This window comes from Ammospiza nelsoni, chromosome 6 (genome assembly GCF_027579445.1).
Source record: "Ammospiza nelsoni isolate bAmmNel1 chromosome 6, bAmmNel1.pri, whole genome shotgun sequence".
NCBI lineage: Eukaryota > Metazoa > Chordata > Aves > Passeriformes > Passerellidae > Ammospiza > Ammospiza nelsoni.
In genome coordinates, this window is record NC_080638.1 from 58,181,077 (window position 1) to 58,469,434 (window position 288,358).

At 42.5% G+C, this 288,358-nt stretch overlaps 1 protein-coding gene across 1 annotated transcript; it reads left to right on the top strand.

Annotated features, from left to right (window-relative positions):
* Positions 1-43,941: 43,941 nt before the first annotated feature.
* On the top strand, positions 43,942-195,741 carry KCNH5 (potassium voltage-gated channel subfamily H member 5). The gene is made up of 11 exons (XM_059474554.1): positions 43,942-44,014; positions 57,290-57,413; positions 63,401-63,507; positions 67,840-67,968; positions 82,225-82,340; positions 87,043-87,435; positions 102,404-102,833; positions 144,024-144,223; positions 155,722-155,974; positions 166,486-166,682; positions 194,794-195,741. The coding sequence occupies exons 1-11, from the start codon at positions 43,942-43,944 to the stop codon at positions 195,739-195,741; spliced, it is 2,970 nt and encodes a 989-aa protein (XP_059330537.1).
* The last annotated feature ends 92,617 nt before the right edge of the window (positions 195,742-288,358 follow it).

Here is a 288,358-nt window from a genome sequence, read left to right on the forward strand (position 1 = left end):
TTTTGGCCAATTAACTTTATTCTGTATTTCTGTGCAGGCTCACAGGAGGAAAAAAGGGATATGAGGCTCTGTCGTGCTCTCCCTGCTCTCTTCCCCTGGCCAACCTGCCATCCCCACATTTCTCCAGTGCCTTCTGAAATGCAGTGGTCTAACTCTGTGCAATCTTATGAGTTTAAAACCTGGCAGTCAGAGCAATGTTCTGTATTAAGTGTTTTCCTCACCAGACCTGAGTGATTTTAAAGAGTCTTAACTCTTTCTTATGTCTTGTTCTCCTAAATCCTCTCCTGCCCTAAACCAAGCAGATCTGTCTCCACATTCTCACGCTTAAGAAGCTCTCCAGGGTGGGGGATTTTGAAGGTGACAACACTGCTGTGAAGCTTTTCTCCCCATGCCTTGCTGCTAGAAATAGACACATTCAGCCACTCTCCTTCCACCTACCAGTGTTGATGAGGAAATGAAGTTTCTGGCACTACTACTGAACTGTAAATTGATTTCAGGCAAATCTTCTCACATTTTTCTTATCCTTTGTCTAATCTGTTTAGATTTTGAGTTTTTTAGGGCAGGGATTTTGTTGATATTGGACTGAACATAGCAAAACTATATTAAGCTTAACTATCACTGTGCTGTTCAAAACCAAGTTTCCCTGGCTATCAAATTCAGGACCTTGACTGGACTATGTTCTTGTGAGAGCCAACCTTTTGCAGTAAAAAAAAAATCTTTGAGACTTTAAGACATCGCCACAGTCACCTCATCTCTCACCTCCAGTCTTAGATATTGGGGTGGCTCCTGTTTGTTCCAGGGTTGCCTGGATGGACCTTCACATTATGCTAAGATTTAATTAAATGAGAGCATTTTATCCTTATTCCCTCCATCCTCTCTCCCCCATTCATCAGCCTCCCACCCCAGTGAAGTGCTCACTGAGACCTCAAGTGAATTTCATATATTGAAAAGCAGAAGCAGCAAATTCAGGATAAAAAGGTGATAGTTTGACAGTGACCACAGGAGGGGTCTGGAAGTGCTCTGTGTGAAGCCTTTTTAGAGGCATCTTGCTGATGGGCAGGTGCTGAGAATCAGCTTTGAGGCTTGTTGAGAGAGAGAAAGCCTCTCTCCAACCATGCCACCCCATCAGGCAGATGCCACCAGCACCACCACTGTGGTGGCCATGCCAGCAGTGGGAGTTCTCTGTTTCAAGCTGGTGCCATGGATATAATTAGTGCCATGGATATAATTAGTGCCATTGGATCTCCCATGGCAGAGATGAGTTATTGAAACAAGAGGCTTTTGGGAGAGGAGGTCAAGCAAAGGAAGTTTCATGTCCTGCCCAGCAGAGACCTCTCTTGCTTCCCAGAGGGGGCTGCTGTAAAATGAGAACTGCACATATTGTGTTTGTGTGTTTGTGAATGGGGAGGGCAGTTTTCTACTAGGGCAGATGATTCTCCCTGTTAACCTCACAGTTAATTCTGCATCACTGACTGCAGACAGTGCTCTCTCTGTGTGTCACCACCTCCAGCTGGTGGTACTTGTCCAGAGTCTGCATTTCCAGCTGTTTTTGAATAGGTATTTGAATTTGGGCTTTGAGGATGAGTTTTCCTTGGAGGTGTGAAAGTTGCCTCTGGATACTGGAGTATCTGCACCTGGTGCATTTTCTCCCTGTTTGCATCAGAATTCTCTCATTTCCTTCCAGAAAATCACTGGCTGTTGCCTCTGCCTTCTCTGCTTTATGGCTTTGTTTTTGCATGGCTCTCTCCTCTCCTCTCCTCTCCTCTCCTCTCCTCTCCTCTCCTCTCCTCTCCTCTCCTCTCCTCTCCTCTCCTCTCCTCTCCTCTCCTCTCCTCTCCTCTCCTCTCCTCTCCTCTCCTCTCCTCTCCTCTCCTCTCCTCTCCTCTCCTCTCCTCTCCTCTCCTCTCCTCTCCTCTCCTCTCCTCTCCTCTCCTCTCCTCTCCTCTCCTCTCCTCTCCTCTCCTCTCCTCTCCTCTCCTCTCCTCTCCTCTCCTCTCCTCTCCTCTCCTCTCCTCTCCTCTCCTCTCCTCTCCTCTCCTCTCCTCTCCTCTCCTCTCCTCTCCTCTCCTCTCCTCTCCTTTTCTGACAAAAGTTGTTTACCTCTCCCTGTCACAGTGGGGAGAAGTGGACTTGGGTAAGAATTCAGCCTGGGATTAGCATAGCAGAAAAAAAACATCACTTCAGGCAATTTGTTTCTCCCTACCTATGATGTTTTCCATAGAGATTTTTTTTCCTAAATTACATTTATTTTAGGTTGAGCAGTACAGCAGGAGGTTAAACAAAGAGAAACCTCATCTATGCCTCTTCTGCATCTCGAAATGGCATTTGCCTCTGCTGATGGAGGACTGCTGGGAATGTAAAAGGGCTGCAATCAGGAAATCAAGCAGCACTGGGGGCACCAACACTGTGATCAATTAGCACCGTGTGTGCAGGTACTCAGTGAAGCCATTACAGGGACAAATCTGTTTTGTTCACCTCTGAGTAACGCTTGGGATATAATCTGCAATTTCTTTAAAAGCAGAGAAACTTCCCCAAGTTTAGATGGGTCCAAATGTAATATTTCCAATGGGGGAAGAGGTTCGTGTCTAAAAACATGCCAGCTGGAATCTGGAGGTTTTTTCAGCTTCCCCCTTTCCAGCCCAAATTGCCAAGCTGGCTTTATCGTTGAAATGAACACACGTCTGATTCATAAAACATTCATGCAGAGTTTTTACTCTCTTGGAAAGAAGGGAGCAGGCTGCTTCCAGGAAGGGAATGTGCTTTTTTGCTTCATCTGATCTTTCTGCCTCCACTCAAAAATAAGCAGAAGGCTGCTGCTGCCTCCACACTCCATAGCAGGCAGACAGGAGGAGGACCAAGGTGGCAAGCAAAGGGATGTCACAGTTTTTGTGCTGTGTCTCCTTGCTGAGCCTGCTCTCAGCACAGCCCTGTGCCAAAGCTCTGCAATGAGGCCCAGGAGCACCATTTCCAAACCTGCTGCTCAGATTGGCTCAAGTGGAGTGCATCATCCAAGTAAAGCCCTTATCTCATGAGTGAAAGAGGAATGAGGAATGCTTCCTTTTTTTCTGTCTATTTGTGCTGCTGATCCTCAGGGTAGGGACCAGCTCCTGCCTTGTCTGAAGGGTGTGGGCCCATGACACAGCTAAACCAACTTGCTGATTGCCACCCAGAAAGTGCCTGGTGTAACCTGACAATGAGCTTTTTAAAGGAGAAAATGCAGAGAAAACTCTTCTGCTCTTTTTCCCCCTTTGCATTGATTTTCTGCAGGCTGATGTCCCCCAGCTTAGTGTCCCCCACTATAGGGACAGATTGATTTTCCACTAGTGATGAGAATTATGGGAGAAGCGCTGGCAGCAGCAGGTTACTTTGTTCTTTTTGTAGGAATTAGAGGTTTTATTTGCACTGACAAATCATTCTCTTGCTTTAAAAGTGTCTGGGTGTGGTGGTAAAATGAGTGAGGAGTGTGGGCACCCTACCTAGGCTGCTGAAATGTCCAAAAATCACATGAGGCTGAAGGTTAAGGCCTTAGGTCAAAGCCTCAGCACCTAGAAATAGCTGAGCATACATTGGAAGGGGGGGGGAAAGAGGTGGAAAACAGTCAGAAGCAGCAATGTTGCTGCAGGTAATGCAGCTGTCAGTGTGGCTGTGCCGAAGGCTGTGGTCTGTGTGTTGCAGGAGCTGCAGCCACACCATGCTGGGCATTCATGGACACTCAGGCTGATTTAGAAACTCTTCACCCGTCTGTGCCTCCTCTTTCTCGTCACTGCCTGGCTCATTCCTTCTCTGAGAAGGTGCTGACATCTCTCAGAAGGAAGCTCTGCTTGTTTAGCAGTGAAATTCAGGTATGATGTCTCCGGGGGCATCTGTGGCTACTGAATTCTGTGAGTGCTGCTGTGCTCTGCACTGGGCTGCAATCCGTGCAGGCAGCCCCTTGAAGATTTCAGGGGTCAGGTCTCCCTTTCCCTGCTCCCTGTTCTCCCACAGCGGCACATTTATGTAAAATGAGCCTGGCTGAACATTAGCCACCATCTCAGAGCTCTCTGGGTTTGCTCCCAGTGCCTGCCATTGAATGGCAGAAATCCCTGTGGGTTATTTTCCTTAGTTTAGGAGCAGTTGGGACCATCCTGTCTTCATGGCAGTGGATTTCGCACTGGTGATACCTCTGGAGGTTTAGTGGGCAAAATTGACTCCTAATATTTTCCAATTTTATTTCATAAAATAAATATGATGTGGATGGCAACTACAGAGAATAATATGTGGATCCACTCCCAGTGAAATATTATTGACTGAGCTTAACTCCAACATAATTTTTCTATTCTTTTCAGGAGATATTTGGTAATAGTCAGGTACAGGTTGCTGTTTTCACAGCACATGTTTAGAAAGTGGTCAGGAAGATCAGTTTTCTTTCTTGTCTCTCTGATTTGCACCCTGCAGGCATCAGACCTGATTATTTGAGTTGAATCGAGATGAACTCTACAATTTCTGATATGCAGAGAGCGCATAATTTCTCCTCCTTGCCCGTGGTGGTGAATTTTGGGCAGTGGTTTCTGATCAGAAGGGGATCAGTAGAGTGTGGAGATGAACAAACATCTCAAACCAAGTGGGTGTATTTCACAAATGAAGCAAAATAATAGAGAAACTGACTTGAAGACAACAAGCAGCTGATGAGCATCAGTACTTTACACTTCAGACTTCTGTGATGGATTTTGCTCATCACTGATGGGAGCAGAACAGCCCCCAGTTTTCCTGCAGGCAATCTGGAGACCCAGCCTGATCCCAGTAGGCATCATCCAGTGGAACATTTCCTTGGAAAAGCTTTTCCCAAAGCCCACTGCACTCATCTGAGCCCTGTGGCCTTGCGTTGCCCTGGATTTGCCAGGGGCAAACAAATCCATTTGTTGCCCTGGATTTGCCAGGGGTCCCAGATATGAAATGTCACACACTCTTGTTTTTTTTCCACCTGGGCACCCAAGCAGCCTGAGAGCACAGGGCTGCAGAAATCCCAGAAATTGTGGTCACGCCCTCCAGAGCAATTCCTCCTTATCCCCTGGCTCACAGGGCTTGTGAGGACAGTGAAGCACAGCCAGGCTCGCGCACTCAGTCCTGAGCCCACCAGCCTTCATCCTTACCAGCTGGACTCAGTGATCTCAGAGGTCTTTTCCAACCTTAATGATTCTGTGATTATAGAATATTAACCTATTTGTTTCAAATATTCCTTGCAAGGTTCATTTCTCCCAACATGAAGGTGGCTTTAAAGGTATTCATTGCATTACTGGCATTTTCACCTTTTTTTTAGCCCAGCCTTCATCACCATCATCAGCTGAGCCAGGAAACCCACATGGCAGATGCTGTTCAGGTGCTCAGCAAAGAGAGCAGATGGTTCCAAGAGCACTTCAGCCCTTTCTGTTCTCTCTCTCAGCCATGTCTCAGCCTAGCTGAGGAGGAAAAGGGTTGGAATCCTGGAATATGTTGTGACTTTCCCTCTGTCATGGGTGACAGCCCTATCCTTTGTTTGCAAGTGAACAGCAGGAATAAGAGGCTTCGTTTCAGCCTGTGGGTGTCACACTGAAATCCTCCAGCGGCTTTTAGTCCTTCCTGTAGCTCATCCTCAGAGCTTCATCCACTTTCAAAATGCTCATTGAGACCAATTTTCCAATTTTAGTTACTGGTTAACCATTACAAATTAAAATCCCCATTTAAAGCCATTCATTAAATATCTGAATTGTGGCATGACATCTGAATAATGGCATGGTGCTTGCATACATTTCTCTTCTTTCTCAGATGTCTTGAGTACTGTTAATTTTTTTGACTGGTTTGGAAGTACAGCTGGGATCACTACCATTTCAGTGCCCAAGATAATTTTGGGCTACATTCTAATTTTTGGTGAAAAAGAAAAAATAATAAAAAAGAAAAAAGAAAAAAAGTAATACATGGAATAACACAGATAAACTTACTTTATAAGTTTTGACAGAAAAGGAGCTGTCAAGCTCTTCAGAAATCTATCCTCATGAGATTTCCCAAATTTTTGACCAGGTCCTGTTAACAGTCCTTTTCCAAATTTGTGCTGAGGTAAGGAGGACTGGAAAACAGTCCATTGGGAAATCATCTGAGAGTGGGTTCATGTAACAGCTCCTTCTGTGACTTGTCATACCGTGAATAGCAGAGCAACAGCCTTTCAGCACTCACCCATGTCACTGCCTGCCTCGCTTTTGATGGAACTGGGCTGAGTGGAAACGAGGGAAAACTTAACCAGAGCTCTTTATTTCCGTAAAAGGTCTGGTCTGTGCTCCCATTCAGTGTTTGCATAATCTGATTTAAGTGCCCTGGTGTCACCGTGGCCCGGCTGCCACGGCTCTGTGCTGGCACGCAGGGTTTGCACTCAGCAGTGCTTTGGGGATGGGGGACACGTTCCTGTGACACCCAGCACTGTGCACAGGGACAGAGACACTCAGCAGCTCCAGCCTCCAGCAGGGCAGAGGTGCAAGGGACAGCAGGGGAACCAGGAGGGGAAGTGTTGTCCAGCTGACGTGTGAGGTTCTGGGCTTGCCAGAAATAGCAGCCCATGCCCTTGACCCGTGAGCACTGGTTATCTCTGGCTAAGATAAATGCCTTTGAGTCATGTGCTGTGCCTAAAGCAGGTTGCTCTGAGTTGCAAGCTGAGGGCCAGAGTAGCTGTTTATGGGATTGTCCTGCTGTGGGACCTGCTACTCTGCAGCACGTGGGAAGGACTGGGTGTAAGGTGCTAAAATGGAAAGATGTCGAGCTGCTGGAGTGAGTCCAGAGGAGGCCATGAAGATGATCAGAGGGATGGAGCTCTTCTGCTACAAGGAAAGGCTAAGAGAGTTGGGGCTGTTCAGATTGGAGAAAAGAAGGCTCTGTAGTGACCCTATTGTGACCTTTCAGTACCAAAAAGGACTCCAGGAGAGCTGGAGAGGAATTATTGATATGGGCAGAGCTTGATAGGACAGAGTAGGATAGGATAGGATATGGCATCATTCTGAAGGAGGATGGATTTGGATTAGGTACTAGGAAGGAGTTATTGACTGTGAGGGTGGTGAGGCCCTGGCCCAGGTTGCCCAGAGAAGCTGTGGCTGCCCCATCTCTGGAAATGTCCAAGTTCAGGTGGGATGTGGCTTTGACCAACCTGGTCTAGTGGAAGGTGTCCCTGCCCATGGCAGGGAGGTTGGAATTAAATGGTTTTTGAGGTCCCTTCCAACCCAAACCATTCTGTGACTCTGATTTCTGTGTAAACTGTCCTGCAGGTGCCCCTTGAGCAGAGCAGACAATTCTCAGGGCTCAGCTCAGGGCTCCTGTTCTTCTCTCTGTTACAGCAGAGATGTTTGTCTGAAAATGTCCTTTAGGAAAGTACATTCCCTCTCCCTGCCCAGCTGCACCAAAGACTGTGAAGACATCAGCAAGGAACACCTGATGGCACAGAGGCCTTTCCTTAGGTTCAGCTCTTTCCTCCTCCTCTTGTTCCCTTTCCCTGTTGAGACCATCCCATTGATTTGGCTTGAGTTTGTGCTTGAACTTGTTGCATCACACAAATCCTTCCAGCTGCTGCCATTCTGCCACAAGAGGCAAAATCCAGCTCTGAACACTTCCTGTGACTAAATTTTTTTGGCTGGCAAGTCCCTTGGTTCCCAGCCAACACAAATCAGTTTGGGAACCAACAAGCTGGCAAATTTTGGGGTTTCAGAAGAGTGGGTTCAAAATGGGCTTGGAACACAAAAAGATAAGACAATAGAGACGTGAGATCTTCTCAGGTGCACAATCATATCCCACCTTTTCTTCTTTCCAAAGTCTAGAAACCACATTTACATCTGAGCAGGACTGATCTGGTGGTGCAAGCAATTTCCCACAACCACGAGGTTACTTCTCACATCAGGCAGCTGCTCACAGCTGTGTTTCCCACTGTGGATACACACAGCTTTGCTGTTAAGATGCAGGGGGAGAACTTGAGCTTTCAAACCCTAAAGAAGCAATTTGCTTCTCCTTCTGTCTCTTTTTTCCCACAGCTGACCTCCATGTCCAGCCGCGAAGGCATTTTCTGTTTTACGAGTAGCGGTGAGCGGGGTGCCAGCAGGTGAAATCCCAGCCTCTCCTGCCTCTCTGTAATTAGCAGCCCCAAATATGGAGCAGTGTCTGACCCTGTGACATTTTTTTCCTAAGGCTTTTATTAATTTGACACTGGTTTTCATAGCAACTCACCAGGGAGCTGTAACAAACACTCAGCTGTACCTGACAGAAAATGGGGGTTTTATCTGCTCTAAAGGTTATTCCAAGCGTCAGAGGCCAACTGTGGTTTGCATCCTGGGGAACTGCTCCAACTGTTTGATGGAAAAAACATGGAGCACTAAAGTGGGAACATTACAGTTTAAAAACAGGGTTTGTGTCACCTTGAGCCCTGTTATTGTGGTCTATCCAAACTCCCACTCTCTGTGGAGCAGGCAGGTAGGGGGCTTCTAACACCCTTAATGTCACTGCTCCTCAGGGGACACTGCCTTGTCACCTCCAAACTAATTTAAAATAAAGGTTTTGTTGTTTCATTCCTTAGCTGATGGAGAATTTTTTTATTTTCTGAAGTGGGCTTTTCTGTTGTTTCCACAAAAAACTATTCTCAGTGCTCTTGTGATCACTTTGCTCCTGCTCTGCCCATTTCTGGTAGGAGCACACTGTTGCACAGTAATTCTTGGACACCTCAAATTTTTTGGGCCAGATACTGTGGCAATGGCCACAGCATGTGCAAGTTTGTGGGGTTTTTTTGTTTGTTTGTGGGTTTGTGGGTTTTTTTGTTTCATTCTGTTGTCCAGTAGACTCCAACTTTTGAGTTCATGTGGTGTTTTGTCTCAGGTGTTTTGTCATTATCCTAATGAAATTTGATGGCAGTGTTCACCCAGTGCATGCTCTACCTGGACAGGGGTATTTCCTGTCATCCTTTCCTTGATGAACCTGAAGTGCTCTGTTGGAAGATACTTCTTCATTCCTATGGAGTATCTAATGTCCCCAAATTCCAGTCACGCTCTGGTTGCTACAATCAAGGACTCTGACCTCCCCTTACTGATACATCATTCTTCAGTAATTTACAGTCTATTCTGTCTTTTTTCCTGTTGTTGCCCACCTTGTAGATACCCCCTTCAGTGAGGAAGGGTGTTCAACACAAAGACATCATTCAGGGCTCTCTGGTGGCTCAGGACATGGTTCAGTGGTAACAGGGTGCTGCTGGATTACCAGTTGGACCTAAAGTGATCTCAGAAGTCTTTTCCAACCTTAACGATTCTGTGATTATAGAATATTAACCTATTTGTTTCACATATCCCTTGCAAGGCTCATTTCTCCCAACACAAAGGTGGCTTTAAAGGCATCTATTGCATTACTGGCATTTTCACCTTTTTTTTAGCCCATACCTTGGTTCTTCTGTCTAACCCTAAGAGTTTCTCCTCCAGCATAAATGAAAATCTCAATTTCTATATTCTCTATTTGTTTTCTTTGTATATCTCTATTATATTGTGAAAATCTCTTCTTTTAGTGTTAGGCATTGCTCTGGCATATTTATCCTATGAGTCTTTTGTAAAATCTGAACTCTTTCTGAGAAGATTTGAATGCACTGGACAGTTGAGTGATGGACCAGTCATCTGTCAGTGCAGAATGAGAAAATCACAGAGTATGCTGAGTTGGAAGAGATCCTCCAGGATTATGGAGTCCAGCTCCTGGCCCTGCACAGAACACCCCAAGGGTCACACCCTGTGTCTGAGAGCATTGTGCAAACACTCCTTGAGCTCTGTCAGGGTTGGTGCTGTCACCAGTCCCCTGGGGAGCCTGTTCAGTGCTCTGGGAGAAAAACTTTTCCCTAAACCTCCCCCTACTCAGGTTCATGCCATTTCCTCTGTGTTTAAGCAGCACTGCAGTTATTAATGCTGCATTCCCCCTCTGCAGTTTTAACGGTGGTGGCCTGAGACCTGTACATCCTAAATTTTTACTATTCTTAAACAGATAAACCTGACATTTAAATTCCCTTGAAAACTCATTATTTTCTGTCTCAGATTCCCTTAAGATCTCAGCAAAGCTTCCATAAAAAGGCCTGTGATTGAGACAGGAGTTCTTTCCTCTCTTACCTTGTGTGAGGGCAGCATGTGTGGTGATGTGTTCGTGCTAACTGCAGGTGGGATGTTAAATTCACTAACACCTGCTGCTAATTCTGCTGAGTAGGTAAATAGGCTCATGCTGTTGTTCTTTTCTGACTGCTTCCATCTGCAGTGAGGTGAAATTTGAGGGACTGCACCTTGCATTCATTTGCAAAGCAAAATCACTCCTAGGTGCGGGCCTTTTTGGGAAGAAGGAAAGGACAAAGCACATCCAGACATCATAAAGCAGCAGTCTGTGTCCAAAGCATAGCCCAGTGCAGTTTCACAGCTGCCAGCAGAGAGGGGTAGCCAGCCATGCAGACAACAGCTGCATTGCCAAGGAATAAAATTACAGAGCCAGATGTTCCTCTTGGAAGTACATTACACTGAACTTGGTAGATGAGTGCAGTAGCTGCCAAGTGCTTCTCTTATTTGGTCATAGGTAATGATTCCTCTATCAGGGAATGTGGAGGAAAAAGACCACACAGAATATCCTCCTCAAAATGCTGCAGTTGAAACATTAACTTCTCTTGGACCAGAAAGATTTGGGAGCTCCATGGCAACCTTCACATCTTGTTTGAAGGATAATGTTGTTTACTACCAGGCATGGAGTGAGAAACTTACAGCTCCTGAAGCCAAATGCTTTCAAGGTATTTGCTACTGAAAGGTGACTAAAAGACAACTTTTATAGCAACCACAGTTGTTTGTGGGCGCTGTTGTAGTTCTCAGCTCAGGCTGTGAGTGAGAAGGAGAGCTGCTGGTTGTGTCTCTGAAGCAAATACCAGGAGCTCGGGTTTCTGAGGACGTGTTGGTGCTGCAGCCAGGATCTCAGTGCAGACCCAGGCTGAAAAGAAGGAGCTGGGTGTGAGCAGGGACTGGCCAGGGGAGTGCTGAGCATCTTCATCATCTGTGTTTGTCTTCACAGGCAAGTGGTGAAGGCATTTCAGTCTGGAGCTAACACTGAGAGGGTCCATGGTGCTCTGCAAGGCAGCACTCAGGCACACAGGCTCAGACCATGCCAGCTCATAAAAGTGCCTGCCTTGGGACTGCTGGCTGCCAAACAGAGAAGGTTTGATATTCTTTAGGGAGATCTCCCCTTCCACAGACCCCAGGCACCTCTGTAAGTACTCATCTAATGAGAACTTGGATGACTGAATCCTTGGAAAGAGGGAATATTGCCATCTCTGAGATAACTGGAGAGATAATTCATGTCTTGCATCTCTTCAGTCATCTTTCTTAAACTCTCTAAATCTGATCATTCTCTCCTAGGACTCACAAGTTGCAAACCCAGTTCTTTTTTTAAAAGTACCTTCTCTTTAATAACCAAAGAAATGCAGAATAGTCCAAATCCCTCTGCCAAATAAATCTGTCAGTAAGGAACTCACCCCTAGAAATGACTTTGGCCCAACATTTCCTGTACATAATATTAAACTTACTCCTGCACCATCAACAAATTTAAGATCCTATATCTCAGGGATTGTAACAGAGTCCAGAAAAGCTGCAGATCATGAATGAAACCTGCAAATCATACTGAGATTTAAAAAAAATTCTAATCACATCAAGTTCATGGCCCCACTATTATTTGAGAAGGGAGGGAAAAGGTCAGATTAAACGCTGAGGGTTGGGAGAGGGAACTGCCTGCCTATTTTCCATTTTCCCATGTGATTGAAGGACAATAAGTTTCTCTCCCCACCTAGTGGTCACTAAGAGCCTTTTAATAGAACGGCAGCCTGAACCAGGGTGCTCAGCAGCAGATCCATGCTCTGATTTTTCTACAAAATGGGAAAATCAGGGAGGAGATGGTTGCTCCCTTTGCTGTAGGTCATCTAGCTCAGATGAGAGCAGGACCCCTGGAGGATTCACTTTTTATTCCAATATACTCTTAAAATATAGTGAGGGTAAGAAACTGAACTGATGGTAGGAAGTGACTGTGAAGCAATGATTGGGCTGTAACTGCTGATTTTTCCTTCTGCTGTAATCCTCCCTCTGTGGGTTTTGTGGTGAGTGAGAGCAAGTTTGAAATGTGACAGGCACAGAAACATCTTCATTGCTCAACAGCGTGTTTGGCCTGGCTGTGGTTAATTCTGGAAATAGTGTGGCATCGGGTGAGGGGAGAGGAATATGAAATTAAAATGAATATGGATGTTAAGCAAAGCTGATGCTGACTCTCCTAAATATGAATAAGTAAGTCAGGAGAGTAAGCAGTGAAAGCAAAATTTGAATTCTTCCCATTCCAATGCCCTAAGGAGTTATCAGTAACAAGAGGAAAATATATGTGAGCCAAAAACATGGTCATAGTACACAAGACATTCCACCTCCTTTTTTGAGACTGTTCATCACACATATCCTGTGGGGAGTTGGCATTTTGGGGAAAACAATGCTTTTTTATTGCTATCCCTCCTTTAGAGAAGGTCACAAAACAACACAGAGATGAGCCCTGCTGGTACTTCCTGCTGACTCTGGGTTACCCAGGGATGTCTCCGTGCCTCAAAACTAGGTGATCTCCTGCTGTGCTTCCCAGAACTTCACTGCAATTTTGTTAATCTGTAGCTGTGAAATGAGGGTAATGATATTTTTCTTGCTGTGAATAAAACTTCGAAAATGAAAGTTGAAAATTGTAATTAAAGAACTGCAGTATGCCAAAAGTGCTGACAGAGGTTTTATCATTTACAGGGCAGCTCAAATGTCCTTCCCTCCAGCTGGAAAAGTCCCAGGGAGCCCCAGTCCTGTCCCACATGTGGAGGCAGGGCCGAGGCAGGGTCTGGATCATCAGCTCACACCCCAACAGACAAACTTCACAGATGAATTTTATAGAAAATCCCTGGAACTGGAGGCTGCCCTGAGCTTTGTCCCTTGCCTCTGAATGCAGACCCAGGTGATCTGTGGGGACTCAGAGGTTGCTCACTCAGGTGCTACTCCCCCATCTCACCCTGGCATACCCAATTCACTGCTTGCTGATGAGCTTTCCCCTCCTGCACACTAATAAAGTCTTTTAACTGAGTTTTGAACTGCTCTCAGCTCTAGCAAATTGGGACAAGCTTCCCTGGAGAGAAGACAGATGTCTCCCCTCAGACTTCCCACCACTTGTCTCAGGTGTCAGACTGACTTTGTCTTTAATAAATACCTAAACCAGGGAGAGAAGCTGAAAGCCCATGGGAAGGGATCAAATTATCCTGTGGCTCAGGTGAGGAGGAGAAAAAAGGTCTGGCAGGAGGTTTCCACATGTGACACCACGTTTCTGAAAGGTACAGTGGGATTAGCTTGGGATGGAAGAAGTGCAAGTTAAATTCCTTCTCAGCTAAAACCTAGTTATTATTTTCTCCACTTGACTCTACAGGGACCTTCATGCTGTGCCTTACAGTGGTATAATAAAGCAGATGGAGAGAAATGTGCATCCTCCCTCCAGCTTTCTTATCAATACCTCTGCTGAACAGTAAATAACAGGGAAATGGAGCTGGCTTGTCAATGTTCCCAGCTGCCCTGGCTTTCTCCAAACATACAGCCAGATATTTATTGCTAACTGTTCTGAAATAAAGAACAGCATGGGACAGGGATGTGGACACATTGTCTTGCTTAAATAAGATATTACTGACAGCCAATGTTAGATAGCTTGGGGTTTTTATATTTTTATTTTCAGCAGATGTTTCCCTTACAGAGGGTGCCAGAAAAGCTGTCAATGTAGATTAACTGACTAATTTCAAATTAGATTAGGTTGACAGCTAACCCTAATTTACACCTTGAATACCTAAAGGGTGTGTTTGTAGGGGTATGGGGCTGATGATGTTTTGCTGGAGGGGGAGTGCATCCCTTCCCCACCATCCTGGCTCTTGGGCCTGCCAAGAGGTCACACCTGGCTCAGGTTTGTCTCTGGGCATGTCCTGCCCTCCTTGGTGGGTAGGACCTGGTGTATGGTCTCCTTGAGCCAGGTCTCACCAACTTTTGGAATCTATATCACACCCTAGATAGTTCAGTTACCTTAGAGGGCATAAAATCAACAGGATGGCTTCTGTGGTAGTGTTGGAAACAAAAGTTTTAATAAAAGGCAAAATAACAAAACTCTTGTCCTGGTTTAGGGCAAATTTGGGAGAAAACCTCCAAAGGGGCCCCTCCAGAAAGCAAACCCACACGGCCCCTCCCCACAACCGGTTCGGGAAGGATTCCTCAGAGAGAAGTGGAAAGAACCTGTTTATTTAACAGGCACAGCACCCCAGCACACAAAATGAACAATACTGGGTGACACCACTCTGTCACCACTCTGAAAAAGATGACAAATTCAGAAAGTCTCTCTGGGGGTGCTCGCTCTGTTCTCAGTCCCTCAGCGCTGGGGCAGCTGCTGCCCAGAGTAGGCCCCGCTGGGCCACAAGGTGCAAACTCTCGGGGTTTGCCAGGGCCCAGCCCGGAGCAGGCTCGAGTGGTGCCAAAAAGGAAAAACAGTCCAGGGAAAAATTTGGACTGCTTAGGTAAACTAACTAATGAGCAGAAGCAAAAAGCAAGAGCAAAGCAGGAGCAAGAGGAAGAGCAAAGCAAAAAGCCAAGCAAAAAGCCAAGCAAAAAGCAAAAGCAGTACTATGTCCTGCCCTGTCTGTGTGTCCTGCCAGCTGTGAGGGAGCGGCTGATAAAACCAAAGCAAAACTTTCACTCTTCAGAGCCAGTGTTGAAGGCACAGAACATAATATCCAGCATGAACAGAGCACACGAATGGGGATACAAGCATCATAACGTCACCCTAGGACAACTCTTTGCAGAGAAAAACCGAGCCAGGTGCAAGAGGTTCTTGCTCCTGGTAAAACACCTCACAAAAGTGATTAGTTTCTTTGTTCTCTTCTTTTTCTAGTAAATTGCTCAGGCATGAGCTTTTTTACTTTTTAGAAATTTACTTTTTAGCTTCTGTCCAATTGGCTATCGTTAAGTTTGAGGTGAAGTCCCCCAGGTCCTATGAGGTGGCTTTTTGCCTAATTGAGGAAAGAAACTTCTGGGCTTTTTACCTTTTTAAGGAGACAAAGGACAGTTTTGTCACTCCATCAACAGGGGGCACGTTCCTATAAGGACCCTCCTGTCCTGCATGCTCCTGCATGCTCCTGAAGCTTTAATTGAGGTCATTTACATGATGGATGGAAGTATTGAGTGCAACTGAGCAGGACAGAGCATGTCAGGAGCCCGGTGTGCTCTCAGTCTGAGGACAAATTGGTGGGACATCTTTTTGCAAGCTCCTGGAAACCACACTTCCCTTGTTTCTCATCACTGAAATCAAGACATCCAACATCTACCACCTCCTGCTTTCCCACTCATCCTGTCAAAGAGAGAAATGAATTTGGGCTGGGTACTATTTGTTCTCGACACTCACTCTAGCTTTTTTTAAAATCACTTTATAGTTCTCCTGGTGTTTATAAACAGATTGTTTAATAATTTGAGCTATTCCCTTTCCAGACTGATGGTTTTTTGGTTCCCCAGACCCTCATTTCCCACCTTTAATAGTGAGAAGTACTCTGTTTACTCTCCTGGTGTGCAACACAAAACATTTTATGCAAGAAACAGCAAACTAATATTGCATTGTATCAGCTATTCTGAGTCATCCCAAGGATTAAACAGGAACAACAGCAGTGCTAGGACCTGAATATTCAGAGAGATAACAAGGCAGCAGGGAAAGGCTATGCCAGCAGCAGCATCCCACCTTTGCACAGGGTGGGTGGCAGCCGGGGTGGCTCAGTCAGGATGGGCTGAAGGGAGAAAAGCACCTGCCAGACAAGAATTTCACATCCTGGAGCATCGCCAGAATTCAAATATTTGGGTGTTTGGCTGCTGGAATTTTGATATTTTGGACACTGCTGTCCATCTCCCAGTGTGGAAGAGCCAAACTTGCCTTTTCCAGAATGCATTGATGGACTGAAAGAATTGACAGGCCAAAGTCAGACATGTGACTTCTGTCACATCCACATTAATCCCTGGTGTTGAAAAAAATGAAAGAATCCTGTAGTTTAATAAAAACTGAATTAAGTTCCCAAACAGTTTATTTAAAAAAAAAAAAGTTTCTCTTTCTCTGGCAATGCTTGATTGACCTATTTTTGTGGATTAGGTACTGGGACACGATGCTTATATAAACTTTCTTAATAAGCTGTGCTAGACACAAACATCCCTTATGAAAACTATTATCTTCTTGCTGCTGACAACTGCATCCTTTTTATTGTTCAGAACATAACACAAGGCTAAAGTACAGAGAATTCAGAAGACACTTTTATCATTAATAACTTCTTAATTTTCCCTTTGCCTGTTTTCCATTAAGAAAAGTAAATGCTTAAATTCAAGTGTACTATTGCTATATTGGATCTGAATTTGTAATTCATATTCCTCATAGCTTAGAAAATGAAAATTTGGGGAAATACCATCATTTTGTCATAATGAATTTCAGTTTCAAACGCTCTTGATGTGCACCATCACATGAAATATTTTTATTTAACATTAAGGAGGAGTTTTGATGCTGTGCAGTGGTTCCTGGGGTTCTCTCTTTACATGTAGGATGGTGTCTCTACCTTAGCCCCTTGCTGTGAAATGTGAGTCCTGTGCATGGCCATACAAGTCAACACTCTGAAGGAAGCAAGGGGATGACTGAACTCCTGAAGGTGAGGCAATATTTTAGCCCAAAAATGAACCCAGGATCTGAGTTGAGGCCTCACAATGCCCAGCACAGGGTATCCCTTCCCTGGCCTTGCTGGCCACACCATTGCTGATTCAGGCCAGTTGCCACTGGCCTCCTTGGCCACCTGGGCACAAACAGGCTCATAATAAAGATTGCCACCTCAGGTCCTCTTTGAGTTCTACCATGGTCTTCTTTCCTTCACACCACAAGTTTTCAGTAACCTTTGCTGATGGCAAGTAGCTTTCTTTTCCCAGTGTCTTTCTGCAGTGCTTTTCTTCCCATGTGACAGACAAAATCATTTAAAAGTGATTATTTTTTTCTTAATACTATAGCAACTGCATCATGTTCTATATAATATAATTAATATTAATATTATTATACTAAATATGTTTCTTATACTAAATACTTTTTTTCTTATATTAATACTAAAGCAGCTGCATCATGTTCCCAAGTCAAATATTGTCATTATTTAAAACAGATCTCTTCTTCATTCCTTCAGTATTTAGTCAGAAGAAATGAAGTCAGCAGAAAAAATGGTCACAAAGCCCAGTTGCCAAATATTTCCATTACAGAGAGCTCTCAGTCAAGTGTCTGCAGACATAATGAACAGGAACTGCAGCCAAGTTCACAGAGTATTGGGGACAAGTTAATGGGAAGCTCACAGGATAGACTGCAGCTCACTTATGCAGGTACACCCCTTCTCTCCATAAAATGAGGAAGATTTGTCTGTAGGGTCTTTAGAGGTGTAAAAGAAAGTCCTTCAGAGAAACCTGTCAGTTGAGTGGTGTGCAATAAATGCTTGAGATCAGCTGCAAAGCACACTCACCTTGGTTCTTGGGGAAGTGACCCAAGGGTTGTTAGGAAAATGAATCCTCTGCTCTCAGTGGGATCAGAGTACTGGCTTCTGCACTCGTGTCCTGGTGTTCCCTGGTGGTGGAGAAACCTCAGGGACCCCATGTGGTCACAGCAAAACCTATTTTAACAAAAGACATCTCACAAGACAAGCACAATCACTTTTTAAATTTCTTTTGTGGCTGACAAAATGGCCCTAAGGAAAAAACATCTTGCATCCTAAGAATATCTCTAAATAAAATTGAGGTGAAAGTGGGCAGTGACAACAACATTAGCCCCATGGCACTGGCGTGATTGGATATTTAGGAGTACCCTGGAGGTGTTGAACAGCCTTTAGTACAAACACTCCTCTATTTTGGTAATAACCTCACTGACTTAGTGGTGCAACACTTCTAAAACAACTCAGGAGAGCATCTGTCCCTGTTAATATAAAACATTAAATAAATACATAGCATAAATCAACCATGGAGTGTTACTTGAAGATGATGAATTGACACTGATCACCCAGAAAGAGCACAGACTGAGCAAATTGCACTTTATGAAACAGAGTGTTGAGAAAGCTGGAATATTTGCAACCTTTTCAAAATGGTAGAAAACCTGGGCCCACACCCTAAATCACTGAAAGGGATGTGAAGGAAAGGTACACATTTATTTTCCTCCTGGTTAATTGGCTGGCTTGCCCTATCTCATGGAGTTATCTTTTTAAATAAAACCTGGTTAAGTGACGTTTGAGCAGTCAGGCCATCCATAATCCAGGCTGGTGAGTTGCTGGCCCTCTGAAGCTGGCTCTGAAGGTACAGAGGACAAAGCAGTGACAATCTGCTGAGGATATTTAAGGGGATTTTTCTCTTTTGCTTTGGGGAGACAAAGAAATGCACAGCTCCACAATAACCTACAAAACACATGCAAGCTGAAGCCTCCTCCTTTGCCAGGGAATAGAAATTCATCAGATCCCTCCTGAAGGCTGACAGCAAGAAACATCTTGCTAGGATTAAGGTTTTGCTTCATTTCTGCTCCCTTGGAAAGAGCTGATGGTGCTGCAAAACCAAGAGAGACTCTTGGATGGAGGAACAAAATTAAAAAGAAATTCTAGGATATATTTAAATGTTAAATAATGTTTAATGTATGGTGTCTGAGACAGAATGTGCTTAATTAGGGGAAACAGGAAATCTGTCTAAGAGAATAAATGAGTACTGACTGAAGATTTGAGGGGAGTGGACTGAACTGACCCATGGTGTCAATTTTGTGTTGCTCTTGGGATGAGTTTGGCACAAATTGTATAAATGTCAAAACCAGGTAAAAAGATAATTGTTGATTTTATTTGCACTTAGCCTTGCTCATGGTGGTTGCTGTTCACAGCTGAGTCTCCTGAGAGGATTAGTAATTCAACTAATGAAGACTAATAATGCAGGTAAATTAGTTTGTATCTGATGTAATGGACTATTTTTTGAAACTCTAATGATGTAACTGGGAAATCTGTACTCATTTTCAAGTTCCAGATGGTTTGAGAGCTAAGTCTGATTTTCTGAAAAATGCCTCAGATGCATCATCTTCAGAACATTTGTATTTAAATTGTATCTGTCTTGTCCTGTGTGATGAGCAAGGTATGCATTTTCCTCTACTCTTCCAGGAAATGTGATTTATGGTTTTGTATTGTATAGGAATGGCAGAATAAGCATCCAAATAAAGTCAGGAAGAGGCAAGTTTGGGTGCTGTGCAGGGATGGGCTCCAGATTTGGTTAATTACTTCACACTGAAGGAACGACCACGTCAGAAGAGAAATCTCTGCCCTGCATGTGATTTGGCAACTCTTCTAACAACCAGCCCAAAGCATGAGCTGAACTCCTGACACTGCCTGTCCACCTACAGTGGCATTTTCCCCTCTCACTCCCTGTCTTCCACATGCACATGGTGTTTTTGGCTGGTGGTTGGGGCCTTGGTAAGACTCAGGCTGAACTTGCTTCCAGCTGAGTTTGGATAATTCATCCCCCTGGGAAGGGGGGTAGGTGAGCAGAAGAGATGAGATTACAGAGCAAGACACCCTCATCTCCCTTCCTTCTTCATACCAAATCTGGGATTTGGGATTTGATAGGGGGTCAGGGAACACTCCCAGATTGTTTTTCAAGAACAGTTTTTTTCCTGCACTTTTCATAGATAGGCACCTCTATTATTTTCTGTAAAAGCATTTAAATGCTCTGATCTTATTCTTTTTCTACCATTTGTGACCCCTTAATTTAACATTAGGGAGGAGTGACTCTGCAGGCCTTTGGCAGCAATCTGAAAGCCACCAGCTGGAAAATATCCCATAGCACATCTTGAAGCAGCCAACACAGTGTCTGCAAGCTTGGCATGTCCTTCCCTCCTCTGAGCACCTTGCAGCACACAAGCACACAAATAAACCAGCTCTTGTGGGTGTTTAGATTGTGCTCTTGGCTTATCTTTAGGTAGAAAAAGCGTGGGCAGAGCAGTGTTTTGTTCAGGTGGGGTTTTTTTGAATGTGCATGTGTAAGGTCTTCATGGAAAACCCTTCTCCAACAGCCAGCAGCAGTGTGTGTGTGATACACATCCAGGAAAGGACTTGGAACAGATTTCCTGGAGCTCTTGCTCATGCCAGACACCTTTGTACTGAAAGAAGGGTTCTGTGGGAACTCTGGGAACTCTGCCTTGCACAATTCCTGTCTGCTTTTCTGCCCTCCTGACTTCAGTCCACAGGAAAGCTTGTGGTGGCCCTCTGCAGCATGTTGTGATGGCTAATGTGAGTTACCTGTGCGTTACCTCTAGTTTAATTCCTATCCCCAGCTGAAAACCAGAACAAATTATTGCAAGGGAGCTGGTGAACTCCTGAGGTGTCACAGAGCCTTGGAAGCCAAAGTTGTGATGGTCAGAAGATAAGACCTCGTGTGGTGTGGAAAAACAAGAAAAATTGCTCAGTGGTGTGTTGTAGCTTTGAATAATGCATGTAAGGAGTGCCAAAAGTCCACTAAAAAGGATGATTTGGTGGGCAGGAGGAACCTTGGTGGGTTCCAGAGTGGGCACCAGGGACCAGCTGGGTACAGGAAGCTGTTCCATGGCTTGTGCTGTACCCCTTTCTAGTGTGCCAAATTTTGTTCCTGAACAATGACTACTGAACTTCTTAATCTATTCTTAATTTTGGTTATTGTTAAATGTTTACTTCTCTGTTGTTTCTCTAGGGAAATGTTAAATTATCCTTTGTTGTTTTTTTTCTTCCCCATCTGTCTACTGGTGTTTATCTCTTCCTGGAAGAAATCCAAATTTAGTAATTAAGGCACTAGGAACAGTCAGAGGTGGGATCAGTAGATAAAATGTAATTCTAATAGATCTATGAATCTCTCTGCAGTAAATATTTTAACACTTTAGGCCAAATCCTCCATGAACACAAACGGAGTTTTTGGAGATCACTGTCTTACACCTACTGGGCATCTGTGTAAAACTGCACTGACAGCTCCATTGTGATTGTCTGGGAAAACTTAAAAAAGTTACCTTAGGAAGATGAGGCACAATACCCTGCCCAACAGGCAGTTTGGATTAAATGTGTGATTTTTTTCTCACATCCTGTGATGTACGCTTGCTTATCTTTTTCCCTTGGCAGTTTTCAAATACCCTGAAATGGAATTATGTCTGCATAGGTAAAATCTTCAGTTCAGTGGTGAGCAGTTGGATTATTATATTAACTAGACAAGGGGTGTAACTTATTCCCTAATTTGGGTGCTTAGATGAGGGTTTGTGGTAGAAACATTCCACAGGAAATAAAACCACAAAAAATCATTCTGGAGAACAGCAGCAAATTGCATGAAAATTCCCCAAATCCCACCTCTCCTGGACATCCTGTTTACCCTTCTGCTGAAGTCTGGAGCAGGTTTCCATGCCATAGCTGGTGGCATATTTCTGTCCTCCCTGACCTCAGAAAAGGCTCTCATGGGACACTGGCCCTGCGGTCTTCCTCAGCTGCAAGACCTGGGCAAACTGAGGTCAGGTGTTACCCACCAAACCTGCAAAGTGCCAAATGTTGTTCTGTCACCTCCTGGTGTGGCTCAAAGGCTGCAGAGGGACATGTGGGAAGGTTGCTGGCCACAGACATGGCAAGAGAAGGACTTCTGAGTGAACATCTCCCTAGGTGATCAAAAGTTTTCCAAGAGACTGTATGGATGAGCCCTAACAAAAGATGAACAATCAAAAGAAAGTTTCCTAATGGCAGTGGAAGCCTGGTGGCAATTCCTGCTTGCCAAAACTGAGAGGCACAGGTCTTTTAGGAGCAAAGGCAGCAGCAGTAAGATGGGAACAGACAGCTTATTGCATTATTAAAGCAATTAATCCCTCAGTGTGTCTTCCTTCACAAGCAGAGCCAATAACCTCATGTCTTTTAAACAATGACAGCTCCACTAACTCAATAGAGAGTTTGAAGAAAGCATTGGATAAGAATGCAGCATTCTTATAATAGGAAGAAAAACAGCCTCATTGAAATGTTATGTACATGCTCCATCCTTTAACAAACAGAGATTTCAGGGAGCTGAGAGCAAAATCTGAGTCTATAAATCTTCCTGTATTACTGTGGAACATTATGTAACACAACACAAAGTATAACATAATATAGTGATACAATTTAATAATATAAAATTTAAAGTTTAAAATGCATCTGTTCTTCAAAACCAGGGTCCAAGGCTCATATGGCCCTTCTGGGTGGCCTCTTTCCTTATGTGGAATTGAGATGAAAACTTACCTCAAGCTTGTGTCTGCACTGAGTTTGTGATCAAAGAACAAACCACAACGATCTTTAAAGTCACCAGAAAGCTGCATGTCTATCAGAGACATATTTAATTATGATTCAGAGATGCCAAAAGCATCTTTTTCCTTCAAGGTTTGCCAATTCATTTGAAAGAAGACATAAAGGATACATCTGTGCAAAAGCTTGGAGTTACACAGCTGGAAAAGGGGGAAGCCAGTTGTTTATCCCTTCTTGCATTTGCACAAGCAAACACTGCACAGGCTGGAAAGGATGTGCCCCACTGTTGTATTTGCAGGGACCCTCATGGCAGGGAGGAATGAAGAATCCATGTTCTCAGAAGGCTAATTTATTACATTATTATACTATATTATATTAAAGAATACTATATTATACTAAAGAATACAGAAAGTATACTTACTCAAAAAGATAATTATGAAAACCCATGACTCTCTCCAGAGCCTCAACACAGCTTGGCCCTGATTGGCCAAAGAGTCAAACAACCAGAATCCAATGTAACAATCACCTGTGGATAAACAATCTCCAAACACATTCCACATGTGAGCACAAACACAGGAAAGGCAAATGAGGTTAAGAATTGTTTTCCTTTTCTCTGAGGTTTCTCAGCTTCCCAGGAGGAAAACCCTGGGTGAAGGGATTTTTTCAGAGAATGTGAATGCTACACCCCACACCATGTCTGTGTCTAGCTGTGAGTGCTCAGAGAGGAAAAGCTGTGCCTGGCTCTGACCAGAAGGTTTTGGAAGCAGTAATGAGCAAAGCTTGTGGCAGCACCAGCTCATCTATGAGACACAGTGATGTTCCCACAGAAATATGCTCCTGTGGTTAAGTACACACCAAGAGAAAATATACCTCATGCAGATTTCTTGGTCAGTTGGTTTCTGGCAGGGGCAGACAATTAGAAAGAGGAGTTTCCAGACATAAATCAGCTTTGTTTGGGCTGAGCAGCATTTGTGATGTAAGAAATGAAGGCTCCAGCAATGGCAGATGCTTGGCTGTCCTTGGCTGTTTCACTTTATTTCAGTGTTAAAGTGGCTGTCCTGGGAGGAGTCAGGAGCTGGGGTTAACTGGGTTTTAGGGAACTACACCAAATTAATTCATTTTGGGGAAACATGTTTTGCAAAGAGTGAATAAAGATCAAAACCCATGAAGTGACATTATCTCTGACAACCTGCATTTCCATGGGATATTTTTGTCCTCTGAAACAGAACCTGGTAGTGATGATTGAAATAGGGTGCTTTTGTTGTTGTTGTTGAAAATAAAAAAAAAGCAAATACTGTCTGCAATTAGAATTTTCAGTTGAGGTGGAGTTTTATGGGTATTTTCTTTCCCAGAAGGCTCAAGGACTTTTATTGGGAATTATCAGTAGGAGCTATAAAAAGTTGTCTTGCTATGTATATGTAAAAGTTAGCTCTTTGAGATATGCTTGTTGTTTAGGTCTGTTCATTTTGGTTTTGTTTTCCTGGGAGACAAGTCCATGAATGAAGGATCACAGAATGTTTTGGGTTGGAAGAGACCCTAAAGACCGTCTTGTTCCATCGCCTGCCATGGGCAGGTGTCGGTTTCTCGGCTGTTTAGGTGGCCTGGAAAGGCCCAGGGATGGCCTTGAAGAGCCGACGCTTCAAAGGACGAGAAGAGACTTCAGATCTTTTCTCGGTCTCGGTGTTTATTAATTGTTTATCTAAAAGATTTTCTTTCGGCTCAACAGAGGTCTGCACAGCAAGTCAGCCATGGGCACACTGCGAGCCCCCGGGGCGGTCACCTATCTTTATACTCGAAGTTATGTACACAATATTTATTATTTTTCCCCAATACCTTTTACCCTTATTAACCAGTGCACTTTTAGTAATAACCAATCCCAAAGTGCCAACATCACCACAGAAGATGGAGGCCAAGAAGAAGAAGAAGAAGAAGAAGAACAGGACATGCCCCAATTCCTCCATCTTACTTCTTTAGACCCCCCTGTACAGAAATCCTAAACCCTGTGTCTTACACTCTAATTAACTTATCCCTTCACCATTCACCCAGTGAAATCCTCCCATCCTCATACAGGTGTCGTATCCTGTGTAGGATCAAAGTCCAGCCACCAGACACTTCTGGCAACATTCCAGGACTCCCGAGCCCCCCAAGGGTGGTCTCGGCCACTCTGCACCTCCGTCCTGATGTGCTGAGATCCCACAGGCAGGGACACCTTCCACTATCCCAGGTTGCTCCAAGCCCCATCCAACCTGGCCTTGGACATTTCCAGGGATGGAGCATCCACAGCTTCTCTGGGCACCCTGTGTCAGGGCCTCACCACCCTCACAATCAAGAATTTATTCTTATTCTAAACCTCAGATTGTCCTGACCCATGTACAGGATGTTGCACTTGGCCTTGTTGAATAATAAACCTTTGTGAGATTTTTTATCATTTTTGTATGAGATTTTTTTTCTCAGAATCAGTCATGATGGCAGCTGATGCCCTCAGATTTCCTATTGCAAACAAACAAAAAGCCAGAACTTTTGGTACAGATGTTTGTCTCAGTGTTCAAAGAGCAGCTAGATGAGCTCACAGAGGAAGAAGCTGCCTGTCAATGTTAAATGCAAAGGAAACATCTCTGGCTGAGGAAACTCCTGGAGTGCAAAATATCTATTTTGGAGTACATGGACTGTACCCTCATATGGCTGCCAGGTGCTTGTATTCCCTCCCATACACCTGTTCTCTGTCAGTGCTGGAAACAGGACAATGGGTCTTTTATCTGCAGCAGCAACTCAGGTTTTTGCCCTTGTGTTTTTATTCCCTGTCATGAAACCACAAAAACTTCGTTGCTTTGAAAATGTTTCTCAGCAGCAACACACCTGATTTTGGAGCTACTGTGGCTGCATATCACAGCAGAAGATAAACCAGCTTGGTGATATGGTAATCTACATTGCAAAGTTTGAACATGAAACAAAAAAATAAATAGAGTGTATTGAAACAGAGTGCTGCAGTGAGGTACACCCAGGTAACTGTGGAAACTGTCACATTTTGAAAGTAACCACTAAAAATTAAAGAGACATGTGAAAAAACCTCATGAAAAATCCCTTAAAAGCTTAATACAAACTTCATTAAATAGCAATCAGAGCAGTAAACTATTTGTGGTTCACTCTGGTCATATGAGCTCATTTGTGGCTTGATTTTCTCTTGATTAAATTCTTTGTGAGAGCTGCTCTCAAAGGCACGAAAAACAATGGGTTAGTTTCATATACCTGATTTAATCAGATTGCCCAAATTATCATTATTCAGTGCTGTCAGGTAGTCAGAAACAACCTAATATTCTTCTCCTCAGTCCCAGTCATTTTGGCATCCACAGAGTTTTGACCAGGGAAGTGTGAAAGAAACAGGTGGTAGCAGCAGTGCAGTGGAAAGTTTCAATAAGTGGTTCAGGCCAATGCAGGACTTACATGGCTGTAGAAGTCTTGGAGAACTTTGTACTGGAAATATTCAGTGGATCCCCAAGGTGCTGTGAGCCCCAGCTGCGACTTCTCCAGCCCCTTGGTACAGCCACTGTCAGTGATCCTCAGGTTTTAGCTTCTGTATTTTTCAGATTCTGTACTATTCTGGTGTGTAGTTCTAAGCTTCATATAAGGGGATGGTGAGCTCTCTGCACAGAGTAGGGAGACAAAACAATTCCTTCTCTAGCTGGGGACCAAGGACAAACGATCCAGATCTCAAGCCCAAGAGCATAAACAACGTGGACTGAAGAGAAAAAAACAAGAAGGATGGGACTTTATAAGCTAAAGCTGTAACTGGACAATTAACTCCAATATGCAAATGGACAAGAACTTATAAAAGTGTGTGACCCTGTGACCAGTTGTCAGTTTTGTGACCATTTTGGCTTCATCTTGGGTGCAGCCCTGGCTGGGCTGTTGTGCTGCCCAAGGTGGATCCATTGAGGCCTTTTAATAGATCCCAGCTTTATTCTTTAACTCTGTTTAGCCTCTGTTCTAGGTCAGCCTTCACAACGCATCATCAGGACAAAGTGGGAGTTCCTCGATGGGTTCAATTTGGTTAAAGAACTGCTGATTGTGTGTTAGAGAAGAAAAGGCCATTCTGCAGATTCCTAAATAATCTGGTTTACTGTTGCTGAGTGCCTCTTGCTGTCACCTGATGCCATTTGGATGAGCTCTGCTCACAGTGATACCCCTTGAGGGGTGTATTTGCACCCTGTTTTGTGGTAGCCTGCCTGGAAAATATCCCAGCTGTCAAAAATAAACCTATACATCATTCCATTTTTTTTTCCTTTCCCCTAAATGTTGTACTCAAGACTTCAAGTTTGATAAGTGAAAAACCATTTAATCAAAACACCTTTCAAAAAAGGAAACTACAAATTAAGAGGACATGTTGCCTTAACAAATGTCTTCAGTTAATTTGAACAGGCCAGCTGCTTGAGGAATCCCAGAAGGATGTAACATAAGGGTATGCCTATTTTTCACCAGCAGTCTCCAAGGGAATTTACCAATTTTTCTATTATTTATTAAGGTCTTCTGTGTTCTTTTATAGAAATTTGCCCAAAAGGAAGCAGGACTCAGCCTCTGCCTCTGGTGGCCCAGGCAGAATTGCATGCTGTATTTGACATGCTGGTCCCTCAGAGCCTGGAAAACATGAAGAAATTTGAGATGTCCTGCAGGAATGTGGAAGACATCATGTGCCTTGGAGCTTGGTGAATTTACAGCAAAATTTACTTTTGCTCCAGATTCATATTAATTCCTCAAAATCTGCCATTTGAGATACTCTTAGCTAAGAAAACTGAAGGAAATTGAAAATCAGGGTAGACCAGAGACACCCTTGCACACAGGGTCTGAGTTATGTGAAAAGAACAGCTTTAGGGATCCCTGTGAACCTGGGGAAAATGTCTCCACAATGCAAAGCAGCTGTGAAAAGTCAAGAACATTATGCAAGCTGTGTTAACAAGGGAATAGGGAGTAATACAGAAAGTCCAGGGGCTTGACAAATTAATCAGAGCTGGGCAGCAGTTTAAGAAACCTCACAAGGATATAAACCAGAACTGCTCAAGTGATTTCCACCACGAGCTGCTGGAGAGATGTAAACACTGCAAGGGGTTGGGTTGTTTCACTTCACAGGGATCTCAGGTTATTCAGGAGTGCTGGGGAGAGGGAGGGGGATTGGCAGCACCAAAGGGAAGCCAGGGGTGATGCTCTGGGGGAGGTGTGGGTGACACAGAGCTCCTGTGTGTGACACAGAGTCCTGTGTGCAGGGCACAGAGGGGATGGAGAGCGATTGGATCATGTGGGGACATTGACAAGGGGGAATGGCTTTAAGATGAAGGAAGATAGATTTAAATTTTGTATTAAATTCTTCCCTGTGAGGGTAGTGAGGCACTGGGACAGGCTGCCCAGAGAAGCTGTAGAATATACATCCCTGGAAGAGTTCAAGGCCATTTTGGATGGCATTTTGAACAAGCTGGTGTAGTGGAAGGTGTCCCTGTCCATGACAGGAGGTTGGAATGAGATGATCTTTAAGGTCCCTTCCAACACAGACCATTTGGTGATCCTGTGATTTATTTATTTATTTATTTATTAATTTTGTGGACTGAAACAGGATTCAGAACATAAGGGCAGCCTGAAGCTGCAGGATTTGAGAAATAAAATAGTAGATAGAGTAAGAAAAAAACATAGATGATCTGAATAAAAAGAATTTCAGGCAATATTTTTTACACTGAGTCTCTGTTCAGACTACACAATAGAGGATTAGTAAACCTTATTCATTAAAAGCAGAATTGTGTTATTTAATTTCCAATTAATAGGTATATTTCAACCTCCTAGGCAAAGACAACAGAATAACTGGAGACAGACCTGCTCATGCTGCAGATCAAATTGCTTTTATCTCTTTTAAGGGTGTTCCTTATTGATGCAGCTCCTTGTTCCTCTGCTTATTCCAGCTCACAGATCACCACACTATATTCACGTTTCTAAAATACATAATGCTTTGCCTGAAAACTTTTAGAATTGGTCATGGGTAAAGATCATCTTCAGATCCTGATCACTATTACTGGAACATGAAAGAGGGGAATGTTCTTTTCCCTTTGCAAAAACATCATATCCTTGGGTGAGTTTGGTGGTTCACTCCATTGCAGTGCTGCTCTCTGAATCCACTGTGTTTATTTGTTCTGGACCTGTTCCACCCTTGGAAGAGGCAGGGGGAGGAGGTAAGTGCAAGAAGAGGAGTTTAACAGGCAAGAGATTGGGGTCAAAAGGAGGGAAATGGAGAGGGGTGAGAAGAAGCATGAAGTGGAGGGAGAAAGAAAAGGCTGCAGAAGGAGGGAAAGGCACAGATACTCTGAGCTGGGAGGATGTGGGAGCCATTGGAGCCTGGCAGAGGACCCAGCACTGAGCCTGAAATGCAGGGAATCTGCAGTGCCTGTGATCTGAACCATCAAGGGCATCCAACTCTCTTCTGCTCAGCTCATGGAGTGTAGGAGTGTGCTCTCTGTTGACGGAGTGACAAAAGTATCCTTTGTCTCTTTAAAAGGAAAGAAGCCCAGAAGTTTCTCTCATCCATTAGGTGAAAAGCCACCTCATAGGACCTAGGAGACTTCAAACTTAAGGATAGCTAATTGGACAGAAGCCAAGAAGTCCTGCCTTGGCAATTAACTAGAAAAAGGAGTGAACAAAGAAAATAACTGCTTTTGTGAGGTGTTTTTGCCAAGAGTAATAACATCTAGCACCTGACTCAGTTTTTCTGTTTGTTATTTTGCCTTTTATTAAACCTTTTTATTTATAACACTGCAACAGAAGCCATCTTGCTGATTATTGTGCCTCTAAGAGTAGCTGAGCTATTTTGGGTGTGTTACAGGCTTCTTAAAACTCATTAGACCTAGCTCGAAGAGGTTACTATAACAATGGGACTGGACTTGGGCATCACCTGGAAGGAGGCTGAAATCATGGAAACACTTCAGTGTCAGGAATTGATGTAACCAGGACAAAAGAATGGTTTAGAAGAGGCAGGCAGTTCTGCTTCACAGCATAGATAATTCTGATTGTATTATGTTTTCTGGTTTTGTTGGCAAATATCTGACAGCATGAGACAACAAATGGCTTTTAACTTATTGTTTTCTCTAAGGAAAGCATTATTTTTTAAAGATCTCCCCATTAAATCTGCATATACTCTGAGCCTGAAGAAAACAATCTGATGGAGCAAGGGGATGGAAGAGCAGAAAATCTATTTGCTAAGTCCTGCAATGGAGAATATATATTTTAATGCAAAACAGTGATGGCAAGGGAAGCTTTAGACAGTTTCAAAGCAAAAGCATCCAGGCAGGCAGTCCTGCAGGACTTCAAAACCTTGCATGGAGACAAAGCTTACTGTACATCAGAGCTTGAAATTCAAATCAAGCAGAGATCAAGCCAAGCCAACTCTGAGCATTTTGCATTTCACTTGCTGTCCTTAAAGGCTGCAAGAGTTCTTTTATCATTTTCTTGCATCACATGCCATGTTCAGTGCTGTTTTGCAGGAGTTTCTTTGCTCCTTTTCTCCCGGTTTCCTTGAGTGGTTACACAGATTTGTAGTGTATCACATGTGTTTTTTAAAGCTTTTGTTCAGCTGGATTCTCCTTCCCTCCCTTCAGCCTCAAAGGCAGATTTACAGGAATCTTTCAGAGATATGACACTGCATTATTTTAAAAGCTTTGCTCTTCTTATCTTCATGGCCTTGGAGGTCACAAAGAACTACATGTGAGGATAAACATCAGGTTTCTCAGCATGGAATAAAGTCAGGCTGGATTGAAAAAAACACTTTAACACATAAATCCAGATACTCTTTGCAGTGTCTCCCTTCTCTCCTATCACTGATGAGATTTCTTGAGTTTATTTAAAAGAAGACAGGAGGGGAAAGTGCCAGGAAGAGCAAAAATACCCCCAAACCTTTTTCAAAGGACCTGAAATAATATTTTAATTCCATCCACATAATGCTGGTACAAGAGTGGTTCAGTTATTTTATGACAAAAGCAGCAAAGGAATTTTGTTGCCTGACTACTGATAGGGTTTATATTTCATTAATGAACATCCAAAATATCATCTCATGAAGAATGTTTTCATAGTAAGGGCAGAGAGGAAATTACATTTGCTTTTGTTGAAGGAGCAACTTCATATTGGAAAATTGTTGCAGGCTTTGCTGGATTTGATTCAGAGAAATGCTTACAGCTTGGTTCTCTATTGCCTGTGTATTTTACTGTAATTTCAGTCACGTTGCTTCTCTGTGTGCTGCTGCAATTAAGGAACCTGAGTCTTTTATAACTTACAGCTGGGTCAGGGATGGGGAACTGGGAGACTTTGGGTATGAACTTAGATTTGCCCACATCCAGAGACAACTGAGATGGCTGGAGGGGTGGCACCCCAAATCTTGGCTCCCAGGGTGCAATATCAAAACCTGCACCAGCCGCCTCCTGATCCGCTGGATGAGACCCAGGTGACTGAATTAGCACCAACCCTCCCTCTGCCTGGGACCAAGAATGAAAATGGGACAAATCAGCCTGGTTTTGGCAGTGACACAGTGCCTCTCAGGGCACCAAGGGGCTGGGTGGCACTTGGGGGGCTCCCAGGCTCCCACTCTGGGTCCCTGGGGATTTCAGCACCCCTGTAGTGCCTGGGCACCTGTCCTGGTTTAGGGCAAATTTGGGAGAAAACCTCCAAAGGGGGCCCCTCCGCACAACCAGGTTGGGAAGGATTCCTCGGAGAGAAGTGGAAAGAACCTGTTTATTTAACAGGCACAGCACCCCAGCACACAAAATGAACAATACTGGGTGACACCACTCTGTCACCACTCTGAAAAAGATGACAAATTCAGAAAGTCTCTCTGGGGGTGCTCGCTCTGTTCTCAGTCCCTCAGCGCTGGGGCAGCTGCTGCCCAGAGTAGGCCCCGCTGGGCCACAAGGTGCAAACTCTCGGGGTTTGCCAGGGCCCAGCCCGGAGCAGGCTCGAGTGATGCCAAACAAGGGAAAGGAAAAACAGTCCAGGAAGAAATTTGGACTGCTTAGGTAAACTAACTAATGAGCAGAAGCAAAAAGCAAGAGCAAAGCGAAAAGCCAAGCAAAAAGCAACAGCAGCACCATGTACTGCCCTGTCTCTGTGTCCCGCCAGCCGTGGACTATTTTGCTGATAGCAAAACCAAACCAAAACTTTCAGTCTTCAGAGCCAGTCTTGAAGGCACAGAACATAATATCCAGCATAAACAGAACACATGAATTGGGATACAAGGATCGTAACGTCACCCTAGGACAGTGCCACTTAAAGCCTGGGAGGGAGTGAGCACAGGGTCCTGAGAAAATCTGTGCTTTGCCAGGTGGGCAGGGTCGGGGCATGCAGAAACAGCTCTGCAGTGATTTAAATAAGACCAAGGAGCAGTGCTTGATTTGGCTGTGCCTGCTGAGGGAGATGAGGTTCATGTGGCCATCAGACACAAAATATCTCCTTGTGTTCCCCTGCATTTCAGTGCTCTGTCTTTTCATAGAAAGTTCAGTTTGTCCCTCTTGCTCCTAAACCTGCTCTCACTGGCAAGCTTTTAGTCTGAAGACAGAAATTAGGCTGTGCTACAAGGAGAGGAGCTACTCCAGGAGCTGAGCTAAGGTAATGGAGTGGGATTAAGGGGCAGTGGTTTCAAACTGAGAGAGGGCTGGCTTAGATGAGGTATTAGGAGGAATTTCTGGACTGTGAGGGAGGTGAAGCCCTGGCACAGATTTCCCAGAGCAGGATGCGCCATCCCTGGAAATATTCAAGGCCAGGCTGGATGGGACTTTGAGCAACTTGGTCTTATGGAAGGTATCCCTGCCCATGGGATCTGGAATAGAGAATCTTTAAGGTTCCTTCCAGCCCAAACCATTCTGTGATTCTGTGACACTGAAAGTCCCTTCAGCTCTGAAAAGTTCCTCCATCAGTGTGGTGGACACCCCAGGAGGAGGCTGCTGATGCAGATCGCCAGCCCTGGCCTCCCTGTCTCTGAGGAACCCTGGAGTTTGTTGCATCACAGGCTCAAACAAGAGGGGGTGGCACAGGAACTCTCACAAATGGAACAACCTCAATGGTGGCATTTGCAGTAAAATGTGAGACGATGGTAATTCTTGCTGTGTGCCTCCAGTTCTGATGCTGTTTCCAGCTGAGGACAAGAGGATGATTTTTGCATTTTGTTCTGCTGCATAGGTCTGAGCTATTTGTTGCTTCCATAACCTTAAAGGTCTTTTCCAACTGGAATGGCTCTGTGATTCCATGCTGAGTGTTTTCTTTCTGAGGGACAAACTGCTCAGCAAGCTCAGGAGGATTGGTCCAACATCTCCTCTGGGGATGTGTCTGCCAGGCAGGAGGGACAGGATGTCACTATAGGACACGAAACAACACGAGGGCACACACTGCTGCTCTCAAGGTAAAGAAAAAAGGGAAGTTTATTTTCTGACTCCAACATTAATAGTTTTACAAAAGTGACAGTGACACCTCTACAATGACGCTGGACAAACCAACAGTCCATCAAATTTCTCCTCCTCCATAAAGAATGCAAAACAATAAGTTATTTACAGAAAGTGTGTGAGAAAGTTAGCCACAAGAATGTAAACATCAGAAGGCTGAGAAAAACTTAAAAAATCAGGGTGACAACAGGGCGTGTTCAGCTGTGGCTGGCAGAGGCTCTTGCTGAAAGGCAGAGGTACAGAGAGTGGTACAAGCAGCCTCCCTTCACTCACAGGAATGATTCCTGCCTCTGAAGATGTTGGCTCTTACTGCTCCTGAGACCACAGGGAGGAGTCTCTCAGCATTTTCTGTGCTCAATATTCACTCAGGAGAAAAAGTGCTGCTGCCCAAGGGCTTTTTTGGTAAAAAACCCTTCACCTAATTTTGTGTATTTTTGTTTAATTGTTCCTAAGGATTTTTTCAAGGAAGGGCAATTCCAAATTTAGGTTAAATTGACTACAGAATGCACACCCAGCTGGAGATGCTGTTAGTTTTCAGTTTGGAGCTCTCCTCAGAAACCAGTGTTGTGGAAAGGCCAAAAACCCCAAGTAATTTTGGCTTTAAACACCTGACCCACAATTAGCATTTTGCCTTTTTCTAATGGATAGCACAGAAGCCCCAGGCTGTGACTGCTGGCTGCTTAGTCAGGAGAGCAGGAGACTCAGGGGGGCTTTGCTGTTCTCTGCAACTCCCTGCAGGGAGGCTGCAGCCAGGTGGGAGTTGGTCTCTTCTCCCAGGTGATGGGACAAGTGGAAATGGCCTCAAGCTGTGCCAGGAGAGGTTTAGATTGGATTTTTGGAATAGTTTTGTTGCTGAAGGGATGTCAAGAAGTGGAACAGGCTGCCCAGGGCAGTGGTGGAGTCACCATCTCTGGAGGGATTTGAGATGTGTAGATGTGGCCTTTGTAGATGTGGTTTCATGGTGGGCTTGGCAGTGCTGGGTGAATAGCTGGGCTCAGTGATCTTAGAGGTGTTTTTGACCCTAATGATTCTATTAATCCATTTTCCTGCAATTTCCATGCGCAGAGATTGAGGACAGGATGTTGCAGAGCACTCTGATGGTGTGGGCTGGCTTTGTAGGTACAGAAACAATTCATATACAAGATTGTGACTCTGTGCCTGTGAGGGAGGAGAGAAATTAATTCAGGTGAGTCTGGAGCATAATCTCTGTGCCCATGCAAAACCTTAAATGTTCAGTGGGATGCTTGAGTCAGCAGGAGGAGATGAGGAGTCCCCGTGGGCACAGGCAAGGGTTTAAGCTGTGTGTAACCAACAGGGGGCATTAGGTTTATGCTTATTAAATGTGTATTTCTATTCCTAGCAGGGAAAAATCTCCGAGTAGTTTGATTGAAAACAGCAGGATGTGAATCTTGTACCCTATAAAAGATGCAGGATTCTGTTGTTTAGTTGTTTTTTTTCTTTTTCCCCAGAAGATTTAGTAACTGTATAAGTCTGCTTTTCTTTAGGTCTAGCCTGTATCTATTCTGAGACAAAGAGATAGATAATAGATGTAATTAACAATCAGATGCTTTTTGCATGATTTGCAGCTCAAAAAGCACTTGAAAAATAGAAGTGTTTCTGGTACAAATTTGTTTGTATTGATAATTCCTAGTTTTCTAACCAGAAATTAATGTAAGGCTGCAATTATATCTTTCTGATGGAAATGAGATTCAGCAATGCACAGTCAACTGCTGCCCTCAATTTTGGAGAAATCCTTGCCCTGAATTATTTCATTACTGAATGCAAAGGACTCCAGTGAGGAGCTACAGTGCAAGCACAAATGGTGGTCTTTGGAAATGAAAGTAATATTTATTACAGAGATAATTATTATGGCTACAACCACTCATACTCCTGTACATGGCATTATTCATATACACGTTCCCTTTATATTTATATTTTTTATTCACAGCACTGACTGTAGGAGCAACATTTTCCTCTTCACACAGAAGTGGAAAACTGTAGCCTGCTCTGTCACACCCCAGCAGCTGGAAAACGTTTTTAGGTGATTTCTACAATCTGTAGTTAACTTGAGCTGCATTTGGAAACATGGAAATAGATAAAGAAATTAGATGTCAAATAGTTAAGGGGTACAGCTGTGACCTGCTTTCATAAAGCAATGTCAAAACAAATTAATGTCTCAAATGTTCGGATGCTCTGTTTCGATAACTTGATTTACTTACCTGCCTTATGTTTAAATTGGTTTTACACCACCTAATAACTTCTTCCAAAGTAAAGTAAAAGTTAGGATTTTGAAATAAAGAAATTATCAACCTCCAGCAGTTGGAGACTTTTTTTCCTGGGATATTCTCAGCAACTCTTGTTCCCCCATTGTCAGAGAAGAGAAATTCTAATGGATCCGTGGCACATGGTAACTCCTTTCCCCTGAGCCCACTTTAAACCCCTGCTAAAAAAAAAAAAAAGAAAAAAAAAAAAGCAAGATGAGCTTGGTTCATATTTATCCAGCCAGAAGTTGTTTGGAGGGAGGGTTGGATCCAATTAATCACTGGCTTGACTCTGAGGGACACACCTCATCCAAAGACTTTTTTTCCACAGTCCTAATGTGCTGCAGGCAGTTCAAGGTCTGTAGGCTTCAGGCTGGTCATCCACTATAAACAGAAAAATGTGTTTTATCTTACCCTGTTTGTAAACACAAGGGAAGGAACCAGATCACCTAGAAAAAAATTTTTTTTTTGAAAGTTGCTTGGTCAATGCCCTGGCACATCCTTCCTTCTTACTGAAGCAGAATTTTGTGTCCTCCAGTACTTAACTCAGGCTGAACAGCATTTTAAGCAGGATCCCATCTGCTGGGCCAGTTTGTGTTAGTGAGGAGTGGTGTTACTCTGTGTATCCAACAGAACAGCAAATTAGGGACACCTTTTCCATGCTAATCAATTAGTCACATAAGATGCTCCTGCTTTCCAAAGAAGTGCTGGAGTAGCAGCTGTGTGACTTGTTATGAAAGGTCTGTGTGTCAGCAGATTCTGCCTCTATGTTGTGCTTTTCTGCAGAGCCAGCAGCAAATCCTAATAAAACTTAATGTGAAAAAACATTGCCAGTGAGGTGATAGGTTGAGATTAACTGCACTAAGAAGAGGCAATTCCATGCTAAGTCTTTTCTAACTTCTCTGTAGAGTCACTGTTATAAACATACCAATTTAAGGGCTTCTTTCTGCTCCCGTGAAAATCAATATGAAAACTCACACTGAATTAATCTAAAAAAGAAAAAGCAGCCAGCCAGCTGCTCATCCTACACTTGGACAGCTACACTTTCTGGCTTTCCAGTAACCCAAGTTCTAACAAGTATGTTTAAACTCATAATTAGCCCCACACTGAGCTCTAATGACAATTCCTAAAAAAAAAAAAAAAAAAAAAAAAAAAAAAATTGCAATTGAGGTAAGCTCTGATGCAAGTAATTTCCTTCTCAAAGATAATTTTTATAAACAAGTGTATATAAATAAGTTTGAAACTGGAAAAAAAAAATACCCAGCAACTTGTTCTTAACTGCATCAACAACTGTTCTTAACTGTTATTGTAACATATTCCCCCAAACATATAAAACACTTCACTTAGATTTCCTACATTAGAAGAAAATGTTGTGTTTAACACCAAATGTGTTTAACATCTTTTTGTGGTGTTTGGGTTTTTAGGTACATTTAAGTTGGGTTTAAGTTCCAGGACATTTAATGTCGCCCACTTATGTACATCCTTCAGCTGCCAGAAAGTCTTGAGATTTTCTGGTGTACTTGAGGCACAATCCCCAGGCTCTCAGAGGTTTCCCTGTAACATAAAATGTGGTGAACACAGTGGACTTTCAGTTCTGGGGAAGGTTTTTTTTCTGGAGCTCCTGCTGATTTCAGCAGAGGCCCCAAAACTGGCATGATTCTCACATGGAGAAGGGTCCAGAAGAGGTGTCAGATGTGAGAATAACCGGTAGCACCTCTGGGCAGGAAAATGAAGTGTCTCACTTTGCCACAGGCACCTGTCATCACTGACTGACTGCTCTGTCCCCCTTCCTGCCAGTGCAGCTCCCCATGTGTGTGCTACCACCTGTGGAAGGACAAAAATATTCACCATCCAAAAAAATAAAAAAAGAGCCATGATGACAACTAGAGCCTCAGATCCCTGAGTCATAGGAGCAGGGACTCTCAGCTTGCCCTTCTTTAGCAAAGAAAATATCTTCCCTTTGGAATTCCCCAAAAAGCCTGGTCAGAGCACAGCCTATGAAGCAATTCCTGTCTTGGAGTCTGCAGGAAGCCAGAAAAATAGCTCTGATGCAGAAAATGGCTCCATTCTCCAGCAGGGTGCTTGCTCTCCTCTCATCTCCCACCTCTGGCCATGGCTCCAAAGAGTGGGGGTTATTTGCTGCTGCTCCTTTCACACTCCCCCAGTCCCCCTCTGATGGGATTGTGACCTTTGGGGTGCAATGGGGGGTGTCATGCTCTTTGGGGCTTCTATCACTCTTAATCCAGGCTATTATCTACTCCTGCCTGAAAAATATCCCTTTCTGCTACTAGGGTAGCATTTATTTCTGAGTTTCCTGCCCCTGTGGTGCCAAGGATTTCTTGCTGGTTCAAGTAGTCCAAAGATTCCCCAAAACATGGAACTTTGGAGTCAGGAGCAGGTTTTTTTAGTCTATTGCAAACTGTACCCAGGAAGGACCTGTGAGCCTGTGCAGTCCTTGCTTCTGTCATGGATTTCCTCAGAGCATGCCTGCAAGGATGATTTTGGGGTAAAAATCCAGGATTAGTCAAAAAGGTCAAGAGAAGCAGAATGAGATTCTGTGACATGTTCTTAGATGGACACTACTTTAAATGCAAAATGGTTCTTCTAAGACAAACCAGTGGATTGTTTTCAATTCTTAATCTTTTCTGTGATGATTCAGCTATTGGCAAAAATAAGTTGAAGAGTATGATGTTGAAGCATTGTTATCCCATTTTTCCACGATTGTTATTTAATATATTACCTGTTCGGGGTAAAAATATTTTCCCCTTAAGAAAAACCAACAAAAACAACACCCCCTCACCCTCCAAAAACCCCCAAACCCCCCACCAAAAACAAAACTAAAAAACCCCAACCCCCCCACAAAACAAAACAAAAAAGACAAAAAATCCAACAAACAAACAAACAAACAAACAAAAACAACAACAACAACACAAACCTAAAAACCTCCTCCAACACAACTGCAAGAAGAAAAGACCATAAGTCTATTTTTCTTGGTCCTCTGTAATTAATGCAGTGATTTATCTCTGTAAAGCCTGCCAATAAATTATTGGTTGCTATCAACTTATTTCTCAGGATGAATCCCTGGGAGGGGAAGTTGCCATGGGCTCATCAGAGCCCCCAGTGATTAATGTGGGTGCTGATATTTGCTGTCCTTATGATGGAAGAACATTTCCTGCCCTTATTCCACATACATTTTGGACTACTGAACACCAACCATTTATTTTTCACATCTGACTCTGACTGTGATTTACTTGTCCCAAAAATTGCTTCCTGGGCATCTTCAAGCTGCCATCCTATGGCACTGTGGTCATCCTGGGACTTTAGGTTAAATCAGAGGACTCTTCTCTCCTTTCCAAACAGGAGTTTGAGATTTCCACCTCTTCTCTCCTGAAAGGTCCTGAAGACACGAAAACTTTCACTCTTATCACTGTGTGCTTCCTTAGCCACAAATGTGCTGCAGCATGTGTCAGGATTTCCTTTCAGGGTTAGAATTATGAGCTCTCTACCCTTAAAAATGAGGGACTCCTTTCCTTCCAGGGAGAAAGTACAGAGGAGCCTTGGTTTGGGCCTTGCAGCACCTGCCTGATGCTGTGATAATGGACTTTGAAAGTTCTGATGCTGTTCAATTCTAGGTGTTATTTTAGGTCATTTCAGAAGCTTTAATGGCTCCCTGTGTCTGCACAGCTGGACTCATGATAACTGAAGCACAGACCTTGCAGGTGAAGGAATATGAAAAACAACATTAATAAAATGATAATGTGTTAAAGGCTCTTTCCCCAGGTGTCTGATTCTGGCTAAAGAAAAAGCTGCGGAAAAGGAAAATTGGGTTTCCAAGCACCCCAAAGGGAGGCAATGGCCATATAATGGCTGGGTTGCTTCTGCCCTTATGTTTGTGCATTGCAACAGAGGCTTCAGTTTCATTCCTCACAATATTTCATGTATGTGCATGTATAAACTTCTGACTTGTGTGCAGCTTTGGTCTGTAATATCTTTGTGTGTGTGCCCACTAGAGAAAATGAAAGCGATGAAATAATAAGGCAAGGGCTATAAGAAGTGTAATGTTAAAAGCAAGCAAGAGTTGTTACTGTTAAATCTCCTGTTAAACAGGGATCTTCCATGAAGCTGTGCAAGTCATTCAAGCCTAGGCTCTCCCATTCTTCCTCTATTTTTCATGAGCTCCTGGAGAATGCAGAGGTTGTGATTCGGAGAGTTGCTTTGCTCTCACAGCTGTAACCAAAGCCTCCAGACACTGAATGCACAAACTTCTGCTGAGCTGGGACTCCTCTGCTAAAGCATCCTGGATGTCTCAAGTTGGACACTGTAATTTCCCTGACCATTCTGACCTTAATCTCCCCGTGCCCCAGTTTCCTGTCTGATCCTGGTATGACAAGGTAAAATGCAGAAGATATTCAATGGTACCTACAAAGCACCAGCAGATTAGTGAGGAGCACCACACACACAAAAAATTAATCATGCCATCCTTGAGCACAGATTGGCTGGGGTCCCAGGAAGGTGGCACAGGGCCATGTTGGATGAGAAGTGTAAAAGGGAGAGGCTTAGCCATTATCCTCAGTGCATCCCAGGTGCAGGACACACAGGGAGCCTTAATTCCTCCTGATTCCTGTGTGCTTGACTCAGCTGAATGCTGTTGCTTCCCTGAAGTTCTTCATTCCTTTGCTTTGCACTGCCAAAGGGACTGAGGCACAGGACATTCATAACCTCCTGGTCTAGCTGTCCAGACTTAACTTGCCCAACACAACAGAGAATAAAGAATTCTCATAGGTGCCAAATTAGAATCCGGCGAGTGCTTTAGGTCTGAGGTTTCATCAATACTTTCCATCAATTTTTATACCAAAAGCAGCGAGTTTTGTCAAGTTTTTATTGATTTCCTGTCTGCCAAAGTGCTTTTTCAAATTTGTAATGGGGTAAGAAGAAAAACCCCTCAAAACAGGGAAGGAAAGAAACAGCAACTTTTTATTTTTAGGAAAGAAACAGCAATTTATTTCCTCCCCCTCTGTATTTTTTGTCACCTGAGTATTTTTCTGGTATTATCAGTGCTGCTATGAGCAGAGGTATTTCCTTCTTTTTGAAGGCTACCGTCTGAAGGCAATGCAGAAATGCAGATCTGATGCCATCCCCTCAGCAACCTTCAGACTCAGATTCCACCTTTATGGTGAGCAGGATAGTGGGCTCAGAGATGCTGCTTTGCTTCCTGCAGATTTCTGAGAAACCTCTCCACAGTTCTTGGGTAATGTTTCTGGAGTCAGTAAAAAAATCCCCATGCCTTATGGTTCTCCCTACTGAGGAGAAAAAATTGCAGTATGAGCTCCCCTGTTGTCCCACCCCAGTGTCTGACAACAGATGTTCTTCTTCACTCATGGAGTAAGATTTATTGTCTAATGCCTCTTAGGAGAAAAGTCTCTTCTGTCACATCCTTTGGTGTAGATGTTTTTGCCTTTAAGGAGAAAACTCTACCTGCTTTTCCACCATTAAATGTAAACGTCTGTCTCTGGCATTTGTTTCCCACTTGACCTGTTACAGGAATACATGCAGCTCATTGGAAAGCAAATAGTGCTAATTTGGAGTTCATATGCACAAATCACATTGTTTATAACCAAAGCCCACGTTCATCTTGATGGTGGTTTTTAGAATGGGAAGTCTTCTGTGTGCACCTGGGCTAGCATTCAGCTCTGAGCCTTGCCAAGGGTATCCCCTGACTCAGCTCTGCTCTGAACATTTTTAGCCCTACACGGGTGAGTCTCACTGGGTCCCCAGGGCAGTCCCAGGGAACCTGACTCACCATGTTACATGCAGCACTGAGAGCAAAGGGGATGTGGAGCTGTTCAGCAGCTGGGATGTGCCAATGACTCAGGCTGTTCCATTGGATCAGTGCCTGACCTGTTTATGCTGCTCTGTCTCCCTCCTCTCCTAGGAGCCCTGGGAGCGATGATTCTTCAATTCATAAATTCACAGAAGACACATTTAAAGCTCTGTGCTGTGAATAAGAACCAGTTCTGAAATGTTTAATAGTCCCTGAAGGAAAATAACCCTCTCCTGTAGGTTTAGATTCCAAGGGTCAGCTCTTCACCACGTGCAGCTGAACTTCACAGTGTGTACTGTCTCCCCTTGCTGTGGGAGCTCGGTGCTCGCCCACTGCTGGGGGATTTGGGGGATTGTGCCTTTTGTAGAAATACCAGAAAAGAAGGAAGTCACTCTGAGCAGCTGCTTCAAATTTCAGAAGAAAGGAAATGGTGGAGCAGAAGAGGAAGGAATCGTGACTACTTTTACTCTGGTACAGCGATGTGCTCATTCCCTTTCTACCTTTTTCCTTTTAGGAAAGGAAAACTCGTTTCTTCCCTTTAAGAAACAAAGTTTGCAAGCCGTGAAGAAAGAAGAACTAGGAATGCTCTGATCATCCATCAGGAATGTTGTTACATTTAGCTTAGACTACTTTTCTTTTTTCTTTTTAATGTTTTAACAATTAATTAATTCCTTAAAATTGAAACTGTTTTGACTTATCTATTCTGGAAAAAAAAAAGGCATTTTGAATCACAGTGGGTCTTCTGCTACACTTGAGAACAGCAGGTTGAGACTGGGGTATTTGGGTATTTTTGATGTAGAAAGAAGCTGCCTAGTTGTCTTTTTCCTACTTACAATGACCTCAAACCTTTCTGACAGTTTCCTGCCTGGTGGTTTGATGCTGTTTCAAAGCACACTTCGAAGATTCCCAAAAGAAGACAAGAGTCTCTTTGCAGTTCCCAGTTTGCTTTCTTTGTCAGACTCTTCTTTTCAAGGTTATCTTTAGCCTCATCCAGCATTCCAGGAAAAGAAGGAAGTGTCCTCTGGAGTTTTTTGCACCCTTGGCATAGAAACATCCCACCACGTCTTGCCATTTCTCTCTGAGATCTGTGACATTTAAAGATATGTTTTTGGAGCTTGCCCCTCTCCATAACCTATTGTTTAATTAGTGCCACTGGAAATACAACAAGAGAACTTAAAAACGAGGGATCTGATGTTGAGGAGATGGAGCAGGGGGGATGGAGTGACTCTTGGGCATGATGAAAAGTTTAGGGGAAAGGGTGAACAAGAAGGGGTCTGATGAAAAGGGGTGTGGGAGGACAAGTAGCAAGTCTAGGCTTCAAAATGAAGTTGGGAAATGAGTAGAAAAATTCAGATTGGTTGGGAGGGAGGGAACTGCGGAGGAAGAGGTCATGGCAACACTGTCCAGACAGATCAGTCACACAGTATTTGCCTGTGCACGGCTGGGCTAGGTGACCTACAGCTCACTTGAAACAAACAAAGGTGTTGCCCTCCACCGTCCAATTACTGGAAGAAAAATTCCCCTGCACCTCGGGGCAGTGCTCAGCAGGAGCATCTTTTAAACCACACCACTCTAAGGAAAGCCCTGAAGATGCCAGACCTGGGAGGAAAACAGGAATGTTTGACAAATCGGGTCTGGTTCACACCTCAAACTTGTTTTCTGTCAGCACTCCCAATTGAGCTGCTCCTGATTTGCATTCGTTTAAATGAAAGGAAAACCAGACAATTTCCAGGAACAGCAGCAGTGGCACCCAGGAAAGTGCTGCTCCAGCAGCAGCTCCTGGTGTGGCAGAGATTTTAAACTTTAAGCCGTGGAGTGCAGGTAACCTCAGTGTGCCTCGCTGGACCAAGACTCAAGCACAGGAAGGAGCAGGTGTTGCAAGCAGAATGAAAAGATAAATAAATTGATTTTTCCACAGTGGAATGATGTCTTCTGGGAGATGCACTGCTGCTTGTGCCAAGCAGGGCAGGAGCGTGCGGCACAGCGGGATGTGCTCTGCAGAGCGTGCTCCTGCTCTGAACAAACACTGATTTTCCATGTCTTGGTTCCTTCTACCATCCTTGCCTGTCTGCAGCAGCATGCTAAATTAGCAGAGGCAGAAGCAGTAGGTCGAGAAATTCCTTCCAGGATTTTACTGTCCATAGCTTTAAAAAATGCGGTCCTAGTCAGGAAAGGGCTGGAGGGAGGAGGGCGGCTGGGTCAGGAACAGGGCAGAGCGTACTCGGGAGCTCGGGTGTGGCGGCTCCGGCACTGACTCACCTGCTCCTCTGGGGCTCCGGCGCGGCAGAGCCTGCTCCCTGAATGCGAGGAGAAAAGAGAAAATACGAGGAGAGAAACCCCAAATCCGTCTCCTGTTTCCTCGCACGGAGAGGGGGGAATCCTCCAAGAAATATCTTGATGCCTTCAGGCAAGGCTAGTGGCATTTAACACGTTTCGTTGCACTTTGCGTTTATCTTTTGCGGGCAAAGCGCGGCCGCCTTCCCGTGTGCCTCACAAGCACTCCCGAGGGTTTTCCCTCGAACCCAACCGCTGGGGGGGAAAAAAAAAAACAACAAAAAAACCAACCCTACACAAGCCAAAGAACAACCACAAACAAAACAATGTCTAGATGCAAAACCTGAGTTTCGCTCAGGGCAGAACTTCGCAGGGGACCAGCGAAGGCGGGGTGGGAGGGATGCTCGGGGGATGCTCGCGGACTCCGCGCGGTGCCTCCCGCATCCTCCCCATCCCGGGGCGTCCTTCCCCATCCCCATCCCCATCCCCTGCCGTGTCCCCCCCGCATCCCCCCCATCCCCGGGCGTCCCCGGGGCCGGCGGGGCGGGCGCGCAGGCGCAGGGGGGGCGGGCGCGGCGCTGGGAGCGCGGAGCGCGGCGCGGCCCCAGACCGCGCTGCAGCCGCCGCGGGGGCGCCACTACCATGAGCGGCCGCGGCCGCCCCTGCGCGACTCACGGGCACCGGGCGCTGCCGCCGCCGCCGCCGCCGCCGGCCCCCCCCCCGCCGCCGCCGCCGCCGCCGCTGCCGCCGCGCACCCCCGGCCCCCGAGCCCGGCGCTGCAGGATGCCGGGGGGCAAGAGAGGGCTGGTGGCACCGCAGAACACCTTCCTGGAGAACATCGTCCGGCGCTCCAGCGGTGAGAGATACCCCCGTCATGCATCCATCCGCCCGTCCGTCCATCCGTCCGTCCATCCCTCGGTCCCTCCGGCGTTGCCGCGCCGGTGGGTCCGTGCCAAAGCGGTGCCTTCAAGGAACGCGATCCGCTCGTCCCCTCTCGCGCATCCCCTCGCGGTCCTTGCCCTGTCTCCCCGCACTTCTCACATCGCAGTCGCTACTGCCAATTCCAACCTTCTTCTCTTTTATGATTATCTATTTTTCCTCTTCGCTCATCCGGTCTTTAAATTTTTAAATAATTTTTTTCTTTATCTTTAGTTTTGTAATAATTAGGACTTGCAACTGTTTCCGTTCAGGGGGTTCAAAGTTTTTTTGCGATTCTGTGGCACTTTAAAGTCTGTGGCGAAGGTGCCGGGAAAGCGGTGAGGGAGTGCCTGTGGTTTGGATGATGGCAATCCTGTGGCTGAGCAAATGGGTTAAGAACTGTCTGCACTTGGTCATTTACGGCTCCTCTGTTAGGTGAATATTTACAGGGCTGGTTCAGGACTGTGGCACCCAGTTATTCCTTGCTGCCGGAGTTAATTTCACCCTTTCTATTGCAAAGCAGTGATCGAGAGCACTGTACACAGCTCCATTAAAGTTACGATGTGTTTGCAGCTATTTGGGTGTGCTGGTGTAGATGCTGCTTTAGGCAAGTCCTGTGCTGGTTATATTAATTTTTTAATGTAGTTTTTGCACTGGCACAGAGCTACTGAGACATAGGAGTGTTCGCACAAATGTAGGAGAGCTCAGTTTTGGGTTTTGCTAGAAGATAACTCCTTGGTCAGCCCAGGTTTAGGGTGATGCTGCCAGGGGGAAACATTGCTGTGCCAGCGTACACCTGGGCTCAGGAGTGGGAAAGGTGAGCAGAGCAGAGTGTAGAGAAGAATTACTGCATTTAGTATTAATCAAGACACCAATGGGTTGTGAAATTATGCTGAAAAATGTTCCATCCCACCTTTCCCTATTGCACAGTGCTGGATGTACCTCTCAGTCACACCAGTGTGGTCTGGTGTGCTGGCTTGGAGTGGATTTGGACAGCAGGTAGTGAACTGGTGATTCATGGATTTTCCTCATGAGCAGGAGTGGGATGAGGAGTTGGAATTTGTTTTAAAATGTTGTGTGTGTTAAAATGCCAGCTTGGTATTGAGCTGGTTTAGGGGGGCTTCCTCCCTGTTGTGTTGCCTCTGTCAGTTCTGTGGTCGGCAGCTGACTCCCTGTCAAGCCCTGTAGCTGCCCGATCTCCAAGAGCTGCTTTCCCACAATAGTGTAGTTATTTCCCAGAATATTAAATGCAGGCTTAATTAATAGGCATTTATATAGCACTTTCCTTCTGACAATTTCAAAGTGTTGGGTGGAATTTAATTACACTTCACGGCTCCTTGTGGAAGAGGACATACAGAGGTTTTCTCAACCTGTTCATCAAATTGTGGCATGAATGGGGGCTTGGGGCATAACAGCTGATTTCCCTAGGTCAGGCAGCATGTCAGTGGCTGGGCTGGGAGCATGGTTTGGGAATGCCATGGTTTTGTATCGTGCTCTAATTAAATCCCACATCCTCCCTGGTGAAAGCTCAGTAAAGCTTTGAGACATCAAAAATTGGAAAAGCTCAGAGGGCTTTTGAACATTATACTTTAAAAGCATGTATCCCCTCCAGTTTTTAACCTGGTTTAATTTAGGAGCATAAATCATGCTGATCTGGTCATTCATTCTGCTTTTTCTGTGCCACTGATGATATCTAAGCATGGTGTTCACTAGAGAGGTAAATCTTCTCTGTTGGACACAAAGAGGAAAGTAGATTGGGAATTTGTATTTAACTCATGTAAATTGTCAGTGTTGTGAGCTGAAACATGATTTAGTTCTTATTTTTGTCATTCAGGACATAGCCTTATTTATCCTTTATAGAAATAGTAATTTTCATTGGATTCAGTACTGTTTAATCCAAACTTAATAGTATACAGTGGAGCAAATCTGGTTCAAGTATCTCCTGCCAGTGCTTGAAGAAGACAAGGATTTGGTCTGCTGCGTTTGTTTTAAGACTTGGATTCACCAAGTTCCAAGGGATTTTTCCTTGACAATTTGAGGAATGGGATGAAGGAAAGACTGATGATTGTTTTTTAAAATACATCTTCAGCATTCCCCCAAAAGCGTTTCTGTCACCGTTCCTGTTTCAGGAACATTATCTTTTGAGATTTGTCACATTTATGCAATCTCATTGCACTTCTTGATCATAAATCTTTTCTTAACAACCAAGAGAAGGTTTGTAGGCACAGGTAATAATTTCTATTAGGCTATGGGTAGTGCTGGAAAAAGTCAGGCAGGTATTTCAGCAGATAGGCTCTTCTTCAGGTGAAATAGAAGCAATGGCTTCAAAATGAAGTGTTGATGGAGACAAATTACTCAGAGTTACCAGAGATGGATCCTAATAACAAAATTTATAGACAGAATTGTAATAATTTTAAAATGTGAAAAGTCAGGACTGGGAGCGGGTGTAGCGGGAACACGGTGTGCAGGCTTGGTGTGGTGTCTAGCCTGGTGTTAAAAGCAATCATATATTAAATTTTCAGCATTATTTGGGCACTTTCTCTTTAGGAATGTCGTGAACCCTTCCTTTTTACCTCATCTTTGGCTGCTTACCAGGTTAAAATTTTGGGAGAAGCCCTTGCAGTGTGCAGCCAAGAGCAAAGCACCGAGGAGCTGAGGAGAAAGGAACGGGGTGGCTGTGACCAGGGTGGATGTGAAACAGTGACCAAGGCTCTTTGCCCTCTCTCTTGGAGAGTGGGAGAGCTAGGCTGCCCTGCTGGATGCCCTGCTGGATGCCCCTCTCCATGCCAGGGTGTTTGGGAAGGATGGAGCTGCTGTCAGAGCGATGGAGAGGTCCCACCATGTTCCCCTGGGGGAACAACATCTCCTTTGGAGACAACTTTACACCTTGGAGCTTGTGAAGTGTTTTAGGTCAGCATTGAAGGTTGGTTTATGGGCAGCATCACAAGCTGCAGGTCCTTCCCAAAGCATGGGGGGTGCATGGCAGCCTCTGCTCTGCAGGGTCTTTGCCCTCACCACATCTGAGCTCCACTTAAGGAGAGCCAAAGCCCACAGGGAGAGCCCTCTGTCCTTAGGGCTGCTGTTCCTGGTGAAAGGGACAAGCAGACCTGTCTTCAGGGTAATCTCAGTGCACTCCCTGCAATCTTTTTTTTTTTCCTTTTTTCCTTTAAAGCACAGTGAAAATGCACTGAGGCTTATCTGAGGCTCACCAAGATTGATGCGATCTCGCTCCAGCCTTGGCTGTGCCCTAGATCTGAAGAGCACCAGTGTTTTGCTGAGCTGAAAGGTGTTTTGTGAGAGCACTGGGCTAAATCACATTAAGGTGACTGCCTTTTACTGCCATTAGTATTTGGGATGTTTAATAAGGACCATCCTAAGAGCAATGTTCTCTCCCAAGATGTTCTCAGCAGGCTGTGCCTGTTATTACTGATATTGTTGTTCACTTCTTCAGTGCATTCAGAGCTCTGAGTGATACTCACCCGTGCTCAGCGCTGTGCAAGTGCAGAGGGTACAGAATTGGGCAAGTCCCTAGATCAGGGCTGGGATTTATGGACCTGTCCCATGGGCAGAGTCATCCAGTGAGTTGAGACATTTAAGTTTTGTCTTGCTTTCACAAATTCTATCAGCAGAAAAATTAAGTATATGTTAATGGCATAATTTGCTTTTATGGTAGAGTGTGAATTTGTGGAAAGGGTGTCTGGGACTTGGCAGCAATATGCAGTAAAGACTGCTAACAGTTTGGAAGAGGGGATGAATTTAGTGAAAAACTATATAATCTTATCTATATGATAACATTCATCATTATTGGATATTGTTTCTGTTGCAATAACCCTTAGAAGCTTCCTCATGAAAGTGGGTCTTTCACAAATGCATTTTGACACTGGGATGAAATATTGCCTCTCTAAGGCTTACATGGGAATTTCAGCATGAGTTTTAATGAAGCTAGCATTTTATTCCTGGCCTTTTTCAGCTTTACGCTGTGTTCCTAAAAAGCAATTGCTTCACACAGACCTTTATGCCCTGCTGGGTCCCTGTGACTGGTGGGTGGAAGGATCAGCTCTGTTCACAGGTGATTTTTGTCAAGGCAGGTTACCTGGAACGGAGGGAAAAACAAGTGTCACATCTGTAGCAATAAGGCACCTTTTAAATTATTATTCCTGTGGTATTACAGATAAAATAAGTGTCTCTTGTCTCTTCTGTTCTTACTAGCTGTGTAGGGTTCCTGTCTCCCAGGCAGGGATGTGGGGTCTGGTGCATGTGGGCTTCTCTCCCCTACATTAAACCAAGCTGCATTTTCATCTGGCTCCAATTAAATCACACACGCTGCCCAGAGAAAGTTCTTTAAAACAAAGTACTTCGAGTTTAGTGGATGTCTGTCACTTGGGATCCTCAGAGAAAAATGCAGGGCTCAGCATTTCCCTAAATCCCTGCATGAAAGCAGGATGCACCGTGGGGTGAAAGTTTCCATCCTCCAGTTCAGCTCAGGAGTTAAAGAAGGGATTACCAAGGTGCTCATGTCATTGGGTTTTCTTTGGCATTGGAAGGCACAAGGCTCCTTCTGCAGTTTCAGTGACTGCAGGGAGCTTGCTGACACATGAATCAATGCAAAGTGGATTTTTACACTGACAAGCATTCCTAGATGACATATGTGAGGGGTTTGCAATTGCAGACACCCTGTTTTCCTTGCTTTTCAAGTGGGCTCGCTGAGCACAGGCAGATTAAGCGTCTCTGTTTGCTGCTGCTGAAATTGGGGGAGTTCTGCATGGCTAAAGTGTTTATTTTTATTTAAAAAATAGTTGTGGAAGCTCTGTGCCATTTTACTAATATAGAAACTTAAAGAATGCCATGCTAGTGAAAGGAAAAGCTAGATTTTTTTGAGATATGATCAGCTGCTTTGTGGTTTTATTTCTAATTGGGGCTCTGCCCTTCCTTCCTTCCTTCCTTCCTTCCTTCCTTCCTTCCTTCCTTCCTTCCTTCCTTCCTTCCTTCCTTCCTTCCTTCCTTCCTTCCTTCCTTCCTTCCTTCCTTCCTTCCTTCCTTCCTTCCTTCCTTCCTTCCTTCCTTCCTTCCTTCCTTCCTTCCTTCCTTCCTTCCTTCCTTCCTTCCTTCCTTCCTTCCTTCCTTCCTTCCTTCCTTCCTTCCTTCCTTCCTTCCTTCCTTCCTTCCTTCCTTCCTTCCTTCCTTCCTTCCTTTTTTCTTATTTTTGTAATTTTTATTATTTTTGTAATTATTCTTTCTTATTTTTGTATTTTTTTCTTTTTTTTTTCTTTCATTCTGTACTCGGTGGGAGATGTTTCCATCCTCTCTTTTGGGGGAAGTTTGAGAGCTGCTGAGCACTTGCCACAAGAGGTCACTGCAAGAGTTGCTGCATTCCCAGGTTAATGTTGAAACCTGTGAGAAGGAAAATAATTAAATTGATTTTTTTTTTTTTTTGAGGAAACATTTGAGTTTTCTTGTTGCAGTCAGAAGGAGTTTGCAGCCAAGGAATAATGTCAGGAAGTGAAAATACATTTAATTAGCCTGTTTTACAGGGTGATGTCTGGTGGTGAACTGGGATTTTAAGTCATTCTCTTGGATAGCTGAAGGAAATAGGATTTTCTGATTTGATAACATTAAATAATAGAAGATTTTGGAGTTGGTACTCTAATAATCTGCTTTTCAGATACAAAAAAGGACAATACTTGTTTAATCAGCACACTCAGGACACTGGCTATTGGAACTGCTGAGCCCTGGCTATCCCAAGTGCCTGACTCCCCACCTGGGAGGGGTTTTAGGATCAGTCCTGTGGAAAGCTTTGCTCCAGCCCCTGGCACAGAGAGGAGACACAGGGGGTGCAGCTGATTTTCTACCCAAACAGGTTTTTTTGAGAAGCAGCCAGGCTCTGTGGAACTGCATCCAGGACTGGCTCAGTGTTTGCAAGAGGAGCCCTGTGTCTGAGGAGCTCCTGGTACCACAATTTCCTCCTCTGGGAATGTGAAAGCAGCACTTTCATTTGTGTAAAGCTGGAAGTCTGGATTCTGCTTCTCCCTGAGGGTGCCTGTGTGCCTTGAGTGAGAGCTGCAGCGTGCTCCAGTTTGAATTTAGTCCCAGTACATCTATGTTGTGTTCTGCATAATTTTAATAGAGAGCAGATTCAGCAGAGGCATTTAGATGATAACTGGGATAGGTGAGGGTCAGTTTAATTCTAGGATAAATGGATGTGTGGGGGAGAAACTGTGATCAGAATTGTATGAAACGTCAAATTTTCAGGTAATGCATAGAGATGCTCTCATGTCCTTAATGCCTCAGAGCTCTTCCTGGGGTCAGTGATGTGCCACAGGAAAGGCAGGGGGTGTTTGTGGGCTTCCATTCACATTCCAAATGACTGCAGTTCATCTTCTGACTTTCAAGGAGGTAAATTTCAGGCAGGCTCTAATTTTTCTTCTTGAGCTCGCTTGCTAAATTGCTGAAAGCTGCTGTGTTCCCAGCTGAGTGGCTTACATGTGGATTTAATATTTCAGCCAGGGCTGGGTTATTCATCTTCTGTTTTCTTTGAGGAGCACGTTTTTGAGGCAGGAAGTGGATAATTTAAGGTGTGATCACACCTTGCTTTGGCTTTAGCCCTCTGCATCTTCATAATATGAGCATTAAATAAAGACAACAGTGGCACAGAAAGGTGATGTAAAGAGTCAGTCCTTTGAGAGGTTTTCTTGGTTTTTTTCAGGCAAGCAACACTTAATGTACTGGGTAAATTGGGTGACAGTGATGTTTTGCATGCTTTAAAGACACTGGGGAAATTACAGCTTTGTTAGAAAACAGCACTGTGGTTTTACAGACAGGAGTACAAAGTGCTGGGGGAGGGTTGTGCTTCAAGAGCAGAGGTTTGTCTGCAGCCAGCCCCAGAGCTGGAGGGGCGTTGGTGCCTGTTGAGGCAGATTTCAGAGGGCTGTGCCCTCCAAGAGGGTTTAGGATCTTCCTCTGTATTCCTTGGGGATGCAGCACCTCTGGAGCACGTGGTTGGAGTCAGCACAGACAACACCAGGGATTGTCAGGGCCAGGACTCGCTCAGGAAAGCTAAGAAAATTAAAAAAGAGACCTTTTTTATTACATCCCTCCTGAGACACCCTTTACAAGATGCTCTAAACAAATCTGTAGCAATTTGCTGACCCTGTGTAGATTTGAGGAGAATCAACTGACAGCAGTTGAAGTGGTTTGGGGCTTTTATATCAGCAAAAAAAGGCAAATTCCAGATGTTTCTCAGCCCCCATGAGGTCTGAGCTGCCTTTGCTGTGCAGTGGAAGGGTGGGAGTTCTGAAGGACAGCTCTGTAAAGTTGACAGCGGTAGGAATTTGCTCCTAGATGAAAATGCTGCTGCTTTTTGTTATTATAATAATTATTGTTGTTTGTGTTCTGCTACTACTTTATTTTCTTTAGAACATCTTTTCAGTGGTGACCTTTCTAAAAGAGGTCAGTTGCCAGTTTCCTTGAGAAGAAAGGGAATTCTCAAAAATGGTGATTTAAACAATTTTGGTTGCAAGTGGTACCCAAGCGTTCTTGAGAAAAGATGATTAGAGACAACGCTTCTCACTTGGTTAAGCATATCTCCTGGAATGATTTAGCTGTTCTTGCTCTCCTGTCATTACATAACAGGAATTTTACACCGCTTTAGGCATTTTGTTAGTTAAAAAAATTGCTCGCACGCTGTGATCTTTTTATTTTGTTTTAATAACAAACACAAGGCTCGGCACCGTGTTGAGTGCCAGCTACTGCAAGATAGAGTAAGATTAAAAGCTTGCTGCTCTACAGCATAGGCTGCCTTTAAACAAAAGAGCCTTTTTTTACAAAATAAAATCGTGGCAACAGCAAATGCAGTGCCTTTTAAAAAATTGTTTTTCTCAATTGTGTTTTCCAACGTGAAGTTTTGCTGACTGAATGTCTCTAATACCCCGTTTCCTTGCCATCAGCATTAAACCTTGCAAATAGGAGAGTTATGTTAGTTAATAAAAAACCTGCTGCCTTCCTGAGAGGAATCTGGCAACTCTGAGACAGATGAATCTGCTGGCAGACCCTGCTTTCCTTACAGACAGACAGATGGGCAGACAGACAGACACTGTTGTTCAGAGGTGAACAGCCAAGGAGCATGCACAACCTACAGAGTTGGGATTTGGGTTCCCTACAGGGCATCAGAAAGGGGAACGGGGGGAGAAGATGGTTGGTGGAGGCAATGACATCAAGACAAGCTTAGAAATAATAAAAATTGACATCAAGACAAGCTTAGAAATAATATAAATTGGCCTTTTGTCTGTAAGGAAATGGGAAGTGGATGTGCACTTTCAGTGCATTGGAGAAATCTAAGAAGGATGAACACATCACCAGGGATTTTGGGGTGATAATCATGTGAGTTTTGAAATTAGCTGCATGTAAGTGTTTTTAGAGTATGAGACACCACACCATGGTTATCTGGATCCCAGTTTTCTGGAGTTTCTCCATGTACTGGATCAGACCACAGCCTCTCAGAGTTGCTGTCCTGCTTTCAGCAGTGACCAGTGTCTCTCTGACCAGTGGGGAAGCCCCAGCTTCTGTAGAAAAATATTTGTGAGATTGGAAAGCTTCACAGAGAGAGTTTTTCCTTTCTGGGCACAGCAGGGATATTGCACAAGTTTTGGTTTACAACACCTTACAGATGATATCAGCTGTATTTGTGCCCTGCCATTCATACCTTTGGCTGTCCTTGGCAATCCCTGCTGTGATCTTTCCATGAAGCTGCGACATAATTAAAGTAAATTCTTGTGTTCTGGTGTAGGTGTAGTGGCTGGATTCAGTGATGCTCAGTTATAAGTAACTAATCTCCCTTAAGAAACACTTTTTATTCAGAATAACTCCAACAGAACATATTCTCTCAAAAGACTTGCTTGCAGAATGTAGTTCTTGTCTATTGGATCTGACAGGAATATGGCTGTGGAGATCCCAGTGCTGGTGCCATGCCCACCACCCTGCCATTTCCAGACATTTTGTTGGCTCCTTTTTCTTCTGAAGAGGGTCTAAAACACCTCTTTTATCTGTCAAAGACTTGAGCGGGAAAGGAGAGGTTGCCTCTCCCATGAAGGGAGTCTGAGCACCTCAATTTTTGGCTGTCCTGTGGCAAATGGAGATGGAGATAAAATGAGGTTTTTTCCAGCCTTTGTCTCTTACACCTGGTTCAGACAGCCAGCTGGAAATTGGACAGAGTGGAATTTGCCATAGACTTGTGGAAATAATGATCAAAGATACAACTGTGATGACCTTTCTTAGCCAGGAAATCATGAATCTGAACTGTGGGAATATGAATATCAAGCATGTGGGATTTAGTCCAGAACTGGCTGTGGATTCATCCTCATTGGAGGGAACTGCAGAAATGGACTTTCAATAAATAATTAGTGGTAAAAACATAATTTTACAAAATTATGGTCAAAACCAGAGAGGTTCTCTCAAAATGTCCTGTCATCCAGTACACAGGTTGGATTTTTACAGCTGGGTATGGACTGGCTCATGTAGAATTAAATCTGCATGGAGTTATGATTTGTAACTGCAGAAATAGGGGAGAATTAATTGTGTCTTGGTTGAAGAAAATAATGACTTGTGGTAAAATATAAGGTAGGTTAAATACAGAGGGTTCTGTGAATACTGAGATTTGGGTACCCAATAAAACCAAAGGGTTTTATTGGAAACCCTTAAGGAAGGGTTCTTCTTTAAGGAAGAACTGACCTGTTCTTCCTTCAGTTTTATCAGGTTGCTCAGTGAGCAGCAGCATTAATGAAACGTGGATTCCTGTGGATTTGTGCCTGCACTTGGATTTATTGGTCTCTAACAAGAGGCAAAGATTGATTTAAGATTTTTCTTTGACTGGAATTGCACACACACACACACACACACACATATTGGTAATGGAGCTGGCAGTGCTGAATTTGCAATTGGGCTCAATAATCTTGGAGGTTTTTCCAAACCTAAAAGATTCTATGATTCATATTCCTGTGCTGAGCATGGATGAATGAGTTTTGCTTGCTTAGGAGAGAAGGGTAAAAAAAAGAAGTCAATTAAGTAAAGGAAAATTCCAGGGGGCAAAAAAACCACTATCTAAAATCTGGTCAAATTTCTAATATGAATATTATGGATCTGATCTAACCTTAAAAATTAAAAATACTGATATATACCAAGATGTTTCTTTTTTACCTCAAATTTTAAAAGAAAAACCCACAACAATTTGTCAATAGCTTGGCTTTACGTTTTGTCCCTCTCAAGTTTCTTGTGGATTTGATCAATTTGTTGAATGCCTTATCAAATATTTTGAGATCCTCAGGTGGGAAGAAGTATAAAATCCGTAGAAAACAACCATTAAATGCTATCTATCTGGCTGCAGCACATATCTTCTGCTGTGTGCTCTGTGTCCTGAAACAGGGATGTGGTGGGAACACCCAATTGAGCTCATGTCTGAGGCTGGGGAGGCTTTGCAGGAGGGTTGTCTGCTCTTGGACTGTGACCCTCTGGGGAGCTCAGGGATGAGCAGAGCACCCCTGAGTGCATCATCCCCAGGCTGTGCCCTTTGTGTCAAGGTGTGTTGTTGGAACCCAGGATATCCTCTGGCTGTCCTGAGCAGCCCAGACCCTGCCAGGGGGCTCAGACACCCTGGCACAGAGCCCAAGATGCCCCTGTGGGATTGATTATGACCCCTGGAGCAAGTTACCCACCTTAGATGAAGATCTGCAAGCCACGACAGCTTAAGTAGAATGATAGTGAATTTATCATGAGGTGAAAAAGTAGATTTTGGGGTTTTTTAGAATGGGCATTCAGGGGGCAAGATGGAGGGATCTGGGCATGTCCAGCCTTTCTCCTTCTTCTTCTTGGCCTCCATCTTCTGCTGTGATGTTGGCACTTTTAGATTGGTTTAGAGTAGAAGCTCACTGTCTAACATAGGTGATAGGTATTGGGAAGTAATTGTAAACATTGTACATGTAGTTTTTAGTATAAAGACATAACACTGCCCTGGGGGCAGGCAGAGTGCCTGGAACTGTCCTGCTGGATGGACCTCAGCAGGACAGGAGAAAGAATTTTATAGATAAGGAACAAAAACAACCTTTAGACTGAGAAATGAAGAGCTCTGACTCCTCCTTCAAGTGCCAGGGTGGGAAAAGAGACTTTCTAACTTTTCTCAGGGTCACTCTGACCAGCGAGAGATCCCAAGAGTGTGTGAGCAGAATTTCGGCCAGAGATGGTTCTATAAAGACAATCTTCCCAAATTTAACCTGCATCCTTGGGTTGTGTCCCTGTGGGATGGGAAATTCAGAATTGCTGATGCTCCCAGCACCTCCAGCTTCTGGAATGTGGTGGTGATGGGGTGGCAGCCATGGGGACAGCCCGGGTTTGGGGGGCTGGGGGTGTCTCCCCTTTTCCAAACTGGAGGTGCTGCCTAATGACAAAAGGAAAAAAGCCTTGCAACACTGCTGAAGTAGTAAGATAAAAAGCAACTCTTTAATGAAAGCTGCAAAATACGGTGCACAAATACGGCTCTGTGCACGCGTGAAAAATTATTTTCCCAATTTTTTCAAGGTTAATTAATTAATTAATGTATCTGGCCAGTACAGCCAATAGGAAATCAGTTATCCCAGTAACCCACCCTTGGGCCACCCTTTGGAGTTGCTCCCGGGGCTTCTTTGCCCTATTTTCTTGTTACATCTTTTAAGTTCTGGTGGAAAATAAAATGTCCTTATGAGAAATTCTCTCCTTAAGTATAAGATTAAACAGAATTTCAAGAATGTGATAGAAAAAGGGTAGCTTATTATGAGAAAGGGCAAGAAAAGCACTAGAAGGAATACACATATTAAAAATCTACAAGGCTGAAAATATATGAAAATATTTAAAAAAATCTTTAGGCATCAGTGGAGATGCTGGTGTGGGGGGAATGCCAGTACAGTGGGCTGAGCTCCAGCAAACCCTTTGTTCCCAGGGGTTTGAGCTGGTGGAATCCAGGGATATTTTATGTAATGCTCAGGTTTTACTCTGTGTCTTCTGCTGTTTGTAGAGAGGGCATCTTTCTGGGCAGGAAAACAAATGTTTAAAGTTGACATTTAGGCTTAAAGACTATTTGTAATGGATCTGAATAAATGCCTTGAGTGTAAAAGTAGATTTCACAAAATCTAAACTTCTATTTTTCCCATTGGTTGGCTTTTAAATATTTTAAAATCTGCTTTTCTGTAGAAAATCCAATAATCTCCAGATTTTTTTTTTCAAAATTCATGCTTATAAAGGAAAAAGATAGAATTACTGTTTTTTAAAATACATGTTCCACATCCAATAGAATAATATTTGCAGAATGTGCAATCCAGTCACAGTTATAAACACTCTGAGTAGGGCATGTATAGCTCATGCAAACTCAGTGTCACTTTTATGTTTAAATCAGTATGCACACCTGAGTGAATGTCTGTTGTTGTCATAACCATTCTTTGGCTATTATGAGGAAAATTTGTAAAAATATCCCTTTTTTCTCCCCCAAGAACTGCTGAAAGGAACATTTCCTGTAATTTTTATGCAGCAATGATTGTTAATAGTTATATTTTAATAGCTTTTTAGCAGCAGTGAATGGGACCATATAGTTCCATAGCTGTAGTCAAAACGAAATTGAAAACTAACAGTAAAAATAAAGAAAACATTGAAGATTACCATGGACTACAATTTAAAAACATCTGCTTTGCCCAGTGTTACCTGACACTCTCCGTCATTCCAGGGATGCTGGCTGTGTCTTGCAAAACAGAATCAGACCTGCCAGGAAGAAAAAGTTCCTTCTCTCAAGCAAAAGAGTCATTATCAGCTTTGGGCACAGATACAATTCAGCATTTAAAACTCAGTTTGCATGTTAATTTAATGTTGCTTTCAAGACATGTATCAAATAAAAATAAAGCATGCTGTCTTGCCCAGATGTGTTGAATAAATGAATGCTTTCTAAATTGTTAAGGAATTGGGGCTTATATCGGTGTTTTGTGGTGTAGGAGGCTTCTTGCATTACCAGGATTATTATTATTATTAAACAGTTATCCTGTTTGATCACAAATTCTTTTCAGATGCCCACTTGGATTTCCCTCTGAAACGCCAAGGTAGAAATTCCTGTCACAAATAACTGCATCTGCTGTGTAACACAAGGAGGATTTTATTATACTTTGCCACTGACAGCAGCCCTTTCTCCCTTGTGCTTTTGTCCTTTCAGAATCCAGTTTTTTGTTGGGAAACGCCCAGATTGTGGACTGGCCCGTAGTTTACAGTAATGACGGATTTTGCAAACTCTCTGGGTACCACCGAGCTGACGTCATGCAGAAGAGCAGCACCTGCAGGTATGCACATTGCCTTTTCTGCTGCCATTTGGTGCACTGGGAAACTTTTAATCTGCTGGGAAGAATGGTGAGGGTTTGGGAGAAAGGATTGAGGTGAGAAAGGCGTTGTTTTGTGCGTGTTGAAGTCTTAAAATGGGATTTAAATGAAACTGATACAGAATTTATACAGCTCACAACTTACACAGAACATGGTAAAGCACCTTGAAGTTTATCCTGGCTAGTATTGGTGAGAATATACTCTAGTTAACGATCCAGTAAAGAGAGGGGAGTTTTAGATGATATAGTTCAAAGCCATTTTTGCTAGATTGTTCTGAGTTCTGTTACATGTCAGGAGGCAGTGGCCTCTTTTGCAGCCCATGCTGGCCCCTATTATTAAGCATACACAGAGCCCAGTAATGCACAAAGTACATCTGTATTCCCCAGAGAGTGATTAGGCTGCTGATATATTTACTCTAAGCATTGCAGCTTTATGGCTTTTTTTCTTTTGTTGGTGGTCTCTCAGGAGCCAGCAGCTGTGATTTGTGGCTGGATGTGCATTTGAGCAGTGCCTGCTGCCTCCTTTAGAAAGGGATGCTTTTGGGGAAGGACTGGCTCCCTGGTGTGGGTGGAATGTGTGTGTGAGGGACAGGGGCAGGAAGAGATACAAGTTTGTGTAGGTTTTCCCTTTCTGCCTTCAGGGACTGACCAGTTCCAGGCATTGGGGACAGAGGATGGAATATCTGGAAGTGTTCAAGGCCAGGCTGGACAGAGCTTGGAGGATCCTGGTCTGGTGGAAGGTGTCCCTGCCCATGTCAGGGCATTTGGATCTTTAAAGTCCCTTTCAAGCCCAACCATTCTGTGATTCTGTGATCAGCAGTGATGATTTCTGGGAGATGATGCTGCCATACCCTGGTGATCAGTTGATGCTTCAGCTGGCAGGGGCAGGGTGGGCAGGGATCCTGTCCCTGGAAGGGGACAGCCACTGCTTCCTCCAGAGAGCAACACCTGCTGGTTATTGTAAACAAGGTGCCCTGACAAAGGCAGGAATGATGAATCTGACTCCATGTTCTCAGAAGACTAATTTATTACTTTATGATACTATAATATATAAAAGAATACTATACGATACTAAAGAATACAAAAAGGATACTTACTAAATGCTAAAAAGATAATAATGAAAACTTGTGTCTCTTTCCAAAGCCCTGACATAGCTTGACCCTGATTGGCCAAAGAGTGAAAACAACTCACAGCAGAATCCAATGAAACAATCACCTGTGGGTAAACAATCTCTAAACAGATACTAACAATGTATATCTAGCCCCTAATCCAAGTTGGTTTTATTACTGATCATGAGTGTGATAAAGGACAATTTATAAATATTGCAATGTTTGGTCAATGTTTCCGGCTATAAGTGCTTCAAAATCATCTTTCAGCCATACTTTTCTCCTGGTAGTGCACTGAGAATTCACTATATTCTCTTTCCCACCCCATCCCCTGCATTGGGACTGTTCATGTGCTGTGTAGGTGTGGCACTCATGGACATGGTTTAGTGATGGATGTGGCAATGTTGGGTTAACAATTAGATTTGATGATCTTGGAGGTCTTTCCCAACCTAAATAATTCTGTGGTTCTGTGATTTTAAATCTCAGGTGGTCTTGCCTGATACAGATCACAGGGAGAGGTGGATCAGCTGAAGGCACTGGAGGTGTGAGTGAGTTTTGTTCCAGCTCAGGCAGTGAGCTAGTCCTGTGACAGGCTGGTAATTCCTTTGAATTTGTACTTCTCTCATCTTTTTAATCAGCAACAGTATGCTCACTGGCAGGAAAATCACTTAGAAATCCCTCAGTATGGGTGCCAGTCTCCTTAGTTTCACAGGCACTATATAAAAAGCACATTGTACATAGGAGTCAGGCTATATTGGGTGATGGGAGTTGATATGTGTTCTTTCTGAGCTCACGTGGCACTCAAAACTGCATGTGTAGCTTGGGCTGATATATAGAATAATTGGTATAAGTGAGTGCTAAAATGCAGAGAATTTTTAGGTGGAAGAACTTTTCATCTGCTGTGCCAGGTGAAAATGAGCTGACAGCCCAGGAGGAACGGGGTTCATGGGACTGAGACACCTCTAACCTCCATTTAACCAAAAAAAGACCTGCTGGAGGTGTAGGTCAGCCAGCATCCAGGAAAATCACTGATTTGTGCCCAACTGTCCCCAGACATGACCATGTGTGTCTTCATGAAAGAATAAACAGTTGTAAAACACTGAAATGCAGTTTAATGTTGCAAGTTATTTCAGTATTTTCTAAATATTGCTGCTTATCAGCTAAGCTCTGTGATTTCCTCATGCCTTTGGAAGAGCAGGAATCCTTTAATGGACCTACCCTGGCATTTGGCACTTGGCATTCACTCCAGGCTTTGCTCTGCTTGCCTTTCCTTGCACATGAGATTTTCCCACTGGAACACTTGGTCAGAATCTCTGCCCTGCCTTGTTTTGATTTGCTGCCCTGACATGTGGGATTAAAAACCAGCCTGCAAGGGAAATCCTGGCTCTAGTGCAGCTAATGGCAAAATTCCCACTGTGCTCAAAGAAATGGGATTGTGTGTGGTGGGTACAGCTGGACTTGAAGAAGGGTGGATTTGGGGTGGCACCTCTGTGGCCTGAGTTTTGTGTGTCCTTGCAGTGCCAATGGTGTCTGCTCTTCACCTTACTAAATATGTACAGATGTGTGTATCTGTTTTTGCTGTTCCTCCTGGGCAGATGTTTGTCTCCTGTAATTGCTGCCCTGACTGCTTTTGGATGAAGAGAGCTGTAAATTTGGTGTACGGCTGGATGCCTTCAGTGCTTCACTTTTCCTCTGTCCTGGATAATTCCTTTCAAAGGAAGGAGGAATTTTTGCAGTTTGCTGCTGCCCTGCAAACCCAGACCTGCTCTGATGCTGCTGCTCTGCATCCTGGCAAAGGACAGAGCAGCACAATGTGAACCTTCAGACTTTGAGGCTTTTCTATGCCAAGAGATGCTTTAACAGGAAGGTGGGAGCCCAGGCGTCCTAAATGACAACTGGTCTGTTTTAGAGGTGGAGAAAATATCTAAGATTGTTCCTCTCTCTGTGTACTTCAGCAAGTCTTGCTTCTCTTTGATAAGTGTGTTTTCTGTGTAGTAAGAGTCCCAGTAGCAGAGTGGTTTTGATATTTATGTCTTGTACAGTTTGCACTCAAAACATTTGACAAGCACAAAATAACAAAAAAAAAAAAAAAAGGCAGAAAAAGACAGAGTGATTGACTAAAGAAGTAGGAGTCCCTCCATGTGTACAAAATAGGACAGACTAAATTAAATTAAACTTGTGATAAGCAAAAATCTTATATAACTCATGCAGTAAAAGGCTCTGAGGTTCCTTTGGTGCTGTTAAAAATTACCTTCTGAAAAATGTTTTTAGTGTTCCAGAAGCCTTTAAAATGTCTCTTTATGTGTGAATATAATATGAGATTTGAGCATTACAGGTTTACTGCAACAATAAGCTGCTTGTAATTTAAAACATAAAGTTGATTGATCATGTTCTGCAGCACTAACTGGTATCGTCCACCTCTCATAATCAAGTAGGATTTGTCATTTTAACACTAATTAGTGATGACTTTCTGTATTATAAATGATGTAAAATCAAGCACTCAACAAATTCTTGCTATTTTTTCCTTCAGGACTATGAGAAACATTGTTTTAAGTCTCAAGAAAACAAAAAAGAGATGCATCAGAGCATTAAAAAAGGCATAGATTAAAAAAATAATTAAAAATATCAAACTCTTTTTGCTGTCCTCTCCTGTATAAATGTATAAAAGGTTATCAGGTGAAATGGGGAAAGGCAGGTATGATGGCAGGTCATTTGAAAAGCAGCAGTAGGCTGTGTTCTGCATGTCCTCGAGACACCTGTGCTTGTTAATGACAATCAGGACATTACTGAGGCCTCGTGCCTGGCTAAAACCATTTCCTGCTGTCAGCTCCTCTGGTGGCACCTCCTTTGCTGTCCCAAAGGTGACACCATCCCAGCACCACCACCTTCACCACACAGCCATGCTCCCAAGTGCCACATCCTCGTGTGTTCTGAGCACTTCCAGGGTTGGTGATCCCACAGCGTTCCTGGGCAGCCTGCTCCAGTGGCTGAGCACCCTTTCAGTGATGTTTTTCCCAATGCCCCATCTAATCAATGCCTGTGCTGTGTTAGCAGTGAAGAGGCAGCTGTAGTGACTCTCAGATGTTGCAGCCACTCTGATGCCTCCATCACCCAGACCGGGTGTTGAATTTGCTGTATTTGACAAAGGCAGGAATGATGAATCTGACTCTGTGTTCTCAGAAGGCCAATTTATTACTTTATAATACTGTATTATATTAAAGAATACTTTACTATACTAAAGGATACAGGAAAGATACTTATTAAAATGCTAAAAAAGATAATAATGAAAACTCGTGACTCTTTGCAGAGTCCCGACACAGCTTGGCCCTGATTGGCCAAAGAGTCAAAACAACTCACAGCAGAACCCAATGAAACAATCACCTGTGGGGAAACAATCTCCAAACACATTCCACATGAGCAAAACACGGGAGAAGCAAATGAGATAAGAATTGTTTTCCTTTTCTCTGAGGCTTCTTAGCTTCCCAGGAGAAAAACCCTGGGTGAAGGGATTTTTTCGGAGAATGTGAATGCTACTACCAGGCACCACCCTGTTGTGGGAGCAGCTCCATTGCTTCCCTGGGCTGGCTGTGAAGGGAAAAGATTCATGGTCTGGCCTTCATTGAGTACTTTAATGCTTGCTGAGCCTCTAACCACTGTGTTGTTTTATTGTTTCTTTCAGAGCACTAGACATAAAATAAATGTTCATTGAACCTTTGGAGGTCTGTTGATCAATAAGAGAAGCTGCACTGAAACCACAGATGCACTGATAGCTTTTCCCTTTCATATTCTCAGGGTTTTCTGTTTCTGTTTCAGCTGAGGCTCAAACTGTTTGTGAACTACGAGAAGGGGTGGGGGGAGGAAATAAAGTCTGATCAATTAAAATTATATTCATCCAAGTGTCTGGAAGCTTTTATCTGATGTTCCATTTTCTTTCAGGCCTGTAATTGGGAATTAGCACAGGGCAGCCTTCACTTATTTTTAATCCATGGGAGAATGACAATAAAAGCCTGGCTGTTTCCTTACAAAGGCTGTCAAAAGCAAGGCCAGGGGGTTGGGTTTGCTTACACCAGCTGGAGGTCTGACCTGGAAAAGAATGCAAAGATGAGATGCTTAAGTGGCAAGAAATAGCAGAGTTAAAATTACATTTTTACATTCTCAGCCTGGAGAGGGATGAGTCTCCAAAAACTTTCTAGTATTTTCCACTGAACTATTAAAGAAATGCAGTATACAGTAAGGAAAATGAGGATGGATTTGGTTGTCTGATCGTAGTGGGGACATAGCTACACATTGCAGTCATTGCTCCTCACTGTTTAAATCCTACCTCCATTTGGATTGGTATTTAGTAAAAGAATTCAAATTATCTCATTGTCCCAGATGCATCTTGACAAGATTAGACTTGCATCCATTGGTTCAGCCAACAGCCTTTACCTGTAGTAGCTTACATCCCTCCTCTGGAAGGATTTTCAGGAGGATTGAACAAAATTTGGGAGATTTTAGAGGTTTTGGTCAATTTTTTCTGTTTTGACAGGAATACTGCCATGGCCTGCAGCTGTGGTGATAATGGTTTCATAAGCTGTCAGCTTTTTCTAACCTTATATCCTCAAAGATATACTCAGTAAAGCACTTAATGAGGCATTATGTTGGATTTATTTGCAGTAAGGAGGTGGTCATGGTTACTTGCTATAGGTGTCCTTGTGACACTCTAAATATTTAAATGGGGTGTAAATCATAATTAAACCTTGGTAAATGACAGTTCATAGCATCTTTAATGCTTTTGCTATTTAGGGTGATTGTAACAATGTTGTTGCTTGTCTAGAAAAAAAGAGAATGTTTTTCTTTTTTCAGTTTTATGTATGGTGAACTGACAGACAAGAAGACCATTGAAAAAGTCAGACAGACTTTCGACAACTATGAGTCAAACTGCTTTGAAATTCTCCTCTACAAGAAAAACAGTATGTATATATTTGTGTGTGGTGCTGGGAGTGGTAAAGCATATTGAAAGCATGCAATAGACTGAAAGAAATTTTTATTTTGACATATGGGTAAATTTGGGGCAAGATTTGGAAAAGAAATAGGCATTTTGGTTGCCACAGCTCAGGAAGAGATCTCTCTTTTTAGGCCAAGCATTCAGATTGCCAAGAATAGTAGTTGTTCCCTGCTGTCTCTAGTCTGACTCCTTCTTTCAAAAATATATTTAGTTTTGAGGATTGTTTCCTTGAAGGGAAACTGACTGGGCTAAGTGAAAAGAAATGCTGAATGAGGCTCCCCCACATCCCTCAGGAAACTCCCCCAGGTCTCCACAAGTGAGAAGCCAGGCCCTGGTTGTGGAGTGGCTGCTCCTGGTGCTGTTGAGATGCCTCTGTGTGTGTAAACCAACATGTGCCAGCTCTGGGGAGAGCATTAAGCTGGCACATAGCCCAGGGATTAGTTAGAAAACCAGGGACTTGGTGTCTCAATGAGATTCAGGGCCTCTGTTCCTTCTTTTTGGTGGCATTGGGTTTGCAGGAAGTTGCCAGAACTGGAGATTTTCTTCATTTTTTCTTAACCATGAGCCATTCCAGCCACATTTTCTGTCCTGGGCAGCACTGGCTTGTTGATTTAGAGCACATTCTGAGCACAGCCCATGCTGTTGTGTGGCCTCCTGCTGGACTCGTGCATGGTGGACAGATCTGCTGAGCTGGTGGTTGTGCAGCCTCCTTCCCTAGCACAGGCCATCTTCCAAGATAGAAAGCCAAAACTGTGATTAAAGGTGCTCCAAAAAAACTGGTTCTTCTGTCTGCACAGAGTTAGTCCAGGTGACAGGGTTGGTGGCCAAGAGCAGCCCAAGACCAATCCTGATGGAGATGTTCTCCTCAGTCTGGCTTTCAGTACAGGGTACAGAGGCTGTGGGGCTGGGGATCTTTTCCCATGGTTCACCTGCCTGGAGCCCAGAATCTGAGGCCATGCTTCCCCTGGGTGGCCTTTGATGCTGACATGGGATTGCCAGAGCTTTGCCTTTTATGCTGACATGGGATTACCAGAGCTTTTCCCTCCATGCTGTGGCTGAGGGAAGTGAATGCTGTGCCTCAGGAAAGAGCTCCCTGTGCCTGACTGCCCCATTTCACTGCAAACTCACCCAAACCTTTCATGACATTGAAGGGAACGTCCTGGACACCTCCTCTTATGCTTTACCTCTGTTTTCCCTTTTTAGACTCAGTCTTCCTGTGTGGGCACAAGCAGGAAATGCTTGTAGAGTTCTCAGTTCTGCCTGCATCAAGGCATTTTAGCCAACATGTTAATTAAAGGGAGAAGCCAGAGCAGCTCTGAAGTCCAGCTGTTCCTGCAGGTGCCCAGGGGAGCCCTCCAAATGACCTCTTTTTGGTTCCTAAGCATATGGATGTGTCTGTTCCACAGATCTTCTGCTTCTCTTCCTGTTTCCTGTGCATTCCAGGTCACCTGGATGCCCCCTCACGTCAGGGGAATCTCCTGGGACAGGCTCATGTTGGGTATCTTTGCCAGTGGTGGTGCCCAGCACTGCCATGCCCTGTGTCCATGGGATTTCCAAAGTGGATCCCAGAGACCCTGTGCTCGCTCCAACCCTGGCTTCTCTTAGTAAATGCTGCTCTTAGCTCTTGCTCTAGAATGGACCTGCATTATATGCCTTTCTATTTTATTTATGTATAAGAAGAGAAAAGTCTTCTTTTGGTGACTTTCCTGTAACAAGGCAGATGCTTTTTGCTTTGGGTTGTGGATTGTCTGCTGGAGCTTGATGATGCTGCAGAGATTTATTGAGCTGCAGTTGCCTTAATAAAATCTTCACCTTTGCCCAGATCTCTGAGCCTACACTTTCCATAAATTATGCAGGATTACAGAAGGACTTTATGGAAAATTACTCAGTATTTCTCTCTGGGCTTGAGTCACTTCCCATCCATAACATCTGTTGTCAGCTTTCTTCTCCATCACCCAGAGCCCAGGACCTCAACCCCTCACTGATGCTAACAGGCTCACTCTGGGCTCCAGCTCAGCAGCTGCTGTGCTCAGGGTTTCCTTCCATTTGTCATTCTCTGAGCCTTGTGGAAGATGGTCCTTAGGAAGAAACTGCCTGCTAATCCCCCAGGCTGGAAATTGGAGCAGAGAAGGAAATAAAGATTAGTTATCTCTTGGTATGAATGTACTTCTGCAGAGTGTAGGTGTGGAAAAGCTTGTGTTTATCACCTACACGAGGCTTGCAGTGCCTTCAGAGAACCCTCCCACCCACATTTTTAAACTGAAGGTCCAGGTGTGTATTTTTGATAATGTGGCACAATGTGTTATTTTTTTGGTGTTTTTTTTGCTTGTTTGTTTTTTTTTTTGTTTGTTTGTTTTTTTCCTTTACCCATTCCCTTTTGCTTCTGGCAGAGGGAGATTTTGAGGTTTTCAGGTTGTTTTCCCATCCTTCTCTGCTGTGTTAGAGGTGATCCTTAAAGGATGATGTTCTCTGGCAGCATCTGTTTGACTGCTGCCTTCAACACTCCCTTGGTGTGTTCTAACCCAGCTTATAGCTTCCAGCTTCAAGACTTGAAAGCTTGCTACAACCCTCTTCTGCTTTGCTGCATTCCCTTATTATATAGTCCTTACCTCTGCCCACACAACTATTCACCAACCACATTAGGACTGCCTACATATATATATATATATATATATATATATATATATATATGTATGCATATGCATGCCTCTCTATATGCATATCTATATGGTAATACTCAGGAAACTTCTTTACCTGCTTTTTGCTTTTTCTCATTTTGCTGCTTCTACAGCAGTAGCCACCTTGCCTCTGTCTTTGATTTTTGTCAGCACCCTTGTGCAGGGTGTTTTGCCTACTTGCTTTCATCTCCAAGGGTACCAATGGATTCCCAGGTATAAGTGCAAATTACTTCTCCAGAAAGCTGCAGCACTCTGTTTTAGTAGTTATGAAAAGTCTTTTGTCTTGGGTTAGCAACTGGGAATTAAGATAATCAAGTAATCAGCATAATAGCTTTGGAATTGTCACAAAAAAGCAGTCCCACATCTCTCCCACTTCTCCAGTTTACTGGCAGTGAGTTACTGGTTTAATCTGGGTTGAATTTCAATAAACCCTTGTGGGTTTTAACCTTCCCCACAGTAATCCTAGCCCAAATGGTTTTCTCTGCCCTCTGGGACCTGTGCTGCAGCTCCTGGCACAGCTCCCAGACCTGGTGCATCAGAGGAGATTTGGGGGGGCCAGCAGTGCCCATGGGGGATAACAGTGGGCAAGAGGCTTGTGTCAATGTGTCAGCTCTCAGGCAGCTCAGGAGAAAAGCCATTCTGTCAACTGGCTGAAAGCACATCAAATCCCAGAGGTAATTATCTGGCTGTGAAGGCATTTAGGGTGCAGCGCACGTAGGTGCTCGTTTGGGAGGGACACGGAGCTCTGCTGGATGGAGAACATCTGACATTCCCAGCCCTGCAGGGGAACAGGGTTTTCTAAGAAAATTGCTCCAGTGTTGTAGGATTTCACCCCTTGTGGAGCACACCTGCATGTATGTAGGGCACTGCCATGCGTGTGTTAGCCTGGAAGCTTCAGCTCCTGAGCACCTGCAGGAGCCCTCTGCAAATACGGGGGATTTACCAAAAGCCAAGCTGGCCACTCCAAAACCAAGGGCTCTTTTTGGCTGTTTATTTGGTGGGTGGTGGGACTTGAAAAACATTTGGTTTCATTTCAGAAGTTAAGTAGAGATAACTGTGCTGGGAGAGTGCTGCACTGGGCAGGGCAGTGAGGAGGTGGAGGTGTGACCTGAAACACAAAAAAAGAAATCAAATCTGATTTGTCCTGGTAGGACATTGAGAGTCCAACTCAGATCCTCTTAAATAATGTAGTCATATAAAATTTGGAGCAATTCACAGTATATTCCATCATTTTTGGATTTGATAGCTCCATGTTATGTAGAGAGGGAATCAAAGATGCCATTCACCTGGTTTTTTTCTCACCTTTCTACATTTCAAACCTCAGTTTGTGCAACATGCTGGGAAAAAACAAGAACAAGAGGGGAAGAACAATGTGTTTTATTTCAGAATAAATTTTTATATAGCCTTCTGTCTCTGTTTATCATCTAGTTAGGTTATTGAAGCTGTAAAAATGGGAATATGTTTTCCTTGGAGGAAGTAAAACTAAAAACTCTGGAAGATGTGGAAATATTGAGATACACAGCTAAACTACATGTGTGTGTTAATAATGTGTAAATGTTGTGGGTTGGGGGTAGTTTGTGCTACACCCCATTCCAATGTCACTTTTTTCTCTGTTCCAGGAACCCCAGTTTGGTTCTACATGCAAATTGCACCTATAAGAAATGAACATGAAAAAGTGGTTTTGTTCTTGTGCACTTTTAAGGATATCACTTTATTCAAGCAACCGATCGAAGATGATTCAACAAAAGGTAAACATGAAATACATTATTATATTTTGTGAAGGATAGAAGTAAATGCTTGAGCTCAGACCTGTCCCAGGGATGTGTCATGTCTGTGATCTGTGTCTTGAACTGAGGAAATGTTTTGTGACTTGTCAGAGTTTCAATGCCACTCTCCTAAATTAGTAAAAAAAAAAAAAATAGGATAAGTTACCATGAGTGGAAATTCCCTACCAATGTTTTTCTAGAGTCACAAGCCTTCATTTTTCTTTGTAATTCACTTCTTCATCACTACAGCAGGCACTTTCTAAAAATTACACAGTTTTGAATCATTTGAATGCTGTGCTGTTTTGGGAGATCTTTCTGTTATGGGACAGGTGTCATCTTTTCAGGAAAAAATTAATTCCAGCTCCTTGTGATGACATGCTGATATTTCTTCCCATTCTCCCTCTTGGAGGTGAAATGTGAGACATCCTGCTTGAGTCATTTATTGCTGCTGAGGAGTGATGACTGCATGGCAGTGGGCATTGTGCTTGTTACTTATCAGCTGCAGGGCAGGATTTTGTTGGAATGCTCTTGTCACTGAACAGCTCCTGGCCAGGCCTGCAGCCTTGCAGGAGGAATTTGTGGGGAAAGGTGCAGAGGATCTGACAGCATCATCCTCTGCTTCAGTTACAAAACACGTATCTTGTGTCAGGTTTACATGTGTATTGCTTTGGGTGAAACAATGCATGCTTGCATAAAGAAGGACATTATCCACATCTCTTGGAAGTTGCCTCCTGATGATTAATTCTTTACTGTGTTTTTCCCTTCATGCTTGAAGAAGGTTTGATATCTCACTTGGAGCTGCTGTGCTCTAAGCCATCTTCTTCAGGATAAAAACTTGGTGTCATTTGAATGCATACAGCTTCTTAATATCTAGATAGCACTTATTGCAAGTGTTTGGATAACTGAGAAGTCAGTTTATAAAGGCAGACTTAAAATGAAAGGTTCCCCTCCAAGCTAACACTGAATATGACAGTTTTTTTTTGTCTAGAGAGTATTATCCATGAAATTATAAGATACTGATATAGGAATATCTTCCCAGCCATCATAAACTTTATTGCCTCTACAATTTAGCTAGCAACCTGAAAATGTTCTTTATTTCTCTTCATGCTCTATAATGTGGAATTCTTCTGCCTGGAAAGAATCAGAGTTTTTTAGGGTAAATGTCAGTTAATTAAAAGGACTTTATAGGTATCTGAAGGCATGGGGCTGGCTCCTTGCTGCAGTGTATGTAATACATAATGGGAGCTAATAAAGGAAAAAGCCAGTCTTTGCAAGAATCCTCTTGTAAGGTTCCCTATTTGATGCTTTCTGGGGGAACCAAGATGAATCTCACATGGAACAGCTCCCAAATCCCCCCTTTTTCCCAGCTCTGCCCCATTTCCCACAGGACTGAGCTGCACTGAGAAGTGTTGGACTGCAGCAGGACAGAGAGAACATACTGAAGGTGGCTCTCAGGTGCAGAAATCATGAATGTTGCCTCCTTTGGGTTCTCAGCCTGGGGGATTCAAACTTTGCTGCCTTCCCTGGGGAGGCAGGGATGTGCTCCAGGGTCTGAGCTCTTCCCCTCCCCATCTCGTGGCTGAGGAGGAGCAGAACCCATGGGGCATCCAGAACAGGAATATGTGTTCCTATGGGAAAGAGCAGTAGCAGTGAAATGCATGACCTGTGTGCTGCACTGGAGAGCACCATTAATTAAAATACCAGATATTAATAATGGACATCACAAAATACTGCCCTCAGCAGCCAAAGAGGCTTGGCTCTATGTCTAAAGAGCCCTCACTTCTGTCAGTCATACTCTAAAACCCCCAAAACTCAACCAGAGCATTGCAGAGGCAGTGCAGCCACATTTCCCACATTTCTTTAAAGCACAGAATTGGAGCCTTAGGAATCTGCTTTGGTTAGAGCATTGAAGAGCATTGATCTGTTCCTCCAACAAACCTCATCATCACAAATCACTGACCCGATTTTTCTTCTGCTTCTGTATAAATTAAAGCTTGTCTTTTGCATCCTTGATATAAGGAAAACATATTCAAATATTTGCAGCACTTTACTACAGGGTGGGAAAGCAGCACTGTTTTATCACCCTGTGTGTCTCAGCTGTGTGGGTCTCTGGGATCCCACGGCACTGGGATCATAGTGGTTTTGTGTCAGACATGGTGCTATGGGAGATACATAATTCATTGTCCCTGCAGATAACATTACAATGTGCTTAGAAACTGCCAGGCCACTTCCTTGTTGAATTATGAGATTGGTAAACATACACGTTAAAATTTAGCAGAGAATTTTTAAAGTCTTGTGGGAAAGGTTTCAATAAAATGCTGCTGTTGAGTGCTGGGATTTGCCATTGAAAAGGCTATTTTTTTTTTTTAAAGAAGGATATTTCTTAAGAAATTCTGCCAGGACCATGCAATACATAATACATAAGTAACTATGGTGCAGATGAGTTACTGTGTGTTACTTATGGGAGCAGTAAATTCGAGATAAAAAATTCAGCAGGAATAAAATATTGATGCCATTATGCAATAATCTCTCCATACCAAAACGTTCTGCACTGTTCAACGGTGTGTTGCTTTGTTGTGAAGCTTCAGTAAATCATGCCATGTGAGGCATTTAAATCATGCCATTGGTTGTATCTACACTGCAGAGTGTCTGTGTGGAAATACCTGGTGGGGTTGGCATCTCGTGGAGCCCTTGCCAGGGAACAGCAGGTTTGAGGGACAGAGAGTGATGCTGAGGATGCAGATCTGCCCAAAAGTGTCAGGCAGCTTGTTGGGTTTGGAAAACAGGGCACACAAATGAAACAGTTGTCTTACTACAAAGCACATTGCCAGGGTGAGGTGGGATTTTTTTTTTTCCTGATGTGGGTTTAAAAACGTGTTTATTGAGTGCAAAAAATGCAGCTTCACAGGGACAAGCCCCGTGCGAGCAGAGGGAGTCAGAGAGGTCTGGGACACTGTGGCAGATGGTGTGTCTCTGCTTACTTGTGTGCTCACCACTTGCTCTGTTAGTGCTGAAAGGAGGAGGAGGAGGAGGAGGAGGGAGAAGGGAGGAGGAAGGGGCTTTGCTTACCAGAGAGAGTAAAAGTAATGAAAATTTTTCCCAGGCTCACCCAGGAGGCTGTGAATTTGCTGCAGACCAGAAAGCTGTTGAAACTTACTGGACTGTAAGCAAGACTTGAGAAAAGGGATATTTAAAAGCCACCTTGCTCTCATAAAATACAGTGACAGAGTTCAAAACCCTCGTTTTCTGAGAGGGTGCAGGCAGCTGACTGAAGATTGGACTGACTTTTCTTGTTACTTGCGCTCCAATCTGTTATTGCTGGGTGATGCGTGGGAGACCTATGATGTACGACAATGTAACAGTGACCAAAACCTGCTGTAAAGCCATTCCTTGTAAATGGAAAATTACTTCAAAAAGTGTCTAACCAGTCAAAAGAGTCAAAACTCCAGCAACCCCCCAGCAACTCCAGCAGAAGCAGCAAAATTGATGATGGAAGGAAGGATCAGCCTCCTGGCTGAAGGAAGGATCAGTCTCCTGGTTGATGTGTTCCCTCCTGGGTGAAGGTGTCACCAGCAGCTTGGGGGTCTGGAGGGTAGAGAGAACCCCTCCATTGGTTTGAGTTTGGATTTTTAGTGCCCCAGCTCCTGAGCCAGTGGCTATTGAGCTGTGGATGGGGGCAGTGTGGAAGAAGAAGAGGTGTGAGAATTCGTGCTGAGGCAGGAGGTGATGGCTGCCCTTGGTGGTCACTGGGCCAGTGCTTTATTTTCTGGTTAAGGAGCTGTGCTGTGCTTGTCTGATCTCTCCTTTCCTTCTCCTGCTCCTCTTTGCTAATGGGAGTGTTTGTCTGATGTGGATTCAGCAGCAAGCAGCAGGTCCCACCTGTGGTGGCAGAGGGCCAGATCCCCAGCTCTCTGTGCACAGCAGAGCTGGAAGTCCATTACAAGCATATGAAAGATCCTATTATGTATTTTCTTTAGGTGAATAAAACCCAAAGGATTTTTTTTTTTTTTTTTTAATGTTTGTACCATTGTCAGGTCACAGTTGGATGCTTTTATCAGCTTGCTGAGCTTTTATTCTGTCTTTACCCAATGGCCTTTTAAAAACATCTGAAGACTTTCAATTCCTCCAAAGACACACAGTGGTAATAATCTTCTGTTTATTTGTCAGGAAAAAAATTAAGCCATTTTTCTGGGCCCTAACTATTAGAAGGATGAATGGAGCCACTTAAAATGTTAACACCATTTGAAGCCAGGAGTGCTGTAGAGTCTATGGAACAAAAAGTTTAAGTATAGAAAAAAAAAAAAAAGACCAGCAATTTTGGTTAATAGGGGAGTTTCACCTAGTTGAGCAATGGTTTTATTCCCTTTGTTATCATCAGTGAAGAAAAAAACTGGCCTCTGTGTAAACTTAGAATTTTTTGTTGGCTGGGATTCTCAGTGGTTATCTGGAGTCTCTGTGGAGTGAAACATCAGGCTTGTCACTTCTGCAGTGATGGGGAAGTTCTTGTGAATAATGAGGGGATGTAGAATCAGGATGCAAAGTTGTGGTAATGAGCCCCCTACAACTCAGGACAGTGTGTTGTTAACAGATGGGATCAGGAAATGGCACAGCAGGATCCTGAAGTCGCCTTTTTTTTTTTTTTCCTTTTCCCTTTTCACTTGCTAGAGCCAGACTCTGATAATCAAGTCTGTCTGGGACAATGCTGTAATGCTTCCAGTGATATAACTCTTTATGGTTATATAACTCTATATAATGATACAAGTCTATCTCAGAGTGTGACAGGGCTATAAAAAGTGTAGTAGTTGCAGAAATATGCACTTATGGCTTGCTAATCCTTGCTAAGCCTATAATTCTGATCCTTTTATATCTTTAATAAGTGCAAGTTATTAAGCATATATAACTAGTTGCACATGGGAACCTTTTTTTTTCCTTGAGGGGGTATCCATCCTGGTGATAATAGAAGAAGTGGGTGGAGGGATTAGAGCATGAAAATAAGGTTTCTACCTTTAGCTGAAGCGCAGTGTACCCTGTTGAGTACATCACCTTGACAGTAATCCATCACACTAATTTAATAGGTTACAATTTTGATATCCTTAACATGTTTTTATAGCTCTTTTCTGTGGCTATAATAACAAGGGTCACAATAGAGACCCACTTGTTCTCATGCTGCTTCCTTCTGCTGTGATCTGCAGTTTGCCTCCCTTCCTGGCAGCAAGGAGATCACCTCCAGTTCTCCATTCTCCCCTGGGTCTAGAGTGCAGCATCCAGGGACTCCTGGGCTGGGAGAAAGGGCTTTGGTTTGGGAGGGGTGACAAGAATGGGCATTTGCCAGGACACCAGGTGGGTTTTCAGTGCCAAGAGCAGACAGCTCAGTGCAATGATGCTGAGAGAGAATATCTTTCAGTATTTAGATAGTTAAGATAATATTCTTATAAAATGCTATTTTAGGTAGTATTTTAAAGCATCCATTTGAGATAGGCACAGCTTGCCAGTTACCTGGAAGACCTTCCAAGGTTGCTTTTTTCCTGTTCCTGCAGGACAGATACCCCTGTTATTCATCCCTGTTATGTCTTCAGTGGTGTGCTGCTGGCACTTTCTGCAGACACTGCACAGGCTAAATAGTCACAGAGAGATTTTCTTCCTCACTTTCCGGAGTGATGCTCCAAGGCCTTATTTCCATTTCCTCTTCCTCCTTTGTATCCTTTTTTTGCTTTACTACTGCTGGAGACCCACCATGGTGAAGACAAGGGAATTTCCATTTCCATATCCAGGGCTGCTTAGTTTCTTTCACAGAAATGAAAATCTTTTTTACTGAATCTGATACAGCCTTTGGAGCCCTTTGTGTGCTCCATCAGCAACCCATCAATGCACATTAACTGTCTGCAAATTTCTGTAAGTTTAATGTGCAATGAAAATGAAATCCCATTGAAATGAAATCTAGCCCTGTGAGAGATTGAATTAAACTGGAAGCTGATCTTTGAAGCAGAAGCTCTTTGTAGATGGATACACTTTGTGTGTAGAAAACTGAACACTCATCATTAGCCAAATCTAAAATAATAACTATAAATGTAGTGGGGTTTAAAAGTCTGATCTGTGTAACACGGGGCATTCCACTTCACTGAGTTGCTCCTCTGCTGAACCCATGAACTTGTGTGTAACTAAATCATCCCCTCCAGGGAGGCATCCAGTATTGATTTAGGAGAGGCTGAGCATCCACTACATTACTCACTATGTTTTGTGCTTCTCCATTAGGCTTTTGGCATTAAAGAAGTGTCAAATTAGCCTGGCTTCAGCTTCTTGAAGTGGCATCTTCTTATGTCTTCTTTCCCACTGTATTAAGAAAGTCCCACTAAGGCACTTACACATATAATCAGCTCATCACTGTGCCTCCATTTGATAAAGGAAATGAGTTCAGCTCCTTAAACCTCTGTCTAGACTGAGTTTGGAGGTCTGCTGATGGCAGATATGTGGATATTTTAGCTGCCCTTTAATCCAGCTCATTGGCAGCAGTAGGGATGAAGCTGTGGTGGCCTGGATTTCATCCTCCCAGGTTCCCAGTGAGTTTCTGCAGCAATTATTGTGGCCAGGTGGGTTTCCAGCTAATTCCTCATTATTGCTCATTGCTCAGCCTCCAAGCCCAGTTCTTACTGTTATGTATCCAAGGAGCAGGTGACTTTTTGCCAAAGCCAATTACATGCTGAATTGCTCATCTGCCAAGACCTTTGGATCCTTTTCAGACCTGTTCTTTGCCTGGGACATTTCCCCCTCCTGTGCTGGAGTTAAAATTTTCATTGCTTTTCTCTGGATGACTGTTTTCCATTTAAAACATGTTTTAATGGCACATGCCCAGGCATCAAGCACAGCATCCTGACTGTCCTCAGTGCTGTTTAATATTCCTCTAATCCTCCTGTCATTTGACACTTCTATCAGTCATTTTATGAGGACTTTCATACCCTGGAGATAAGCACTGAATAGGATGCCTGGCCACTGGTGTCCAGAAGGATCCCAATAATAAATTTTTACTATTTCCTACTGCTCCTTGTTTGATACTTGCCAAGCAATAAATTCTTCACCCATTTAACCTGTAATTTACTGAGGTGTGTGGTCTCAATATCTTGTTGAGAGTGTCAGACAAAGGTCAGTTTGGTGAAGATTGCTGTGCAAGAGGCTTTGGCCACTCTGTGTCTCTGGGGTGATTCAAATGCAGAACCAGGATGAGATGATGTGATAGGATGAGCACTTTGCTATCTGACCAACTTGTACAAGCCAGTTAACTGATATTTACAGTAATGAATTTTTTTCCCCTTCTTCTTCCCCAAAATTGCACCTGTTTTTGTACTATGGGAAGTAGTTCCCCTGTGTTTGTGTATAAAGTTTAGCCTTATTTGCAGAAAAGTGAAGTGTAAGAAGTTGGGCAATGTACATTTAAGGCTATTTGAGAATTAAATTAAAAAATATTTTGTAATTTTAAAATGTATGCCTAGTGTAGTCTAGAGTTATATAAATCTTAGCTCTCCTTATCAGTAGATCTCAAAATGGCTTGCAAATTAGGTAATTTGCATTATCTTCATTTTAATGAGGAGAAGCTGAAGCTCAGAGAGGTAAAATGATATGCCCAAGATTACCCATTAGTTCTTCATCCATACTGAGCTCCTCAGCAGTTGCAGTGGGTGGATGGTAACTGGGAAGACAACACTGAGCAAGAAAGGAAGTTGGATGTAAAAATTATCCCAGGAGTGCAGTGTGTTTTCAGACAGTGGAACACGCAGAGTTTCAATTCCAGAAACTTATCCCAATATTTTGAATTTCATTTTAATAGACTCCAAGTCCAGAAATATTTTTACTGCACCATGGGAATGATTGAACATTGTTTGACTATTAAGCTGTTTATTCAGGAATCTTGTTTATTCCCCTCTGTCTCTAAAAACCCAATACTGGGATTATCAAGTTTTTCAGAGACAGTGAACTCTTTCAGACATACTTTGCCTGCAGTAAAGAGCAAACAGCCAGCCATTGTCATGATTTTACTGCTGGAGAGCCTAGAAAGAGTTAGGATTTATACATGCTAACTATTTATGCCAAAGGATGATCTGTGTTACCAATTGAATCCCACACTTCCTAACTCTGAGCAGTGCCAGCTCTTTGCTCTTGTGGGTAAGTCATAAATTATGTATTATTTAAGCATTCTGCATGTTTTGTGCTTCTCAATGACATCAGAACAATCTGCCCATGGCTGGGATCTGTTTCCTGTGCTCCTGCAGCAGGAATCAACACCAGCACTGCTGGAATTGCCCTCTGCAATTGTTTTTTCACACTGAATATAATTCTTAACCCAAGTGTATTCCCTGTAATCTAAGGTAGGGGATAGTTCCCTGTTATACTGATTTAAAAGTCACCATTATTTAAGACCAGACAAACCCTGACAAAAAGGTTAATTGCAACCCAGTAGAGCTGCATTAATGCTTTATTAGGGGCAGCTAGTCATGTCGAGGTTTTTCAGAGCAAGTGCACCATAAAGAACATTAACATTTCACCTTGAGATTTTAAACTCTTCATAAACTCTGATGTATGAATTTAGCTTTAAAATAACATAATGTAGTTTATGAACTAAATATTTTTTTCAGTGTGGCTGCTAGCTGGGTGGTTAGATCTGCATTTGGAACTGTACACAAACCCAGTCAGAGAGACTGCAAATTTTCAACTCCTAATTAAATTATGGTGAGAGTTCTAAAAGTTTTATCACTTGCATTTAGTTATATTTGAAAATATTTTCTGTTTTGTGAGCTTTGTGAGCTTGGAAATCCTTCTGATTCCAAGGTTTTGTCTCCACATAACCTTCAGGAAAGAGTCTCAGACGTCTTTTCCAACCTAAACGATTCAATGATTCTGTCTCATCCATTCCAGCATCAATTCTGCGTGGGGAAGCCTCCCTTGCTGCACTTTGTTTGGACAGATTTTTACTCTGTTTTTTTGGTTTTTTTTATGCTCTGCCATACACTGCATCAACATCTTGGAGTTGGCTGATGTTTCTCCCTGCCCAGGGAAGGCAGCCGGGATGAGGAGCAGGGTTGGAGCTGCTGGGGGTGTTTGTGTGCTGGACCATCTGCAGGCTGTGGTGTTGAGGAGCAGGCTGGTGGCCAGAAGGGCACAGAGAGGTCCCTGTGGCAGGGCAAGGGTGCAGCTGGCAGAAATGTGAAAATGAGAGGTCTCTGGAAAGGATTTTGCACACAGAGAAGGCAGCGAGTGCAGCAGTGGAGGGGAGGTTTGTGCAGAGCAGCTGCCACAGAGCTGTGCCCATCCCAGAGATGCTGCACAGATGTGCCCATCCCAGCTGTTCAATGTAAAACAGAATGATGGATTTGGGATCCCAGGGAGAGAGATGTGTGGGCATAATCCTGCTGTTGTTGGAGGAGGAGCTGATGGAAATGCATGTGCTGTAGTGAGCGGGATAGTTTGGACTTTCTGGTGGTGGAGGGACAAAAGGATCAACTCATAACCTTGAAATACCATTTCCCCCTCAGGCACCAGGAAGTTTCTGTAGTGGTGTATAAATCTATACATTCATAAACCACTGAGTGGCTAAATGAGATCCTCAGATCCTTCTGGAAAGCTTTTCCTCTGAGGAGGTGTTTGGGTGCTCTGACTTGCTTCACCTGACTACTCCCTTCCTCCACCTCGTGCTCCTGCACTCCCCCAGGAATCCTGTCACAGCATCAACACCTTCAACCAGTGTCACAGCATCTAAGGTTTAGAAAAAATACCTTTTTTAAAAATGAATTTGGTATTCCTGTTTTTATTTCTCTTCAGAGAAACCTCTGGCTCAGCTGTTGTGTGAAGGACATCACAAAGTCATCCTTGTCTCAGTTAGACCCACAGTCAGAGGGCTGTCAAACTGGCAGTCTGGTTTAGGGCAAGAGGCATGGAGAATAGTGGATGTAAAATATGGAATTGTGTCTAAAATAAACGGAGGAAGAAGGAACTTTCCTACTTTGGAGGGCAGCATTACAGCTGGGCCAAGGCAGAGAACAGTTTAGCCCATGTCTATCAGCATGTTTGCCTTTTTTATGTCCTGTTCTTGTAACTGTTAAACCTCCAGTTTACTAAGAATGCAGTAATTTTACTTTGAATAATGGATAGAAACAGGCAAATATTTTGCTAGGTTCCTGTTTAAGAGATTTTTGTTTTGTATCCTAAGAGTGAATGCAGATCATGAGGGCTTTTTTTAAAGCAGGGGAATAAATGCTTCTTATTTTGTCCTTGGATAAGAAAGTAATTAAAGAGAACCAGGGGAAACAATCATTTTATTTATAAGCTATTCCAGAATTTTCCATTTGAGGTGGTTCACATCTTTATGTGGAACACCCAGTTTAACTGCTTGTAAGGAGAAGCAGCTGCTGGCCTGATCTGGTGTGTGACCTGATGATGATGCTTTTCTGAGTGCAGTGGTGCAAGTTCAGGGTGCTTTTTTTCAGGCAGTGCTGTGGAAGAAAGATGCAATCCAGCTGAGCTGCAGACAGCATCAAAAGTGTTGCATTTTCTCATAGTTACATTTTTGGTTTTGCCCCTTTTACACCTGCTATTTGTGCATCTCCTTTTCTCCTTCCAGACTGAAAATATCTGTGAGGACAGATGGTCACTAATACTTGGGATAAAATTATCATTATTTTCAAGTGTCTGTCTAAAGAGGAAAAGAAAGGAGAGAATCGTTTGAAGAAACATTGACAGCAGTAGGCAGCTATGCAAATTTTCCCTGGTCTATTTAAACATACACATTGGTTTTAAATATAATTCTGAACTTGTCTAGTCTACAACAAGGTCAAGAAAGAGAGAAATGTAGCCTGTGCAGATTATTTCAGACATAAGGCAGCCTGTGTGCATTTTCACCTTCCCACTCATGACCCAGCATCTTGCTGTTGCTGTGTTTTTAATTCTCTTGGGTTGTAAATAGGAAACAAAAGAACTTGGTACTTTTTTTTTCACACTATTGCAGATGGGTAGATTGGAGCAGGTAAAATGATGCTGGACTCGGTGCTGAGTTGGAGAAAAAAGTCATGTTAGTGTATTCTGTGCTTCCAGTGTCCAGAATCATGGGCTTCACAGGGCTGAAAGAAATGTGATAATGTGAATTCTCTAAATGAGGCTGGAAGGGTTTTGCAGAAGGTCTGCTCTGGCACAAAGCAAAGCTTTGGCCTTGGTGGAAAAAGGAGACAATGAAATGGTTTGTCCTGTGAAAAGAAGAGGTCACAGCAGATGAGCAGAGTGGTAACTTTGAATGCTAAAATGTGTGGCTTCTTTCTTTCACATGATATTGATGATTTCATGTCGTGGTAAAGAAGGATTGAAAAAAATGATAGTTTTTCCTTTCTTTTTATTTTTACAGCTAAAGGGTTGGTGTTTTCTGGTGTGCAGCTTATTGCTCCATCATCCCTAACTTCCCCAGGAATTCTGCATTTGTGGTTAATGCAGGACAGATGCTTTCCTTACCTAGAACAGTGACAAGGGATTTCTCACCAGTTCTGCTTTTATAAGAGAGACATTTTAAATCCTATATTTTTGAGAGGGATCTCTCAGCCTGCAAAACACCATGACAGAGGGTTTCTAGAGGGTACATGAAGCCATCTCCTATCGTTGCCAGCCTCTGACTCTTCTCCAAATCCTTCTCACTGCAGTAACTGACCACACCAGTGAGGAGGAGATGGGAGGGATCTCCCTCCTGGACCTGCTGGCAGTTCTGTGTCTCACTCAGTCAAGGATTTCCATCATGGACACATTCAGCTCAGTCCTCTGGGAATCCCCACATCATTTTCTGCCAAACCACTTCCCAGCATGTGTTGTCCATGGGGTTGTACCTCCTTAAGTACAGGACTTTTCACTTCTGCCTGCTGGACATCCCCACGTCCCTGTCAGGAGCTGGAGTAGTGACAACACTGGGATGTGACAAATGAGAGTGATTTGGGCTGCACCCAGCAGTTTGTCTGTAGTGGTTTTGTGTTTGTTGAGCACTTTTCCATCACTCTTGTATCAGCTGTGAGGCAGGATGACAAGATAAAGGTTGGGGACTGGCCCATATTTGTCTTATGGACCACAGGGAAATATTTTTCCAGGGGAAGAGGACCATGACTGAATACCTGAATGTGTGAGTACCTGCCCAGGACTGGAAGTGAGTGAACACCGTCCTGGAGAAGAGCTGCTCTTTTTCCCTGGTTCTTCTGTGTGTTTGCAGTGACCCAAAATAAATCACCTGCACGCAATGTGGCCTCCAGCAATTACTAGAAATGCTGGGGCAGAGCTGTCACAACGCTGTTACCAGGCTCACTTGGTCTTTGAAATTGCTGGTTTAGAAAAATAAAGAACAGTTCTGACTTGTGTCTTAAAGCTTCTGCAGTTTTAGAGACAAATAGGAGAAAGAAAAGTGCAAGGATTTTTAATAGAAATTAATAGTTCACAGATCACTGTATTCTGCCTTGACCTTGTTAAATAGAGAAAGTGCATATTCCTAATTGAATATCCCTGTAAGCTCCAGAAGAACAAGACATATCCAAAGCTCACATTTAAAGTTTACATTTGAAAAGTTAATAAAATGCTTCTATTTTTTACCTTTTCCCAGTGAATTTTTTATGTGCATTTTTGAGGTCATGTATAAATAGCCAGACACAAATGTTTGTGCAGTGCTGGTGGCGTGTCATGATATTTTAAGCTGTTCTGATTGTGAAATGATGAACAATGGATTTACATTTGTGTGTATGTGATATGTATGTGGTAAATGGCAAAGCCAAGTTTGTACTTTATTTTTTTCTTGAAGTTTTACTGTCTTTTCTGTTCTCCGCTTGCTATTTTGTCTCCCTCAGGGCTTCCCTTAACATTCCAAGTCTCTGACTTGGAATTTAAAGGCATTTAAAATATAAAGCATTTAAAAATAAGCCTAGCACTGGCACAGGTTGCCCAGAGCAGCTCTGGGTGCCCCATCCCTGGGAGTGTTCAGGGCCAGGTTGGATGGGCTTGGAGCACCCTGATCTGGTGGAAGGTGTCCCTATCGATGGCAGGAGATTGGAATGAGAGGATCTTTAAGGTCTCTTCCAACCCAAACCATTCTGTGATTCTGTGATGATTCTAATGTAGAAATGCTATGTTTCCTTTCTCAGATACTAATATTTTCCCTAATTTTCAGCATTCAAATTAAATGAAAGTGAAACCTTCTCCTGAACCCCTTTCCTGTCTATAATTGATATTTTATCCACAACTCTCTGATAAAACAACGACATTATACCTGGCTAAACTGAATGTTCAGCATCTCCTTCCATGTCCTTGGGAATATGTTTCCTTCCTACAGATACTTGGATTTTCAGTTTTTCTGCTCAATACTGTGGTGCTACACTGCTGAAAATCCTGGCGTTTTCTTTGCTGCACCCATCTACCCCATCCACTGATGCATCCCCACCATCACAAGCACTGGGGTGTTTTTCCAGCAGGAATGACTTGCTGACACGTCTCTGGGTTGGTGCTGCTGTCAGTGACAAACTGCTTCTTGCCAGGTGCTGCAGGAAAATGTTCCTCAGGGACAGCTCAGTGTGTGGGTCCCAGGCTACAGTTAAAGCAGATGTTTATCATTAGTATAATAGCTATATTTATTTCTTAATGCCATTTGAAATCAAGTTCTTAATCTGAATTCAAATGCTTAATCATATTTTTTCTTCTAGTTTGAAGCATTACTCGTAGTGCAGTCTTTTTAATTTTTTTCCAGTTTATTTTTGTCCCTGAAGTCTAGCTGAGGTAAAAACCAGTAAAGACTTAAGGATCAGACTTTGGGGGCTGCTCCAGTGGTCCTGAATCAGCAGGAGCCTTTCTGTAGCTGGGAAGGATTTTCCTTCAACAGGATTTGCAGGCTTGGGAAGATTTTGCCTGAACTTCAGTGGCTTAGAATTAGATTTCAGCAGCAGAGAATGTCCCCAGAAGGCTGAAAACAAGATGTCATCCCTCTAACACAATGTCTCCAGAAGGCAGAGGAGAGAATGTTTTGATTCCTTTCACATTTACCTGTGCTGCCTTGAAGGAGCAGCATTTTCCCGCTTTTGCAAGCTCTTTAAACGCGGAGCCTGAAGCCTCTCTGTGCGGCAATTTAGAGAAACCATTCATGTCTGAGACTGAACATTGCTGAGCAGAAAGGAGCTTTACTAGCGCTGGATGATGCCTGGGTAGTTCTGATGTGATTTCTGACACGGTTCCCTTCTTTCCCTGCAGGCTGGACCAAGTTTGCCCGGCTGACGCGGGCGCTGACCAACAGCCGCAGCGTGCTGCAGCAGCTGACGCCCATGAACAAGGCTGAGGTGGTGCACAAGCACTCCCGCCTGGCTGAAGTAAGTGCCTGTCCTGGGTTGGCTATATGATGCTTTTATCCCCCATCATCTTGTCCTGAATAATAAGTTTTGCACCTTTAAGGCTTGTTGCAGAGAGTGAAGGGGGGAGAAAAGAAGCTGCAGTTTGTTTTCTGACACTGCACTCACTCCTCCACATCCCTGCTCCTGGGCTGTTGTCTGCGGATGGACAGACAGCAGGACAGAGCTCTCCTTTGTTTTAGTTAGTTTTAACTAGCTGAGGCAAAGAAGTTCCCTGGACTGTGGGTTTTTTTCCCTTTTCTTTGGACCTGTTCAAACCTGCTCTGGATTGAACACGCAGGAGAGCAGCGGCAGCTCCACCTGAGGCCCACCAGGCCGGGCCCGGGCCGCGGCATTTCCAGCACTGAGAGACTGATCAGAGACTGAGTGAGCTGATCTGCAACTCAGGGAGAGGACTTTCTGTTTGTCATCTCTTTTGGAGCAGCAAGGGGTTCTATTGTTTAATATTGTTTAGGTTTTATTGTTTAATAAACAGGTTTTTTTCCACTTTTCACCAAGGAGGTATTTTCTCCTGCTCCGGTTGTGGGGAGGGAATGATTGAATCTGCTTTCCTAGAGGAGCCCTTTGGGGGTTCTCTCCAAAATTTGCTCTGAACCAGGACAGTGGTGTGGACACCAGCCTGCTCCCTTCCTGGGGAGGTGGGGGAAAGAAAATCCACCCTAATTCCCATTTGGAAAGGATTTTCTTAGAGGAAAATATTTCCCGACTCTGATTTTTTCAGCCTTGCCTCTACTCGTCGTAAAGCAGCTCCACGTGACAAGCTCACGTGTGTAGGACAGGTCATAAAACACTTTTACTTAAATGACACTATTTCTGTGCACACAGTCCTCAGCTTCCTGGGTGTTCCTTAACTTGGGGTGCAGAGTGTGCTTCTCTGCTGTGCTGTCTCACAGGGACATGGAACCAGGTTTGATGTCCTTGAATCTCTCTCCCAGGAAAATGGGATTGTTTGAGAAACCTCTTGGAAGCATCCCTGTCTAGGTCCCCATGGCCTGCATATAATACCCTGATCTTGACTTTCCTGCAAAGCCATTGCTATGATATTTCCCCCATCACTTTTATCTTCAGAACTGATGAAATGAACTCTTTGGCAGGTTGCAAATATCTCCTTAACAGTGCAGGTGGTGCAACAAGTGAATACCTTCAGGTTAACTTATGAAACAGAGATACTGCCTTCACCTTCATGTCCACTGGTAATGAAAAATAAATTGGTCAAAAATACAGGGTCAAAATATATGAGCTACTGAAAAAGACAGCCCTTATGCCACAGAACTTATCCTGGCAAGTGGCTGTGGAGACCACTGAACTATAATGATTATTTCTATCATGCTGCATGTAAATCACCAAAGAATACACAATATCTTGTTAGTCAGCTGCATTCACCACAGACTGTCTGAATTATTTCTGTGTACAGCTAATAAAAATTACTGGTAACTGTTAAGTCTGATAAGGTGAGCAGCACATTCTGCAAGGGATGAGCTGTGAAGATAATGCTCCTCCTCAGATACAGAAATATGGAAAATGGGGCCTGTGCAGCAATGGTGAACCCCCCTCAGTCTGCCTTCCTCACAGCACTTTGTCTACAAAGCACTTTCCAGCCATAAAGTACTTTTAAGAGAGGAGTTTGCACACTCTGCAAGCAACTTCTCCTGAGTGCAACCTCATCCCAGCTATTCCTGAGCACACCTACTCCCTTACTTGAGGTTCTGCTTGAGGTAGAACTGATAGCAACTTTAAATGTTTGATTTTTTTGTTTTCATTACCTTTCCGGTTTTATCAAAGTGAACTTTGATAATAAAAATCTCAAATTATCGTGATGAAAACCCACAGTTTTCATGTGTTGGCAGCGTGGCGTTTTCCCTTGAATGATCCCATACCAATAGCTTGGATAAATGACAGATTATTGACACCTCATGCTTTTCAAAATCATGATGGTTCATTGTCCTGTAAATCCACTTACAGCCATTCTTGGAAATTGTTCACCAGGACCACTATAGCTAGAGGAAAAAAAAATGGCAAGGGAGATTTAGATCAGGGAGCAGCAAAACCTCAAGTAAGGGAGTAGGTGTGCTCAGGAATAGCTGGGATGAGGTTGCACTCAGGAGAAATTGCTTGCAGAGTGTGCAAACTCCTCTCTTAAAAGTACTTTATGGCTGGAAAGTGATTTGTAGGCAAAGTGCTGTGAGGAAGGCAGACTGAGGGGGGGTTCACCGTTGCTATACAGGTCCCATTTTCCATATTTCTGTATCTGAGGAGCAGCACTGTCTTCACAGCTCATCCCTTGCAGAATGTGCTGCTCACCTTATCAGACTTAACAGTTACCAGTAATTTTTATTAGCTGTACACAGAAATAATTCAGACAGTCTGTGGTGAATGCAGCTGACTAACAAGATACTGTGTATTCTTTGGTGATTAAAAATCCATGCAGCATGAAAGAAATAATCATTATAGTTCAGTGGTCTCCACAGCCACTTGCCACCCACTCACCATGTCAAACTCAGCATGAGATTATGTTAAGAATAATAATTATGCTTTTACAGTATCGTGGGAGCTCCCAAGCACTCCACCACCAGAGGCACAGGGAACTATCAAGCATATGTTAATCACATTCTGCTTGGGCCCTAAGTAGTTTATTTTTCCAGCTCTAGTAAGGACATTTCCAGCTCCTGCCCCAGTGAACAAGGCAGGGAACAAACAGGCCTGAGGAAACCAGAGAAAGAAGTCCCAGAGCTGATTTATCAGCAAAGTGTTGGGCACTGATGTGTCCAAAGAGATATCTGGAGATCACAACCTGGAGTTTGATATTTTATATGTCTCACCAGGGGTTTGGCATCTGTGCTTGTCTCTGGCAAGTGCCATTGGTACCACACCACTCCACAGAGGACTCTGGGTTACACTGGGGCTGGCGTGACACGAGGCTGTTGGCAAAGGGAGCAGCCACGGACTCCTGGAGGTCTCTGCTGCTCTCCCACTGCTGCCTGTGTACTGGTCCAGTGCTTTTCTGGCCATGGGATAATTCTGTGCAATTCTGCTGACCCTGTAGAAAAGAACTGGCTAATTTATGGAACAAGTTAGTTTTTCATTATGTCAGCTCCATTGACTTTCCCTACAGATCCTGATTGCTCAATATGGGCTGAGGGAGGGTGGGACCAGGTAGGCAGGAGCAGGTTTGCATCCCTTCAGCCTGACACTGGCCAGGATTTGACATCTTGGGAAGGCACATTCCCCATCACAGAATGAGGGAGGCTGCTGTCGTTGTCCCTTGGTGTTTCCTGGAGAACAGATTTTCAGCAGAGCCAGACTTTTACTGTCTGATCTCAACAACAGCTTTCTCTTAAAAACACCTAAAAGACAAGACTGCAAAGAATTAATGGAGAATCCCTATCTGTGGTGCTTGAGTTCATATTCTTAGGTATTATACAGTTTATTCAGAGCCATTTACTCCTCTCCATTGAGGAAGGAAGGATCCTGTGTTTCATCAGCCTCACACATCTGAGGCTGCTGTTTTCAATCCTGGAAATATGGTGCATCATCCAGTATGGGGCAGGTGTTAGGCTGAAATGAGTTTTAAAGTTGCTGTAATTACTTATTTTATCCCATATAGACTTCAGATCCCCAGATGGATCCCCAAATGGATCTTTCAGTTGTCAGTGCAATAAATTACCATGTGTGTGTTCCTTTGTGTTTTTGTCTCTTGTGTTGGACTGAGATAAGAGGTAATTAGATTAACTGGGAATGCCTTAAGTGAATTTGGCTTGGTTTTTGCAGTGTTTCCAGTTCCACAATTTTACAGCAGTGAGCATGCAGGAGATTATAGTCCTATGCAGAAAAAATGAGAAGTAATTACAGGAAATAAAGGAGAACCCACTAGTGATACTGAGCTTGTGGGAGCAACAACTTTTTGAAGAAAATACGAAGGAAGTGTGATATTGGCAGGGTTTTAGGCAGAGGTTGTGCACATGGTGCCTCATTTTAGGAGGTCAGCCATCAAGGCTGGGGTCACCTTTGATAAGGTGTTGCTCTGGCTCAGCAGTGATTTAAAAAAGAGGTCAGGCACAAAGAATTAGTCTTGTAACTATTACAAATCTGAATGAGTGTTCATGTTGAGATTATGTGTTAGGAAGAAACTCCTTTTTCTGAGGCTGGTGAGGCATGGGAGCAGGTTGCCAGAGAAGCTGAGGCTGGCCCATCCCTGAAAGTGCTCAAGGCCAGGTTGTGTAGGGCTTGGAACAACCTGATGTAGTGGAAGATTCCCTGCCCATGGCAGGGTGGTTGGAGATAGATCATCTTTTAGGTCCCTTCCAACCTAAACCATTCTGTGATTTTTTGTTCATAACTGCAAAGCATCTGCTGGTGTGGCAGTACCCAAAACCTCTGTATTGGAGCCTCTCTTCCCTGGCTGTTGGCATGGTTTCCCCTCAGTCCATCTGCAAAGACCTTCCTTTTTGCAGGAATATCCTGAGATGCCATGCTGCTCCCATTCGTTGAGTGATAGCTGCCTCTACATGTTCTAAATAAATCAGATTATTTAGAAACTGTGGGTTGCCTTGCAATGTCCAATGAGCACAGTCCCATCTCTGTTGCTCCTCACAGAAATCTGTAGGACCCATCACTGGATCCTGTTCCCTGAAAACTGTAACATTTGCCTGTCTGCCTCTTACAGGTTCTCCAGCTGGGATCTGATATTCTTCCTCAGTACAAGCAAGAAGCTCCAAAGACTCCACCACACATTATACTCCACTATTGTGCTTTCAAAACCACCTGGGACTGGGTCATCCTAATTCTAACCTTCTACACGGCAATCATGGTTCCATATAACGTGTCCTTCAAGACAAAGCAGAACAACATTGCCTGGCTGGTGCTGGACAGCGTCGTGGACGTTATTTTTCTGGTGGACATTGTTTTGAACTTTCACACCACCTTTGTTGGCCCTGGGGGAGAGGTTATATCTGATCCCAAGCTCATAAGGATGAACTACCTGAAGACGTGGTTTGTGATTGATCTTCTGTCCTGTTTACCATATGACATCATCAATGCCTTTGAGAACGTGGATGAGGTGAGTGGCTGTAGTCTGTCTCAAAAGGGTTGTCTTAACTAAGGATTCAATCAGAAGCTTCTTCCCTGGTGCCTTGTGAAGGCTGACCTAGAGCAGAGACTGGAAAGAGTTAAAGAATGAAGTAGGGATTTATTAGGAGGCCACAATGGATGCACCTTGGGCAGCACAAGAGCCCAGCCAGGGCTACACCCAAGATGAACAGAAATGGTCACAAAATGGACAACTGGTCATGGGATCTCTCACTTTTATAAGTTCTGCTCCATTTGCATATTGGAGTTAACTGTCCAATTACAGCTCCAGCCCATGAAGTCCCATCCTTCTTGTTTTTCTGTCTTCAGTCCATGTTGTTTATGTTCTTGGGCCTGAGATCTGGATCATTTGTCCTTTGTCCCCAGCTAGAGAAGTAATTGTTTTGTCTCCCTACTCTATGAAGAGAGCTCACCATCCCCTAGTATAGCTCAGAACTACACACTGGAGCAGCCTAGAATCTGAAAAATATAAAAGATAAACCCTGAGGCATCACCCAGTGAGGCAGCTCATGCTCTGTGCAGACCCAGGGGGTTGGCCTTGAGCTGCTGGGATTTACTAGAAAACATTCCTGTGTTGGTGGAGAGGGATTTGAGGGTTCCAGTACCATGTGTGGATGTTTATTTTAGAGATGGGAGTTTTAGAATGGCTTGAGTGTCATCCAAAAGCATTGGTGCAATCCCTGTCAGAGTGGGCTGGGCCAGTTGGGATGTCCCCTGTCACAGCCTCCCTTTTCAGCTCGGTCTTTGGGCAGCTCTGACCCATTGCAGGCCTTGATTACAGTTCTGTTATTGCTCTGGCTGAAGCTGGTGACAAATTTGCCACTTATATGAAAGCAGGGAATGGCTCTGAATAAGCATTTTTTAAAATCCTGCCCTAGGACTACCTTTAGAACCAGGCTGTAATTTTTTTAATGCCACTTTAAATGTTTGATTGAGAGAGAGATTTATTTCCATTTTTTTTTGTACAATTATTCAACTACGGCTAAAATTTGAGAAACTGTTTGAGGAGAGAGAACATAAATATCATAGATGGATGCTGAATGAAAGCTTTTTAACTGTAAGAGTGTTAACATTTATGCAGTTGAGCTTGCAGCCTAAGCTAAAACAGAAAACAAGCAATAACTACAACAAATAATGCATGCGCGAGTCAGTGTACAGAAATTCATTATTAAAATGGAACTGTAATGGCTTTAGGACTTGTTTTAATTTTTCTCTAGAGCATTTTATCTTCAGGGCCATAAACAGATGAAAAAGCCTCTGTTCATTTTTGAACATTTTAGCAGTTTTTTCTTAGAACACCGTTTAGTGGGGTTGTTTGTTTGTTTTTTAATTCTCAATTCTGCACTTAAATATCCTCACTATATAAAACCTACATTCTTTTTTTTTTTTTTTATGCATGCTTTACTGCAAATTTTGTAGAGCTCCTTTAAAATTCCATCCCTGCCTCTGTGTGCTGAGTAGCATCTTTTGACATTGTTCCATTTTATTTATAGCAAATATGACAGAAGTGATAATACTTGCAGCTTAAATTCAAGATCCTATGAGGGCTGCCCATCTGAAACCAGGTTGTACAGTCAGGCTGTGTAAGAAGGTGATATTAGCAAGGCTGTAGATGTAATATATCTTTTAAAGGTAACCAGTTTCAGACTCAGAGGAGCCTGATTTTTATAAAAAATGCAGCATTATCTCCAGATTTTTGAGCTTTAATATGTAAAACGAACAGAAAATTTCTGTGCCCAAGCAGGACAAATTTAAAGGATGAGGTTAACCTCTTTCTCTAACATATACATGGGAAATAAATCATCTACAATATTTGTGACAGGGAAGAGAATCTTGACAGAGCATTATAATTGAGATACACCTAAAGTGACAAACTTTAATCAAAATGTAATAACCATAGCAAGGTATCATGAACTCCAGTGATCCTAGAGCAGATGTCATTTGCTTTCAAACAAATGAAACATTAACTCCTTTTTAATAAAGGAGACAACAGTAAGATTCCCTTGTCATGAAGCACTGTGTTATGGCTCTGGAGCATCCAGCAGGTTTATATTTACTTGATTTCCCTCCCCTCCAACTCCAGCTTTCCCTATTGTCTGAAAAGAATTTAAGTGATTTTGAAAACAGGTATGTAAACAGTCAGCCTTTCCTCCCTGGGTCTACATTTTCTCTTTTTCCTGTCCTTCAGGGGAGATCTTGTTATTTTTTGTGATATGTCTTCATTTGTGACATTTAAGTCTTTTGAGCTGGTTGGTGTGTTCTGGGTGGTTGCAGTTATTAATTCTCTTTATCATCATTTGGTTTTTAACATTTATTTTAACTGGTGCTTCTTGCCTGGAATTTAACTTTTTGGCCCCCCAGCAGCAGGGTGTTCAAACACTGTTCATAGGTAAAGAATACAGAAATCCATAATCTTAATTTGGGAGAGATACTCTGAATAAAATCAATGTTTCTTGTTAGAAAATGGGTGTTTCCTTCTTAAGGTAAGCAGGAGAGATAAGAGTTCTTTTTGCAAAGGTTTTAGCTCTCTGTCTTGGCCCTGGGTGTTGGATAAAAGTCTTAAAGTTGATGATTGTGGCATTTCAGATAAAGTTGCAGAAAATGAGCTTAGCAATAAAGACCTTGGGTGCAGGTCCTGCTGCTCTTTGAGTTCTTGGTGTGGTGGCAAGGGATGGACCCAAATGAGAGTGAACAGCTCTGAAAGCCAGCTGAGTGAAAGGTGACTTCCCAAATTTCCCTTGTTTTTCCCACATCTGACCCTTGTAGTGCCACATAAAGCATTAAATGCCTTTTGCCTAGTTGTTAAGGAGCTGGATGAGAAGGGGGAACACCACTGGAGGAGGTTTCTTTTCCTCCTTATGGGCAGATCTCTCACTCATGAAGAAGGATATGGGCAAGGAGGTTTGGGATTTTGTCTCTCTGTTGTACCTGTAGACTGCTCTATGTGATACAGGTGCTTGAAGTGAACTAAGATGCCTAAAGCACTAGAGTGCTTTTTATGATGCCAAAATTAAGGAGATAAATAGAAAGATTTAAAAAAATAAGGTTGAAAAAAGGAAATGTGTGTTTTCTTACCAAGGGTTTTAGTCCTTCAAATGTATCCAGGGTAGGATCTGTGTCATTTCCCTCACAGACAACTTTAGGTGAAGGCTGAAGTTCCCACCTGAGGCAAGCATGACTGCAAATCAAAGTTATTTTGTTGCTGAGTACATGTAGAGCCTTGGTTGAAGGATTTGATGGAGAGGATTATGACACACAAATTGGGAGCTGGTGGGGATTAAGATGATTTGAGGCAGAATTAGAGGTGTTGGTAACTCCAAGCCTGGAGTTACAGAGCCAGGCTGTTGGAGTCTGCTCAGGGGGATTGGGATGTGTGAGAGGGAGGGGGAAAGGGAACATAATGAGAAACACCTTGTTGACATCTAAGATGATGTGATGGATGAGGAATTAAGTGGCTAAGTGGTATTGAAAGGGCAGGAAAACAAGGTAAAATAGGCTGGAGAAAAATGAACTAATGGAGAATCCTTAGTGGGACATTTGATTTAGGAAACTTGCTAGCATGATAGTCCCAGGAAATCAGAAAAATGCATGATATCTTTTCTAATTGGGCAGCATATCCTGCACTGAAATACATTCTGGCTAAACCAAAACCTTACAGAAAACCTTTCCTATACAGAAGTGAGACAGGGGACAGCATAGTGGGGAATCTAAGCAGTTTTCAAGCAACAAACCAGAATAGAGTATGTGCGCTCAGAGTCTCTGAAACTTGGATGAATTTTGGTTTTTTTAGTATACAAGTTCTCTGAAACTTCAGATTTAGTCTAAAAGTGTCTGCCTGTCTCTTCTTTAACATTATGCAAAAAAAAAAAAAAAAAGACACTAAACTTTAGATTAAAGGGGAATATGATGTTTGGATCCAAAGATTTTGGTCCCGTGAAGTTCCTGTAGGTATTAGGATGTGAAGAGTGTAGAGACTGGAGATTGGATTTTTGTCTTGAAGTTCCATGTTGAAGCTTGCAGTGATTCTAATTTTTTTTCCCTGAGTAATGAGCTGGATGTAACAACTCTTCCACTGCTGTATGCCCCAGTTTATAAAATTTATAAAAGCACGACTCCCTGCTTTTGAAGCTGGAGAATTATGTTACCTTGAGAATTATGTTACCTTTATATGTGTTCTGCCTATTAGAGAGAGAAATATCCAACCTCTTTCAGTCTGGGCTACCAAAAAATATTTGTAAACATTTTTTCCATACAAGTCAGAATTATCAGCCTCATATTGTGATGAAAATGTCAGCAAATTTGCAGGTGCCCAAGGATGCTGATCAGGTATGGTCAAACCATGCTAAAATCTCCCTTTGGGACCAAATACATTGATTGGCATCCCAGGACACCAGGAATGTTGGGCAGGTGTTTGGATCTTGTCTTCACATGCATTTGAGCCTCTACAAATAAGTATTTTGAGTAAATATTCCCCAAACTAGATGGGTGGACAACCTTTTGGCCAAATGTAAAATTCTTCCACAAATTAAGGGTTAAATTCAGCTGAAAAAGCCTCTTATTATTTTGAAAAATATGATTTTTTTCTGGGAATTTTAACTGAGATTCATGAATTTCTGAGTTTGTCATGAAATAATATCTAGAAGCTAGATCTCCTCTGTGCCAGAAACATGGTTCTGAAATAACAAATCACGTACTGTGAAGAAAGGGATCCACAAAGTCAGGGTGGGATTCAGATGGTTTTCAGATGAGTTGTGTAAAAGATCATCCTTTCTGCAGAAATTAATTTTTGCAAGGCAATGGCTGGAAATGAAAGCAGAGAAATTTAAATGACCTAAACCAAAATTCTGTGCCTGTTGTTTAATAATGTAAGACTACATGACCCAGTGGCCTTTAAAATTTAGTGATCTATGCAGGGCACATAAAGCACGGACTCCTTGTAATTGTAATTTTCTTTTAATTGCTATTATCGATCTATTTCAGCACTGTCAGGAACTTCTTTGATCACTGCAATTAATAGAAACTAAAATTGCAATGTCTGTAAATTGAAAGCAAACAAGAGCTGATTAAGCTGGTGTAGCCATGTTCACACCTGCAGTGCTTTACTGCAAACATTTCCTTTGTGGGAGATATTTGAAGGAGGACTTTTGGGCACCAGGCTGAGTGGTGTATGCAAGGTGAAGATAAATTGGTGTCTTTCAAGAGTGTGACTTTGGCTCTGAAGTACAGTCTATGGCTAGCTAGCTATTTTAGATTTTGGTGGCTGACATGGAGAAAATAATTCCCAGAACTAAATCCTGGCTGCAACCAAGTGTTAAACTACGATGGAAATTCCTAGCAAGTAATGACAGAAGCACTAACCCTGGGACCTGGCATTTCCCCCCTTGTTATGCACTCAGAAGAAAATTTAATGTGGAGAACGCTGTCATTCTGTTGTAGTGTGTGAAAACCCACAATAGAATAATACAGTGGCATGGGTATGATACTAAGTTATAAAAGTATCCACTGTAGGTATATATTTTGTAAAATTTCCACCATTTTCACCCCTTTCACTTAGTCACCTCTGTCACCCCATTGCACTGACTTGCAGAATTGCATCTCTTCTCTTTGGCTTTTATTCTAAGGTTTTATTAAAGTTCTGCCACCAGTTAATTAATCAGCTTTAAATTTTTTTTCTTAATTAATTAACCAGCTACTTTAATGCTGTACAAGGTCTGGGATATGTCTGCAGGTTTCCCTGTGGAAACACCTGAAAGTCTCCATGATGTGAAAGGCAACTTGTGAAAGGAAGGAGCTGAGCCAGAGCCAGGGCAGGGGTGGTGGGTGACCTGACAGCCTCATACACCTCTCTGATGTGGGTTCTGGCACATGAACTGTAATTAGATGCCCAAGTGGTCTTTTTTTATTCAATTTTTAAAATATTTTATTTCAATGTGGCGTATATATTGCTGGGAAGCAGATGTTGGGTACAAGCCATTCAAATCAAATCTTCAGGCAGAGCTGTGTAAGCTGGTACAGAGTCCAGCAGAGGAAATTGTGGAGCACTTTCAAGGGAAGCTTGGAGTCCTCTGTGATCCCTATTGCTCACAAAGGAAGGGAAGGCTTACAAAGGAGATGAGGAAATGAAATCATCTGATCAGATGCTCACTGAAGTGATGTTGATGTCAGTAGCACAAATTCCTATTTTGTCCTCTGGCCACTTTCTCTATGTGAGTGAAAATTATAATATTTCGTGATAGTGTCTTTTTTCTCTTTTTTTGGGCACACTCATGCACTAACAAATAAGCAGTTCAAGATGCCACATCCCCCTTGTATCTAGAAAAAATATTTTGCAATCACCCTTGTCTTTATAACCTCAGTTATTTACTGTTTGACATGTGCTGCACTGTATGGTTGTGCCATAAACAATTCACTGGAATTTTATTTATAATGTTACAGCTTATTGACATTTGTGTTAGAGGAAAAAACAAGGAAAGTTTCTCCATCCCCCTGGTAAAAAAGCAGAAGATAAATCCCAAGCAATAAATTTAGGGGTACTTTTGGAAAATGCACTAAGAAACCTGCTTGCTTACATTTTGCTGTAAGGACTGAAATTTTTGCTCACTGAAGTCACTACTCCCATTGCTTCCAGTGGTGCAGGGTCAGGTATTAACTGGGCTCTGCTTATATCTGGACCTTGGATCTAGATAGCTGGTGCAGAAGGAAAGCCCTTTACTCCTGTGTCTATCTACATAATTGAATACAACTCTAAATTCTGCTCTTAAAGTGGTGATAAATCAGAAATGTCGCAGTTTTTTGTTTTGTTTTGTTTTTGTCATTTGCTCATTTAGACATGCAGCTCTATAGCTCTGCAGCTTTATTATATTAATTGTTTACCAAGAAATAAAGATTCCTGATACAACTTAGAAGATTTACTTTAACATTAACTCCAGTAAAGCAGAATTAAGGAGCTAACCAGGGATTTTGGAGCTAAGCTCTATTTAAGTAGCTAAGCTCGAACATTTCTTTTGGGAATGATTTGCTGGTTGCATTTCAAACAGCCTTTACCTCCTCCAGGATACTCCTCCTGCTCTGCACAGAATAGAAGTTTTTGGTTGTGTGCCTGCAGGCTCTCCTGCTGGTGTTGGCAGGGCTCACCCTTTCAGTCATTCTCAAAATCTGTAAGCACTTTGTTTCCTCTTACATCGTGGAACAACTGTTTGGTGGAGATTGCCCAAGGTTTACAAAAATCCTGCCTCTTTCACTGCTTCAATACTTTAATTATAGAATTCACAGAATCAGCCACGTGATTTATTCGGGTGATTTTTTTGCTTTTGTTTTTTACTTCTGATGTGAGAAAGGTAATGAAAATTTTGCCCCCGCATCTTTAAAGAAGGTATTTGGACTGTATTTCAAAATGTGCTAAGCATGAGATTCACCTGATGAATTCACCACATGGGGCCAGGCATTGTCCACAAGGAGGGACAGGCAGTTTGGGGCAGGGCTCCTCATGTTCTAAGATGCACCTCCAGAGTAGGTTTGAGGAGTCATTCTGCCCTAAAAGTTCAATTTCTCACCCTTGAATGTAGTGACACTGCTGTGATAGCTCAGATGCAAACTGCTCTGTGGTCTAGTTTAGGCTGGGGTGAAATATATCCCCCCTTGGGACTGAATTTGCCTCACTTTGATTTTTCAAAGGATAAAAGCAAAAGCAGGAAAAAAAAAAAAGTGTAAAACTCATGGGGTCCTTTTGAGTCTCTGAGCCATCAGCTTTGGTGAGCAGGTTCATTGTATCACCCATCCTATAAACTGGTCAAAATCCACCTTTCTTCATGATGTCTTAATAAATCTCTCTTAATTTGCAATCTGTGCATTCCTCCCTGTGCCAACCTCCTTGGTTAAATATTTCTTTTCCCTCTCTCATGTTTGTCTCCTCGATGTGCTTAGAAAGAAGAGTCATCCTTCCCCTGCATAAACACCCCTATTTTCCTTTCCTTAGTTTAGGCAAACTGATCTTGTCTAGACAACTCATTTATGAAATTTTATGAGCATTTTTGTGGCTGTTCCAGCTGCCTCTCTCTGCAGGAAGTGAAGTTCAAATACATCTCTTTAGGGCAGAGCTTTACAGGTTACTCCAGGTGGAGAATTCATCTTCACTTTGCAACTGGGGTTTGGCTTTTCTTGGTGATGGTGGAAACATTCAGCTGATCTGTCCTGGAGCTGGATTAGCCTCTCTGTGAGTGCAGCTCACTGACTGCTCTGTCATGTGGGATGGGTATGTGGGATTAACCCATATACCCAAATATTTCTTTTTCTCAGTAATCTTCAGGTAAAGACCCTTGTAGTTGTAGACATTTTTGTTAATTTGTGCTATAATGGATGCCTTGGGACTCTATATTGTCAAGCTTTATTACATTTTCCTTTATTCCCACACGGTTGTACTCTGTTTCTGACAGTGTGCCATTAGCAGGTTCTGTGACCATATACTGTTTCTGTTTATGTCACTAAGAAGCCAGAAAAATCACCAGGCGTCACCACTTGTAACCCTTGCTAGACTTCCTTCTTAGGAATTCCATTTTTCCACCCTATCCACAAGTTCTTCAGTCACCCTGGTATCCCAGTGGTGGTCCCTGTTTTCCCTGTGTTTCATAATAATTTCACCTCTTATGTTGCTTTCTTACATTTAGAAAATGGTCTATGTTATCAGAGAAAGCCATCAGGAAATCTTGGATAGATCCCAGCTAGCCTGAGCTCAGCTAACCTACTGCTCCACTGATTGCATTTTGATTTATCTCAAAGTTTCTAATTACTCTTTCCCTTAACATTTGTTCAGGTAATATATCTGTTTATTTCCTTCTTGTTGCATTAGATTTACTGGGAAATAGCAACATCATTTTTGGAAACTAATGCTTAGGATAAATTTAATTTTTAGCCCAAGCCTGGATTATTTTTACTTCATTGCAGCTTGATCACTTTAGTTGTTTTAGTTGCTTTTTTTTTGTTTTGTTTTGGTTTTTTTGTTTTTTTTTGGTTTTTTTTTTATTCCAATTTTGAATTTGAAGGATCTTTGGATATTTGTTTTAGTATTCTTTGGAAGGAAATGTTCAACCTGGCATTTGGCAATTCTAGCTTTATCTCCACTTCCTCTCTAAGGTGTAGTTTTCTGTTGATCAATTTTTTGTTTCTTATATGTTGTCAGTTCTCTGTGTTTTCTTCCTCTGGGTGATTATTTACTCATTTATAACTGATGCTCAGCTTTAAAAGTTTTTCCATTTATTTGAGTTACAACTTTTTGTACTTTTTGATGTAAGGACATTCCAGGTGTCTGACTCTCTACCTCTCATAGTCCCGCTGTCTTCACTTATTCCTATCTCCAGTTCAATATTTATGATTTACCAGCTCTTGCCCTTTTGAGAGCAGGAACCCCAGTCCATTTTACTTTGTGATTGTTCACTTTTTTATGAACTGATTCAATTCCTTCCTCAAGCCAATGGGGACTTGTGCAAAGCCCTGCCAGAACCGTAGGTAGTGTAGCATCACGTTATGTGGAGTAATTGGCTGTTAAATGAAGAAATGAGCATGCTGCTGCATCTGCAGAGCCTCTCAGCCTCCTGTTATTAATAGCATTTATTCCCCAAGCTCCTCTGGAGCAGGATTGGTCTCACCTTGGGAGGCAGTGCTCTGTATTTTCTGTTTCTCTGGTGAACAGTACAGATTGGGTTGTGTGCAGATCCAGCTCTCTGGATTTCTGGGGGTGGGTTTGATTTCTGGGTTTCTGGGGGTGGGTTTGATTTCTCCTCACAGCAGCAGTGCCAGCAATAGCCCTCAGCTCCTGTGTGCTCAGTGGCAGGGGAGGGAGGTGATTCATCCCCTCCCCATCTGGCAGAGGTGGATGGGGTGAATCACTCCCCTGGCATGCCCCACTCCTCCTCTCTGGGAGGAAGGATGGGCTGCTCACAGGGACAGGGTGGTTGGCCATCAGCTTGCAGCGTTCTGTGGGATCCAGAGAGTGCTTTGATCCACAGTCCATGCTGTGGCCACACAAAACCATTTTGATCTTGTACACTGTTGAGCCCTGGCTGCAAAATCCACTGAGGATTTGATCACTTTGATGGAAGTTTTGCTGTAGTTTTAGTGTCCAGCATAAAGATACTAACTTAAATTTAGCATCTATATATGGTACAAACCCCCTTTCACTGTGTTTGCAGCACATCCTACCAACATTTCATAGCTCTGGTTCTCGGCCACCCCATAAATTCTTCAAAGCCACAGTATGCAGAACATTAAAATTGAGTGAAAAGTTGTTGTTTTTTTCCTCTGACCTTTTCTGAGACAGTGTTTTCTATTAAATGATGCAGTACTGATCCCCATTTCCAAAGCTCAGAGTATTTCAGTTTTAGAACACATTTGAAATGCGTATTTAGTTTCTTTTTGTTGTTGTCATTGCGTGTGTACCCACAGCTAACAACAAATAAATAAATAAATAATCATGGAGTGAAATCTAATTGAAAAAGTGCCTAGAGTTAAAAACACATTGTTCCCTAGTAGAAAGAAAAAGATATGCATGATTTACCATTCCAGTATACTGGGATTTAATTTTGAGGTTTAAGCAGAATTTTGTATATTTAGATGGTGGAAACTAATGTCTGTTTTTTTTTTTTTTTTTTCATTTTACTTAAAAAAATAATTAATTAGATTAGCAAGTAACCAGCTATTCTTTTTCAGATTCTACAAACATGCAGCTCTGCTATTCTGCTGCTGCTTCAGTGTAGAGAATATTCCACTCTCTTTTCCCTGGTTTAGGAGGTTTTAGGTAGATCATTTTGGACTCAGATGATTTCCTGCCCCTGTTAACCTTCCTTTTCCTTTGGTGACAGTGTTCCCTTCATCCTCTTGCATGTTTGGCTCTTGACCCCTGTATAACACAACTTTATCAGCTTCATCCTTCCTGCTGCCTGGCTTATCAGGGATTCATTAAGTGCAAGAGAACTTTGCTCCCTGTTCTTGCTGGAGGTGCAGAGATCTGTTCCCACGCCGTGCATGGCAATTTTGGGAAACATCTGTCTCAGTGCTGTGTCTGGAAGAGTTCAGCTGGATGCAGACACACAGCTTAGACACTTCTTTCATTCTGGGGAGCAGCAGTTTGACAGTGTGGGAACATCTAGGGTGTGAAATGGCAAGAGTCAGGTAGTTTGAGAGGACGGATTGGTCCCTCTGCATGTCAGACTAAGTGCTGTTATCAGTTGTGACTCCACTATCAAATTTAATTTCCCTTCTTAGTGTATCAAGAGGATTTGAGAACACAGACTTTGCAAGGTGCTTGTATCAAGCAATCTGGGCTTTGTTTAATCATGAATGTCTAAGTTAATTCCAAAGTTAAACATCCACCCCTCAAAAATATCTTTCTGGATAAATTTGACAGTCTATGTCTTTTGTACAGCCTCAGCTGTCTCCTGAATTGAAATGGTGGTACAAAAATGGCTGGTTCAGAGCCACTGCTCTTGTCCTCTCCTGATCCAGTGGCCTTAGAAGTCCCTGGGAAGGACTCCTGTGACTCACATTTGGAATAGTTAAATGGATGATGTGTGCCAGATGGGAATTTGGTTCCAAACTTAACACCCAAAAGGGCAGTTTTGGAGTGGGTGGTTTTTCAGTGGAAAGATTTCTGCAGCTGAGATGATTGATGATGAGCAAGCTGAGTGTCCTCATCTGATTGGGATGTGATAAAATACATTAGCCAAAACCCCAAGGGGCTGGATTGGATGGTTGATAACATAAGGAGATATTCTCAAGTAGAGAACACAGCCCAGCAGCTGTTACAGACAGTTGGCCCAGCTGAAATGGCAATGGAGTCACAAATGCTCCTCCCAGAAGGCTGGATCTCCAGCATCCAACATGTGCTTTATTCACAGGATAAATAAATGCAAACTGGATTACATGCCCCATTCACAATTTCTAATCACCTCTCTGTTCCTTGAGTACTGAAGTTACTTCTGTCAGAGCAGATGCTCATCCTGGAGTAGGAGGGTTTCCAAAGTATTCATTATGGAGCATAAACACAGTTAAAAGGAAAATGAAATTAAAGGCAGCCTGCAATCAATTGAGTTTAGGAAACTGAATTTCTTAATTGCCCAAACATGATTCAAGGCAGTTAAGTCTTTCACATAACTTCTGTCAAAAGTGTTGCTGAGTCTGAGGTAGAGCTTAGCATATTAACAATTGTGCATTAATTGTTGGCAATTTTATAATTATGAAGGTGCCAGCTTGACCCAACAGTAGTTAGTGCATGTGTGATTTTTTTATATATATATATATATATTTACACACACATGCATACTCTATACATGATATATCACATATTAATTTAGCATTTGTTTAGTTGCTATTTCCTACAAAGTGCTTTATGGAAGAGGCTTTTGAAGCTTCCAATATTGTTTTTCTATTTTGGAATATTAGACATGAAATATGAATGTTCAATATATCTCTTGTTTTTTTGACCTTAAGTAAGGGGTCAAACTAAACAGGCTTTAAGATCTACAGTGAAACTTTTAGCAATTAAATTCATTTAATTTAACAATTAAATGAATTGCTATTTGGAAATAATACATTTCCATGTCAGTTAAAATGAAATATTTCTCTTTGTTTTATACATAAGAGATGTGATTGTTACCTGTGCTTAGAGAAAAAAAAAGACAGCACACACTTTCTCCCAGACTTTGAAATAAATGTTGTATTTTTGTATTATTTGTATAACTGCTAAATTGTCCATGTAACTTAGAGAGGATTAAGTGTGGATGGAGGTCACTCTCTAAACTCTTCTGTTCAAGGGTTGTTTGTGAGTAAAAAGTGCAGTGTAAGCTGTTTCACTGGGACAAACTTAAACTACTGGGTGTAAAAAAAGGCCCCTCAAGTTTGAATTCCAGGTTTTTAACTCCTTCCCTAGCCTTAATCCTGGAAATGAACAGTGACACTTTAATAAAAACAGAATTAATGCATCTCTGTTTGACCAATGCAACAGGATTGTGTCCTAAGAGAAAAACACTGTGCTGTCTTCTCCCTGTTCTGTAAGTTGTGAGCTTTCAAAGTCAAGGTTAACTCAGTAAAATATACTGAATGTTTTCAGAATAACTATGAAACTAGTCTGAAGTTCTCTCTTTTTTTGTTGTTTTTTAAATGTACATATTGTTACTGTGGTGTTAGACCTTCGTTCAGTCGTCCATTGGCCACTGTCCATTGTGTCAGGAATATTGGAAAGGACTTCCCAGTTTATTGGAAAAGTTGGTTGCTCAGAGTGTCTCCCGGTCATAAATCCTAAAGCAAATAAGTAGATATACATTTAGATGGAAATAAGGATGATACTCTGATCTCTGTCTTGTGTAAATGCAAAATGCAGAAATCAAAATGGGAAAATTCCACTTCCCTCTGTGGTATTAGTCATCATGAGAGCTTGAATGCAAATATAGAGCTTCAATTTATTAAGGATTTGGGGATCTGAAACACATTCCAACAGGATTTGAAAAGCATACAAGAACTGTGCCAAGCAGATTACATCTAGAAATATCAGATGTATGTTACCCTTCAAATGCTGGGAAAAGGGAGGGAAGGTGCAGAAGAAGGAGAAACAGAGGTGCAAAAGAGACAAATGTTTTTCTGGTATGGAAAACTCCAGAAACTCCAGTCTTTTACTGTTTGATAATATAATTAGCCAGTGTTTTGACTAGACTGATTTGATAATGATGCATAGAAAAGGGCAATTTAATCTTGGCACAGTAACGAGGAATGTTTGCCTCATTGCTTTCTATGTCTTAATTTCTACTTTAAATTAAATGTCTTCAGCTTCTGAATGTTTTATATTAGAAATCTTCCTTTGCAAACCTTCTATTTTGAGCCACTAGTTAATTTAATGCACAAGTTAGTTATATCATGGGATTGCAGTAGATCAAGAGCATATTTTTGTTCTCTTTCTGCATCTCTAAACTCCCAAACCATTTGTGCATTGAGAAGGACATACACATTTCTCATCCCTTCTCAGATGTTTCTATTAACTTTCTGATGGTTCTTGTGCTCTTATTCCCTAAATATTTGTATTTCCATTTATTTGTATGTCATCTATCTTGCGTGACAGGAAAAAAATAACACTGCACCAACACTTACTTTAGGAAAATATCTTTTGATTGGAAAGGAAATTAACCCTAAATGGAAACACCCTTGTGGTCTGTGTTTCCCTTGCTCAGGAAGATGATGTGCCCACAGTTGTTTAATTCCATGGTCAGTCACAGAGGCTTCTTGTAAATAAAAAAATATCTAGAGTTATGCTTGAAGGATAATTAGAGGTGGAGAGTTTTGTACCGGAGGAAGTTACTCAGCTCCTGTTTGGTGGATGAGAGTAGCAATAGGCAGATTTCTCTGAGTTTCCCTCTGTGATTACATTCTGATGTCTCTCTTAAGCATCTCCTAATGTTGAGGGTTCTTAAAGTAGGTGGGCCCTCGTTTTGGCCAGAATAAAAATCCTCTGCTTGGATTTAATAGAAGGCTGTTCTCTGAGAAACTTCAGGAAGGCTCCACAGGGTTGGTATAGTTCCATCTGTGACTCCTCTTCCACTTCCTTTTATCTTCTTGGGCTCAAAAGAGTCTCCAATTTACTTCAAACTGGTGAAGCATTGAACCACTCCTTTTGTAATTAACTTGCTGTTTCCACTTTGGATTCTACAGAACCCTTCTGTTGCTTTGAAAGACCGAGTTTGAACAAAGTAATTTATCCACCTAGTGAGTGCCAAACTCAATTTAGCCTGACGAGGACAAAAGCACTGGAGGGACAGGAGGGTTTGATCTTGTATTCTGTTATCCGAGGCCTGAAAAATTACATATAAAGATTTTAAGCAGATGCAGGAATTGCTGTATAGCCTTCTGTGCTAAACCAGCAGGGTATTTCAGCTGAAATAATGCTTTTTATTCCTTTCCAGGGAATCAGTAGCCTCTTCAGCTCCTTAAAAGTGGTGCGCCTTCTGCGGCTGGGCCGGGTGGCCAGGAAGCTGGACCATTACCTGGAATATGGTGCTGCTGTGCTGGTGCTCCTGGTGTGTGTCTTTGGGCTGGTGGCCCACTGGCTGGCCTGCATCTGGTACAGCATTGGGGACTACGAGGTGATCGATGAACTGACCAACACCATCAAAACAGACAGCTGGCTCTACCAGCTGGCCCTGAGCATCGGAACCCCATATCGCTACAACACCACGGGCTCGGGCCAGTGGGAGGGAGGGCCCAGCAAAGACTCCTTGTACATATCCTCCCTCTACTTTACCATGACAAGCCTTACAACCATAGGATTTGGGAACATTGCACCCACCACGGATGGGGAGAAGATTTTTTCGGTGGCCATGATGATGGTTGGCTGTAAGTAAAATCTGATTTTCTTGTGTTCTGTGGCCGGTACCATGCTTGTAGAGGACACAGCCTCAAGCTACATCAGGGATGGTATAGGCTGGATATTAGAAAGAAAATTTTCACCAAAAGAATAATGAAGTACTGGAATGCTCTTCCCAGGTAGATGGTAGAATCACCATCTCCGGATGTGTTTAAAAAAAGGCTGGACATGGCACTTGGTTATATAGTCTGGTTGAGGTGTTAGGGCATAGGTTGGACTTGATGACCTTAGAGGTTTCTTGTGTTCTGTGGCCGGTACCATGCTTGTAGAGGACACAGCCTCAAGCTACGTCAGGGAAGATGGAGGTTGGATACTAGGAAAAAAAAATTCACCAAAAGAATAATAAAGTACTGGAATGCTCTTCCCAGGGAGGTGGGAGAATCACCATCTCCGGATGTGTTTAAAAAAAGGCTGGACATGGCACTTGGTTATATAGTCTGGTTGAGGTGTTAGGGTATAGGTTGGACTTGATGATCTTAGAGGTCTCTTCCAACCTCATTATTCTGCGATTCTGTGTGATTCTTATATAGTGCACTTGCTTTAAGCTTTCTTAACATCCTAAAAAACCTGTATTACCTGTAAATAATAATGAAATGAACTTGGAATTCTTGAAAGCAAGTATTGAGATTATGTAGTTGCTGTACCTTTTAAATTGCTGGCAAGGCTACGTAGTCTGGGTACATAAGTACGTAAGTGTGCCCAGTGGCAAGTTTATACTTGGAGATTCATCTTTGCACTTTAAAGATGGCTTTTATCATGTTTGTAAGGGCTTTGCTAGAATTTGGTTAAAAGTTACAAAGTGTACTTGAATTCAGGTAGTCTGACTTTTGCTTATAAACTTACACAAGGCTGGAATTGTTTGATGTGGTTTTATCCAATTCTTGAAACATTTAGTGATTCCATAAATTGATTGTTTACTTTATGACACTGCTTTGAGATATAAATCCTGATTTTATCTTGTGAATGTGGTGGCCTTTGTCACCAGCAAAGCTGGGAGGGAAGGAAATGATGAGACAATAGATTGCACCTTTTTTCTGCTTCCTGCTGTTTCACAGCTCTGCTGAAATAGTCCAAAATCAGGAGTGGTAAGGCACAACTCTCATTTCATGGTTACATCACTGCCAAGGTTACATCACTGAGGGGCTCAACAGATAACCAGAAATCTTCAAAATATAGCAGAGACAACTTAAAATGTTAATGCTATTGGGAGAATTATTTTTCTATTAAATCAATAACTCATGGTATTTCTCTGGTGCTTTCTATTTCCTGAGCACCATGCAAACACTAAGCAATTATGTAACAAGAGAGCAAACAAAACCTTTTGATAATAAGATCTGCATAATCTCTCTGATAATTATCTCAGCTAACACTTTGAGCTCATCTCTGAGAAATACTGAACTATAAAAAGGAAGTTTTCTTGCCACAGTCTTTCTAGATCTTTAGAAGATTAAAGACATTTGTTTGGAGATTTTAAAATGCTTTTTAAAAAGAGAGGTTGCAATTTTAGGACCCTTGCAGTGTGGTGCAATTAAATTTCTGCATGATGGGTTGATGTGTTGTAAAACATTTCCAAGTCCATAAAAAGCAAATCCCCAAGCCAGAGCACTAGTGAGCTATTGCAGATAGGTCATCAAAAGCCCATAGGAGCTGATGTGCTGTTTGTTGACACTGATTTGTGGTATTTACAGAATCTGGGGACTTGGAGAATAAAGTGGATGTGGAACATTTTTATACATTATAATACTTGCTTCCCTTGTTTTGTTTTGGGTTTTGGTTTTTTTGTTTGTTTGTTTTGTTGGTTGTGGGGTTTTTTTTGTTGGTTGTTTTGTTTTGTTTTGTTTTGTTTTGTTTTTGCTGCTGTCCTGTTAAGGGGGATTGGACAGAAAAAGCTAAGTGCTAAATGACTTAGGGTGTGATGAGAGCCATAAAAACATGATGAATGCCACTACTATGATTTATGATGATAACAACAAGAACAAAATACATGCATGGCCTCAGCAGGTGAAAAGGAAGGGGAGATTGTAACCTGCTTTATGTGTGTTCCAGGTGGATTGCTTCCTTGCTTTTTCATCTCTGAAACTCATATTAAAATGGGGAATACAAAGTAGCAGGATCAAAGTTGGCACTGACAGCAGCCTGTGTATGTGGCACTGGCTAACAATTTCCATAAGTGTTACCTACAAAATTACTAAATGTGCACATCAAATTTGTAAGTGGCAACTGTGAATTTAGCAGTTGGGAAATTGTGTGTAGGATTATAGGCTTTTAGACAAAGTCAAAAGTAGAATCTAAAATTTAAGAAGTGTGGCAAAAGGACTACTGAGTTGCTTATTGCATCAAAATAATAACACCAAAATAAATGTTCCTTCCCTTGTGGAGTGAAGAGCACTGTGGCAGGCAGGAAAGCTACAGACAGGAGAAATCTTTTTGGTTTATTTTCAAGTAAAATTTACAAGTAAAAGTGCTAAATTATCATCAAATAGTGAATCTTCTGCAACAAAATCAGTGCAGATTTGAAGATTCCTAATCCATGCACATCAATGTAATGAGTGCTCCTGACTGAAATCCAAACCTTGATTGATCTTTTTCCACTGGTTAGAAAATAAACCAGCTTTGGAACAGGTTAATATTCCACTGGTCATGAGCTTAATATTTGCAATATTTGTGCAGAGAGATCAGACCTGCAGGATTGTATAGACATGCTTTTCAGAGCCAGCTGCTGAAAGCCTGGCACTCTGAGCTCCAAAATAAAACAGGGAGGCACAACAAATAGTCGAGGGAAAATGCAATTTCCCAGGCATTCAGAGTGTCCGCTGAGCTCAGGAGAAGGATTTGGCCTCATGAAAAGGTGTAACTAAGAACTGAGTTATTTTCAAACCAAGATGATTTAGTTTCTCTTTTGAAACAGTGTTTTGAGATAAACATTCAGTAAAATTCAATTACAGTTCAGTCAATAAATATGTCTGGTCCACAAACACGCTCCTGTTACAAGCAGGGAGAGTTTGTGAAATACCTTTGGTAGTTCTCCTGAAGAAGTTTGCTAATACCAATAGCTGATATTGGCAGTGGGATTTTTTCTAACAGACTATGCCAAATAAATGTTTTAAACTTAGCACTGGAATCAGAGATAGTAATTCATCACAATCCCAGCTGCCTACTCATGCAAACTGCAGATAGGAAAGGAAATCTTGCCAGCCTTGTCAGCGAGCTGCAGCTTGTTCTGAAAAGCCCCAAGTTTCCTATTCATGCTGGCAAAGTTATCAGGACCTGGGAGGAGTATTTGGAGAGATTTGCAGATCCTTCTGGGTGGGCAGGATTGCAGGATGGTGTTCTTGTTAAAAATAGGCAGATTCAGATTCTGTAGGTGCTGATGAAGCACTGCTTGGTGTGGGGCAGGGGCGGGGGAAGCCCTGATGGATGGGGAGCTTTCAGCTGGATTGGCAGCTTGTCACCTGCTTGTTCACTGAGGACAGATCGAGTGGGATATTCAAGCTGAAATACATCACCTGTCTTGCAGGAAAGAGAGCTTTGAATAACTTAACTTCATCTTGTGGAGCTTGCTTCAGATTTGTTTTTGCCTCACTTGTTTTATCATGGTGTCCAGTGCTGTTCAGCAGTATTTTTTTCTGTTGCTTCTTGACACTTGAAAAGCTAAAAATAGCCAACAAAGCATCCTATGACAAGGGAGCAAGGTTTTTACAAGGAGTATTGTTTAAATACCTATTGTGTGTTTGCTGCCTAGAGTTGCTGAATATGCATTGAAAATCTGATTTTTGTAGTGCCTTTTGTGTTGATCTGGGTCATTTCATCCCCTCTCTGTGCAGAGCAGAACAAATAGGTAGGTCTGTCAGATCCTTCGAATGCACCAGGAATCATTTATCATTCAGGAAGGGCCTTTGTTGTGAACCCCCCATTATCTTCTGTCAGCTCAGAGCTTCCAAACAAAATCTCAGCCTGTGCTGCTGCGTGTTGCTCTACTTCTGTCCACAAGCAGCTCTAAGGCTCCTGCAGCACAGCCATAGATGCAGAGGTAAAACTGACTGGGTTTGTGTCTTTCACAAAAAAAAACCCCAAAAAACCCCAAAAAACCAACAATAACAACCAAAAGAAAACCCCCCCAAAAAATAAAAAAAACCCACCAAGTACCAAAAATCCCCAAATCGTATAAAGAAAGAGAACAGAAAGAACTTTAGTGCATACACCACTATCATTGTCTTGCAACTCAGCCCAGCCAGGCCTTTAGCAAGCAGAAAATATAAGGGAGAAAGCATTTTGGGGAAGGTGGCAGTGTGGTTGGTGAAATAGCTTGAAAAGTTCAGGAGAGATGGGGTTTTTTGAAGGAACAAGTGTGAATGTTCAAACAACAAGAGTACTGTCATATGCTTTCTTCCTTTCTGTACTTTCACAGTGACGCCAGCAAGCAGCTTCCCAAAGTAATTTTTTGGGCAGGGATAGAGTTAATTTTCTTCCCAGTAGCTGGTACAGTGCTGTGTGTTGGATTTAGAACGGGAATGATGTTGATAGAACACTGAGGTTTCAGCTGTTGCTGGGCAGTGCTTGCATGAAGTCAAGGACTTTTCAGCTCCTCATTCCCTGCCAGCGAGGAGGCTGGGGGGCACAGGAGCCATCAGGGGACACAGCTGGGACAGTGACCCAAACTGGCCAAAGGGACATTGCACACCATATGGCATCATGTTAAACAATAAAACTGGGGGAGCTAGAGGGTGACTGGTCAGCAGGCAGTGAGTAATAGCATTGTGCATCACTTTTTTTTTCTATTTTATCATTATTATTATTTTCCCCACTTCCTTTTCTGTCCTGTGAAGCTGTGCTCATCTCAGCTCATGAGTTTTGCCTTTTTTTCTGATTCTTTCCCCTATTCCAGTGGGGGAGAGGGAGTGAGCAGGTGGCTGGGGGAGTTTTAGCTACCTGCTAAGTTGAAGCACAGCACCCAGCCTGGGGCTCAGAGGGTCTCTGACACATTTCGTGCTGCTGCTGTAATCTGGAGTAATGGCTTTGGCCCTGTCCATGTGCACCAGTGAAATGGCTCTGTGTGGCACAGAGCAGATTGCAGCATCAGTCTGGCCCCATAAAAACAGCAATTACAGGCGTTTATTTGTCCAGCTGTGTGGAGCTGGCATGTACTTCCAGGCAGTTGGAGAAATCCAGTTTATTCCACTGGTCACTGAAATGCTCGGATGATCTGTGCAGCAAGGGAAGGACAGAATGAGATACTGAAGGCAGGAGTGTCAGTGAACATTGAATAATTCACTGTTTCTCAGGCTGTGAAAAACTCAGAAGAACCTCTTAGTTATCCATTGATACCCAGAACTGCTGAGCAAAGGGTGCTTTGTTGTTCTTCCTTTAGGGAAATACTTTTATCCATATACATAATTACTTTGGCTTCTATTTACTCCAGTTTTATGGGGAGATGTTGTGGGAGAGATGATATTTTTCAGTGACTGGTTTTTAATTATGGTGAAAACAGGCCTGGTTTTGCACATTGGTTTTGCATATGAGCAGAAGAATTTGTTGTAGTGATTGTACAGGAAACCTCCTCTGGAAAATGGGAGTAATTTCTAAATTTCTCTTTCCAGGAGTTTCTAGTTTAATGTCTCAAAATGCTAACTTCTTGTTTTCCCCTTAAAATACCCAGGTTCATGATTTTCAACTTTGAAAAGGAGACAGATATAATTGCTGTCACTTGGACCCAGAGTGGAGAGTGTGGATGGGTTCCTCTTGACATCCCAGAATCACAGAATGCTTTGGGTTGGAAAGGACCTTAAAGATCATTCATCACCAACCTCACTGCCATGGGCTGGGACATGTTTCACCAGAAGGTGTCTGCTAGACACATAAATATAGATATCATTGATATCTTAGCTATCTCTATTAAATACATAGATATCCTGCCCTCCTTCTAATTTTATTAAACAGAGAGAATAGAGGACACAGTCTCAAGCTATATCAGGGAAGGTATAGGTTGGATATTAAGAAAAAAATTTTTCGCTGAAGAATAATAAAGTACTGGAATGCTCTTCCCAGGGAGGTGGTAGAATCACCATCTCTGGATGTGTTTAAAAAAAGACTGGACATGGCACTTGGTGCTGGAGTCTAGTCGAGGTGTTAGGGCATAGTTGGACTCGATGATCTTAGAGGTCTCTTCCAACCTCATTATTCTGTGATTCTGTGACTTGCTCTTTCCTTTTTAAAACTGGTCAGATGCTCTCATCTGAGCCACCTCTGGCCCTAAACTCTCCTGTATTTGGCAAACAGCACTGAGAGGCTTCTGACTGCTCATGGCACCCCCTTTGCTGCTGCTCAGCTCGTTCAGAGCTGTGATTTGGGGTGCCAGGGGCTGTCAGTCAAGCCTCCATTGATGTATCAAACCAAATTCATGATTTGAGTGCCTTCTCTCCTTGTTCCAGCAGCGTTCAGCAGCTCCCTGCCAATATTTGGTAGTTAGCCACTTGAATGCTGTTTGGATGAATCATGGAAGTTTATCCAGCAAATTTTTTAAGCAGTGGCTGAGCCCACGCGCTGCCACAACAGTGTATCATTGCAGGGAAGTGCTTGTCTAGCAGCCTCCCAGACAAGCAATCCCAAGAGCCCATAGGATTTAATTTTTGATCCTGGGGAAAGTGTGTAAGATAGCACCTTCCAGCAAAAATCACTGCCAGCAACATAGATTGAATTGTATTTTTCCTAGCAACAGATAGTAATATGAGAAGGTTTTACACCTGTAGGAATTCATAGGCTGGAGTGTTTAGCTCTGGTTGAAATCCAGGTCTGCCCCTAAGGGTGTCCTACAAGAGCCAGTTCTGTGGAAGGACAGTTTCTCTTGCTTTCTTTCCTTCTTTTCCTTCCTTTTCCAGAGGTCGGGGATGTGGGAGAGATGTGGTTCTGCATCAAGGCACAGCAGAAGGATTTGACCTCTTCAGCAGCAGAGGACTGGTGCCATTTTTGTGCTGTTCCTAAAGTTTCTTAAAATTGGGGCCAGTGAGGGGAATGTCTCTTCCTCTTAATTTTTTCTTAGAACCACAAAATAATAAAATATTTTGGGCTGGAAGGGACCTTAAAGATCATCTGGGTGCAAACCCCTGGCATGGGCAGGGACACTTTCTACCAGGTTGCTCAGAGTCCCATCCCTGGCCTTGAACACTTCCAGGAATGTCACATCCACAATTTCACTGTGCAGCCTGTTCTGCTACAAACAGATGTAATCCTCAAGCAATGAGAAAGTTCTTCAACATCCAAATCAGGAGAGAGTAAAACTGTACATTCACATTTACCCATTAGTGCAAAAAGAAGAAAGTGGCACAGAAAGTTACAAGAAGTTGCCTTGCAAGGGAAAATTTCCCCTCTTGAGTGCTATTGAAAAAGCATTTTGACACTTTTGGATTGCTGAACCATAGCCCAAGTGCTATTAGCTCTACAAAGAAAGGATATCAGGGTCTTTCTGTGATGTCTTTTAGTGGTTACCAATCTTACTTATGTCTCACAGCTGGGGCAGATGAAGTATTTTGAGCCAGGTTATTGGTGTCAGTGCAGCAGTTGAACTTGGCAATCTCAATATTCTCTGAGCAGCTGCGTGGAAAAGCCTTAAGAGTATAATCACATCTCAATAGCCTACAGTAAAAAAAAATCAAATTACTCTTGGAGAGTAAAAGATGTAGCACCATCCATTTTTTAATGGAACTTGAGTGTAAGAGTGAGATTGTAAAATCATCGTTTAAGTTGCAAAAGAGTTGTAATGTCATTGAGCCAAACCATTACTGTGGGGTAAGCTGCCAAGCCCACCACTAAACCATGTCCTCAAGTACACACCTACATGTCTTTTAAATATCTCTAGGGATGGTGACTCTACCACTGCCCTGGGCAGCCTGTTCTGGTGCTTGACACCCTTTCTGTGAAGAAACTGTTCCTAATATCCAATCTAAACCTCTCCTGGTGCAACTTGAGGCTGTTTCCTCTTGTCCTGTCACTTGCTACCTGGAGAAGATGCCACCACCCTCTGGCTACACCCTCCTTTCAGGGGCTTGTAGAGAGCAATGAGATCCCTCCCATCTTTCTTTTCTCCTGGCTAAACACCCCCAGCTCCCTCAGCTGCTCCTCATCAGATTTGTGCCCCAGACCCTTCCCCAGCTCTGTTTCCCCTCTCAGGACAGGCTCCATCATCTGGTTGTATCCACCAGATTGGGGCCATATGTGCTTTGTTTTGCTGTAATTCTGTCAGAGCAGGAGATTTTTAGATATTCAGGTTCTAGTTTATAGCAAAAACATGTGTCTTTATATAAAGAGCTTTAAAACTGTAAAACAGCCTCCTTGGGAAGCTTTATGGGATTTTTTTTTTCCTCAAGGTTATAGCTAGCATGTGTTTATATAAGGTTTACTTTTATTGTCATTGGCTTGATGTGTTTAAAGGAAATTATGGTATCAAGAGAGATAGGACAGTGAGTGGGAGAGGTAACAATGAAGAGGGAAATGTTATTTCATGCTACTGAGCAATATTATTTAAAACAACTGAAAATTGTTATTGAATAAATGATACGTAAATGTTGGAAATGAACCTTTATGCTCACACACAGTGTGCAAGCAATCACCTGAGATAGTCCCAGAGGGATTATCAAGTAGCCCTGGATTACTCAAAACAACTGTATCTCTCAGGAAACAGAAAGTTTTAATTAGCCTAGCTAGATCAGCAAATATATCTGACTGGCTAAAACACAACACAGCTCAGTTTTATAGCATATTGTGCTAGAGGGATAAACAAATGTGAGATAAAAGATAACCCCCAGGGTGTCACACTGCTTGGATGGAAGGGGCTTGGCAGCCCCTTTGTGTTTGCCTGTTCAGAAGTTTCAGAGAGCCAAGTGAGTGATCTGAGTCTGTGTCTGCAGAGATCCTTGGTTAATTTTGTGTACCCAGGAGATAATACCTCAGTGTGGCTGGCATTTAAAAGGGAGAGTTACCCAAGTAAGTCAGGCCAGTGAACAGGTAGGTCCTGCCTGAAAAACAGGTATTTTCTCTTGAATCTCATTAATATTGGCCCAGGTTTGCTTGCAGATACCTGCTGTGTTTTATCAACTCAAGTGGAAGTTAGGATGGGCAGTTCCGTGAGGAGACAAGTTTTAACAAGTGTCCTGTTGCAGAAAATTTGAGTCATACCACTGAATCAGGCCTTAAAATACCATTTTTCATGTCTAGCAATAGATTTCCATGCTTATATTTTGTTAGGCTGACTTTCAGAACTGAAAATCCGTGTGACATTGTCACACATCCAGAGATGCTGACAGAGCTGGGGGATTTTGTGTTGTTTCTGTAAAATATACAAAAAGCCCCAGTTTCTGGGAGGTTTCATTATCACAGTACTGCCTGTGGTGCTGAAACACATTTGGTGGTACTGGGGGATGTCAGATAATTGGATGAAAGATGACAGATACCAGTTCTTGGTTTCTAGTTGCTTTCTTTCTGTAGGTCTGAACTGGTGCAATGTCATATTCCTCTTGAACATTCTGAGCACTGAGGACTCAGCCTATGTAAATCTCATCCTCATTCTTCTTTCCTGTGGCTTTTTCTGCAAGAACTTTGGTAGAACCAGGAAAAACAAGCATATTCTAGTATGGCTGTGGGTTCCTCCTTAAAGAGCTTTACTCCTTTCCCTTCCATTTTGGAGGAAGGACAGGAGAGCATCCAAACTGGCATCTCTCCCCTGGGTACCTGCTGTGCATCCCTGCAAGTGCTGAGTCAAATCCAGTTGTGTTTCAGCAGGAATATTTTGGTCATGAATGATTAAGGCTAATTTTTTTCCACTGGCCAGCAGCCAGCGTGGATTTGTCAAGAGGAGTTCATGGCAAATTAATCTGATTTCTCTCTTTGACAAGATAACTGCCTAGAGAATAAAAGGAATTGAGCAGATACAATATATCTGAACTTTTTAGAAGTCTTTCTGACAGTTTTTTACTTAGTGGCCTTACAGCAAATGTGTGAAAGATGATCTCAACACAGTCATAACAAAGTTGGTGATAACTGATTGAACAATCTCTCTCAAAATATAATCAAGGGCTTTGCTGTCAAACTTGGAGGGAATTGCCAGCGAGATTTTTGCCCTGCGTGTGATTCTGCTCAACACTTTCATTAGCAGAGATGAGTGACAGAACAGAGAGAGCACATTGGGAGAGTTCTGGGAAGGGTTGCAAGCAGTTCAGATGACAGCATCAGAATCCATAATCATCCCAATCAATTGGAAAGGCGTCCCCAAACCAGCGAGGTGAATGTCAAGAGAGGGAAATGCAGTGCACCACGTGCAAAGAGGGCAAAGCAAATGCACAAGCACAGTCTAGCACAGTCTATGGAATAACTGGGTCTGCTGCTGTGAGGCTGGAGAGGATTTTGGAGGATATTGGAGGAGAAAAGGGATAGGTGACTGCAGACTGAATGTAGCAACACAGCAGTGGGGTGAAACCTGTAAATTTCACTCTGGAAACTATCAGGAGCAGTGCTACAAACAAGGCGAAAAGGTATTTATTCTGCTGGGACTAGGACTGGGTAGACACCTTTTTCCTTTCTTTTTTAGAAAGGAAACAGCCCTTTAAGGGAGCTGTAGACCAGCTGGAGGGAGAGGAGATCATAAAAATGTGTTACAAGACAGGATCTCAGGGGAACAGTTGGAAGAACTGACTTTAGCTTAAGCTGATGGAAGCTTAAGGGGAGCATGAAGATTGACTTCTACCATGGAAAGAATGTGCTTGAAAGGGAAAAACATATTGATCTTCTGTGTTTCCTGGAGGGCAGTCAGGTCACTTAGGAGGGAATGAAAGACTGATGTTGGAAACAGGAATTTCCAACACCCATCCACCAAAAATTTTACAGCTTGGGAAAAGCTTTGCAGATCATGGGCAGAATCAGCACCAGATTTGGTAGACTCCAGTTCATTGATGAGCATTGCTACAGGCAATCCTTGCTCCTCCCTCAGGATTGCACTCCCTTGAGGTCTCTCAAAGCCTACAAATCTCTGATGCTGGAGGGAGAGTGAGGCACAGCTACAAATCCCTGTTTGTAGGCCAAGCTGGCAAAGCTCACTTTTTCTAGGTGGTTGACCATCCCTAGTAATTAATTTCAGTACAGGAATTCTGACTTTTTTTGGCTTTAAAATTCTTTGTAACTGAAATATAATTCTGAGCTAAAAGTTCTTGCCTCTGGGCTTTCATAGTGACTTTGTCATTAATAAATATTTACACTAAAGAAAGAAAAAAATATAAGACATTTTGTTCGTCTTCCCCCATTTTTTCCCCTTGTCTTTATTTCTTTAAAGTTTGTTAGTTTGTTTTTTTTAAATGCTACATCTTTTGGTATAACATGCTGGAAGTATAGTAGAAGGATGGAAGTAAAATTTTCCTTGAAGACTGAGAAAAAAAAAGAGAAATTTGGGAGCAATTTTTTTATTTTCAGCCATTTCTCTGTTTTTCCAGAGGAAACCAAGAAGGTAGGTAAAAAGAAGACCAACAGATAGAAAAAGATATTTTTAAAATTTGAGAGATTAGTAAGCTTTTATCTTACTTTGTCCACATTTTTGTTGTGTAACAACATAAAAGATTTTCTAATAGAGCGGAATATTTAATTTCTTCCAAAGTGTCTCATGAAAATTAAAACACATATCAAAGCTCCATTGTGAAGTGTAATCAGAATCTAAATAGGATGAAGTTGATGGAAAAGGGTTTATAAATATCTGCTGCTGGTTTCTGCATGGTGATGTGACAATGGGAGGTGGAGTGGAGGCTGCATTCCTCTGCAGGAAAAGCCCAGCTCTGTACCAGTGGCATCGTGTTGAGAGAAATGTTTCAGTTCTTCCTCAGTGGAAGATGGTCAGTTCTGAGGTAAAAGCCCTTTAAATTGAGTTTTTCCTGTATTTGGAACACTGGGAGGAGCAGTCATATCCGTGGACCTACAAAATTTGTGGTTTTGCCTGTACATTCCAACAGTAATAGTGGCAGCTACAGAAAAATTGTGATTCTGACGTTGTATGGGCAAGGTTGAAGAACCTGAACTCAGCATCAGTGTCACCCAGGCAAACACTGTCACCCTGTGAGTGGGTGCTGCATCCCTCAGGCCTCATCTCTCTTGCCTCATATGTGATCAAAGGATGTTAGGTTAAAGGCTAGGAGGGCAGAATGAGGTGTGATGAATTCCTGTCTATTTTTAAAATTCATTTTACCCAGTCCTTCAGTGCTTCTTGAACCAGGAGCTTTAAACTTCAGGTGTTTTGTTAAGTCCCACTGACCTCATTGTTGCTCAGTGAGAATTTACCTTTATGTGTTCTTTGGCCACAAACCCCAATGAAGGAACATTTCTGACATTTCACGTTTATTGGTGAATTTTCAAGTACTGGCAAGAGGAAATTAGGGGGGTAAGCCCCATTTTTAGGCTCACACCTAAAATCCATGTAGGTGTGTTGTAAAAACCTCAGCATCCATTTCAATGAGGTCCCATGTATGGAAATTATTTTTTTTTTACATTATATGTTTGAATGGGATTGGTAAAGACATTGGAAAACACCATCATTCCTGCATATGGTGAAAAGACAAGCTTCATTTTCCTCCTTCTTCCTCCTCATCCAGGAACATTTCAAAGCACAAAATCTGATGCCTGCTTCCACTCCCTTATTTTTGAATAGGAGATGGAGGCATAAAGAAGGTTACTACTGAGCTTCATTAATGCAAGCATTTCCTGCTGAAATTGATAATCCAGCTTACCTAAAGGGAATGTAACTTTCTGGTTAATCAAACACAATCTTGAAAGGGGGAAAAAAAAAGACAAGTCCATAATGTAAGAAAGAAGTTCAGAATAAAGCTGCTGGCAGCAGTGCCAAAGTAGGAAACTATTTAATGGCTGTGAGTCTGAAATAATTAAGTGTGAGTGAAGATTGGTCATGCAAGAAGGATCTTGTAATCAAATCTTCTTGTCTCAGGATGAATGAAGGAGGAGAGAAGGGGAAGACAAGTGTGTGAGATCCCTACAAAACCTGTGGTGTGGCCACAGCCCTTGGAGGTTGTTGGGCAGCCCTGCCCTGCCCCGTGCAGGAGGTGATTTCAGCAGAGCCCTGTCCAGTGAGGAGCCAGGCTGGGTGTGTGATTCCATGGCAGTGATGCTGCGCTGAGCCCCATCACATCCTGCACTTTCTGTCTCCTCTGGGAAGTCAAGGGGTGGCGCTGGCTGTTAAATGGGATGTAAAATGACAGAATTGGAGAGATTTATCTGAAACATTACTCTATGTCAAAATAATAAATCTTCATTGGCTGAACTTCCTTAATATTTTTCAGGGGTTGCAAGAGATGCTCTTTATTTGTGTGTGTGTTGATGAGCAGGGTTGGAGCAGGGTTACAGTTTTACTTTGTAGATCCCAAAGGCTGATTTGGATATTTTTGAAGAAAGTATTTTTTTCCCAAGCTTCTGAGTGGGACCCAGCACTGCAGCTCTTTTTTTATGTTCCACCAACTGCTAAGGGAGCAAAGCAAATGAAAGCACAAGCTTAGAATAAGTTTCTGTTTACCCTGTTAAAAACCCTAACAAGCCCAGGAATAGCAGAAAATATTAATGAATTAAATCCTGAGTGCTTTGCTAAACAGAGGATTTAATGATAAATGTTGGGGCCCTCCCACTTCTTCCTGTGTTAGGAACAGCTGAGATTTAAACTCCTCTGCATTACAGACAAAATAGCAAGAAAATTATTCATATGCTTTAAACATGGGTGTGCTCTTGTTTAAATGCTTCTTATAAGGATTTGAACAAATGTTTCTAAATGGTTGCAATATTCCATGGGTGATTAGAGGCTTTTGAAGGAGTTTAATGGAAGCTGCAGCAGTACTGAACACCCACACGGACACCCAGAACAGGAGGGACAGGAAGCCGAGCTGAGCAGATTTGATCCAGCCTAATTAGTCAGGTTGTTGTTGTTTTTACAGTCTATTATTGATACACAAACATGCTGCTGAAGAATTAGTAATCTACAACACTGCAGTTCATTAGAGTTTTTAGTGGTGCTCTAATAGCCACGCTCCATCTGGATGATAATAAGAAATAATGGGCCATAGAGAAGTTATGCATCCTCACCTTCTAATCCATTTTCAGCCAGCTGAGAAGGCAACAAAGAGGATGTTTGCTGAAATATTATAAATTCAAAGGGAACAGAGTCCTCTGTTCTTTATCTCTGCAAAAGGCATTTATCCCTTTATTCCTTTGTGTGCTGCTCTACTGTTTCTAACCAAATTTCTGCTGTGGATGAAGGCAGATCATCATGTCAAAGTGACACAGACATCTCTGCAGTGGCATGATATCTTTAATGGTTTTTGTGTTACTACAATGAGAATGTCAGAATTAATCAGACTTTCTCTCAAGTTTATTGTCTGTCAGGTTATAATTGCAGCAGCAAGGCATGCTCAGGTGTAATGGCAACACATGGAGGTTGTTTACTGATGTGTTTCCATGTGTACATGAAAAGGAGAAGGACTCAGCTGTGGCTGCTTTTAATTGGCAACATTTAATACAGAAACAAAAGCTTTTGGGTAGAGGTGTCTAAAGGTTGAGGCTTTCATCTAAGAAAGTGAAACTTTTGTTTCATTTCCAGATCTGACATTTCGTAGAATTGTGAACTTTGGTGTTTGATAAATATTGTGGGGCTTTATTCCTCTCCAAACTCTGATTTGTTGGTTTAAATGTTAAATGGTTGGGGGCAGGAACTCCACATGTTTTTGTAAAGTGCCTACCAAACCATATTATGAGTTACAGGGAACAAAGTAAAATTAATTGCAGTATTCCAGGAATCAAAAGAAAAAAAGTAAAAAAAAAACATCTGACTGCACTGAATTAATCTGAATTTCTGTAGCTGACTCCATATAACTGTTTCAGACTTTGGGTTAAGTTCAAAGAGTGCAGGAGACATTTAATCTTTGCCAGTCTAAGCTTAAAAGCTGAGGTAAAGGCAGAGGTAAATGTAGGATAGTGTGCATTGCTGTGGCTGGCCTAATTGTCTGCAGTCAGGATATTCCATGATAGCCAAGAGCTCACATGAGCCTGGGCTGTAGCATTTGTGGGAATAAATCAGATGAACCTTGTAGTTCATCCTAATTTAAAAAATAATAAAATACATACATTGTTTTGCTTCAGTGGATGGAGCCTAACAAGCAGGGCTGGAGGCAATTCTTCCTACCAGGAGCAGTGTGTTCCATGGTAAATAGTTCCAGGATTATTATAGCCAGGGTACATGGGAACTGTACAGATTTGTGCTGAAATTAGTCCCTGTCTCATGCTTCTCAGACAAATGTGATAAACATATGTAGACATAAAGGCAATGGTCTGATACATCCTGATCTTTTAAATTGATAGAGTAATGTGTTTAAGGCACAGCCAATGCTATTTAGTTGAATGGCAAGAAATACCTGGCTGACATCGTAAAGTCACAATGGGTATCTGCTATAAATATGCCAAAGTCCCCTAACAGACACTGGAAATGGGAGTTATATAGGATAATATGCAAATATTGAAAACACCAACACAGCTTTGGGGAGTTTTATGTCCCATTCCCTGTCAGAGAGATCTTGGCTTTAACATCCTGTCCCTGTTTTCTGCAGGCCTTTCCCACTGCAATCAATATATAACATTTCAAACTGGTTTAGGATCTGCTCCTCGCTCTCCTTTTGCTCTCCAAAGCAACACAGAAATGTTAGTCACAAAAAGGAAAAGTGAGATAATAGCAAGGTTAAGATAAGCCATCAAGCCACCACTCAGAGGCTCCTGACCTCTGAGCATAAGATCTTGGAGTGCTAAGCCTTAAGAGTAATTAATATAGACAATTCTTTTATATTTCATAAAGAACAGGAAACCACAGTCTCACTGGTTTCAGTTTTTATATTGCTTTGCACTTTCTGCATTAGATTTTCTTGGTTTTTTGTTCTTTGAACCTGTTTCTGTCTGAAACATTTTGTATTAAGTTTAAAAAAACCCACAATAAATCCAGTTCTTCTGTAGATGAACAAATGTTGGTTTTGAATGCTTTTCATATTAGAAGAATATTTCCAAAGTTTTTATGTGCATTTTATCCTACTGTGATCAAAAATTGCATTGAATTTGAGGTGTGTGTGCCAATAGCTGCTGTTGCTTTTCGACATACTTCCAAAAATTAATGAAAAAGTCTGTATTTTTCATGTAGAGCTACAACAGATCAAAACCAGCCAAAATAATTTTCCCTCAGATTTCCTGGGAAAATATCGGGCCAAAACAAATTAGTCTGACGAAAGGAAGGAAGTTTAGAGTGGGAGGTGAAACTGTCTCACCTGGGGAATGCAGTGTTCAGTCTGCAGATGATAGTTTAACTTTCTTACTTTTTAATTAAAAAAAACCCAATGCTGACTATACTTTTGTGAGACATAGTATTGCCTTACTTCCATTTCCTGCCCCAAATGAAATTTGGCAATCAGCTTTATATTTGCAATATCCTCATTCCTTCGTTTTATAGTTGCTTCACATTCAAGACACCTAAATAAAAACATCAAGAAAATTAATATCCTACTCAGCAGATTTGGTTGAGAGTATCACAAGATGAGGACAGATTTAATTTTTGACAAATCCATTTCTTAGGATTTGATTCTGTTAGTTCATTTCAGAACCCAGTACTAAACAATACACTTTACTCAATTCCATTTAAGCAGTTTAGGTGATCTCATAGATGAGATTGAGATGTTTTGTCAATTATTCAGTTGTTATCCTCAGAGACTCTATCCTCATATGCTGTTTTTCCTGAAATGGTTTCTGTGAAGATGATAATTATTTATTTTCCTAATGTTTCTCCCCAAATTGCTGTTGTGGCACAACTATGGAGTTCTGTTTGGCTATAATTGGGATCAGGCCGTCTGTGTTGTGCCAGGGCAAAATCCTGATGTCCATTTACCCCTGTTGGTTTGACAATAAGGGAAAACCTACAGGATACGTGGGCTCAGCTATGACCCATGATAATAATTTCCTCAATTCTTCTCTTCTCTTCTCTTCTCTTCTCTTCTCTTCTCTTCTCTTCTCTTCTCTTCTCTTCTCTTCTCTTCTCTTCTCTTCTCTTCTCTTCTCTTCTCTTCTCTTCTCTTCTCTTCTCTTCTCTTCTCTTCTCTTCTCTTCTCTCTCTCTCCTCTCCCTCTCACCAAGCTGGCTTTAGTCAGGGTGTATTTGTGATGTTGAGATGTAAAAGTGAGTATCTCTCAACTCAGAGTTACTTTTTTATGGGTGATCTGTTTCTATAAGCCTGTGTTGTGCATCACAGTAAAATATGGAATTGCAAGAAAAATACTTTTTTAGGTTTTGTTATGAAATAATCCATGTGATCCGATCATGCAGTGGAAATACCATGAAACATGGGAAATAATTGCTGTTAATTAAACCTTCCTGATTTAAAACCATTTCTGTAATCTGATTAAGCTAAGTATGTAGCTCAATACTGTATAGATTAGTTAATGAAAATATTTTTGAACATGAATCATGATGAAATTAGAAAAGGTTAAAATTAATTATGGTCAGGAATTTTTCTTCCTCCTTTCCAACCCTATCCATGTGAATTAACTGGGATGTGAGGTCTCCTCCCTGTGTTTCTTTGTGCTGGCAGAGGAGAGAGATTCTGCTGTTGTCTGAAACATTTATCACAGCAACAGCCATAAGTATTTTCTTTCCTTTGGGAGGTGAGTGCTCTGCATTCTTTATGCAGGATAAATAAGCTTTTTCACAGAATTATGTTGTCAAAGTCTTTAAGTACAGAATATTGGAGGCATTTTAAACATTATTAAAAAGGCACTTTGGGCCCATTTTGTAGCAGTCATTCTGTTTGCTTTGGCTTTAATCTTGCCCATTTTTCACTGGAAAATCTGATGCACACTTTTCCCACACAAAGGACAGACTCCCACCTTTTTGTAGTCAGCACCTACAGAGCTGTCCATTAATCAAGCACTTAATAGAGACTGCAGCAAACTTATTTCAGAAGCAAAGGACTCCCACTTTTAAGGAAATACAGGTACCAAATAGCTGTGCTAAACTCTCCAAGGAGGAGGATCCAGTTTGCCTCCTCCTTCTAGTGGCTGTATTGACAGAGCTCGTTTCTGTGTGTTTTATGCAGATCCCTGAGATTTCACCTCAGCAAAGGATGAGCAAAACTACAGAGAGAGGAGGGAAAAGGGAAAAATGGCAGAGAAGTTTGGTTTTCCTCATCCAGACCTCATGGAAGAAAAAGGCCCCAGACTTTGGAGTGTCAGTAGTGACCTGGGTTTGTGTTAAAACCTGGGTGAAACTGGAATGGTTGTTCTGTGCAAGGGGCTTGTTTGCAGTGGAAATGCCTTCATGGAAAGGACAGTGCATTATTTTATTTATAATAAAATAAGTGCATTTCAACTCTAAAATTTCCATAAGGGAAACAATCTACATAGCCAGATTGAAATATTCTGAGCTTTTACTCTGTCAGTTGTTTTATTGGCCTGAAAAATAAAATGCAGTGGGGAAAGAAGGAAAAGAGTGGGACAGCATCTTCTGCTTGGAGCATGCAGGGGGGAATTTCAAGGCACTTTCTCCTCCTCCTTGAGAAGTTTATTCCTTTACCTTGTGATCCTAATTCCATCAGAAATTCTGTTCCTCAACCCCGTGGTTTAAATCCCTTTGCTAATTCCACTCCAGGGCTCCAGGTTGAGTGGAGTTTTGTGTAAGCACATCTTTGAATCTGGTACAGTGCCTTCTTACCTTGTTTCTGATTAAAGGCTGACATGGTGGGAAGAGAATTAGAAAATGCTTTTATGCACATACCCAAAAACATTCCAAGGGAAAACCAGTGATTTCTGATCCCAGAAGTTATCATGAGACATTTAGGGCAGGAAATGTTGGCAAGCAGTGGCAGGTTACCTTACCAGGGGTATCACTGGCTTAGATGAACATTAAACTATTCCTGTGGTGGGTCTTGTAAATGTGATTACCCTATTATTGCAGCAGTGTCCTCTGGGAGGATTTGAGTTAGGAAGATTTGCAATGAAGATTTGGATGTTGAGGCTCAGAGAGTACCTGGAAGGTTTGGGTTTGAGTGTGCTGGGCCTGTATTTGAACCCAGCCAGGAATATGGATTTACTGGCCAGCACTGAGCAGAGGCTGAGGATGGAGAGATGAAAGCTGTATATCCTAAAATTTCTTTCCTTTTGAGATTTTCAGCTTCCCAGGATGCATCAATTTTTAAAATGAGACTTCAATCTACAATATTTTAGCCCCTTTAATGAAGGTTTGGGTTTTTTCCTTTACTTTTCCCTTTTTGCCAGTTATGTAAAACCATCTGCTGCTTACATTCTGTCACTTTGAGTGCTCAATCCCTTTCTTTATTTTGTTTCCTTCTGTCTTTCAATCTGTGGAAATAATCATAATAATATTTGGAAGTTTGATTTGGAAGTTGCTGTGTTTGTCTGTGGTGAGTCCAGTGGCTGGCAAGCACAGCAAGGCTCAGAGGTCCTGTGACACCCTTGATACTCAGGGTTGATACTCAGGGTTGATTTTCCAAGGGCAGAGTGGGTACAGAGGCTGGGAATGGCTCCCAGCATCCACACAAGCAGCTTTGCAGGGATGTTCATTGTGCAGCTGTTTGACCTAGAGCTGGTTTTCAGGATAGCCTTGAGCTCAGCATTGCAATAATTTGTTTTCTGGGCCCTGTGAAGAGCTGGTTTGTCTTCCACCTTCTGTAGAAGCTGTAGAGGGGAAGAGGTTAATGTCAGTAAATTTGGGGTTTGATGCTCAACTACTGCTAAGCAATAATTCCTACTGACAGCAGGAAGGCATTTTTCAAATGCTGGTTTATTTTTTATTCTCACTTTGCTGGAAAACCCACAGATTACTGCTTTACAGCTTCTCCATTTGCTTATCCCAGCTTTTGATCAGCTCTAGAGGTACATATTAAAACTGCTGACAAGATGTTCATCAAGAGAATCAAACAAAAAGAGGAGGAAATGGATTGTCAAATTTGTTTCTGAACATCCTCTCCTTCCTTTTTATCCCAATGACTCTGTTTCCTAGTCATGCCTGACTTGGGGTAAAATTCATCAGTGCAAATTATCATCCCAATTATTATTTAAATACCACTGGTTTTAATTAAAGAGAAGATTTTTGTATGCTATTCTTCCACCTCTCCTTTTTTTTGTTTCCTTCCTCTATTAAAAAAAATTAAATACCAGTTCTGTATCCACTTAACAGCCTCAACAATTTAAACATTAAATACCTGACAGTGCATTGACTCTCAAAGATGATAGATTGGAAGAGCGGTAATGCAAAAAACTCTTGGAAAAACTCCTCAAAACCAAGAATGTCAGGGTACCCTACATTTTAGTGTTGGTCTTAACTTGTGTTTCATTTGTTAAATGCAGAAGCAGTGGTGGTGGGAAAGACAACAGACCTGATGTTAGACAGGTCTGGCTCTTTAACCTGTCCTTGTTCACTGGGTAAAGCTGAGGGATCATTTAACCTCTTCCCTAAGATGATGTGACAGTGCAAAGACTGAATCCCTATTTTATAGGAATATTGCAGTGAAAAGAAGCTTTGATATTATGACAAAACCACAAATGCTGCATAACCTGATGTTAAAGTAGCTTAGATAAATTCTTAAATATGAAGAAGAGTTGGAATGGACTGTGTTTGTAGTCTGATGGAAACCGTAGCTTAGTTATGCTGGAGATTTTTTATTGCAGTTTTCCAGGGTGTTTCTCAGCCCTGGGTTTTCTTTATGTTTTATCTTTTGGCAGATGCTTTACAAGCATTTCAGTCACTGTGGCTGTTATATTTAATGCCTGTATTACTGTTACCACAGAAGGTGTTAATATCCATAATGATATTTCCCCTGAAAAAGCCAGCAGCATTTATTCTTGCTCTTTGTCTTTAAGGTGATTGTCAAGATTTTGCTATGTTTGGAGAAGGAAATTATGACATTCAAGCCACCTCAGAGTAGTAATTCCATTAGAGTATAGTTTTCAATTACTTAGCTATGGTCTTAGCTTCTTTAATTAGCAGAGAAATTTAATAGAGATGTATTAGTGAAAGGAAACTAGCTTTGGAGTGTTATCTGAAGACAAAAATAAATACCCACTTTCAAGGGTGACTGAATGTGGACAGCTAAACTGGATCCACAGGATTTTCTCCAAGGATTTGTTTTGCAGGATGAACACCAGAGGTTACAAAAATGCCCCACCATGTCAAATCTTCAAAGCACTGGCTGAAGCTACAAACCTTATAAATTCTGTGCAGGAAAAGGAGCCTTTTCCTTGCTTCCTGCATGGGAGCAGGGGGCAGAGCTATGGAAATGGCCAGATGAGTTTGCCAAGGATTTGTTGTTGAACACAGTGAGTATTTAAATGTTGGGAATCCCATGAGCAGAAGGTTGTAAGGCAGGGTGGCTGCCAGCATGCTTTGCCCATCTGGGACCCAGCCCCACAAGGGCAGCTGGAGGCAGAATTTGCTCTTTGACAGGAGCCAGAGGTGATTCCCCAAGGCAGAGTCACTGCCCTCCCCTGGGTCCTGAGGGGGAGCTGGGCATTTCTTTCCCTAGGAAAATCACTCTGAGGAACCATTAGTGGGCTGAAGGGTTTCAGTCCCTCATCATTCACCCTCTAGAAGTTCCAGATCACCTTTCTGGCTTATCCCTCTTCCTGTCCTAGGCTCCTGCCTGTTTCTTCCCCAGGTGTTCCCTCCCAGGTGAACTCACTCATCTAGGAGCTGGCCACTCTCCTGAACCCTTTCCCACATCCTCTGAGTTTCCAGCAACCTCCACTGATTGCAGGTCCTTCTGCCTGCTCCCTCCCAGATCTTTGCTGAGTCTCTCAGTCTCTGCAGAAAAGCAGCATTCAAGGTGACTCGGGAATATTTAGATTAAAAAGAGAAGCAGCTGATGGTTCTGAGTAATTCCAGGGTTAGTCCTTATTGCAACACAATGATGCAGGCATCAGAATTTTCTTAAAGTTTGTTTTCTGCTTCTGTTTTTTCTCTGGTTCTGTTCCATGCTGTCCAGAGACCCTAACAATGATTCAGTTTTCACTTTGCACGGCACTCATCCAAGTGAAATTCTGTGTCCTGAATGTTTATGCTGAAATGCTCTGGCATCACAGCAAAGCTGCCTGTACAGACCAGTTTTGCCTGCAGTATCCTGTCCCTGGTTCTTTAAAAAAAAAAATATTTCTGTGACTAAGAGCATTTAATACAATTACATAATTGCATTAGGAGAAAAAGTAATTTTTTAAAAAATGGAGTGCTTCTTCCAAAATTGGTATTTTAAAATACTTGAAAAAAAAGCCTGCTTCTTGGAAAAAATCAAATTATCAAGATTGTGGTTTTTGTGCAAATGCTTCCTACTTTTGAAGGCTTTATTTTTCAACTTTTGCAAAAAGTTGAGTACATTAACAAGAAATTGAAAAACATCTGAGAACACTGCAGCCATTTTATGCTCCTTACCAAGAAGGGAGAAAATGAAGATAATATTTTGCCTTTTTTAAACAGGTATACTTTTTGCGTAAGTAATAGGCTTTTATTTGTCAAATGCCTTTCACTGCATGTTTACTGCTATTTGTGGGAAAAGCAGCAGCTATAGTACAATTCTTGAGAAGAAAAGCTGAAAACAGGCAGCTTAAAATAACCACGTCAGGTGCTTGTTGGGGATACGGGCAGAGAGGAGAAATTGCACCTGTGTTTGCCATCCCAGGGCAGCCGACTTCTTAAAATCTTTGATCACCCAGTTTGTGATTTCTTTCCTCGGTCAGAAATAGTGCTTGGCTAGCAAAGTAAAGCACTATCTAAATTCTTTTGCCTTTTCCCTTTCATTTCCTCTTTACTTCTGCTGGTGCTAAAATCAATACACAACTCCCAGAAACGTCTCTGGAGTTGCCTGGGGCAAAGGAGTCAGTCAGGAGGTTTTGTTGTCAGAGTGGTGTTAATTCAGCACCTCCAACAATGCAGATAATGTCAAACTGTCAGGATTACAGACACTTTTTGGGTTCTCAAAATAGGTGGCAGCTTTTCTGTATCGATTTTGAATGGATCATGAAAAGTTCATGTAGCAAAGGTAAAAAGATTCTAAAACCATTACTACCAACAACAGGAAAAAATATTCAATGTTTTCAGTCTAGCCTCAGTCCTCCTTCCTCATCTTTCACCCTTTTCTATTCCCTTCCTTTCCCTTCCCAGCCAGGCACTGTTTAAAAGTTCTGTCAGCTCATAGGGAAGGACTGCTGCAATCACTGGAGTCTGATTCTTCTGATTCCAGTTTTATGTAACTTTTTTTCCTCCAGAACATCTATTGTCACTCTTCTCTGAATAGAAGACATTACACTTAATACAGATTCTTCTTGTCTTTTTTGTCATTTAAATGTAAAGCCCATAAATTTAGAACCTGTTAGAAATTATTTTTAGTTAGAAAAAGAAAGTGCTGGGTAATGTTCTTTTCTCTGACCAACTGCTGGATACAAAGAGCTGGTGAACAGCCTCCAGAGCCTCCAGTTCATCGGTGACAGTGACAGCATTAAGTCATCTTTTAGATCCATGCAGAGGACAAAGCCACTGCTCCTCTGTGGACAGGTGTGCTGCCCCTGTCATGATTTTAACAAAGAGGAGTTTTAATGATTCAGTTTCTATTTGAAATAAAGTAGGTGAAACATAGTGAGAAATAGACTTGCTTCTGAAAGACTGTGCTGTGTATTTTTGGAAGTTGCCACTGAGAAGTTCTATTTTTTATTTTTCTCTGAAGGAAAGTGAAAAATATCACTTGGGGATCAGTCATGGTAAATGTGCTCAGTAGCCTTTCCCAGATGTCATCTCAGCCCATGTGAGGATCATGAGATCAAAAAGAGAAGAGTTTTTTTCTTCCAGTAATTAAGAAAAATCAAGGTACTGGATGAACAATTGCTTTCAAATTGCTTGTGGTAATTTAGTACTGGACTGTGCCTCAGTGGTAACTGGCCTGAACATCCTCATGAGTTTCAAAACACAGATATTCAGTGTGGCCCTTGTGAGTCTGAATGCTCTGAATGCAAATACCATTGGAGCATTGCAGAAATCCCTTCCGAGCAAACAAATTGGGAGATTATTAAAGCCAGGTAAAATCTTTGAGGCAGAATATGATTTCAATAGAAAAAGCTAATTTGTCAAAAAGGAGGCATTTAACTGATCTTGCCACAATATCTTTTAAAGCCTTGTTAGCATTCTGTGTCCCCTTCATTATGGGCCGATAAATTCCATATGGGACAAACTGACCTATCAATTTTGTCATTAACCATACTTTGAGTTTTTTATTGTCTCATGTTACCTAGTGGAATATAAAATGGTGAAAAACCGATTTAATTTTAATTCCTATGACCATAACCCACCCCCACCTGCCCACAGTTTTTAAATCTAAAAATTATTCTTTCTTTCCCATTTGGACTCAAAATCAAAGCTTCCTAAGAAGAAGAACATCTGAGCCTTATCAATCTCTACATATTGTTGAGGGAGATTTCAAAGGCAAATATAAAAATATATATGGTACCTGTTAATAGGAGACCATGAGGGGACATGCTTTGCCATGTGTGTTTCACTAATGTCTTGGTGACATTAATTTATTTTATTTGTCAAATTATGGAGCAATTAATGACTCTGTGTCTGCTTGTGGCAGGAGTTTTATGGGGTAGGCACAGGTTTGCTTAAATTATCTGTGGGCTCTGAGCAGGGTCAAAAGGATAATTTTTCCACACAGTCCTTCTATGCTCTTTGAAATACTTGCTGTTGGCTGACTACTTGTAGGGGAGGAACCTGGAAATGGACTGTAAATTCATTTTGTGTAAATGAGACAGGAGATTGGCAAACTCTTAGTAATTATAATCAGTAAATTGCAACTTTTGAGAATTTTAGTTTGCTGTTACTTTGGTTGCAGAGCTCAGAAATGTTTCACAAATGAAAATAAATACATTAGCTGAATAAATCAGTTATTGAATCTGGTGTCAATCTGTCCCAAATAACAATTTAAAAAATGGAATTTCATAATAGCCTTATGCCTCTGAAGTGTGAAAGGGAGAAAACATCAAGGACTTCAGATACAGTTTTGTTATTTGACTTTTTCCTTAAGTTTTCATTAGCTTTTTATCCTAGCCTTGTGAATGAATCCTCATCAACAACAATAAAGCAGGTTTTGCTCAGCAAGTTTCTTAATAACGTATAAATGAAAATAAATGGATTTTTTCTTTCTGTGCAAAGCTTGGCTATTCCCAATCTGTATAATTTCTGCAGTACTGAGTGCAAAGTTTTGAAGAGCAGAACCACAACTCCAGTGGTGTGTGTAAGTAAAAATAATGAATATAGTTAATATTCTGTTTTGCTAGAGACATTCACAAGGACAAATACACTGTGTCCATGCTGTGCATTTCTGACTGCCTCAGATACAAACTGTGGTCCTCTAAATTGTTCATAATTGCCCAGAGGGCTGTAATATCAGCAGTGTGATCACTGTCCAAAGCCAGGCCAAAAGGGATTGAGCTGTGAATGCTGCTTGGTGTGTACTTAGCATGCTTTGGCTTCATTTCATTTTTTTTAAATTAATTTTCAAATTATGTTTTCCTGGTTGGAAAGGTCTGGGTCAGGAGGTAGGGGAGGTTCTGAGAAAATTGGGATTAAAGTTTGGAGTGATATAGGGGCCAGGTGGGAGGGGTTGGGGTTGTCAGAATTGAGAGGAACTTGTACCAAGGACCACCCTTCTATTTAGGATGTCAAATTAATCTGGAGCTCCTGGCTGTGCCCCTGCTCTTTGCAGGAACTCCTCTCAAGGTGGCCCTTTTTCTGTAGCTATACAGCTCCTCGAGAGCTGCAGAGCCCTGAAAAGCATCTCAGCCATTCATGTCTGCTCTGAAATGCATTGTCTTAAATCACATTGCTGGAAGTTCAGGAAGCTTGCCTGACCCCTTAGGGTGAGGCTCCATCTTAGGCATCTGTGGAGTGTAAACTGCATTTTTTTCTTTCCATGTTTTTAATTGATGTGAATGGTGAGGGGGCTTTGCAAAAACACTCATCTGTGACCCAGCTTGTCCCCTAAACCATATCCCCGTGGGCTGCCTCATGCTGATGGATGCTGAACAAACCTCGCTGTTTGTTGCCTTCCTGTGGGTGCCCTTGGCTTCTCACATCAAGCATGGCCTATGTCCCTCCACACCCTGGCTTGCACCAGCAGCAGTGTGGCCAGCAGGAGCAGGCAGTGATTGTCCCCCTGTGCTGGGCACTGCTGAGGCTGCACCTCAAACCCTGTGTCCAATTTTGGGGCCCTCATGACAAGATGGATGTGGAGGGGCTGGAGTGTGTGCAGAGAAGGGAACAGAGCTGGGGAAGGGTCTGGAGCATGAGGGAGGATGAAGAAGATGAAGAGCAGCTGAGGGAGCTGGGAATGTTTAGCCTGGAGAAAAGGAGGTTCAAGGGAAGACCTCATCACTCTGTACAGCTCCCTGACAGGAGGATGCAGCCGGGTGGGGGTCGGGCTCTGCTCCTGGGTAAAAATAATGGGAGAAAAGGAAATGGTGTCAAGTTGCTCCAGGAGAGGTTTAAATTGAACACTAGGAATAATTTCTTCATGGAAGGGTTTGTCAAGCACTGGCACAAGCTGCCCAGGGCAGTGGTGTGTTGGGGTCTCTAGCTTGTCAGAGTGACCCTAAGAAATGTTAAAAGTCTCTTTTCCCAGCCTGGCACTTGAAGAAGGAGTCAGGGCTCTTCAGTTCTTGGTCTCAGGGTTGTTTATTGTATCTTGTCTATAAAATTCTTTCTCCTGTTCAGCCGAGGTCCATCCAGCAGGACAGTTTAGGGCACTCTGCCTGCTCCTGGGGCAGTGTTATGTCTTTATACTAAAAACTACATGTACAATGTTTACAATTACTTTCCAATACCTATCACCTATGTTAGACAGTGAGCTTCTACTCTAAACCAATCTAAAAGTGCCAGCATCACCCAGAAGATGGAGGCCAAGAAGAAGAAGAAGGAGAAAGGCTGGACATGCCCAGATCCCTCCATCTTGCCCTCCTGAACCCCCATTCCAAAAAACCCCAAAATCTACTTTTCCACCGTTGATAAATTCACTGTCATTCTGCTTAATTTGTCATGGCTTGCAGATCTTCATCTAAGGTTGGTAATTTGCTCCATGGGTCATAATCAATCCCACAGGGGCATCTTGGGCTCTGTGCCAGGGTCTCTGAGCCCCCTGGCAGGGTCTGGGCTGCTCAGCACAGCCAGAGGGATGTCCAGGGTCCTGACAGTGGTGAAGTCTCCATCCCTGGAAGGATTTGAAAAGGGTGTGGAAGTGGCACTTGGAGTTTAATGGTGGCCTTGGCAATGTTGGGTGAAGAGTTGGACTCAATGATCCCAAAGGTCTTCTCCAACTTAAACAAATCTGTGATTGCATAAACCTGTGCAGTCTTGGTCACTATCAGCAGAAGAAGGCTTTATAAAAAACCAACCCCAATTTTAGCCCTATTATTCCAGTGAAATCTACCTGCAAGGATTAGCTCATTAATTATTTTTTATGGATGTGTGCGAAGGTAGGGAGCTGGTGAAGATGTTCTGCATAAATTCTTTAGGAAGATCCAGGAATGGAGAAATATGGAGTAATTTCTTACAGTGTCATGGCAACCAGCTCTACCCAGAGGAGGCATCCTATCAATTAGGTTAAATAATTACGAACAACATTGAGTAAAATGAAGAAAAACAGCTTAGAATCATGTCAGGTGGGAGGCAGCTGAGCTACTAAACAAAATAAAAAATAAGCTATATCACTTCTGGAAGAATTCTGCAGAGGCTGAAGGCAGATATGGAGAAGGGAAAGAAATGAAGGGAGTTAATGAGATAGAGGAAAAAAAACTTGTGGTGGAAACTTACTCAGATAAAATAAGAAGTGTTTGGGAAAGTCCTTAGTTTTGTTGAAAATTTGTTCTTATTCTTAATTATGCATTTTGAGGAAAAGAATTGATATACACTAGGGTTTTTTTTAACATCCAAACTAATATGTCCCTGTTTTCCAGAGAACTGAAAAGTCCTCTCTTTATCATTCTCTTACTCTGCTATTCAGATTTTTCTTCTCACACTACAGTGAAATGAAAAAAAAATCCTTCCCTTGTTTTTTCTGCTTGAGAAGTGGGAGAAAATCTTACTTTATTTAAAAAAAACTTTACTTGGATGTTGGAAAAGTAGAACATATTAAAAAAAATAAGACATTTGAATTCTACTTTGACTTTAGAAGGTCTTCTGCAGTTACAAATTCAGAGCAAGACTCAGGTTAAGGTGTTATTTATTTTTTTTTGCTAATTCTTATCCTCTTTCATAAAATAAAAGCAGCAAAATAATGAAGTGGGAAATAGTAATTTTTAAAACCAAGACTGCATGTCTCAATTTTATAAAATATTTCATTCTGAATTTCCTAATGAAAAATAGAACAGGGACAATTGACATAAATGATTAAGTGTGGAACTTAATCATAAATGTTTAAGTATGGAACAAAATTGAATAATTTACCTTTCTTTGTAAAATGTATGTATTAATGAGAAATGTGAAGTGACTGTGAAATGATGATGATGATTGTTATTATTCCTAATTCTAACTGTGAATAGGCATGAAGAAAATTAAAATTGTGTCCCAAAGGCCTTTTCTGCTGCCTTTGGGAAATTTCTCATACAGCTTCTCAAAGGAAAATACACTCCTACGTGTTTATTGCCAACCCTAAAACTCACTAACATCAGCAGCTACTTTTTATTGACCTCAGTGAATTATGGACCACAACCTCTGGGAAAAATGACTTCAGATTATTATCATTAAGAACTAAAGCAGGTTAGCTTGCAAATTTGGTTCAAAGTGTTTTTATTTAGGTTAGGTAGATGTGTTTTAATGTTATGCTTACTAATATGTGCTCACAGGAACAAGCACTTGCATAAAATGAGAAATATGTGAAAGATTGTTTCTCCTAGACCATCAACAGAGGAGATGAAGAGGCTCTGCTCCGTAGTTAATAAATCTGAATGCCTGAAAAGATTAAAGGAAGTATTTGCAATTTGATCAAACAACTGTGGGGAATAAGATGAACTCCTTTGGGATTGGGTTTGTGAAACTGAATAAAAAATGTAAAGAAAAGAGCTTTGCAAAGTCAACTGCAATTAATAGTTCAGTACAAAATTAATGTACTATACTGCAGAGGCTGGGGGAGAAGCAGGCTGGAAGGCCTGAAGAGATGTGCTAATAGAGGGGTTGTTGAATATCATTTTCCTGGGGTTTGGAGAGTCCATCCTGCAGGGCTCGCAGCAGTTTCTTACAGAAGTAGTTGGTGGTAGGACAGCTCAATGTGAGTGATACTTCCAGGTGTTTAGTAGCATGGAGAAAACATGAATATATTGCCAAACTCCCCATTCCATGTGCAATGCCTGTTTTTTGTGCAATTTCAGATGTCATTGTCTCTAGAAAAGGACATTATTGGCACACATGACCAGCTATGAGTGCCTTGCAACAGCTGAGAAACAACTGAGGGTGGCAAAATAACTGGGGAGAGATCCTGCAGTCATTGCTTCAGCTCTTAACATGAGAACAAATATGTCAAAGGCATCAAGGCCACTGAAATTAACCTCTTGCATTTGTGGCTGATCTGACTGGTGTGTGAATAAAGAGAGCAAGATGCTCAGTGTTAATGGCACATTCAGGCTGCCAGACTGGAGGGCTGAATGTGTCTTTTAGAAATTCATGCTTTCTCCTGCTGCTAAAAGAGTTAATGCTTGAGAGATATCCCATTCCATAACTGTTATAACTGTTGGGTCAAGTCTTGATATTTTTATTCTGTCAAATCTCTCGTTTATTTTCACTGGACTTTCAGGGTTGGCTTAGTCACTCTTGGGTAACATCCAAGAACAGCTTTGTCCTGCTCTGGGAAATAGTCAGTCCTGCTTGTAGTAGAAAGATGATAAAATCTTCTCAATTATTGTGACCTAAGCTGTGATACTGGCATAAACGTTAAAAAATTTTAAAACTATTAAATTTTGCACAGACTTCTATTTTTAACTCACAGTTGTATCTAAATGCAGCTTAGGAGAAGCAAAGAGAAAACTCCCTTGTGCTGCAGATCTGCTGAATCCTGAAATCAGGGTTTTTGGTTTGGTCCAGCAATCCCACCACAGGACTGTGGAAAGGACTGACGAAATTCAGTGTCAGTGCACACAAATGAGTAGGTAGCTATACCTACACAGTAATGTTTTCTAAATTAGCAGCTCCCACTGAGGGATGACTCCTGACTCTTGCTGCTGAGACTCCCTTGAAAATATCGGTGCAATATTCAGTACCAGTCAACAAAAGGCAAATAGGATTCCTGGGCAGGCAATTGAAATTAATGTTGTTGCACCACACTGCACTGCTCTGCAGCAAGATGCTGTAAGATTAAAAAGGGTGTCTGAAAGGTGACAAGAATGAGGCATGGCATGAGGGCTGCAAACACAGAGTGGGCAATGGTTTAAAAAATCAAGAGTGGAGTGAAGGAGATGGAGAGGCACAATTAATCACTTTCTACAAAGGGTGGCTGAGGGTGGTTAGTGTAAAGGCTGGGGCAGCCAGGCTTGCAGAATAGCACAAAAAAAATATATGTTGTGATGAGGAACAAACCCAGAAATGGATTTGTGGAGCGGTATTAGATATTCTGGGTGGAGATGGGCAGTGTGAGTGCAGTCCCTGGGCTCTCTGGGTTTGTGGAAACCTGAAAGGAGTGGCCCAGGGCAGGAGTGCACTCTGCACCTCTTTCTTGAGCTCTTCTCATAAATATCTGGAGGGGGCTGCAGTCAGGGGATGGGTTTTGGCTGGGTGAGCAGTTAGTGTGGTGCTGCTTGTCACATTTATCACTGTACACATCTCTGTGTTCCCATCCCTGGAATCTTGCAGGCACTGTCTGGAACTTTACAGCAAGAACTCCTTGGTCCTACAGAGCAACTTCACTGCAACATTCCAGAGCAAGTACATTTTAGTGAAATGGGACATTTAAAAATGCCATGAAACAGTCATCAAAAAAAGTCGAAGGAAAGTGATAAAATACACTCAATTATTCTCCTCAGACACTCTCCAGACACCAGTGTAATTTCATTGACTTCAGTGAAATTAGTGTTAATGTAGGAATGGAAATGCAGCAAATCTAATTCCAGCATCTCCTTCCTGGAATAGTGAGCAAGAAAACAGAGAGGTAATCAGGTAGAAACAAGTGCTGATCAGAAGGAGTTGCACAGGGAGGAGAGGAGCTCCAGGAGCTGCTGCCAGGAAATAAAGATACTTTTCCAGTCTCACATAGTCATGGAGAGTTCAGCAATACACTGAGGCCAAAATGAAAAACCAGGCTTTTTTTTGGTCTTATTTTGACAGTATATGCAATATTTTGTTTTTCTTTTGAATATTCTCAAACCCCTTCTGCCAGGACAACATTGATGGCTAGCAATGTTTTAGTGTTGATGGCTAGCTAATCCTGTGCAAACATTTACCTTTGCACAGGACTTTGTGCAGTGTGCTAGCAATGTTTCTAGGGATATTTTTTATTTTTGCTGTTATGGAGAAGGGAATGGTACAGAGCTGTGGGACTGGTGGAGAGGTAATGTGGAGGTAATGTGAATAGTACAGTACTTGAACAGCTTGTTTCAATGAAAACAGATCTTTTTATAGCCTTTGGAGTGCTGATGTCCAGTTCTACATATAAATTTATAAATAAATATATAAATAAATAATAGCTTTTACTATCTGGCTTCGTGATCCTCTGATGAACAATGCAAAAACATTTTTGTGGTGTTGTCTGCCATTTTGCCCTTCACAAGGGTGCTTTTTGTCACTTGGCAAAGGTGAGCAAAGAGAGTCTCTGTCAGACCATAGGTGTTCTCTGAAGTGCTGTAAAAACTCCCCAAATATACTGAAATTCAAATCAACATCATTTAGGGAATGAAACCTTTTTCTTAAGCACATTCACCTTCCCTAAAGAGCCTTCTCCCCTGGTAAGAAGTGGTTTTGTGGCAGCTCTGAGTGACTGCCAAGACACAGACCTGTGACAAATGTGGTTGTGATGGTGTTCACAGGGGTCTTAGGATGAGGGAAGAGATGAGGATCTGACTCCATGTTTCAGAAGGCTGATTTATTATTTTGTGATATATAGTATATTAAAACTATACTAAAAGAATAGAAGAAAGGATTTCATCAGAAGGCTTGCTAAGAATAGAAAAAGAAGGAATGATAACAAAGGCTTGTGGCTCGGACTCTCTGTCCAAGCCAGCCGGGCTGTGACTGGCCATTAATTAGAAACACCCACATGAGACCAATCACAGATGCACCTGTTGCATTCCACAGCAGCAGATAATCAATGTTTACATTTTGTTCCTGAGGCCTCTCAGCTTCTCAGGAGGAAAAATCCTAAGGAAAGGATTGTTCATAAAAGATGTCTGTGACATGCGGTCCCACCAACGTGTCAGGCAGGGGGGGTGGATGTGCTTTGAGTACACAAAGGGTAAATTGGTAGTGCTGAGTGCCACATTGAGAGGCCAGCTTCTTTCCTCCTCCCAGAGGGATGCAGTACAGAGCAGGACACGTGATTTCATGGAGTATAAAAGTGGGAAACGTGCTTGTTTTCACAGTTGGGTTTCATTTGGCGATTGGCTGTTCTATAAGGCAGCCACAGAGGAAGCTCTGAAGAAGCTGTCAGGCTTGGTGACAGCTCAGCATCTGTCACAGTAAATCAATACTGCCATGGAGGACAGGTTCCCAGAGTGAATAATCAAAGTAGAGTAAAGCTAATTCACCTTGAAAGTCTGAAAACGTTGGTGTGAAATTTTTTAGACAAAACCAGCATTATTCCAGCAAAAGAGGAGAGGTGCTGAGGCCCAGCCCTGAGCTCTGCCCAAGCGTGGGAGTGGGGAGCAGGCTTCACACCAGTCATGTGCACAAATGTGCTGATAAAATGGAAATCTGGTGCTAATAAATTGGGCAAAAAGGAGTTTGGATTGGCCCTTATTGCTAGCAGTGTGCTAGGAACTCCTGGCTTGGTTTTGTGAAAAATATTCGATTGCAATGTAAACTGAGGGTGTGTGTGAAGATAATGAATGTTTAACTTTTTTTTAGGCTCTTAAGACTCTTTTTTATGCATCAAAATGTGATTTTCTTCCATTGTTCAGGTTTCTAATATTTAAAATTAAAAGGCTGTAGGAAAAAATGTTTTGCTGTGGATGGTTTTAGTTTTATAAAACCTGGAGGTGAATTATTTCAACTTTTTGTAAGACTTTTTTTTTTCCATTGGTTTTATTGTAAACATGTCAGGGATGAGAAATTTAATCAGAGCTAATCTGTCAGCATCAGATGGAAACTTTTGGATACAAAAGTTTTCTAAGCTCTGTCTAGAAGTGCTGAATTTGCTGGGTAGAGAATTAAAGTGCTTCTGTAGATGACTTAGATAAGTAAGAAATATTATTCTTGAGTTCAGTGAAGCAGTTTTGTGGTCATTTTATGAAGCAGAATTACTCTGAAAATAATAGGATGGAAACATCATCTCCAAATTTGAGGCTTTTAATATTAAGGGTTAAGTACTTAATTTTGTTCCTAAAAATAATCAATAACTACTCACATAAATCCATCTTCACACAGAGTTCAGGCTGAGTTCTACTGAATGGAAGCAATATTGCTTTAGCTGTTCTCTGTCTCATTAATATTTTCATACAGATATTGTATAAATACTCACTCTTGTGGTAACAGGGGTGTTTACCTCATCTCTCAGGGCTCTACATGGCCTGTATTTTATAGCTGGAATAATTCCTTTAATTGTCCCAAATCCATTCTTGTTATTTGTATTAAGATAAAACTGAACATTTAAGTAAATGAACAAGCAAAATTGGATTTTAAAGAACTAGAAAGAATGAGCAAATTAGAAGACTCAAAGGAAAATTTGCACCTGCCAAAATTCTGAGCCCACTGATGTTTTACATTCACCTTCACACTGTGTATGTGTGTATGTACATATATATATATGTATATTTATGAGTATCTAAACCACACCAGCACACAGATTTATACAGCACAAACTTATGCACTGGCATACACATAAAAAAAGAGCTCAGGAGCACAGAGCTAGAGGCATCTTTTCATACAGTGCAGTACTTTGAAGGTATGTTTACAAACTTTCCATTATATTTTAACAAGACAGGCAATTTAGGTGGTGTTCTCAGTGTGCAAATGATGTTTTGGCATCCTGCCTCCAGCAACATTGCTATCCTGAGTTCATCTTAATGTGACAAGAACTTGGTGTCCCACTAAAAAAAAAATAAAAAATCCTTTAAAAGTATTAAAGGGAAAAAAAATCAACAAGAGAAGAAAGCCTCGCCGCTCAAATCCAGCAAGGAGCTGTGAAGTCATTTCACACAGGGATACTGACAGCTGCCAACTTTGCTCAGGAAACTTTTTTCTTTGAGATGATCCCTTTGGTTCCTGTGCTACAGTTCAGTAGTGTTGGAGACCCTTTGTGTCCTGTGCTTGTTATTGGTGACAGGTTTGACACACTGAGGCACAGAGAGCCAGGCTCAGGATGGTTTTGATCCCTGGGTCTTAGTTCTGGACAGTAACAAGAGTAAGGACAGCACTCTGGAATTATTTTTTTGATGGAGAATGGAAAGAGAAAGATTCATGTGATAGGTGGATGCTTGTCTGACAGATACAATTCAGCTTTTCCTGAAATACTGGAGAGATTTGCATGGAAATGAGGCAATGTTGGAGATAATATTTAAAATGGAGAAGATGATAAATAAGGATGGAGCAAATTGTGCTAGAGGCACAGAAGTTGCTGGAATTTTTGGTGAATGTAATTCTCATAAACTTTGGTTAACTTCTGCTTCTCTACTTTCCTCCTGCACCCACTGTAATTACTTTAGGGAAGTGATTGTGTTTTAATTGCCATTTACCTTTGCACAGGTTTTTGTGCAGTGTGTAAAATGCTAGACATGCCATTTGGAAAGGAGGTGATGGCTTTTTGAAGAAACAGGAATGATGAAACATTATTATAAGACATGGTTTCACTCATTTCACTAGTTATTTCTTATCTGTGTTTGTGTCACACTGTTCTGCTAAATGGTGAGTTAAATATTCCTGCCCCAACTGTCATCCTTAGAAGCTGTGATCCATTAAACCTAAATTCTATTGCATATCAAATATGTAAAAGAAGCCCTAATCAGCCTTTTACTTCTGAGCTCTTAGAGGGAAAGATTCTAGAATTAAGGCCTTTTCACTGCAAAATAAGGATTTTTCCAGCAAAGTGATGTTTTTACCATTCAGTTAACACAGGGTACTGCTGGTTGCCCTGCTGCCTGTTGTGGTGTAATTGCCACCATTTTTCAGGCTGTGCCTTCCCATATGTTGCTTAACACCCTTGACTAATGTGATGAGGAAGAAGCAGACCCTGGCAGTCCCAGACCTGCAAGGCTTTCAGATGGAAAGAAATGCAGGAAATTCAATCCAGATACCAACAGGAACCTCCTGAGCTTGTGCAGGGCTGTCTTTCTGATGGCTGGCACTGTTTCTCAGGTGAAAGAATAAAGTAATTTGATAACCTGAGGTTGCTGTGGAAGGCGATGTTGGGCAGGGAATGTGTGTGCAAACTGATTTGAAGCTGCTTAGCATCAGACCTGGGAGCCCTTGGCCCCTCATCCTCAGGGGTTGAAATGAGGAATTTCATTGTCAGTGCTGCTGAATGACCTTAGCCAACTCCAGCTCTTGTCCATCACTGCCACGGGACTGGAAGCCAGTCTCACTGATAGCTGTGGACAATGGTGGCTTTAATTTAAGACTGTGTTTTGCAATGCCATCTCATCCACTCTTGGCTTGCAGCTCTGTGCAAAAGTGCAGGTGGTCAGGTCATCACATCTGCATGGTAGTGTGGCATTGGAGCTTTAAACTAAGTATGTTCCATTAGCTGAGTGTGCTCATGGAAAAAAAACCAAACAGAAAGCTCTCAGGTTCACCATTTAAACATTAGTGACTGACCATACAAGTGCAGTTGAAAGCCTTCATTTTAATAAAACTTTATACATAAGGAATGCCAAATGCCCAACTGCCTCCAAAGCAGCTGTCCCTCCCTCCTGTGCAGTGCCCCTGCAAGGGGAAGAACAGTGGGAGCTCCTACACTTTGCTACTGATAGTCATCTAATTTACATATTCATTAAGTTCTTGTCAAGCAAATATCAATGTTAACAGGGATTTTACAGGCTTATCTTTTCTATCACTATCATCTTAATTTAGGATTTGCACTACTGTAGTATCAGGAAGGTTTAAAATAAAGCCTGGATGTGTCACTGGGTGCCATGGTTAAGCTGAGGTGTTGGGGCATGGGTTGGACTCAATGATCTTTATTGGTCTCTTCCAACCCAGTGATTCTGTGAATTCTGTGGAGCTGCTGGGCCAGGAAAGCAGGGTTGGATGTCAGCTGGATCCAGGAGGAGCTGTGCATGTTGTGTGGCTGCAGAGTGGGATGTAGGAATGCCACCCAATGCAGGACACACATCTGGGCCAGGCTGCTGGTGGGATCAGACTGGAACCTGCAGTCATGGTGGGCTTTTGACCAGACACAGCTGTGTGCAACTCCCCCCTGATTTCAGATGGTTTTGGTGAGGAGTTCAGAGCTGAATTTCATGCCTGAATCTAGAGCTTTGCCCATTAGGTTCTCCTCTGCAAGGTGGGTGTGACAATGCACACTTATGGGAGGATAAATACATTGGATGATGTGTCATGGGCTGCAGGGGTAATTGGAGGAAAGTTTTTTTTTTAATGCTTTGGATGGTTTTAGAAGAAAAATGTAAAAGTTAGTGTGCTCTGGTGTTGGCATCTCCCTGTAAATGGGGAAAAACAGTGATTGAACACTGATGTAAAACATTCCTGGGATGGGGGAGAGTATTTTAACAGCAAAATATTTAGTGGGGCCAAGGATTTAGAATCAGGGTTGGCCTTTTGAAGAGCTGTAAAACCACGGGGCTGTGTTGGTGCTTTCACAGGCACAGCTGGCAGACAGGAGTGTCCCTGAGGGGGAGAGGTGGGAGGCTGTGGCTGGCATCAAAGAAGTGCTAAAAAACAGTGATGGGGGAGGGGGCTTAGCAGGATTATTTTCTCCCAAGTAGTAACTTGGTTGAAATGTGTTGGTGGATCTGAGGAAAGCTATTTCTGTTAAGAAAGTGGCAGCTTTTTGCTGCTGCTGCAGCATCTCAGCGAGGCTGTTTGAGATGTAGGAGATGGCCACTGCCTGGTGTTTCACCAAACAGAGCCTGCAAACATTTTGCAGTCTGAGCAGACGTATTAAGGTGAGGTGGAAAGAAGTAACAGAAAACTGCTCAGCTTCTAAAAACATAAATAAGATATTTGGGTACTGGGTTTCTCTCTATATTTAGTAAATTGTAGTGGTTTGAGCCTGTCTGGATGCCAGACACTCACCTTGTTCCTGTCACACATTCTCACCCTTCTCTTCTCTGGCTGCAGTTACATCTGCACAATACCTTTTTTTTTCTTTGTTATTCTTAAATATGATACCACAGAGGTGTTACCATCATTTCTAATTGGCCCAGCCTTGGCCAGTGGCACATCTGTCCTGTCATTTGCTCTGCTGGACATGGAGGAATCTTCCAGCAGCTTCTCACAGATGCCACCCCTGTGTACACAGAAGCCACCCTCTCAGTACCAAAATTAGGCTATGCAAACCCAGTGCAAAAAATATATGTTGGAGTTCTTATTTAATCTCTCCTGAATGATAGAAATTTAATAATACTTACCTTAAAATCTTGCAGGAATAGCTAATTTCAAAAATTAGTTGAAGAAGTTTCCGGTAGCCTCAACATGCAGAAATGAAAATCTATATTTTTCCATGATCACTGCCTCACAGAATTGTTTAAGTTGGAAAAGACCTCTATAGACCTCTATGGTCATATTGAGTCCAACCATTAACACAGCACTGCCCAGCCCACCACCAAACCATGTCCCCAAGTGCCGCATCTGCTGTCACTTAAATCCCTTCAGGGATGGTGACTCCACCACTGCCCTGGGCAGTCTGTTCCACTGCAGGACACTGTAAAGAAAGTTTTCCTAATTTCCAATCTAACTCTCCCTTGGCACAACTTGAGGCCATTTCCACTTGTCCTGTTGACTGATGTTTGGCAGAAGAGGCTGGTGCCTCCTCACTAATCTTTACAATTACAGTTTAGAGGAACATTGTATATGCTTGGATTAATAATATTCCAGGACGTAAGGAAAATCAGATCTCTCAATTAAACCTTCAGTTCCTTAAGGCAGATGTTCCTATCTGGATGTATTAAGCATACAGTCAGGATAATAGGAGATCTGAAATGCTTTGGGATTATTTAGGTAAGTCCGAGTCATTTTTTCTTCCAGAAAGTTCCTTATTTTTAAATAGGGTAAAACATTTATGTAACACCATTGCTAAATCATTCAGAAATGTTTTATAAAAGTACAAATGTAATAACATTTTATACGTAAAAATATATAGTACTTGGGTTCTCGTATGTAATTTTGGGGAGATTTTCCACACTTAAGAGTAAAAATAGAAACTACAATTATAGTTGAAACACTTACCTCACCTTTAGGACTGAGAAAAAATATTTCTGCATCATTACACCAAATTTATCGCTATAAAATTTAGTGAAGACTGTTCCAGATCTACACACATAGAACAATTGAGTTAATGAGTGTTGCATGACTGTAGGAACATAACAGGAAATGTTTGGAGAAATTCAAGTCATTATAGAGAAGGCGAATAAATGCAGTTTGACCTAAGCAGTCTTTTAATGAAATTGGATAATTTCACCTTCAACCTCGTCTTTCCTGTTTATTGTAAATGGAGAGACTAAATTAAAACTATTGAGTTTTAAGTGTATGAATAACTTCAGAGATTTCTTTAGAGGTTGTTTAAATACTTTTACTGTAAAGAGAGGCACAGCATTATATTTTCTTTCCTTTCAGAACCTTTTGCACATGTTTTTTACTGCCAATTCCACCTGCCAAAAATAATTAAAATACAGCAAAAGTGAAATGCCCTTGGTAGTGCTTATCTGCCTTTGTTTTTTTTTATAGGTGAGGGCTAAGACTCACACTTGTCACTTCAATATTTTCTCATTAAATAGAGATTCTCTGACAAATCTTCACTTGCTTATTATGGTCAATATGGGCTATTGATGGAGAGCCTTAACCCATTGAAGGTGCCAGCAGCATTAGATGCTTGTCAGCATCTCCAGAGTTCTGTTGCATACCAAGGCCTGCAAAATTATAAAATCAGCTTTTTATAAATGACTTCCTTTTTTAGTTATCATGTAGAGAGCAGGGATGAGGAGAGTATTTACAGAGAGAGGTAAATTATGAAAAATCTTCTCTCCCCCCAAAACCTGTGGGCATGGGGGGAGCACCAGGAGTGAGGAGAGCCTTTGAGGAACAGCTCCAAAGCTGTGAACATCTAAGCAGGTTCCCTTCAACTCTTTGCCAGGGATCCCCTATGCAGTGACCTGTGAGAGAAGTGGGGTATTTGGATGAGGAAAGGAAGGCTTTGGTTTCCAACAGAGAAACAATGCTGAGTTTGTCTGTGCAGACTCCACAGCCTGGTGGATTCTGGCTTCCTGAGGTATTGCTGCGTGCTGTTTACAGGGATTTTGTGTGCTTGATTCAATGATTTATTCTACCCATAATTTCTTGAAGAAACTTTTTTTTTTTAAGTACAACTTTTCCAGGACACTATATTATGAGACACAGAACTAGAATTTGTTCTCTGGCTTTATATTTTTCTACAAATCCTCTCTGCCAAGAGGAGGTAATAGGTGCCAGTTGCTTCAGACAATCTGTTTCCACCATAGCATCCTTAGCTGTTTCCAGCCTGGCAGGTGACAGAGTTGCATCTCTTTGTGCCAGTCTTGCAGGGCACATTTTCAATCAGCCTGTGTGCTCTGGGTAGGTCTGCATGGCCAGCTGGGTTGTAGGCATTGGATTTGCAGGTGCAGTCTAGGTGTAGTTAGAGGTTGTAGGAATTCTGCAGAAAGACAGCATTTTGGGGGCAATTGGGGCTTCTCTATACATTTATAATGATTTGCAGTAACATCTAACATCAGGGATATTGTGCCCTCACATACCTGATGAGATGAGTCCATGATAAATCAGCAACTGCTCAAAAGGATGAGGGATGTTGCACTTAAGAGAAGTGATATTTCATCAGGTTTGTCCTGCTGCAGAAGTCCAAAAGAGCAGAGAAAGCTAAAGAAATTTAAAAAGTCATGTGGCATTCATCCATCTAAACTTTCTTATAATCCATGTGCTTGTACTCTTAAGTGTTGATGTATGTCTGAATGGATACAGAGGTATAGAAAATTTTTCTGTAGCTTGCAGATTTGACACAGCAATCAGAAAAGCAAGGAAAAAACCTGCCCTTGCAGCATCACACAGACTGCTATTCTGCTCTGTTTTTTTAAACAGAAATCTTGTGTTCATTTGTGCTACACATTGTGTGACTTTGTTGGGTTTGAATCCTGTATTTGTGATGAACTTTGACATCTGATTTCTAGCTGGACACATAAATATCACAGTGTGAAATGGGAGTACAGTTCTTCTATTAGATAGGTTTTAGGAGAACACCATGTTGCTTTAAAAATGCCACCTCTCACATAGGGGTGATGTACAATAATAAATTGGTTTGAAACAAAGTGAGATTTCTGGAATGAGGTAGAAATGGGTTGTGTAGAGGGAAGACATTAAGCACTGAGTGATAGAAGGCATTTTTTCCTTTCACAGTGGTTTATTTCTTACCATCTGTAGGCTGCAGTTGTTTTGGTTTTTTTTTTTAAGCAATATGGAAATTCATAACTGAATTCTGCTATAAAGTATGTCTGAGCAAAGATTATTAAAAATGACAGGCACATTTCTGTGTATTTGATAATGTCAAAAACAGAAGTAGTGCAGCACATTGGTATTATGAGATACCAGAATATTTCTCTTTTCTGAAAAGTCTGTAATGTCTAATGTTATAGTGTAAACCATAAACTTCTCTGACATTATCTTTGAATTATGATTAGCATTTAATAGAGCATACATATATATTTTCAATTTTTTTTTTCCAGCTCTTCTTTATGCAACTATTTTTGGAAACGTCACCACCATTTTCCAGCAAATGTATGCCAACACCAACCGGTACCACGAGATGCTGAACAATGTGAGGGATTTCCTAAAATTATATCAAGTCCCAAAAGGCCTTAGTGAAAGAGTCATGGATTACATTGTCTCAACCTGGTCCATGTCTAAAGGAATTGACACAGAAAAGGTATGAGTACCTGAGGTAACACTTTAGATAGCAAGAGTTTGTGTCCATTGTGTGCTTTCTTCTGTATAGCAGCTTATAATTTACTAACAAATTCTTATCTGCATGCTACACCTTTATTATGTCTGTGTTTGGAAAAAAAAATTGTTGTTTTTAGAGTGGACTGTTTTGCTGCTTTGAATGTATGCCTTTATTTTTCATTGTGGTAAATGTTTTCTGCTTTCCTTCCAGTCTTGCTTTATCTAAATGCTAAATAATTTTAATGTACTTAACTATTGAAATCAATGAAAAATTGGTCTTCAAATTAGCCCAAGAACATAGTTTGGTGTCTAAACTACATCTGTATTATCCTGAGAAGTATTGGCATCTGTGCATTGCAATTAAATGAGTTTGATTGGCTTGGACCTTTTGCTGATGCCCAGGCCATAGACATATCCATCAGCATAATTAGTATAAGATTTAATGGCAGTAGAGATTGATCTCCCTGAGCTCAAATCTCTGGAATGGCACTTTGTCCCTTTGGTAGGGAGGCACAGAGAATGTGATACCCTTGGCATCCATGCCAGGGTGGAAGTCCTGCAGGACTTTAGCCCTCAGAAGAACTGATCATTTAGGTTTCTTCAAAAGCTGGTTTAAGAAGATCATCTTTGGAGAGTGATTCATCATGTGCCAGGGCTGACCTCATGGCTTGTCCTCAAGAATTCTCTTTCTGCACTGCATGTGCAGTGAGCCTGTCCAGCCTTGGATATTTCTGAGAGCTGAAGTCAGATGAGAGAAGGGCTCCAGCTGCAATGCCTTGAACATAAGGCAAGATAAAACAGCTTTAGGTTCAGATTTTTGTTCAGTGAGGATCAGCCATGCTCCTGTGGCTCCTGTAGAGCTGGTACACGTCAGCTTAAATCAGGCAGTCAAGCTCCAGTATCCATGATTTCCCTCCTGAGAACTTAAAGGCCAAGGGTCCAAAGGAGTTAAGGAAGAGTCATGACAGATGACAGATGACTCTTGAAATGTGCTTGCAGAGCTTTAAAGTTCTTTCTTCAGTTGAATCTCTGGTGCAATATGGGAGGGTGGTGCAGATTGTTCAGGTATTCCAGGATGAAATCTCTGCACAGAAAAATTTAGTCTTACATCATGTTTTTGCAACACCAGTTCTCTGATTTATCATCTGCTATGAAATTCAGTTTACCACTACAAATACAACTACTTTAAGTAACAAAAATCTTTATTTCTCTGATTCTTGTGCTTCAGTATGCCACATTCTTTAATATGTTAACTTCTTATACACTAATACCCTAACTTCCTAATCCTGATTTACAAGTGTTAAAAGTGAGCTTTTCTATTCTAAACTCCTGTAAATGCATTCAGTCCTACTGTATAAACTTCCAACTACATGAAAATTCAACTGCCATTTGCATTTATCTCCTTGCTATTAAGCCAGAGTCCTGTGTTACTCCACTACAGTTTCATTAGATTTTAATGATGCTTTGCAGTTAATTAGGAGAACCTATGCTTTAATTACTGAAATTTCCTACCATAGTTTCCGCATGTCCGGTTTTATAGATGATAAAAACACAGTTAGAACCCTAATCTCTGACTCATGGCAAGCATTGTTCTCTGGTCTGTAAGATGGAGTGGCTGCTTAGCTAGATAATTAATTTACCTGTAAAGTCTGTGACTTAGGTTTTTAACAATTTTCCCTTGGTGAAGACTTGCCTAAACCTAGGCCTGGATGCAAACCCAGTTTAAAACAGTGGAAGGATTTCAGGAACCTCTGCATCTGGACATCAGTAGTTGAACTAATGGAGCTTCCCAGAAAAGCCCATGGTACAGAAGAACAGAGACAAGAGAAACGTAAGAACTTGAGCACTGGGTTGGATATTTTGGTATTTTGTGTCCCTTACAGCCTGCAAAAGTCTGCAAAAGCAGCAGCTCCAGTGGCCTGTAGTGCCTGCACAGAGCAGCTCAGGGGCTGGATGAGGGCAAGGACAAGGCAGTTTGCTTTCTGCTTTCTGCAAAAACTTTGCCTTTAGCAAAAGCTTGGGAAGCTGTGTTGCAGCCAGCCTTACATTTATCTCCACTCAGGACGGTGTCATGATGTACATCACCCAAACCATTGCAAATTAAAGCTGAAAAATCGTAGAAACAGAGGTACAGTCCTAGAGATTGGTCATCTAGGGTGGGAGGTTTCTCTTGCCTCAGGCCTTTCATTAACCCTTCAAGCCTTGCTGTAAGACCCTCTGCACTTAACTTACATCCATCTGCACCAAACCTAGAGCAGCCAGAGGGTGGGAGCAGAGGGACCCCGAGGTACCCAGTGTCACATCAGATTTATTTTTGTGGCTACACAAAAATTTTTGTGGCTAATGACCTGCAGCTGAGCTCCTGAGTCCAGACAATGTTCCAGCTTGAAAGAGGGGATTTTCTTCCAGGTCTAGGATTGCTTCTCTGCACTCCTTCTTCTGGCAGCCTGGACCTGACCTTAGAGGCTTCTGCAGTTTCATTTTCAAAGCTCCAGCAATGACATTCTGAGCAGTCTGTTGTAAGGATATATTTGCATCACATGATTTCCCATTTTCCTTAATTTTTATGAACTTTTCATTAAGCTTCTTATTATCTTGCAAAACACACATGTGCTCATGACACAGCATAATTACTGGAATTTCAGCTTTTAATTTTTCATCAGAGAGATCAGACAATATCTATCATCCAAGGATGTTTTTCAACCTAACATATTACATCCTAAATTGTTCCACATATATCTCCATGGTCACACTGGAGTGTGTTTTGGGACATCATTTGCCCCAAATTTGTAATACATTTAATTCAGTCACCCAGCATGTTAAAATGACTGTGTTTTGAATCCCAAATTTAAAGAAAAGAAGAAAGAATGAGTTTTTTAGGAGTATTACAATAGATTTCTGTGGTGTTGGACAATCCCAGCATTGATGGAACAAGAGGTAACATGTGTTTCTTTGATAATTAAAGATTTTAAATTATTATGCTTGAAATCAAAATATAAGTTAAAAACGTGATTGAAATTACTACCACTTCACATCTGTTGATTTGCTGTCTCAATTATTTATCCCTGAATAGCACATTCAGTGTGCAGTCCCAAAGAAGATTTTGGCCAAAAGTGAAGAGTCCTTACATGAGAACTGAAGGCAAAATGGAAATTAGAGTGAAGGAGGTTAAGTTAAGATCTAGTCCTTGCTGTCTGTGTAGCAGGCTGTCCTGAAAAGAATTTAAAACCTCAGTGTGTTTTCCTTGTATGTGGAAGAGGATTTGGTCTCCCACACGGAAGTGGAGGTGCTTTAAGCTCAGAATTTTGGCTTCCCTGATCTCCTTGGGAATAACTCATCTTCAAATCTTGCCTTCAGACCACAATGCTTCAGCCTGTCTCTGAGTGCTCACAAACAAGGAATTAACAATGACACTAAAAGCATTAGCATATTTATTATTATTACCTAAGGGGAAGCAATTGGCCTCTGATCCATAATCTTAAATCACTTAAACATGAGAGCCCTCCTCTGACAGCTGGGATGAGATATGTAATACATGGACACTTATATCCTGGTGTAACTGTGGCTCAAACAAGATGGGATTTTTTTTTAAATTTTTTTTTAGTGTTTAGTGATGCAGATTTTGGGGTTATTCATCTAATAATGAGCAGGGTTAAAAACCTGACAAAACTGAAAAGCTTTTATATATTAAGCAATATCTCTCATCCATCGGAACCTGGGGTTGTTTTGTGAGAGGTAAAAGAGGCAGTGCTTTATGTGTATGTGACCATTTTAAAGTAGATTAAAAAAAATCTTTGCAGAAATAATTTGGTATATGAAATACACTGAATTCAGATATCTTAGTTTTTATGAAAATATCCAGGCAGCAAGTGAGAAATTTATAGACACTAGCTCTTCTGTAAGAAATAGGTCATTATCCAGGAAAGCAGAACAACCATTAACTAACATGCAGATGTCTCAAGGTCTTATCTAATGATAACACTCTGAAATGTCTGTAAAGCCCAAAGATTTTCTCATCTTGACCTTTGTGCTGTTGTATGGCTTACAATTTGCTCAGAAGGCAATTAAATAAATGTCTGTCATGTTTTAACAGTAGTTTCCTTCAGAAAAGCCATAGGTTGAATGAGAAAAAAGTAATCCTATTTAGTTTCAACCTGAACATCAATGGCAATTGGGATAATGAAAGCCAATTCCACATTGCACTGGCTGAAATGGAAGTCACAGGAACATAACACAGTATTAGAATTATTCACTGCTAAGCTTACATAATGGAGATGGGTTTATGTTAAATAGACACAGGTTGTAACTTCATTAAACATGAATCTACATGAGGACAGTGCAGCTTATTCATGTTTGTTGTTAATAAAAGCTTCAAGAGATGTAGAAATAATTAGTGAAACCCTGGGACAAATTGAGGAATCAGGCTGCCATTCCTGCCATGTCCATCACACTGAGGTGCCCATAAGTGCTGGCTGGATTTCCTTGTGGATGACCAGGAGTAGAAACCTGCCAAGCTTTGTGGCCAAAGAGAACTTCCACAACATTAGCTGGGACAGCTGCACACAGTTCCCTGCTGGGAAGGGCGGGTAAAAATCGTTTGGACAAACATTTTTGTTTTGCTGTAGAGGCTGCAGAGGTTGTTGGTCGTTCCTTGCAGATCGGGATGAGGTGAACAAGGAGTTGTGGCTCACCTCCCAGAGCTGAGCTAGGAACAGGTAGAGTTGGAATCCACAGATCTCTGGAGAGCGGGAGGCAGGAACGATGCTCAAAATCTCACTGCCCTTCCCATGGGTCTGTGAACAGGGCCTGTGCACTGGTAGAGCTTTCTGTTTCCCCTTTATGGATTGTTTGTCTCCTGTATGCACTCTGCAGGACTAGGAGAGAGTATTCACAGTTATCTCTGCCTCTTGCATGTAATATCTTGGGATTAATACGGAATAAATGGTGAACTTGTCGTGCTTGAGGAGATGCCAGGGCTATGGAGTTGCTCATGAGCTTAATTCCTGAGGGAGTAAGTCCCTGAGTGGATGGGTCAGGCAATTTCCTGGGCACTGCCACCAAAGGGATGGAGCAGACAAAGGGGCTCTCAGTTCCAGACCACATCTCAGGGAAGCTCTATCCACATCTGGTTTCATCCTTCATTTCCCTGAGTGTCTTTACACAAAATGAAGCCACCTCCAGAAGAAGCACAAAATGAAATAATGTACTGAGCAATTCCATTCTTCCAAGGGTGACCTTAAGTGCCAGAAACTGTTGTGACTTGAGAAATTCTTTGATGTATGACACATGCTTTCTGATATTTCTTTTTCTTGTTTTATCTAAAAACTGGTTTTTGAGGATAGATTTCCCAGTAGTGTGCAGTCCCTTGCCCCCTTAGAAGGCTGTGCAATAATTTTGCTTGCTGTAGCTATGACAATAAAACTGAAAACTGAAAACTATAAAACCTTTAAATATGCAATCTTTAGGCAACCTGGGATCTACTACTTGGGGTCATCCATGGATGTTATTAGTGCACCACTTTTCAGTGCATTAGACAGACCAGTAGCCCCTGTGCTGCTGAACCACTTGATTCCTTAAAGGACATTTTGTTGCCTTTCTTCTTGCCCTGATTTTCAAACCCTCAGCCAGATTCTATGTGTGTTGACAAAACAGAATTTAATGGACTCTACAGCAAATTTCTAGGGATTTTTTAAATGTGTCTAACCAGTTACTTGGTTAAAAAAACAAGTTAATTTTGCTATGATACCACTAAATCTATCAATTTGAATCACTGCTTCAGCTCATATATTATTAATAAGAAAACAAGCCAAACTCAACTTAGATGTGATTTTCAGATTTCAACTTTAGAGCATTTAAATCCAAGTGACCTTGGATCTTAGTGCAATTAAAACAGAGCACAGCATTGCTGCTGACATTCTGTTCTTAGGGCCAAGATACTCAGTGATGTGCTAAAGACTACCCTAATGCATGCAGGGTTAATTACTGCTCAGCTCCATACGTCATCTTTGAGATCCTTACAAAATTACCTGATTATTACAGAAAAAGGATGTGATTTGCCAATCAGATGTTTTCTTACCTTTGTCTCTTTGGCCTCCATCCAGTGCTGAATGTTTTGGCCTGGCCTGAAATAGAATTCCATACTCATATGAGCCAAATCTTTCTAAAAAATCTGAGTGACTTGGTCAGCTGCCTAGTGAGTATTGTGGGTTTTTTGTGAAGAGATGACCTTGATTCTGACTGCTGAATATGTCTGAAAACCCATAGTGGCCTTTCTCCACAAAATAAAAAGACCTATCTGTGGCCTCAAATGGGTTTGAGGTTGGAGGAGTTTATTTTCTTTATTTTCAAAGCTGGCATTTTTAGTATCTCTGATATTTGTTACAGTTATTCATTCAGTAAACAGTCCTAGTTATTGCACCATAGAATGTCAAAGCTCTTGGCTTGGTTTTCAGTCAATATATTCCCAACATACAACCCCCAAAATGTGGGAATCCTGTGTGCTGAAAGAGGGTTGATACCTAATGTTCATTATTCATTGGCCTCTGCCCTTTTTGTTGACAAGTCTTAGCAGATTCTGTAACACCTGCTAAGTCATCCTGTAGTGTTTTCCAGCTGGGAAAGATTTTTTTAACAAATACTTTAACCTGTAAACCCATCCTAAAAGTTATTGTTTGGACGCGCTCTTAATCTGTGAAGTTTTTGTTTTGATTAATTTTCTTTTGTTTGAATTTTTTATAATCTCTGCTCCCTGTAGAGCTCTTTGAACTGTTCAGGAAGCTTATCTTGAGCTGCCTGCACATGCCGAGACAGTGGATGAGAGAGTTAAAAAATCAGATGGAACCTCCTGGGGAGTTTAATTCCCCACCCCTACAGATCTCAAGCTGAAAAGACTGTGAGACCTTTTGTGCTAATTCCCTGTGAGTCTTCCAGAGCTGGTTCCTGCCTTTCCCCATCTCTAGCAGCAACCACAAGCCATTCTCTCACTGTCAGCATTTTCCATATGAGATGATCTAGAGATGATGGTGCTGTTGAGTCTTTGATTTGGGACTCATCTTGCTGCGGTCTGCATCAGCTGGGTGCCAGGTGGAGATGGCAGAGTTCAGCAATTGTCTTACACTGACTTGGAGGAGATTCAGTTTCCTGTGCAAAGAGGGAAAGTGATAAATATTATTCTGTTTATTTAAATATTTTTCTGTTTATTTATTCTACTTTCTCCTCCCTCAGCTTTGGAGTGGGTCAGGTATTTGTGGATACCGGTGTGCTGTTCAGGGAGCCTTGCTTCTTTCCTGGTGAAATCAGAGTTGGTACAGCCAGCAAAGATTCTCCTCTGGGTAGAATTCAGCATTTTCCTCTGATTTGGCACTGATATGTAGCAGGTTCTGTTCTTTCATGCTGCCTGGACACATAGGGGAGAGCTGGCTGCAAAGTCTGTGGCTACAGATTTATTACAAAGCAAATTCTGTAGGAGCACAAGCACCTGTCCCCTCCAAGTGCTCCAAAACCCTCAGTTAGCACCTGAATCCCCTGCCTGCCTTACAAACTGCATGTTTCATTGCCAAAGGCCGCAGAATCTGCAAGAAAATCTCCTCTTAAGAAATCTGTCCTGATGGTTTTTGCTGCGCTGTTGGAAGAACACACAGGGCAGAACCAATGTCCCAGCTGAGCTTTGGTTCTGTTGCCAGGACGTGTTGGAGGTATTTCCCTCACAGTGAAAAGACTGACTAAGCATTGCAGAATATCCCCTCCCTTAACCTATTTTTTTTTATTTGCACCCACATGTGTGCATTTATACCCAATATGTACTCAGGGACAGCCATGGTGCTACTCGTTTGTATTTCTTTGGCTGCATGCTGCCTTAAAAATGCTGAGATCTCAGTGACAGCAATTCCCTACAAGAATGTCCAAAGTCTTGTATTATCAGTGAGGGGTCATTTTCATGAATATTCATCTGAATTTCAAGTGCTCATTTGAAGAGCATGCATTAAACACATAGCTGAGTGTTGCAATTGTCTATCTTTGCTCTCTTTTTTCCCCTACATGTATCTACATTTATCTATGGCAGTCAAAAATGCCTTGCCAAATCTTCTAGTATTAAATATTTGTTTTTCTTGTCATCTGTTTCATTCTCTGCTCTCAATGCCTATGTAGCAGGCAGGAAAAATCAAATTAAGCATATTTGTTCCTGGCTAACTCTTAGATCATTACTCATTCACTGCTGGTGTTGATAACTGATATCTTCATATATCTCTGTACAGTGATTTGTCATTAGGAGAATCACTTTATCATGACATCAGAAAATTCCTGAATTATGCTTTCTAAGACTGGCTTTTCTCTGTGCAATGGATTTTTTTTCTCTCTCTCTTCATATTACAGTGTGTAATGATAGATATGCTGCTTGTGTCTATAAAAAGAATATTTCTTTGAGTGTTCACTTTTAATACTCTGTATTTAAGTCTGTATTTGTGAGGAAATGATATGCTGCTTTGTACCCAAGTGTTTTTTATTCTTGAGGGACACAATTATTTTACAGTCCAAACAAGCAAAGGGTCTTGGAATATCTCAGAATATTACAGGAACAACCTCTGCATCAGCTTAACCAATTTTTTCTGCAGTTTGGAAGCTCAAAAGCTAAAGTTTGGTAATCAGTCATGTATGAACACAGACATTTTTCTTAAGAGCAATGTTTGAGAATTCCTAGCTGGTGGCCTTGTTAAGTCAAAAGCACTTAAATTTCTGATAGTATTAAAGGGACCTAAAAACTTATAACCATGATTCAGGCCCAAGAGTAGATAAAAATGTTCAAAATCATCAATCATGGTAGAAAAGAAAGCAGATTTTTTTATTAAGTTACTATTGAGATGAAGAAATATGACATGTTTCTGTTTTATTGTAATAAAGACAAACTTTCTGTTTGATCCTCAAGTAAGGCTGAGGTGAAACAATCACTCTCAAAGGTAATTTTTTTTTTTTTTTACTGAGAAACTAAGGTGTGTCCATATTTCTACTGGTAAATGGAATGACTCAGGTAAATAGACTTTTGTAAAATTGACATTTGCCCCTGCTAAATTATGGAAATGTGATACAGAACATGGTCTACAGTGACTCAGACAAGATACTATTACTAATGCAAATGATGGCTTATAGAGAATATGCCTTGTCAAATGTGTTTATTACTATTTTTTGTGATAAAACATACTTATGCAGGGGATTTTAATGTGTTCTGTACAGCATTCTGTTACAGAAAAATACCATTAACTCAAATTGACTTACTCTGTGTTAACTAAAATAAAAACTAATGATCTGGTAGCTCTGGAAAGTTGGTTGTAAGTGAGAAAACCTCATGCAGGGGGAAGTTCCCAAAGAGAGTCAGTGCTTCATAGTGTTAGACAGAAAAAGCATCTTCCATCTCTCATGTTTTTTCAAAATTGAGAGTTGACCTGGTCGTATTCTATGAACACCTGCATGTGGAAGAGATTTCTGAGTATTGCAGGTCTTTTATCTCAACAAGATCATGGATTCTCTGACTGTTGGCTGAAAATGAAAAAAAAAAAATAGTTCAGAAACAACACGTTTTGAAAGAGAGAGTAGCTGTCCATTGGAACAAATAACCTGTATCATTTGCAAACTTCCAGGCTATAATTTTACCAGATATTCTGGGATTGATGGGAATATTTGGAGTGGAAGAGGTTAGTGGAGATGATTACAGTAGCCCCTTCTCACCACACAATGGCATAGTACAGAGAATGGGAGAATAACTTCTGTTTCACCTTTCTGCATTCATTATGTCTTTGATCCCAAAGGCACTTTGATCTGTCTGAATAAGAAAAGGACTAATTATTATTATTAAAATAGAATTTATTTATTCTTTTCACATTCTGTGCTCTAAGAGCTTTAGTAATGCTTTGCAGTAATTTGTTTTATACCTCTCCTGCATTAAACAGAAATTAAAATCGTGGCTTGAGTTCATTAACATGACCATTTACCTCAAAGCTTAGTCAAGGTTACCAGAGTCTCCCTCTGCTATTATTACATGATAGTCAACTCATTAACCCAATGTCCCTGTCTCCTGCATTGTCTGCAGAGCAAGCTGCCAGATTAATTCCATATGATGGGAAATTAATCAGTACTATTGATCTGCAGTCTTCTTGATATGAGACTTCCAGGGTGCTCTTAGTGTCATGCTCTTTTCTATCATTTATTCTAGAAAAACATTAAGAGGATTTATATGTTTCTTAGTGCAATTAGCTACTGTGCATATTGGGGCTATGAGAATGTTAGTGTGTTTAGGAGGCTGTGCAGATATTAAACACACAGTTTACAAACCCAACAAAACCCACAGGTTTTCACTTTCTTTCTTCAGGTGTATTTGTGTTACTGTTTCAATAGGGAAAGGTATTTAAGGGAAGAAACTAGTTGAAGGTCTTAATTGATCTACAATGAAGATGTCTTCATATTGGACAGTTCTTCCCTCACCTTTACTTTACATTTCATGAGGTTTCAATATACTTCCTTTTTCCTCCAATCTTTTTGGATTTTGTAGTCTAGTAGGCCCTCCTGAGCAGGTAATTCCTTGTATATATCACTGAGCTGAGCCCTGGGTGTGTTTGGACATGTGTTGGTAAGTGGTCACTACATCAAGAGTACTGGAAGTTGGTTTTTCTGAGTGTAAACAAAATGTGGTGGTTTTCTTTGTAGATGGTCTGTCTTTGCATGTCCTTGAGCTCCTTCAGCTCTGTGAGTCCTGTGTTCTGTGCTCCTGCAGGCATTGAACATAGCAGCTGGCAGATAGTCTGGGCATCAGGTGTGGAGGGACACCCACAGACAGGACAGAGCATTTCCACCTCTGGAAATGAGTGTGAGATTCTGGAAATGAGTGTGAGAGTATAACAGAACAGTCCTGTCTTCCACATCACCCTTTTAGATAAAGTGAAAAAAGTAGATGGGTGGGAAAAGACTATCCCAAATCAGGATAAAACTCCCACCTCAAGCTGTATGAAATGATTGGATGGACGGATGGATGGATCCATGGATGGATCCATGGATGGATCCATGGAGGGATGGATGGATGGATGGATGGATGGATGGATGGATGGATGGATGGATGGATGGATGGATGGACGGATAGATTCATGGAGGGATGGAGGGATGGATGGATGGATGGATGGATGGATGGATGGATGAATGGATACATTGATGGATGGATGGATGGATGGATGGATGGATGGATGGATGGATGGATGGATGGATGGATGGGTGGGTGGATGGGTGGATGGGTGGATGGATGGATGCATGGGTGGATGGATGGGTGGATGGATGGGTGGATGGATGCATGGATGCATGGATGGATGCATGGATGCATGGATGGATTTCAAGATCCCCCCAGGCACATCTTCACACCCACCCACCCGGTTTATATCAAACAGCAGTGGTCTTGATGTCGCATGTCCTGCTGATTATTTTTCCATCTTTTCTTTCGCCCAGGTCCTGTCGATCTGCCCCAAGGACATGAGAGCAGACATCTGCGTGCACCTCAACAGGAAGGTTTTCAACGAGCACCCTGCCTTCCGGCTGGCCAGCGACGGCTGCCTGCGAGCCCTGGCCGTGGAGTTCCAGACCATCCATTGTGCCCCGGGGGACCTCATCTACCACGCTGGGGAAAGCGTTGATGCCCTCTGCTTTGTGGTCTCAGGGTCCTTGGAAGTCATCCAGGACGACGAGGTGGTGGCTATTTTAGGTACTGTGATCTCTGCTGTGGTCTGTGCGTGTTTTCCTTCTGCTGAGGTTTGAATATTAACGAGTCTTGCCTAAAATCAGCTGGGACTACAGGAAGGTAGCAGTTGTCATAAGATGGAGATGCTGTGCCTCCAGAGATCCTTCTCTAGAAGCAAATCCTTCATGTTTTATGCCATTGGGAGTGCTCTTTCTGCCCAGGATGGCTCACTGGGCACAGCTACAGTGTCTCTGAGCAGAGGAGAATGGCATCTGTGTGCTTGACATGTTTGACACTGAGGAAATGCTCATTGTTTTATCTTACTTCCTCAGGAGTATTTCCACATTAACCTTCACACTGGGATTTTCATTTTTTGTGTTCTAGCCCAGAATAACACCTGCAAACAGTCTCTGCAAAGAGGCATAATTTTTGCTTGTAGTGAGCTGGCTTTACAGAAAATAAGTCTGATCTGACTTTGCAAAGGGATGGGGTTACACTGTGTATCAAACCACAGTCATGAGAACTCTGAGTAATGGGGGAATTTAGATAAATCAGCCTGTCACTCCACTGTGCTGTCTGGTTTTGGAAAATAGCCCAGTGCAGACCCTCATTAGCTTGTATGGGACTGGGAAAGGTTTCCCACCTGGTGGGACTGAGTGGTCAGTGCCATTGTGGAGGCAGCAATCCTCCTCAGAGGCAGAACTATGTGGAGGAAAACTGGTGGCTCTGCATCTGCAGAAAAAACTACCCAGAGCCTGTCTTGCCTGTTTCAAATAGGCCCATTTATTGTAGAACTCATATCCTGTTGAATATTTGCCTTCTCATAAGGTGGAGCTGTCACTCCCTGAGGGCAAATCCAGCAGGTTCCTGGTCCTAGGGCAGCTGTCAGACCCCACTGAAGCTCTGTGCTGCTTCTTCCCTCTAAGGGTAGCTCCAGTGGGCTCCTGAATTTCCCTAAAAATGTGTGTGTGCCTGGGATGGGGTGGGACTGGGCAGAGTGTGGATGGGGCTGAATGGGAACAGCTCCCCCAGGGCATCACTTGGATTCTCCCAGCGGGAGTAGGAGCTCAGGAAAACTCACATCCATGCTCTATGGAAATCCTGCTGCACCTTTCTGTACTCTACTGTACACTAAGTTTTTAAAAAAGAGAGATTTAGTGTAAGAATGAATCTGTTTCCATATTCTGACATGAAGTCATTATGATAAAAGCTCCTAAATCAACAATTTCCATAGGAAATTATTCCTTGTATTCCAGCTCACTGGACCATTTCATTTTTATAATTAATCTCAGTGATGATATCTTATATTTGCTTACAGTTATTTAAAAAACAAAAGGCTTAAGAAGAAGTAGCAGTATTTAAACAAATAAATGGTTTTTACAATGAAAACAATAAATATGTAATTTACTGAACCAAGAGCTATCACTCTTGGATTACATGCAAAACTTGATTGCAGTTATTAATGAATACTGTGTGTTTGGAATGACAAGACAGTAAGAACTTTTTGTTTCTACATTTTAGATGTATTAAGTCTAGTACCTATGTTAATTCCCATTTGACCAGAGAGAATTTTAACCATATCTGGTTAAATTAATTACCATTAATTACCAAAAGCGCTTTCAATTCTTCCATGACTCAGAGCTGTGTTCATCATGTACTACAGGGATTGGCAGAACGTGTAAATGTAACTTAAAGCAAGATAAACTGCTTCCTCTAGTCTTAGAACACACTGAAGAGTTTTTTCATGCTCTGACAGATTATTTGGCAGAATAGTGAACTGAATAATTATGGGATATTTTGTACTAAAAATTCACTTATGGAAGAAAATCTCTCCCAGATGTAGCTGCAAAGCCATTTCTAGTGGCAGCTGTGGCACCTGAAACAGCAACTGAGATCAGACAGTGAAAAACATAATTTTTATTGATCTTTTCTGCCTTGAGAAGTTCAAGCACAAGGAACATGAATTTGCCTAAGGGGGAGACCAGGTTTAAAAAAACTGACTAATGGGAAAACCTCAGTACCTGCTTTGAATGCTCCAAGCATCTGCTGCCACTCTGGTTTTCCCAGGGAAAGTCAACTTGCAGGATTGTGCTGCCAGTCTGTCCATCTTCTCCACCTCACAACAGTGACCTAGAGTAGAGGAAATGCAATAAGTATCCTTTGGAAACTTGTCCTTACTAATTTCCTCTATGAGAGCAGGAATGAACAGGACATTCTGTCTGCAGCCTCTGCTCCTCACAGATGATATAATAGTGCAATGTGGTTTAATACAGTAGTGTGTGATTTGCCTTACTTAAGGAGAGGGAGAAGGGGTGTTTTGTTTATTTTTCAACCATGCTTACCCACAGATGGATGGGCTGAAGTATTTTTAAATGTGGAATATCTAAGAGAAGTGAGTCAGGTAGGGACATTATAACAGGTTAAGAACCATCATATCCCATCTCTGACATTCGTGCTTCCATTCAAAGTGCAGGGCTTCATCCTCCCTCAGGTGCTGGCATGAATCACTCCATGGGTTTTGCTGCTTTTTCCTTTTGTCCATCTTCCCTTATCGTGTTCCCTTGCCTCCAGCCAGGGTGAGTTGTCACATCCAGCCTCCCTGCCTGCAGAAACAGTGTCCTCAGGAGACTTGGCATCCTCTCCAGGTGCTTTCCTTTTTTTCCACCTTCATGGAACAACCATCCTTCCTTTCAGCAGCTTTCTTCCTGCCTCAGCAGTGCCAGCTTTGGTGTTCCCTGTGCTTGAAATCAGGTGGAGCCTGGTGATTAACAGGACAACTTGCAGCACTGTGATATTTGGTTCTCCCCCCAGTTTTGGTTTTGTTCTCATTTGTGGATAATTAAAGGCACAGCCACTGCAGTAATCAGCATTATAGAAACACTAACAGTGAGAGAATGACTCCAATTGCAGACCTGCGGTTTTTAGGACTCATTAAAGGAGCTATCCAGGTGCCCCATTATGTTCTCCTCATTAGTTACTTCTCCTTTCTGAGGGCAGTGTCCCACCTTTTGCAGGTCCTGGCTGGAGCAGGGAGCTCTCCATGTGCAGAGCTGGGGTGCTGCTACACTGGGGAAAAGGAGACACAGACATTTTAACATAACTCATCTGCAGCTGCCAGCAGAGTGGAGAAGGGCAAACAGTCTTGTCTCTAATTATCCAAACTTTCCCAGCAAGCGAGGTGACCCTGAGAAGGCACGTCAGTAATTTTCCACCGTCTCAAGCAGGAGTAAACAATTTAACTGGCACTGCTCTGCACAGGGAGGTGTTACCAGCAAAGCATCTCAGGGAGGACCAGGGGTTTGGAGTCCCCAGGCTAATGAGAAGAGGCATCAGCTACCAGAGGGCACCTCATCATTCACCCTGCTGCCATTAACCTGAATTTGCTCCTGATGAGGAGTTACACATCGGTGGCAGTGCCATCCAAGTGGCTCTGAAAGTTGCTTCCCAGCTCCTGCTATTTGCACAGCTGGCTGGTTAAGTTGTGCAGTAACTTAAACTGGGCATATTGATTAACAAGGTTTAAAGAAGTTGTTTTTTCAGCAGAAAAATAATGGTCTGCTGCGTTCAGATGTTGATTGTAGGAATTGATCAAAAATATTGCTCAAGCTGCATAGCGATAAAAATATATTGAGCAGTGAAATCCTGGTGGGGGTTGCTGCTGAGTGAACTCAGTATGATAGTCAAATCAAAATGAATATAAATGTAATAGTTCACGTTTCAGCCACAACTTAGGGTCCTGATCCCATAGTATTCAGTTATTTGCCTTTATGTTAATTCGCAGCATGTTCTGCATATAATTCCAGAGTAACCCATTGTTAATTGCTGCTAGAAAAAACAGACCTTATTAAAGGTCTGCTTCATTAATTATTTCCATTTTTTTTTTTTTAATCTGGGAAGGGGATATGATGCAGTATGAGAGGAGTAAAGCAAGTTTCTTGAGTTTGGTATGGCAGGTGAAAATCAGGATGAGTCTTTTTCTGCTCTTAATGCAACTTGTGTTTGGAGATCAAAAGATTGATAAAAGATCTCCCACCAAATCACACAGAGAAAAGTTCTTTAGAGGAAGAGCAAGTAGAAGCTCCCATTTGGGTGAGAAGGAGTCCCAGGAGCTCCATAGCTCTTATCCATGGCATTAGCAAGATGATATTTGGTATCCATGCAGCAGCACTTTGAATTTCCATGCCAGAGCAGCTGGGCATGTACTTTGTGCAGGACAGGAACGAGTGTGCATGTGGTGCACTTTGTGACATGAAAACCTGCTAGTCCAGTTCCATCTCACAGTATTAGTGGCTAATTGCCTGATTTTAATTTGTTTAGTTGCAGCTTGGGTTTCTTCTCAAGTGGAATGAGGGTGGCAGAATTGGCCCCTGTGTCAAATCAGCTCTTGTTAATTTATACAGAACTTTTGTGTGGTTTTCCATGTGAAGTCGACCAAGGCAGACTAATTGTGAACATGTCCCCAGGTTAGTAGCATGCACCTGGTAGCAATTTACAGAACAGGCTGTGTCCTATTTCATCTATAGGAAAATCCCCTGTGTTCCAATGAGTTAAAGCTCTAAATTAACTAAGAGGAAAATGAATCATAAAGAAAAGGGTTGGGGTTTTTTCAGCTAGCAGAACTGAAATAATTAATGTGATTTAGGCTGGGTTTTAAGTGCTGAATCTGAAAGTATTTTGCAAAATATGAAGGGTTACTGGTCTGAAAACAAGTGTGATTTGCTGGTTTGCGCTGTGCAGTTCTCCTTAAGTGCCTTGGAAGCAGTCAGATCTTCCAGGTCTGGGTTGACATCTGCATTACTGTTGTAAGATTTAGTCCTACTGATGCTTGTTCAAAAGTGTCATTAGTTCTTGCTGACAAACCTGAATTTTTCATATTGTTTTGTAAATTTAATATATTTTTGTGTCTCTGCATGATGGTTAATTATGATAAGAAACATCAGTCTTAATTTAGTGCCAGCTAGTGTGATACAGATTTGATCCACAGCCTCCAGAGTCTGAAAGATTCCTTTCTCTGAATTGATATGTTTTTGAATTAGACCTGCATGCTTCACTGCCAAAACTTGAAAGTCTTGCCAGCACAAGAATAGGAAAACTATTTAAAAATCGTGTGGTACAATTCTTTTAAATCAGACTAACAGTTTGAGGCAATCTGATTTGCCCTACGAGTTTTCAAGGTGGTAGAAATGGTCATGCTTTCAGGTTTATTTCCTCAGTCAGGAAAGATAGAAACTTATTTCTGTATAAAATCAAAATGGAAATAACCTGTCTCCAGGAGCTGGGGCTTCTAGAAGGATGTGAGGCAGTGATGATACTTGCACAAAATCTTTCTGGACTTTGGGCCCTGCTTGCAGCTGTTCTGAATGCTGGAAGAAAGGTAATTCCTTTGTGTTTCCAGGTGCAGATGGGGAAGGTTGCACTGCGTTAAATAATGCAAAGTACCTTTGCCAGCACGGAGCAGGGTTTTGGCACAGTCATTGCTGCTTTAGTGGCTGTTTGACAATGCCTCAGAGGCTGGAAATGCTGTTTTCTTCTGTCATTCTGCCCTCTCATGTGCAGTGTCATAGAGGTGGGTTTATGTGCAGCTCAGTGATCAGCTCTGGTCTGATTTTCAAGGAAGTTCTGGCCCTTCTGGATGCCCCAGAAGAAGTTGAGGCTAGAACATTCCCAGGGGCAAGAAGACCTCTCTCACAGTTTGGTATCACCTCTGCACATCTTGGGCTGTGCTGGCTGTGATGTCTCAGATGGGAAGTGCACCTGATGGATTTGCACCACTGCATCACCTTCTCCAGACACCCTCTTTAGGCAGAAACCATCATTTCAGCTAAGCCTAATGTCTTGGAGTGACTTTACGGTCTGGTATCCCCTATTTTTCCCAGATTTGTTTCCTCCCAAATTTGTCTCCAACCAGGACACCCAAAAATTCAGCCAGCCCAGCAGCCTGTCTCCAAAAGTGTTCAATAGCAGAAGTGCAGGAGAAAGTAGGAAGGTGAAGTAAGGAAACTGTGATGCTTCCCCAGAATGTTTCCAACCCTCCACTGGATTGTATTTCGCCCAGAGGGAGATCTTTTGTGTTTAGTAGCCACAGATGGATTTTATCCCATGAATATACTGCATCATTTTGTAAACCTGTGCTACCAGTCTCAGTGTGCCATGGTGAGGAGATGCAGAACTGCTCACTGACCCATCTCAGAGCTGCTGTGGGTGACAGGAGCTGATTCACTCCCTGCTCATTTGGTTTCTACATCAGTTTGGTCCTGCAGCAGGAAGTTTCACTGCAGATACACAGAAATATGAATTTTTATGAATACAGACACCAATAGATGTAATTATGACCTCCACTTGTGTGCATGCTGCCATCACTTCATGGTATTTGGCCCTTGAGTTGATTGGATGAGCATTTTCTCTCTGTGGTACAGTTTTACTGATCTTCAAGCAACATCAGCCTTTGCTTTTCATGAGCAGTGTAAGATTTGAGTGCATCTTGATGGAGAGCCAACATCATTCATCATGTCTGGCTCGTGCTAGCGTGACTGATGAGGCTTTGGAGATATTTTCAAATGGTTAAAGGGTAGCTGGTTTATTAGCTAAGACTGCACAAAAAACTGCCTCCTTAAGAAGACTTGGTCTCCTTTATGTGTTTTTACCCAGTGCTATTTCCCACCAAGGATTTATTCTTTAACTGCCTGCCTAAACTTTCTTCCAAAGGATCCATCAAGCTCTTATTTCTGCTAGGATATTTATTAGCTCAGTTTCTGTCCCCATCTGAAAGAGGATAAATTTTGTCTCTGCATAAATACACATGTGGATTCTGAGATGTTGTTTAAACAGAGTGTTTCTGAGTGTTTCATTCCATCTGCAAGCTCTGGAGGGTTCCATAAAGCCTTTAAAATTTTTTCTACCTGAAAGGTCCAGGCATGAATTCCTGTCTGGCAAATTGGCAGGTCAGTCCATGGTGTAAGGCTGCAGAGAACATCTGTCCCCCCCAAATCTATTTGGCAAGGTCATCCGAATATAGAAGATAGAGCAGTGCATAGAAATATCTTGACAGCTGCATACCATCTGATTGTCCCTGAATATATTTATGTGAATATGCATGAATATATATGTATATTTTATGTACAGACACACATACATAGTATTTAGAATGATAACAATGTTGGTATTTCAGCAAAAATTATGCCTGCCACCAACACCCTTCACATGTCCTCTTGTTGCAAAAATCTGAATTTTTATGATTTTAGTGGTCTTTTCCAGCCCAATGATTCCATGATTCTGTAGATGTGGCATTTAGGGGCATGTTTTAGTGTGGATTTGGCATTGCTGGGCTAAGGGTTGGACTTGATATCTTGGAGGTCTTTTCCAACCCAAAGGATTTTATGATTCTATGATGTGTAAAATGTATGCAAGTATTTCCCTTGCACTCTAATTTAGAGCATTCCTTCTTCCAGTGATGCTTTGGGCACTGTGAGAAGGAGCAGGAGGGTTTCCCAGAGGGAAGGGGGTTTGGGAGGGGTTTGCCTCCATTCAGGAGGTGCTCACGACTCAGGACAGGTCAGATTCGGGAGGGAATGTACTAAGGCCTCAATAAATCTCTAGAGAATCTTTGGAAATTCTGCAGGCTGCATAAATATCCACCTCTGCATTCCCAGCTCAGCCCCAGCAGCACTTCCCCTGGAGCACTGAACATCCCCTGCAAGTGAAAAATTCTTGTCTGTGTCTCTGGGTGGCTGTGTCAGACCTAACCAGTTAAGTTTGCTGTTTTGCAACCATAAAATTTTTGTTTTTATTTAGTTGCAATGTGTAAAATTACCCTCAGAATCGTGGAATGGGTTGAGACACCTTCCACTAGACCAAGTTGCTCAAAGCCCCTTCCAGCCTGGCCCTGAGCATTTCAGGGATGGGGCACCCAGAGCTTCTCTGAGCGTCCTGTTCAATGCCTCACCACACACTGAGTAAAGAATCCTTTCCTAACTTCTGATCTTGTCCTGAGTGAGAAATTACCTCTCTGCACATTGAACTCCAGTCAATAGGGATAAAGTATAGTGCATTAATCTCTGTATTTATGAAAGAAGAGGCGTTGTTTTGGAGAATCTGGGAGGTTTTGTTTTCATTCTGGACATTCCTTAGCACATTTATAACCAGCAGACAAGCTCAGAACTGTTTGTGGGAAATGTCAAATTCAAGATTCCTTAAAGGTTTCCAAGATTCAGTACTATCTGAGTAGTATTAACCACGATGTAAGAGGAGTTTAGAGTTTCACCCTTCAAATCCAGTGAGTGATGGCTCATGGAAGAGTGAATAAATTCAGTTCATTGTGTCCCAACCTTTCAGTCCCAACCAGTGCAGTCCTACATCCCTGCCACACTGAAGGACACCAAGATCTTCTCAAGATTATGAATATTATTTCATTTATCCATGGTCTATATACAGATTCTGTAACAACACTGTTGTCCTGAGTTTTGGGGTGAGCATCCACTTCTTTCAACCTCTTGGTTAAATTAACTACATATTATCCTAAATTTGAAAAGAGAACAAGTGGTTTGCTCACATTTCAGTGGTAAAACCACTGTCTTTTAACTGCACTCTGCACTGAAAGTAGGACTCAGCTCTGTCCTGTGTCCACCTCAGAGAGCAAATCCATTAAGCAATTTTCTGCATTTCAGAGATGGCTGTTTTCTATAAATTATGTAACTCTGCTGAGCATGTCTGTAAACTGGGTTTTGAACTCTAAGTAGAGACAAGGACAATTAACTGCAAAAGGTAATTTCAAAGCAGTACATTGGATAAATTATAATGTTACTATAAAATGCTCTGTATTAAGGAAAACATTTTAAAGCACCTTGTTTTATAAATTATACCAGCTGTGTTATATATTGTAGTTAAATTTAATTACATAAAAATATGTAGAATCAAAAGCAGCTCAATGAGAAGCAGTTATAACCTTTCTAAGGGATGATTCTGTTATAGAGACATTTTTTGGAAAATAAAAACAGAGAAGGGAAGATAAAGACTTGCACATGTTATTTCACTCTGCCTGAGAAATGTTAGATATGTTTTACTTGATACAATACCAAAACCAGAAATGGAAATAGAGAAATAGAACCTCTGAGCCCGAAAAGTAATAAGGTTGGATAGATTATCCCTCTGGTCTGTGTTTCCACAACAGAGTGGAACAAAATGTTAAAAGTTCTTAAAAGAGGAAATACTAAAATCCATTACCTTTTTTATGCCAAAACTGTAACATCTCTAACCTTCACCAAGGGGCTGCTCAAGGTGCCTGAAATCAATAGCCACTGGCTGACTGATCTGAGTTCCCTTTAAATAACTGCTGAAATACAGAGCTGGGATATCTCTGGGGGTCTGAAACAAAAAAAATACCCTTTGTACCATGGTTTCTGCTTCAGGATTTGAGGTGTCAGCCACAAACCACACACCAGGGTCCTGGCCAAGCCCAGGCAGCAAGAGCCAGCTTTGGAATCCTTCAGTGTGTTTTCTGTTGCCTCTTCTCAGAACAACCAGAAGGTCCAAACCTGAAAGCATATCTCCAACCTGCACCCATGCTGGGCTTCTGCTTGGGTCAGAAGTGTGATTTTGAAGCTGGTGTCCTCATACTCTTCTCCTGCTTGGGTGTCTGGCACAGGTTTGAGGGATGTGAATTCTTGTAGAGGAAAGAAAACTGGGCTAAGTCAGAGAATTCCCAGTCCCTGAAGCTCTTCTGTCCATAGCACTGGACTACAGCTAGTCACAAGTCCTCAATCAGCTGTCCTGCTACACTGCAGAGGTGGCCTTAGGTGTAATTTTCCCCTTTGGTTAAGGGGGAATATACATGTAAGTGTCTCAGGTGTCAAACCCTCTCTTACTCAGCAAACACTGAAATAAGAGACTTAAGCCTAAGCCTCTACTTAAATGGATGAATTTGGGTTTAGAACTATACTTTTGGATGTGTTTAAGATTTAGAGGTGATTATTTTAAAGTTAAAAGTCTCAGTGAGACTTTTGGTTGGTTTTCCAGAAGGAGTGTTACCAATGACACTGAATTAAAAATGTTAAAATGTCCTTTAAAATGTGGTCCGTGGGCCCTGGAAGCTGGCTTCTGCCCCTCACTGTAGAGCCATGAGGATGAAAGAACCTAGATGTCAGAAGGTTTTTGTAAGATCAGGACTCCTAAATCACTTGGGAACAGACATCTGAAGTATTCAATCACCTGAACATTAGTTAAGTGCTCATTATATTTGGTAGCCTTTGAAAAATCCATTACTTGAATCCTCAGTTACAAGGAGACCTTTACAATCTGGCTCTTATGCTTTGTGACACTTCACAGAGCAATCTATTAATACCTTAAAAACCTGGGGCTCCTGCTAAGGATGCTCAAGTACCTCAGCTAATTTTAAAACTTTTACCCTTGTTAGTTTTCATGGCTGGGAGCTTGCGTTGGGATAATTGGGAGCATAAGACAGATTGTGAAAAAATCATCTGTGTGCTGAGAAACTCTGCCTAAGCATTGCCTTTTAACAAATCTGCCCTGCTGTTTTTCAGGTAAAGGTGATGTTTTTGGTGATATCTTCTGGAAGGAAACCAGCCTGGCCCATGCCTGTGCCAACGTTCGGGCTCTGACCTACTGCGATTTGCATATAATCAAGCGAGAAGCCTTGCTGAAAGTGCTGGACTTTTACACTGCTTTTGCCAATTCCTTCTCCAGGAACCTCACTCTCACCTGCAATCTGAGGAAGAGGGTAAGCTCCTTATTTTCCCCTTCCTCTCACCAGGTGCTTGCAGTGTTTAACAGCCCCCCATTTCCTCCTGTTGTTTTCAGGTCATGGCAGATTGAGTGGCCTTTCGATAAATGCTCTTGTCACTGTTGTTAATGATGGCTCAATAAAAGTTACCTGTAGATTTGCAGCTCTGGAGAGCAGTCCTAGCAGGATGACATATGGATTGCATTTCTTTTCCTTTTCTTCATAGTTGCTGGCTTTCATTTTGTTGGCTTTTTTTCCACCCCATCGCATAAATGTATAAAGTTATATTTTATAGAATCCAGATTCTGGATTTCTCAAAGTTGAAGTCTCTAAGATACAGTTCAGAGGACAATCTGATAGATCTCCATGTTATAGACCAACTAAGAGAAATCTGTTGATGTTAAATAAATAAAATACACTCATCAAAGGTGCTGTATTAATACCTGCTTCTCGCAGTTGCATAGTCTAGAATTTTAATATGGCAAAGTTAATAAAGCTGGGTAGTGATTTTACATTCACAGCTCACTTCTTAAACCCTCCTGCTCATTTTATAATCAATCAGCAATGCTCACTATCCATTAGTCTTTTCAAAGAACACTCCATCTGAAAATTAATTAGCTATAAAGACATATCTTGAAAACAGGTTAAGGGATCCTTTAATTCACATTGCGGCTGCAAAATTTCATCTTTATGATTTTTTTTTTACGATTGATGAGGGTTATATAAATTTCATTTGCATAGAGAAATCTCATAACAATGATTTATAGATTGCTGAGCATTAGCTGTGATCCTCTAGCTGCTGAAACATGTTTTTCTGCAGCTGTACCTTGGGCAGGAAAGGTACACCTGAAAATGTACCAAGGCTACCTCAGTATTTCACATGACCATTTCAGCCTCGGCAGTAAGAGGACTTCAACACAACTACAATTTTACTTTCTTAGGTCTAGTTTCTCTCTAACCACTGGAGTTGCTTTCTGAGGAGGTTTCAATTTCTGTGCATCACTTGTGCTCATTAATACCCCAAGTGTGGCACAAAATACCCATGGCAAGAAGCAGATGCAATGGGATTACAGTGCCCTTCTGTTTGTGCTGGAGCCTGAAGGAGCTGAGTTATAATCAGGTTTGGTTCCAGCTTGTCAGCTTACCTCTGACTCGAGGTTGTTAGCTCCACTTCAGGAGGGCTTTGGGGCTTGGAAGCTGGTTCATGATTTCTATCTTATCACTTCTCTGTTGATGAGAAGTGCTCCAAGCCTTGACTTCAGCATCCCCCCTCTTGCCATCTCACCAGCTACTGCCCTGCAATGACAGCTCTGCTCAGGCACTGCTGATGGTGATTTCATGGGACAAGATAATGCCACTGTATTGTACCAAAATGTATTCTTTCCTTCTTAAAACTGTGAACCTGTCACTCCAGCTGGCTTCCTGAGAAAAACATGTACATGTCTATTCCTGACAGGGCACTGTACTGGAGTTCAGCTCTGCAGTCCAGGGCTGTGTATGGGGAGTAGCCTCCTGGCGGAGTTGTAACAGAATTTCTTTTAATTTTCTCTCTTTCTCCTCAGAATTTCTTCCTCATTTTTTAAAGAAAAATTGGTTTTCCTACAGGGCCCTGGCATGGGGAATCATCCAGGAGAAACTAATGGAATTCCAGTTGCCAGTATAGCTGCTGTTTAGCTCAGTGTCAGGTACATGGACTTTGACATGGGGACTCCCAGTAAGGAACAGCATTCCTAAAAAAATGTTGGATTTTGCAGAAGGAGAGGAAATGCTATTTGGGGGAATGTGTGGGCAGCATGTGAGAGTGGATGAAGAGTCAGAGAAGGGTTATTGTCAATGTGGAACATGGAGAGTAGAGTTCATTTCATTAAAAATTGGGTGATGATGTCAAGGGTAGTCACCAATCACTTCCATAGTCCATGAAGGATGGTTCTTCTGGGAGGATCCAGTTTGGGTTCCCAGTTTGGGATTGGAAAACCATCCCCTTTTGATTTCACAGAGTCTAACTAAGTAACTTTTAAATACCTCACGTCCATCAGCTGAACTCCACCTGTCTCCTGCAGTTGCAGTCAATAACTGTTTGGGAAGCAGCCTGGCATTGCAGTCAGATGTGCCCAGCCAGAGCCTGCTTGCAGAAATTCTGTGTTTTGTTCCTGGGCACAAAATAGATCATGCTACATTCAACACCAGGAACACCACCCAAGTGCTGTTACATAAAGATATTCAGGGGATTGTTTCAAACCTCCTATGTGCTGGAAGGATACGTGATTCCCTGTTGGGAATCACAGAAGCATTTGGCAGTGAGTTCACCCCTGAGAAAAATCGGTGCCATCCAGGACAGGTCCATCAGGTGAACAGAAAGCAATTGTTCAGGCACTGAGGCAGGGCTGACAGCTGCACTGTGCTGCAGCAGCTTGTGCTGGAGTCATGGAGCCTAAATGGAAAGAAAATCATTGTCTCCTTTAATTGATTTCTATAGAAATATATACTTAGCACTTTTTTCTACATAGTCATCACTCATAAGGTTTGACATTTAATTATAACTTAAATAAACTCCTTGGGGGTTCGTGCCTGAGAATATGGCTGTTCTCATAGTCAAAAATACATAGGCAGAAGTGTTCTTGCACCAGGTCTGCTCTTTGAAACACATATCCATGGATTTGGGTGCACACAGCATGTGTTTGTGCTGCCCTGTCCCTCAGCCAGCACTTTGATGCAGTCCACAGACTGCAAAACATTTAGACGTTCAAAAGGCTAATAAATTAATAATAGCACTGAGCACAAAAGGTTATTTCCACATGACAGGGAAGCTAAAGTCTTGTTGAAGTGGGAAAATAATGTTTTCTCACTCCCAAATAGCATTTAGAGCCTGGCATGTTGAATGACCTCCTTAAGGCATCTGCTCAGCAAAAGTATTGCAGCATATCATGTTTAGTGCTCTGATATCTTTACAGCATGTCTGACATCACTAATGCACACTCCAAGGCAGTCCCAGCACTTTGAACCTTTTTTTTTTTCCTGTTTTCAATCAAGGAAAATAATTATTCTGAAAAGATATTCTTTAAAATCACAATGAGATTACATAGCTGCCTCTGAGGATTGAGTAATAAAGCAGGGTTTGGGATAAGTCTTCAAAGAGTTAATTACTGCCTTCTGATGCTGGAAGAGAATATTAATAATATCTAATTCATTAAGTGCCTCTCAAGATTTCACACAGCTGGAGGGGGCCCTCTCTGAAAGCTTGAGCCATGCAGTTTGGCCTGAGGAGGGGAGTCATGACTGGTTTTTAGGAGGCTCTGTGGCATCCAAACATCCAGGGAAGTGAGCAACCAGGGTGGAAATTTTGGGTTGAAAGAACAACAGAAGTCAGGGGGTCTGCAAATGTTTGCAAAGTTTCATTAGTAAATTACACACTTGGCATGGGAATTTTTATGAGTTAGTCCCTGCTCTCCTTGTGTAAGCACACAGCAGGTTTTGGATAAAGGAGTGGGGTGAAAGGGAGCAGAGAAAGAGAGAGATAAATGAAAGCAAGAAAACAAGCAAAAGAAGGCTGAGGAAGAGGGATCACCAGTCCTGGCTCCAGTTGTCCCATCTGGGGTGGCCTGGGCTGTGGGGTGCACACATGCCCAGGATTTTTGGGGATGCCTGTTTGTAAATAGGTTTTCCCATCCTGGAGAAAAGTTTCTCATTTTCTATGCAACTTAGTTATCATGCACAGTCAGTTCTTCCAGAGCTTCCTGGCATTGGATTTGGAAAGCTTTGAGGGCCTTGGGTGGTCTTGATCCCCTGCTGCTGTCCATGCCCACGTCTCAACCTCATTCCTGTGCTTGTGCTGTGCTATTTCCAGGAACCAGAACAAGGATGTTTGTCCTGGAAAAGTGCTGCCCTACCTACCTCCATATGGCCCCTGCTCCAGCCACATTCTGGGTTTTTTCTTTTCCTTTTCTAGTCATTGCTTCCATTTGCTAATGTACCACCTCTGCTGATCTGCCAGCCCAGCACAGCCTGTGCAAGCGCGGGGGAAAATCCAGATGAAACCTTGTCCCTGCTGAAATCACTGCTAAAATTCTCCTGTGCTTCCATACAGCAAAGATTTCAGCTTTTAAGGCACACAGTCACATCCTGCTGCTTTCTGCTGTGGCAGAATGAGCTGTGTTAAAGGAATGAGTCAGGGAAAGAGGACAATTGTTCCTGACCCCTGGTGCGTTTGCTCCTGGAAGGTGTGCTGAGAGCCAGCCAGGAGATATGAGGAGAGATGAGTGCCTTTAAGGCAGTGAAATCCCATTTGGGGAGCCCGGGTTTTTTCTCCCTGTGATGCTCTTAAAGCCAGGGACAACACTGTGAGGAGCTGATGTTATCTAATACCTCCAGCACACGGAATCTCTGGGGCTTTTTAGCAGGCAAGACCATCAGACTGTGTTAACACACACATCCTATTTTCCTTTTTTCCTTCAGATTAGAATAATTTCTTTCTAAATTGCCTTCCTTTTCTTGCTTGAGGTTTTAATGCATCACATATGGTTTCTTGACTGAATCACTCATCAGTTCTGTGTCATGTGGTTTTTAGAAAAGCTTTATTTTAAGTTGAATTCTGCATTCACATGTCCTAAAAGTGAAGGTCGTCCCAAGGTTCAATCACCATCCCTATTTTCATTTTCCACACCCTCCCAATGGTGCAATGGTGTGCTGTATTAGTGACAGTCCTGATGCAGAATGGCAGACGCAGAGAGCATTGTTCAGCTATCAGCCCTTGCCCCTGCAGGTCACTTGTGTTCTGGTGACTCTGAGGACTTCCACACATTTTGAGCTCTGAATTGAGCTGCTCACAATTGCAGGAGCTGAGTTCAGAGCTGTTAGCACTTCACCAGCTGATGCTCACACACAGTCCCCACCAGTCCTGAGGAGTGACTTGCTTACTTGGAAAGGGGTCACAGCATTGTCCTTGTCTCAGGCCTTTTCTCTCCCTCTCTGGTTTTAAGTCGGGTTGTTTTTCTTTTATATGAACATGGTATCCCAAAAAATTAAGTCACTATTGATATAGTTTATCTTTAGTCACTGTTTAGTGTGATTACCAAGCAAGTTAAGTTACACCCTCAAAAGTCAATTTGGTTTTGTTTTGTTCACATCTTAGGTGACTTTGCAGCTGCCATTGTTCTTGGAAAGACTTTCACTTTGGAACATTTCTGAAGATTTTTATTGTTTAGCTTTATTTCATTCACCACTCTCTCCAGATATGTTAATACTCAATTGCAATATTTTCTAAAGGACTGTTCCACTGATTTATATCTAACACCACCTCTGATGGTGTCTACAGATGTATGTCAAATGGGCTTGGGTGGGAAGAGCCCACTCCAAGCCTTCAAATAAACTCACCTTGTCCAAATTGTTGATTGGTGGTCTTGGGCTGGAAATTTCTGAGCAATCCAAATCCATGTGAGGAATTTATCAGTACAGGTAGTGCAGCAATTCCTTGTGTGTTTGTAGTTGTGTGGTTACAGACAGCCCAGCAAAGGCCATCCTCCTCCTGCCACTGAGAGCCCCAAGGATCCTTCCAAGTGAGAATTACAGATCTGAGGCCAGAGTTTTTTCTGCTGCTCTTCCTTCCCATCTCCTGCTCCCCTGAGCAATTCCTTGTGTCTTTGCCCCTCTTCAGGGACATGGGGATTTGAATTTAAGGCATTGAAAGCAAGGCAGTGAGTCCTTGGAGGACTGTGTGTGACTTTGCTAGGTAGAAGAGCAGCATAAAAATTGAAAGGGAGAACTGCAGCAGCTTCAAGTTCAGTCCCTGCCAGCTGGGGTGGGACAGCTGGGGCAGAGTGAGTGCTGCAGGAGCTGCTGTGGGTTTGCTGTCTCACTTCTGTGGCTGTGACAGAGCTGGACTCTTTTCCCTGAGCCTCACTCCTTTCCCTCTCCTTTCTGCCACTGCTTCATCTGCTGTACACTCATCACTTCTTCAGGTCATCTCTGCTGGGTGCTCTTCAGGTCATTCTGACTGTGGGAAATGAGGTGCAGTGAATCCTCTCCCTGGAGGAGCAGAGGGAGCACAGAGGTTTGCTCTTGCTTGGCTGTGGCTGCACTCATTGAAACTTGAATGAACCAGGGCAGCAAAGCTGGGGAAAGGCCTGGAAGGAGTGTGGGGAGCAGCTGAGCACTTTGGGCTCTCTGGTGTGGAGAAAAGGAGGCTGAGGGTGGCCTCATTTCCCCCTGCAGCTGCTTGAGGAGGGGCAGGGCAGAGAGAGACCTGCTGATCTCTTCTCCCTGGGGTCCAGTGGCAGGATGTGTGGGGATGGTTCAGAGCTGCTCCAGGAAAGGTTTACTGGAAATTAGGAAGCATTTATTTACTGAGAGGATGGTCAGACACTGCAATGGGCTTCCTAGAGAGAGGGTCGATACCCTCAGCCCATCAGTGTTTATGAGGCATTTGGACATTGCCCTTAAGATCAAGCTGTAAGCGTTGATCAGCCCTGAAATGGTCAGGCAATTGAATTACATGATGGTTGTAGATTCTCCTGTCCTGTCCTGTCCTGTCCTGTCCTGTCCTGTCCTGTCCTCTCCTCTCCTCTCCTCTCCTCTCCTCTCCTCTCCTCTCCTCTCCTCTCCTCTCCTCTCCTCTCCTCTCCATACTCACCTCAAACCCAGGGCCCTGAATATCCTGTGGTATCTTTGGGAGGTTTGGGGTGCTATGGATTCACAGCACAGTCTGGATTAGCACATTTTGACTGCAGGCAGATGCAGAGATCAGCCAGTGCACTCTCATCTCTAGTAGTGTTTCAGAGCCACATAAATCCCCCAGGGTACCAGCAGGCCAATATTATATTCTGGATATAATCTCTGAGTTAAATACCTTCCTCAGACATCTTGGTCGTGCTGCTGTAGGAGCAAGAGACAAATCACCAGCTCTGTTAAAAGCAGGACTGAGCCAAATTTTGATAATCCGTTGGCATTACAGAGGTAGACTTGTTATTTTCCTGTATGTGGAACTTCCCTGTCTAAATCTAAATCAGAAGGTCATTTTATGTTGTTTTTCTGCTGGTCTTTATTGAGGAATACAAGGCAATTTTGCATACTTCTCATTCAAGGATCTTGGAACAGCATTGTCTGGCTGATAAAAAAGAATCCTGTGTGCTGGTGTGATGATTTCTGCACCCAGAGACTCAGCAGCTGATGCTGAAGGCACTCAGCTGATGGACCCCAGTGAAAGGTGTGAGCATCCCCTCCTCAGGCAGGCAGTGCAGTCTGGGTGATTTGTTTGTGTGTGGGAAGATCATTAAACAGGAATGTCAGGTCCACAGGGAGACCAAAATGTGACTGGCTGTGTTAGAGTGAAGATCCAGATTGATGATTATTTGCTATTGTGCTTTCTGTGAATTAAAACTATTTTCTTGTTTAGAAAGCTCTCATAATTAAGAAATTCTCCTTGGCTGACACAGAAAGCATTCTGCAGGCTGTCTGCTGTTACCAGTTCAAGGCAGCATTGCTTGCACAGGACATGACTGCTAATAAAAAAAATAAATCAAAGGTTTGCTATTTTTAATCTTGTAAATATTAAAAAATAAACATTTTGTGTTTACCTCCCCATATCAATTAAAATGGATGCTTTTAATCTCTTCCCACTGCAAAGGAAGGGGAGGGAATGTGCATGGTGCAATGGGAAGGAACATTGCCATTTCATTTTTGATTTCCAGTTAAGGAAGTTTTTACCAGCAGGTAGGATTCACACAGAAAGTGAGGACAGAGGTTACCTCACACCCCTCCTAACAATTATTCCAGAGCAATGGATTTCTTCTTACAGGGGCTGCTGAGTCTAATTCCTGTGTGGATCTATGATTTTTTTTCAACCTGGTAACTTCAAGAGAACGGGGGGATGTTAAAAAACTGAGATTATTAATTCTGTCATTGCTCCCTGGAGCTGAGCACCAGGCATTTTAGCAACAGCACAATATGACTTGAAGGTATAAAATGAGCTTCTACCCCAGACTTCTCATTCCCTAAACCTTATTTCTGCCAGACTGGGAATGCAGGTAGAAATGCACCCAAAGCCATGGCTGGGGAAAGAGAATCTCTGCCTGCTCATGGGGATCATATCAGTGGATCCCCATGGGCTTCACAAGGCACAGGCAGAGCCTGAGCATTTATCCAAGTGGAAATTGTCTGGCTCCACCCAAAATCACAGAATCACAGAATCACAGAATTTTCAAGACTGGAAGAGACCTATAAGATCATCTAGTCCAGCCGATGTTCTAACTGTTCAGCTAGATCATGGCAGCAAGTGCCACAATGGATCCATTTTGACCCATCTAGAAATGATCAGTAACAATTTCACAGCAGTTTTGCAATGGAGGCAGCACTAATTTTATTTATTAGGTTTTTGCCTTGGCTTGAACAAAAAAGCTCCTCAGATAAATAAATAAATAAATAAACAAATAGCTTCTTAAATGCTAAATAAAACTCCCTGTGTAAGGCCTTTCTTTTCTGTGCAAGTATAAATCCATTAATCTATTATTTTTCAGCTCACACTTTACAGATGCAATAATACCCAAATGTGCTGGTTCAGCACACAATAATCATTGCAGTCCTGCAAATCCCAGATTTACCTTGCTGTCAGTGCTTCCTACAGTGCATGTAGGAAAGTATTAAATTGTAAACAAAGTGCAAGAGGAACTTTGTGGGAGAGTTTGCATAAATCCCACTAGTTTTGGTTAAAAATAAAACGCAGCCTGTCACTTCCAACTTGATGATGGCTGATTGTGCCTTTTTTAATTGTCTGCCAGTGGCTGTGATTAGCAAGCTGGCTCAGTTTAGGTCCCATGCAAAGAAACTCTGGAGGAACCAATTCAGAAGATGCTTAAATATATTCCAGAGGTGGGCAAAGCTGTCAGGAGGGACAGGGACATTCTGGGAAGCACCTGAAATGAGCTGAGTCCCCTATTATTGCACTTCTGAGCAACTTACTGAAAGCTAAAAATATTCTGTGCTATTAGAAAGGAATATATATTATTCATTTGGTTTTTCCCCCCGTATTTTTATTTCTCAGAGCTTACAGCCCTAGCTCTTAATTTGTTTCCCTTCCTGAAGATAGCAAAACCATAATATAGGTTTTAGTTGTAGGTTACTGTTAAAAAAGGGAGCACAGTGTGAGCAGTTATAAAAGCCTCTGATTCTCTCAACTTCTTAATTAAACTGTCAGTGATCTTTTGATATTTTGAACTTTGGGACCTCCCCTCTGACTTCTGGGTGAATATCGGATTTTTATTAGTACTCTACAAAGCTGTCTCAGCTGCCAAAAAGGTTCTATATCTGTTTCCTGTATTAAATTTCCATCAGTCATGTACCTGCAGAGCAGGGGGACTTTACCTCTCTGTGCTCTTTGAGTACATATCCCTTTGGAAGCAGTCCATTGTCCTCTTTTTTATTATGAACAGCACTCCTGTTACCTCAGGAACAGGCTCTGGCTTCTTCTGAGAGCCTTAAACACTTCACACTCCTTTAAAAATGTGAAAATGGAGACCTAAGCAAACAGCTGATGACAGCAGCAAAGAGCAGCCATTTCTAATCAGGATATTTCTAACTGATCAGATGAAATGAAGCCTTTTTATTATGATTAAATTTCCTTTTCCATTTATGCTCACTGCTTCCCTCTCAGTGCACAGACATCCACTTTTCCTTGTCCATGTCCCTGACCCTAACAGAGCATCATGTCTTCTCCATAATTAATTTCTTGTCTAACCTCACTATTTTCACCAATTCTGCCTTCCTTGACTCGCTGCCACTGTAGTGAATTTCCATCTCCATCATTTGTCTGAGGTAAATCCATTTTTAAATGGGGCAGTTGTTGGTCAGAGCAGCTCAGCTATGAATGACCATCCTTCTCCCAGGCTGCATTGGCCATCCTGCCAAGGAAGGCCACACTAGAAATGTAAGTGGATGAACTGAATCATGCATGTTTTTCATGTGTGGAAAATTGTCCGTGTTCCCATTTCATGAAGGACTCAGCCAACAACCTCAAGATGTTCTACAAAAGTACATGAATAATAATTTTCAAGCTCAGTGCAGCCATGCATTAATGTCCCAAACAGATGCCTGGCTGAGCCTGATGAACCATCAGCTGTAACTTTGAGCATTTGTTAGAAATTCTGTAGTATGTGTCCCATGAAGATCTTCCTGCCAGACCAGTTGGGCTCAAATTCAGTCCAGTATGTCAGGCAGCTGCTAATGGGGGTGGTCAGGAATCTGCTAGGACAGAGACTGGGCTTGCAAAACCCCAACATCCTTCTTTAGCCTTGCTGGCCTTCTTGGGGACAAGATGCTGTGGCCCCGTGGATCAGCCCTGCCCCATGTGGAACAAAGAATTACTGAATCACTGAATAGTTTGGGTCAGTTTTGGCTTTAAAGATCATTTCCACACCCCCTCCCATGAGCAGGGACGCATTTCACTACATCAGGTTGCTCTGAGCCCCATCCAGTGAGGCCTTGAACACTTCCAGGGATGGAACATCCACAGCTTCTCTGGGCAACATGTGCAAATCCTCCTCAGAGGGAAGATTTCTTTCTTAAATTGAATCTAAACCTGCCCTCTGGCAGTATAAAACCATTTCCCCTTGCCCTGTTACTGCATTCCCTCATCAAAATTCCTTCTCCAGCTCTCTTGTAGCCCCTTTGGATGCTGGAATGGGCTCTCAGATCTGTCTGCCTGGAGCCTTGACCAAGCTGAGCAAGCCCAGCTCTCTCTGCCTTTCGTCACAGGTGAGGTGCTGCAGCCTCTGAGCACCTTCATGGTGCTGACATCCAACACAGCTGTACATTTGTCCCCCAGTGCAGGAGCCTGAATGAGAGATGCAGGACTCCAGGCAGCTCTCCAAAATGCAGTTTATTGTATCCAAGAGGTTACAGCAGTGCAGGATCATGGGTGACAGAGCCTGTGCCTACAGCTGTCAGCTCCAGCTGCAGGCAGCCCTGGAGACTCTTAGTTTAGGTCACAATTCATTATATACTTTTATTTTGGTTACAATGCATTATATACTTTGCTGAGAATCTTCATACAGTAGAACCAATGTATACCTTAACTTGTATCTATAGCCTATCATAACTACTGTAATTACCATATTGATGTCACTGTTCTCCAATCACTGAAAGTTAGTACATTACAGTTTAAGCTGGAAGTTGTTTTTCAGTCTTCTTGCAATAGAAAATTGAGACTTTTTTTCTACTTGCAACATTTGCTGACTTGTTTGCCTGTGCTCTCTTTCTGCTTGGTAAAAACATTTTTTTGTTTGAGGTGGGTTTATCCTTTTCTCTAAAACCCCTTCTAACTAACACACCCTTTGCCTTCTTGGTTATCCAGTGAGACTGGCTCAGCAATTCTTTTCCTCTATATCAAAACTTGCTTCCATCTCTATTCCTTCATCAGACTCTACAGGTAAAAATCTTTTGTGCTAAACATACATATCTGTGAGACTTTCTTATCAAACTTTCATCCTTCCCAACACCCCAGCATCTAAGGTGAGTGACAAACCCCACTGAGGAGAGTCAGGCTCCTGGACAAGGCTTTCCTGGGAGAAGGTGACTGAAGAGCTGCTGTCTTGTGTGGAAAGCTTGGAGTTAGCTGGATTTTTTGGACCTCAGAAAAAAAAAAAAACAAGGAGAAAAAGGAGAAAACCTGGGAGAGAAACTTAGCCAAAGTTTCTGAGCTCAGAAGGAGGCTCTGGGAGGCAAACACAGCATCTAAGATGGAAAATAACAGAGGTAGAGATCTGTACTTTTGTGTAGTATCTTTTTACATCCCTGCAGCAGTGTTTATCTTGCACCAGCTGGTATTTCATTAATTGTGTGTGCACAGGGAGTGGTAGAAAGCAATACAAACTGTGTGTAAACAGGGTGAAGCGTGGCCAAAAATAGGCAAATACAGAATCATCAATATTATTGATTGCAAAGACCTCTTATTTGTGCAGGTACAGGGTTTCTTCTAGCCCCAGACAGGAAGAGGAGATTGACTCCAGTTTTACATGAAGTAATTTCTGATCAGTTTTAAAGCCAGGTTTTCCAGAGCATACAATAGTGAGGATTACAAACTAATTTGTTTAGGTCTGGAGCAATGAGATAAGTAAAGGCTGCAGAACCAGCAGGCTCAGCCCCTATGGAGCATCCTGTGTCACTGCCTGAGTGCATGGATGGGAACAAAAACACTGCTGGTGAGCTCTACAGAGATCCACAGCTGGCACAGAGGCAGTGGCTGCCATACAGATAGCAGGGAAGATCACCAAGAACCACAGGAGGAAAATGGAAGGAGCTTCCCTGAGAATAAATAAAGTGTGAAGACCCAATAGAATGATACCCACAAGCAGGAGATGGTCAGGTTGTTGAAACCCTTCACAGCACAGCGTCAGCTCATTGCCATGAAAGCCCAGGGATTGATTTAATGCAGTCAGTGTGCAAGTGGGAAGGAAATGGCTCTTCACCACACCATCTGCTCATGTCATCCCCATAGCCCCACCAGTAACTCTCCTGTGCTGCCTCTTCCTCCTGTGGGTGCCCTTCAGAAATAAATGCAAAGCTCTGCAGAGTTCCCACTTGCCAAGTGCCTCAAGTGATATCTCCTGAGCTGGGAAAGCATGCAGTGCTCCCTTTGGGGACAGAGAGAGCATTTCATCCTCAGGGGGTGTGTGTCACAGAGGCAGCCCCGTGGTGCTGTCCAGGAGTGCTGTGCCATGGCTGTCATCAGCAGCTCCATCTCTGCACAAGTGGCTGCAGGGAGCAGCACTCTGAATTTTCACACAGGGAGCAGCACTCTGAATTTTCACATGGCTGGTGCTGTGTTTCTGTGCTGTGGTAGAGAGGTCACTAGCTGGTGGGTAGCTTTCCTCCTGGCTTTCCCAGCTGTGGGAGATTTCCCTTGACTCTGCATCAGAAAGGAAGAGCTCTTCTCTGGCAGTTAAGTATGAGGAAACATTAGCAGAATCTTTGAAATGGTGTCTTTGCTCTCTAAAAATTAATTTAATTTGATCTGGCTATAAATAGAAGGCCCCTGCTCTGCTGACAATTACAAATGTCTCTAAAAAGCTGTAATTCCTTCGGTCTCCTGAGCTAAAGCACCCTCAGTGGCAGAGCTATGCCAGACACTTAAGGCTAAAGGGAAAGTTTCAGGTGAAAGTAGCCCATCCTCTTCATGGTATATTTCTTCTTGACAGCATACTCCTTAATGTTTGCATGCTTGTGTCTTGGGCCTTTTTTTTTTCTCCCCAAGTGGTTCCTCCCCACTGAAGCAGTGACTGGCATCATATTAAAGGCAATTTCAGCATGTTCCAACAGCCAGCACTCCTTAATCACACACTGCCAACCAAGAGCTCCCAACTGGGAAAAGCTTTGCTCGTGCTGGGTGAGATGTTTCACTTGAAGAATCCCTGAGATGCTTTTTAAGGTTATTCCACCAAGCTTTCTGTAGTTAAACGAAGTAGATATTAAAAGTTTAAATAACCTTTTGGCCTTCTTTTCCTATCAAATTTGGATTTCCCAATGGTTCAACTGAGTTATTTCAGATCTATTGCACAGTGGGCTGACCCTGTCTTTCAGAGGTGTTAATCCTTTCCAAGTCTTGATTTCAAATTAAAAGAATTGTCAGGTCACCCTGCCAGTGGATTTTGTGCTGTGTCTCTGAGTTGAGAAGCGGAGATGTTGCTGAATTGCCCCAGCTCATTCTCCCTGGCAGCATCCCTGTGGCTTCCTTTGCAGGGCATCCCATGGGTAAGGTGGGCACTGGGATATGATCAGTGGTCATTTGAACTTAGGTTTCATCCAGAAGATCTGTAGGAAGGGAGTGAGCACTTGCTGAGTTTGGTTTAGACAGCTTCAGTCTTCTCTGATTTGTCAACAGGCTGTAAAGATTAACTGAGGTAGTTTTGGCATGATTGGCTGGCTGAGAGCAGAACCATGGTGCAAGCTTTGAGATTGCTAACAGAGAGGGATGAGAGCAGTTCTGAGTGCAGCCTGATCAGAGAATCACAGAATCCCAGGAAGGGACCTCAGTGGATCATCTGGTCCCATCTCCCTGCTCCAGCAGGGCCATCCCAGAGCACAGGGCACAAGATTGTGTCCAGATGGTTCTGGAATATCTCCAGTGAGGAAGACCCCACACCCTCTCTGGGCAACCTGTTCCAGTGCTCAGTCACTGCACAGGAAAGAAGTTTTCCCTCATGTTCAGGTGGAACTCCTGTGCATCAGTTTCTGCCCATTTTCTCCTGCTTGGCCACACTGAGAAGAGCCTGGCTTCATCCTCCTGGGTCCTGCCTTTCTGCAGGGGGATGGTGCTGTGGGACAAAAGGAGTCCTGGTGCCCTTCCACCTGGTGTGACATAGGCAGGCGCTCACTTTTAGCCCCAAAAGGTCAGGTCCTTGACTGGAATCTAGAAGCAAATGGGAAAGAAGCAAATGACTGCCCATCCAGCAGTGTAAATCTGCTCCAGTCAGGAATACTGGGATGATTTTCAGCTAGCTTGGATGTGGAGTCAGTGACTCTCTCCCCTAAGCTGGTCTCTGTTACTAGCCCTGGTTGAGGTGAGGGATATCTGACAGTAACTGAGCAGCATTTTTTACCTCCCTGTTTTGTAATAGAAGCTGGAGTCTTGGCTCTTCTAGGTACAGAGGCTGCCCCTTTTCCCTTCCATTTGGGTTTTTTAAAGTTATTTCTTAATTTCTGACTTAGCACTTCCAAACAAAACTGATGGTGGGTGTTCTACCTTGCATGGCAATGGAAGTGCATTGTTCTAATTGAAGCTCCTGCTGTAAAAGCTTTTAAATAAATTAACAAAACCTTGAAAGTGATGAAGTCAACAGAGTAGCTGGTGGCATATTCCATATAAAACCAAGGTTTCTGAAAGCCAAGTGGAATGTTCTCAATGTCAGAAGCAAGGCTGATAGCTACGGGTGTTATTTTTTATTGGGCCATTGGATATAGATGGAAAAAAATCAACAATCTTTCAGTTGCAAAATGCTTTTTCAGTTCTGAAGACTTCAGATTAAATTTCAGGCACTTTATAGTCTGGTACAGTAATATTTAAGTTAAAAAAGAAAGCCATAAGGATTCCAATTAATTTAAATTTCCACTTAAAGCAGAGAGCAGAGAGTAGTATATTTGGGGAACAATTTGCAATTCTTTTGCTGATGTATTACTTTGTAAATGGAGAGACTCTCTTAGGCATTTAGTGAGACCATTTAGTCTTCAGGCAAAAAGCAATAAGAGGCAAAAATGCAGAGACGAAAATACAAATTCTGCAAATCCTCTGTGCCCATGTTCTGAGTGGCTTTGTGCTGGGGATGTGGAGGAACACTGCACAAACAGGGCTGGCCAGAAGCCAAACATGAGGATTTTAATATTTTTCATTGGAACAAAAGCACAACCTTTGTCACTAAATAAACAGAAATAGTTCTGCCTCCCTCCTCACCCCTCTGCCAACACAAACCTGAGCAGCAGTAATTTGTCCTGGTCTGGATTTAATTTCAGCAATTAACTGCAATTAAAGGTGAGCCTTTTCAATTATTTCAAATCCAGAACTCTACATACCAGGCAGGACAGTAGTGAAAAGAGAGGTTGTTGTTATATTAATAATCTTCTTTTACTTCTAAAAAATGTACTTGTATGCTTAATCTTTTGCAGTATGGATTTTCCTGCTTTAGGGGCTTTAGGTTGGAAACCTCGGCTCCATCCCCCCAGCTTATGCACTGAGCAGCTCAGTGACCCTGGGCCAGGGATGCACGACCTCTCTGTGCCCTGTGCTGGCCTCTGGCGCCAGTGGCAGCTGCGTAAATCCAAATTCCTCCAATGCAGGGAGAGGGGAGGGCTGGATTAATGCTGCATATTATTATTGGTGATTGATTTTCTGCTCCACGTTAAATCAGGCTGAAGAGCAACTTGTAAAGTCTTTTGGCACTTTTCCCCTGTTTCTGCAGTGTGCCCCAAGCTCAAACCACCCTGCTGTCATCTGCAGGCTTTGAACTGTGCTTCCCTCTCCCTGCCCAGGAGCGTGGCCCCCTTAGGAGATCCTGGAGAACTGAAGGCTGTTTTCTTCTTTTAATCATCTCTGGTAAAATGCACAGACAGTGATCTGCAGCACAGATGAGTGTGGATCAATTGGCAGTGCTGCTGACTGACATTTCATTAGGCCAGTGCCAATAGCAGATATTGATCCAGCAGCCAGTCAATATAAGTTTGCAAGGACCCAGGCTGGCTGATGGAGTTGGGAGCTGTGCTGTGGAAGAGGAAACTGTCTGGCAGTGAGCACAGCACCCCTCAGCTGGGCTGGGAGGCTCCCAGCTCCTCCTGGGAAGCTCCCTCTGGCTCCTAAACCCTGGAGTACCTGATGGTGATGTGCTGGCAGGGTTGGTGGTGACAACAAGGTCATAGTGTGCCACGTGATGCCACATGTCACCATCTCCTTACATCAGTGTGGTTCTCTGAAAGTCATGAGATGGTCTGGTTGGGGTGGGTGGAGGCTGTCTTTGCTGGGATTCACTTCCCCATGCAGTGAAAGATCTTGGGTGTAATGGGCTTGGGTTTTTAGCCATCTGCAGGGCTCCTCTTTCCCCCTCTGTAAGTACCTCAGCTTCCCTTCTTGCAGGAGAAAGAAACATCTGCAAAATGGAAAAAAAAAGAAATCCTGTCAAGAGAAATCTGCTTTTCCCTCTGCCTTAATGCCAGACAAAGAAATAGGAGAAATATCTCCCTTGCCCTTTGCTCTCTAATAATTGCATCCACAAGGAAGAAAAGAGAAAGGGGAAGGAGGGATGAATATGTGATACTCTGCATCAAGGGCACATCTGCAAGTAGTTCGCTCACCCACAAAATGCCCAGTCCAGATTAGACTTGTTTACATGGGAGGGTTGTCAGGGAGTGATGGAAGGTGTGACTTTAAATCCCAAAGTGGATAACCCTGACCAGTGAGAGGGAACAGGGGTCCCCACAAGACACTGCTCAGTAACAGTTACACTGCAGCACTCAGACTCAAATTGTCCTCTGCTGTTTCCCCATGTTTAACCAACTCAGTGTTATATACAGAAAACAGATTAGACTCTGATTCAATGCATTATTTCAGCTCTCCTATCCAGTTTTGTCTTTTTATTGAGTTCATTGTAGGACTTAGGGTCCTGAAAAGGAGTTAGGAGGCTAAAGCTGGGCTTCTTTGCTCCCAGCTGTGACAGGAGCCCCAGAGGAGCTGTGACCATGGTCACAATCCTTCTGAGGCCACACAGATCAATACTTCACTCTGCAACAGGCTGATCTTACAAGGCCAAGCAGCAACAGATCCTGGTTGAAACCAACCATAAATACATAAACAAAGTAGCCTTTCTGGTTTATTGATTGAAATGATTTTGTATGTGGAAGGAGCATTTTGCTCACTTGGATAGTATTGCAGAAATCATTCTGAATCTGTCTTCTCTGCAACATGCTAAAGCATCTGCTGTTTGGTTACAGCAAAGAAACAGAAAATACTGAGTGAAAAAGCAGCAAAAATAAGCAATCAATTCCAATTCCAGTCTCATTTAAAAACAGTGGCAAAGCTCCCCACTTCCAAAGGAGCACAGTGCCCTTCTTCAGCATCCCTTTCCAAGCAGACACACAGAGCCCAGCAGACATCAGACAACAGTTGAACCTGCAGCCACAGGAAATCCATGAGTTGTTTTCCCCTGGGATATGGAAAGGTGGAGGCATCTCTGGGCAGGAGGTGCTCAGGCCTGAGTGACTCAAAGAACAGAAGAGGAAACTGAGCTGCTCTAAGACAATGCTCTTGTAGTTGGTGGAAAATTGTATAATTTTGCCAAGGGAGGAGAAGGTTTTGGCATTTCTTCTGGAAATCTGACTCCATAGCTCAGCCCACACTTGGCTGAAGGTGTAATCACACTGTTAAAGAATCCATCAGGCCAGCTGAGTGATCTGACTGATCCTTCCTTGCAGAGTAGGTGTCAGTAGGTGTCAGTGCCTTTAATCAGTCTGGGATTGATGTCTCAGGGGATCAGACCAGGACTTCATGTAGCACTGTACATCCACTGTGCACTGCCTTGAACATCTCAGGGCAGCATGCCCTGGGCTTTTCATCTTGAGCTGAAACCCTGAGCACACCTATGTGCATTCTTTCTGTGCCTGTTTTGTATTTTTTTTTTTAAATGAACTGCCTCAGTTTTGGCAAGAGGCCAGCACAGTGACCTCTCTCTGCTGTCAGCCATGGGTTTTAGTCTCTCAGTTGTAAATAGTTAGCAGTGACAGAGGGATTTCCAGTTAATTGGGGAGATGAGGGCAGTGTTATTATCCTGTGTTACACTGGGGGAGATGGAGACATGAAGAGTGATTTGTGCAGGACTTCCCACTTGGCTGAAGGTCAGGCCAGCAGGATAATCCATCCCTGTGAATCCCAGCCTGCTGCTCTGTGAGTTCGGCCACGGTGCTCCAGGGATGTGACAAATGAGACTTGGATCTCTGCCCCCTTCTCTCCTCTTTCTTCTTCCATCCTGACATGTTTAAAATGAAACCAGGATCACTTTAGATCCATACCCAGTATGAAGAGGATGGGTCAAGCTCTCAACCACTTCCTTCTTAATATTAATGTTTTTTCACAAATGCAGATCAGCCTAATTGGCTGCCAGCGTGCACAGATGTCTCTCTGCAAGAGTACTCAGGTGCTGTGAGAATTGATTGTGAACATGAAATGGAACCAGATTAAAATTGGTTCCACAGTAATCAATTTCTAAACAGTAGGACAAGCAGTAAAGAGATGATGGAATTTCTGGACTTTAAAAATCAGTTATTGACTGTTGTTGTGCTTTTCTGAAGGGTGTCTCCCTCATTACATGTCCTGATTTTTCCTTAGATGAGCAACTTGGGGGGACAAAGATCTTTATTAAGTCATCATAAAAGAATTAACCTCTTCCTTGCACATAAAATGCTAATAAATAACCCTTTAAAGGGTTTTTTTCAGCATCATGGAAATAATTCTCATTTGCTTGAAGCGACATCACTTTGTTACTTGGATTGGAAATCTTCACATCTTTTGCAGGTCAATTCAATAGTTGCTGAGGAAGAATATATGTGAATACAGTTTCTCCAAAGCAAAATTAAAATGTGCTTGGTAGGAAGCTTTTGCTGTAGCATGTTACTGTGTCTGTGAAGTGAGGATCAATGGAAATTTGCAGAAAGGCTATTATTTACTGTTTCTTTCAAGCAGCTGGAAGACTAACCTGCAGAAATCTTCTTTTCCTCCAAAATCCAGCATGAAAGACTGTTTAGTGAGACATCCCTATCCTGGAGATTAACTAATTGCTCAGCAGTCAGTCATTTTCACTGCACAGCCAAGGACAGAGATTCCTTTCTCACACGCAGATGGAGCAGTGGTTTAACACAAAACAGTTCCTGGGACAGGAGGATTAAGGGGAATTTACTGGAGAGCAATTAAAAGAGTTGTTAGAGCAGTTTGTTTTTGAGGCTGAATTTCACATCAAAGTGAAGCTATCTGAGGAGTGTGCAGAGCAGAAGAACAATAAAGCCATCATTTCAAACCATCTACTCTGCATCCTTGGAGTGCAGATTAATGAAGTGAGCTAAGAGTTTATGGAGATTTGCAGGAGTGAATTAGGGGAAGCAGCCTAAAGGCTTGTGTGGGGTCATTTCCTATTAATCCATTTCTGTCTCGTCTTTCATAGTTTGACTTTTTAAATTAACTTTTTAATTAATGTAAACAAAAAAGGGAGATTTTTTAATATAATGGAAGTTTTTTGGTTTTTTAAAAACATAATATCTGAAAAATAAGATTTAAAAGCATTTTGGCATTAGGTATTAGTAATATCTTGGGAGCTTTCTGAAAAAGAAAATCTGAAAAATAAGATTTAAAAGCATTTTAACATCAAGTATTAATAGTGAGTCTAGTTGTCTGGGACCTGCCTAGATTTTAAAAACACGTTCATTTTGGAGCAAGCCTTTTCACCGAGGGTTATGCATTAGGAATTCGGTTTGACTGGCCTAGTTTTCAGAATATCAGAAAAGAGGATCCCAGATATGCCTTGTTTTGACAGCTGAAGGCTCCTAGAGGGGACCAGTCCTCAAGGACTGAGGGATGCAGCATCCCAGACCCCCTGAGCCCATCAGAGCCATGGCCTGGGAGGGGTTTGCTGGATTTGGCAGTGCCAGGGGTGGGAGTGATCCCAGCAGGATCTGTCCTACAACACCTGGAGTGGGATGAGCTTTGCAGTGCACAAGGGTGGGTGTGCAGAACAGACACATCTCAGGTGGTCTCCAGTTTCCCAGGGGCTGTGGGCAGGGCATCTCCATTCCCCTGCTGGAAGGTTTTCTTGGGAAGTGTAGTGAGAATAAGGGGGAAGGGGTGAGTTTCCTTTCCTTGCTGGTGGTTTGTCGCAGACATCTTTTATGGAAAATACTTTCTTTAGGATTTTTCCTCCTGAGAAGCTGAGAGGCCTCAGGAACAAAATGTAAACATTGATTATCTGTTGCTGTGGAATGCAACAGGTGCATCTGTGATTGGCCCATGTTAGATGTTTGTAATTAATGGCCAATCACAGCCCGGCTGGCTTGGACACAGAGCCCGAGACACAAGCCTTTGTTATCATTCTTTCCTATTCTATTCTTAGCTAGCCTTCTGATGAAATCCTTTCTTCTATTCTTTTAGTATAGTTTTAATATAATATATATCATAAAATAATAAATCAAGCCTTCTGAAACATGGAGTCAGATCCTCATCTCTTCCCTCAACCTGAGACCCTGTGAACACTGTCACAGTGGTTCATCCAGGAAATTGGAGACCACCTGAGATGTGTCTGTTTTGCACACCCACCCTTGTGCACTGCAAAGCTCATCCCACTCCAGGTGCTGTAGGACAGATCCTGCTGGGATCACTCCCACCCCTGGCACTGCCAAATCCAGCAAGCCCCTCCCAGGCCATTGCTCTGATGGGCTCAGGGGGTCTGGGATGCTGCATCTGATTTTCCACAAGCTCTCACTGAGAGCCACCAGTCTGGCAGGGTCTCCTGGGCAGTTGTGGCTTGTCCTCCCTCTGCAGCTTTTGGAAGAATAAAGTTTGTCTGTAAGGACTGGCTGGGCCCTGAGGCTGTGGGGAATTCATCCCAGCCAGGAATTGGCAATACCCCAACACCCTGAGGTGGAAATAAAACCAGCATCAGATGAAGGGTGCAAAACACACACACATACACAGAGAATAACTACAGGAGGCTTTTTTACACCCTCTGCACCAAACCCTGACATTTGCACTACCAGAGGTGGGGATTTGAATCCTCCATCCCACCATCCATGGAGGGTGTCTGCTCAGAGGCGACAGGCACAGAGCTGCCTGTGCAGACACCAGAGACAAGCAGGCAGCTCAGGGTACAGCTTGTCTGACCTGCTTTAACATCCAGCTGCAGGTGAAAGAAATGACTCACACCTTCCAAGTGCCTTTGTCTTCCTCCCTCCGCTGTGCAGGGCTCCTGGAGGGTGAGTTCACATGCAGACAGAGGCTTTGTAGGTGAGCCCTGTTCCGAGTGTCTGTGCTCTGGAAATTGGGTGTATTTTATGGGGCAGGAAATGTATTTATGTATTTATGTATTATGTATTTTCAGGAGCAGGAAATAGCACACACGTCTGCGCTGGAGTATCCTGTGTCTGTCTAAATCCTGGATCTGACATAAATCTGCCTTCCACATTAGCATGACAAAAATGTAAATTACTTTGTACAGTGCACTCCAAGATGTGAAAATTAATAGTATTTTTTGCAGACATCTTTATGGAAATTTTATGTTGTACAGCCTTGTAACATTATTTCCAAAGAAAATGAGATCTGTGTTATTGCAGTATTGGATATTGGTTATACCACTTAAAACTTTTAAAATCCACTTGCCAGCTTCAGCTAAGCTTGTGTAATTTCAGGCCAAGGTGGCAAGGGAAGGCAGCTCTCCTATATCCAAAAAAAAAAAAAAAGCTTATATAAAAGCAAGCCAAGGCCAACACACCTTGTGAGGACACTCTAACTCCCTTTTTGAATGGGAATTAGACATTCCTGGAAGAGGTGGACCAGTCCAAATTCTTCTGGTGGGATCTGAGAGCTGGTGAAGGAGCTGCTGGGTGGGTCTCAGCCAACTGCAATCCAGCTGCCAGCTCTGCAGTGTGGTTCAAAGAAGGGTGCATTTCCCTGAAATCCTGCCTCCATCACTTGGGGAGCTCCAGCTCACTTTGTCTGCTCGTCCCACTTGCTCTGTCTGCAGTGTTTTCAAGTACAGCTCTGAACCTGTGCTGTCAGGTGGGTCCAGGTTAAAAAGAGCCCTCTATTTCTTCAGATTTATTAACCTGAGGAATGAATCAAGATCATCAACCATTAATTTGATTGTCTTGATTCTAACTTTAATTATTCTGTGATTCAATTATTCTTATCTCACTGATCTCAGATGCCTTCTCAGAAGTTGCTGTATTAAATAGCAACAAAAATGCAGGGATCTGGACAAATACATTGGGTTGTGAACAATCAGATGCAAGGGAGATGGGGCTTCTACAAGACATTGATTCAGACAAGATAATTACCCCCAAAACAAACTTTTGAGAGATGATCAGCACTGCCATCAGCCTGGTCTGTGCTTTAATGAGAGTGACCTGTGGTTACTGAGTGGATGTGGCTGTGGAGACTGAAATGTGGTGTTTCTGCTGCAGAAATGTGCAGTGAGCTGAGTCAAACCAATTCTCCCAGGACAGGGTCTGTGACAATCTTTGCTTTTTGGTGGCTTTGTGTGGCTCTCCCTCCCTCCTCCCCTCTCTCCCTCCCAGTCAGTGCACACACTCTGCATCCATCACCATGACAACTGTGCTCCCTTTGGATCCATGGCTGTCCCTTTCTGGCCATTTTTGTGGAGAGGAGCAGGCACACCTTGGGCACCGCTAACAACAGCATGGGATGTTCAGGCACAGGACAGGATGATCTCTGGTCAAACAGCTGCCGCTGTTTATGAACTCACTGTAATTCTTCAAGACTTTTACCAGCTCTGTAATCCCTTCACGTACCTGCCTTGGAGTCACTTATTAAGGGATCTTTGTGCAGATCTCCTGGATGGAGCAAGGTCATGCAGGGATGATTTCCACAGTACTGCTACAAAAAAAGACAGCAGACAAGAGATGCATTTCAAAGCACCTGAAAAGGCCACAGCTTTACTCTTTAATTCAGTGTGTGTGTCTCAGCTTTGAGCTGGCTGCCTGACTCCTCGTTGCTGGTGCCCTCATCTGCACTTGGCTTTGGGGCTGGTTATACAAGCTGGCACCTCACAGGAGCTGTGACACATCCGTTGCCAGGACCTGGGGGAAGGTCCCCCTTTGGAGGGACAGAGTTCACACTCACATCAGTTACCTCTTGGTGTGCAAGGGAGGCTGAGGTTGAGATCAGATGGAGAATCTCAAATTGCTGTTTACTCCTCTGTGCCTGCCTCATAAATAACTTGAGTATTTCAGTCCCCATGGCTGAATGTCAGTTAACTTCTGCTTCATCTTTGCCAGCTCAGTAATTAATGTCATCTCTGTTGCCCCTTCTACCCAAAATAAAAACACTAAGAGAAACCCAGGAACCTGGACCCCTGGGACAAAATTTGTGCCACATGGAAGGGTCTTTCACAATCTGATCCGTAAAGAAAATGGAGTCCTGCATTTAATGTCTGTTACATTAATGAATTTAAAACTTGGTGTGAGACAGGACTGTGGCTCTTTACTCCTTGAAATAAACTCTATACACACTTAATTCAGCTTCTTCTTTGAAGATTGTGACTGTTCCTGGGACATGCATTTGGGCAGGCCTATGTGTAGATTCTCTGAGAAGGGTCAGGGACAAATTAAATAGCTCATCCAGTTTAAGATTTCAAAATAATGCTCTTCCAATCTGCAGCGAAATGTCAGATCACATGTTTTTCAATTCTTATTTATAAAGAAAAAAAGCTGGTTAAAGTTATTAGACATCAATAGAATTCAGTTTCCATGCAAACATTTGTAAATGTAAACACATTTTAACTATTCTGGTTTAGTTTAAACCACTGTGGAAGCATATTAAATCCAGCCACATGAAAAATCTCCTAATATGGAAAAAATTGGTAATGAAAAACAACTATTGCCCTGTTAGTGCTAGAATTCACATCTTTTTTTTTTTTTTCTTCAGTTCTTTGTCTGTGTAGGAGCTTTCTTTTCTTTTACTTGTACATATTCTGCTGCTCTCAAGTACTCCTGACCAAAACTGGATCCTTGCTGTGCTAGGGGTACATCTCCCTTGGCCGAGGGGAAGGAAGAGGGGGAAGTTCTCCATGGGGTGAAATGATTTCCTTGGCAGAGTAGTTCAGTGGGAGAGTAAGGACCAAGACCTCAGTCTCCATTCAAAGTGCTGTTATCCCACAGGGTGAGTTGGGATGTGAGGGTCTGCTTGGTTATGCATTTCTGAGTGAAAAAGAAAATAAAACAGCTATGAACACCTACAGGTTACATGAGAAAATCAAGGGGAGTAGGCCCAGGGCTGTGCACCAGCCCACCTTTGCTCCATTGGAAATAGGGCTCCACTGAGGTAGATCACTCCTGAATCCTTGACTCTCAGCTAACCTCTGGATTTCTGAGTCCCTGGGCATTTTCTGCACTAATCAGCATGTGGCAGATCTGCTCCTTCAGAGGAACTGCTCAGAACCATTCCAGGCTGGAGCATTTTCTGTCCCAAAAGAAGAAAAGGGAAATAACTCATTGAAGATCTCTGTCAGCTTGTGTCCTGCAGGAAGCTGAGAGAACATGTTTTGAGGAGGTGACAGCAGGGCTTTGGTGTGTGTCTTCACTGCATGGCCATAAAGCTTTGCCATGGGGTAAAGCTCATGGCTGTGAATGGTCAGTGGGTCCTTGGCCTCACACAGCAGACCAGATTTGCATCTTGCATTTGATGGCATTTTCCACCTTGGCCACCATCCCTTTCTGCTGTTCCCAAAGTGTTTGCTCTGCTCTGAGTCACAGCAGCACTCAGGCTCAGACCCCTCTGTCACTGGGCTCAACTCATCCAAATGACACCTGGCCAAGTGGTTCTGGGGCAAAAAGCTTCACAGTAATTTCCTGACTTCTATAAGGACACACTTCAGGAGTGTGAGGTACAGGTGGTGTCAGATTAGAGAGGTTTTGGCTTTTCTTCTGCCAAGCCCAGCAGCAGCAGTCGCTGGTAATTATACTCTGTGCAGAGAGATAACCTCTGTCTGGGGAAGGTTTGAACTGAGTCTAGAAGAGGGATAAAAGAACCAAGATTGGGCTGGGGGAGAAAGGGAGGTGAGGGTAATTTTCAGTGAAGTGCAAGCTTTGGGAGAGGAATCAAAAACTGCTGCTATGGTCTTTGTTGCTGTCATTCTGGTTATTGTAAACATGCAGGAGGACAGACGTTGTCAGAATTGTGTCCTGCCTTTCCCAATGACACATCCAGTGCCACACTGGCCAGGGAAGCACCGTGGGCCTGTGCCAGCTGCTGGAGCTGCCTCCCTTCCAGCATCCTTCCCTTCCAGCATCCCCCACTGCCTCTGGACAGCCCAGCCAGGCACAGGCTGCCTGCAGGGAGCAGGGGGCTCAAGCTGTGAAACAGATTCATGGCCAGAAAGCAGGGGAATCATGGAAACACAGAATGGTTTGGATTGGAAGGGACTTTAAAGATCATCCTGCCATGGGCAGGGACATCTTCCACTATCCCAGGTTGCTTCAAGCCCCATCCATCCTGGCCTGGAACACTGCCAGGGATGGGGCAGCCACAGCTGCTCTGGGCAATCTGTGCCAGGGCCTCACCACCCTCACAGTAAAGAATTTCCTCCTAGCATCCAGTCTAAACCTACTCTCATTCCCCCTTTTCCTGTCCCTACACAACCTTGTAAAGCATTGGGTAGGGGATATTTCCCCCACTGCAGATGTTTTCAGGGACTCAGCACAAGGCAGAGCAGCACAGCCAAACAGGGACACCTGGAGGGGAACCAGCCATGTCCCCTGAGACACTCCTTGGGGACACATCCTTGGGGACACATCCTTGGGGACACATCCTTGCAGCTGGCTGCTTTCGCTGCTGCATCTTCTGCCAGAGGTGCTGTGCTGCCCTCTGGGGCAAGAGAGGCACAAACTAAACATCACACACCACCCACCTTCCAAATGTGCCTTTAGAGAGCGTGGCTTCAGTTAAATGTGATCACTCAATTTTGAATCAAGGGCAGTTTCTCTTACCCTTATTTGCTCTTGAGAGTGGCCAGAGAGAGTGAGAGAGAGAGAGAGAAAAGCTCGATGAGGGCAGCTGCTAATGAAGGGGAGCCTCCAAATGAGGGAATGTGTCACTGCATCTAGGTCAGAGTAGTCGCATTAAAGTAACTTCCATGGTTGTCCCTTGGTTTTGTTTATATTTTTTTAACTGAGCTTCTAATAAGCAAGTTAACCAAATTATTCTAAGCAGCTGTGTCTATCAGCAGCAGGCAAGGAGAGATCTACTGCATTTGAAAGCTCTCTAATGAAGCTTTGAAGTCCAGCTCATCCCAGATTCATGCAGTGAAGATCTGTACCCATCATGGCACTTCTCTGCTGACTTCTGAAGATGTGAGACTTGAAAGTAAATAGATTCTCAAATATGGATACTCAAGTTGATATTTCAAAAGCCTACAGCTGACTGACACAGGGTTTTGTTTGTGTATTTCAAGGGCTTTGTTTTCCTTTTCTTACCACACTATCCCTTCACAGTCCATATTTGTATTTAATCACAGGCTGCTTTTCACAGTGTTGTCAAACAGAGAACCAGTTTCCCAGATTCCCAGTCCCACATTCAAAAAAACTGGATGAACCTAAAAATAAAAATAAAAAAATCATATGAGTAACATGCAGAAAATCAACAAAAAGATTTTGCTCTGTAGATCCTCCCTCAGCTTGAGACTCAAATTCCTTTTTCTGCAGCAGCCTGAGAGATGCTGCTGGGTGAAATAACTCAGCATTAAATGGCATGATGAGATGGTGGATATTGCTGGGATTTAGAGCCACACACAGCCCTGTTATGCTGCTTCTCCATGATGCTTCCAGCTCACCTACACATATTAGACATACCAATTCTGCAGTAAACACTTGTAAAGTGTGTGAAGCCACACATGTGGCCCATGGGGAATGTCCAACACTCCTAAAAAACCCTAACCCTAACAGAAAAATCAAAAAGTATTGAGCAAGCTGGGATTCTGCAGCCTCTGGAAGGGTGTGTACATTGAATTTATCTTGCAGCTGTGTAATCCCTGCTGAATTACTGTTTCCTTTTGATCTGTACTAAAGATAGTGACAGAGCAGGTATGAGTGTGAGTAATGGCATCACAGTATTTGGGTTCTTTGTCAAGGGCTTTCTTCTCTTTGTTCTGTTTCTTTCCTTCTGTTGGTGTTTGGATATTTTTAGTTCTTCAAGTAGAAGTATCATCTGCATCAAGAAAAAAGGTGAAACCCACCTTTAATGTATCCTGTTAAGAAAGTGTGTGTGTATGTGTAAGTATGTGGCAGTGTTCACAGGGGTCCCAGGATGAGGGAAGAGATGAGGATCTGACTCCATGTTTCAGAAGGCTTGATTTATTATTTTATTATATATATTGTATTAAAACTATACTGAAAGAATAGAAGAAAGAATTTCATCAGAAGGCTGGCTAAGAGTAGAAAAAGAAGGAATGATAACAAAAGCTTGTCTCAGACAGAGTCCGAGCCAGCTGACTGTGATTGGCCATTAATTAGAAACACCCACATGAGACCAATCACAGATGCACCTGTTGCATTCCACAGCAGCAGATAATCATTGTTTGCATTTTGTTCCTGAGGCCTCTCAGCTTCTCAGGAGGAAAAATCCCAAGGAAAGGATTTTTCAGAAAAGATATCTGTGACATAAGTACCCTATCTATAGTGGTTAACCTTGAGGTTGCTGTGTCTTGATCAGCTCCATTTGAAATCACTACAAAAAATTAAGATGGAAAGGAAGATCAGAATTAAGAATAAAGAGAGAAATGGCTGTTCTCAAGACTTACTACCCATCTCAAATTAATATTTTCATGCCATGTCCTTTGGGTCCTGACTCTGTCGTGGATTTATCCCCCCACAGATCATCTTCAGGAAGATCAGCGATGTCAAGAAGGAGGAAGAGGAGCGCCTGCGCCAGAAGAACGAGGTGACCCTGAGCATCCCCGTGGACCACCCCGTGCGGAAACTCTTCCAGAAATTCAAGCAGCAGAAGGAGATGCGCAACCAGGGCTCCAGCCACGCCGACCCCGAGCGGAACCAGCTGCAGGTGGAGAGCAGGAGCGTGCAGAACGGGGCCTCCATCACGGGCACCAGCGTGGTCACCGTGTCCCAGATCACGCCCATCCAGACCACCCTGGCCTACATGAAAAGCAGCGAGGCCGTGAAGCAGAACAACCGCGACGTGATGGAGCTGAAGCCGAACGGGAACGGAGAGCAGAAATGCCTCAAGGTGAACAGCCCCATGAGGATGAAGAACGGGAACGGGAAGGGCTGGCTCCGGCTGAAGAACACCATGGGTGCCCACGAGGAGAAGAAGGAGGACTGGAACAACGTCACAAAGGCCGAGTCCATGGGGTTGCTGTCCGATGACCCCAAGTCCAATGACTCGGAGAACGGTGTAAATAAAAACCCACTGAGGAAAACAGACTCTTGTGACAGTGGGATCACAAAAAGTGACCTTCGCTTGGATAAAGCTGGTGAGACTCGCAGCCCCCTGGAGCACAGCCCCATCCAGGCGGATGCTAGGTGTCCTTTCTACCCCATTCCTGAGCAGGCCTTACAAACCACGCTGCAGGAAGTCAAGCACGAACTCAAAGAAGATATCCAGCTGCTAAGCAGCAGGATGGCTGCCCTTGAGAAGCAGGTGGCAGAAATTTTAAAAATATTGTCTGAAAAGAACGTATCCCAGCTCTCTTCCCCCAAGTCTCATTTATCACCCCAGTCCCCTCCCCAGATATCCTGTCAGGATATTTTTAGTGTTTCGAGGCCTGCATCACCCGAATCTGAAAAAGATGAAATCCACTTTTAGCATATACCTATGTGTATATATGTATACAGTATATATGCAGAGGTGTATATATACCTTTATACATATATATATATAAATGTGTGTGTATACGGTAAATATATATACATATATATTTTCACTTGCATCCAATATGACTTGAACACACCAAGGATTTTGATATGTAAATATTGCATGTCCAGCTGGATTCTGGCCTGCCAAAGAAAGCAATTATTAACATAGATATTGCTTGTATAATATGCAGTTGACTGCATGCACACTTTACATTTATTTATAATCTCTATTATGTAATAAAAGAATGACTTTTGTTTAACAAAGGCAATGTACTATTTAAAGAATCAGGGTCTAACCTGCCAATATTGCCATGACAGTTTTGATCTCAGGCTGGGTGAATTGAGCTTTTATTTCCTCACTGTCTTTTCTGCCGAGTTAAACAGTAGATTAATACGACGTGAAGGACACGTTCAGACTCCTGTTAGTATTGTTTGTTTCCTGGTATCATTCCATGACAATATACTGTATATTTGGTGATGAATTCCCCTACTCCTCCGAAAGGGAGGGCTCAGCTCAGTGGGCAGGGAAGGGCACCGTGCCTGGTGCTAGGGTGGATCACTGGAATTTATTTGTGTGGGTATTGTGCATGCACAGCCTTTTATTTCAAGTATCCTCCTGCTCTTTTAACATCGTAAGTAAGAAATAATAATAATAAGAATAATAACAATGGTGATTTATGTAACAAAATGAAACTAACAGAAACTCAGTTGCACTCCCTGAGTGTTTGGGGGTAACTTATTTCTTGAAAGCCTCCTTTTACTGATGCCATTTTTACTGAACTGTTAGAGTAACATTATGTAAATTCTCTTTGCAGCACTCAGTGGTGGTGTCCGGTTCTGTCAGTATCTTCATTAGCATGTCCCATTTTTGTGGGGTTGAGGTTGCTCTCCCCCTGTCCCCCCTATTGCCCCTGGCAGAAAGACTTTGCACGAGGTCTGAGCAAGGGAGAGAACACTCACAGTTCAGCTTCTTGGGAACAACGGGAGCAGATTTGAAAGCCTGAAGTTAAAAGGCTGCAGTAAATCCCCTCCACTCTTTTTCATGAGGATATTTATCAGTCTGCAGCTGCCTTTAGAAAAAGAGACAATAACTGGTCAGGGTGTAGTTCTGTGTAGTCCAAGGTGCTTGGATGATGCTGGGAGGGTGGTGGGTGTGCTGGGGAATGGAGCCCTGCCTGGAGTGCTGCTCCTGCCTGGGGCTCCTGCAGGTTTCAGTGCATGGAGGGGCCACGTTTCAGGAGCGGGCTTGCAGTGCCCACAGGTCCCACACACACCGAGTCCCTCAGGCTGGTGTCAGAGGCTCTGTCCCTTCTCTTAGCTGCCTCCCATCAGCATCTGCCAGCCTTGGGCTGTGCTCAGACCCCCTCTCCACTCCTGGGCTGGAGCTGCTGGCTTTGCAGGGCAGGCTTTGCACTGGATCTTGTTTGGTCTCCTGTTTGGAGCTGGACTTTTGGACTCTGCCCCTGAGTGTGGTGAGGGTTTTTGCCTCTCCATTTGCACTGGTTTGAATCCAGGTACACAAGATGCATAGCAGAAATTGCCATTGCAGCTTCAGAGCTGTTACCTGGTATAGTTTGAGGCCAACCCAGCAGAGCACAGTGGCCCCTTCAGAGAAGGATTCCCCCTGGCTCTGGCTTAAATGACCTCTTGTATCAAGATCCTGTTTTCAAAAGTGCCTGGAGTAAAACATGGATGTACCACAAGGCATCACTATGATTCAGGTATATCAAATACATGGCTATAATTAGTGAGCATTCTAAACACCAGTATTAGATCCATTTTTTAACATTAGAAAACTAGACTAAACAAAATCACATCCTGAAAAACTAACAAAACCCCTAAACCCAAACAAACCATCATTTGCAGTAGTGGCAATTAGGAATCAACATCTTAGGTTGAACATATCTTTGACTGTGAAATGCAAACCCATAGAGCTCCAAAAGTTCATAAGAAAGCCAGAGAAGTCATTGCTTCTGTTGTGTTAACTCATGGAGGCTTTTGGGGAGATGACAGTTTTTTCTGTCCTGTTTTTGCCTCTTTCTTAGAGAAATTAGAGAAAAAAAAAAAAAGGAGGGGGTGGGGGAAGAAAGAACAAAAAGCCACAGTAGGGGACAGCTCTTCTCAAAGCCTGGTGGTCAGGCCACCCACTTGTTTTGGTTCTCTGCAGCTGCAGTTGCCTCTGTCAGAATTTTCAGCTGTATTTTGCAGCTGCTGTTCTGACACAAGTGCAAATCCATGACTCTGCAGCCATGGTTTGGACTGCAAGAACAACCTGCACCTGCAAAACAACAGGACCTCCCATTCCTGTGACAAGTCCCATCCTGGAACTCTGAAAGTATGGGGGGTTGTGGGGTTAGGGAGTTACAGGGTTGCTGCAGGAGTCTGCACAGACCTTGTTGGTACAGTTCAAGTGCCAAGATGTCAAGTGTTGAATGTTCTTGCCTGACTTGGTCTGGTGGTGTAGACAGACACACAGCCACTGCCCAGGGCTGCCTGGTGAATAGCTGAGCCATCAGGCTCAGTCTGGGGGCCAGGCTTTGTTAAAATTCCTGGAATGCATGAACCTGCCATGAAGTGATGCTGTAAAAGAGACAGCAGGATAATGGGGGTTGGCTTTGTTAGAAAGCTTTAGCCTTAATTCCTCTGCCTTTGTGACAGACTGCTTTTCTTTCTCTATGACTGATATTAATTCTAGGTAGAGCTGCATGGCATGCAAAGGGATCTCTGTTTAGGTTTATCTTGCAAGTCAGGTGTAACTTTGTGCCACTTTACAACGAGAGAATGTGTTAACAGGATTAGTCTGACCTTGAAAATCATTTGGGCAGGCCCAGAATGTCTATTAGAGTTCAAGTGCAGCTTGAGTGGTTCAAATGTGTAGTGAGTGGCTAAATAGTGTAAAATACCAAGTTCATGAAAAAAATAGTGTCTCTAGGTCTGTTTCTAGTGCTGCTTTGACCCTGATATCCCAGCACTGTCCATTGCCAGTTCAGTGGAACCAGCTTGTACCTTGCACAAAGCAGTGGAGTGTGTGATGGGTGCCCTGTGGATGGGCTGTCCCAGCCTGTGTGTGCTGGGGGAGGCCCAGTTTGTGGGGTTGGCAATGGCTGGTGCAATTCTGAAGGACTTTGCCTCCAAAATCCGTGTTGGGAGCATTACATGTTGCTTCATGGAGTCGTCAGCAGTTCGTCTCCCACGGGGTTGTCATTGTCCCCTCGTGGAGGTGGCATTGTGCATGATATGATGAGTGACTGGGGCTTTCCTTCTCTGTTAAAAAGCATGATTCACAGTCCTGTAGTTCAGGCTGGACTGAAAGCAACCACCTGTAGTCATTAAGGAATAATGCAATAAGGACACCAAGGTGTCACTTCCACCCAGGCCAGTGCTCAAGCAGTGACACACCATGGGGAGGGAGCTCTTGGCTGCATGCTTTCCTTTCCTTTCCTTTCCTGTAAGAGCTCAAAACCTGTACAGATGTTCCTGCCAGATGCTGGGAACAGCATCCTTAGCACCTACCCTGTGCTTTGTGTGTCCAAAGCATTTTACATGCACACCAGTGGATTTTATCTTTCTGGACTCTGGAATAGAAATAAATTGTGTACAGAAAATGTGTACAGAAAAGTAAACACTTCCCAAAGCAAATGAACTAGAGTACTTTTAATAGCTTTTTTGGTGTAATGTTGCATATAAGAGATAGAACAGCACTTCAGGATAATTACTGAAAAAAAATATTGTTGTAGTGAGGATTCAGTTCTTCTGAATTTGTATTTGTAAAATTTTTTTTCCTGTCTTTGCCAGGGCACGGGGGTTAGAGCAGAGCTGATTTTGGAAGTGACAAACCTAAGCTTTGTCCATTTTTCTTCTCTGTGTTCTGTAGAAGTAGCACAACTGTAGGGGCTTGATGCTGCACCAGAGTTTGGGCTCATTGCTAGACTCAAATTGAGTCTTCATTTAGCACCACATGGAGAGTAACCCTGTTGCACAGGTGTGAAGGCTGAATCTGATAATCAGACCAGACTTTAATATGTATTTTTGATCCCAGGACAGTTTCAGAGGACTGGAAGCTGCAGAAATAATGCTGTACTCTTTGCAAAGCCAAGAGCAGTTGCCCTGGAAGTAACTGAGACCATTCCACATCATTGCCTGGGTCAGAAAACAGATGTTGTGCTCATGAAGTAGCTTAGAGGGTTTTAGGGGGAAAAGATGTCCTGAACTGGAAGGAAAAACAAAAAAAAAAATATTCCAAAGTTTTAATAGGAATTTGGGAGTGAGGACATAGAAGGATATATTGTGAGAAATTTCCGCCTTTTTTACTTGGATTTTGAGCATTTAGAAAACTCAAGCCTATCTTTTTGGATGTCAAAATTGGACAGATTGTCTTTTAAAATAAATACTTTTTTCCCTAAGAGAGGTGATGTCAAAGTGATACCTGATTTATTTTTTTAAAAAAAGGTTTTCAAATACCATTTTCCTGCAGAGGAGGGTTTGAATGGGTTTTGTTAACATTTCTCTTAATAGGCTGTAGGAGGAAAAGTTTGATCCATCTAGATTTCCACATCTGGGAATATTTTTTATAACTCTCCCCTAATTTTTTTGGGTGCAAGCAGATAACACAATCTCTACATGTTTTATTTGGTTTAATATGCTATGGTGCGTTTTCAAATGAAATATGTTCTTAAAGCAGAGTGCTGAATGGAGCTAGAACTGACAAAAAGTCCACATTTCTTCTGGCAGAGAAGCAGTGAATGTTCTTACTGACATAAAGAATATTGTGCAAAGATCAGTGCTGTGCTATCTAACAAATGACAAACAAACTGAAATCATCCTTACTGAGGGTGCATTTAGCCAGGCAGAAAATTGACCTTGTAGTGCACAGTGGGACAAGAAGGCACATATTGATTTTGTACACTCATATAGCAGAAGCATTTAAAAAGGGCTTGACCAGGCCATGCTGAATAAATTGTATTTATTTCTTATATTATGCCAATCAGCCCCCTGATGCATGGCACGTGGAACCAGGGATCTGAGGCAGTATTCTCACAAACCTTTTAATCTGTTTTCTATAAAGCAGATATGTTCTTTTCTTTGTTGTTTTCTTCTTGGAGATGCAAGTTTGTTTGGCCCACAATCTGAGACTGCTGGTGTGCACCAACTCTGTGTCTGGCTGCCTGCCATGAACACATCAATTAGCCTTAATTAAAAGCCCTATAAAAAGGATTTTGTGCTAGGTTGGGCTCAGCCCTCTCTGCTCCAGGACAGGATGAGGCTGGCAGACTTTTTTTCCCTGTGGGACAGGGAAAGCCCATTAAAGGATATTCAGAAATATGCTATTAGAGGAAAATGTGGGCTTCAGGAGAGTCAAGCTGTTCCAGTATCCCAAAATCCTGTTGGAAAGGGCAATATAGGATCTAAAATATGTAACATCAGTATATGGACTCTCTATTTGCAGCTGGCCTTGCAATGAACAGAGGGGGTTGGACCAAGTGATTTCCAGAAAGTCACAAGTTCTGTTTTATCATTTGGTGATTCTGTAGATTTTAATAGCACAAACAGGAGGTAAAATTTGAAGGGTTTTAGTTATGTCCTATTTTTTTCTGATTTTCAATTTAAATACCATGTGGAGGAGTGTGTTGCCAGTTTTCCAGATAATAGCTGTGAGAGCCAATACTCATCAAACAGACAGCAGAGAAATCTGGCATATTCTAAAACTATGGCATAGAAATAAATTAAGCATTTAGTCAGGCATCAGCTAAAATCCACGCAAGGTGCCAAACACTGAGAATAATGTCTCAGTGACTGTGCAGTTTCTGGAAGCAGTGGGCTGATATGGATACATCAACAACACCCACACCCTTTTCCAGCCTCTTCCCCAGTCCAGGGAAAGGTGATTACAGTGTCTGAAAATGCCATCAAAATATCCATAGATGTGAGCTGGTTTTCAGTGCTGCTCTGGCAGACCTGCACATCCAAGGCTGTAGGAAATGTGCAGGTTTCTCATTAGTGGCTGGATCTGGAGGTGATTTTCATCCCTCTGGATTTTCATCCCTCTGGATTCAGCCTGCTCCTCAATGTGTGCACACCATTGATGAAAAGGCCTGGGCTTGTCCAAAGGGACTGGGCACATCCATGGGCTCTGCCCAAGCCCCATTCCCAGCCTTATTCCCTTCTTGTCAAGGCACATTCAAAGGTTTACACCTGGCTCTGTTATTAGATGTTTTCCCAGACTCTAACCTCCTCAATCTTTATGATGGCTCACAGGGTTGTTACTCACAAAATCCTTCCCAACCTGTGGCTTAGCAACAAGTCTCCAAATTAAACAGGAATAACAGGGTGAGCCACTCTCAGGGCATTATTTTATTAAACAAACCTTTATTTTATTTTATTTTATTTTATTTTATTTTATTTTATTTTATTTTATTTTATTTTATTTTATTTTATTTTATTTTATTTTATTTTTTTTTTTTATTTTATTTTATTTTATTTTATTTTATTTTATTTTATTTTATTTTATTTTATTTTATTTATTTTATTTTATTTTATTTTAATTTGTGGCCCTTTTGTACACTCTTGAGCAGCTCAGTGTTCCACAGAATGGCAGGGACTGGGGTGTTTGTGGGTTTTAATGAGCCACTTTGAGAGGGGAACAGGAGTGAGACACCAGCTTCTGCCATGTGTGTGACCATTCCTACTCCAGTTACACTTTGGGTGAACTTCAGCCCCAGCAGCAATTTGAACCAGTGCCATGTAGTGATAGTAAAAATTTCTCTGTATTTCTTCAGGCAAACCTAGGGCTCTGCTCAGCTTCTCCACGTGTCCAGTGCCAAGACATGTGGGCACTTTCCTGTTCTGGACTTGTTTTCAGTAGAGTTTCCTGACATGTTCCACCTCTTTTCTCTGTCACCACTTTTATTTCCTAGAAAAAGGGGAAAAAAAGCACTTTCTGACTAATCATTGGGAATTCAATTGAATCCAAGGCTGCTGCCAGGACCATTAGTTGGAGGTCACAGTTCAGTTTGTAAATTGGGTGTCTTATCTGAGCTCTCATGGAAAAAAGCATTTTTTTTTCTAAAGGAAAACAAAATTTCTGCTCTGCTTCTAATTAGTCCTCTGTTGTCCCTGCAGGATTAATTACTGCCTTCTTCACTCTAATCATCAAATGCTATTTGGCAACAGCTTCATTTTTTTATATTTCATTTTATTTTAGGTATAATTAGGAGTCCTGGCATTACAAACAAGCTCAGTCAGGTTGTACCTTAAAATTTCAGAGCTGAAATATCACCTCAACCAGTTGTTCATACCCAGCTTTTTGAATACCAGCAACCCCACTGCACTCACGTTCAAAGCTCATCCCTTTGAGGTCATCAGTAAGTGAGTGTGAACATCTTTCTCCTGAAATCAATCCCAGAAAGGGTTTTATTCTGCAGGATCCCCCCACAATGGGACTTTTAGAAAAGAATTATGGGTGCAAGGATGCAATGGCACCTCCCAACCCTTCCTGCTGCCTGTTGATGGTCTGTAGGTTCCCAGACACATCTCTTTGCTGTTTAAAGGAAGGGCTGAGGGCCACCAACTGCCTAATTCTATCAAGTGGTAAATTGAATTTATCGGGTGAGAGAGGCAGTAGCCAGCAATAAGGCAGGATTTGGGTTTTAAAAATCTGCCTGGTGGGAATTGGGCAAGCTACCAGAAAGACAATAAAGGATTTATCTGGCAATGCATGCCAAAAGAATGCTAAATTTGTGAGCAGGAGAATTTATTGATACCAGTGGAAAAAATCATTAGCATTGAAGTGTGAAGCAGGTCTGTAAATGTTCCTTTCAGCTGTCCCAATAAAATCCCTGCACTCAGACAAGGGGAGCTGAGGCTCTTTTCTGTGGAGGGCACAACTGGCTAATGAGCTTTCCCAGAAAACTTGCACACAAACCATGTTTTCTCCAATGTAACAGTTGGCACTATTTCCCTTCCATGGGCACATCTCACAGCTGACCTCAGCGTCAGCCTCCCCCTGCCCCTGGTTTCACAGGGGTTCAGAGATGCTCCTAAAGCTGGAAATGCTGCAGCATTTCTCCTAGGGCAGCTTTGTTCCCCCCTTCCTTGTTGATTATTTACCCTTTAAGAGATTCTGCAGCCCTGTAAGGGATGTGGGGCAGCTTGTGGGGCTGCAAGCAGAGGGAAAGGTTCACCATATCTTGTCTGCAAAACATGCCAGCCATAAAAATACTCCTGCTAACAGTGTAAAGCTCCAATGCCTTATCAGCACAGTTTATGTAACAAAATCCCATTAGTCCTGCCAACCCCCCTCACATGAATTAGGACATGATATGCTTCATAAACCTTACATACCCATTGACTGTTCTGCTGCACAGAGACTTGCCTGGGCTTTTATGTGCAGGTGGAGCTGAGTATCTTGAGTTAATTTCTGTGCTTTGAAAGCTACATAATATGAAGCAGGATATTTTCCACAGTGAAATGCAGTGTTTTCCTTCCTTATTTGTTTGTTTATATCTTTTTCTCTCTCCTTCCTTCCTCCTATGTTTTCTTGCCTAGATCATTAGGCTAGCAAACTGTAGAAATGGGGAGATTGATTAAGTGATGTTGCATCAGCAGATTTAATGAGGTAATGATCTGTTTTGCTGTTTGTGTTCAGGAGAAATAATATGCTAATAAGAATTGTAGCAAGAGCAGATTTTTTAATGTCCTGCTTAAATACCAGCCAGTGACTGAGTGGTTCAGTAAAGTGGTCTCAGCAGATCTTCTAAATTGTGTTCTCTGTTTTGGAGGTAAATATTTTCAAGCTTTGAGCATCTTGTGTAAACATTCCTTCTAAGGTCAGTGGAAGTCTTTCCATTAATTTCTCTAACAGAGTTTGTGCAGAGGGACCAGGACACTGAGTCCCAGCGTGGGCTGAGCTTTCTCAAAACTGAGAACTGTGGGTACTAGAATTTTAATTTCAGGCCCTTGTCTAATGCAAATGGGTCCAAGATTTCATGCCCTACTAAATGCTGCATGCTGCATGCAGAAATGTGGAGGATGTCTTTGAAGATTGGGACAGCAAGGTGGATTGCCATAAAAATCAGCTGACCCGATCAGGGAAAGGGCACTTTTTAATTAACACATAGTGGAATCCAAAAGACACATTCTGGGTGTCTGAACTGTCAGTAATTTCCATCCAAAGTAACTGCTCAAAATTCATGGCTGTCTGGAATATCCTTGCACAAGCCAGATATGTACATAATCTGTGCAAACTCCCTCTGGGGAGAAGCACAGCTAAAAATAAAGCTATTATTGCCACCACAGAGAGAGATGATGACAAAGACAAGGGGCTGAGCACCAGGTGAGGCTGTGAGGCTGAATCCTGCCATGCAGCCCTCCAGCTGAGCATTGCTGATCCAGGTGTGGGCAGATGTGCTCAACTTTTGGGTCCTGTTTGTGTCCACACCTGGAGCAGAGCAGAGCAGGGAAGGGAAGGGACAGCTTGTGGGGGTTCCTGAGGTGTATCCCCACCCCAGACCAGGCTTTGAAGGATGAAATCCTGCCTCTGGGAGGGACACATGGGTTTTAGGCTTCCTCCCCTGCCTCCCCCATCCCTTTGATATGCTTATGAGTTCCCACACACTTAGGCAACTAGTCATCCTAGGCTCCTAAATGCAGAAAAATCCAGGGGATTTATACTGGGAAGAAAGAGGGACAAGGGGTGGGCATGATCTGTGCACCCTCAGCTTTGCAGAAGTATCCTGGTAGGAGCATGCTCACAGAATAATCACAATTAGTGGCAAGGGGAGATTATTTTTTAATGAATTGTCATCGCAGGGGACCTCATTACAGTCAAAACATTGTACTGTTTTTCTAGGTTTTCTTCCTTAGGCTTCCCCCCCCCCTCACCCAAAATGAAAACAAAACTAAACTGAGCAGGAGCTGCTGTACAAGCCTGCACAGAGATGTTTAACCTAAAAACCAGCCTGCCCTCACAAGGTACCCATGGGGCTGTGCTGAGCACCCCACCTTGGCATAACCTGCCTTCTATTTATTCTATTTATTTTTTTTTTTCTGCTGAAATTGTAATGTGCATTTTTTTCCTTCCCTTGTATCACCAGCTCAGCACTCCCCACCCCACATTTGTGGCACATTTGTGCTGTGGTGTCTCTCTCCACCCTCCAGCACCTAACAGGGACTAATCCCTGGACCCCTGGCTTGTGGGAATCTTTCCACGAACATTAGCAGGACTTTGAAAGCATGGTGAGCTTTAAATCCTCTTTTATTTTTATTTATTTTATTTTACCCTGAGGTCCTTACTTTCTGTGTTCAAGTTTCAAGGTGTCCCATTAGCTGTAAAAGCACCAGCTGGTATAATTGTGTTTGTTCAACCCTCGTGGAGAAGTCGGGCAAAACAACTGGTTTTAAAAGCTCATGTTGGAAAACCTGATCTACAGAGTGACTGCTGCTTTTGAATGTATGTGATTCACAGACACGGGACTGTGGGGAGGAAAAGTATTTTGAGAAAACTCTCTTTTTTGCAAGGAAGAAATTGGGGGGAAGGGTTATTGCTGGGGTGATGTTTCTTTTGTTACTACTTGCTGCTCTTTGTACACTAGCCAATGCAAATGACATTCATGTTCCCGACAATATTTTTGAACAGCCCAGCTATCTTTTTTGCTGTTGTTAATATACTGAGGATTTGGGAGGATTTTAAATGCCTCTGCCTTTCAGGATTATTTCTACAAAAGCAATTGAGAACTGTGTTTTGACAGCAGGAAGCTTATAAAAACCTAGAGGAGAAAAAAATTATAAAATAAAGCGTTTGAAAGCGAACAGCTATGAAAGGAATGCATCTCTGCTACCATATCTGAAACCTGCAAAGCAATCAGGAATTGCAGCAAGGAAGGACCATCCCTTTGCTGGAAATCACACATCAGTTTGTGCAGAGTGGATGCTCCCTTGGCCACCTGTGTGCTGCCCAGGAGGGAGCTGGGGATGCTTTTGTTGGTTGTGACTCTCCTGTCACCCCGTGCTCGGGGAAATTGGTTTATCTGTAGGAAGCTTCTTGTTGCACTTTTCTGTTTGCTAAAATTCAACAACAAGGAAAATCGTGGGTCACTTTAAAGCATTGGCAGACAACTGTTTCTAACCCAAAGGAAAATGGGTTTTAGCACAATGAACTGTATTTCTTCAGGGAGGATCAATGTTGATTTTTTTTTTCCACACGTCTTTATTTACATGTGGCTATATTTTCATTGATACAGAATAAAAAGTGCATTTTATTGACCTTGAGTGTTTGTGTCCTTAGTTTTCTTGAGCACCATGAAATCCATAGCTCTTGTTTTCCTGACCAAAGCAGAGTACAATTTGTTGAGATTAATGAGCAAAACATAATCTTATTTTTAGGTGGTTTGGGGATGAGGGAGATACATAAATCTCTTGTTACAATGGAGCTTCTCTACAGGACAATAGGAACAGTTCTTGACCCTCCTCCTTGTTAGCCTGAAGACAATAGGAAATAAATCAAGCTAAGCTGGTCACAGATACCTCATCCATAAAACTTCTGTAGCCTCTAATTCCCTCTCTCAAGCAAATCAGGCCGAAGAGGGAATACTTTATCTAAGTAGAAAAGAAGTATTTTCTTTCAACCTTTTGTTCATAAATGGTTCAATTTTATTTGCTGCAAATGGGTAACCTTGCTTCAAAAAAATTACACTTCAGATACAAAATGAAGATTTTGAAGGACAGTGGGATAGAGGCAGAAATGTTTCACTTGGAAATTTAAATAATTTCTAAGACATGGCTCCCTTTGCTTCTTGCATCATTAGCTTGGTTACAAATGCATTCCCAAAGGAACTGCCTGTGCCAAGGTACAAGAGATTTTTTTGACATAAACAAACACAATATTGCTGACCTGTTCTTGAAACCACCATTGCTCTGGGGCTTCTTCAGTGCAGAAACCAAAGCATGTGAAAATTGGTGGAGCTTTTTCTATTCCCTTGCAAGTGGCTTTGACCAGACCCTACAAGTTTTGTCCCAGCCAGGAATGGTGTCTGGGTGTGGAGTAATCACAGCTGTGAGAGACAGAGTGGCATTAATTCAATTTGAGGATAAAGCACCCAAATCTAGTTGTCGACAGATAGGTTTTGCCATCTGTAGGGACAGGTGCAGGAAACTTCTTCAATTTATGGTGTAAAATATTAATTGGGGAGCTTTTAATTTTTTTTACTCTCTGAGCCTCCTCTCAGCATCCTCAGCTGGGGCGAGGAGACCCTGGGCTCAGCACAGGAGGGAGAACATGCTAAAGCCTTCAAACCCTGGTAGAACAGGCCATAATTTCCACTGCTGACGAAAACAGTGTCAGGGACTGCTCCTGCTGCTTGTCCTTTGTAATTGTGGTTGGCTTTTGCCAGACTGGGAGCTGGCAGCATCAGCACAGCAGCTTCTTCCAAGTGGGCGTTTGGGAGAGGGTCAAGGCTGTGCATCCCAGCCCTGGGAGCCTTGCTGGAAAGGGAACTGTCAGGATGGGGTATGAAGCAAGAATGGATTTATTTGCAGGAGCTGGTTTGGCAGACAGCACTGGTTTGGGTGGTCTTGCAGCTGTGCCTGAGCAAGCTGGCAATTCCTGTCATTATCCATGGGATGAGCCCTCACCAGATCCCAGACTCCTTCCACAACCACAGACAGGGCTTGCATTGAAACCTGCAGTGGAAAGGATGCTCTCCAAAATGCAGGATCAGCCACAAAAATTGCTGAGGCTCTGGGGCACCCATTTTGCTTTTCAGACTGCTTTGCCTGTGCTCATAACCTCTGCCTAAACAGGCCCTGTGGAGCCAGGGAAACAAGTTAATATATGCACATCTCAATCCCTTTAGGAGAGAATCATCCAACACACCAGGATGAAGATTTATTCTCCATGGCTGATGCTGCCCCTGATTTAGGATCCAGATATAAACAACATGCACAAGCCAGCACAGGGCAGAGACAGAGCTTTAGTTCAGTCCAGCTCCCTCCTCACATCAGAGCACTCTTTACAGGCACCTTTCTTGCAGAAGTTTTTTTCCTAATTCACAGTGATGTTGCACTGACTGGGCTGGATGGGGCTTGGAGCAGCCTGGCATGGTGAGAGGTGTCCCTGCCCATGGCAGGAGCTGGAACTGAATGAGCTTTAAAGTCCCTTCCAGCCCAAACCATTCTGTGATTCTGTCATTCTGTGATTCTGTTATTTGGCAGAGAATGAGGCTAAAACTATCATCTTACACATCTGATTAAGTGAAGTAATGAAGATGGACCAAGTAAGTTCTTCAGCACGGAAAATTCTCTGTCTGCATAGAAATAAAACAGCTGCTCAGTTCAGGGCACAAATTGAGCCAGGCATTAAAAGCCACCTGAACTTTTGTAATGCACAACTCAGAAATGGATAAAGACAGGTGTGCCACTGGTGTCAGCTATTTTTCCAGACACTTTGAGACACCCTCCTGGTCAATAATTTCCATCTAGCCAGGTCTGTCTGGGTAAGGCCTCTTGCTCACTTGGAAGGTTGCACTAAAGGAAATTTATAAATCATTACTTTCAAGCATGAGCAGGCTGGTCCTGCAAGCCTGAGAGGGATGTTTGTGTGTGGGCAGCAGGGACAGAGGCATTGAGGTGACATTCCCAAAGAGCAGGAAAGCTGTCCCAGAGAGGATTCCTTCCCAAGTGCTGCTGCAGGGATTACGGCTGCTCATCACCTTCCTTAGCTGAGCTGTCTGTGGTGCTCACAGAGGGGAGCACATCAGGAGGAAAAGGGATCAGGCAGCAGGAGGAGTGGCTCTGAGAGCTCCTGACCTGGGAAGGTGCTGGCTCTGAACATCATCAAGGCTGGCAGCACATCAGCAGGCACTCAGGAAACATTGCTGGGGCAGACCTGGAGTGTGCCCTGCCAGGAACTGCTGCTGATTGGCAGGAAGATGGACTGACCAATTTAATGAACCTTCCATCCCTCCCCAGGTAATCCTGTGGCATTTTCTCCAGGAAAGTAACATAGTTCCAAATTAATCTGATTGCAGTGGAGCAGGCTGTCATCAGCCCCTGGAGAGAGCAGAGGGGTGTGATCCATCCCAGTGAGAGCAGGTGAGACTGCTGCTCCAAAGGCACCCAAAGGGCAGAGGGTGCTGAGTCTGCCTACTAATAGTTAGCAGAGAAATAAGAAAGATAGGATGAGGAAATAGATTGAATCAATTTATTTCCTGCTAGGTAAAATAAATAATGGGAAAGAAGAGAACTGAGATGAGAAATAGATGGACAGAGAGAAATGAGGGATTAATCAGTCTTGCAATCTACTTATAGGATTATAGATCAGTGATATAGACACTATTCAAAGAAAAGCACATCTCTGTGTGAGATCTGGGACTGCAGAGCCGACACTATTCAACATGGGAGGAGAATTTGGGCATATTTATCAGTTTTTCATATATATATATGTGTGTGTGTGTGTGTGTGTGTGTGTGTGTGTGTTGTGTGTGTGTGTGTGTGTTGTAACATTCACTCCAGAGGTTGGCAGTAGCCTGCAGGTGGGGCAGGAGGTACCAGTGGGAAGAGCTGCAGGAGCTGGATGGATGCAGCTCTGCTCCCTGCATTTTCTCAGGTTTATTCCAGCCATTAGGAAGCATCAGAGTGAGGAGCTAGGCAGTGCAGACATGGGAAAGCACATAATTCATTTAACAAGAGAAAATCCAAATCTGTGCTCATGCAGCACATGAACATTCAGAAGTCACATAAAGGATTGAACACCAATGACAAGGTTTTATTTTGTTGAGATGTAAAGGAAGGAGGCAGGAGGATTGGAGAAGAATAATTCTGTCCCTGATGATTTCCTTTCTTCTCCAGTTTCTTATATTCTTCCATTCAGGTGTCATAAATTAAGGTTTTCCATCAGGAGTGTAGAAAATATTCACTTGAAATAATTTTCCACAGAAACAGAACAGTGAAGAATGACACCCTGATTCCATGGGTGGCAGAAAGTCAAAGTGTCTGAGAATATCCACAGCCTTTCAGAAGTAGCTCAGCCTGTTGTTATATTCCAAACTTTCTCACAAGGGTTCTGCTTTATGCTTGGGACTTCCTTCTCCAGCAGAAGTTTTCAAATGGGAAAAGCCCTGGATCAATGGGTATAAGGAGACTCTGAATCCCATTTGAGGCTCACAATCTGATAACACAAATTGTATTGTTTATCTAAAACACCCTCATCATCCTCATCTGCTATTTACATTAACAGGGCCAGGAACAGCACAGATTTCCTGCAGTCAACAGATCACTCACCCTAAAGATTAAAGAATGCTACCTCAGCCTTTCACAGTGTAATTTTTTAATTGTCTATGCAGTCAGCTTTTCTTAATGAAAAATGAAATGTGCCAAACCATAGCTTCTATGCCATGTGCAGACTTCTGCATCCCTGTGAGAGAGGAGGCCTGACTCAACATAGACTCATTTCTAATAAACCTCTAGTGTCAACAGGTTGGTCAACTTTGTCCTGGGAGCATAGGAAAGTGCAGTGGCTTCACAGAAGACTTAGTTTTCCTTTAGTAAGGTGATGCCTCTTTCCATTTCCCTTTTCTCTTCTCTTTTCCTTTATTCTTTCCTTTTCTCTCTTTTTTTTTTTTTCTTTCTTCTTCTTTAGCTTTCTTTTCCTTTGTCCTTTGCTTTATCCTTTTGAGCTCCATGCAGAAATGCAGACATTTGTTCCGGCCAGCCTGACCTGCAGCATCCAGCTTGGCTTTTTATTCTGGCCAGATGACTTTCTAGCTGTACCAGGGAAAGGAAAAAGAATGGAAGAGATCCAAGACATCAATTGTGACAGCAACTGTATGCTGGCAGTCTAGCACACTCTATATTTCTAGATAAGCTTGCTTGAAACAAAGACAACTAAAGAAAACAAACAAACAAAAACCCCCCAACCTCTCAGAACTTGACAGAACTAACCCCTCACCATACGATATTTGCTAATGAACTGCATGCAGTGAAAAATGTGTGAGAATCCTTTCCGTGCCTTTTTGGGGAGGGTGATAAATTAATTTGAGTAATGTAATAAGCGAGTCTGAAAATGGGTTGTGGTGGGTGGCTGCTTGCCCCCCCTCTGCTAAATCATGCCATAAATGTTTCCCTCAGCAGATGCAGACGCACATAATTTCTTTCGGGATTTTATAACCATGACAACCAGTTTTAAAGGAATGTTTTCAGTTTCCACAGTTTAAATTAGAAGTGTATCCAAAAAAAAGGGTTGTAAAATGAGCAGAAGTCAGCTACTATTGCTACATCTTCCTCAGAACAATGGGGTGTTGCATTTTTGCTTTTGGTTTTACATACAAATATGATAACACGTAAAATAAATCTTCTGTGCCCCCTTTTACTTTAAAAACATTAAAAAAAAAATTATTCCCATGCTAAAATGCCTTCATTTTAAAGATAGTGAAATTAAATCTTTCCCATTTAACTCATGTTAGATTTAATGATACTGTAATTTATAATGAGTAAAGCATGTTGACATTTAATGCATATGCCTTCTTTGAAGTTACATCCTTTTAGTAGAGATGAATTTTGATGAGTTTTACCAAAGGGGTTGAAAGAGTTTAGGAAAGCTAAAAATAACTCAGGAGCAAGCTTAATCTGGGTTAGACAATGTTCCTTTTATTTTACATTGAAATCTCATTAGCAGCAAGGTGCAGAGAACCTTTCAGGGCTTTCAAATTCTTTAAAAATCGATGCCAAGCCTTTGGGCTGGAGTCACAGAGAGGACACTACCCAAGCCCCACATGCTGCCAGTGCTGCTGTCCTGGTCACCTGCTGAAATGGGGTTTCACCCCAAAAGGCTCTGCTGTGCTCCCATTTCTGTTTAAGGCCATGTCCAGCTCCACCCAGGGCTCTTCAGCCCTGCCCTGCTCACCTGGAGCCCAGCAGGGCTCATTAACACAGGTACTGCCCATTTGAGCCCCTGCAGGCCCAGGGTAATAGGCAAAAGATTTGTGCAACACCTATAGAAAGAGAGAAGAAGAGAGAAGAAGATGATCCTGTCCCAGAATTTCCCTAAGCAAAACTTTTTCTCAAAATGAAACATTTAGATAGGTCAGATGAGCTATGCTGCATGAGCATCTCTTCCTCTCTTGTTTTAAATTAGGCCTCACCGAGGCAGGTACATGCTTTTGCATGGATAAATCTCATCTGTTCTTGGAGGCTCTGATCCCACTGTGATCAGCAGATAACTACAAACAAAATCTGGGGTCCCAGGGTCCCCAGAGTTCAGCAGTGCTCCCAGCCTCTTGTTACAACACCCTGGCTATTGCCCTCATGCTTTTGCTCAATATTTTGGCTACAAGAACTTTTATTACTCAGATTATCACTTTGAAACGCTGCTGGGCTCATTGGGGTTTAAACAGGGTGCTCAGTAGAGCTTTCTCAGTGCTGCTGCTTTGTGAGCATCTCTTCCCTTTGCACGTTTCACAAGATTAGCCCCTGGTTTGGCATTTGCAGCCCCTATTTCTAACCCATCTTGAAGTGGTTTGCATAATGTCTCTGTGGAGTTTGTTTGCCATGTTGCCAGAACTCTGTGCCAGCCTGAGTGGGTGGTGCAGCCCTTCCTCTTCTCACAGGGCAGGGTAAAACTCACCTACAAGGTCCTGGGCAATCCCAGGGTTCATTTACCATGTGGCACATAGAAAATCTGCTTTCCAAACAGGCAGCACACAACATCAGCTGATTCTTTCTGCATAAATCAGCATTACTCTAGCATTACTAAGAGGTGCAGGCTGTTCTGTGCTCAACTGTAGCAAATAGCAAATTCTTCTCCCCATTGTGACTGGGGATCCACCAAAGGAAGATGAGCTTGTTGGGTTGTTTACTACAAAACCACTGAGGACTCAACACTTGTGTAACATCTCCTTAGAGATGACTAAGGTGTCTTGGTAATTCCTCTTGGTAATTCAGGTAATTCCTCCTTGGAAGTCTCCAACCTTATCCTGAGAAAGAAATTTCAGCCTGTATTGCAGCCCAGCTTTCCAGTCTGAGGTTCTCCATCACCAGAGGAGCTTCTTCTGCACACCCAGTTGCACACTGTGAAATTCACATTTTCTGGAAAAATCTCTTCACCCAGGATTTTTCTCCTGGGAAGCTAAGAAGCCTCAGAGAAAAGGAAAACAATTCTTATCTCATTTGCTTCTCCTGTGTTTTGCTCATGTAGAATGTGTTTGGAGATTGTTTACCCACAGGTGATTGTTTCATTGCATTCTGGTGTGAGTTGTTTTGACTCTTTGGCCAATCAGGGCCAAGCTGTGTTGGGACTCTAGAAAGAGTCACGAGTTTTCATTATTAGCTTTTTAACATTCTGTAAGTATCCTTTCTGTATTCTTTAGTATAGTATAGTGTAGTATAGTATAGTACAGTATAGTATAGTATTCTTTAATATAATATAGTATCATAAAGTAATAAATTAGCCTTTTGAGAACATGGAGAACATTGAGAATATGCATCATTCCTGCCTTGGTCTGGGGGTATTGCAGATACAAGAGTACACCATTGCTGGCTCTGCTAATTGAAGGTCCACTCCAGCTGCCTGCCCAGCTGGGCACAGCTCCTGGGAGCACATTTCCCTTCCTGCAGAATCACCTCAGTGATGAGAGTGATCACCTCACCCTGTGCTGAGAGTATTCAGACATGTGGGTTCCATTTAAACCCTGGTGTCAAGCCAAAACAAGCTGCTGGTACAGGGCTACAACAACCAGCTCATGTTTCCTTTATCTAATCACATCTTTTCACGCTGAGCAATAAAACCCCAAATAAATGAAGCAAAGGGTTGGCTTCAGGGAAGTGTGGCAGACAATTGTAACTAGGAGCTGATTTTCAGGAGAGCAGTACACCAGGCACAAGCAGGTAGAACAGAGGTATCCAGAGGAGAGGTGGGGTTTAATCTAGCACAAGGCCTGCTTAGGCTGAGCATTACAGAAAGTAATAATCTTGGTTTTTTATTACTATTTTTATGGAAAATTTCTTGATACATGGCAGCTGTACAAGCATTAGACCCTACAGCTGTATGAGCACACCAGAGCCACCATTTACAGGTTTTCAAGGTAAATGAATGCTCACCAACCCTTGGGAATAACATGCAAACATCAGAAGGAATTACGACCTCAAACTGCTGTGTGCATCACCTGGATCTCTGAGGGGACCAGGCTCATGGATTTGGGCTGTGCAGTGCTCACCATGCTGGTTAACATGGATTGACGCTAAACTTGGTGCTCTGAAACACCTTTGATTTCTTTCCTGTTTAAACATAAATATAATCTAACTGTGATATGGAGAGAGACTCTGCACAACCAAATTTCAGAGTGATACAGGTTTTTTATCAGAGCCCAGCTGAATTTTCAGTTCACTGCTGAGCCCTCACTGCTCCCCTGCCCTGCTGTACCCTCTCAGCTCTGCTGGAGCTGTGCTCTGGGTACAGCATCAGACCTGCAGCACGCTTGGCAGAGCCAGGAGCAGCAGCCACTCCTTTGGAAGCAGAACTGAGCACAGCAAAGGTAAACAGCCCCACTTCCCTTCCCTTTTAGCAGCAGGTCAGTGATGCAGTGTCTCTAATTAGCACTCACAGCTGGCCATTGCTGAGTGCAGGGAGATGTTCAGTGCCCTGCAGGTATTTTGCCATCCTCCCCTTCCACTGCTGGTTGCTTTCAATGCTCCTGCTCCTGGCTGCTGTTAGTTGAGCTGCAGAGCCAGCTGTTACACTCTGGATGAGGTCAGGGGATTTTTGTTACCTGAGTGAACAAAGGAGTGGGCAGAACACTGAGAGAATCTTTCACAGACACATCAAACCTTCGCCATGTCAGGAATTAAAAACAGGTTTGGGTTAGGGGACAATGTAAATTCCTTCTCCCTGTAGATGTGGTCTAGTAAGACCAGACCGCCTAGATATGGTCTAATAAGAAAATGCTGGGTGTGATTTTCAAGCAGAAGTGAATATGTATGAAAATTTATCATTTAGAACAGGACCTTAGTCTGTGAGAGACAAGCAGCAGCATGATTTCAGTTCAAATCAAAATGAACAATACACACTTCTACATAAAAATATGTGCTATACATATGAATGTATACCTGTGTGCTCCCATTTTCCCATGTGCATGCAAATAAAATTATTGAAGGCTGTCCTGGTTTATTTGGGAGAAAACCTCCAAAGGGGCCCCTCCAGAAAGCAAACCCACACAGCTCCTCCCCACGACCGGGTCAGAAGGGATTCCTCAGAAAGAAGTGGAAAGAACCTGTTTATTTAACAGGCACAGCACCCCCAGCACACAAAATGAACAATACTGGGTGACACCACTCTGAAAAAGATGACAAATTCAGAAAGTCTCTCTGGGGGTGCTCGCTCTGTTCTCAGTCCCTCAGCGCTGGGGCAGCTGCTGCCCAGAGTAGGCCCCGCTGGGCCACAAGGTGCAAACTCTCGGGGTTTGCCAGGGCCCAGCCCGGAGCAGGCTCAAGTTGGTCCTGGAGAAACAGTCCAGGGAAAAATTTGGACTATTAAGCTAAACTAACTAATAAGCAGAAGCAAAAAGCAGGAGCAAAGCAGAGGCAAGAGCAAGAGCAAAGCAAAAAGCAAAAGCAGCACCATGTACTGCCCTGTCTGTGTGTCCTGCCAGCCATGGGGGAGCGGCTGATAACAAAACCAAACAAAATTTTCACTCTTCAGAGCCAGTCTTGAAGGCACAGAACATAATATCCAGCATAAACAGGACCACACAAATGGGGATACAAGCATCATAACGTCACCCTAGGACAAAGGCATGGACTGAAGAGAGAAGGAAAAAAGTAGAGGAAGATGGCAAGTTTTCACCCTCTGGAACAAAGCATGGTTTAGAATAATTGCTGAGAAGGTAACAGTGTAAAGCAGTGATGTTCCCACAGTCTTTCTCCCCTAGCTAGTGCTGCTCCCTCCTTTTTAGCCTCTGCAAAATAAATTAAGCTTAAGGAAATGCTTCCCAGCCTCAGTGATGCAGGACTCCTCCAGGGCTATGCTTTGCTTGGGAGGAGCAGCCTTTTCCACCACCAGCCTGTGAAGGGCAAATGCTAAAGGCAGCCAAGCCCACTGCAGTGCTGGGGTCTGCAACACCAAGGAGGGGATTTTTCACAGCTTTTCACAGAGCTGGGGCTGGCTGCAGGAGTGAAGGGCTGGCCTTGTCCCTAGTTACTCACAAAGAGCACCAGTGTTTTCACTAATCAATATTACACAAAAATACCATTCAATTCTGTGAATGGTGGTGCTCAGAAAGACAAGAACTCTTAAAAGAGCAAAAATAGAACATTCTGTAGGTTGGGTTTTATTTTTTAGGAATCATCCTTTCAAATCAGCTATGACACACCTAGCAAACCTGTAAGGCTTGATAGGGCTGAGTGGAGTATTAGACTCTCTTCCCAAGGCTCTTATCTTAATTTTATCACAGCTCTCAGGAAATTAAATGCATTTTATACCATTCCTTCATTTGTGATATACCTGACCTTGGTCTAGATTTCATTTTTTCCAGCTGGCTCAAATTGGGCACTGATAATCCCTCCTTTCTGCTGTTGCTGAATCTGAAATACCTGAATTAATGAAGTCTCTTGTTTGCTATCACATGATCTAGGCTGCCAAAATATTTACTTTCTCCCTGAGTGATGTATAAAAGAATGAAAATGTAAATTGTCTACGTGCTCCTTCAAGCTGTACTTTACATATAAACTACTAACCTTGCTGCCTTCTACTTTCCCAGCTGTACACTGCAATACACAAAGAATGCTCAAATTCTGTCAAATTTAACCACAAGTATAAATATAATCCTGGGCATGATGGGCTTTAGACCCACTTAAACTGCAAAAAATCAGCTTAACCAAACTATCTGCTTATACTGTATCTTTGGGCTAAGTCCCTCAAATACATAGCTCCCAGCTCACAGGATAAACCCAATGATATATTAGGAATTCGAATGAAACCATAAAGATTAGGGATAGCTAAGACTTTAAAGTCCTTCCAACATTAATTTGAAAGTGGAACCTTTCCCTAATGGGAGAGGAGAGATGAAAACCTAATAAAAATACTTGTACTTTATGCCTCATCTAATGAATGATCCCATAACAAATGTTAATAGTTAAATAAGGCAAAAACCATTAAAGTGCTGTTGCTCAGGCCCTGCTGTCAGCTGGAATAACTCCACATCTTCAATGGAGTGAAGGCCAGTTCAGGAACAGCAGAAGATCTGGTCCACTGTGTTTCTAAGGAGGCAGAGAAGCATCTCAGCAGAAAAACTTTCCTTCATGTTTTCTCCACACTTCTTAACATACTGGAGCAACTTTTCACTCTTCAGCTTGCAGGCTGGTGAAAGGAGAGAAAAGTGATAGAATCCAGCCCCAGCTCATGACCATGGCTATGTCCCCACCTGTTTGGTGCCACAGCCAAAGGCAAGGCAGCAGCCAAGGTACTCTGGTGCCCAGGTATCTCTGTTCCTGCAAGCTAGCTGTGTGCCCCAGCTACCAAGAAATCTGTATTTAAGAACACAAATAGTGTTCCTTCCACCCCAGTCTAGGGGTGGAAGAAATATCCTAGTGTAGGAAATACACTTGGGATAAGATATTTAGGTGCAAATAAAGAATTTATTGGGATCTAATCAAGGAGGTGCCTTGTATTTAGCACAAAATACACAGAAAAGGAATTTTATCTCTTGATGCTTCACTTTGGTCTGGGGGCACTTTGAGAAATTTGACTGGGACAACAAAAAAACTCATGGAGTACAAAAAAAAAGGTGGAAATTCCTGTAGCTGGAATTACAAATGCAGGTAAAGTAGAAGCAGACAATATAGCACGGGAAAATCCCCACTAATTGCCATTTTGGAGGTTCAGGGAAAAACCTTCCACCAGGAGGGTGCTACAATGCTACAGTAAGCTGCACAGGCAGGTGATTTCAGGTTCATTCTTGGTGGCTTTCAAGAAAGACAAAATCACATCTGACTGGTAAATCAGACTATAGATCTCCAGGGTGATTCCTGCAACAGATGTGTCATTCTTACCCACCTTCCTCTGCTGGCAAAACCTTCATTCTCCCAGATAAATGGAACTTTTGTGATATATCTCAAAGTTCTGACAAAGCACAGGTGTCTTTGAGCCCCTGAGGAAAACTTTTGATCAGAAATTTGTTTTCTTTGTGGCAATCTGTTTTTGTCCTTCGTGTCCCCTGAGTACTGAAAATAGAGAAAAAGTACTTCAAATATTAACATTAAAAAATAATTAACTGATAGTAGGGTATCTTCTGCTTTCACTACAGGAACTTTGTCTCATTTGAAAGAGGAGTTCCAGCTAGGGAGCCAAAAATTATTATGGGTAGGGATACCAACAGACCTTTGCTTGTATTAATCCAAATGGAGAATGGGCCACAGGCTCAGCCAGTTCAGCATCTCAGAGTCAGCGAAAATATTGTGATTTACACCAGCTGAGATGTGGCTTTCTGCTTTAATAAATCAGCTGAGAGAATAAGTTTCTCCTTACTAGCCTGGCAAGGTTCTATTGAGATGTTTAACCACACTAACACAGTGACTATGATTTTAGTGCAAACCACAAATGAAACATTTTCTGTGCACATCTAGCTCAGACTGATTGTAGAGGTGCTAATTATATTAGTGTTGCAGGAACTGCAGTAATTCACTTCTAAAATCCATTTAATTTCTTTTTAATTACTCATGTTTACCAATTCCTTTCGATTCAGAAAAGGCTCAAAATTGCAGTTAGCAAAGGAGGCTTGAAGTGGAATGATTAAGAGCATCTGGCATATACATAATTATACCAGGCAATTTATTCCACCATTACCATCTCACTATAGCCATGGTAATGAGCTGGGGCTGGATTCTATCACTTTTCTGAACATTTCCAAGTACCTTACTACACAGACAGCTTCACTGATATGACTGGCAATAATTAAAGGGTATAACAGCAAACCCTGGGAGAAACAATGGTAGATTCTTTCTCTTGCTAAGTAAAAATGCCAGCCCCAGATGTGTGGTCAGTTTTGTCCATCAACAGATTCAGGCAAGTTTGAGTTTATCTGAAAAAATGTTACCTGAATGTAACTAAATGTAGCTTAAGAAAATAATGAATCAATACTAAAGTCACGTTGATTTTTTCTGCAAGGATTTTGTCTTTGGAAGAAAACAAAAGCAAAAAGTCAGGCTATCTCACACCCTAGTGTGAGATAGGATCTTTGAAGGATCTTTTCAAGGATCTTTGAAGTTTGACATTTCATTCTTGTTTTAAAATGTTACATGAACATAGAGGAGAAGTTAATTAAAGAATTTTACTTTCAAACCATGTTCAACCTAATCTTCTGTCATGGGACACTTAAAAGATTTACCTTACTTGAAATTTGTGCAAGGCCAAATTTCCAAAGTAACTCAAAGAAGGACTTTGATTTTCATAGATATATTTCTGCCTCAGTAAGTGTTTCATTATGTAAATGATGAGGCTGGTTGATCAGAGTGACTCCTTGTGGCCAAGGATCTCTTAATTTTACTCCCTGACTACCATCTTTTTTAATCTCTTTGTGCTTTGCAACCTCTGACCAGCACAGCTCAGACCATCTCCTGGGAAGTGCCATGAGCCACAGGGTCACCAACAACTCCTATTTCCTGTGGTCCTGGGGTAACGTGGAAGAAAACATTCCTGAAAGTATTCCAGGAGGATTTGGCCAGTGTCAGGAGTTGTGATAACCCAGGAGAAAACACCTTCTGAGAGAATTGCAGGATGACTTGACCAGTGCCAGGAGTAACCTTAAGACTCAGATGCCTGCAGAGATCCTGACTCCTTCTGTACAAATTTTTAACAGAGAAAAATGAGCGAAAAATAAACCAGTGGAATCTAGGTTCCTTCCTCTGCAGCATTTCACAGGAAAAATATTACCATCCCATTAATTTAGCATCTCAATAGTCCAATTTGAAAATTCTGCATTATGGATTTCCATGAGACATGTAATGGAAAAATCCAGCCCTGCTGTGCAGTCAGAACAGCTCCAGCTGCAGTGAGCCAGGGCTGAGTAGTTAAATTTGAGAGGGATATTATTTGAGAGTTTGGAAGTTTTGAAGTGCTCAGACTGTTGTCACCACCAGAGCTCATCACTGTGGCCAGCTGGGGGAGGGACAGCTCAGCCCAGCTCCCCCTGCACTGCTCAGCTCACCTCTGTGCACCAGCAAGGGCTTGGAGGAGATGGGCTTGTGCAGCCTCACAAAATTGTCTTCTCACCACAAAACTAATTACAGAAAGAGTGCTGATCCAGGCCACAGCCACTCAGCTTTATTTTTAAGGTAAGCAATATTGTCCAGGACCATTTCCTCGTGCCATTTCTTCAAGTTCTTAGCCCAGGATCTTCTTTTACTGTCTCCAGTTCTTATCATTCATTTGTTATTGGCTCCTAGCTGCCGTGTGGAACTGATTTCCTTTTTCATTTAGGCAGTCTGTCAATTCTGCCACAAAATTGACCCTCACTTATCTTTTCTTGTGGTTTTGTGTGTCTTTTGCTCCATCTTCCTGTTTGTTCCTTTGTGCAGTTTCAATGCACCTCACTTTGGTCTATATTACTCTTGTGAATAGGAGTGACAATTTTATTGAAGATTCAGCTTTTCTTCTGTGTTCCCTGTCTGCCAAATATTGAACCAAGTTATTTCAGAGACTACTTTTCAAATCCAGGCACCAAAAATGCATATGCTTCCTCCAGACAGACTTTGTAGGATGCAGTCCAAACCTGATTTGAGTTGGCCCAGCAGCTGCCTCTACACAGTAACATTAGCATTTCCCTGCATAAACTGAGTCTTAAAAAATTCATTGAAGAATGTTTTATTCTGAAAAAACCCCAAACCCAACCAAAAAAACAAACAAAAAAGCCCTCTCACAACATTTTTTATATGAGATGCATATTCCTACCTCAAATTTAGATTTCTTTCCCTATATATCTTGCCTGGGCATACTTTCAAATTTCTGCAAGGGAATTTCTTTCATGCTCTTTCAAAGGCTGAATGGAAAAAATTTAATTTTTTTCTTAGTTTATTCTAGTGGCTGTTGTTTTCATGTGAAATACTTTATTGACATATTTGCATGTTTCTTGACGTGTGCAAATTTTGAATCTGTGGCCAAGTCATGATTTGATTCTTTCTTACAGAGTCAAAATGACTCCTTGGGTTTTAGCTGAAATCAGGAACCCCTGATTTCAGTCTGAGATGTTCTGTTCTAAGTCTGCTCAGTGACTGTCAGTTTTCCTGGTTAACACAAGACTGCATTGGTACAAATGGCGCCTTAAACCTTCCTTCCTGCAAGCCATCCTTTGGTCAGCAGATCTCAACCCATTGAGACAACCAAGATAATTTTCAGGAATGTCTGATGAAGATGCTCAAGCACAGAACTGTGCCAGTTATCTTTATCATTGGGGTAAAGATAAAATATTGGGGTTTTTTTATATTAACATGGATGCTTCTGGCTACAGCATCAGTCCAAATTTCACATGAAGATAAGTCTCAATAGACTCATCAGTCCTCCCTATTTTCTTTGGAACTACAGTGTTGTTATGAACAACAAAAAACAAGGAAAAAAATTTAAAAAGCTAAGGAAGGAAAAATAACTGAAGTAAGTAGCAAACATGGAAACTCAAACCTTAGCTGGCCCAAGAATTTTATTTCTATTAAGTGCTTGTTTTCCTAGGTTTCAGATAGCCTATTTCTCACCCTGTGTAAATACAAACATGCCACTGCTATTCAATCTATCTACTTTGCAGCCAAAATGGGAATGTAAGCCCTCAACAATGGCAATTTCCATTCTTTCATCAGATTTAGACATTACCTTTATGATGTTATAAATCAGTGTTGACATCAAACATTGCTGAGGTGTGCTGCTTTTGGCTGGGTAGAGTTAATTTTCTTCACAGCAGCTGGTGTGGGGCTGTGTCTTGGATTTGTGCTGAACACAGGGTTGGTAACACAGAGATGTTTTAGTTATTGCTCACACAAAGCCTTTTCTGCTTTTCCTACAGCCACATTGATAAAGAAGTTGGGAGTGCAGGAAGGGTTTGGAGGAGACACAGGCAGGACAGGTGACCCCAACTTTTCCTTTCTGAGAATTCATATAAGGAGGGGTTGCTTGGGCTTTTTGTTTCTGTTTTGATTATTATGGTTTGGGTTTTCTTTTTTCTCACTTCTTTTTAGGTAAAAAAAGGTTGAGGAAAAAATTTAGAGCTTTGAAACAAGAATTAAAGAGAAGAGGAAGCATATTTTCCTTTTCTGTCTTAATATTGGCAAGCCTTTCTGTTTTGTTTTGCTTTGCTTTGGTTGGTTGCAATAGAAACTGTGAGCACACTTGGATTTAGTGCAGGTGTGTTCTTTGGGGTTACAGCTCTGCCTTTCCCTGCTGCTGTGAGAATCCACCAAGCTATAAGGCTCAGTTTAATGGGGTTTTTTCCCTCTCATTTTGGCTGTTGCTGCTTTTGAAGGTGACATTTTTCACTCAGAAAATTTGCACATTTATGATATGTGTGATCCATGGGGCAGCACCTGTTGCAGCCAGGGGTGGTGGATGTGGAGCTGCAATTTTTCTTCCATCACTGCTGAATCTCACTGTGCAGCACTCAAATGAGGGACAGAAAGGATAACGTGATGAAAATGAAAAGCACACAAAACTTGAAGCCCTGGTGAGGCAGGAAAGGCAGGGAAGAAAGGGGGAGATGAGTTTGGGAGGAGGAGCCATCAAAGGGACAGAATGGAGAAAGAACAAAGAAACAAGACAGGGTCTGAGTTAAGGAGAAAGTTTTAAGGCAGGATTGAATGACACAAGAAAAAAAAAGGAACAAAAAACCATATTGGAGGTGGAGAGCTGAAGAGATCAGGTTTGTGGATGGAAGAGCAGAAGGATCTAGCTGGGATTTCCAAAGAAAAACAATGAAAGTTTGGAAACTTCCATTAGAACTCTCTGAACATCTTCAGACACCCCAATATCTGGTTATGTTGCTACAAGGATAATCCCAGTTGGTGAGGGGCTCTGGAGCAGCAGTAAAAAGGTTTGAAGCCACACTTTGCCCAGTGAGGAGACAAAAATTGTGACCACTCAGGTGCTGAAAGGTCAGGAGGATTAGATGGTGGTCAATTAAAAACCACATCACAATAAGTCTTTAGAAATGGACTTTGCACGAGTTCTTTAACCCTGGCAGTCACCTCTGAGTGCAGAACTCTGCGCCTGATGGAACTCCTGGGAAGTGACACTTTTCCCTGTGCCAAGGAATGCTTTAAGGGTTTTGATCACTTCATGGTGGTGGTTTTCCACTGGCTGTTAGTGAGCTCAATCCCAAGCTGTGCTAAAAGTCTCACCCTTATTTTATGTAAATTTTCCTAAGGGAAGAAAGGCTCCTTAAGATGTGGAAAAGCAGCAGTGTCAACAAGACCATCCTGAGGTGGGAAACAAAACAGAAAAGAGAAAATCTGCATATTTTTTTTCCTTAGAAAATGCAATGTATAGCAATTTGGAACTCCAAGGGTATTTTAAATCCATTTCACACTGCACTTGAACTTGTTCCATTTAAGAATTAGCTGATAATACCATTTTCTATCTGTCTTTTTCCTCTTAGCTGATGAATAGAGGCAAGGAAGTCTTTATCAGTAAATAATAAAGCAATTATTTTTTAACAATTTCAATTTCTCAGTAGAAATAAATAGTGAAACAATTATTTTTTTCTCGAGTCCTTCACAGAAAATCAGCACATTCTCTCTCTGAAACATATGTGTAGCTCACAGGCTTTTACTCCTAACCACAACAAGACCTTGCTCCCCTCTTTACCATTGCTACCACTTGCAGGGATGGTAAATGCTTTAACTTCAGCAACTGATAACCTCATGTCAGCCTACAAGGTGAACATTAATTGTTTGCACAGCAAAGGTTTTAGTTTAAATCTCAAAATTTTCCTTGATTAAAATACTTCCTACCTCCTTCTTCTGTGCTGACAGGGTTCTGCCTGCAAGCACCCAAACTGCAAGTGGCCAGACAGATAAAAAAGGACACAAACATGGGAGAGCACAGCACGTTTCAAACATGACATGTAAAAATGCCAATTTTGGAGGGATGAGGTATGCAAATATCCTGTTAAATTCAGCTGACTTGGTGTTGCTGATTTAAACAATAAGCTCAAAGAAGCTCTCCAGGTTATTGATTTTTGCCATGCATTGTGTGCATTTACGTAAATCTAATTAAAACCCTGGGCCTAACCCAATTACGAGCTATTCCCTTAAAGCAAGTTTTATATTTATCTAAGCCAAGCTGTGCCAGCTGTGAGAATAACCCTGGATTTGCATATAGTTATTGTGTAACAGTTGAAGTGGTCAGAGAAATACACTGAGGATTTTGCCTTTTTCCTAATGGATCATGTACTTGTGGATCAGGACTGGTTTTGGCTTTATCAGGTCACTGAGTTGTACATCAGATTGTTCAGAACAAGTTAAAGATAAAACTTAAGATCAAGTTTCAAATTTAGGGTTAGATGAGGGACAACAGAAAACCCTCTATAAAAGCCACTACTAGTAAGTCTTCCTACAGTAGTTCTACACCATGGTTCTGACAGTGATAGACTATGCATAATCTTTTCTACCACTGGATGAAATATAAGATTCCAGAGGAGCAAACACTGGACTGAACTTTTCTTTCCAGGAGCAGAGCCAGCCCTGAACCTGTTGAAGATTGCAATGCGAGATGTTTTCAATTACCATCTGTATGGCAGATTACCTTTGTCAAGTGGGCAGTTTGCCTTTGAGTGACCACATTCACTCCTCCTTTGGGAAGGGACATCTGCTGATAACAGCTATTGAATGTCACTGTATGGCTGATAAGAACTACAGCATCCCATTGGGAGATGTGAGCCCAGAGGGAGGAGTCAAGCATTGCTACCTGGATATAATCCAGAGGTTTTTGAGACACCAGCACGGCTTTCTCCACGGGATTCCCCAGAGGAACAGCAGCTGCCTCTCCTTCCACTGGATCTTCAGAGGAAGAATACACCCTTCTCTACAGGACCCCCTTGCTCCAACAGAACTCTGGGAGGGCTGCAGCCACAATTCCAATGGGACTGCTGCCAACACCCTGACCCACAGGGTGTCAGGTTGGGTTCTGACTCTGTCAGTGCTGTTCTAGTGTACTGCATTGTTTATTTTATCCTTTTATTTTTTTCCTTTCCCTATTTAAAGAACTGTTATTTCCTGCTCCTTTTTTTTTTTTTTTTTTTTTTTTTTTGCCTGAGAGCTCCTTAATTTAAAATTTATAGCAATTCAGAGGGTGGGGAGGGTTTACACTCTCCATTTCAGGGGAGGCTCCTGCCTTCCTTAGCAGACTCCTGTGTTTCCAAACCAAGACAGAAACTCCTTGTCCTCTCCAGGAGCACTTTGAAGAAGTGCCCTCACTCAAGGCTCAAATCTGTGCTCTCCAGTTTAGGAAGAAGAACTGGCACCCTTCCTAAGCCTTCCTAAGGGGAATGGGAGAAGGAGGATAAATCTGGTTGAACCATGTAGGAGAAGGGGCAGTGAAGCAGGACAGCACAGTTAGGCATATGCAGAGTCACTGAGAGAAGAAGGGGAGAGGAGAAGACAGGGAGGCAGAGCACTGGTGAAGGTGAAACAGAGCCAAAATGACTGTGAGCAGATCCTGACTGGGACAGCACAGAGGGACAGTGGGAAGAAAGGACACAAGATGTTCTCCAGTGAATTACACACTGTTCATCACTCTAAGGCAGGAACTGATGCTGTCAGGTGGAAAGCCCTGGTAAATTCTCACCTGTGACTCTCAGTAAATTACTTTTCCTTTCCTTTCTCCATTTCCATGCTCTGGACAGCTTAGCTGATCAGCAGGTTAGAAACCATCCCAATGCAAGCAGCAATTTACCAAGCAAGATTTCAGCTCCCAAGCAAGACTTCAGCTGCTGCAGAGCAGCATGACAAGGAGCCGCCTCTCCTCGTGTGACCTCTATGTGTGGGCTTGGTACAGTGCTGGAAGCATCCCCCTGGGGCAAAGGAGATTGACTTGGCAGCTGAGCACATGTACTGCCCAACCCCAGGATTTCAAACTACATCCCACTTCCTTCCAGTTGGAGACAAGTTTATGGGCTTGAGCAGGCAATAAAAGCTCCTCTCTGCATGCTAATGAAATGTCCAAGTCCTAATGGATTAGTAGTTTTCATATCAGATTATACATGCATTTTTTGCTGATAAAGACAGAGAAGTTACTCCTATTAGGCTTTCAGATTCTGTTAGTAAAAATACACCTCAATGGAGCTCAGTGCCTGTGGGATGCAGACAGGACAGAAAAGGCAGTGACACGTGATGGGAGACTGCTCAAAATCTCTGCTCTCCTCCAGCTGGCCAGAACACAGTCAGGCAATGTGCAGAAAGATATTGCTGATGGGGAGAAACCCTGTGGACACTTTCCTAGAAGAAAGTGTCCTGGAGATCTTCTGCAGCCATGGCCAGTTATGGAGCCCCTGGAACCGTGGAAAATTCTCCCACTCCCTTCAAAGAGTCCAGGAGATTCTGGAATCTGCTCCACGTGTCTCTTTGTGAAGCCTCTGGATGAGCAGTGACCCCAAACTCAATCCTCATCGGTAACTTTCCACCGCTAAAGAACTGCAAGCATTATTTTGCACTACAACATCAACCCCAATTCCTCCAGAAAGCTGCTTGAGCCCTGCCTGTGCTGCTAAAGGAAACAGCCTCAGACACCAAACACAGGTTGAAGCAGCTGGCTCACATCTCTGCTGTTTACAGCTCATCCTTTCTGTCCTGAATTTGTCCAAAGTGAGTTGTGTGGGTCGACAGCAGAGCTGAAAAGTGAATTATCAGCTAAGCAAGGTGGACAATAGATGCCCAGCACTTAAGCTGGTTCCATACCTTTCATTCAGCAGCACAGAAATTCCCTGGGAGCCTGGCAAAGGGTGGGGATGTCACTGTGTACTTGGACTGCACTGAAACTGTGATGCAGGAGAGGAGCACAGGGCAGTGACCCAGCACAGCCACTCCAAAACTCCATGGCAGGAAAGAATTCCTGGCTGTGGATCCCCCACCTGCAGCTCCCCATGGGTGTCCAAATGCTGCATCTGAGATCCTGAATCCCCCTTGCAGCAGTGCCTTGTCACCTGTCCCTTTGTGCTTTGCAAGCCAAACACTCGGGGTCTCCTCTCTGGAAGTAGTTTAATAATGTGCAGGACAAAATTGACTCAACCAGAGGGAACTTTGCTGATATTTTATACTCATGGCTGCTTTTGTTTTTTTTTTTTTTTTTTTTCCTTTAATTATTTACCTTTTGGAAACTTTTGTTGTTTTATACCTTAATACAGTGATGCCGTTTTCCATTTCAGTCAGTGACCCCGCTCGCTCCCCCTCTTCCATTTCTGACTGAGGCCAAGGAATAAAAAGTGATAGATGAATTATGGCATTTGAAGTCAGAGGAAAAAAACTCTGAAAGGAAAATGTAATTAAGAAATAAATTGAAAAATGGAAGCACCTGTGATACAGTGACCAGGAATGATTATTTTAGGGGGGAGACCATCACAGGCAGCCCAATTCCATTTCATTCTGTTGCTTTGGGATTTGGACTGTTTGCTCATTTATTTGGATAAATGGTAAGCCTATTCTACTTGCACTGTTAGATGTAATGAGTATTATTTTGCATTTAATTAAAATACTGACACATTCCTACTGATAGAAAAGTTTCCATTGCTTTTCAGAAAGTGCTGGGTCATTTGATTTATAAGACATAGTTATTAACTGCTCAGCAAATACCTGCAATGGAAATAATTTTACATGTTGGGAAAAGCACTGCTGCTCCTGTAAAAACAGAGGTTTCAAAGAGACTGAAATGTCTGGAAGAAATTCAAAGTGGGAGGGGAAAATTCACAGGAGGGCGACTGCAAAAATGGTAAAGTGACATTTTGAGTGTCATTTGTATTAGTCATTTTGATCAATGACTGATACAAATGTAATCACACATGGAAATGTGACTGCACTGGGACAGGAAACACTGCTGAACCTCTGTAAAGTCTGGATTCAGTAGCTGAAGTGGAATGACTTGCAATAAAAGAACTGATACCTGAAAAAGGACAGAAAGGGACTGAGCCAAAGCTTCCCTCAATCTGAATTTGCATGGTATAAATGGGAACCTTTCCCTGAGTGAGTCTGCTACTTTTACAGTACCATTTACAGTTACTTCATTGCTGTGGGAGAAGGTAAGCAGAGCAGGAGACAAATCAAAAATTGACCCAAAGTTCAGAATTAAAAGTCAGAGGAATTCTGCCCAACAGCAACCCTGTGCTATCATTCTCTTCCAGCAGCCTCCTGACATTTCTTCTTCTGCCCAAAAGCAAAATTATTCTTCCCAAAACTGGACTCTCATTCCTACCAAAGATTGGTAAAAGTCTAGAAATCAGGGAGGAGGGCAGTGGCTCTCTCTGGAAATGCTTGCTCACACCTAACAAACTTAAAGCATCTTTTCTGGTGATGTTTCAAAAATAAAGTGACTCCATTTTCCAGGGTTTCAGCCTTTTGGAACAAGAAGGGACAGGAGAGCTGCCACAGCTATTTATGCTACAAAGGAAGAAAAAGGTTTCCTCATGTCTTGATGGACTCAACCATCACCTGGTGATGGGAGCATCCAGGAGATCCCTTGATGTGATGGGATCAGGCTCTCTCCTGGGGTCCTGAATGAGCACCAGAGCTTCTCTCCAGCCCCTCACACTTGCAGGTCCCCCTCACAGGACCTGGAAGCAAGATCCCATGGAAGATCTTGTCTAACAATGCAGAAGTACATTTCTCATGGATGGATCTGAAGCCATTCTATCACCACAGAGCACTAAACCCTGTCACTGTTTTTTTTTTCCAAAGGTGTAGGAAACTTTTGACCTCTTATCTTTTAAATTATCAGTGGCACAGGAAACCTTTGGTAGAAATTAATACTGTGACTTAACAAAGGCTGTCAGAATGTGCCAATATTCCTACTTCCTAGTCAAACTAGCTTTTTTTTTTAAACCTCTAAAGAGAGAGAGGTGTCTCATGTCTAATACTTGTTCCTCAAATGATTTCAATGTGGCTTAGTTGAGAGGCTGAAGAAAAACATGATGAACAAATCAGCAATACAAATACAACGAATGCTATGAGTGATTTCAATTCACAACTTTTAACAGCACTTTCAGGATGCTGTTCACTTCTGTGCTGTTACACACTTAGGAATAAAACAACAGCTGAATAAAAGATCTGAAGCTGCAGAATCCCACAAAAGAATCACAGGGGAAACCAGGGAAATGGATGAGATGACATTAGCCTGGTTACTGGGTTTATTAAATCTAAACTACTTGCAAAAAATAGAGATGAAAATTTTAAAATTGCTGCAATTAATTGTTACCAGAACTCTGAGGCTTTGAGACAGCAACAAACTCCATAGAGAGTAACTGAGATGAACTTATTTATTTTGTCCTAAGCTTCCATGAAAAACATGCATAGAGTCCAGTTAGGATTCCATCAGACTTAGAAGGAATCGAGAGCTGGTGTAGACAGCAATGTTTCAAATACTGGTGTCTCTGCCTCCAGAGCTGGGCAGTTTATTATGGATGTGGAAGCTTTTCACACAGCAACTCTGGGAATTGCAGCAGGTGAAAGTTTTGTGGAAGTGTTTTTACACTAGGAAAAATTGCACTGTAGCAGATTGAAACCACATAAGGACATACTGAGGGGGAAAAATACAACAGCAAACCAACACACATAAGTGTTTTCAAAACAAATATTTCAATATTGTTGCAACTGAACAGAATCACAGCTTATGGAATGGATGAGGCTGGAAATATCCCTGGAAGCCACCTAGTCTCACACTGCCATGCTCAAGAGTCTTCTAGGGCAGGCTGCTCAGGGCTGCTCATCTAACAAACCTGTTTTTCACCCATTCCCCCAGAACTTGACCCACCTGCATTTTACAAAAAGTCCTCAGATGCTTCTGAAACAAACACGGATGGTCAGGACCATGGATTTGTTAAAGTCACAGTATGAGGTTTGTTGAACAATATAACAATAAACTTAAATATTAAATGTAATAAAAATTAATAAACCTAATATTAAACATAACTTATTAAATGGAATATAAAAATATAATATCATTTTCAATATATTTAGGAATTTATTGGCTGATGCCCAAGGGAGTAGAGAAATCCTAGGTAGTTTTAAGGATTTGTTTCCCAAATATTTAGCTCAGTGGAATCATGGGGAGTGGATGGTCCTTGATGGACTGCACAAGGTACACATGGACACATTTATGAATGTTCATTTTTATTTCAGTTTCATGGGTCAGTGCTGAGCTTTTACTGCAGCTCTGTGAGTCTCAGCCTCTGGGGGCCTGCAGGGCAGCCCAAGGGCACTGCTTTGATGGGAAGATTTCTTCAAATGACCAATTGATGTCACTTGACACCATGCTAATAATCTTGTTAAAGCCCATTTCTGGGCAGTAACTAAAGGTTCTTAGAAAAATGTGTCTGAAAATGGGAAAGCAAAGTGCTAAAAAAGTCCTATAAAAAGGTCATATTTATCTTGCTTACTTGTTCTTGTAAACCAGTACTGACCATTGCCAAATTACTTACAAATCCACAATTTCTTTTGTCCAGAAAACCCCAGGATTATAAAATCATTGAAGTTGGAAAAGACCTCCCAAGATCATTGAATCCAACATTTGACTGATCACCGCCTTGTGAACTAAACCATGACTCTAAGTGCAACATCCAGCTGGTTCTTGCACAGCTCCAGAGGTGGTGACTCCACCAGAGCCCATTCCAATGTTCAACAACCTTTTCCATGAACAAATTTTTCCTGATGTCCAAGCTCAGCCTCCCCTGGCACAGCTTGAGGACATTTCTTCTCCTCCTGTTGGTGGTTGCCTGGCAGAAGAGGCCTAACCCCACCTTGGTATTGGTGCCCACTTTCACCTCCAGAAATTATTTAGAATTCATCACTAAGACAATATTTTACCAAACTGGGATGTGTTCCTCACTTTTTGGATGCCCAGTTCTGAAGAGGCATCAAAGAGACTGCTGATGCCAGACTTTTCTGGATTACTCTTGCACAGATAAGATTCCATTAGCAATCCAGTGTCACCAGTCCCTTTAAAAGTTTTGGCTAAGCCTTAGATTTTCTCTCCTCTACAGCTTCATTCCTGACTGGCACTGAGAATTTCACATCTCCCATGCATGTGAAATGCCAACTCTGAAAACTAATGCAAGATTCTATATTTCCTCATGTATCTAGTCCAAAGGAAAGTGAATTATTGTTCCCTGACAACATTTTTCATACATCAGCATGACCTGAATCCTAATAAAGTGACATGATCAGGGGCTTAAGGTCTCTCCTTTTCCACTTTCCATTTATGTGCTGCTGGGACATTGATTTATTTCTGACAGAAACCTTTGTCCTGAGACTTGTATATGTTGGTTTTATCTCCTGGTATTCACCATCCAGGTGGTCTTGGATGAAAATAGATCTGTCTGTAAAATAAATGTTAACCCAGAATTTTTTCAATCCCAAACCTGGTTGAAATATTTTAGCCAGAAGAAATTTTCCCTGCAAGTTTCACTGCAAGTGAAATGTTTCTCTGGGTGCTGTTTTTGAACTATTATTAGATTAAAAAAAAAAGTAAATGACTTATTGAGGTTGTCCCATTTTGTTTTGAAAATGTCACGAGAAATTTGTCCTTACTTTAATCAAAGCAAAATGAATAAGCCATATTGAACTATATTTTAAAAATATTTTATATTGGTTTTGATGTCTTTTTAGTATTTGAGTTGTTCCAAATTTAAATAGTTTGGAAACTCTGTTATCCTAAATTTTGGAGAACAGAGTAGATTCTGTTTCTTGTTTGCCTTTCAGCATTGGTATTTATCACAAAAAGAAAATAGCCAGCCTGGTCATATAAATGTTGGGAGCTTGTTCTCATTTATGATGTGTTTTATTTGGAGGTTACACAATTTCTCCCAGGTAACAAGCTTTTCCTTGGCAAGGCAGCCTAAATCTGTACCAACAGGCCAGTGACACTCCTCATTCCCTGCAATCAGCTGAAAACAGCAGAAACTCACTCCTTATGCTTGAGGGCTGCCTAAGTCCCTGCAGGTATCTCATTTATTATTTGCTGTGCCTTATCAGCTATCACTCCTCCTGCTCTGCCCTTCCCCTCTTGGCTGGGACCAGAATGAGCTGTGGCAAATCCTGCTGTGAGCTGGGCTGGGTGAGAGGCTGCCCAGGAGCTGGCAAAGGGCATTTTCAGCCCAGAAAGCCAATCCCATTGTCTTGGTTTGGAAAGACAGGAGTCTGCTAAGGAAGGCAGGAGCCTCCCCTGAAATGGAGGATGTAAACCCTCCCCACTCCTCTAAATTGCTAGAAATTTTAAATTAAGGGGCTCTCAGGCAAAAATATGGGAGCAGGAAATAACAGTTCTTTAATAAGGAAGAAAATAAAAGGATAAAATAAACAATGCAGTACACTAGAACAACACTGACAGAGTCAGAACCCAACCTGACACCCTGTGGCTCAGGGTGTTGGCAGCAGTCCCATTGGAATTGTGGCTCAGCCCTCCTGCAGTGTCAGGGGTGGCTCTGCTGGAGCAGGGATCCTGTAGAGAAGGATGTATTCTTCCTCTGAAGATCCAGTGGGAGAAGAGGCAGCTGCTGCTCCTCTGGGAAATCCTGTGGAGAAGCCGTGCTGGTGTTCCAGAATCTCCAGATTATATCCAGGTAGGAATGCTTAGCTCCTCCTTCTGGGCTCACATCTCCCAATGGGATGCTGTAGTTCTTATCAGCCATGCAGTGACATTCAATAGCTGTTATCAGCAGATGTCCCCTCCCAAGGGAGGAGTGACTGTGATCACTCAGACAGAGATAAGGCAAACTGCCCACTTGACAAAAGACAACTGCCATGCAGATGGTAATAGAAATCATCTTGCCTTGCAACCTGGAACACCCATCCTGGTCTGCACCCCCAGCAGTGTGGGCAGCAGGGCCAGGGAGGGCATTCTGTCCCTATGTCCCTCTGCTGAGAGGCACCAGCAGTGCTGCACCAGCTCTGGGACCCCAGCACAGGAAGGTCCCTGGGACACTGGAGTCCAGAGGAGGCCACCAAGAGGATGAGGATGAGTGGAATGGAGCAGCTCTGCTATGAGGGAAGGCTGAGAGCATTGAGATTGCTCAGCCTGGAAAAGAGAAGGCTTTGGGGTGACCCAAATACAGAATTTCATATTCTGAAGGGAGCCTAGGAGAGAAATGTGGAGAGACAGGACAAGGGGGAATGGCTTCAAATTGAAAGTTTAGATTAGATATTAGGAAAAAAATCTTTACTTTGAGGGTGGTGAAGCCCTGGCACAGGTTGTTCAGAGAAGCTGTGGTTGCTCCATCCCTGAGAGTGTTCCAGGCCAGGTTAGATGGGGCTTTGAGCAACCTGGTCGGGTAGAAGATCTCCTCCTCTAAGACAGGGGAGTGGAATTGGATGACATTTTAAGTCCCTCTCAACCTAAACCATTGTTGGTAACTATTTTTCTATAACATTTCCATAAACCTTCAAGGTCATACAAGTAATGTCCATAAACGTCCATAACAAATTTACCTCTACTCAGTAGCTGAGATTATCTTTTTTTAATGCATGTCAACTGAAAAAATCCCCAAAACTGGGTCTCTGTACACACACCATCAAGTTTTCTGGAGAGGTCTTTGGTGATACTGAGTGGAAGAACTTGGAGGGAGGCACCTTCCATAAATATCTGTTGCTCTATAATACTGAGTATAATATAATCCTGAGTATTGCCATGGTTGGACAAGGGGAGGGTGGTCAGCAAGAGAGCCAAGCTTGCAGATTTTCAAGCAAACTAAATTTGTTGTATATTGAATCTGTCTGTAAATTAGGGCTGGCTGTGACTCCTTCAAGAGGACCAAGGTCATAAAAATGAACTTTACATAGCAGACATAAGCACTTTTTGGACATATTAACCTCCTTTACTTTCTACAGGAACAACAAGCTGGAGTATTTTCAAAGATCAAGACATAATTTTGTTTGAGAGAATTAGGAAAAGTATTCTCCATACTCTCATCTCTGGAAGGTGGTGTTTTGAACACCACAGTTTTTCTATTTGGGGTAATTTCTAGATTTTTCTACCTACACCCCAGCTCAGACCCATTTCCAAAGTTCTGATCCCCAAAGAATTAAAAGAATAACTGTATAATTATCATAATTAACTCTCTTGCTTAGGGAGGTAACTTTAGTCACAGTCTGCCTTCCAGCACCATCCTCTCTAGCTGCCAGTGTTTGCAGTTCTCTGGTGCTTTATAACCTCAGTTTCCACAAACACTGTGCAGATATTGGTGATTTATTCCTGTAATTACTGTGCTCTTGAAGCTGTACCAAATGGAGTGTGCAGTTCTGTTCTAAACACTGTGAGTTAAATCCCACTGGTCAGGAAGGAGAAAAGCAGCACCACTGAAGGATGTCAGAGCACATTTCAGCCCTTGCTTGGCAGTCCATCAAGAAAGATGGTCTACAAGACAAAGATGAGACAAGGAAACACACACAATCCATCTTCTTCCAGTGCAGGCAGTGCATGCAAGTCATTTATCTTGTGCTTTAAACTGTGTCCCTTGGCCCATTGCTTTAAAATGAGAGCTTATGACAATTTCTAGGCCCAGGAAATTTTGCTATTTCATTGCAAATTTGAATGAAAGCTGCAAGTATTTTAGGAAATCATGAAAATAATTGGTAAAGCCACTTTGTTGCAGTCAGAGAGTTGGGTTTCCAATGCAACCCGAGATGTGATAATGGTGAAAACTGACAGAAAGCAAAAGCTTAACATAAACCAACAGAGATAATGACCATATCCTATCAGAACAAGACATTCTGCAGACACAGATATTATCAAACCATCTGTTCCCATTGAGAAACATATTTGCAGATATTTTTTGTTAAAAGTAGATGTGAAAATTTATTTATTACTTAACTTGAGACTCCTGACTTCATGGGTTAGGTGACAATGCACTGTGATCTTAATATTAAATAAAAAGCAAGAGTCAGCCAGGCAGTGTATTGCTGGAGCAAACATCTCTTTCTTCCCTCCAGGCTGGCAACCCAAAATGAAGGGTGTTGGCACTTTTCTGATGAGTTTTTCAGCTCCCTCAGCCTTTCCCTACAAGAGGTGCTGCAGTGCCCTAACAACCTGAACATAAATCTGAATGTCACTGCTTCAGCTCAGTGATGCTGTGTATTGGATCACCAGTTACCCATAATTATTCCTCTCATTAGAAGCCATTACAGTGCATTTTGCTTCCCATTTTTTTTCCTCCCAGCTATGTTTCCACTTGCATTAATTCAAAAAACTCTTAGGGCTAAATCTGGTCTTGGAGAGTTGTAAATCAGGGCAGCATCGTAAATCAGGTGTCCACAGTGGTATAACAGCCACGAAAATGAGATTGGAAGAGACTTGCAATTTCACTCTGTGCAGAGAAAGCTCTTTGCTTTTTCAGCAAGTTAACTTAGCCTTACTTCTGAGAGATGACCACACTTAAATATGAATCTGTAAGGAAGTAGAATGAGCCCAAGCAGCACACAGCAAGCTCTGAATGCAAAGCAGCCACAAGCAGTTCTCCCAGCCAGCCAAAAATCTGAGGAACTGCACCAGCAATAGTTAATGTTCTATTGAACACCTTTGAACTGTGATGAAGCAAGCCTTGGGAAGACTATTGCTTTGGTCAAAATCACAAATTGAAATGAAAGATTGTGGCACAGGTTCACAGCTGTGTTTCATGTCTGTGCTCATTTGAAGAAAGCAGACTTGAAGGCAGTGGTGGAAAGCAATTTATTTACTGGATGTACTCTGGCTTTCTACCCAAAGGCATCAGGAAGGCACACAGGTAGCTCATTAGGCTTGAGGATAGATGGCAGCTCAGCTGCAGACATTAACCTTATAACGTCTTATAACCTTCCAAAACTTCATATCAACACATACAGTCAATTACTGGAGAAGGAGAGTAGGAAATGCCACCCAGAGTTCTCCCTGCATTGATCAAAGTCAACTGAGTGTTGCTCCACACAATTCCCCCTCTGTGGGCAAAACCTCTGCTGGAATTTCAGAATTGGATGTGGCACATTAATCACCCTGGGCTGGCACAGCACAGACCTGCAGGGTGCTGGAGGTGGTGCCTCACGAGGGGCTTGTCAAAGGATCTCTTGGCTGTCTCTACATTGACATGGGAGCTCAAAAAGAAAAACTAACATAAATAGCTAATTCAAGTGTGGGAACCCAGGACATCCCTCTGGCTGTCCAGGACAGCCAAGACCCCTGCCAGGGGGCTCAGAAGCCCTGGCATGGAGCCCAAAACACCTGTGGGTTTGATTATGGCCCGTGGAGCAAATTACCAACCTTAGATGAAGATCAGAAAGCCACAACAGTTTAGGGAAAATAATAGTGGTGTTATCATGGGGTGGAAAAGATTTTGAGATTTTTAGAATGGGGGCTCAGGAGGCAAGATGGAGGGATCTGGGTGTGTCCAGCCTTCCTCCTTCTTCTTCTTGGCCTCCATCTTCTGCTGTGATGTTGGCACTTTTGGATTGGTTTAGAGTAGAAGCTCACTGTCTAACATAGGTGATAGGTATTGGGAAGTAATTGTAAACATTGTACACGTAGTTTTTAGAATGAAGACATAACACTGCCCTGGGGGCAGGCAGAGTGCCTGGAACTGTCCTGCTGAATGGACTTTGGCAGGACAGGAGAAGGAATTTTATAGATAAGATACAATAAACAACCTTGAGACTGAGAAATGAAGAGCCCTGACTCCTTCTTCAAGCACCAGGCTGGGAAAAGAGACTTTTAACATTCTTGGGGTCGCAGAGACCTAAAAAGATCCCAAGACTCAAGTGCTCCCCATCTCTGCAGCTCAAGAGGTGACCTGCACAATATTCATCACATTGCACATGTGAAGGAGTCATGTGTTGGGTCTGTGAAAGAATGAATGGACCAGAGGGTGCTGTGATGTTCTGCACACCTGACAGGGCAGTGGGGTGTCTGTCATCCTTGTCCTTCCCTGAAATGGTCTGTGGCTCTCACCATGCTTCTGTGTGAGCCAGACTCCTTCCATCCTCAGACTGACACTGCTCTCACAAATGGTTCTGGGCTGAGGTACAGCTTTACTAAAATCTCTTTATAATCAAGAACTTTGGGCCATAAATCCCTGCACTCTGTGACAAGCACAGGCTGAAGGTGACCTCCAGAAGTCACCCCTGAAAGAGGTAGCTTTTAAGAGGAATTTGCAAATGGTGGTTTCCCTTTTCACTTGTCAGAATCAGATTTCTGTGTTGATTATGTGTTTGACACGGAGACAGATATCAGTAATTAATACCTTGTGTCAAGCTCATCTTACAGGGCTGAAATAAATAATGTGAGTGCCACTCTAATTCATTTGAACTATTGAACTCTGCATCATTTTCGGAAGGAAAATGCAGGCTGACTGTATTTACAGGACAGAAAGCACAGAAAGCCACCTATTTGTTTTCCTGAGAGGTTTCCTAGGGCACACATCTGCACAGATTCAATTTACAAAGGATTTTTGAAAGCCAGGATACCACTCTAAAGTGAAACATTATGAAAGTAATAGACCTGCTATTTTGTAAAAGGATTACACATTCTTCCTGGTCCCTCTGGATTCAATCTGCTTTGTAGCTACTTTGTTCCTCACCTTTCCAGTGCTCCTCTTCTTGAACTCCAAATACTTCTCAGATTTCCTTTACCTTGTTTAGTACCCAAAAATACCAGGTGTGGGCTATGTATTTGTCCCTAAAAATCACTTGACTGATCATTTCTTCAGGCCTTCCATGAGCTGCAACATCTGCAGTGCAAGAGCGGTAAAGGTAGTGAGAAACCAGGCAAAAATCTGCTCCTTTCCATCCACAAACATCTGAGCCAAGGAAGCCTCATGCTCAGGATAGGGCTGCTCTCCATATGGGGAACTCAAGCAGCCTTAAAAGGCAAAAAGCAAATGTAAAATCCTGCAGTGAATCAGAAGAGGGAAGAGTGAGGGCAGTGGACATCGCACACTAAAGTCAGGCATCCTGCCCTTCAGAAATCATGGGAAATGGGAGTGGAAGCAATGAGAGAGGAGAGATGCCTAACAAACTCAAGAGATCAGTGGTTTCCTGACTCCTTGCTCCCTGTTGGTTGGCAAAGCTCAGCAGGATGAGGTCAGCTCACAGTATCCCCATTTTCAGCCAGACACAAAGGGAATTTTCTGTCTTTAGCACCACTTTCTAAGGAGTTGTTGGCTGCAGAAGGCACTTGGTCCTGAAAGCAGTGAGGATGGATGGGGAGCACACTTCTTCTGTCTCCTTGATCAGATCCTGCAGGTGACATCCAGGCAGCCTAAATTCTGCTCAGGTCCCAGACCTGCTGCAGCTCTCTGCTCTCCAGCACTGCTGAACCCTTGAATCTCAGTGTGCTCTGATCTGGCCAGAGGGTTCCTTGTGTATCCAAAAGAAAAGGCAACATTCCCTTGACTAAACTCTTGTGTTTGGTTACTTGTGGTGGTGTTTGCAGGGGACCCAGGACCAGGGAAGAGACAAGAATGTTGACTCCGTGTTTCAGAAGGCTGATTTATTATTTTCTGTTATATATTAGACTACAGCTATATTAAAAGAATAGAAGAAAGTATTTCATCAGAAGGCTAGCTAAGAACACAAAAGGAATGATAACAAAGGCTTGTGACTGACTGAGACAGTCTGGACAGCTGGACTGTGATTGGCCATTAATTAGAAACAACCACATGAGACCAATCACAGAGAAAAAATCCTAAGGAAAGGATTTTTCATAAAACATGTCTGTGACAGTTACTGGCTACTGTGGGTTTTACGCCTGGCTACTGTGGGATGGGGCTGCTGGGTGGATGAGGATGGGGTCTCTCTGCCTTTCTGTTGGGGAAGATGAAACAGGAAAGCCTTATAAATATGATTGTCTAGCAAAAGATTTTGAGAATATAGAAACTATAAGTGAGATTGAAATGAAGGCAAGCTTTGAGATCCCTCAGTTACTGAACAACGGGAAAACAATGGTGTGGCTGGCTGAAGGTGATCCCCTTTGGATGGAACAACACCCTCTGCTTGCAGGCAGGCCCAAGGGTCAGAGCAGACCCTGCCAGCTTGGCAGAAGGGGTCCAAAGAAGAGTTTTAAGGGTTTAAAATGTAACACAGTATGGTAACGTAATGATTCTTACAGGCTGTACAGAAATGCTATAAGATTTGTATATTGTACTAGATTGGTTAGTGAGAATCAGAATATTCAACACAGAAGAAGATTTATTGTATTGTAACAGGAACTTTGCTCTCTAACCTCTTCTACTCTCTTACTCCTTTTACTCTCTTATGCTTTTGCTCTCTTACCTTTTTACACTCTCACCCTCTCATCCTCTCTCCCCTCTCTTCTCTGGGGCCTGCTCTGAGCTGTGGCTGGCAGCTCCAAGCACGGCCCTAGCACCCAGAACCTTTGCAATAAACCACAAGTTCCTCAACCTGGCTTCAGAGATCTCTCATCTCTGTCCGTCCATCCTGACTGTCCTACCCCCGATGCTCCTACACCTTTGCTGGGACATGGAGCAGCCAGAGGCACAGGAATTGCAGGGCAGTGGAAGAACAATTTGGATGGAGAGAAAGCGACCACGGCTCCCAAGTTTGGATGCTCAGATGGTGCTGTGTGGCCTGGAGCTGATCCAGCTGGATTTTCTCTTGGCTGTGAGGGCTCCTGTCAGATGCTGACACCTGAGCTACATCTGTGGCTGGTGTGAGGACAAACTTCACCCCTGCTCAGGAGAGATGAGCCCAATGAACCCGCTGAGGGCAAAACACTCACATGGACCTGACATTTACTTTTTGGAAAGTATTTTAATAGATATTTTGTATTTCTTCAGTTTACTTCTGACTAATGATTTGCTTCATGCCCCCAGAATTGGGGTTGAAATCAGACAGGCAGAAACTAATGCAATGAAATTGGTTTAATGTCTTCCACAGCATTGGAATAAAATTTGAACAGAGTGAACAGAACTACAGATAGTACATTTATATTGAAGTGGAAGAAAGAAAATTCTTCACTCATCAGAAGTGTCCTAAAATAAGCACAGCAATATCAAAGCCAATTAGGGAGACAGCGATGTGATTCAAAGACAAAATAAGGAGCATTCTGTGATGTGGTTTATGAACAATTTATCACCACACTTTGGCTCCATCAGGAATATAGTCCAATAAGCTACTGGCTTCAACTTACCTTTAGATCTCTATATCTGACTCAAAATGATGGAGTCAGGACCTGAGAGCGGTGATAAAATGAACCATTTCCAATTATTCAAACTCAACAAAGGGTCTTCTAACAAACACATTGAATATATTAAACTGAATTAATTTCCTTTGATGGTGATGGATTCCCAGCGCTGCTAAAATCAGTAGATCGGTAGAGTGAAAAAAAGGAAAAAAAAAAAGGAAAATCTGTGTGTTGAAGTGACAGCACAAATCCATAACCAGATACAAAACTGCAGACCCCCAGCAGCCTGGGAAGGGAGCACATTAGGCTAAACAGAGGATGACCACTGCTGGAGGGAGGAAAGGAGAGTGGATATTGTGCATCCTGTGCCTAATGCACCAAATTGACACAAAACCTGCCTTTACTCTAAAATATCATTGCAGCGGTAGAAGAATTTGAAAATCCTGTTTCAGACAAGAGAAACCATGGTGAGTGTGCTGGAAATGCTCAAACACATCAAATACAAAATGAATGGTCATTTGAGGAAGGCTTTAGAAAGGAATGAACAGAGAAGTGCACACATAAAATGTCCCTGATCTTTCCTTCTACAAATCAAGAAGTTATAACAGGAGAGATTACAAGCCTAAGCCTGGTTTTCAGTGAGCTGGAGGCCCAAAGCAGGCCTAGGGTTTGTTTGATTTCTGATTCCAGACTCACATTCCCTTCTCTTAGGAATGGGACTTCTCAGGGACACATTTAAGAGCAGAACACAGCAGCCTGACCAGACTTCTTGGTCCAGGATTACCAAAAGTAAAACATCATCAGGGAAATGGAATTGCATCAGGGTCAAGTCCCTCTTTCCTATTGCAAAGATGCTGCAAGGATTGAGACTCTGATGTTACTCTGATGTTACAGGTGGTCCCAAATTTCCATCCAGCGGTTTGGACACCACCCCACCAAATCCCTGCTTCCCAGCAAAATTTTTCTCATGAATGACCCTGAGCACCAGCAGCATGCTAAGGACACTTTGATCCAAGCCTTTCCATCAGTGTCACCATGTCTTGCTTGTCCTGACCATGATGGGACACAGGAGGGCAGGAGGTTGCACAAACACCAATTAATCTTTGATTCTGAAGTTTGGGGCAAAGCCTGAACCTTGCTCTGGAGAAAGCCAACCTCAGAATTTTGCAACTTAGCCAGAAATGTTCTGCAGTTGCAGCACACAAAGCAATCCCCACTCCAATGGCACAAGGAAGAAATGCAGACACTGATTGGCCCTGCACAGGCTGCAAAGAGAAGCACAGGGGGATGTTGATTGAGCTCCAACACACAAGAAGCTGCAGGAAACCATCACACAGGACAGGGACAAATTCCTCACACCATGAGAAATGAAGACAGCAAAAACTGCATTTGTTTGTAGCATCTCCCCATGCTCAGAGGATCCTCAACTTCTGTGTCCCATTTCCTTTTGTTAAACTGCTCAAATCCTCTCTTTCCTCCTTTTTTAGGAAGATTGATCCCTTTTTTCACATGGACTTATTGGTTTTAAACCAAGCAATAATAGCTAATCTTGCTGGAAGGTGGTGCATTCATTCTTTTGCGTTTCTTAGCTCCAGAGCCACTTCAAATAAACCCCAAAAATCTGAGTTGAAGAGGTAATAATTTTAGTTATATCAGCAAAGTGAAGGGCTGATACATTCCCTTCCGAGTGACAAATTAAAATAAGCCTAAAGCAAGAAGAAATTTCTGACTTTTCCATGTGTGTTTTTATTTCCAGGTCTCTGGTGGCTACCTACAGGGAGAATATGTCAAAAGCTTCCCTTAACTCTGAATTTCAAGTTTGAATTGTGTTATTAGTGCCAGCAGATGCTCCACCATGCTTATTTATCTCATGCAGCATGCATCCTGCCTGTTTTCCAGCCAGGCTTCCTGGGATGCCTGTCTGAACCTGGACAGGAGGATCTTCCCTCAGGAGGAGCCCTGTGGGATTGGGGGAGTCCTCAGCAGCATGAAGGGACCTGGCCTCAGCTGTGTGAGTCTCAAAATGAAAACCTCCCTGCTGCAGTCCCTTCTGAGGACACCCCAGCAAGTCTCACTGTATCTCCTGTACCTCCACTTGGCCTGCTCCCATCATACTGCATCAAATTTTCACTGGGCAGTCAATCTAAACTAAGAGAAAAATTAGCTCAGATGGCCTTCCAGAAATGAAGAATAATCAGGAAGGACGGGAAGACTTACAGACTGTGCTGTGGCATTTCCCCACTGCCACAAACCCTGTGTTACTGATGCCAACAGGACGCACAGTCCTGCCTTCCCTGTCACCATGATATTTTCTGAAAAATCCCTTTGCCAGGATTTTTCTCCTCAGAAGCTGAGAAGCCTCAGAGGAAAAGAAAAACAATAAAATTATCTGCTGCTGTGGAATGCAACAGGTGCATCTTTGATTGGTCCATGTTGATTGTTTTTATTAATGGCAAATCACAGTCCAGCTGGCTCAGACTCTCTGGTCAGACACAAGATTTTATTATCATTCCATTCTATTCTTTTCTAGCCTTCTGATGAAATCCATTATTCTATTCTTTTAGTATAGAATTTTCTTTTAATATAATATATATCATAACATAATAAATCAGCTTTCTGAAACATGGAGTCAGATCCTCATCTCTTTCTTCATCCCGGGACCCCTGCAAACACCACCACACTTCCCAACCTGCAGTGAATTTATCTGTACACCTCCACCTGCCTCCAAGCCTGTGAGTAAATCCTGCTGCTCACTTTGGAGGAAAAACTGCTCCCAGTTTTCAGCCTGTCACTCTGCAGACAGTCAGACCTCAACATCTGTAGCACTCAGCCAGCAGCAATCAAAGCCACAAACTATTCTCTGCCACTTCACTCCTCCATCACAGCCCCAGCCAGGCTTGTTCTCCACTCCTGTGAGTCAAAAAAAGGGACAGAGAGCACAAGTTCAACTTGGGGAATATTTCACAGATAAGTTCTGCTTTGTAAGCCTGCTTGACTTTGTTCACTGCCATCTGAACTGCCTGAAAAGGAATCAAACACAGCCTTTCCTAGCAACAGGGTGTTCGAAGAGGATCAGACTTACAATACCTGCAGTGCCTAAAAATGGAGCATTGTAATGACTACAGTCAGTCAGTTAAACCTTAAAATCCTAAAATTAGAGCCCACAATTCCAGCATTTAAAGAGATGATTTTCCACTTGAAGGTTTTTAGACTTGAACACTTTTCTCCCAGCTTGCTGAGGGAGCAGCTTGTCTTATGAAGAAAGCTGTGCTGCTCCTCAATTTCTCCTTCTGGGGGCTGAAACCTGGATTTTCCTGACACCTCACCTTGCACTGCTTCTCTGTGTACAGTGACTCTGTTGTAAATGCCATATAAGAAGCAATGAATAGCGTATGGGGTCTTTTCTCCAGCAGCAGCAAAATTAATCTCCAAGGCTTAGCAGTGGTTAAACTGCTGTAAACTATGGGCAAAGCTTTCAAAAACAACTGCACCATAACTTTTTGCAGGTTTGGGAAAATGTAACAGCTTCCTTTTTCATTATTATTATTATTATTTCTAAACATTTTCTGTGTTCAGCCTTCACCAGGAGTGCTGAGGCTACAAATGCTTTTTGGCATGTGTAGACAGTAATATCCCTCATTGTCTGATGGCAATGCACTTTTCAAGGCTCATATTCATAAATCTCCTCAATGCCCTGGGGATAACCAAGCATCATGGTGTACCACTATGATAACCCAAGGCATAAAGAGGGTAAGAAACTTTTCATGCATTACCAACTGAATCAGAGCTGGGCATGGAACCTCCAAGGGCTGATCCCTCATTTTTCTTCGAACCACCCCTTTCCCAATAACCAAGCATGATTTCCAAACTTTAGCTGCTGCTTCTTCTTGTTACCTTCAGCAAAATCATTCACTGGCAAGACTTCATCCATTGCTTATGTGAATGGAAAAGGAATTTAAAAATCTTAGCATGGAGAATTTGGATTTTTATTAAGGAAAATCCACCTCCTGCACCATCCACTTGCTCTCTTCCCTTCTAGAGATCCACCTTGCAAGCAAAAGTCTGATCCAGCAGCCACCCTGCTGCCTTGCAGCCACTTTTGGAGGCTCAGCCTGATGCCAAATGTGCATTATGACACCAGAGAGACGGTGGGAGGAGGTGAGATCTCACAGCAAGGTACAGGGAGAGCAGGGGAGGGAGAAGGAAAGGCAGTGGAGTAGGAGCACCACTGACAGGCTGCATCTCCTCAGATGAAAGCATTTTAATGTCCCTGGTGCAGCCTCAGCCCCTTTTTGAGCCCTCTTGCACAAAATGAGGAGATCAGAAATTTTTGTATTGCCTTGGCTCTCTGCCAGTGGTGGGCACACAGTCAGGCTGGACACTGATGAATTTGGCTGGAGGCCTCCACATTGAGTTTAAGCCTTTTCCAAAGCAATTTCTATAAGGTGAGGCCTTATGTATTTTTCATTTTAAAACAAGCAGGCTGTTTTAAAATGTTTTTAGCAGGGATTAATCCTGATCTGGAAGGGAAAAAAAAAAGTCTTAGGAACAAGTTTTTGATATTGAATTTTTGAAATCAATGTGTGTAAAGGTCACCATACACAGCATCTTCTGGGGCCTACCTTTGGGGGGGGTACCCGTGGGCTGTTTCCTCAGGTGGAAACTCCTTCAGATGGCAATCCAGGCTCCCAGGGGCTGGAGGGCAGAGAACAAGCCTGTTTAGTGGGGAGCTGCTTCACTTTGCTAAATAAAGTGAATAACTCCACAACCCTCCTGGTGAGGAGATGACAGGGAAGATAGTCCTGAAGACTTTAACTCTCCATGTGTTCAGTCTGGTAAGACTGGCCCCCAGGCCTGCCAGCTGCAGTCTCTGACATAGGAAGAGCCGGGACTGCACAAATGGGATGGTTTGTTCCCATTTTTGCTCTATTCTTACAGGGAAAGCTGACAGAAGTGATGTTATCCTTCACAGGGCTCTGCACCAGGGGCTCTTGTGGGGAAACAAGGAGGGAGAGGTGTCGAGGAAGCTCCCCTGAGAAATCACCTGTGAAGGTGTGGAGAGGTCACAGAAAGAACTGGAACACTGGAGACAGAGGCTCTGCCAGGCTCCTTAGTTCTGCTGGATGCCCTTTGATAATTTCTTGCCCCATTCTCCCCACAATGTGCCTTCCTTGAAGGAAACATTTGTGACCTCAGATGCCCAAAACAGAAACAGACCACTAAACCACAGCTGCCCACCAAAAATGGCTTCAAACAGGTTTGTTACAGATGGTGATGAATAAAGCAGGGATTTATTAAAAGGCCTCAATGGATCCACCTTGGGCAGCACAAGAGCCCAGCCAGGGCTACACCCAATATGAACCAAAATGGTCACAAAATGGACAATCAGTCATGAGGTCTCTCACTTTTATAAGTTCTGGTCCATTTGCATATTGGAGTTAATTGTCCAGTTACAGCTTTAGCTTATGAAGTCCCATCCTTCTTGTTTTTCTCTCTTCAGTCCACTGTTGTTTCTGCTCTTGGTTCTGAGATTTGGATCATTTGTCCTTGGTGCCCAGCTAGAGAAGGAATTGTTTTGCCTCCCTACTCTGTGCAGAGAGCTCCCCATCCCCTAACATGAAGCTCAGAAATACACACTAAAGCAGCACAGAATTAAAAAAAATATTTAAAAATCAATTAAAATATAACATAAAAAGCTAAAACCTGAGACATTAATGGGAAGACCAGAAGAAAGTGAGGGTTGTTGGTACCTACCCCCAGAACCAAGGATCAGCTGATACAGAAGCTGCCAAGTCCCTGAGGATCTGAGAGCTGATGGAGCAGCAGATGCAGCCCCTGCTCTGCCTGAAGGAGCAGGAGTTTGTACAGCCCTTGTGGCCAAACGGGTGAGGAAACAAAGCCATTCCCTGTGGAGGGATTGCTGGAGGCGTGGGAGAACCTGGCTCCAAGAGAATCCCTGCTTCAGTTTTATTGCTCAGGTGTGAAAGTGGAATTGTGTGTCCAGGGGACACACGCTGCAGTGCTGTTTTCCACATTAACCTCAGACAAAGAAGAAGCACTTCTTGCAGTGCAGCTGAAGGGAGACATCCTCTCCAGGGAGTCTGACTAGAATTTAGTAGCATTTGTTGGCCAAAGCTGCCAGTATATGTTTTAAACCCTATACTTGAATTAAAATCAACTCTAAGCAGTTACTTGAAGGCTTCCACTCCATCTGAGGGAATTTTTCAGAAATTCTGGTTGACCATCACCAGAATTTTACTAATTATTTTTAAAAATAACAGGTCCAGAAGAGAATTTGCTTGGATATGTAATAAAAGTAAAAAAAAATGACCTGGTCCCATTCCTCTTCAACAAAAAAGCACAAAAAAGCCTTAAAAAACGACAGCCACTCCTGGTCTGGCAGCATAACAACGACATAATTACAGATGCACTGAGGGAGTCAAGGTTTTGGCAAAATTAAAAGCAATTAAGACAATTACCTGATTGTCTTAGCAAAACCGGCACTCATTTGCAGAGTCACTGCGGATATACTGACCAGACTGTCTCTGCCTTACACCCCCTCTAAGACTCTCTCATGCTCTATTTTCATCATCCTAGATTTTCCATGAGAATAAAGCATTTTTTATGATCTGTTATACACCCAGGCAGGTTTGTAAGGGGAGACAGTAGCCAGGGACTTCTTTTTTTAGCCACATGATAGAAACCTCAGACTTCAGGGTTGCTGCTGGTACATGCAGCAGACAGTAAGAATCTCACATTTCTCTCTTATCTTGCTGCATAATTTAATTTCTGGTTGGTGGATTTTCTTTTTCTGCTTTCTCTGGACACCAAAGAGCAGCCAAATTTCAAAATTATAGGGAGGATGATTTTCTGGGGCTCTCAATGAAATTCTATTCTCTGAAGTGTGCAGGGCTTGCACTCCAACAGGTTTGGACCTCCCTAGGAGGGAATTTTCCCCCTAGGTAAGATAAGAAAGAATTTTGAGGCATTTATGGCTTGCCCCCTTCATGTGCCTTTTCTCTCTTCCATAATCTCAAGAAAAATCTGTTTATTGAGCTCTCTGGTATCAAAGGAGTGTAAAGACATTGCTGATTCCTTCAATCTCTTCTGTTCTCTTTTGGTCACCCATTTAAGGCATTTTATTTCTTGCTAATGCCCAAATAGGACATGATTTCAATGGTTCTTGATATGAGGATAAGCCTGTGGATTTTTTTGAGTACTTCTTGGTCTCCTGCTCTTGCAAAGCACCAAAATCAATGCCCTGGGGTCTCTCTTCCAACCCTGTGCCTTTTTATTTCATTTACCTTTCATTAAATGCAAAATATACGACCAGCCACATGAATGAGATGAAATATTACCAGGCTGCTGAAATTGTACTATAGCATTACATTAGCCTAAAAGTTCTAAAATATCACCTGAAACTACCTAAAAACTGGATTCTAAGGGTTAAAAAAGTGCTCCCATAATATCTGTGCTTCCTGCAATCATTCTATTCTGACAGTGTCATAAACACAAAGGCTTGAGAAAAGAGGAGGAGGGCCAAACTTTTTGCTAAAAATATCCAGATATTGCTTGCTTCAGGCTATGCCAGAAACATTTAGCTTCCCTTAGTACAAGAGCTCTTTCAAGCAGCATTTTAACCATGCAGTTAAAAAGGCCAGTCTTTTAGGAGCCCCAGTCTTCTATGAGGATTTTATTTGCCACTCATTCTGGTTACCACCTCCCACCTTGCAGATTCTCTAGAGCAATGGCTAATGTTACAGTGCCAGTTTATATAACACAATTTACAGGCAATTCAGTTTCAGTCTCTGAAAATAAAAATTGCATGGAAAAAACACCTCGCTTGTTTTTCCCTAAGAGACACAGCAGTGATAGTACTGGCTTTCTAGTCTGATACTTTTTATTTGCTTAAGGATCATATTTGAAGGATATGGCACCCACAAGGGCAGGGCATGAATATTCACAGAATCACAGAGTAATCAAGGTTGGAAGAGACCTTCAAGATCATCTAGTCCAGCTGTTAGCCTAATCACCCCTAAACCATATCCCCAAGAGCCTCTGGATTGCTCTAGAACTCATCCAAAGGTTGTGACTTCACCACCCTCCATGGAAACTTATTCCAATTCCTAACCAGTCTTTCTGTGATTTTTGTTTTTTACTAATATCTAATCTGAACTTCCCCTGGGTACTCCTAGAGGCCATTTCTTCTCCTCCTTTTTCTTGGGCCATTCTCACCAGCCCTTGTGTCTAGCTGGGCCTTTGTTCTCCCCACTCTCTGCCTTTCTGATGTGCAGTACCAAGCTCTGTGGAAAGGACAAACCAAATAATACAATATAAATAATACAACAATACAAATAATACAATACAATACAACACAAATACAACAATAATACAATTTTTTCATGCACAGGCTGTGCCCTGCAACCAGACCGTCCAGTTTTAGCAGAGTCCATTATTTGTTCCTTTAAAAAATGACACAGAATTCTAACCAAAGCTGAGAAGCTGTGAAGCACTCCAGAAATCATTGCAACCCTCTGGCCTTGAGGTCAGTGTTTAAATCCATCAGAAATCATTGCAACCCTCTGGCCCTGTGGTCAGCAAGGAGCTTGTTTGCCTCACACTTGGTGACAAATCTGAGGTGTTTTCAAGGATTACCAGTCTCAAAGGCAGAGTGAGCAAGAAATACAGTATTTGAGCACCAGTCTTTGGAAATATCCCGTGGTAAGGCACCCTACTTCCTTTAGATATGGGCCACCACCCTGATGGATGGAAGTGCTCTGAGCAACTACATTGACAATGACACATCCACTCTGTCCTTGGGGTCACCACTGACTGCACTGGCCCAGCCAAGTTCATCCAAAACAACATTTTTCTCACTTCCACCTGCCAGTGCTGCAGGGCTGCAAACAAAGAACAGCCTTTACAGTCTGTTAATCAAAGGCCAGGAGAAAAGAAATTAAGAGCTTCAGCAGCCCTCACCAGCAGATTCTGATCTCTGTGTGTTGGGGTGAGCTTGTTGCTTGTGAAATAACGTCTGCAGAGTTTTTATTTTGCCACAGGTAGAAAATCAGTGAAGGCCTCAGCACCATGTGGTTTCCTCTAGCAAACCCCAAGTTTCCATCACTGTATCTCAGTGCTATGAGATCTAAAGATCTTAAAGATACCAGGATCTAGAGATCTCAAAGCTTAGTGATTAAATCATTATGGTCTACATCAAGGCATTTTAGTGTCTGGGTAGGGTAACACAAAACCTTTCTTAAACTGATCCCACTTTAAACAGTTACCAATTTATTTGGATTGCAAATTTTACAGCCTGAATGAACACCACTACAGCCACATCACTGTTTTGTACATTCCTGAATTTGATCACTACCTCAATACAGATGTCCTGTCACAACAAGTGGTTGAGGTCCAACAAAACCAAGCACCCTGATATGATGGCTATGATTAATATTTAGATCCTTCTGAAAGATCAGCAAAATGTTGCCTAGCAGAGAGGGTCCTATTCAATGAAGGTAATGCAGTTTCTGATCAAATTCTATTATTACAATAGAAGCACGGATGCTTTCCCCCCCAAAAAAATTTTCCACCATTGCATGTCTGTGATTTTGAAGAAAATATGCTGAAGAAGAGCATTTGTTAGCTGTCCTCAGAGATAGCCTGAGTGGGCAGTCAACCTGAGCTATTTTCTTTTCATCAGGATATGAACCAAGGCATGACTAACAAAAAACAACAACTAGATCAAAGCTCCTGGGTTTGTATCTTCTTGTTCAAAAGATAGCACATACCAACTGAAAGTGTGCAGGTTTTTTATTAAATTGCTAAATCTCCACCAGCATGCAGCTGTCCATTTCAGGGTAAACTCTGTATTTCTGACTCAGGCAAGGATGCAGCATTACTGCAATGTTCTCAGTCTTGATTAAAACAGGAAAAATTGGAGGCCAGCTCTCTCATATGGTCAATTAACCCACACAGACACTAAAGCAACTGAGAGCCCAAAAGCCGTAGAATATCTTTATAATGCCACTTTAATTATGATCATCTTTATTGTCTTAAAATATTCATTGTGTAATTTCATATAATAGCAACATGTAAATTTGTTGTGGTATTATTTCGTAGCATTCTCATTTGCAATCTCCCAAGACATGAACAGTGAAAGAAGACATCAGTTCCTAATGGTTAGAGACAAAACAAGATCTGCTCTGGTTTCAGAACAAGTCATGTCACTCCCTTATGTTTGCCAGCTGCACAAGGACAGCCAAGCCTCTTCTGCTCTGCACTGTGGATCCCACCTCTCTGTACTATCAGAGAAACACAGATCACAGAATGGATTGGGTTGGGAGGGACCTCAAAGATCATTTATTCCCACTCCCCTGCCATGGGCAGGGACACCTTTCATCAGACCAGGCTGCTCCAAGCTCCATCCAACCTGGCCTGGAACATTTCCAGGGATGGGGCAGCCACAGCTGCTCTGGGCAGTGTGGGCCAGAAACTCACAGTAAAGAATCTTTTCTCACCAAACTCACAGTAAAGAATATTTTCTTAATATCTCACCTAAATCTACTCTCAGGTCAAAGCCATCCCCCATGTCCTGACACTACATGCTTTTGTAACAAGTCCCTTTCCTTGTTGGCTGATTTCAGGTACTGGAATGCTGCATTATTAAGGATAAACAACAGGAGTTAAACCATATTTCACTGCAGACTTGAGTGAAGAGGGTGTGTATGAGATGAACTTCTCCTGAAGTGTCTGATGATCCATCATTAGAATGCATGCCTTACCTCCCTGAGCCAGCCTCTCCCAAAGTTAATACCTGTGGTCAAATGACAAATTTTCTTTTCATGCTTTTTCTCATTTCCTGAACTGTCTTTCCACTTCCAGCACTTTCAATTTCAGATCACAGTGTTTAAATCCATCAGTAAACTCATTGAGTCATTTCATTATTCACTTCCCTCCTCACTAAGGTAGATGATGCATCAAGCCTCCATGCTAACCCCAACTTGCTGTGCCACCTCTCAAAGAGATCAGAAATTCTTGCAGAAAACTCACCCCAGCATTTCTGATTTGACACATTTAGGTGAATTTAACTACTGGCTTGTGTAACAAAAGCAAAAATACCCCTTTGACACAAGCAGAGTTAGAGGCCACACAGGCATTTCTGAGCATGGTCTGGCAGAGAGTTTGCATAACATTAAGTGCTATAAAAGCACAAATATTTGATGGCTGTGGAGTTATTTTACAATATCCCTACAGGCTACATAAAGCGTGGGTGCCTGACAACCTGGGCAATGACTCCCACTGGAGGAGTGTGTGTCTGTGTTTGAAGACATTACTTTCTATTTCAGTTTGGAGAGAGTGTTGCTGGTTTTTGTTGTTGTTGCTATAGCTGACTGATCCTATACTCTGGTGATATATTACTCTCCCTTGCCTGCCTTCAGCAATCACTGCATGTCTGTCAAAAATGTTAGAATCAAGTGGCACAGCTGCATCATGAGTGGGAACAAGCCAGGTCTTTTGGAAATCTTTTGAATTTTCATAGCCCGAAACAGTTAGCTACAGCACCTGGCTGAAATTTTAGTGTTCTTTAAGCACTGGAAAAAAATCAGACAGCACTTAACAGGTCTGAATTATTGAGGCTGGAAGTTAAAAAAAAAAAAAACCCAAACCCAATAACAAAAAACCAGTCAGTCACAGAGGACAATTGTGAATTCTGAGAAAGCAATTGGAACATTTAATAGACTTTTTAAAGGCCCTGAATGAAGTAATGAAGTCCTCAGACATTGAATTAAGATATCCACAATAGGCTCTTCCAAAGTGGAGCCTGGGATGTTTCAGAAGTAGAATAAATTTCAGACTTTGTACTCAGTGCCAAGACTTCAATTCCAACTTTTAGATCCTTCACTTCAATATTGTCTAAACTTACTTTATTTTTCCTTGTGTGTTGAGATTTAGAATTGGTGCTGTGCTGGCAGGAACTGTTATTAGGTGCTGAAGAATTCAATCATGCAGAGGGGAGTGGGGTGGGAAGGAACACCAGGTTATTTATTTTCTCTCTACAGGTGCCATGTATTTTGCCCAGGCAGCATCCTCAGGAAAATTTCACTGTGTTCATAAAGACAAGGCAACAATGGAAAATACAGTTAAAAGTCTAGAAATTCTGATAGCAGCTCTGCATTCGGTCTGGTTTAATTCAGCTACTTATCTTCAATATATGTCAATCTAATTAAGAACTGGTGAGCAGCTATTAATAGACACATCTCTTGGATGCTAATATTGTGGGCTTTATGCTCCTGCCTGGCAAAGCTGAGATGTTAGGGGTGATGGGAGTGTTGGTGTCAGAGAATTGGCACACTTGCCAAGGTGGGTGAGCAGCTCCCTGTGGGAAGGATTTCCCTCTCCTGTGAGCACTCAGGGCACCCCTCTGCTTACCTGATGCAAAACCCCAACATTTATAGTTCCCAAGTGGTTCAAAAGAGTGGCTGGTCTTTGAAAAGCATGGATGAGAAGGAGGTTGAGCAGCAAGAGAAGAACTTTGTGAAGCAGCATCTAACAGCTGTCACCTCTTCCACCCCTACACACGACCCTGCCTGGCTGTCACAGCCCCCTGAGCTCAGTTCCAAAGAAAGAAATAAAGTCACAGCCTCCATCAGGAGAAGTAGAGCACAAAGGCAGACTCTAAGGGACTGCCAAAAACCACTGAGTTTAGCAGACATGGCTAGCAGTCCAGTCAGGATGGAGAGAGAAAATCTTCTCAGGTCTGGTGCCTGCCTGGTGCTGCAGAAACTCCGTGTTAGAGGGAAGGTGATCACCTCAGAGCTTTGATGGGTTCTCCTGTCACCACAGGCCAGACATTCATTCCCATGCTAAGACAAATACTTGGAAGGATGAAGGAATTCTGAGATTAAATATTTAGGTCAGCTGAACAGAAAATCAGATGGAAAAGAGACCTAAATCTCTGTGATATCTTTCTCCACACTGGTTATCAAGATCTGCCTTTCCATCCACCAGCACTGTTTTTACACAAAATATCACAGATCACAGTGGAATAATGAGTCCAAAAGGGCTGCTTGACCAAGTTTTACAACAACGAGAGCTTTTTTGACTGAAGTGTGAAAATTGGGAAACGTTGCAAGAAGGTATCAAATTCCATCAGTTCTTTCACCAGAAATTACATTTCACTGTGATAGGTTCAATCATTTTGTTTCAGTAGAATAATTTCAGCTACCATTGTGACAAGCAGAAATAAGAGCAAAATGTTCTAAATTACCATTACGAAGCATTTCAATCAAGACATTTCAATGTTACAGGAACAAAAAAAATTCCCAACTTCACTTGGTATTTAATTTTGACTTATAGTGCTTGTTTGAAAATAAAATTGTAAGTTTCCTGCAGAATGAATATTTCATTTTCTGACCTGTCACGTTCAGTAAAGATATTTCAAAGGTAATTTAGAGGAATAAAATGGGTCTATTTCCACACACTGCTATGGGACACTGTTCCAGTTGTCTCTTGGTCTGCCAAGAACCTCCTCCTCTGCTCACAGGGCATCAAATAATATTTCATGGGCAGCAGCAGTGAGCTGCACACAGACCATCAGCCTGCAAAACTAGCCAGGAGGGGTCTTCATCACTTTAAAATATTACAAAGTCAAAATCAGACAAATCTAGTAAACCAAGGGAAAAGAAACTCATTTCAGAGAGCACTAGAAGGGAAGAAAAGGAGAGGAAATAGAGTTAAAAGAACCTATTTACCCATCACAGGATTGACAGTGGGTATCTCACATAATTTGCAGAGATAGAATGGGATGCAAATGTTTGATCTCTGGGTTTGATAAACAACTCAGACTCAGACCTTCCAATATTTTATGTTTTTATACTTATTTGTATCTGAGAAAGAGTGGAGGGAGACAGCCCTAAGGAATTTTAGTTTGCATTTCCTTTACCCACTTGGTGAGCACCTCTCTGCTATTCTGGGATAGCTAATGCCTCATGAAAAAGCCCTTTGAAAAGGCTTTTTTTTCTATGGAGAACAAACCAGACAGGTATTCCTGTGGTGCTTTCTGTCCTGCACACGCTCAGGCCCTACACCTGGATGGGTGGGCAGTGGAGATGAAAGTCCCTGGAGGAACCACACAGAGGAGTTTAATTGAAGCACCTCTTCCCATCCAACATACTCAAGGATTTGCACAGTTTGAAGACATTTAAAAGTTCTAGGTTTTTTGGTTTTTTTCACTTACTGATATATTTCCCATCTCAAAATAGTGAGAGATAGCATGGAGGGTTACAGCAGTGAGCTCTGCATTCCACAGAAGTCTTGAGCATGTTTGCCCAGGAGAAAGGGAGAAGGCAGCAGGTGCATGCAGGGGCTGTTATGCACAGCTCTGCACTGGGGCAGCACCACAGCATGCTGTTCCACCCCAGCAACATGGAGAAACCAGCTTGGATTCATTTGGGCTGGGCTCAAATCGATGGTCCCAGTGTCCCACATAGCCCTTAGCCGGGAGAGAGGTACAGAAGGGATGTCCAGGCTGCTGCTCCTCTTTTTCTGCTTCCACATGGTATAAAGGCCAAAAACTACTGTTGGGTCACTTTTGCCACTCTGGAGAGACCCCTCAATCTGCTGCCTGGCCCCTCAAGCAGGCTGTATGCCATGAAGTCCAAGCACTAAGTTTGCGGGTGACCAGAGATGTGGTTAATGACCAAGAGGCTGCTAAAGGGACCTTTACCAGCACACACGTGTCCTTCTGTCTGCCTCCATACCAAACCATCCCTCCCATCCAGCAAGGATCCAGATCCTTCAGCCTGATCTCCTGCACATCCTTGCACTGGGAGCAAGTTCTGTAGGTTGTCTAAAGCATCCCCTCTTTCCTGTTCTTTCTGTCGCCTCCCTGAGCCACAACAGCTAAAATTGGTAGGAAAAGGAGGGAGATATAAAGGTAAAGGGTCTGAAAGAGGCCACAAGGATGAACCTGGGGGTAATAGACATCAACACACAGCCCAGTGCCTTTGAAACCAACACCCAGCCCAGTGCCTTTCTGGAGAGGTTGCAGAGCTGGCTGCATTGCACCAAACGCCGCTTTCAGCAGAGGGGCACACTGCCAGGACAATCTGAGCAGATCTGAGTACTATCTGTGCCTTTCCTGGTCATCTGAGCAGTTCTGAGTCCTGTCTGTGCCTTTCCTGGTGTGACAGACACACTCCTGCTGCAGGCTGTGCAGTAAGGATGGATTTCATTTGCTTTCCAGAGGCAGCTGGCCCGAGCACCAGCCAGCACGCAGAGATGTGATGCTGACAAGGCAGCCATCAGCAGGGTTTTGTTTCCTAGCCTCTTTTAATTGCAGTGTTAACTTGTCCAACACCACAACACTGCTTTCCCATGACCTTTGCTGTTAGCCAGAGACTTCAGGGCAGGTTGGATTGTTTCTCATTCTCAGCAGCAGCTGTGGGTGCAGCCGACTGCGTTCAGGCAATCTGCAACCAGAGGCACTGACTCAAAAGCATTAATTGAAGTGTGAAATTTGCCTTCCCCTCTCCTCCTAATCAGCCCTTCACATTTAAAACCCCTGTAAGGACTTTGATGCCACCATAGAGGGGGGAAGCAATAGCTGCCTGAATACAAATTATGATTTATGCATTAATGATGAATATTCATTAAGTGGGCCAGCCAGTGCTAGTGTGTTCCTGTTTGGAAGGGTCTCAGCAGCATGAAGAAGGCTCTTTAAAAAGCAGCATTACTTTTAGGACAAATGAACAGTTGGCCAAAAGGCCAGAACTTGTAATACACATCCACACCCTGCTGGGAGATTTCCTTGCAGGAAATTTGTGTATCTTCCATGCCCATTAGGTCAAACTCTGCTCTGTCTGCATTCCCTGCTGATGCTTCATGTCTGAAGCATGCAAGCACACATAAAGCTTGTGTTGCTTCAGGCCATGCAACAGCTCTGATCCAAAGGAAATCTTTTCCGGGGTCACATCACAGCTCTGCTGTCTTTTATGTGCATTCCTGTTCCCAGGATGGGTGGTCCAGTTCACAAAATAAAAATATCATTCCAAAGAAAATTTAAGTTTTCCACCTGAGACCCAGTCGGTTGAAATTATTTTATCAAATGTTACCAATATGGTTTACAAGAAAAAACCCCACTCACTGGAAATATTTATAATGCAGGATAATAATAAAAATATAGAAAACCCCAGATAAATTAATGGCAGAAGTACGCTGAATAGTAATTTTAGCAATAACAAATTGCAACATTTTCAAAATATTTCCTTTGTGGGATTTTCATATGCTGTGAGCAGTGCTGAGTGCTGCCTGTTGGACATCTGGGGTTGATTTGGGGGCAGGATAGATTTCTTCTCAAAAAGCAAGAGTCAGGTAAAGAACTACTGTGGTTTGCAAACAGGAGATCCTTCTCTTGTTACATCAGGGCACACACAGCAGAGCACTTGGTGTCTTCATAACACTTTGTTTGAAGTGAATAAGTGAATCTTTAGAAGAAGTTCAAATCCTGGCACAGTTCAATCACCACTTCAGGGTTCTTGAATGCAGAAGAAGTGTTTAACCAGCCTTGGTCGTTCAGATGAGAGCAAAATCCTTCTTGTGCTGAAGGAAGTTCACAGAATATCGTGTCCTCAGGATGTGATTTCATTATGATTTGGAACCTCTCCTACAAAGACAGAGGGACCTGGGGCAGTTCAGACCCTTGGGGAACCTTCCAGTGTCTGAAGGGGCTGCAGGAGAGATGGAGAGGGACTTTTGACAAGGGCATGGAGTGAATGGACAAGGAGGAATGAATGGCCTCAAACTGCAAGAGAGTGGATTTAGACAAGGTATTAGGAAGAAATTCCACCCTGTGAGGGTGGTGGGCCCTGGCACAGGGTGCCCACAGAAGCTGTGGATGCCCCATCTCAGGAAGTGTTCAAGGCCAAGTTAGAGGGACTGTGGAGCAGCCCAGTGTGGTGGAAGGTGCCCCTGCCCATGGCAAAGGGAGTGGAATGAGATGATCTTTAAGGCCCCTTCCATCCCAGACCATTCCATGATTCTGTGATATTTACCCATGTACCCACAGCTACACCTCATGTGTCACTACTAAAAATGGTGACACTTCACTGGGGTAGGATATTTATAATGAAAGAGAGAAATCTGAGGCTTCTCCTTTCACTGCTCTTTGAACCAGCTTGTGCACACATAGCAAACACAGTGTAATCTTCAAATATTTCTATCTCAGGGCCACACAAGTGGGATAAGTTGGTGCAACAAGATCAGTAAAATATACCCAACTGATCTGAAAACTTTGGGTTAATTAGAGGGAGATGAACTCTCCCTATTCAGTCTTCAATAAAAAGCAGGCTCCTCTATAACCTTCCCTGAGAGTTTTGATAAGCAGCACCACAGCTCAGCTGTTAGTCTGTGATCAGGAACAGCAGAGGATGCTTCACACCAAGGGATCAACACATCTATCTGGGGCAGTCTCAACACAGCCCACAGCCCTGTGTCTGCCTCATATCCACACTACTCATTCCCATATGAGCTGAGCTCCATCTGCAAACTTAAAAATGGAAAAAAAACCAAAACCAAGCAAACTTTTTTCCCTCCCCCCATCAAATTCTGTCTGAGCAGACAGCTTTCAGAAGGCTCAGCATTTTCTGAGTTGCAGGCTCCCTTTGGATTTCTCACAAAGTGGTTGCCCACAGTCATCAGATCTGCTTGAAAACCTTTGCCTTCACCAGTAGGAAATTAGATGCACAATTGCATTTCCCCAGGGTTTGGAATGGTCTCTGTGGCTCACAAAACAGAGCATGAAAGAGGCAGGTTTATGTCAGAAATTCAGACAATAAGTGGTAGCTCTCAGTGTGAAGATTTATTTATTTAGCAAAGTCTCAGAGTGAAAAAGGACGACTTGAAAGGAAAGGGCAAATGTATTTCTTATTTTGTCCACCACATGGAACTTCTTTTCCTAATCCTTCACCATTTGAATATGACTGCTCCTGGAGGCTGCAGGGATCAGGGAGATGAAAGGGCAATCCTTCATGTAAGCACCAGCCCTCCACTTTAAAAGCTTCCCATGCACTCTTTCAACTTTCAACTGCGCCCAATTATATGTTTTTAACATTTGAAAACACTTTAGGACAGCAGGTGCATCTGTCACTCGTGTATTGTTCATATGTCATCACCCTCTGCCTGCCCCCTCCCACTGTAAACCCTCTCCTTTTTCTGAAAAATACCATAATAGTCTTGTATCCGAAAGGGGGAACGTGGGAGGACAGAGGAGGTGCAGTCCTCTGGTACCTGCTGCTGTTTCACAGCCTTATCTCTGTGCTCTGAGGTGCTCTGTGTAATTACAGCTCCTCTGCTGCAGGAGAAGGAGCCAAGCTGGGTGCACACCTGCCATTGCCAGCGCTGTTGTCAGCACCCAGGACATCCCTCTGGCTGTCCTGAGCAGCCCAGACCCTGCCAGGGGGCTCAGAGACCCTGGCACAGAGCCCAAGCTGCCCCTGTGGTTTTGATTATGACCCATGGGGCAAGTTGGCAACCTTAGATGAAGATCTGCAAGCCACGACAGTTTAGGCAGAATAATAGTAAATTTATCACAAGGTGAAAAAGTAGATTTTGGGGTTTTTGGTATGGGGGTTGAGGGGGAAAGACGGAGGGATCTGGGTGTGTCCAGCCTTTCTCCTTCTTCTTCTTGGCCTCCATCTTCTGCTGTGATGTTGGCACTTTTAGATTGGTTTAGAGTAGAAGCTCACTGTCTAACATAGGTGGTAGGTATTGGGAAGTTATGGTAAATAATGTCGTTTTAAGTATAAAGACATAACACTGCCCCAGGGGCAGGCAGAGTGCCTGGACTGTCCTGCTGGATGGACCTGAGCTGGACAGGAGAAAGAATTTTATAGATAAGATGCAATAAACAACCTTGAGACTGAGAAATGAAGAGCCCTGACTCCTTCTTCAAGCACCAGGCTGGGAAAAGAGACTTTCTAACCTTTCTCTCACTGTGACCAGCGAGAGATCCCAACAGGCTGTGACTGCAAACCCCTGGTCCCTCACCTCTGGGACTCTGCCTGCTGCAGCCGAGCCAGAAGCTGCTGCTGGCTCCACGATTGGAGCTCCAGGTGGAGCTGGCAGAGCTGGAGAGAGGAGAGGGTGAGGTGCACACAGCCCCTGAGCCACTGTGGCTGTGGGGCTGAAGATGGGACAGTGAATCTCATCTGAGAGGGTGAGGGAGAAGCAGCAGAGCATGCAGGGCAGGGGGGCTGTTTCTCTTCAGGGTGTGAACATACAGGGCCACATTCTCTCCGTATAAAATGTGTGGGTAGCTGGTGCAGGCACTCTGCCTTCCAAATTTCTCTGAGGAAGATAATGCTGGGAAGGCCACACCACCTATCAAGGAGGGCCTGTGCTCAACCTGAGTGATGAATCCCACACAAGGGGGTTCCTGGGGCTACAACAAAGTGGGTCAAAAACTTAGCTTTTAACTCCCTCTGATGCATTTTACACTCACAAAAACTCAGCTGAAGGTTCATCTAGTCCCACATCTGTCACAGACATCTTTTATGAAAAATCCTTTCCTTGGGATTTTTTCTCCTGAGAAGTTGAGGCCTCAGGAACAAAATGTAAACAATGATTATCTGATGCTGTGGAATGCAACAGGTGCATCTGTGATTGGTCTCATGTGGCTGTTTCTAATTAATGGCCAATCACAGTCAGCTGGCTCAGACTCTCTGTCTGAGACCCAAGCCTTTGTTATCATTCCTTCTTCTTCTACTCTTAGCTGGCCTTCTGATGAAATCCTTTCTTCTGTTCTTTTAGTGTAGTTTTAATATAATATATATCATAAAATAATAAATCAGCCTTCTGAAACATGGAGTCAGATCCCAATCTTTTCCCTCATCCTCAGACCCCTGTGAACACGGTCACACATATCCATCCTCCTTGCTGTTTGAAGCTAATAAACCAAATCTACCAAAACAGCCAGGCAGCATCTTCTGATGAGGGCTGGACAGCCCATAAAGGCCCAGGGAGTGAGCTCCTGTACCTTGGGCTACCCAGCACTGGAGTCTGTATAGGAAACCAGAAGGTAATAAAACCACACCATTTAAAAATTCATATCTGCATAATGAGCCCTGCAACTGCTCTCTGTACCCAGAGTGAGTCAGGCCCACATGGCTGGGGAGAGCTTTCAGAGCAATAAAGGCAGCACTGCCTGCTCCAGGATGCTCACCACTGCAGAGAGGGTCTGCAAATCACAGGGCCTGCCCTGCTGCAGAGCAGCCAGCACAGCACAGTGTGTTTGTTACATGGGCTGCCACCTTGGCCATTGTTATTAACAAATAAATCATGTGCAGGAAGGGAGGGGTGTCTTTGTGCTGCTCTGCAAGGGCTCCTGATTAAGCTTTTAATGACCCTTGAGTCTGACCTTTGAGTGCCTGGCAGGGGTGCAGGGCTTTGATTTCACAGCATCAAGGGAACATGATAAACAGAATCAGTTGATTAAGGTAATCAATAAAACCTTTTGATTCCCATTTCTTTGTAGAAAACTGAATAGCTTAAGGCAACAAGGGGAGACAAAACCGTCCTGATGTGTCCTCATTACCTCGAGCCTCATCACAGATCTTATACACTAATGACTCAGACACAACCAGTGACTATCAAATACCCATTTTTACCTGGGGATGAAGCCTTGCAAGGACTAATGAAAAGATTAAAGTGGGAAGGAGAAAGTTTAGTCCCTGTGCAATTCCTGTGCCATTCTGGAAGAATTTTACTGTTCCATCCTGACTAGAAATCCTGAGAAATGAAAAAGATGTAATCCCAACTGCTTTCAATGCTCACCCTCCCTCCACATGAACAAAATTCTAGGCCTAAGCTCCATCTGGATATGAGGAAAGGGAGAGGAAGGGAATAGCTTTTCTAGTGTCTCTCATCCCCCTCAGCCAAGGCTTCAGGAGATGCAGCTGCAGGATCCCCTTAGGGAACCTTCCCAGCCAGGGGTGGCCTCTTGAGGCACATGGGAAGGGCAGGAGAAATGGGTAGGGCTTTTCTCTTGGCAGGATTGCAGCAGCAAAGCCAGAGGGAATCTTTTTGAATGCAAATTCATCACAGTGAAAACCTCTAAACTCCCACTGCCCTTCCCCTCTGGTGGCACAGCCTTGCCAGGTGGTGTAGAATAGATCAGAATATATCTTTGGATGGCAAGGTCAGGAGAAAATACTGCAATTATCTAGACTGATTTTCTGTGTAATATACACCTGAGAACTTCCTGGGACTTTTCCCCATTTGGAGTGGAGCTCCATTTTGAAAAACACTTAATCTCATTTTAAGACATGCCAACAAGCAGCTGACAAGAATATTCCACATGTGCTCCACTGGTATCTGCCACTGCCATGGAAAGCACACTCTGGTCCTGGCCTGGTTTTGGCTTCTCTGGAAATCCCAGTGCCTGCATACAAGGCTCTGAAAAGGAAATGCAGGTTTAGCAAAGATGCACAAAATATGATAACCTTTTAGAACACCTACAGCATGAGGCAAAGCTCTTTTTCTGGGCTTGTAACCAATTTTTCTCAAAGACCTCAAGTACCAGCCCTTCACCAAGATGTTAGACCCAAGTGGCATTTTCTACTCTCCATTTAAGTCTGTCTCTGTAGCAAAGATTCCCTTTAAAGACCTTGATCACAGAGGTTATTGCAGATACCAGTATTTCAAATAACCTGACCTACCCATTAAAATGATAACCTCAGTGTATGTTCAATAAGTACTAACAGTGCTTTGAGTTCAGTGAAGTCCCCAACTTTCATCATTTTATCCCATTTTTCAAAAACTGATTGTAGACATTTTTCTCATATTCTCTTCTTTTTTTTTTTTTTTTTTTTAAACTTGAAACCAGCTTGTTTTACATAAGAATATTAAAAATACAGCTTTGTGATACTTAGCTCTCACCTTCCAACCCGTGTTAGCAACTCAGGTTGCAGTGAACCCAAAGTGTCAGGTTTGGACTGTCTCAGAAGATGGAGTAGATGCAATTACTTGCATTCTTTAAAACATGATTGATCTAATGCTGTCACAGGAGAATTCACACTGGATTCTGATGGCACAAACACTGCTGAAATGAACCTAAAGTGTCAGTCTGTGACTAAGATACATAATGAAAGACAGAATAATTTTTTTTCAGCTTGGGTCAAAGATTCTTCCTGATGCCTCATGGAAAATTCTGAAACATGCTTGCAGGTGATTTTGATGACAGAAAATTTTCTATATTTTTCTGTTTATTTTAGGCACAATCTTGTGCTCTCTTTGTCATCAATAGCCTACATACTTATGCAATATCCTGGGTTATGCATCCTGATACCTGGATGAACAGATGATCTTTGGAAGATTCAAACCACACCTGCTACAATTGGGTCTTAAAACATCTTTTGCAATCTTTGGTGAGACATGTAATTAGGAAACATAGCAGGAATTTTTTGAGGGAGAGAAATAAGATTACTATGATTTTTCATCAAAACCTGCTGGCTGACTGAAACCAAACCCTTTCAGGGAAATATATTGATTTTGATGGAAGGTTTGTTAGCATTAGTGCAGAATTCAAAGTTTTTTGCTCAACCCAAACACAAAATTATTCTTCCTCAATGTGAATGAGCCATTAGTGTGTAAGATCTGGGATGAGGCTAAAATCCCAGAGTTTAAGGTTAATAAGTTATCAGCAAAGATTCAGAACCTGCAAACCTCCTGCAATCTGGGGAAAAGTCTTTACATTCAAGCACTTGGCTGGTTTCTGACTGACTCCTTTCCATATTCTCCTGTTGGAGGTGTTAGCTTCTATATTGTACATAAAATGTCATGGGGAAAGCAGCAATTCTGGAGGCTCAGATCCAGGACACTCTCCCCAAGAACAGGGAGGAGTTTATGTGTCAGCAGAACAGCAGATATGCAAAAGAAACCAGAAATGATGCTGAAGTGGCCATTTTTAACTTAGAAACTGGACAAACTCACCCTAGGAATAAAAATAGAGAGAGAAATATATTCTGGAGCTGGAAGCACACTTGGGCTGAATCTCATCTCATGGGCATGACTTTATCTCAGGTCCTTTCTCCTTTGATCAGACATTTCACAGCTCCCATCTGTCATGGCAGATCAAAAGCTTCTGATCTCCTTAGAATGGAGTTTCCCCACAAGATGCACATCACCCTGTCTGGGATGAGACCCAGCAGGGAACAAGGATCACAGACTAACTAGGGCAGCACAGCCCCAGCCTTCAGACCCTGGCTTATAAATACAGAAACAAAACATGACAATCAGAAGAAATGTTAAAGTTTTCTCACCAAAGATGCAGAGCAGCACTGGTGTGTAAAGGAAATGTGACTGTGGGACCTTGGCAGGAAGGTCCCTTAGGTCCCTAATCCTAACCCAGTGACTTGGTGTGCACCTCAGCTTCCAAAATTGTGCATTGGCCCCATCTTCCCTCATACCCACAACCTCTAAGGGATCCCATTCCCACTGGGCTCCTCCATCCACGAGAGTCTTATCCATGAGGTAGCCACAAAATAAACTCATTCCTGGGCATTTTGGGATGGAGTTAATGCTAAAGCCAGACTAATAGAAAAGAAAGTGTACGAAATTTGGAGGAGAAATTGTCTGGGGCCAAATTCTGAGCAGTTCCATCCTGGGTGGAGCTCATCCACAACAACTTCCATGAATTTATAGGAGTGTTGACAATCAGCTGTGTACCAAACAAATAAAAAGGTAGAAAAGCCCTTGTGAAAATATGCAGAGACCAAGGATACACAGTTTGTAAAATAAAGGAGAATTGTTCAGGAAGCGACAGCTATTTGGATCCCAAGAGGATCGTGTAATGAAGCTGAGGGCAACAAGTGGCTGTGAGGTGGTTTGTTGGTTAATAAAATCACTGACAATGAAACCACTGAGCTGCATTTATGAAAGATGGATTAACATCTCATTTGGCAGAGTAAGTGGCAGAAAGACTCGAAGCAAGGTGGCATGGCAAGTCTAATCAAGTCAAACTATGCACAGCAATGACACGAGCAGACAGCAAATTACTTCCCTGGCAATTCATTTGGGTAATTGACCAAGAAGATACAGAAAACTATTGAAAAAGAAGCTGTTGGAGGAAAATTAACTAAGTGGAACAAAACATAAAGAGCTCCTACAAGGTCTTTGCTTTCATAAAGGGGTGTCATAGACTCTGTTTATGTCTTCACATACGGAATTATAAAGCCATTGAGGGAAAATCCTCTGAAAGGTTGTTGAGAAACTGCATTGTCTTAAAGATACATCTTGAAAGAAAAGAGAAGAAGCCCAAGCAAAGCAGCAATTTGCCACAGCATGATCTCACATCTGAAGCTATCTTTTAATAAGACAAGTTTTCAATACAAAAATCATCTGTTTAAATGAAATTTCCCTCAGAAACACACCAACTGAAATATTTAAGTCACATTAAAACATTGCAGTTTAATGTTGCTCCAACAAGTTACCTGCATTTTGCAATAGTTTAATAGAAGTTGTGCTCTGACCCAATTAATGTAAATATCCCAACCCATTTTCCTTCATGGAACAGAACTTTTGACTTCCATTTATGCTATTTTATTTACCAGAGAGAAAATTAAGGTGTGATTAAAATGAATTAAAGAGACGGGAGGAGTGGAAACAGGCTTCATGAAAAGGACACTTCAAACCAGCAAATCCTTGGGGGTTAAATCTGCAAAATCCAAATAAAGAATAAGACATTTTGAATGGTGACAATAACTGAGCAGTGGAGCAGAATGTAAAAACTTGGAGAAAAATCCAGGCTCACAGGAGTGCCAGAGGCTCTGGGAAACTCTTGTGGGATGGCTTTTAACTATTTCTGCTACTGTAATCCAGTTCTGAATTATCATAATAAAACCCCTTTTGCCCTGGTATCCCCATCACTAGAGACTCTTAACTGTGAAACAGAGATTGTGCTGTCATTGGGACTGACCAGAAATGTGTTTGCACATAGAGTTTGCAGGGGTGTTCTTTGTAACCAGGTACGGCACCTGTCTGTGCTGGAAAAGTGCTTAAATATTTTACTTTCTAAAAAATGGTGAATGAAAAAAAATAAAGGGACATGAGGAGCATTCACCATCTCCACCCCAATTTCAACTGTAAGGAGATACTTCAGAGTTTCTGGTATAATCTCAGACCATATTCTTGTACCCAAAATCTTTTCAGCTGTGATCACACTGACAATCTTGTAGGGCACATCTTAATTGTGTGAGCAATTCCCAGAAGTAAAGGTCAGGAGTTCACAACAAATAAATTAACTGAAGTAGAAAGATCCTTGCAGGTACCAACATCACATTCCCAGATGGAATCCTGCCTGTGTCAGCCAGGGGGACACAGCTCTGCCCCTGCCCAGAGAACACCTTGGAGTCACCACACAGAGGAGTTTTGTCGAAGCTCCAGTCATGGGAATAAAATACAGCAATGACTCCACTACAGAGATCTTGATAATCCCTCAAAAAGAACAATTATCCTGGTTTCTCTGGCTCTGAGCAACACATTTGTGCATAAATTTCCTAATTTCCTTCTACTCCTGTTCTTATTTGCTCACATTGCTCAAACACTTCTGAGATTTTGCACCTGCCTCGTGCCACAGCCCCATGGAGCTGGAATTTCAGCCCTGAGACAGAAAGAGATCTGTGATTGGTTTGATTGCTGAAGACTCTGAGGAATACAGGACATCCTTATTAAGTATACTAACAACAATTTTGAAAAAATAATGTCCAGGATATAGTTTTCCTCAAATTTTTGAGGCAACCAGAGTTTGCTGCACAGATGGTCTCCAAATGGCTGCTATAGATGCACAAATATCACAGAAAGGTTTCAGCTGGAAGGGACCCTAAAGACCATCTCATTCCAACCTTACACTAGGTCAGGTTGCTCAGGTATTCCCAGATCTGGGTCTCACCCAGATCTCAGGCTGCATTTAGGAAAAAAAAGGAATGTTCAAATGACATTTTATAAACTACTGACACGAGAGAACAGGACTCATGCTGCTGGTCAATGATACAGGAAAACCATTTGATTTATCAACAATTGCTTAGGCAATGAGTGCTCATGACAAAAACATCAAGATTTTGTCATTTGGGTTTAAGTTTTGGTTTTTTTTTTTTTGCCTGACTGGCATCTGCATGCTGGTCAGCATGTTACCAAATGGGATTAAAGTAATAATTATTACTAATTTATACCAGTAACATATTTGCATTACTGTAAAGGCTAATGTCTATAAGTATAACCTTAAGATAGTGGAGCAATTATAGCATTTCTTAGTGAAATTAAATGGTTTTACAGTCCCTGCCAGGTCTGCTGCTGATGTCAAGACACCTTTTTCCAGATAAACAATTCTAAGATGAAGCTCCAAATAGTTACCAAAATGTTTCATTGAATATTTTAAAGTTCCAATTTATTCTGGAATAGTCTGAAGCCGATTCTCCCACTCAGGGGCTTGTTTAGATTAAAAAGATTATCAAGGGAAGCTACAAATTCATAGTGTTGTTAAAAGATGAATAAATCTCTGTGTTTGAGAGGTCTGTTCCAGCTGAAACAGAGGCTGGGATGCAAAGCACAGGGCAGGAATTACTGCGAGCAATTCTCAGGCATGTTTTAGGCAGAGGTTTAGAATGAAACACTAAATAGCTTTTTTTTAATTTAAATTACGCCTTTCTGGTGCAGAGAAGTACAAAACTCACCACCCTGAGGATGTGAGGGCTCTCAAGGGCTGCAGCCTGTGGGGAGGACAGACTGGATGTGACTCTTCACCCTTTATGTTCTGCTGCATCCACAGCTCTAGCCCACACCCAGGGAAACATTAAATAAACTCCCTCAGCATTGCTGCTTTCACATCCCATCCTGGCTGTCACTCCCACCTGGGGCTCTGTGCGACAGCAGATTTCTGGAGAAGAGAGGAATATTGGTGTTTCTTCCTGAGAGGAATATTGGTGTTTCTTCCTGAGAGGAATATTGGTGTTTCTTCCCATGGCAGACTCCCTCAGGGCAAACTTGGCTTTAGTTCATGTTCGAAAAAGAACAACCCAGTGTAGCCACTGAGAAAAGGGAAACCATCCTTCCCCTCTGTTCAGACACTACATCTGGGGGGCTCTGCCTGCTCTGGGCTAGAAGAGCTCCTGACATCCCTTCTGACCCAAATTATTCATTTATTACCAAGGTACTGCCATGCTTAACCCCATGCATTGCCTGTTTCATCACACACACCAACAACAGGGGTCTCTCCTGCAGTTTCACAATGAATTTCATTGGGGAAGGGGGTGCCAGGCAGCAGAGAATGGAGCATGCCCTAGAACTGACATTAGGATCATGTCCAGTCACTAGGATGCACAGAGATGAGCAGGAGGGGTAAAAACAGCAATTCAGGTGAATGGGAAGGTGGAAAATACTGTATAGAGGGGAAATTTTTAAGGCCTGATATAGGACTGATACAGAGAAGGTTATTCTAATTAATCCTATTAATAATTAATAACATTCTAATTAAGGTAAAAAATCACAAACAACCTGTTTTCAATAACTTCCTATTATGCCTTTAGTTCGGGTAAAAATACACTGCCATGTGGTATTTAGGTTTAAGATGAGCAAGCAAAAGTAGCAATAAATAAGGACAATTACAAAAAAATGCAAAAGTTGAGAGGCCTCGTTCCTTTTGCAAGTCCAGAACATATCCTAAACTTGAAGTTTATCATAGAGGAGATACAGAAGCTGCAGAAATCCTTCCATTCCTGGACCAAATTCACTCCTCCTCAGAAACAAGCAGGGGCACTGAGTGTACAGTTGCAGTTCAATCTGGGTGTTGCTTTGAACAGATGATATTGCACAAAGCTTGACTTGGAGATATTTTTAAATCAGATGCTAGACAGATTTATTTAAGAGTAGTCACAAGGCAAAGGTCCATGAGACCTGATCCAAGATGGGAAATGAGACAGTGAGGTTCTCTCTTGTACTTCTCAGCCCAAGGGGTTGGTCTGTGATGGAGAAAGGGTGATAAAACCAGGACAGAAAGTGGAATACAACATATTGGGAGCCTCACTCCCTGCAGACTCTGAGCACATCATTGTCTCTTGGCAGACTTGAGTAGGTTTGACTTAAGACAGACATTTCTGGGGACAGAGCTGTCAGTTCCCTGTCTGGACTGTGTCTGGTGTCTCCATGAGGCAGGAAGGAGACTGAGTTAGGCTGAGGCTTTTCCTCAGAGAAATCTCTTGGTGCCTGACTGGTGCCTCCAAGGGTGTCCTGGGCCACCAGCCTGAGCCAGGAAAGGGCCTGGACCTGCCCTTGCAGCATGGACATGGACATGGTCTGCTCAGTGCCCATCACTGCTCAAAACATCCACAGGAACAGGGCAGGACCTGGGGACACGGCTGGGAAGAGGAGCCACAGGAAAATGTGAGAAATAATACAGCCTGTACAAGCCTCTTCCCTCAGCCAGGGCATTTATACAGCATTAAATGCCTGGCATGGATAATATTTTCACACTGGATGGGAAAAGAACCCTTTTTAATTGACTTAAAACCCACACCACCACTCAAGCTGCATTTTCTTTCACTTAGCTCTGTTCACTTTTATTAGCTTGGGGCTTTTTTGATACAAACCTTAAGGAGATTTTTTAAATGGTAGAAATTACAATCTCAAACAGAATCTTTCTTTCTTAATACTGGTATTCCTTCTTCAAATGCAGCTCAGCTAAAAGTTTCTTACTTCAGGTAATCCAGGGAAAGATACAGAGACAAAACCTCAGAGGAAATTCAAGTTAAAAAAAGGAAACCACATACCAGGAAAATCACTTTCAAGAAATCTTTCACAGGCAAAGCTTCTTCTTCATGAAACTGCTAACAAAATTACTTCATTTTATTTATCCCAAGTGAATGTTTCTCCTATGGGGTGTTTGATTTAGACAGAAGGTGGCTGCAGGAAAGGGTAGAACTGGGAATTTCTCATTCCTCTAAAGCACAAACCAATAAAAAGCTATATCAGGTACTGAGTATGGATTAAAAAATAAAATTATTCTGACCAGTGAAAATTTTGGAGTGCCCAGGTGATTCTGCCATACATTGGGATAAATTATGCCTCAATTTTTTTTTTTTTTTTTTGCATTGGCAAAGAGAAGAGTCTGTGGCTGATTGCATGAAGGATGCTCAGCTGGACTCTGGCAAGCTGAAGGACAGGCACTGCTCTGCCAGCAAGAGCTAATCCTGGCTCTTCTGTCATCTCTGATTGCTCTGAGGATTGAGATAAGGAACTGTTCCAGCTCTTGGAAGAGAAATTCCACTTTTTAATCAGACTTTGGGCAGAAGGAGCAGGCAGGCTGATCCTGTGGGCTGCCAAGAGGTAGCTCTGTGCTCCAGGGGAGCAGGGGGGCAGCAGCAGAGCTCACCTGGCCTTGTGCAGGTGGGATAACAGAGCTGGGCAGCAGCAGAGCTCACCTGGCCTTGTGCAGGTGGGATAACACAGCAGCAGAGCTCACCTGGCTCTGTGCAGGTGGGATAACAGAGCTGGGCAGCAGCAGAGCTCACCTGGCTTTGTGCAGGTGGGATAACAGAGCAGCAGAGCTCACCTGGCCTTGTGCAGGTGGGATAACACAGCAGCAGAGCTCACCTGGCTCTGTGCAGGTGGGATAACAGAGCTGGGCAGCAGCAGAGCTCACCTGGCTCTGTGCAGGTGGGATAACAGAGCTGGCAGCAGCAGAGCTCACCTGGCCTTGTGCAGGTGGGATAACAGAGCTGGGCAGCAGCAGAGCTCACCTGGCCTTGTGCAGGTGGGATAACACAGCAGCAGAGCTCACCTGGCTCTGTGCAGGTGGGATAACAGAGCTGGGCAGCAGCAGAGCTCACCTGGGTCTGTGCAGGTGGGATAACAGAGCTGCTCACAGCACCTGCCTCAGGGGAGATGTGAGCCAGGTTAATTCTGGTCTCCTTTGTCCAGGGGCAGATCCACAAGACCTGTTACTTACACAGGTGGAGTGTGTTCTTTAGAAGGATCATGCTCTTCATAGTCCCTAAATATAGGGCAAGAAGTGTTATTCACAGTGCAGCTTCTGACAAAAAATGTGCCAGATACTGGGGCCAATCCAGCTGCTGCTGCCTGTTTTCAGTGCCACTAAGAACACTCTAAAAATAGAAACCAGTCAAAGGACCAAAACCCTACAGCAGCCTGCGTCACTGGTGGGTATCTTCAAACCATGGCAATATGAGATGATAAATAAAAGAGGGAGAGAAAACCTCCAGGCCATAAAAACAGAGAAAAGACATAAGTTTCTAAGAGAAGAAAAAAAAATCTCCCTCAAATGTTGCAACTTTAAATGAAAAACAACAGAGCATTAAGATTAGCATTTTATCCATTCCAGGATAGAGAGAAATACCCCAAGTGTGTAAAGAAAAATGTGTTGTGGCCCAGAAAGTGTTTCTATAAAGAAGTGCATAGAATTGTTTAGATCCTACAGGCTGGGGATCAAAGATCCTCCACCCCAAAACCACCATCAAACCCAGTTGCTTTGAAAAATGCCCATGTTATAGAAGGCTAAATCATCAAGTCTAGGATGGTGATGTCCCAATGTATTTCCTCATAAGCAGTTTCAGTGCTCAATAATCCTCATTATCAAAATCACACTCTGTTTTCAGCATGAATTAGTCTGAGTTTCCTGTTCCACTTCTTTGACCACATTCTGTCTTCATTAGTTTGATGATCATTCCCCAGCCTCAGAGGCCATCCATCATCAGAGATGGAAAACTAACTCACCTTCAAGCTCAGCCTCTCCAGGGCACAGCCCCATGTCCACAGACATTTCTGTAGATCTTTTCTAAGTTTTCAAATCTGTTTTCAGGATGGCTACCAGAACTCAACATCTTCCAGCCATGGGCTTGCTAATTCTACCTCTCCTCTCCTCCTAACCAACAGCACCCGGTCTTTGACACCCAAGGGTCACATCTTGAAATCAGGGCAATGGGGGATGACATTTGGGCCATGGGAATGTGAGCAGAGCAGGCAGAGCTCCCCCTTGCATTAAATAAGTGACCCAGGATGGGGATCTGGATCCCCCAATTCCCCAGGGACATGCTGAGCATGGGGCTGAAGGGGATCACAGGCACCAATCTTGGCTTACATGGGCTCCAAATATTGGCTCCCAGACTGCCCTCCTCCTTTCTCAGTGAGAAAATAATGAATATTCTGTCTGCTCCCTCTCCCACCCTTGCTGTTTGTCACACTCAGGCAGTCAGCAGGGTTGCTGCCCCAGCCACAAAGTGATTATTTTTCTCTCCCTTTTTATGCTAACCTAAATGCTTAAAAAATGAGCAGTTATTAATGTACAAACACTTTTTTAGCAATGAGGAGGCAAGCAGGGTGTTGTTTTCCTTTCCTTCCATGGTTACTACCCATGGTACCACGAGCAGAATCTTTATTGACTTCACGCCTGTATGGAAACTGGGGGCCCTGCTGTACAGGGGCAACCATCTCCTTGTCCTGCAAAATGAATGCTAAATTTAAATGTCATCAAAACTACATCAGACTGGAGCTTTCTAAACAAAACTGGTAAAATAGAATCCCAGAAAAAGCTGTTTCTGGAAGATAGTGTTTAGTTGTTCACTTTCTTTCTAATAGCATTATCACTTAACTCTTCAGAAACAAGTTTTAGGGGAGGTAAAACCACCCTGATCACAGGTCCAAATTTATTATTCTGCATTTTCTTCTGCATTTTACATCTATGTTAAGAATGTGACTTTTTTGTGTAAAAGTTACAGAGGACAGCTTTGTACACCTTCAGTAAATTGAAATACAAAATACAAACAGTTGTGCTCAGTAAGGTTTATCGAGTCCTGTAAATTAAAATTTCTTCTCAATTCCCGCTGCTATTTCTAGGCTGCTGCATAATAACAACAAAAATATTGTGTGGCTAAAAATAGGTCAGTGAAATTTACATTGTCCAAGCTGAAACTAAAAGAACACTCTAAAAACAGATGAATTGATGCTAGAAACCACTGAAAATCAGTAACATATTATAAAGGCTTCCTGGGAAAATTTGACAGAAGGAAAAATATTGAGGGCTTTCATGCAATTTTTTCCTCAAGAGTTTCAGTAATTTTAGAGAAATTGGGAACCATAGCCTGGCTCATCGTTGTTTCAGTTTCGGGGATGCAATGATGTCTTCCTGACTCACCTCTCACTTCTGCGATTTTGTCTATCTCAGCTTTAGCCTCAGATGAAGTAAAGGAGGGAATTTTTTACCTCAATTGCTAAAGAACAAAAGTCTCACTGACTTTCAGTGTATCAGCTGTCACCCAAGACACCCAGCTGATTTTCGAAGTCATGAAGTCCTTGTTTATGGTTTTTCTGGTGGGATTTTCAGTCCCGTAGACTCTGATAACAGCTCAGTGTCTCAGAAGAAAGCAGCTCCTTCAGTCTGCCAGTGACCACTTCTAATCACAGAGACACAAAATGGTTTGATTTGGAAGGGACATTAAAAATTATCCAGCTCCAACCCCTGCCATGGGCAAGGACACCTTCCACCAGACCAGGCTGCTCCAAGCCCTGTCCAACCTAAACTCCATTTGTAAACCTAATCTCTGTTGGGTTTATAAATGGAATTAGTGAGGTTTTCAAATGTTAGCACAGTTTCAAGAATGAAAATTTAAGCTGACATTTCTCATTGATAACTCTATGGGCATCAAATGAAAGCAAAATGAGACTTCAAAGAACAGCTGTCCCCTGCCCCAGATGCCAGAACACCAAGGAATGCAGCATAAGAACACCTCTCTACATCCACCAACACCTTTCAAAGTACAGATAAATATCAATTAATGTGATAATATTCATGTATATTTCATGGTGACAAATTATTGCAGCATTTTCCTTGATTTCTTAGCTCCCTTACCTGAGGTTGTGTCTTCTGAAATATACATCAAGCACTGAGAAATCTTTAGGAGTCTCTCTAAAAGTACTTTAGAACCCCCTGCAGTACTAGCACTATTCTCTTGACAGAGCTTCTGTGTTGAGGTATTAAAAAAGTAAGGAAAACAAGGATTGTTTCTTGAACTTGCCTTCTCCAGTACCACTAAGCCAAACACAACTGAGAAATCACATTGCTGCAGGACTCAGGGATGGAAAATACATTAAACAAACAAGAGATCAATGAAAAGAAGGGATGAAATGTTGCCTAACAGATCACTGGAAGCCCAGCGTGCCAGTGGGAGGCAATGGATTAAGCATAGTTTATAGCCATGAGTTTAAAGGCAGAAGCAGCCCCAAATTGTTCCCTGAATGAGGAAGGGACGTGTCTAACTTCAAATGTGAAATCTTATATGACAACACTTGATTGAAGATTATATTGTGATCCTGATTATAAATTCCCCAGGTTTTCCTGGGGCCAATTTGCAAAGGTTTGTGTGCAAGTCTAGTGCTGGGAGATGAGAACACAACGTTGTTTAACACACAAAGAAAACTTGACCAGGGTGCTGTGATCAGGGGACTTGAGGAGTACCAAAAACCAAAGGAAAATACCTATTGAGATTGGAGCCAACATATCTTAGAGACATGTCCCAAGAAAAGGCACATTTAAGGCTACTTTACATGTTGCAGAAATCAGCTTGTTACTAAAGTTGATAAAAAACATTTTTAAGAGAAATTGAGGGAATAAAAATACCTTGTGATTGTTATGGCTTTTTTTCCCATAAAAAGAGGGATTCTGCTTTTAAAAAAAAATTCAATGCACTAGACAAAGTGGAGAACCAAAGCATTTTTATTCTGAAAATTTATCAGATTTAAGACAAAGAAATTACAGGTGACTTGGTGTTGAAATGCCACTTGCTCTTTCCATCTCTCCAGTCTCCTGTGAGAAGCATGGCGATGGGATACAGGAGGCCTGGCAAGGTGCCCTGGTGTGGGGGTGGTCAGGAGGCCTTGTGAGAGAATGAATGCACCAAATGTTGAACTACAGCTCCCACCTTGTGCTGCAGCAGCATTTCCAACCAGACTGGGAGGAAGAAGTGAGAGTGTGCTTGCTTTCTTTTTAATTTTTTTTTTTTTTTTTTGAACAGAAAGAAAGAAATATGTGGTATTCACATTCTCTGAAAAAATCCCTTCACCCAGGATTTTGCTCCTGTGAAGCTGAAAAGCCTCAGAGAAAAGGGAAACAATTCTTCTCTCATTTGCTTCTCCTGTGTGGAATGTGTTTGGAGATTGTTTACCCACAGGTGATTTTTTCATTGGATTCTGGTGTGAGTTGTTTTCACTCATTGGCCAATTGGGGCCTAACTGTGTCAGGACTCTGAAAAGAGTCACGAGTTTTCATTATTAGCTTTTTAGCATTCTGTAAGTATCCCTTCTGTATTCTTTAGTATAGTTTAGTATAGTATAGTATTTTTTAATCTAATATAGTATCATAAAATAATAAATTAACCTTCTGAGAACATGGAGTCAGATGCATCATTCCTGCCTTTGTCAGGGCATTCCCAACAAATACAATAGAAATACCCTAAAAAACCTAAGCACCCAACCAATACCCTAAATTCCCAACAAATACAATAGAAATACCCTAACAATCCTAAACACCCAACAAATACCCTAAATTCCCAACAAATACAATAGAAGCACCCTAAAAAAGTCAGTTATATTGGCTGAGAAGTCATAAAATGTCCATAGGAAGGCCTTGCATCCTCTCTCTGATCCCCATCCCCATTTCTCTGACCAGGGCTCTGGGAGCTGGTGTGCTGGTGCAGTGTTTTTTTAGAGAGAAGGAGACTGTAGTCTGTCATATGTGAGGGAACTGGGTTGGAGACAAGAGGCAGATGACAGGTGTGGTTGGGCAGGGTGTTGGCAGGGTGTCAAGGGGAGCTGGCAGGGGGTGGCAGCCATCTGCCTGGAGAAGAGGGTTGCTGAGATGGAGGTAAAGGGGGTGGCAGAAGGAGAACAAGCATGTTCTGCACCTCAGAAATACTTTTGGTTGAAGTTTGGGAGCAGAGTTAATGTGGACACATCCCCACATGCAGGGAAGTTATTAATGGTGCTCAATATGAGCTTATTTTCCTTGAAGAAAAGGGGGGTGAACTCACCCTGGGGGAGCTGACAAGGCTGTGGCAATATTGAATCAACCTGACGGGAAGCTGATTTCAGCTGCAGAAAAGCTTCAATTGGGTGATTCATGCTCCTTCTAAGGATACAAGCCAGAGGGTCTAATCACAGGAATCTGAATGGAAATCCAAGATTCCTTCCCAGGTTTAAGTTGTCCTTTCCCTGCATGCATCATTCATCCCCACATAAGCAGCTTTGGAGAGAAAAGCTTCAGGTGTGCCTGTGTCTATAACCCTAAATAGGAAAGTCAGCAGAAACCAAATCCTTGCAGGTTTTCTGGCCTTACAAAGTAGAGGGGATGCTCATGAAAATGGATGTGCATTCCTGGCTCATACCAGCCCAGATAAATGACAGAGGAGGGCCTTCAGCCAGGCAGCACTCAGAGAATATCAACTATTACATAAACCCGAGGAAAGCAGAGCTATGGACCATGTGGGAACAAGAGAAGCTTGAAGAGGAAAGTGAATTCAAGCAATAATTGATAAGGAAAGTGGCATTTTCTGTGGCTGTTCAAAATACTAAACTATATACAAGTGTTCTAATACAAAACTGAGAATTCATTGTCAGGCAAAGCAACAAAACATCCCAGAGCTGCAGGACACTCAGCACTATCAAAAAATTACAAATCAACAGATTTGTGGTGGTGTGAGATGAGCCCAGAGGTCTCAGCTGGGTTTGTGCGAGTCTTTCCTATGTGATGAAAGAATGAAAGAAATAAGAAAAGGAAAAACTGAGAAATGTCAAGTTTTAGAAGAACTTGAAGCAGAATACTTCAAATCATACAGAAAGAATAGTTGAAAATCAACAAGAAAGCCAGAAAGGTAGAACACAAAAAGGTTTTTAGGGAAATTTTCTGAATGGAAATGTAGCCACAGAAATAGAGATGTGATTTCTCCTCCTCTGGACAAATGGATGGGGAGGATGGAAAAGGTTGAGAGGTTCAGCACCCTGAGCCTGTCTGGTTCACAGCCAAGTTCCTCAAACGTCAGGTCTCTGACACAGGCAGGGCACAGCACTGTAGAGTTTTCTCCTGCCAGCCCAGCCAAAGTCCTAAATACTGGCAGTGGAGTCTCCATCCCTTCTTCCCTTATCTCCTCTCAAAAGAAAATATCATTATAAACAGCTCACCTCTATAGAAAACTGCAATTGTGAATGCACTGTTTCATCAGAATGATAAAAATTAACTAGATTTGTGAGCCCAGAATCAGCAGAACATTCAAGCATATGCTAAAATCCCATTGAGGTCAAACTACCTGGTTCAGTTCCATGAAGTATTTCCATTAAATAAAATTAGACTAAGGGTGGCAGGCTTGCATATTTGGCAGCTCATTTCTCCAGTTCCTGGAATCCATGAAGCCCCTCCCCATCTGGAATTCAAGATTCTTTTATACAGGCCTGGCTGTATCACATTCAGCTCCAGGGAAAGACTGATATGCAACCTCTCCTCAGAAATAATTTTTGTATGCTGTGAGTCTAAATGTGCAGGGGTTTACACGCTAAATGGAATTGCAAACATTTGAATTATCTCAGTTTTAAAAGAATGGTTCTACTTCTATCACAATCTGAAAACACTGAAGGAGCGGGGGGGAGGAAACTGGAGATCTTATCAAATACTCAAACCGCAAAGTCCAAGATAAGGAATAAGGAATTTATCCTAAGATAAATTCCATGAAAAGTTATCTTTGTTCTGCTGGTCACTCACAGTGCTGGACAAACCTGTCTTGGACAGGAGGTCTACATGGAAAAGAGGAGAAAATTGCTGCCACAAAGGCAAATATAAAATTTCATTTGGGGATTAATCAAAACACCCAGTACAGAACCAACCTTCCTGCAGTCAGACTTAATGGAAACTGGAAAAATCCATGTCTCATGTCCTGAAAATGTTTTGGCTTTCTATAGCAGGGGAGCCTGTTTGAACCACCACCAGCAAAGCCACTGAAGAGCAAGAAAGGCCAAAGGATCCCAGAGGACATAAAGGCATCTGTCAGTGCTCCAGAATGTGTTCAGGTAAATAATTTGATCAATACTTGCAGAAATTTACACTTCCTCTCACACAAGGGGAAGCAAACAAAATAAAAGAAAAAAATAAATTTGTGAGCCAACTTGTTCTCAATGATTAATTAAGCTAGGTCTAATCAATTCCACTGTTTAGTCTTCCCATGTCCTACTGATCTGAATCTCTTTTCCCCACCTCCCAAGAAATCCCGGTGAAAAAAACCCAGAGGAATGATTAATTTTTTAGTATGAGACAGCCTGACCTTGTACTCCATTAAGCAGAGTGTTTCCATAGTTTCCATGTAATTTGTTATGGATGAGTTCACCTATATATCAAACTCTTTATATTACCAGAGTTGTGTAGAATAAAAACATCTGAATTGCTGCTGTTTAATGAAAATATAAAACCCAAAGTGAAACTTCAAAAACCAAACATTCACATTGTCTGTAGGTGGCCAAAACCCACAGTACTTTTTGTTCTGTCTCCTTCTGAACTTGGAAGGCTCTTCACCAAATGAACAGACACTGTGACACCCTGAGCATTTCTGAGGTTGTGAGTACAGCAGAAAGAGCTCAGGAGAAAGCCTGGATCCACTGTAATCAACAGGATTTGGGCCATTGGTTTCAAAGGATCATAAAGCTACATGGCAACTTGTTAGAATTTAATTTCAGGCCTTTAATTAAAGGTTTATCACCAGACTCCCACTTATGCTGCTTTCCTGGCAGCATTAAATGTCACTCATTTGGGGATTTACAATCATGTTCCATGTCTCCTTTGTGGTGAAGGCAAAGGGGACACAGCTTGGAAAAGTCCAGCATCCCATCCCATCCCATCCCATCCCATCCCAAACCATCCCATCCCAAAGGCTGGAGCAAGCCATCAGAGGACCAGGGCAAAAGCAAAGGCAGCAGCACAGCATGGGCCGGCTCAGGTGAGGATGCCAGAGTCCACACTTAAAAAGGAATGTTGGGGTTTTCTCCCCTAAATTTGCTGAAGGAGAATAGTTTCTAGTGAAAAACAACAACCACAGGCAGGAATAAAGTTTCTGTGCAAAATTTCACAGGCCCAGATGTGTGATCTTCCCTCGTCTCTCTGTGCAAAACACAGAGAAATGAAGCTGGCTTGAGCAAGCTCTCAGAAAGTACCCAGGAGCATTGAGCAGTTGCAGACTCCCAGTTTTGGGAGTTTCAAAGAAAAGGCTGGATGTTTTTCATAAAGATGACAGGAGAACAGATTATGCCATCCTTCCTTAATGTATTGGCAGCTGATTTAAAAGATAAAAGTACATTGCAGCCTTCAAACTCACCTCCAAGCCAGATGAAAACACCAGCTGACAGAAAAGGACGTATTTCCAAATTAGAACAGATCCTCAGGAAATGTAAAATGACTGAACTCCATTGATTTCAAAAGGGCAGCATCAGTTTAATCAGACAAGGATTGATACAGGGAATAATGCTGCAGAACACCCAGGTAGGCGCTGACCTGGAAATGCCCAACCAGGGAGTCAACACTTACGGAAAAGTGATAAACAAGACATTGCCTTTGCTAGGATCAGGAAATTTTCTGCTGTCTTTGTGAAATCAGTGATTTCTCTACTAATTCATACACAAAAGCCACTGCAATACAGATGTTTATTGGCACCCTTGAAAAACAAAATGAAACAATGCAAAACCATCTGTAAAGAAATAACTGTACAAAGCCATATTAATGTGAAAAAAATTCCCTCACCTTCAAACTTGTCATGAGTTTTGATATGATAAAGTTACACTGGTGAAATATATCTGCACTGTGAGTGTGTGCATGTGCATTGCTGTCTAACTTCATTGTGGTTTTAGTTCTGTGAACCATGGTAGGGAAATGATGGATATCAGTGATGGTAACTCAATTCTACATCAGCATCAAGTCATCAGTCTTCTGGCACTCTTAAAAAAAAAGAGCCTGAATAATGTTCTATTGATGTTCTGTAGAGCTTCTCCTTTCTGATGTTATGTATTATTGCTGCAGTTTCTTCCAAAATTGTAAGGATCTTTATTGTTTACAAAGTGAATTATGCTTTCATATCTTTTGCCTTACTGTTTTCCCAATTGCTTAGCAACAATTCTCCACAAAGAACAAAAAACCCAGAGCACTCTTTCTTTTTTGTTGCACATTAGCAGCATTGCTGGAACAGCAGTGACCTCAGACAGCTGAACACCTGGCACACATTTGTTCCATTATCATAATCCTGCTGTTCTGCACAGGGTCTATACATGTTAATAGTGAAATATTGCCTTTCTGAATCTGTAGCTGCTCTAGTCCTGGGGCTACAGCTTTGTGAGTGCTATCTTCACCTTCAACATTTTAAAAACTACTATTCATTCCCAGTTCTTACTTTTCAAGAGAAATCAGCCCAATTCCAGAAGTTGAGGTAAGCCAGACGTGTGCTAAATTGAAAAATCCTGTAGTTACTGATCCAACACAACACTGGGAAGATACCTTTGTAGCTATAACCAGCATATAACATCTACAAAATTAGCATTATTGTTGTTGTTTTAGACCCAAACAGCCACAGTGATCCCCATCATGAAAGAAACATTTTTTATACCTTGACAGCTGCATCTCCTTTCTTCTTCTTTGTCTTACAGCAAGTCCAGTGGTCTCTACTGACAATTGACATATGCTAAAAGAGAGGCCAATAGCTGGAAAACTCTTCTATTTAGGTATTCTGTCCTCCTAAAAATATCTGAATGGGGAAACACAAACTGGGTGATGGCAATGCATAAGTAGTATGGGGAGCAAGGAGAGAAAATATCCCAAATAATATGAAAATAAATCTTCACAAAACAACACAAAGGGTCAAACTGGAACATCAATGGAAGTGCCAGCCCTATGTTGCCAAGGGAAAAGCACTGCATTATCTAATATTATTTTCTGTCTTTAATTTTAATGAACATCAGGCTGCCATCTTCAACAAAATGCATTCCCAGATGGGAAGGTTAAATAGGTTTACAGGCTTATATTGGTTTTAGAGTGCACCAAGTCAGATGACTGCTAAGATAGGCTGGTGCAGCTCAATCAATCTTTAATACAACTGAGATACACAAGAGATACACAGCGTGTACACCTGTGCACTGCTTTGATGGGTTTGCCACTGGCTGGAACTGTTAACAATAGCCTGCTGCGATATTTGGGTTTGGTGGAGGGTTTTTGCTACTCAGGTGACAAATACCCCAAATTTCCATGCTGAAACCTCCTTCCCACTCTGCCCTGATCCCTTGGTGTGTGTGCAACCCTGCTCCGGTACAGCCCCACACCAGATAAAACCCCAAATGGAATTCCTGTATTGTGGAGAAACAAAGATATTTCACTGAAAACCTACAACCATGTTCAAAGCAGAAGTCCTACAAGGTTGTGTCTCCTACTAAGGACCCAGAATTTCCAGTTTATAAAGTCCGTTTCTTTAGCATTTGGAAGACAGCCATCTCATCCCTGCTAAATTAGCATGGGGGTGCTTTTCCAGCAGCAGGAACAGGTAGCATTTAAATGGCTTTTGGGAATGAGTGCATTTTCTGGATTTGATTAAAATATATTTTCACATATATATGTAAATTTATATGTGAATATACAAATATGCATTAATATAAATACTCTAATATAAAAAATACAAAACTGTTACTGACTCACAGTGTCCATTTCCATGGCTCTCATTTTATGCTTCCAGATGCATTTAATTTTTTCATGTGAAGTAGAACTTCTCAAGAGAAAGGGAATGCCCAAATATGCTGGCAGAGCTGGGCATTCTTGCAGGAAGGTCTCTGAATATTGTATGTGCAGGATGGATGCTGAGGATAGAGAATGATAAAGTTCTGTAAACTCAAGGGAAGAGTTTTCAGATCCCTGGAGGCTTTAACTCTAAAGAGCAGAACCAATATTTCCTTACCTTGAAATGTGAACCAGTCTCCTCTGAACTTAATGCATCAGGGCTTCTAGAGCACAGTACATGCATTGACAAAAGGTAGGTGAGCAATATTTGTAAGGGATTCTGGTAAACACAGGACATACAGCAAAACTCCAGGACATAATTAATTGCCAATAATGACAAGGGTTGTTATTCACAGGCTAACACAGGCTGCAGTTTTGCTGAGTGAAACAGTTATCAGGACATGATATTACACTCCAGAACACTTGAAAAAGGTTTGGGCAGGGAAGTGGCTGTGCGGTACCCTGCAATTTGGGCACAAGCCCTGTATAAGGACTGACCTCAGGTTTCTTCCCTTCAGAAATGGGACAGAAACCACATTTTTTCTGGAAATCACCACCAGACACCAAGTTTTCCCCTTGTTTATGTACTGAGCATCACTGATGGCTACACTGAGAAAGAGCAGCAAGGACTTGGCTCTGCTCAAGGCTCACCCCTTCACAAGCAGGGAGAGCAGAGCACAGAGGTGGCAGGCAGAAGCTGTCCTCCATATTCCTCAGAAACAGATCATGCACACCTGGGAAAAAGTGTGGGCGGCCCAGGAGAAAGAGTCTTCAGTGTGGTAGCTCTGCTCTGTGCACTAGAAAATCTCCTGACAAGAATGGTGAGAGACCTTCATTTGTGTCAAGAGAACCAGACACTGCTGGAATCTCTAATTCAAGTCACAGTTCAGCTGTGTATGGGCTGCACAGCCTCACAGAAATTACCTGGATCCGACAGAGATCTCAGCTTCTTCAGCAGTAAATGGAAATTATCACTCCACTTTTGTTCCTTTGCAGAACTCAGCAAGGCTCAGCTCCAGTGGTGACTGCAAGGTGCTGCCATTCAAACAAGACCATGGAACATTCACACCTCACACAGCAAGCAAAAGTGTTTTACCATGAGCTCAGTTCAGTTCACTGCTGCCCATTCCTGTGCCTGAAAAGGTGGGAAGTGCATGGTTCTCCAGGATACCTTCCAGGAGTGCACTAGAGCAAGTCAGGGTGCAAATAGCTCTGCCCAACAGCAAAGGCATTTCAAAACTAAAGCAGATATCCTCTCTCACCCCATGTGCAAGTTAAAGAGCAAAGTTAATATTCTCTAATCCTTTCCCACATCTGCCACTGCAGGTAAGGGCCAGAAAGACTTATTCCAGCAGCTCACTTGGTGCTGTAACACTCTTTCAGACTAAAGCTGAATGAACAACCATCCCAGGCTCATATTTACAGAAGCATTTAAGCAGTTATGTGAAAGCAAATATCCTTATTTACAAAGCAATCACAGCTAAGGGAAGTATACCTGCAGGGTATGGGCAAGGCAATGTGGCAAGACAAATCATTCCCCAGGGGAACGTTGCATTCCACGAACATTACTTTACACAGAGTTGATTACTTCCAACACCAAGCAAAAAGGCTGGCAAAGAGTCCTTCAACGACTGTTATTAGAGCTGATTTACAAGAAATCTATAGTAATTTTTTAAGTATTGCAGGCTGGGAGAAGACATTGTAGTGCAGCAACTTGCACATAAAGACTTAAAAAAACCCCATGCTGAGTTTCTCGCTGCAGCTCCCCTGAATTGATTCACCTGATACACAGCTTGAGGTTTGCTGCTTTCAATAATTCTGCTCTGCTTTTGTTCACTTCTCTAAGTGTGATGAGTCTGTGTTGATTCCTTCCAGACAAACAGATCAGCCATTGCACATATACAAGGTTAGGATCATGTCTAGTTATTTCTTGCACAACCCGAGAGGTCTTTACCTTCTTTGATGTTTCTTCAGCAAAACAAACAAACCTTGGCTTATTAGAGTAAGGCTTCCTAGCCTGAAAGATCAAAGGACCCTTAGCAGAAGAAGAAGAAGCACAGAGAAAAATCTCATACTCACCCATATTCCAGGTACCTGAGAATCATTAATTCAACTTGAAAGGCAGAGGGTTCCAGGACCTGCCAAGGTCACCATGGGCAACACCCCACAAGTCTGGGAGAGACAGGGATGTTTGCATTCCACAGAAGGCTGAAGGGGAGCTGAGGAGCTCTGAGGCCACGTTGGGACAGCAGAACACAACGTGTCACCAGCCAGATCTCCTCATCCTTTCAGCCACAGGGCAGCTCTGGGCTGGAAGCAGTGTGCAGGCTGGAGCAGATGACTCCAGGGGCACTGATAATTTGTATATTTTGTCTGGTCTTCCCATTCCAGGCAGGACTCCACAGAGCCCAACTTCCTCTCTGCAGACCAAGCTCCTGCCAGTCCTGAAGGTGAGCTGAGATCTGATGGCACCTGGGTACATCCACAGGCTGTTGGATATCTAGGGTGGGTCATCTAAAGTCTTTTTGAGACATGTCTAGAGGAGGATTTTTGCCATGATGGTTTTACCACCTCCTTTGGTCCAAGGTCCCCATCCCTGGAGGTGTTTAAGGAGATGCTGGATGTGGCACTTGGTGCTGTTCTCTGCTTGGCAAGCTGGGGATCAGTCAAAGCATGGACTTGATCATCCCAGAGGTCTTTCCCAGCCTACCTGACGTTTGATGGCATCTTCAGAAACACAGAGACACCCTGGCCATGGGGTTGGCACACCCAGAACTCCAGCCCAGCAAGGAGAGGCCCTGCCTGTTCCATAATTCCTCACAAGAGACTTTCACCACTGCAGGGACCAAACCTGGCTCTGCTCAGGTAGGGAAATCTTCATGCTCTCACATGAAGTTACAGAAAAGGTGTTGCTGACCTGAAGGCTGCTACTAGATTTTGGGGCACTGAAGAGAGGATGGACAAATTTAGGAGAGGTATTAAGATACACCTTGTCTTAGGACAAGGCCTCGGTATAGTTTGAATTTTAGGTCAATGTGAGGGAAAAAGGAAGGAAATCCACAGTTCTTGTCCCAGTTCCTTCTTGCTGACTGCACACTACTATAAGTACTATGGCTGGGTGAGTCATTCAGAAGAAATTGGTAATTTGACATTGTTGACCCATTTCCGTTTCACAAATCACTTCCACCATCATATTTTAATTCAGTTTTTTTTACAGTTACATTTCTGCAACAGTCTTTCTCAACTTCTGTCAGGGTGCTGACTGCTCATGCATTATTTATTGTTCAGTAAATAGAGTGTACTGATTTGTCACCAAATCTTGAAGGTGCTGTGGAGGTTCATGGGTCAGCTTCAAAATGAAGGGCAAGTAAAATTTGTTTAGTTAATTTTTTACCTTGGTAATTTCAGATGAGACTCTCAGATACTTAACTGATCTGATTAAAATTATTTTTAACCAAAAGTTTGGGTTATCAGTAAATGTAGGGGAATAATTTAAAAATTGTAGAAACCATGAGAAAAAGCTCTAAGACAATTTTGTATAAATATGCCTATGTGTGGATTTTATTCTACATGTGGTTGGTGGCCTTCTCAATCAGCATTTTTTACACATTCTTGGAAATAAAAATGCATGCCAATAATTCTACATATAATTTTATAATATTTACAATCAAAATACCCAAGTAATTTACCAACAATACTAAAAATACATCTCCCAAGCTTTTATTCTTTATAACCTATAAAAGCTACAGACATCAATTTCAACACTTATTTGGTACATTACTCCTTTGCCACATTGCTATCAGAACCATAAAATGTGATTGATGGACCTTCATCCACTGTGTCTTTCAGACAGGTTTATTGACTAAGCTACAAATGCTCCAGCTCAAAGGCTGTGTTTGCTCCTTTTGCAGAGGAATATTTTAGCAGCACATGTTGCAAAATCAAAAACCTATTGGAATTCCATCTCTAATCTGAATATGACCTCGGAGTCAGCCTTCAGACAACACTTCCACAGATGTGTATTTGCTAAAGTGTTGCACCTCAAACTTGCTTCATACTTATCCCTTCTAAAAATCTATCATCTAGGTATTTGTTTATTTATTTATTACAGCTCTGCCCAAAAGTCAGGGATAATCTCTGACAAACTGTTTTATTTATTTTGCTGTTGACAAGACAATAAATCATCTGCCCAGTTTTATTGCATATGTAAATATGACTGTATGAGATAATTTGCAGATTCAAAGCAGAACAGCAAATAATTATGATGATAAAATAATGTGGGGAAAGGAATTTATCAAAGCCAGTGTACTGCTCAAATTATCAGCAAGAAATTTGAATTTGGATGAGAGCAATAGGGGTTTAACTATTTATACTGATGGTGATGATTTGAATTTACTGTCCTTCATGTAAATCGCAAAATTTCCATAAAGAGGAACAGGGACCTTAAATAAACCTGATCTTATGTTCTAAAGAATCTGGGTCTCAGCAAGTAGAGAAGAGATAGCCACAATGAAACTGCAAAAACATAAATGTTGAGTTTGGTGTTTTGGGTTTGTTTGTTCGGGGTTTTTTTGTTGTTTTTTTGTTTTGTTTTGTTTTTCCTTAAGAGCAGGGATTGATTTTAATTAACCAGATGGAAATCTGGAATTATCCTTTCTCATCTCACAGAGGTTCAAACAAATGTCCCCAACGTCTTTGAGGTAATATTGATAAAGTCAAGGCTAACACACAGCAAATCACCACAAGATGGGTTACAAATGATCTTATTTTTCCCTTTCAGCAAAGCCAGAGTGAGGTTTAGAATGAAATTAGCCCATGGAAGTGCAATTTCAGTTTAGAGCAACCACCAGTGTCAGCCTTCAGCCTGAGAAGGTGAACTTCCATTGATCCAGCTCAGCTGGGACAGCACCTGGAGCAGCACAACTCATGGTGTCAGGAGTAGAAGAGGTCATTATGTGATGGGGGCATGAGAATTTCACCAAGTCACACATGGAGGCTGAAAGAAGGAATTTTCCATGGGACAGGAACAAAGAGAAAAAGCCAAAGTGGCCCTGTGGGCACTGACAGGAGGAGCAGCACTCCTGCAGTGCAGGGCGGCTGGGGACAAGTCACACGTCACCTGTGATGACATGAGACTGGGACCCAAGATGCACAACCTCAAATTCTCTATTTTAAATCACTGGCAAAACCCCTGGAAAGTGTGAAGCAGCCTAAAGTTAAAACTTCAGTGTGGCTGAGTCAGCCCTACCCCTACCACAGAGTTCAGCTGTGTCCCCAAAACCAGGCAGTGTCACTGCAGGGATTGCAGGAGCACCTTCTGGTTTTGCTCTAGATGGGAATTTGAATGCCAGCACCTTTTAGTTCCTGCCAAAGAAACCCAAACTAGTCTGCTGATCAAAGCTTTGGAGGCTTGAGTTCAATTTAAATCTCAGCTTCATATTTTGAGTGGCCAATACATGCTAGCAAAAGGATCAGAAGAGGCCAGAGGAGAATTAACCACTGATTATTAAATTAGAGAGAATACTCAAACATCTCAGTCTCTCAAGTTAATGCTGAGCAGAAACATGTGGGCAAAGGTACATCCTTTATTAAAAACACTGCACCAAAGTGAAGCTTGATCTATTATTCAGTCAATGCTCTTTTGAAGCAAATGGTCATTTTACATCAAACCCTTTTATCTTTTTTGTTTTCTTTTTAATGCCATGTCTACTGAGGGGGCGGAGGGCACTAAATGTCCCTGGATGGTATTCATTCAGCTGCCCTGAGCAAGCAGGGAAAGGAAAGGAACTGTCTATTTATAAAGCTATAGAAAATACACTAGTAGAGTGGTTTTGCACTTTTTGTGGGTGCAGACAGATAAAAGGGCTTTGTTTAAATTTATTTTTTTGTATGAGATCACAGGAAAGATATTTATACTTCTGGCCTCAGTGGAAGTCCATTTTTGCTGACAATAGAGGCCTCCCAGGTATATCTGCCTTCACCTTTCTGTGAAGAGAGAAAAGCTGCAGGAAGTAAACAGAGCCAGAGACCTGACAGCATGGAGACTGAGCGGGGAGAGCTGGCAAGACAAATCAATAAAGAGCTTGCAAGTGCCTGTAAGACAAAGGCTGCAGCAAAGGAAGTTTCTGTGGGGGAAAAAAAAAAAAGACATGTGGCACACGGGTATGAATTAAAATAAATAGGCAATAATAAACTGGAAATCTGTCCTTCCAAATGAAAAGGCAAAGAAAAGAGTTCCCAGAGCAGTGCCCATGATGGTGAGGATGGTGGAGTGGGATGAAAAGCAAAGCAGCTCCAAGTGGGGGAAGAGCTCCCTGCCCATGAGAGGGAGGGATGGCAGCAGTGAGAGACGTGTGTGAGCAAAGGCAGCAAAGCAGGAGACAAAACAGAAGGCAGCTCTGCAAAAATAGC

Excerpts from the sequence above, each read along its gene's own strand:
- KCNH5 (XM_059474554.1), top strand. The coding sequence starts at position 43,942 with ATGCCGGGGGGCAAGAGAGGGCTGGTGGCACCGCAGAACACCTTCCTG. Across the intron at positions 44,015-57,289 it reads CATCGTCCGGCGCTCCAGCG|AATCCAGTTTTTTGTTGGGA; the intron begins GTGAGAGATACC and ends TTGTCCTTTCAG. Across the intron at positions 144,224-155,721 it reads AAGGAATTGACACAGAAAAG|GTCCTGTCGATCTGCCCCAA; the intron begins GTATGAGTACCT and ends TCTTTCGCCCAG.